We start from the raw sequence: 245,887 nt of genomic DNA on the forward strand, positions 1-245,887 counted from the left end.
CCCTGACTCACAGGGCCCATAGCGGGTAGGACCCGGCTGCTTCTCTGCAGGGTGGGCGACGGGCCCCTAGCCCTGCAGGACCCGGTCACAGTCGCGATCTCTGCGACCACGGTCGTTATGCCCCTGCTCTCATTAAAATAATGGGATGCCCGTATCATCAAGGCCAACTTGTAAGTTATTGAATGTTACCTCTAGGTTTCCTATTTATGAGGCTACCCCCAGTTTAACGGAGACATTATAATCTCCAATATTTTTCAGCATCATGGTGGTGACATCAGTGGCAATTTTTTTATGACAGTGGTGAAAGAAAACATTTTATAAAATCACACTGGTTACATAGTGCCTAAAAGTCTCATCATACATGAATCGGTCTCACCCATCAATGTAGATTCATATGGTAAGGTCATTCATATTGGAGTCACAGCGCCAATCCACTTTCAGGCATAGAGCACTTACCCTGTAGTGTCACTAGACTTAACCATGTGCACCCTAGACTTCTGCCCTAACAAGGGAAGTCCCAAACTGACCCTTCAATACTTGAAAGCCCTTAACAGTCCTCCAAGCCTCCCAATGCGTTTCCCCCACCAGGATTCATCAGGGGAACTGCTCAATGGGAACAGGGCTAAGGTTTAAACCTGTATAGAAACCATGATGTTGACTCATACGCTACGAGTCAAGATCAGGGTCTCTATACAGATCTAGATCTAGATCTTGTGTACTGGACTATCTCTAAAGTGCAATTCATAGTTTCATAGTTTCATAGTTTTTAAGGTTGAAGGGAGACTCTAAGTCCATCTAGTTCAACCCGTAGCCTAACATGTTGATCCAGAGGAAGGCAAAAAACCCCCAATGTGTCAAATAAGCTCCAATGGGGAAAAAAATTCCTTCCTGACTCCACATACGGCAATCAGACTAGTTCCCTGGATCAACACCCTGTCATAAAATCCAATATATATAACTGGTAATATTATATTTTTCAATTAATGCGATCAGGCTCTGCTTAAATTTTACTTGTGAATCCCTCAATACAACATCATACGGCAGAGAGCTCCATAGTCTCACTGTTCGTACAGTAAAGAGTCCTCATCTGTGATTATGATTAAACATTCTTTCCTCAAGACGTAGCGGATGCCCCCGTGTTCCAGTCGCAGGCCTAGGTGTAAAGAGATCTTTGGAAAGGTCTCTGTACTGTCCCCTCATATATTTATACATTGTGATTAGATCCCCCTAAGCCTTTGTTTTTCCTAACTAACTAACCCCAAGTTTAATAACCTGTCTTGGTATTGCAGCCCACCCATTCCTCTAATAATCTTGGTCGCTCTTCTATCTACCTGTAAGATTATGCTATTTATAACCTTCTATACTTTTGCTAACAAGAAATGCATCCATTCCTCTCTTAAATTCATTCAGTGAGTTGGCCATCACCACTTCCTCAGGAAGAGAGTTCCAGAGCCTCACTGCTCTTACCGTGAAGAACCCTCTTCTATGCTGATGTAGGAATTTTCTTTCCTCCAATCGAAAAGAATGCCCCCTTGTTCTTGTTATAGTCCTTGGTACAAACAGATCATGGGAGAGATCTCTATATGGCCCTCTAATATATTTGTACATATTTATTAGGTCTCCCCTAAGTCTTCTCTTTTCTAGAGTAAATAGACCTAATTTTGATAACCTTTCCGTGTATTGTAATGCACCCATTCCATTTATTATTTTAGTAGCCCGCCTCTGAACCCTTTCAAGTTCAGTAATGTCTTTCTTCAGCACCGGCGCCCAAAATTGCACACAATACTCCAAGTGTGGTCTGACTAGTGATTTGTACAGAGGGAGAATGATGTTTTCATCTCGTGCCCCCAGACCTCTTCTAATGCATCCCATCACCCTATTTGCTTTGGTGGCTGCTGCCTGACACTGGGCACTCCAATTTAGATTCTTATTCACTAAGATGCCTAAGTCTTTTTCCATGTCTGATTTCCCCAGCAGTTTCCCATTTAGTAAGTAATCGTAGCATCTGTTTCTCCTTCCCATGTGCATAACCTTACACTTATCTGTGTTAAACCTCATTTGCCATTTTTCAGCCCAATTCTCCAATTTACTCAAGTCCATCTGTAGTTGCAAACTGTCCTCCTTTGTGTTAACTACCTTACATAGTTTTGTATCATCTGCAAATACTGATATTTTACTCTGTAAACCATCCACCAGATCATTAATAAATATATTAAATAGTAGGGGGCCCAATACAGACCCCTGTGGCACCCCACTAGTAACCCTGGCCCAATCTGAGTATGCACCATTAATAACCACTCTTTGTTTTCTACCACTAAGCCAGCTACCTACCCATCTACACACATTTTCACCGAGCCCAAGCTTTCTCATTTTACTTAGCAGTCTTTTATGTGGGACAGTGTCAAATGCTTTACCGAAGTCGAGATAAATGACATCCAATGATTCTCCTCGGTCCATGTGAGAGCTTACATCCTCATAGAAGCTGATCAGGTTAGTTTGACAGGAGCGATCCTTCATAAATCCATGTTGATATGGAGTTAAACAGTTATTAACATTGAGACATTCCATAATAGTATCCCTTAAAAACCCTTCAAACATTTTACCCACAACAGATGTTAAGCTTACCGGCCTATAGTTTCCAGGTTCCCTTTTGCACCCTTTTTTGAATATTGGTACCACATTTGCTAGCCGCCAATCCAGTGGAACAGACCCAGTTTCTATAGAGTCTTTAAATAAAAGGAATAGAGGCCTGTCTATCACATTACTTAACTCCCTTAATACCCGAGGGTGAATGCCATCAGGGCCTGGTGATTTGTCAATTTTAATGTTACTAAGTCGGTTCTGCACTTCTTCCTGGGTTAGGCAGGTCATACTTAATGGGGCATTTACATGATCACTCTGCATTTCCCCTGGCATATGCTTTTCCTGTGTGAACACAGTTGAGAAAAAAGTATTTAAAACATTTGCTTTTCCCACATCGCTTTCTATGATTTTACCCTCATTATTCTTTAAAGGGCCAACACCATCAATTTTAATCTTTTTTCTGTTTATATAATTAAAGAATAGTTTGGGATTTGTTTTGCTTTCCTTAGCAATGAGTCTCTCAGTTTCTACTTTTGCTAAATATATTTGTTTTTTACACATTTTATTTTTTTCTCTATATATTTTTAATGCTTCCTCGCTGCCTTCTTGTTTTAGCTTTTTAAATGCCTTTTTCTTATTATTCATTGCCCCTTTTACATCCTTATTAAGCCACATTGGTTTTCTCCTGTTCCTAGCCCTTTTATTTCTGTATGGTATGGCTAGCTCGCAGTGGGTGTTTAATACGGATTTAAAAATTTCCCACTTATTTTCTGTGCTCCCATTTTTGAGGACATTGTCCCAATCAATTTGGCGAAGGTCTTCTCTAAGCTGATCAAACTTTGCTTTCCTGAAATTCAGCGTTTTTGTAACCCCCCTCCAAGGCACCTTACTAAAGGACAAGTGGAATTGTATTATATTGTGGTCACTATTCCCTAGGTGCCCATCCACTCGTACGTCTGTTATTCTATCTGGCCTGTTGCTTAAAATTAAGTCCAGAAGGGCTGCCCCTCTAGTTGGGCCCGGCACAAGTTGGGACAGATAATTATCCTTAGTTACTGACAGAAACCGGTTTCCTTTCTGAGATACACAGGTTTCAGTTTCCCAGTCTATATCGGGGTAATTGAAGTCCCCCATAATAATCACCTCATTGTGATTTGCTGCTTTGTCTATTTGTTTCAATAATACATTTTCAGTGGTTTCTGTTATATTTGGTGGCTTATAACAAACCCCTATGAGGATTTTATTAGTTTTCCCTCCTTGTATCTCCACCCATAGAGACTCCACCTCTTCATTTCCCTCTTGAATATCTTCTCTTAGTCTGGGCTTTAAACTGGACTTTATATATAGACAGACTCCACCCCCTTTCCTTTTTTTTACGATCCCTCCTAAACAATTCATATCCTTGCAGGTTAGCCGCCCAGTCATAACTATCATCTAACCATGTCTCAGTTATTCCTACTATGTCGTATTTCTCCTCATACATTACCAGCTCCAGTTCCTCCATCTTATTGGTCAGGCTTCTTGCATTGGTCAGCATGCAGGAAAGAAGTTTTGCTCCCCTTTTCTCAGCTTCCTTCTTAGTACCCTGTCTTGGGTCCTCTTTACGGCATCTAGTATCCTTGATTAGTTTGTCCTTCTGCTGCATGTTCTTGTCTGCTGTTTTTTCTCCCATCCCCTCTTCTTCTAGTTTAAAGCCCTCCTGATGAGTGTGGCAAGCCTTCTGGCGAACGTGTGTTTCCCAGGTTTTGTGAGGTGTATCCCGTCTCTTGCGAGAAGTCCATCGTAGAGGTAATTCACTCCATGGTCTAAGAATCCAAATCCTTGCTGCCTGCACCACCGTCGTAGCCAGTTGTTCAAATTTAGTATCCTATTCCATCTTCTGACACCATGGCCATCGACTGGGAGGATTGATGAGAAAACAACCTGTACGTTCCGTTCCTTTATTTTCTTCCCCAGAATTTCAAAGTCTTCACAAATAGTTGGCAGATCATTTCTTGCCGTGTCGTTTGTTCCTACATGTATCAATAGGAATGGGTATTCGTCCTTGGATCCGAGGATAGTTGGTATCCTGTTGGCCACATCCTTGATTTTTGCTCCAGGGAGGCAGCATACTTCTCGTGCGGTTATGTCCGGCCTGCAGATAGTTGCCTCCGTGCCTCTTAGTAGTGAGTCGCCCATAACTACCACTCTTCTTTTCTTTCTGGACGCACTGCTTGTTGCTCCTGAGTGCTTTTGAGTGTCTTTTGTTTCTGCTTTTGTTGACAAAGTAACTTCTTTTGATGATACTGTGTCTTCTCCTGTAGAGACGGTATCATCCTGAGCTGTGCCATTTTCGTTCTCCAGCATGAGGGCTTCATATTGGTTGCTAAGCTGTGTGGGTGGTGCCGACCACTTGATCCGCTGGCTTCTTTTGGTCACATGTGTCCACTTTTCAGCCTCTGTATGTGTTCTGAAGCTTTTCTCACTTTCCATATCCTGAATTGTTGCTTCTGCCTCGCCAAGAAGTCCTCATGTTCTTTAATTAGCTTCAAAGTTGCTATTCTTTCTTCCAGTCCCCGCACCTTTTCCTCTAAGAGGGCAACAAGTTTGCACTTTTGACAGGTGAAGTTGAATTTCTTGTGCGGCAGATCCGTAAACATGTAGCATGTGTTGCAGGTGACCATGTGGATTTTCTTCTCTTCCATAATGCTGATGTAGCGTATGACAGGCGAAAGTCGCGCGCCGTCAGGCGCGCGGTTTTGCGATGTCCTCAAACAGCGAGACCCGGCAAGTCCCAGCAATCGATCAGCTTACGGCGACTCTTCTCTTCTTAAACAGCTACAGTTATCACCACTATGAGATTGTGTTAAAACTATGCCACACTTATCTTCAGTCGCCTCCCTTTACTTCAGTACCTCGCACTCTCAGCACCTCGCTAGCTCTGGCTGGTTTATATAGTTCTACAAGGACTACTAGAAGCTGCTAGAAGCTTCTAGAAACAGGTGTGGCTAATACTACTGACTAAATCACTAGACACACTTTTTTTTTTTTTTTTTTTGCTTTTTCACAGTACCCCAGACAAACACAGACAACAAATCCCTAATGAAATTAAACAGTTACAGTTATCACCACTATGAGATTGTGTTAAAACTATGCCACACTTATCTTCAGTTGCCTCCCTTTACTTCAGTACCTCGCACTCTCAGCACCTCGCTAGCTCTGGCTGGTTTATATAGTTCTACAAGGACTACTAGAAGCTGCTAGAAGCTTCTAGAAACAGGTGTGGCTAATACTACTGACTAAATCACTAGACACACTTTTTTTTTTTTTTGCTTTTTCACAGTACCCCAGACAAACACAGACAACAAATCCCTAATGAAATTAAACAGTTACAGTTATCACCACTATGAGATTGTGTTAAAACTATGCCACACTTATCTTCAGTTGCCTCCCTTTACTTCAGTACCTCGCACTCTCGTTTGGACAGTGTTTATTTTTTATGTTTGTGGCTCACTTTATGGAGTCTTAATAAAGCAGCCAGGACAATTTATTTAAATCTCCTTCCATGGCTAACTCAAAAGCAACCAAGTTATTCGAGATCCTTACACAGTGTACTGCCAGTAACAGGAAGATCTGGAAAATGATGTTAGCATAGCAGGATCATTTTAACTAGTTTGTGAAATCCAGCATTATATAGATTTTTTTATATATTTTTCTAATTCACTTATCAAAAGTGAAGAGTGGGTGTCTCATCCTTTGTGGTATCCCAAGAACGTATCCAAAGGCACATACATTAGCATAACAAAATATCACTATTTAAATAATAAATAAATAAATAAAATATGGGATTTAGACACTATTAGCAATGTTACATATTTTAAACTTTTTTCATTTTTTTTTTTCATGAAACAAAAACACTTTCCAAATACAAATTTAAATATCTGGGAATTTTTTGTACAAGGGATAACTAAAGCCCCTTTCACACATAGCGACACAGCAGCGATCACGATGGGCGACCTGACCTTATCAGGATCGCTGCTGCATTGTTACATGGTCGCTGGTGAGCTGTCAAACAGGCAGATCTCACCAGCGACCAGTGACCAGCCCCCAGCCAGCAGCGACGCGTGGTAGCGATCCTGCGCTTGGTAACTAAGGTAAATATCGGGTAACCATTACCCGATATTTACCATGGTTACCAGCGCACACCGCTTAGCGCTGGCTCCGTGCACTCCTAGCCACAGTACACATCGGGTTAATAAGCAAACCTTTGCTTATTTACCCGATGTGTAGTCTAGCTACGTGTGCAGGGAGCAGGGAGCCGGCACTGACAGCCTGAGAGCGGCGGTGCTAGTAACTAATGTAAATATCGGGTAACCAAGGAAAGGGCTTCCCTTGGTTACCCGATGTTTACCTTTGTTACAGCTTACCTCAGGCTGCCAGAAGGCGGCTCCCTGCTCCCTGCTCGCTTCAGTTCGTTGCTCTCTCGCTGTCACACACAGCGATGTGTGCTTCACAGCGGGAGAGCGACGAGCAAAAAATTAAGCAGGACATTCAGCAACGAGCGGCGACCTCACAGCAGTGGCCAGCTCGTTGCTGGATGTTACACACAGCGACAGCGACGGGACGTCGCTGCAACGTCACAGAACATGGTGACTTAGCAGCGATGTCGTTGTCGCTGTGCGTGACACCACCTTAAGGTCTAGCATGCGATATGGAAATTATAAAGGCTATCTCAAATCATAAGAGGCTAAACCCTTTGCAAGGTCAACAACACCCAACGCTCTTAAGCCCCCTACACACAATGCCAATGCCGACTGGTCCAGCTGATAGTGTAATGTGTATGGGTGCACAGGACAACTGATTGTTGAGGGAGATGTTGATCAGCATGTCCGATTTCAGACTGCTGATCACTTTGTTCTTCCTGGGATAAGCCGCCAGACATGTCTGGAGACAGCTTTATGATAGAGAATACAGGAGTCCTTGATCGAACGAACACTCCTCTATATTTGAGAGTCGGCTGATGTGGATGTCATCCAAACCATCGTTTGGCAGACAGCCATCTAATGTGTATGGGAGAAAGGGACAACTGAATATTGGGGGAACTGTTCTCCTGAAGATAAGCCATTGCCAGACATGTTTGACTACGACTCTCTCATACAGTCGAATGAGTGTTCCTGTATATGGGAGAAATGGCTGCCGGCCACACCGTTTGACCGCTAGCCATCTAATATATATGGTGGCTTTAAAAAACTTGAACTCTATAGAGCATAATTATAGCCACCTATCCGATACAGGTTTTCAGTAATGTTTCTAAACAAAAAATGTTAAATTTAACAAGAAAGTCTAAACAAGATTTTAATCCTTTTTACAAACACAACAGAATTAAGTACTACTCAGTGATAAAGATTTTAGAAGAAATGTGGACACTTAAGCATTTTTAGTAAATTTGCTCATTAGCATGCGGTTTTGTTAATGTTAAGTCAATGGTGTAAGTCACTCACGAAAAAAAAACCCTCATTATGGGCACTACGTAGCTTTAATAGATATATTTACAATTGGCCATTATAAAACATTCTATATACATGCAAATGACTCAGTATGTAATCATGAATAGAAGGCTTTCATGGAGATTCCTCTGCAGCTTGCTGGAGACCCGAGGTGACACAGGAATAATAATTCATGTCAGGATTTGATGTTTTTTATTTCACTTAGTCTATCAATTTACTCGGGATCACTTCTTGTGTTAAAAAAATACTAACACATAATAATCTCCTAAAATATATTTAATAACTTTCTTAAATCTGAGGCTTTATTATTGCCATTTAAAATACCATTGGATCATATCATGGCTCCTAAAGAGGTGTGCAGGACACATGCAGAATTAGAATGGGGCACCTCCTGTGTTGGTTCACATTACCATACCCCCATGTGGGACTGGATGGCCCTGCACTTGTTTGCCCAACTGCCTTCACATCTGTTCTTGTGGAGAAGGATGGCATGGTTCTCCGGGAGGTTGACCCTTCTCCATTGTTTACTAATGTGGTGCTTGTGGACAGCAAAGACCCTGCATTGGCCCACACAATGCATAAAAAGGGGCCAATGTGACCTGGACCTCTTTGAAAGAGTAGAAATCAACATGGCAACTGTATAGGCTTTGTGGAACAAATGTCCATGCAACCATGACGGTCAGAGTGAAAAAATGACCCTTCTCCTGGCATCTTAGTAGTAAATTCGAAAATTCACGACAAACAGCTTCAGTTCAGCCAATTGTATTAAGCATTTAGTGACATTCTGAGTCCTGTCCCTGTCCCAGAACATCACCCATCTATACTAACAGAAAGGATCGCTCAACATACTGCTGATTTTTATTTAATGGTCACTTTAATACCATTTTATGAGTTATTTGAGGTAGTGGACACATTAGATGAGGCTGGTATTAGAGTGCTGATTGACTTTCAGTTACCGTACAGTATTGCATGACAATTAGTAGGTCCAATAAGTAACTAATATGTGGTCGTAGTGTAGAGTCTACAATAAGTAACAAAACTTTGTCTAATAAATCGATAGTTCAACAAGCCTGGAGATGAATGTTGGTTCCATAGAACAATCTTATTGATCTACTTAAAGGGAAGTTATCAAAAAATGACCTATTGTTTAATTTAGGTTTTAGTCCTAAATGTCTTTTTTAAACAATTTGTCATTTCATATCACAATCTTTAATAAAAAATTGTAATTAAAAATCTTGATATTTTCACACTGGCCACTAAGACATTTTTTTTTTTAACTCTAACTTTATGTTGTTTCAGGAATTACCGGTAATACTTGTACATAGCCACAATAAACAGAATCAGACCCCATGTTTTCTATTGAAGTATTTAATTAGCCTATGTGAAAATAATTTTCTAATGACATCTTCCCTTTAGTCCCATCTTCTTTTTCTCTAGTACCTTGTGACATAGCCTCCTGACTTCCCAAATGCTAGGGGGTTGCCTGAGTTCATTGTGCGTCTGATTTTAATCTGTGCGCCAGCATGGCTTCTGCAGCATCAGAAGCGCAATGGTAGCCATGCTGGTTGAGATCAGAAGCTAAGGGCGGCTTCGCACACTACGACATCGCAGGTGCAATGTCGGTGGGGTCAAATCGAAAGTGACGCACATCCGGCGTCACTTGCGATGTCGTAGTGTGTAAATCCTAGATGATACAATGAACGAGCGCAAAAGCGTTGTTATTGTATCATCGGTGCAGGCTCCGACATTTCCATAATGCCGGTGCCGCGACAGGTACGATGTTGTTCCTTGTTCCTGCGGCAGCACACATCGCTGTGTGTGAAGCCACAGGAGCGAGGAACATCTCCTTACCTGCCGCCGGCCACAATGCAGAAGGAAGGAGGTGGGCTGGATGTTTACATCCTGCTCATCTCCGCCCCTCCGCCGCTATTGGCCGCCTGCCGTGTGACGTCGCTATGACGCCGCACGACCCGTCCCCTTAGGAAGGAGGAGGTTCGCCGGCCAGAGCGACGGTCGCAGGGCAGGTGAGTGCATGTGAAGCTGGCGTAGCGATTATTTTCGCTACACCAGCTATCACAAGATATCGTACCTGCGACGGGGGCGGGGACTATCGCGTGCGACATCGCAGCATCGGCTTGCGATGTCGCAACGTGCAAAGCCCGCCTAAAGGTGTGCGTCAGCAAACCCAGCCAGCCTCAGTTCAGAGCTCATGAGCTCACTATGAAAGAGCGTGTAACACTGCACATGTCCCAGTTCTCTTGGAAAGTAGCAAAAAACACTAAAATAAAAAACTTTACATTTGGAAAATTTTAATAACAAGTAAATTGCAAATATGATCATTTTTTCAAGCACTTTGCAAGTTTACCCATTTTTGAAGATGGGGAAAAACCCTTTAAATGCCAACATTTTATCAAAGGTTATATAATTTGCCCTAAAAAAACCCTAGATTTATACCTGTCAGATATCAACCTGTGTTAGTTCTAACTACAGTATAACTGGCACATTATAGGATTGATCTAGGGCTAGGACTTTCTCCACTAATTAAGAAAGCGTTTGATTATTAATAGTGGAAAATAACTATGGCCTTTCTGACTATTCTACAGACTTGCAAAACAAGAAAGCCGAGGAGACACCATCACATGTTTCTCAATGCTGGCAGGAAACTAGCCAGGTCTTTCACCAGGAAGGAACAACCACGAGAAGGGCAGTCTCCAGTCAAGGAAACCACCTATGCCAAAACATGGTATCCATCCACAGACAGCTGTTTCGGGGTATTTGCCCCTCATCAGTGTGGAGTAGGAAACTGGCTAGTGAGAGCAATACCTAGTAGAAGACTACATAGGTAAGGATGGTTGACCTTAGGGAGATCAACATCCAGCACCGCTGAGACACCATCATGTGTTTCTCAATGCAGTGATTCTAGAGCAATGCCCCCTGGGAAATATGCAAAACAAGAAAGCCGTGGAGACACCATCACATGTTTCTCAACACTGGCAGTAAACTAGCCAGGTCTTTCACCGGGAAGGAACAACCACGGTGTTTATATCTTGCAGAAAGTTGGATAGGCCACGACAGCCAACCACTCTTCTTCTGGGAGCCCTCCCTCACATCGTCAGCGAACTGAGGTAATTTTCTTTTTCTTTTTTGTGATAACATTTTTGTACACATAACCCTATATGCATTAATTAATGAAGCTGCAGCATCAGAGGTGCTTTCAGAAAGAGATGGACAGGGTGGAAAAAGACCTGGAGCGTGCTTGCAGAGTGTAAGTTTCTTACATGCATCGTAGAAACAGATCATCAAAGAAATCACAGTACACCCCACACATAAGCCTTCATCCAAGCACATAATGCTTATTTTTATTTTTTTATAGTCTTCCGATTCTAGGGCTGAAGGTAGAGATCCTCAAAGCGCCTCCCAGGGTCGTCGGCGTGAGGGTTGGGGAGTTAAGCAGAGAGTAAGTTATTGTTTTTGTTTTTTGTATTTTTCAATTTCATGTGGATGATTTGATTGTAATGTTTTTGTTTTTTGTCTTTTTTAAAAGGCTTCACAGTGTGCTCCCGACTCTGACGGTGAGGAGTCAGGATGTGTAGACATCGACCTCCTCATCGATGTAGTCCGAGAGCAGGAGATGCTGTGGAACATGGGGGACTGCCGCCAATCTGATGCTGTTGTGACCCGACGGTTCTGGGAGGAAGTGTGCCACGAAGTGGTTGAAGATTGGGAGGACCTTGATGCTTGGGCCCAGAATCAAGCGCATAAGTATTCACAGTTCAGTAAGTTATGTTGCAGGATGTAATGTGTTGTATACTAACCAATTTGTGCTTTCACTTTACAGGGGAAAGAGTTATCAAGCGGTTGCAGTCACTCAGGGATCGTTTCAAGAGGGAATTCAACAAAGAGATGCAGGTCCCGAATGGATCCGGAGGACGCAGGTCAAAGTACAAGTATGCAAGTGTACCGCCCCAGCAGCGGTCGAACCGTTCGGATCCGAGTGTCGCTACTCATGGCTCGAGGGTCTCCGAACACGGGTGCTCAGGGTCACTTTAAAACGTGATGGGGGTTATTTACAGGAGAATTAGATAGTTCATGACGCCATCCGTGGTGTGCGGTAATAGGGAGTACCGCCGCTGCCGTTGGGAGTACCTGGGGTGATGGAGTGGGGCAGCCAGATGACGTTACCCTCCACGGGTAGGGGAAGGCCCCTGGACTCTGGATGGTGGAATGGATTGCAGGGGGAGCGCAGGCTCTCTGGTAGCAGGGGCTCATCAGGTACTCACTCAGAAGGAAAGCAGACGCTGACAACATAGTAAACCAAATCTCTGGGTGCCACTGCCCTCTTGGGGGAGCTCGTCCAGGTTCCGTCCCCTGCAGTACTGCCTGATGGTCCGGAGCCTGCCTCCATTCACTGAATTTTAGTAATGTCCAAGTGGCCCGTAAGCTTGAAGCTGTCCGGGCCCCGCTCCCTACTATGGGTAGTAAAGGAGCTTGCTCTTAGGAGCTGACGCTTGGGATTTCAGTGGGCTGCTTTGTTTGGAAAGCCCTATCCCCCTCGTTGCGCTAGTGCCCCCGAACTCTGAGCTTCGTTGGGACAGTCCATAAAGGCCCTATCCTCCGAAGGTTAATTGCTGGGTTTCTTGAAGCCTCTCCCCGACCTAGGGTCCAGTACCCCGACATGCTTTCGGCCCCAGACCGGTTATTGGACTGCAGTTACCAACCGTCCTCCTAAACTAAGCCAGACACCCAGTCCCAATATCCCGCGACCGGGTCTTCGACTCCTCCGGGTCTAGACCACCGTCTACAACCCAACCTACTTCTCCCCTGGGAGCTCCAACTCCCAGCTTCCACCTAGCTCCTCACTGCTCGAGGGCTACACTGAACTGACTTGTCACCTCCCACCTCCCTGCTTGACCCCTAGGTGGGCGGCCCTATTCCAGATTAGCAGCCCACTGGTGTGCCTGACAGGGTGTGGTGCAAGTTGGGAACCCAGAACCATGGGGGGTTGAGTCCTGCAATGGGAGATAAAGAGCGTGCAGTACCCTGTGATGATCTGACTAGTCCAGGGTCATCACATTCCCCTTTGGTTAAACGTAGTTCGTCCCCGAGCTACAGGACATCCAGAGGTTTATTTTGTTAACTGGAAAAGAGAAAAGATAACAAGTTTAATTGACAATTTCACTTCCCTCACAGGGGAGGCACATTACTTAAACGTTACATTCTAAAACTCGTAGAGTTCATTTTTGTCAATAGAACTATGGGAAGGCTACTGGTTGTAGCGGTAGTTGGTGGCTCAGCCTACTCCACTGCAGCACCTTCCTATGACAATCCATTCCCAATGTCCTTCTCCCTTCAACCCACCACCCAAACAACCTGAAGCCCGCCGCTTCCTACTTAGTTCCGTGACAGGGTTGAAGTCCTGGATGCATAAAAGATGACTCTGTAACAGTCCTGAGTAACCTGGTAGCCGTTACCCTTTTGTGTCAACCCCCACCAAGGGCCTCCTGGGGCCGTCTACCAGCACCGCACCGTCCAAGGCCCTGATAGCCCTTCTCCAGTAACAAAGCATGGAAAAAGGTTCAACAAGGATGACACAGTCTATTTGCAGCATTAACTTTCCTGTCACCTTCCATCAGGGACCCTTCAGCCGATCCCCGACAGCCTTTTCCATTTAAACTGAATACCGGAGAACGTTCAACAAAGGGGATAGGTCCAAACAGTCATTTTCTAACTTTCAACAAGTTGTAGAGCCGCTTCCTTAGAGTTGAGCATTCCTCGGGCACGCTCTGGCGAAGTGCCCTGGTAAGCCACAGCGGCAGCATATGGGCACCACCACATCCATGGTATGGGACCTCGTCATCCGAGGTGGACTCCTCTTTCATCTCCATTATCTCTAATTCTTGCACCACCTTTGATGACAGGGAAACTCTGTAGCGGTTTCCCCCAAAGCGAGGTACCCAGGCGGCCTCCGTTGTGCTGGAACCTGAATCTCCTTCTTCCATTTCTTCCGGTTCCAATTCTATGATACCTGGGACAATTTGATCGGGGTCTATGGTCTGGTAGCCTTCAGCGGGAGTTGAGGAATCCACTGCCGGTGTTGCGGGCAGCGTCTCGGGGGCAGTTGTTGTCAAGGGTGGAGGTGACATGGCGGTGGCGGTGGCCGGGGGCAGACCGGGCTCCGCAGCCGAGTAGGCCGGGTCAACCGAAGCTGGGCTTCTGCTTACCCGCTCCACATGCAGGGCTTCTCTTTCTTGGATCCGCACCGCTGTGGCCGCCTTCCACATCCCAATCCAGGCAGCTGTCCAGGGAGCAGCATCCTCGGCTGAACAGTCGCGCTTCTCCGACATCTTGCCTCTGCGGTGTCCAGAAACTTTAGGGCAGAGTCCTGGCGTCCCTGCTCCACTTCCGCTGCTACAACCCGTCACGCCCCCTTGGTTTTCTCCAGTCACTCACTTCCACGCTGGGGACCCCTGGGAACTTCCTGTTCTGGCCACACTCTCAGGACGAAGGGCGGGCCTTCAGCTTTGCGTGCTTTTGGTCTGGAAGATGGCGTTTTGGTGCCAAGAATGGCGGAAACTGGCAGGAACGGGATTTTGACACCACAGCTTGGATTCTAAGGCGCACGTCACCCAGGTTAGTGGGTCCTGTCCAAATCCTGTTCGTGACGCCAAGTAATTTTAGAGGTGTACCGCTCCAGCAGCGGTCGAGCCGCTCGGATCCGGGTGTCGCTACTCGTGGCTCAAGGGTCTCCGGACACGGGGGCTCAGGGTCACTTTAAAACGTGATGGGGGGTTATTTACAGAGGAATTAGATAGTTTGTGACGCCACCCGTGGTGTGCGGTAATAGGGAGTACCGCCGCTGCCGTTGGGAGTACCCGGGGTGATGGAGTGGGGCGGCCAGATGACGTTACCCTCCACGGGTAGGGGAAGGCCCTGGGACTCGATGGTGGAATGGATTGCAGGGGGAACGTAGGCTTGCTGGTATCGGGGACTGATCAGGTACTCACTCAGAAGGAAAGCAGACGCTGACAACGTAGTAAACCAAGTCTCTTGGTGCCGCTGCCCTCTTGGGGGAGCTCGTCCGGGTTTCCTTCCCCTGCAGTACTGCCTGATGGTCCAGAGCCTGCCTCCATTCACTGAATTTTAGTAGTGTTCAAGTGGATCGTAAGCTTGAAGCTGTCCGGGCCCCGCTCCTACTATGGGTAGTAAAGGAGCTTGCTCTTAGGAGCTGACGCTTGGGATTTCAGTGGGCTGCTTTGTTTGGAAAGCCCTATCCCCCTCGTTGTGCTAATGCCCCCAATCTCTGAGCTTCGTTGGGACAGTCCATAAAGGCCCTATCCTCCGCAGGTTAATTGCCGGGTTGCTTGAAGCCTCTCCCCGACCTAGGGTCCAGTACCCCGACGTGCTATCAACCCCAGACCGGCTATTGGACTGCAGCTGCCGACCATCCTCCTAGACAAAGCCAGGCACCCAGTGGCAATATCCCACGACCGGGTCTCCGACTCCTCCGGGTCCAGACAACCGTCTGCAACCCAATCTACTTCTCCCCCGGGAGCTCCAACTCCCAGCTTCCACCTAGCTCCTCACTGCTCGAGAGCTACACTGAACTGACTTGTCACCTCCCACCTCCCTGCCTGACCCCTAGGTGGGCGGCCCTATTCCAGCTTAGCAACCCACTGGTGTGCCTGACAGGGTGTGGTGTGAGGTGTGATTAGGATTGTTAGATGCTGATGGAGGCACTGCTGCAAGTTGGGAACCCAGAACCATGGAGGGTTGAGTCCTGCACTTGGAGATAAAGAGCGTGCAGTACACTGTGATGACCTGACTAGTGCAGGGGCGTCACACAAGAGCCCTGTCGTTCCTCCGGTCAACTATGGTGAGCAGAAGGTAAATATTCCCCACAACATTAACTAAATAAAAAATTTTACATGTGTAACCTTTTTTTTTTTTGGTTTCAGCTAGGGCCAGCAATAGCAATTACATTTTTTTTTCTTTCTACCACAGCACCATCAGCAACACTCGGGAGCCTGCGGAGTTGAACCTTTCTGGAGCAATCCCACAGGAGTCCGCCACTGGAGAACACTTCGACAGACCCGATCCATCTGCACCTTCCCTGCCTTCTCTCACATCTGGTCCATCGGTCCCATTAACCAGCACTGGAGCATCTTGTCAGACTTCGTTACATGAAGCTGCTGGTGACGAGGTAGCTTTTCCTTTACCCCACCCCTCTGACACTGCTTCCACCAATAGAACACCTTTGGGTTCTGGGTGGCAGCGCCAGAGGGGTCAGGAAAAGAGCTATATGCCCGAGTTCTTGCATCTAAATGTATCCTTCCATAACTCTATGAAACTGTTGTCCAAGCAAATGAGTGCTGGAATCAACCTCATGCAGAACAGTATGCTCGAATTGAGCAAGCGTCTGGATAGGATGTATTTAGATGCAAGTAGATCGCTAAATCATTCCTTTTTCCAGGCTTTAGTCAAGCGCATAGACAAGCTATCTCCTGACCAGTAGATGCATGTAATGCAAGCCTGCCAGTATTGCTCTAGCACAGGTTAGCTCCCAAGTGCCACCACCCGCCCCGTAGTTCCTCCCGCACCTGCCCCCCCTCCAGCCATTGTCCCTCCTCCACCGTACCAGCTTCCTGCCCCGTACCAGCTTCCTGCCCCATACCAGTTCCCAACTACAGCATCTGTGCCTCTACTCCCTGCCCAACATGTACTCCCTGCCCATAAGCACCAGTCTCCTTCCATACCCATCATACCCCAAATACAACCCTCTTCTCCACCCACCACCTCTTCTGCCTCCTAATCCCTCCACTCCACCCTTCAAACCTTACCAAATTCCATCCCATAGCCCGTTTTTTTGTCCACCCATCCTCTTGCTTTCTCCACCACTTCACTTTCTATAAGTTCTGATCTTCACCACCACAATCCGCCCCCCATACTCTCACTGTCGAAGTGTTCCCATCTGTCAGCCACTCCAGTACTATCTCCACCACTAAGGCTGCTTTCACACTACGTTTATTTAACATGCGTCCTGAACGTTTTTTTAACGCAGAAATGGATCCAGTGCAAATGCGTTTTCATTTCAATGCATTTGCAATGGACTCGCGTTAACATGCGTTCACCTGCGTTTGCGTGCGTTATAGTGAGGATCCAGCGACTTGCAGTTTTTTAACATCTTTCAAAAACGCTACGTGTAGCGTTTTTGAGCTGCGTCCAACTTCTGCAAATTGCTGGATCCTGACTAAACAGCATGCAAACTCATGTGAACGCTGGCATGCTGATAGGCAGGATCCTACTTGCTCTACTGAGCATGCCCAGAAGCCAGCTTCCGTGATCAGTCTATCTCTCTCCTACCTCTCTGTCTCTCTCCCCCTCTCTCTCCTCCCTCTCTGTCTCTCCCTGTCCCTCTCCCCCACCTGAGAGCTGCGGACACTCATAACCAAGGTAAATATCGGGTAACCACTTATCTTAGTTACCTGATGTTTACGTTGGTAACGTGTGCAGGGAGCCGGCTCCTAGAAGCTGCAGACGCTTGTAACCAAAGTAAATATCGGGTATCCAAGCAAGTATTCCCGATGTTTACCTTGGTTACGAGCCTCGCAGCTGTCAGATGCCGGCTCCCAGTCTGGCACGTTTAGTTCCCCTCACTCCCGATCACATGACTCCAACGCCCGCCCCTAAACATCCAGTGACAGGATCCTGCAAAATAAGACATGCATTTGCATGCATTTTTTGCTGTAAAAGTAGGATCCGCTTTTGCAGCAAAAAAACGTTCAGGACGCATGTTAAAAAGACGTAGTGTGAAAGCAGTCTAACTAAATTAATTTATAATAAGTTTATAATAAGTTATGAAATAAAAAAAAAATATTTTGGTAAAAAGCTTTATTGTCTTTCATTTATTTAGTGAAAAGGTACAATACTTTGGATAAAACAAGGTACAATACTTTGGTTAATAGAAACAATTCATAGTGTAATCACAAATATGAAAACTGCAATTAGTTTGGTACTCCAATATACATTATATCAAAAGACAAATATCAAACTATCTCATCCTGCCATTCTACTCTTCCTTGAGGTGAAATAAAGTACTCTGCAAATTTGTCCCTCATTCTTGAAACTGCCACAGGACTTTGAAAAGTAATATTCTGATAATCATACAAGGAGGTTTCTACAAAATTGTCATCCATGGCAATCAGTTCCTTGCATATTAGGAAATTGTGCAAGACCACACAAGCTTTCACCACCTTATCCACAGTGTGAGTCTTAGGTTAATAGCTGTCAACAAAACTCGCCATTTGGATGTGAGAATGCCAAAAACACAATCAACCATTCTTCGCACTCGTGTTAAGCAATAATTAAAAACTCTTTTCGTTCGCGTCAAGCGACTACTTGCGTATGGCTTCAGCAGGTGTTGCGAGAGTTGGAACGCTCCATCCCCAACACATACAAACGGCATTGGTGGCCCAGAGGTTTCAGGACGTGGTCTTGATGGTGGAAATTGCAAGCTGTTTCCAGATAAATGATGCCCCATTGCAGACAATTGAAATACTTGAGAGTCATTGGAGCAGCCATAGGCCCCAATATTGACTGCTATGAACTTTTATTGTGAGTCTGCAATGGCCATAAGCACGATGGAGAAATATTTCTTATAATTAAAATATTCAGAGCCACATGCAGCTGGTTTGACGATTCGAATATGTTTACAGTCCACTGCACCCAAGCAATTGAGAAACTGACAAATCTTTTGAAACTTTTCAGCAATGTCCAGCCAAATCTCCATTGTAGGATGAGGGATATATTCCTCCTGTAAACAGTCCCACAATGTGTGGCAGGTGTGTTTTAGGCGGGCTTTGCACGCTGCGACATCGGTAACAATGTGTTACCGATGCTGCAGCGATAGTCCCGGCACCGTCGCATGTGCGATATCTAGTGAAAGCTGCCGTAGCGATTATTATCGCTACGGCAGCTTCACACGCACATACCTGCCGTGCGACATCCCTCTGGCCGGTGACCCGCCTCCTTCCTGAGGGGGCGGGTCGTGTGGCGTCACAGCGACGTCACACGGCAGGCGGCCAATTGAAATGGAGGGGCGGAGATGAGCAGGATGTAAACATCCCGCCCACCTCCATCCTTCTCATTGCAGCCGGGAGGCAGGTAGGTGATGATCCTCGCTCCTGCGGCTTCACACACAGCGATGTGTGCTGCCGCAGGAGCGAGGAACAACATCGCACCTGTCGCTGCACCGGCATTATGGAAATGTCGGAGGCTGCAGCGATGATACGATAACGATGCTTTTGCGGTCGTTCATCGTATCAAGAAGGTTTTACACGTTGCGATATCGACTGCGACGCCGGATGTGCGTCACTTTCGATTTGACCCCATCGACATCGCACGTGCGTTGTCGCAACGTGCAAAGCCGCCCTTACAATCCCCGATATGGTGAAAATCCCGAGTTGAAATTGGAAATGAAGTGAGGAAAGAGATTTGCCAGTTGCAAGGAATCTGTTAAGGGAAGACAATAATTACTACAAACTACCAGCAACATTACAGTTATAAGTCTGCTTTAACAGGAGGAGAAACAATAAAAATGGCTTACCGAAGAGTAACCAGCAAACGCTCCGCCGGTAAAATTGAGAAGCGGGAATAGGTGTCATTTCTACAGATGAGGTCTCCAACATGTGCAACCAAAATATCAAAGTTTTCCACTTTCATCCGAACATAGTTAAAAAAAACTTCTCGGGGTTTCCTCTCAACTACATATACAGTGCCTTGCGAAAGTACTTGGTCCCCTTGAATTTTTCAACCTTTTCCCACATTTCAGGCTTCAAACATAAAGGTAAAAAAAAAAAAATTATGGTGAAGAATCAACAAGTGGGACACAATTGTGAAGGTAAACGATATTTATTGCTTATTTTAAATTTTTATAAAAAATAAATAACTGAAAAGTGGGGTGTGTAATATTATTCGGCCCCTTTACTTTCAGTGCAGCAAACTCACTCCAGAAGTTCATTGAGGATCTCTGAATGATCCAATGTTGTCCTAAATGACTGATGATGATAAATATAATCCACCTGTGTGTAATCAAGTCGCCATATAAATGCACCTGCTCTGTGATAGTCTCAGTGTTCTGTTTAAAGCAGAGAGAGCATCATGAAGACCAAGGAACACAACAGGCAAGTCAGTGATACTGTTGTGGAGAAGTTTAAAGCTGGATTTGGTTGCAAAAAGATTTCCAAAACTTTAAACATCCCAAGAAGCACTGTGCAAGCGATCATATTGAAATGGAAGGAGTATCATGCCACTGCAAATCTACCAAGACCCGGCCATCCCTCAAACATTTCATGTCAAACAAGGAGAAGAATGATCATAGATGCAGCCAAGAGGCCCATGATCACTGCAGAGATCTACAGCTGAGGTGGGAGAGCCTGTCCATAGGACCGCAATCAGTTGTACACTGCACAAATCTGGCCTTTATGGAAGATTGGCAAGAAGAAAACCATTCCTCAAAGATATCCATAAAAAGTGTAATTTAAAGTTTGCCTAAGCCACCTGGGCGACACACCAAACATGTGGAAGAAGGTGCTCTGGTAAGATGAAACCAAAATCGAACTATTTGGGCACAATGCCAAACGATATGTTTGTCGTAAAAGCAACACAGCTCATCACCCTGAACACACCATGCCCACTGTCAAACATGGTGGAGGCAGCATCATGGTTCGAGCCTGCTTTGCTTCAGCAGGGACAGGAAAGATGCTTAAAATTGATGGGAAGATGGATGGAGCCAAATACAGGACCATTCGTGAAGAAAACCTGTTGGAGTCTGCAAAAGACCTGAGACTGGGTTGGAGATTTGTCTTTCAACAAGACAATGATGCAAAACATCAAACAAAATCTACAATGGAATGGTTCACAAATAAACGTACCCAGGTGTTAGAATGACCAAGTCAAAGTCCAGACCTGAATCCAATCGAGAATCTGTGAAAAGAGCTGAAAACTGCTGTTCACAAACGCTCTCCATCCAACCTCACTGAGCTCAAGCTGTTTGCAAAGGAAGAATGGGCAAGAATTTCAGTCTCTCGATGTGCAAAACTGATCGAGACATACCCCAAGTGACTTGCAGCTGAAATCGCAGCAAAAGGGGGTGCTACAAAGTATTAACTTAAAGGAACCGAATAATATTGCACGCCCCAATTTTCAATTTTTTACAAAAATGTAAAATAAGCAATAAATATCGATCAACGTCACAATTGTGTCCCACTTGTTGTTGATTCTTCACCATAAAATTTGTAAAAATGTTTATCTTTATGTTTGAAGCCTGAAATGTGGAAAAGGTTGAAAAATTCAAGGGGGCCGAATACTTTCGCAAGGCACTGTATAACGTAGAATACACCCCACGTGTCATTTTCAGTGCTGTGATTAGGTGGATTCAAAAACGACGCAGACGCATGATGCACTGTCTTTCTTGCTCCTTTTCCTGAACGATCACTTCCAAACAATTTGCTTCAAAAGTAAAATCCACATAGATCTTCACAATGTTCGCAATCACACCTTTCATTTTTGCCACTTGCTCTACAACCTGTCAAAGATGCGCTGTAAAAACACTGTATATATAGGTTTTCAGTAGCCAATAAAGTTTGGGAGCCTTCCATTGGTCGTTTTAAAAAATGGATCCTTTGAAAAACGGAAGAAACGGATGAAAAAATGGATGCAATGGATCCGTTTTTTTCGATGGATCTGCTAGTCGGATCCCTCGAAAAATGGATCCGTCGCATCAGTTTTTCCACAATCTGCGACGGATCTGTCGAGCCAACGTATTGTGACTGGCGGCAAAAACTGATGTGTGAAGGGGGCCTTACCTACCCACAGGATAGATGACAATTGATTGTTGATGAGTAGGATTTCGACAGCTGGTATCTGCATCGATTGGCAGAATTTTGCAGTTTTATGCCCATTGGAATAGAGCGTCAGTATATAAGCTTGACCTGCTGTTCCATTCATGCCTATATGACTGCTAAGCACTGTACTCATCTTTTCCCAACAACCCCATAGATAATGAATGAAGTGGCGTTTAGGCACCCACTTGTCACGATTCCTCTGTGAAGAGCATTTTGCCTTTAGAGATCCACTACTGCACTTTCCTGAGTTACTGAGCTAGCAGACTAATTCACCGCGCAAGATAACCTGTTGGTGCTGATCTCTCAGGTGTTTCACCTTTCTGGTAATTGCTCAGGCTTCTTTACTGAGCATGCTCGCCCAGAAGCTTGCCAGTTGTATTCTCTGGTTCTGCAGTTGTGCTGTTGGCTTGTTTCTCTTTTAGGCCTGTTTCACACATCAGTGAAAAACACAGATGTTTTTCACTGACGTGTTAAAAAATTGCTCTGTGTGATGTGATTCACGGCACAGATGGGTTGTCCATGTGCAATCCGTGATCCGTTAGCCATGATTGCACATGGAGTTATACTCACTTGTCCCCGCTCCTGCTGTCCGTTGTGCTGAACTCTTTGGCTCTGCTGTGTTTCCTGTCACCGCTGACCCCACTGCAGCTACTTCTGTGCAGGCTGTGGCTGCATACATGAATATGCATGCCAGTAATTAGCAGAATCTGAAGCAGCAGCCAGCTGAGGCTGGAGACAGCGTCACTGGAGAAGGTGAATTAAAAAAGCTTTTTATTTTCAATGGCCGTGTTTTTCTGGTACGTGTTTCACGGATCACACCATAGTGTGGTCCGTGGGACATCAGTGATGCCAGAAAAAAATGGACATGTCTCTGTGCGGAGCACTCGGACACGTGTGTACACCGCACGGAGACATGGTCAGTGAAAAATCCCTGATGTGTGCGCAGAGCCATTGATTTTAATTGGTCTGCTTATGTCCGTGATTCTAGTACGTATAAAAACTAGCAGTCTTATGACTTCCAGCCTTCTGACCACGTCTCTGTTTTCTACCTGAACCTATTACATTCTCTCCTGGATTTCTGTCCCTTGGATATTGACCTGACTATGCCTTTGCTTACTCCTTGTGCTCATATGTGTCCTCCTTTCACCAGACCCCAGCTTTCCTGACTAGTCTTCCGTCCATACTATCTGTAAGTAGTAACTAGCATCACACCACTGATCAGCAAGTTATTACCTATCAAGCGACTTTCAAAATAGTTGTTACACAATGGTTTGAAGCTTTAATAAGGGCATCTCATTCAGCTAGTCAAACTGTAATTTGTACTGCCTGGGGGCTACGACTTCGAAACAGATGTATGGATGTATGTAAAGGAGTTTCCAGCTTGTCTATTCACCCTGATTATGTTGCAAGCCTTGTTGAAGGATAGGATGACTCTCTGGCTCATGAAAAATAAAGAGGGAAAACACAATAATGGTACACTTTAAAGGGATTGTACACTATTTGAACAACACCTTTTCATTCCCCATATTTGGCCCCGTTAAATTAAAGAAGCTTATACTCATCTCCTGTGCCATTCCAGTGGTGTTGGGTCTTGCATTCCTGGGGTCAGGTGTGGTTGTGACATCATGCGAGCCCTGCACTCATCACTGGCTTCTCTCCCAGCCTTTAGACAAATGATTAATCAACAGGAAGTGAGTGGCCAGCTGCAACTCTTACTTCCTCTTCATTGCTTATACGTCTGAAGATGGGGAGAAAGAAGTTGGAGGTGACTGTGTGCAGGGTTCGCATGACGTCAGAACCACAGCTGAGCCCCGTGATTGTGAGTCCAACCCCACTGGAATGGCGCAGGCATGGAAAGTGAGAATAAGCTTTGAAAATTTAGCGGGGCAAAACATGGTGATTGAACAAGGGTTGTCCAAGTAGTGGATAACCCCTTTAAAGTGGTACCACTTTGCCTGGCACACAGTAATAGAGGTACCTTATTTCTCACAAATGCACTTGCCTTGCTAACCTGGGCAAGTGCAGTGCTGGCTATAGATATGCACCAGAGTCTAATGCCTCATTCACATGTCTGTGAAACACGGTCCACAAACGATCTGGGTACGGGTCTCAAGACCTTAACTAAGCAGCTTTATAGGTACAGTATATCACAAAAGTCAGTACACCCTTCACATTTTTGTAAATGTTTTATTATATCTTTTCATGGGACAACACTGAAGATATGACACTTATTACAATGTAAAGTAGTCAGTATACAGCTTGTAACAGTGTAAATTTGGTGTGCCCTCTATATAACTCAACCCACAGCCATTAATGTCTAATCCGCTGGCAACAAAACTTAGTACACCTGTGGCGCCCCTGACCTGGTCAGGCACCACTGAGTACTGCACCCATGCTGGGGACAGTACAATACAGGTAATCCAGAAGGCTGACCGGGGTGTGGAACACAGGCGCATAGTGATCAGGTCTCACACATGTACCCATGAGAGGACCCCTGGGGATCCCAGGAGGGGGAAAAGCCTTGACCTTCACTGGAATAGTGGAGGGGGCCAAAAGCCTCCATCTCCTCTCAAGGGGTGTGGTGGAGAGTCTGGTTGCTAGGTGGCGTAGGCAAGAACAGGAGAGGAGGAGCAGTGAGTCAGTTAGAGCAGAGAACTCCAGAGGGCTCAGTGAGGAGCAGACCTGTGGGGCTGATGCTGTCTAACAGCGCCCGCGCAGTGACTACAGACGGGGGAGAACGGTCAACTAGGAGTGCTGCCTGAAAGCCAGCTTCAGCTAGAGAGTGCACGGAGTGGGAAGTACGGAGACTTCTAGAGAGCACCAGGCCCAACCGGGCGGCAGATCCCGAAGCGAGGATAGATTCACCTTTCCCTGCTAAACCTGCCGGTGTGGGGCTCTTACAGCCCACACCACAACAACCAAAAGCCGCAGCCACGTAACCGCAAGTAGGGCCCATAGGTCACAGGAGGCAAGAGGCTGGAGTGGCCTGGCCCGGGGAACAAGCACACGGCAAAACAAGAAGGGGAGAGAGGCTTGGAGCATCTTCCCTGGGTGACCCCCATAGGGACTCAAAGTCGGGGTCACCCCAAACCACCAAGGGCTAAGGAAGGCGAGTTAGTAGTCACCCTCATACAGTCAGCCGGAAGGATACCTGGTTCCCACCTGGTTCATCCCAGCTACGCCCGGGCTACTCACCCTGCCACCTGAAGTGAGTAAAAACCCTGAAAGACACTCTGCCTGTGTGTGGTCATTCTGCGACTTGTGGTACTACAGCTTTACAAAGGGCCCTGGGGCTTGCCTCACTCTCAGGAGGCTACTACACCCGACTGCACCCACCATCAGCCCCAGGCGACCCTCAACCTGCAGTGGCGGTCCCTACTGGCCGCAATACTGAGAGTGGCGTCACGACTACAAAGAAGATCTCCTACCTGTGACCAGAACCAGCTACGTGGAGTCCCTGAAGGTATGCACCGATACAACACCCGTGGGGCTTCACATCTGGCGTCACGAACAGGATAAGGACTAGACCTGTTCAGACAGGTGACCATGTGCCTGGGCGGTCCGCTTGGAAAATTGGAAGCGCCGCCATATTGCCACCATGAAAAGCGCGCTGAAAAACAACAGCAGCCCGCGCTGGAAGAAGTTACCGCCCACGAAGAGGTGTGGCTACCCAGAGATCCCCTGCAGAGTTCTGACCTTGCCAGCTATGAGAGTGGAAGCGTCGAGAGACGGCGGGAAGGAAAGGAAGCCACAAGCCTGCTGCTGGGAGAGGAGCTGCTGAAAGAGGCAGAGCAGAAACTGGACAGCTTGTTACAGGAGGCAGCGAAGAGTCCACTGCTGGGAGACCGTGCGGAAGACGGCGCAGAAGAAATGGCGTCTGACCGCAGGAACCCAGAACCAGGCTCCGCTGCCTGGTGGTACCGAGAGCTGGCCCAGTTTTGCAACCGGCTGGAGACCCGGGTCGTGGAGCAGATTCGGGAGGAACGGATGGAACTGCAGGAGATGACCGCGGCGGTTCGGGCCTATGAAGGGAGAGCTGCGCGCCGGGTGTCAGGCGGGACGGCGACGACGCAGACCCCAGTGCTACCAACAACGGGTGAGTCGAATGATGCCCCGGACCACGCAAGTGCCCCGACCCCTGCTGCCACGTCCGCGGTCCCTGAAGAGGCGTCCGGTGCGGCGACGCTGAAGCAGGCCGCAGCCACGCCAGGTGCGGCCCTCCAAGCCCCAGCGGCTGCAGCGATGCCCTGCTCGGCCCACCAAGACCCAGTCCCTGCAGCGATGCCCTGCCCGGCCCGCCAGGACCAGGCCGCCGCCATCCTGGGCGCGGCCCGCCAAGACCAGGCCGCCGCCATACAGGGCGCGGCCCGCCAAGCCCAGACTGCTGCAGCGACGTCCAGCCCAGCCTGCACAGAGCCCCCTGCAACAGCGACACTGATCCAGGCCGCCGCCATCCCGGGCGCGGCCCGCCAAGACCAGGCCGCCGCCAAACAGGGCGCGGCCCGCCAAGACCAGGCCGCCGCCATACAGGGCGCGGCCCGCCAAGACAAGGCCGCCGCCATGCCAGGCGCGGCCCGCCAAGGAAAGACTACCTCAGCATTTACCCCGGCCTGTAAGGCCAGAGCAGACACCGCTCCCCGGTCCACAGAGGTTCCTGATAGGCAGCCCACGGTGGGTGAAGACCCTGCATATTGGCAGATGAAGGCTGACCTGGAGGCCAAATTTCCACAATGGCTGGTGAGCCAATACATACCCCCTCCGCATACCCCAAAGAGTCTCCTGCTAACTCCTGCAGCAGCTACACCAAGGAGTCCCTCACCTGGGCCGGCCGAAGAGCAGCCATCCCCGGCACTGCCACAGCTGGAGTGCCAGGAAGAACTAAGGGGGAGAGGAGGCCAGGAAGCAGAAGGGTTGACTCCGACTCCAGTGTCACCAGTAGCAGTTGTGTATTCAGAGCCGGAAATGCTGCCATACTCCCGCTGGGACGAGGAGGACCTGACCCCCTCTGCAGAAGAAGAGCTGCCTAAGAGCTTCACCTGGGAGCCCACAGGCATGGATCCAGCCCGCAAGACACGGCGCAGAAGAACACAGTTTGCTCCAGCACCACAGTCTCCTGAACAGAGAGCAGTCACCGCCAGAGACCTAAAGGAGAAGCGTATGTTGAGAGAGTCCAAAGCCCAGGCTAGAGGACCCCTGTGTTATGGCGTAGTGGAAGATTTCAACTTGAAAAGTGGTTATGGCTTCATTGTAGCACCAGGAATAAAAGAAGGGATATTTGTAAACCGCAGAGATGTGAACGCTCATCTGCCAAGAGGACACCCTTGCAGAAATCTAAAGATGGGAGATTCCGTTCAGTTCACCCTGCATCAAGGCGAACGAGGATTGTATGCTTTGGGCGTAACGCTATGTCCCAACAAACCTTACAGCCATCCCCTGCAACAAGAAAGACAAGAAAGACAAGAAAGACAAGAAAGACAAGAAAGACAAGAAAGACAAGAAAGACAAGACAGAGATAAAGAACCAGATGTAGAAACAGATGAAGACCAAGAACGGAAAGATAAAGATCCTACAGATGAAGAAAGAGACAAAGAGCAAGAAAGTCACAGGTGCCAGTGCCCTACGTGCCCTCGCCCTAGTGAAAAAGAGGAGTAAAGTAAAGTACAGAAAAGAAGTACAGAAGTTAAAGTTTTGAAAGTTTTGTTTGCAACGTTCACGTTTAAGCATGTGCCCACAAAAACTATTGTGAGAAAACCATAAACCTTAAGGCTATGAACTTGCTATAGCCACAAACTCTCGCAGTGTAAATAGTTACACCAGTGGCACCACCACCAGGGCCAGCCTGTTTAGGGGCTTGGCTCGTCTGCAACCAGGGGGGCCCGTCCGTAGAAAAGGGCCTTGGCTCACCTGCGACCAGAGAGCACGCCTGTTTATGGGGCCTGGCTCTCCACCACAAAGAGGGTACCTGGTCAGCACCAACTGTGGAGGCCGCCTCTGCATCCTGCCAGAAGAGGCTGACGGCGCGGATCCACCAGGCCAGGTATACCCTGAAACCACCAGCCCATGAAAGCCGCCTCTACATCCTGCCAGAAGTGGCTGAAGTCGCGGCCAACGGGAGAGGAAGATTGGAGGAAAGGTCTGGGGAAACGGATGGCCCAGACCTGGTTACCAACAGGACCGGTGACCTGCCTCCTGAGAGGGTTTTGGGTGGGTTAACGGACTTGTGGGTGGAGGGTGGTGATGTCTGATACCTGGTGCTTTTAAATGTTTTACATGTTTTAATGTTTTATGCATTTTAAAATGTTGTCTTGCAGCCCGAGGACGTGCTGGTGATAACTAAGGGGGAATGTGGCGCCCCTGACCTGGTCAGGCACCACTGAGTACTGCACCCATGCTGGGGACAGTACAATACAGGTAATCCAGAAGGCTGACCGGGGTGTGGAACACAGGCGCATAGTGATCAGGTCTCACACATGTACCCATGAGAGGACCCCTGGGGATCCCAGGAGGGGGAAAAGCCTTGACCTTCACTGGAATAGTGGAGGGGGCCAAAAGCCTCCATCTCCTCTCAAGGGGTGTGGTGGAGAGTCTGGTTGCTAGGTGGCGTAGGCAAGAACAGGAGAGGAGGAGCAGTGAGTCAGTTAGAGCAGAGAACTCCAGAGGGCTCAGTGAGGAGCAGACCTGTGGGGCTGATGCTGTCTAACAGCGCCCGCGCAGTGACTACAGACGGGGGAGAACGGTCAACTAGGAGTGCTGCCTGAAAGCCAGCTTCAGCTAGAGAGTGCACGGAGTGGGAAGTACGGAGACTTCTAGAGAGCACCAGGCCCAACCGGGCGGCAGATCCCGAAGCGAGGATAGATTCACCTTTCCCTGCTAAACCTGCCGGTGTGGGGCTCTTACAGCCCACACCACAACAACCAAAAGCCGCAGCCACGTAACCGCAAGTAGGGCCCATAGGTCACAGGAGGCAAGAGGCTGGAGTGGCCTGGCCCGGGGAACAAGCACACGGCAAAACAAGAAGGGGAGAGAGGCTTGGAGCATCTTCCCTGGGTGACCCCCATAGGGACTCAAAGTCGGGGTCACCCCAAACCACCAAGGGCTAAGGAAGGCGAGTTAGTAGTCACCCTCATACAGTCAGCCGGAAGGATACCTGGTTCCCACCTGGTTCATCCCAGCTACGCCCGGGCTACTCACCCTGCCACCTGAAGTGAGTAAAAACCCTGAAAGACACTCTGCCTGTGTGTGGTCATTCTGCGACTTGTGGTACTACAGCTTTACAAAGGGCCCTGGGGCTTGCCTCACTCTCAGGAGGCTACTACACCCGACTGCACCCACCATCAGCCCCAGGTGCCTCCTAATCTGCAGTGGCGGTCCCCTCTGACCGCAAATCTGAGAGTGGCGTCACGATCAAAACTGAAGATTCCCTACCTGTGACCAGCACCAGCTACGTGGAGTCCCTGAAGGTATGCACCGACACAACACCCGTGGGGCTTCACACACCCTTAGATGAAAATGGTAACATTGTCCCCAATTAGTAATTTTCCCTCCCCGGTGTCATTTGACTCATTAGTGTTAAGACCAAAGGACCAAAAACCCCTTAAAAATACTTTAAATTTTTTTAATTACTTATTAAAACAAACCCCAAACAAAAACAATACACACATAGACGGGACATAAAAATTCCAATAGCCGCCAGAGAAGTAGAGGACCCCTTTAAATCAGGAGGTCACCCTGGCTAGCACCAGGAAAGAGAAATTGCACGTCCCTAATACATAGCAATTAATGCTGCCTATTGAAAAAGTCAGATTGTATATACATATCCAGTCTAGATAAGTTTGAAACAGTCATATAATGTATGAAAACAAGATTTTTTTTATATTGTAGGCACATGTGACTTATTAACCTTTGTGATAGGCATATTTAGAGGTACATGAGTGGTGTATATAGGCACTACAGTGATTATTGGTGTGCCATTTTCTGAAGCTTGACAAATATTGTTACTATGGTCCACTTGTAAACACCTTATACTATTGAATAAGACTGTTCTATTGATACGATTGTATGAGATTTCCCTTGAGTATTGTCTGTAAAGTGCAACCGTCCCTCACTTCCCCCTTCCCAGACTAGCTGCACAATAAGACCAGCGAAGGGTCAGCAGGGTGAGTCTTCGTTGAGTGGGGGCGCCACAGCGCTTAGGTTTAGGGTGCCAACCTCCGCGGTAAGGCAGGGCCTCTATAGGGTTCGTTTGGCCATTTCCTGGTTGCACTTTCAAAATCTTGTTTTCATACATTATATGACTGTTTCAAACTTATCTAGACTGGATATGTATATACAATCTGACTTTTTCAATAGGCAGCATTAATTGCTATGTATTAGGGACGTGCAATTTCTCTTTCCTGGTGCTAGCCAGGGTGACCTCCTGATTTAAAGGGGTCCTCTACTTCTCTGGCGGCTATTGGAATTTTTATGTCCTGTCTATGTGTGTATTGTTTTTGTTTGGGGTTTGTTTTAATAAGTAATTAAAAAAATTTAAAGTATTTTTAAGGGGTTTTTGGTCCTTTGGTCTTTACACTTGATTCCTCCCCTATATTGAAGTTTTTTGGTCTTTTTACTCATTAGTGTTACAAGGTCTCAGGTCTGAATGGAGGCAGGTGTTACGGGGGGCTGTCTGATAATAACCGAAAGGAGTATCAGACAGTCAGGGTCCACCGTGCAAAGACTTTGCTGCAGACTATGGCAGAGTGCAATACCTCTGTTAACTCACAGAAGGATATAATAAGTAAGTAAAGCAATTCCTCCCTTACTTGGAGGGTGTGTGGAATGATCTCTGTTAATAATCACAGAGACAAAGGCAATGTGTGCGAAATGGCACCTACCTAGGTCCGCTCTTCTAGTGGTGCAAAAGAGACGAACAGCAGCGTAAGCCGCACAAAGCTCCTACCTGCGTTCGCTCCACTAGTGTGCGAGGACACGAACCACTAGATATGGCACCTGCCTAGGTCCGCTCTTCTAGTGGTGCAAAAGAGACGAACAGCAGCGTAAGCCGCACAAAGCTCCTACCTCTGTTCGCTCCCCTAGTGTGCGAGGATACGAACAACTGCCAGACGCAGTATAAGGAATGTTACCCTAGCGGCAACGTCCACCTACGAGTAGAATCACAAGGCCCAGCCAGACCATGTGCCTCAGGCACCTGCCTATGTCCGCTCCCCTAAGAGGTAAGGATACGGACAGCAGCCGAAGCTGTAAGGTATAAGAACGCTACCCTGCCGGTAGCGCTCACCTAGCATAGACAGAGGAATGCCTAGAGGAACGCGCACAGAGCGTCTACTCATATGCATGAACCAAGAGGACTGAGCACCATGCGGCGTGTGTCAGGGTCTTATATAGACTCTGTGCCTCATCCAAGATGGAGGACACCAGAGCCAATCCGCTGCCAGAATGACAGGAGTGACGTCATGCTGGCCTATCACCGAGCAAGACGTCACAAGCACATGACCAGCGACCAATCGGCATAGAAGGTGTCAGAGACATGTGACCTCGTGTCAGCGATGATGTCACCCGCACATGTGCAATGGCTCCAAGATTGGACTTAGTCTCCGGCGCTCGCACATGTGCAGTAGCAAGAAATCTGGACTTAGTCTCCAGCGCTCGCACATGTGCAGTAGCAAGAAATCTGGACTAAAGCGGGCTTTACACGCTACGACATCGCTAATGCGGAGTCGTTGGGGTCACGGAATTCGTGACGCACATCCGGCCGCATTAGCGATGCCGTTGCGTGTGACATCGATTAGCGATTTTGCATCGTTGCAAAACAGTGAAAAATCGCTAATCGGCGACACGGGGGTCCATTCCCAATTATCGTTACTTCAGCAGTAACGAGGTTGTTCCTCGTTCCTGCGGCATCACACATCGCTGCGTGTGACGCCGCAGGAGCGAGGAACTTCTCCCTACCTGCCTCCCGGCCGCTATGCGGAAGGAAGGAGGTGGGCGGGATGTTACGTCCTGCTCATCTCCGCCCCTCCGCTGCGATTGGGCGGCGGTTCAGTGACGTCGCTGTGACGCCGCACGGACCGCCCCCTTAGAAAGGAGGCGGTTCGCCGGTCACAGCGACGTCGCCGGACAGGTAAGTATGTGTGACGGCTCTGGGCGATGTTGTGCGCCACGGGCAGCGATATGCCCGTGTCGCGCAACAGATGGGGGCGAGTACGCACACTAGCGATATCGGGACCGATATCGCAGTGTGTAAAGTAGCCTTTAGTCTCCAGCGCTCGCACATGTGCAGTAGCAAGAAATCTGGACATAGTCTCTAGTGCTCGCAGCAACCGTAACAGTACCTCCCCCTCAAGGGCCCCCCTCCCGGCGATGCAGGTAATCGGCAACTAAGTCGGGAGCATGGACAGCCTCCTCAGGCTCCCAAGAGCGATGTTCCGGGCCATAGCTGTTACGGGGGGCTGTCTGATAATAACCGAAAGGAGTATCAGACAGTCAGGGTCCACCGTGCAAAGACTTTGCTGCAGACTATGGCAGAGTGCAATACCTCTGTTAACTCACAGAAGTATATAATAAGAAAGTAAAGCAATTCCTCCCTTACTTGGAGGGTGTGTGGAATGATCTCTGTTAATAATCACAGAGACAAAGGCAATGTGTGCGAAATGGCACCTACCTAGGTCCGCTCTTCTAGTGGTGCAAAAGAGATGAACAGCAGCGTAAGCCGCACAAAGCTCCTACCTGCGTTCGCTCCACTAGTGTGCGAGGACACGAACCACTAGATATGGCACCTGCCTAGGTCCGCTCTTCTAGTGGTGCAAAAGAGACGAACAGCAGCGTAAGCCGCACAAAGCTCCTACCTCTGTTCGCTCCCCTAGTGTGCGAGGATACGAACAACTGCCAGACGCAGTATAAGGAACGTTACCCTAGCGGCAACGTCCACCTACGAGTAGAATCACAAGGCCCAGCCAGACCATGTGCCTCAGGCACCTGCCTATGTCCGCTCCCCTAAGAGGTAAGGATACGGACAGCAGCCGAAGCTGTAAGGTATAAGAACGCTACCCTGCTGGTAGCGCTCACCTAGCATAGACAGAGGAATGCCTAGAGGAACGCGCACAGAGCGTCTACTCATATGCATGAACCAAGAGGACTGAGCACCATGCGGCGTGTGTCAGGGTCTTATATAGACTCTGTGCCTCATCCAAGATGGAGGACACCAGAGCCAATCCGCTGCCAGAACGACAGGAGTGACGTCATGCTGGCCTATCACCGAGCAAGACGTCACAAGCACATGACCAGCGACCAATCGGCATAGAAGGTGTCAGAGACATGTGACCTCGTGTCAGCGATGATGTCACCCGCACATGTGCAATGGCTCCAAGATTGGACTTAGTCTCCGGCGCTCGCACATGTGCAGTAGCAAGAAATCTGGACTTAGTCTCCAGCGCTCGCACATGTGCAGTAGCAAGAAATCTGGACTTAGTCTCCAGCGCTCGCACATGTGCAGTAGCAAGAAATCTGGACATAGTCTCCAGTGCTCGCAGCAACCGTAACAGTACCTCCCCCTCAAGGGCCCCCCTCCCGGCGACGCAGGTAATCGGCAACTAAGTCGGGAGCATGGACAGCCTCCTCAGGCTCCCAAGAGCGATGTTCCGGGCCATAGCCCTCCCAATCTATCAAGAAGAACCTGCGCCCTCTAACCATCTTAGAACCAACTATGGCTCGTACCTCATAGCTAGAGCGAGAGGAATCAGAGGCAGGAGAGTGCATTTCACGAGCGTGAGGTAAAATAGCCGGCTTTAGCAGTGAGACATGGAATTTGTCATGAATCCTAAGATGGACAGGTAACTTCAATTGATAGACTACAGGATTTACCTGTCGAAGAACCTCATAAGGACCCAGGAAGCGAGGAGCAAATTTGACAGAGCTCACTCTAAGTCTCACGTGTTTTGCAGAGAGCCACACAAAGTCCCCTGGAGAAAAGACAGGAGCCGGGCGACGAAACCGATCGGACACCGTCTTCATACGGTCCTTAGCTGCTTGGATCGACTCTTGAGTCCGATCCCAAACCTCTCTGGCATTAGTTGCCCAGTCGGCCACAAGAGGAGGAGGTGCAGCAGCGGGAAACGGTACCGGTACCCTAGGGTGTTGCCCATTATTGAGTACGAACGGTGTCTGCCCAGTGGCCTCAGCCAGCGAATTGTTAAGGGCAAATTCTGCCCAGGGTAGGAGGGAGGACCAGTTATCGTGGTTCTCAGCAACAAAGTGTCGAAGGTATATAATCATAGATTGATTGGTACGTTCAACCAAACCATTAGTCTCCGGATGGTATGCCGAAGAGAGATTCAACTCAATTTGCAGAAGGCTACAAAGATCTCGCCAGAAACGGGAAGTAAATTGCGGGCCTCTATCACAAATGATACGATCTGGCATCCCGTGAAGCCTAAAGACATGCTTGAGGAATAGTTTGGTTAGTACCCTGGAAGATGGGATTCTCGATAACGGTACGAGATGAACCATCCGGGAGAAATGGTCCGTAATGACCCACACAAATCTATGTCCCTGTGAACATGGAAGATCACCCACAAAGTCCATGCCTACCACCTCCCATGGTCTATCTGGCACTGGTAAAGGATGCAAGAGCCCAGCCGGTCTCTGCCGTAATGGACGGTTGCGAGCACACGAGTAGCAGGAACCGACATATCTCTTGACGTGGCTGGCTAAGTGTGGCCACCAATACCACCTCTCCAGTAACTCTCGTGTCCGCCTAATACCAAAATGCCCACCCACCTTTGAGGTGTGGGCCCATGACAGTATATCATTCTGTCGATCAGGCGGAACAAAGGTCTTGCCCGGTGGGATTTGGTCTAACGTCACAGGGGAGAGCGTATGAAAAACCCTGGAGGGAAGGATAAGACGAGGTTCGTCAATCTCTTCCTGGGTAGAAAGCATAGAGCGAGACAGGGCGTCTGCCTTGTTATTCTTACTCCCAGACAAATAGTTGATGGAGAAGTGAAAGCGGGAGAAAAACAAGGACCAGCGGGTTTGGCGAGGATTCAGACGCTGAGCGGTTTGTAAGTACGTCAGATTCTTATGGTCTGTATAGACCTGGAAAGGATGTTTCGCTCCTTCCAGCAAGTGACGCCACTCCTCCAAGGCTAATCTCAAGGCGAGCAGTTCCCTATCCCCAATGGTATAGTTTCTCTCTGCCGGTGAAAAGGTTTTAGCAAAGAAGAAACACAGCCTTTTTCTACCTGCACCGTTCTTTTGATACAAGACCGCACCAGCACCCACTGAAGAGGCATCAACCTCTAAGAGGAAGGGCTTACTCTCATCGGGTCTTTGAAGAACGGGAGCAGTTGAAAAGTGTCTTTTTACTGCCTCAAAAGCCTGAGATGTCTCAGTAGACCAGGCTTTGGGATTAGCACCTTTCTTAGTCAAGGCCACCAAAGGGGCCACCAAAGTAGAAAAATGGGGTATGAACTGCCTGTAATAATTTATGAATCCTAAGAAGCGTTGCACCGCCTTCAAGGAATGAGGTTCGGACCATTGCAGGACAGCAGAGAGCTTCGCAGGATCCATAGCCAGACCCTCTTGTGAGATAATGTAACCCAAAAAAGGCAATGAGGACTGCTCGAATACACATTTCTCGAGTTTAGCAAACAATGAGTGCTCCCTTAAACGGGAAAGGACACGAACGACATCCTGACGATGAGTCTCCAGATCAGGAGAAAAAATCAGGATGTCGTCCAGATACACCACTACTGAGGATAACAGTAAATCCCTGAACACATCGTTTACGAAGTCCTGAAATACTGCGGGTGCATTACATAACCCAAAAGGCATGACGAGGTATTCATAGTGACCGTCTCGGGTGTTAAAAGCGGTCTTCCATTCGTCACCCTTTCGAATTCGTACCAAGTTATATGCACCCCGCAGATCCAACTTCGTAAAAACTTGAGCTCCTCTCAGTCTGTCAAAGAGCTCCGAAATTAAAGGTAATGGGTATTTGTTCTTTATTGTGATTGCGTTGAGACCCCTGTAATCTATGCAGGGACGCAAATCACCCTCTTTCTTCCGAACAAAGAAAAACCCAGCTCCTGCGGGAGAGACAGACTTACGAATGAACCCCTTCTCTAAGCTCTCTCTTATATAGGTCGACATGGCCTCCGACTCAGGTATCGACAGGGGGTAAACCCTGCCTTTAGGTGGAACCGAACCTGGGATAAGGTCTATGGCACAGTCATACGGCCTATGGGGTGGAAGAACCTCAGCACCCTGTTTGGAGAACACGTCAGCGAAATCCAAATAGGGTGTAGGTATGGGAGAGAGATCAGTTGATGCAACCGCAACGACCTTAGGTGGTAAGGGAAGACATCGGGACTGACATTTCGAACCCCAACTAATAATGCTGTCAGACTCCCAGTCAATGTGAGGAGCATGAGTCCGAAGCCATGGAAGACCCAGAAGGACGTCGTCTATACCCTCAGGCAAAACAAGAAAAGAAATCTCCTCTATGTGACCCTGAGACAGGGAAAGGCGCAAAGGAACTGTCCTCAATGTAATGGAGTCAGACAACATAGTTCCATTAACAACACGGACAGGAATAGGCGCCTCTAACATGATAGAGGGAATATTGTGTCCCTTTACAAATCCTGAGGACACAAAAATCCCGTCAGCTCCGGAATCCACAAAAGCCATAATAGGCCATGTATTCTCAGATAACGAGAGCTGACCTGGGATACAACACTTAGAGGGTGCAGAAGACGTCTCTAGTAACCCCCCTCTAATGGTTACTAGGCCAGGGAGTTTCCCTGACGACTAGGACACTTGTTGGCATAGTGCCCAGCCTGACGACATACGTAACATATAGGAGGACCAGACTTGCGTAGTCTGGAGAACGTATGACCTAACTCCATAGGAGTGGGAGATGTTTCAGATGCTGAGGAAGATGGTAGTGGACCCTCAACAACTGGAATAGCCCGATGCTTAGGGCGTGAGGAAGAGACCTCGAGTCTACGTTCCTTATGGCGTACATCGATCCTCGTTGCTACTGTGATCAAGTCCTCCAGAGAAGCAGGGACCTCACGAGTAGCAAGGGCATCCTTGACATAGCCTGCCAACCCTCTCCAGAAGATAGGAATCAACACCTTCTCTGGCCAATCTAGTTCTGCCACCAGAGTTCTAAAAGCAATGGCATAAGAACTAGTGGATAACGAACCCTGAGATAGATCTAACAGTCTCAGGGCCGCATCATGGGTAACCTGCGGACCCATGAATACCGCCTTAAGAGCATCAAGAAAGTCTTGATGTCTCAGAGTAACCACATCAGAGCGCTCCCATAGGGGAGTCGCCCATTCTAAGGCTTTGTCCTGAAGTAAGGAGATGATAAAGCCTACTCTGGACCTCTCCGTAGAGAAGCGAGAAGAGTTGACCTCTAGGTGTATCTGACACTGACTAATGAAACCACGACATGATCTGGCATCGCCAGAATATCTGTTTGGCAGAGCAAGTCGAGGATCATGTGCAGATGTCACCATGGTCTGAGGTTTATCCTCTATACTCTTGAGCCGTGACTCAAGTACTTGTATGTAACGGTGTAACTGCTGATATTCTGCCATAACTGCCAGACCCTTGGCTCAGTCCTAATGTTACGGGGGGCTGTCTGATAATAACCGAAAGGAGTATCAGACAGTCAGGGTCCACCGTGCAAAGACTTTGCTGCAGACTATGGCAGAGTGCAATACCTCTGTTAACTCACAGAAGGATATAATAAGTAAGTAAAGCAATTCCTCCCTTACTTGGAGGGTGTGTGGAATGATCTCTGTTAATAATCACAGAGACAAAGGCAATGTGTGCGAAATGGCACCTACCTAGGTCCGCTCTTCTAGTGGTGCAAAAGAGATGAACAGCAGCGTAAGCCGCACAAAGCTCCTACCTGCGTTCGCTCCACTAGTGTGCGAGGACACGAACCACTAGATATGGCACCTGCCTAGGTCCGCTCTTCTAGTGGTGCAAAAGAGACGAACAGCAGCGTAAGCCGCACAAAGCTCCTACCTCTGTTCGCTCCCCTAGTGTGCGAGGATACGAACAACTGCCAGACGCAGTATAAGGAACGTTACCCTAGCGGCAACGTCCACCTACGAGTAGAATCACAAGGCCCAGCCAGACCATGTGCCTCAGGCACCTTCCTATGTCCGCTCCCCTAAGAGGTAAGGATACGGACAGCAGCCGAAGCTGTAAGGTATAAGAACGCTACCCTGCCGGTAGCGCTCACCTAGCATAGACAGAGGAATGCCTAGAGGAACGCGCACAGAGCGTCTACTCATATGCATGAACCAAGAGGACTGAGCACCATGCGGCGTGTGTCAGGGTCTTATATAGACTCTGTGCCTCATCCAAGATGGAGGACACCAGAGCCAATCCGCTGCCAGAATGACAGGAGTGACGTCATGCTGGCCTATCACCGAGCAAGACGTCACAAGCACATGACCAGCGACCAATCGGCATAGAAGGTGTCAGAGACATGTGACCTCGTGTCAGCGATGATGTCACCCGCACATGTGCAATGGCTCCAAGATTGGACTTAGTCTCCGGCGCTCGCACATGTGCAGTAGCAAGAAATCTGGACTTAGTCTCCAGCGCTCGCACATGTGCAGTAGCAAGAAATCTGGACTTAGTCTCCAGCGCTCGAACATGTGCAGTAGCAAGAAATCTGGACTTAGTCTCCAGCGCTCGCACATGTGCAGTAGCAAGAAATCTGGACATAGTCTCTAGTGCTCGCAGCAACCGTAACAGCAGGTATGTTAAATTTGGTGTTATGGCTCACACACTCTCTCAACATGGCTCTTAATGGTAAAGAATTCTTTGAGGCTATGAAAAAAAAGAATTGTTGCTCTACATAAAGATAGCCTCGGCTATAAGAAAATTGTCAACACCCTGAAACAGAACAGCAGCATGGTGGGCAAGACCATACAGTGGTTTAACAAGACATGGTCCACTCAGGACAGGCTTCGCCATGATCGACCAAAGAAGAAGTTGAGTGCTTGTGATCAATGTCATATCCCTAGGTTGTCTTTTCAAAATAGATGTTGGAGTGCTGCCAACTGTCACGCTTGGTACAGGTAAGTACCCAGCATACAGCAAAAGGGAAGGGGGACCCTATTTCCAGAAAAGGGGGAGATGGTGACCCCTGATCAAACCTACCGCAGGGGCCTGGGTTCCCTTACTGCCCTAGATAGGTTCAGCACCTATGCGCCAAGCTGGATACTTGGCCCTAGGCGGACCCTTATCTAGGCCCTAGGTATGGAGCAGATGGGATGATCACTTAGTCAACCCCACTAAGCTCTAAAGGCCCCTTTACACACTGAGACTTTCAGCGATCCCACCAGCGATCCCAACCTGGCCGGGATCGCTACAAAGTCTCTGGTGAGTCTCTGGTGAGCTGTCAAACAGGCAAACCTGGCCAAAGACGCAACAGCGATCCGGACCTGCAGAACGACCTAGCTAGTCAAACACTGGAAACGAGTGATGTGTCACAATATCTGTCAATCACTATTCTCTGTCAGTCGGTCTCTCCCTCTCGGTCTCTATTCTCTCTCTGTCGGTCCGTCACTATCTCTGTCCCTCTCTCACAGTCTGTCAGTCATTTTCCCCTCCTCTCTCATACTCACCGATCCCCGATCCAAGGCGCGGCACGGCACGGCGTTCACACTGCTGCGGCGGCTTTTACTATTTTGAAAAAGCCGGCCGCTCATTAAACAATTTCGTATTCCCTACTTTCCCTGCCCACAGGCGCCTATGATTGGTTGCAGTGAGACACGCCCCCACTCTGAGAGACAGGTGTCTCACTGCACCCAATCACAGCAGCCGGTGGGCGTGTCTATACTGTGCAGTGAAATAAATAATTAAATAATTTAAAAAAACGGCGTGCGGTCCCCCCCAATTTTAATACCAGCCAGATAAAGCCATACGGCTGAAGGCTGGTATTCTCAGGATGGGGAGCCCCACGTTATGGGGAGCCCCCCAGCCTAACAATATCAGTCAGCAGCCGCCCAGAATTGCCGCATATATTATATGCGACAGTTCTGGGACTGTACCCGGCTCTTCCCGATTTGCCCTGGTGCGTTGGCAAATCGGGGTAATAAGGAGTTATTAGGGTAACCTCAGTGACAGCTCAGCTAATCGCGCTACTCACCTCAGTTGCTGCGTGGAGCTGACTGGAGCGGCGGTGAGTAGCGCGATCAGCTGAGCTGTCACTGAGGTTACCCGCGGCCACCGCTGCATCCACCGCTGGATCCACCGCTGGATCCAGTGACAGCGGGTAACCTCAGTGACAGCTCAGCCGATCGCGCGGCTGTCTTCATTAGCTGTGTGGAGGTGACAGGAGCGGCGGTGTCTTCTGCTGCTCCTGTCACCTGCATGCAGCTGAGCTGGAAGCGACGCTGGAGGTCCGTGGATTACGCCGGACATGGAGGGCTTTTTGGGGCTGATTAAATTGGTGATGAGGGAATTTGTTTGTGTTTTTTATTTCTAATAAATGATTTTTTCGGGTGTGTGTGTTTATTTACTGTCACTTACAGATTAATCATGGAAGGTATCTCGGGGAGACGCCTGACATGATTAATCTAGGACTTATTGTCAGCTATGGGCTGCCAATAACTCCTTATTACCCCGATTTGCCAACGCACCAGGGCAAATTGGGAAGAGCCGGGTAAAGTCCCAGAACTGTCGCATATAATGTATGCGGCAATTCTGGGCGGCTGCTGACTGATATTGTTAGGCTGGGGGGCTCCCCATAACGTGGGGCTCCCCATCCTGAGAATACCAGCCTTCAGCCGTATGGCTTTATCTGGCTGGTATTAAAATGGGGGGGGGACCGCACGCCGTTTTTTAAAATTATTTAATTATTTATTTCACTGCACAGTATAGACCCGCCCACCGGCTGCTGTGATTGGGTGCACCAGTGAGACACCTGTCACTCAGCATGGGGGCGTGTCTCACTGCAACCAATCATAGGCGCCTGTGGGCGGGGAAAGTAGGGAATACGAAATTGTTTAATGAGCGGCCAGCTTTTTCAAAATAGTAAAAGCCGCCGCAGCAGTGTGAATGCCGTGCAGCGCCGCGCCGGGGATCGGGGGACGGTGAGTATGAGAGAGGAGGGGAAAATGACCGACAGACTGTGAGAGAGGGACAGAGATAGTGACGGACCGACAGAGAGAGAATAGAGACGGAGAGGGAGAGACCGACTGACAGAGAATAGTGATTGACAGATATTGTGACACATCACTCGTTTCCAGTGTTTTAAGTCCCCTTTACACACTGAAACTTTCTAGCGATCATGCTGCACAGCGGAAAACAAAGGACCAAAGAATGGTCCTGAACGATTTGTAGCGATCAGCAACTTCACAGCAGGGGCCAGGTCGCTGATGTGTTTCACACACTGCAATGTCGCTGGGGAGGTCGCTATTACGTTACAAAACCAGTGAAGTTACAGCGATGTCGTTTGCGATGTTGCAGTGTGTAAAGCCACCTTAAAGGCCCCGTCACACTAAGCAACATTGCTAGCAACATCGCTGCTAACGAACAACTTTTGTGACGTTGCTAGCGATGTTGCTGTGTGTGACATCCAGCAACAACCTGGCCCCTGCTGTGAGGTCGTTGGTTGTTGCTGAATGTCCTGGGCCATTTTTTAGTTGTTTCTGTCCCGCTGTGAAGCACAGATCGCTGTGTGTGACAGCGAGACAGCAACAACTAAATGTGCAGGCAGCAGGAGCCGGCTTCTGCGGAGGCTGGTAACCACAGTAAACATCGGGTAACCAAGAAGCCCTGTCCTTGGTTACCCGATATTTACCTTTGTTACCAGCCTCCGCCGCTCTCACTGTCAGTGCCGGCTCCTGCTCTGTGCACATGTAGCTGCAGGACACATCGGGTTAATTAACCCGATGTGTGCTGTAGCTAGGAGAGCAAGGAGCCAGCGCTAAGCATTGTGCGCTGCTCCCTGCTTTGTGCACATATAGCTGCAGCACACATCGGGTAATTAACCCCATGTGTGCTGTAACTAGGAGAGCAGGGAGCCAGCGCTAAGCGGTGTGCGCTGCTCCCTGCTCTCTGCACGTGTAGCTCCGTGCGCTGGTAACCAAGGTAAATATCGGGTTGGTTACCCGATATTTACCTTAGTTACCAAGCGCAGCAACTTCCACGCGGCGCTGGGGGCTGGTCACTGGTTGCTGGTGAGATCACCAGCAACTCGTGTAGCGACGCTCCAGCGATCTGTCACGCTCCCCGGTCCCCGTGCTGCGCTCCCCGGTCCCCGTGCACTGCTCCCCGGTCCCCGTGCTGCGCTCCCCGGTCCCAGTGCTGCGCTCCCCGGTCCCCGTGCTATGCTCCCCGGTTCCCGACGGCGCGCTCCGCTCACCACTCCCGCTCCCGGTTCTCCTGCTCCCTCTCCCTCGCCAGGATCCTCCAGGCGGTCCCGCTCCAGGCGTCCCTCGGCTTCACTGGACACCCTGCCCGGCACTCCTGCTTCCTCAGCGCCGCTTCCTTCCCTGGTATCTGGCACTCAGGCCTCGCGCATGCGCGTTAGGGCGCGCGCGCGGTCATTCACCCTTTCTTAAAGGGCCAGCACCCAGAAACAGGATATTGGCTTGCAGGTACAGGGTATAAGAGGATTCTTATTCCAGGTGGGCGGGGCCTGTTCTACGTGTTTAGCAAGGTAGTGTTCAGGTCCCCTATTGCTTTGCCTTGTGCTTTTGCCTGCATTAACCCTGTCCTGTCTCGTAGAGCCTGTCCTGCCACGCCAGCCGCTCCGAACCACGCTCATTCCCGTAACCTGACGGTGACTTCGGCGGATGTTCCACCATCTCTGCAGCTCCGCCAGTCTCCACTCCCTGGCTCCGTTTGGTGACCCGTTCCATCGCTCAGCAAGTTCCGGATCCCGCCTGACCTTACCACCTGGCCTCGGACTCTGAGCCTCGTCACCCGGACCACCGTCCAGAACTCCGTCCACCTTTCCTGCTCCCCTACGGACTGTCTGGCTACCATTAGTGCTTCGGCTGCCGTGCACCCAGACCCTCTGGCGGGGTGACCTGCCTGGCTGCCTCCTCAAGAGAAACCGGTGTACGGTCCAGAGGTTCCACCACCCGGACGTTACACGATCCCTGCCAGGTCAGGTTGCTGGTGGGATCGCTGGAGCGTCGCAGTGTGACATCTCACCAGCAACCTCCTAGCAACTTACCAGCGATTCCTATCGTTGTTGGGATCGCTGGTAAGTTGCTTAGTGTGACTGGACCTTAAGACACAGGGATAACAAACAAGGGAAGGAAACTACTTATCTCCTGATGACTCAAGAAAAGGAACTGCAAACAACAACCAGGTTACACCAGAAGAATTGGAGTTGATTGCTTGTATTGAAGACTTTTAAAGGGTAGAAGACTTTTCACCAGCACTGAGTATGGGGAAATGAGAGTATATATGGACACCAAGGAAGTGCTGAAGAAAATCAGCTGAAAGGGTGAGGAACTCTGCAGGGTCCTACAGAGAAAACCATGAAAACAAAGAGGAAATTCATAGGATACCAAATACATCAAGCAGAAATGATAGTAGCTCAGGGAGCAGTTTGTGCAGCCAAATAATGTGACCATACACTGCTAGACAGCCCAAGACTGTCTGTCACCCGTGACACACCCATGCCACCAGCATTGCTGCAGAGTTTAAAGGGGTGGGGGGTTAGCCTATCAGTGCTCAGACCACGCACCGCACAGTGCATCAAATAGGTCAGCATGGCGTAGAAGGAAGCCTCTTCTAAGATGTTCTAAGCCAGCAAACAGTTTGCTGAAGACAAGCAGACTTAAGGGTGCTTTACACGCTGCGAAATCACTGGCAATAGCTAGCGATGTCGTGCGCGATAGCACCCGCCCCCGTCGCTCTTGTGACATTTGGTGATTGCTTCCGTAGAGAACATTATCGCTACGGCAACGTCACACGCACATACCTTTACTACGATGTCGCTGTGACCGCCGAACAATCCCTCCTTCAAGGAGGAGATGCGTTCGGCGTCATAGCGACGTCACTGCATTGTACCTGCAGCAGCAACGATATTATGAAAAGGAGCGACGTGTCAACGATCAGCGATTTTTGACGCTTTTGCGATCGTTGATCGTCGCTCCTTGGTGTCACACGCTGCGATGTCGCTAACTGCGCCGGATGTGCGTCACTAACGACGTGACCCCGACGATATATCATTAGCGATATCGCAGCGTGTAAAGCACCCTTTAGGACATGGATTACTGGAACCATGTTCTGTGGCCTCAGATGAAGGTGAACTTATTTGGTTCTTATTTGATTATTTGGTTCAGATGGTGTCAAGCGTGTGTGGCAGCAACCACGTGAGGAGTATAAAGATAAGTATGTCTTCCCTACAGTCAAGCATGGTGGTGGGAGTACCATGGTTCTGGGCAGCAGGAGAGCTGCTGGCTGTGGGGAGCTACTATTCAATGAAGAAACCATGAAAGCCAACATGTACTGTGACATGCTGAAGCAGAGCAGGGCTTTGTTCAAACATGATAGCGACCCCAAACATACCTCAAAGACGATCACTGCCTTGCTAAAGAAACTGAGGGGAAAGTTGCTGGTCTGACAAGCATGTCTCCAGACCTAAACACTATAGAGCAGGGGTGGGGAACCTTTGGCCTGTGGACCGTATACGGCCCGCGATGACCTTTTCTGCATCCCCCGGGAATCTGCTGGCAGCCGCGTCTTGCTGGCTGACGGCCCTTTAAATCCCCATGTGCGCTGCGAGGACGTGTATTCAGCATTCACTACTGAATGCTGGTCAGTTGCTTGTGTGCTGAGGACTTACTTTGTGGGCAGGGTTAGCGCTCTGCGCCCCGTCCCACAGAAGACGACCAGCAGCAGTTTCACGACTTCCAGCGCTGTGTGCCTGCTCCGGCTGTGCTCTGTGCCCTGTGCACGCTCCCACTGTGCTATGTGCCTGCTCCGGCTGTGCACTGTGCCCGCTTTCCCTGTGCGTGCTCCCACTGTGCTGTGTGCCCACTTTGGCTGTGCTGTGTGCCCGCTTCCCCTATTCGCCCTCCCACTGTGCTGTGTACCCGCTTTGGCTGTGCTGTGTGCCTGCTTCCCCTGCACCCGCTCCTACTGTGCGAGCTCCTACTGTGCTGTGTGCCCGTTCCCCCTGTGCACGCTCCCACTGTGTTTCATGACTGCTTCCTCTGTGTGTGCTTCCACTGTGCTGTGTGCCCGCTCCCTTAGTGCTGTGTGCCTGCCCCACCAAGGTTGTGTGCCCCCTCCCCCACCAGGGCAATGTGCCTCCCCCTTAGTGCTGTGTGCCCCCCCCTCCCCTAGGGCTGTGAGACTCCCCCCATTGCTGTGTACCACCCCCAGTGCTGCGTACCACCCCAAATGCTGTGCCCCCCATGTCCATGCCCCCCCATGCTATCTGTGCACCGCAAGTGCTGTCATTTCCCCCAGTGCTGTCCGTGCCCCCCTAGTGATGTGCGTGCCCCTAGTGGTGTGTGCCCCCCTAGTGATGTGTGTGCCCCCCAGTGCTGTCTGTGTCTCCCCCAGTGCTGTCTTTGCTCCCCCCAGTGCTGTCTTTGCCCCCCCAGTGCTGTTTATGCCCCCTCAGTGCTGTCTTTGCCCCCCCCAGTGCTGTTTGTGCCCCCCAGTGCTGTTTGTGGGGGCACATACAGCACATGAGGGACTGGGGCATATATATCACATGAGGGGCTGGGGCATGTACAGCTGTACCGCCCCCGTAGCAGCGGCCGAGCCGCTCGGATCCGGAGCCACGGTGGCTTGAGGGGTCTCCGGACCCTGGGGTTCCACACGGACACTCGAATTAAAAAGGAGTGGGGTAGTATGTACATGGGATTAAGAAGGTTTGTGACGCCACCCACGGTGCGTGGTAAGTTGAGGTACCACCGCTGCTGTTGGGGATGCCCGGTGGCGGTGGTATGGCAGCAAGGTGTTTTAACCCCTCTGTGGGTAGGGTTTTTTTGCCCCGGGAGCCCGGTGATGGTGGTGTAGGGATGCCGTTGGGGAGTGGGAGAAGGGTTTTCAGTGTACTCACTCAGTCCAGAAATAACCACACCGACAGTCCAGAAATAACCACACCGAGTGTGCTCACTCAGTCCAGAAATAACCACACCAACAGCTTGTAAACCAAAGTTCCGAGCACCACTGCAGCTGGGAGGGAGCACGCTTGGGTCTGTGCCCTTGGTGTTGCGGTTAGTCTGTGGCCCTCTCCTTGGCACCTGTGTTTCCTCTTATGGACCCTCAAGCCTGAAACCTTTCGGGTCCCGCTCACCCGTATGGCTAACGGAGTGAGCTTGCTCTCCGGGTTCACGTGTAGGATTTCTTTGGACTGTATTGGGAAAGTCGTATCCCATCGGTGTGGTAGTACCCCGATTTTGGAGCAGGTTGGGGATGACACTTGAAGTCTTCACCCCCATCGGGTAAATTGCCGGGACGCGTGAAGCTACTTCCCGGCTTAGGGTCCACGTACCCCGTCGTGCATTGGCCTCTGCCCGGTGATAGCTCAAGGCCGCCGGCCGCCCTCCTCGGCATTCCGTGCCCCCTGACACTATCCCCTGCGACCGGGGTTCCAGCTCCTACCAGGCCCAGTCTAACATCTGCCACCTAGTACCCAGGAGCCCTGCTCCTCCTGTGACCTCTCCTCTCGAGAGTCACTTCTACCTCCTCCTCTCTTGCTCCACTTTTCTCAACTCTGCTCAACTGTCACTTTTCTCACTTTCTCCTACCAACCCCTCATGTGGGCGGCCCTATTCCCTTCAGGCCCCCAATGGTGAGTCTGGTGGGTAGAGTGCAAAGTGTTCCTAGGGTTTTGATTGGCTCAGCTGTTTGCAACACCAAAGGACCAGGACCCGTAACCAAGGAGGGTGGATACCGTGCTGAAGGGCAGATTGCACAATAGCAAAAATTTTTGGATCAATACGTCCCGGGAATATTAAAGATTATACCAAAATAGCCAAATATTCCCAATATAACCAATTATTTTATTAGATTAAAAATTCCACACCACAGTGTAAGTTAAACAAGTGATCAATAGATCATGTACATAAAATATGTTCCAGGTTGACAGTAAGATGTAACAAGTAGACAAGGTTCACAATCAACTTAGAGCGTAAGACTTAACTTAGGCTGGAAATATAGCATTATTCAGCACCAAAAGTTTGGAGCATGTCAGTCCATAAGGTCCAAGCACATATATGCTGTTGCTCTTTCAGAAGTCCTTTTAATATAGGTGAACCGTCCACTTAAAAGTCATGCAAACATTCCTTCTCAGTGACTCCGCCTCGACGCGTTCCCCCACACTGAAGGTGTGGTTCATCAGGAGGCTATGAGGTTAAATACATTTAATCAGCATCAAGATATACAAAGATACACAGTTTTGAAGACATTATCACAGTAGCATGAAAAGATAAGAAACCAATAATGCATTTAGTACTTGCCCAAAGTGAAGATTAGGTGTGCAGGTCCATGGCATCAGATAGACAGGATCAGCAGTGGTACAGACAATACTGTGTAGATGACCACCACAGTCCAAGTGATCGCCATGGAGCTGAACCACCATATGTGGTATATATATACACCATACATTATCCAAAACACCTGAGGGCTCAACAGGGCGGATGCTACCGGATGTCCGGTGTACGCCCCCTACATGACGCGCGCTTCATGCACGTGCCATATGGGGGCCCGAAGGGATCAATACACCTGCCGTCCAGCTATGCTGAGACCCGGCCGCGCATGCCCAGTATCGCGCGCACTCTGTGCCCGCGCCGGATGGATGCCTGCTCGGGTCAAATTACATGGACGGGAAAAACAAAGACTACTGCGCATGCGCGCGGCCTCCATAGATACAACATCAGCGTCCCTGGAGAACCGCATCTCATGATCCAGTAGATAGATCCTCGGCACGCATGCGCAGTGTCATAAAAATAGAACTTAGATAATTTTTACAGCCGCTGTTGAGGATCACTTAGACAGCGGTGTTTAGATTATTTTATTGAACACCACATCCATCAGAGCTACCACCCCAGGCCCTAAGGCGTGGACAAGACAATATAGATACTAAACTTAATTAAATTAAGCATGATAACATAAGATACACAAATATATATATGGCTAATACCATTTACACAGATAAATCTTATACATTCTTAGGGCAAATACATATAAAGATAATCATGATAGTATCCAGTAATATAGAAACCCCTTACAATAAGTGGGTAATCTTCCAGAGTAAAGCATAATAGGACCTTTAAACAGTATACACCCTGTCCATGCTATGTGGGGAGGAAGCAACTAAATACAAGCTGCTCGTTAAGCCCCCCTGGTGTAAGGGAGCCCAACTTAAAAATCCATGCTGACTCCTTCTGTAGAAGAAGCCTATCAAAATCTCCACCTCTAGGGTTAGGTTTTACCAGCTCTAATACAGAAAAACGAATATGAGTTAAATCACCTCTATGAGTCGTATTCATGTGGCGGGATATGGTGTATCTCGTTTATTCCGAATATCGGATAAATGCTCCCCCACTCTCCTCCGGAGTTCTCTCAGGGTCTTGCCCACGTAGTCCATAGGACACGTGCAGCATGCCCTGTAGACAACTCCGGAGGTCCTGCAGTTACTGAAGTCACGCAAATAAAAAGTTTTGCCATTAGCCGAACTCTTTATTCCCTTGCATTGTCCCATTGATCCACAATATTTACAATTACCACAGCGGAACATGCCAACAATTTTTCTGTCCAGCCAAGTTCCTTCTGGTCTAGGTGCCTGGTACATGCTGTGGGTCAGCCTGTCACCCAAAGAACGTCCTCGCCTATATGTAATACATGGTAATTTTGAAATATGTTTGGAGAGGTCAGGGTCAGCCCTTAGAATCCCCCAGTGTTTTTTGATGACCGAAAACACTCTATCGGATTGGGTGTCAAAGGTACCGATTATGCGTGTGATGTTAGAATTGTCTTCACGTATCCTCGGGGTCATAAGCGAATGTCTGTTAGTACTTTGGGCATAAGCATAGGACTGCTGTAGAATACGTCTAGGGTAACCACGCTCCAGAAAGCGATCAAAAAGATCTGCTGCCTGTTTTTTAAAATCATCCTCTCTGGAACAATTCCTGCGTATACGCAGGAATTGCCCCTTCGGAATACCTTTTCTAAGGGCAAGAGGATGATGGCTGTCCCATTTTAATAAAGAATTCGTTGCCGTAGGCTTACGATGTGTGAGTGTCTGGATCCTGCCTCTTCCATCTTTTACTATTACCAGATCCAAGAAGGTAATTGAGTTGTGATCACATGTGTAAGTAAATCTAAGCCCTAAGGAATTATTGTTGAGACCCCCAACAAATTGCTCAAAATCAAAAATGGACCCTGTCCAGAGGATGAGGATGTCATCAATGTACCGGACCCAAAGTCCGATACATTGATGAGATTCCCCATCCTCCCCCCCAAAAACTACCGTTTCCTCCCACCAGCCCAGGTATAAATTAGCATAACTGGGGGCACAAGGGCTCCCCATAGCTGTACCCCTGAGCTGGTGGAAGTACTTGGTATCAAATAAAAAGTAATTATGATATAGTGTGAAAGACAGCAATTCTCCAATGAATTTACTGTGTCTACCACACTCGACGGCTCTAGTCCTAAGAAGAAAAAAAAAAAAAACTTGGCTGGACAGAAAAATTGTTGGCATGTTCCGCTGTGGTAATTGTAAATATTGTGGATCAATGGAACAATGCAAGGGAATAAAGAGTTCGGCTAATGGCAAAACTTTTTATTTGCGTGACTTCAGTAACTGCAGGACCTCCGGAGTTGTCTACAGGGCATGCTGCACGTGTCCTATGGACTACGTGGGCAAGACCCTGAGAGAACTCCGGAGGAGAGTGGGGGAGCATTTATCCGATATTCGGAATAAACGAGATACACCAATCTCCCGCCACATGAATACGACTCATAGGGGTGATTTAACTCATATTCGTTTTTCTGTATTAGAGCTGGTAAAACCTAACCCTAGAGGTGGAGATTTTGATAGGCTTCTTCTACAGAAGGAGTCAGCATGGATTTTTAAGTTGGGCTCCCTTACACCAGGGGGGCTTAACGAGCAGCTTGTATTTAGTTGCTTCCTCCCCACATAGCATGGACAGGGTGTATACTGTTTAAAGGTCCTATTATGCTTTACTCTGGAAGATTACCCACTTATTGTAAGGGGTTTCTATATTACTGGATACTATCATGATTATCTTTATATGTATTTGCCCTAAGAATGTATAAGATTTATCTGTGTAAATGGTATTAGCCATATATATATTTGTGTATCTTATGTTATCATGCTTAATTTAATTAAGTTTAGTATCTATATTGTCTTGTCCACGCCTTAGGGGTGCTTCACACACAGCGAGCTCGCTGCCGAGATCGCTGCTGAGTCACGCTTTTTGTGACGCAGCAGTGACCTCATTAGCGATCTCGCTGTGTGTGACAATGAGCAGCGATCTGGCCCCTGCTGCGAGATCGCTGCTCGTTACACACAGCCCTGGTTCGTTTTCTTCAAAGGCGCTCTCCTGCTGTGACACACAGATCGCTGTGTGTGACAGCGAGAGAGCGACAAATGAAGCGAGCAGGGAGCAGGAGCCGGCGTCTGACAGCTGAGGTAAGCTTGTAACCAAGATAAACATCGGGTAACCAAGGTGGTTACCCGATATTTACCTTAGTTACCAGCCTCTGCAGCTCTCACGCTGCCTGTGCTGCCGGCTCCGGCTCTCTGCACATGTAGCTGCTGTACACATCGGGTTAATTAACCCGATGTGTACAGCAGCTAGGAGAGCAAGGAGCCAGCGCTAAGCAGTGTGCGCGGCTCCCTGCTCTCTGCACATGTAGCTGCTGTACACATCGGGTTAATTAACCCGATGTGTACAGCAGCCAGGAGAGCAAGGAGCCAGCGCTCAGTGTGCGCGGCTCCTGCTCCCTGCACACACAGCTAAGCGGTGTGCGCTGGTAACTAATGTAAACATCGGGTAACCATACCCGATGTTTACCTTAGTTACCAGTCTCCGCAGCTTCCAGACGGCGGCTCCGTGCAAGCGCAGCGTCGCTTGCACGTCGCTGCTGGCTGGAGGCTGTTCACTGGTCGCTGGTGAGATCTGCCTGTTTGACAGCTCACCAGCGACCATGTAGCGATGCAGCAGCGATCCTGACCAGGTCAGATCGCTGGTCGGATCGCTGCTGCATCGCTAAGTGTGAAGGTACCCATAGGGCCTGGGGTGGTAGCTCTGATGGATGCGGTGTTCAATAAAATAATCTAAACACCGCTGTCTAAGTGATCCTCAACAGCGGCTGTAAAAATTATCTAAGTTCTATTTTTATGACACTGCGCATGCGTGCCGAGGATCTATCTACTGGATCATGAGATGCGGTTCTCCAGGGACGCTGATGTTGTATCTATGGAGGCCGCGCGCATGCGCAGTAGTCTTTGTTTTTCCCGTCCATGTAATTTGACCCGAGCAGGCATCCGTCCGGCGCGGGCACAGAGTGCGCGCGATACTGGGCATGCGCGGCCGGGTCTCAGCATAGCTGGACGGCAGGTGTATTGATCCCTTCGGGCCCCCATATGGCACGTGCATGAAGCGCGCGTCATGTAGGGGGCGTACACCGGACATCCGGTAGCATCCGCCCTGTTGAGCCCTCAGGTGTTTTGGATAATGTATGGTGTATATATATACCACATATGGTGGTTCAGCTCCATGGCGATCACTTGGACTGTGGTGGTCATCTACACAGTATTGTCTGTACCACTGCTGATCCTGTCTATCTGATGCCATGGACCTGCACACCTAATCTTCACTTTGGGCAAGTACTAAATGCATTATTGGTTTCTTATCTTTTCATGCTACTGTGATAATGTCTTCAAAACTGTGTATCTTTGTATATCTTGATGCTGATTAAATGTATTTAACCTCATAGCCTCCTGATGAACCACACCTTCCTTGTGGGGAAACGCGTCGAGGCGGAGTCACTGAGAAGGAATGTTTGCATGACTTTTAAGTGGACGGTTCACCTATATTAAAAGGACTTCTGAAAGAGCAACAGCATATATGTGCTTGGACCTTATGGACTGACATGCTCCAAACTTTTGGTGCTGAATAATGCTATATTTCCAGCCTAAGTTAAGTCTTACGCTCTAAGTTGATTGTGAACCTTGTCTACTTGTTACATCTTACTGTCATCTGGAACATATTTTATGTACATGATCTATTGATCACTTGTTTAACTTACACTGTGGTGTGGAATTTTTAATGTAATAAAATAATTGGTTATATTGGGAATATTTGGCTATTTCAGATTGCACAATACCCTGTGACTACCTGATAGGCCAGGGCGTCACACATCATGTTGGAGATGCTGCGGCTATATACATCACAGGAGGGGATGGGGGTAAATACATCACATTGGAGACGCTGGGGGCATACACATCAGAGGAGAGGCTGGGGCATATAAATCACAGGAGGGGCTGGGTCATACAAATCAAAGGAGGGGCTGGGGCATCTCCTGTAATGTATATACAGCAATCCCAGCGTCTCCTATGTGATGTATATACAGCAGTCCCAGCGACTCCTATATGAGGTATATGCCCCCAGCCCCACCTGTGATGTATGTATAGCAGTCAAAGTATCTGTTATGTAATGTATATGATCTACCAATCTTATCAGAAAGAGTTGCCTGCGCACCAAACTGAGACAATCCTGGAAAAGCAGTTGTGAGAAGCAACATGATCAATGTCACTGAAAATTAACCGCCGCACCAAAGAGAAGCAACCAACCACCACAGTAGGGGGGAGTTAATTAATTGTTTGACCAAATGTAGCCAAGTAATTTTCACATTGATAATTGGGTGCGGCCCCTGAAGGTTGGTAAAAATTTTCAAATGGCCCCGGCAATAAAAAGGTTCCCCACCCCTGCTATAGAGCATCTGTGGGGTTTCCTCAAATGAAAGGTGGAAGAGCACAAGGTCTCTAATAGCCACCAGCTCTGTAATGTCATCATGGAGGAGTGAAAAAGGAGTCCAGTGGCTCCTGTAAAGCTCTAGTGAACTCCATACCCAAGAGAGTTAAGGCACTGTTTTAAACTAATAGTGGTCACACAAATTATTGACATTTTGGACACAGTTTGGCCATTTTCACTAAGAGGTGTACTCACTTTTGTTGCTAGTGGTTTAGACATTAATGGCTGTGTGTTGAGTTAGAGTGCACACCAAATGTACACTGTTAAACACGCTGTACACTGACTACTTTACATTGTGATATGTGTCATATTTTCATTGATGTCCCATGAAAAGATATACCGTAATAAAATATTTACAAAAATGAGGGGCGTACTCACTTTTGTGTTATACTGTATATAGGAGGCTGCTGAGTAGAAGATGGGGGACGCTCCATAAACAGACCGCATTTTACAGACATATACATTTCCTCTATCTGCTGTAACTGTAGCAGTTTAACCCCTTAGATGCAGCTGTCAATTGTGTCACTGGATTTAAGAATACTGAAAATGAGGGAACATCCTCCACCGATTACCACCAGTCACGATATGGAACACAGGATGCCAAAATTGCCATAGTAGTGAGGGCCTAACCTGGGTCTGTATTGGCCATGGTTATACAACTATGAAACCCAACCTGTGCTTGCGCTTCACACAAGATTTATAATAAATCAATTATAGCCATTTATAATAAGCGGCATAATATCATGTAACCGCAGGTTCAAAAATCCCTAAGAGGACAAATAAGAAAAACAAATAAAAATTTAGATGTCCTTGAGAAAAAAAAAAACTTTTTAAATTGAAATTCCCTCACTTTTCGAGGACCATCATTATTATTATTACTTGAAGGTGGCCCGATTCTAACGTATCGGGTAGTCTAGAATGTGTATGTAGGTTAGCAGATTGAATAATAAGGTAATGAATGGACTGGATGGGTTAGGTTTAATTTAGTATTCTTCTAATTGTTTATTGGTTTTAAAATGACAAACAACAGAAGGAACAGTTTTAATAGATGAGTCTAATGATGTCCATGGCTTGTAATGAAAGAAGGCCATGAACAGTGTAAAGTCAATTAAAAATATGCTGATGCTGTGATGTGGCCCAATGCTGGTATGTGCCCCAATCGTGGTGCAGCCACCATCCTGACATGTGCCCCCATTCTGCGGGGTAATGTGTGTGGGGGGCGGAGTGCAGGGTGGGGGGGTGGACCCGAGTGGGGCCATGGCGCTGAGGACGTCAGTGACGGGGACTGCATGGCTGGGGACAGGTGACTATCCAGGTGTGTTTGTGTATGTGTGTGTGTGCGTGTGTGTGTGGCCGACTGGGGTAATGTGTTTTGTGTGTGTGTGTGGCCGACTGGGGTAATGTGGGTGTGTGTCGGAGGCGAGCGGTGTGTGTGGCCGACTGGGGTACTGTGTGCGGGGGGCGGTGGCGAGCGGGGTAATGTGTGCGGGGGGTGGAGGCGAGCGGCGAGTGTAGCCGTTTGGGGTAATGTGTGCGGGGGGCGGAGGCGAGTATAGCCGAGTGGGGTAATATGTGCGGGGGGCGGAGGCGAGCGGCGGGTGTAGCCGAGTCGGGTAATGTGTGCGGGGGGCGGAGGCGAGCATCGGGTGTAGCCTTGTGGGGGAGTGTGTGCGGGGGGCGGAGGCGAGCGGCGGGTGTGGCCGAATTGGGTAACGTGTGTGGGGGGTGGAGGCGAGCGGCGGGTGTAGCCGAGTGGAGTAATGTGTGCGGGGGGTGGCGGCGAGCAGTGGGTGTGGCTGAGTGGGGTAATGTGTGCGGGGGGCGGAGGCGAGCAGCGGGTGTGGCCGCCGGGTGGCGTAATATGTGCGGGGGGCGGAGACGAGCGGCGGATGTGGCCGAGTGGGGTAATGTGTGCGGGGGGCGGAGGCGAGCAGCGGGTGTAGCCGAGTGGGGTAATGTGTGCGGGGGGGGAGGCGAGCGGCGGGTGTAGCTGAGTGTGGTAATGTGTGCGGGGGGCAGAGGCGAGCGGCGGGTGTAGCCAAGTGGGGTAATGTGTGTGGGGGCGAAGACGAGCGGCGGATGTGGCCGAGTGGGGTAATGTGTGCGGGGGGCGGAGGCGAGCAGCGGGTGTAGCCGAGTGGGGTAATGTGTGCGGGGGGCAGAGGCGAGCGGCGGGTGTAGCCAAGTGGGGTAATGTGTGTGGGGGCGGAGACGAGCGGCGGATGTGGCCGAGTGGGGTAATGTGTGCGGGGGGCGGAGGCGAGCAGCGGGTGTAGCCGAGTGGGGTAATGTGTGCGGGGGGGGGGGGGGAGGTGAGCGGCGGGTGTAGCTGAGTGTGGTAATGTGTGTGGGGGGCGGAGGCGAGCGGCGGGTGTATACGAGTGGGCTAATGTGTGCGGGGGGCGGAGTCAAGCGGAGGATGTAGCCGAGTGGGGTAATGTGTGTGGGGGGCGGAGGCGAGCGGCGGGTGTAGCCAAGTGGGGTAATGTGTGCGGGGGCGGAGGCAAGCGGCGGGTGTAGCCAAGTGGGGTAATGTGTGCGGGGGGTGGAGGCGAGTGGGGTAATGTGTGCGGCGGGTGTAGCCAAGTGGGGTAATGTGTGCGGGGGCGGAGGCAAGCGGCGGGTGTAGCCAAGTGGGGTAATGTGTGCGGGGGGTGGAGGCGAGTGGGGTAATGTGTGCGGGGGGTAGAGGCGAGCGGTGGGTATGTGTCGGCTGGGTTGCCGGTGTGGGCTCCCGGGAGTGAAGCACTCACCGGGGAGTCGGGGCTCCGTGTGGGTGCATGAAAAAGTGTCGGGCGTCGTCCTGTCGGCTTGTAGTTCGGGCTGTTCAGTTAGCTGAGCCGTTTGTCGCAGGCTCCTTAGCGCGCGCGGTGTGGTGACGGTTGTCACTGTAATGACATCATTTTGGAGCAAGACAGACAGAATAAGGCAATTCTATATATAGATTACTAGCTGTAGTACCCGGCGTTGACTGGGATAGTAACTGTCTCTCTCCCGCTCTACCTCTATCTTTCAGTCTCTGTCTCCCTCTCTGTCTGTCTTTATTTGTCTATCTGTCTCTTTCACTGTCTGTCTCTTTCCCTGTCTCTGTAGTCTGTGTCTATGTCTGTCTGTATCTGTCTGTCTCTTTATCTGTCTGTCTATTTCTATATCTCTCTCTGTCACTTTTTGTTTCTTTGTCTGTCTCTCTGTCTTTTTTCCCTATCTCTTTGTCTGTCTGTATCTTTCCCAGTCTATCTGTCTCTCTGTATCTTTCCCTGTCTATCTGTCTCTCTGTATCTTTCCCTGTCTGTCTCTTTCCCTGTTTTTTCTGTTTGTCTCTCTGTGTCTGCCTCTTTCTGTCTGTCTCTTTCCCTATCTACCTCTGTCTGTCTGCCTCTTTCCATGTCTGCGTCTGTCTGTCTGTATCTTCCCTTGTCCATCTCTTTTCCTGTCTGCCTCTTTTCCTGTCTGATTTCCTGTCTGTCTCTTTTCCTGTCTGTGTCTCTTTCCCTGTCTGTGTCTCTTTCCCTCTCTGTCTCTTTCCCTCTCTGTGTCTCTTTCCCTGTCTACCTCTTTCTTTGACTGTCTCTGTGTGTATCTTTCCCTGTCTGTCTCTTTCCTTGTCTGCCTCTGTGTTTGTCTGTCTCTTTCCCTGTCTGCCTTTCACTTTCCCTGTCTGCCTCTTGCCCTGTGTCTGTTGTCTCTGTCTTTCTGTCTCTTTCCCTGTCTGCCTGTCTGTCTCTTTCTCTGTCTGCATCTCTCTGTCTCTTTCCCGGTCTGCTTCTGTGTCTGTCTGCCTCTGTCTCTTTCCCTGTCTGTCTCTATCTCTGTCCATCTCTCCACCGATATCATATTAAGTCACACATAAGCTTCTTATACTAAGAATGTCCTTTGTTGCCTATAGCAACCAATCACAGCTCCTAATAACCTGTAGCTTCCAGCTCCATTGAATTTAATGGAGGCAGGTTTTTTGGCGAATAACTAAAGCGCATGGTTAAATTTTCCCCTCCAAACATAGTCTATGACGTTCCCTGAGTCACATGAGGTGTCTGTGCAAAATTTTGTGATTGTAAATGTGACGGTGCAAATTCCTTTAGTGGACATACACACATACATACAGTACATACACACATACACTCAGCTTAATACAGTGGGTACATTAAGTATTCAGACCCATTTAAATTTTGCACTTTGTTTCATTGTAGCCATTTGGTAAATTCAAAAAAGGTTAAATTTTTTCCTCATTAATGTACACTCTGCACCTCATCTTGACAGAAAAAACAAATGTAGAAATTCTTGCAAATTTATTAAATAAAAAAAAATGAAATATCATATGGTCAAAAGTATTCAGACCCTTTACTCAGACACTCATATGTAAGTCACATGCTGTCCATTTCCTTATGATCCTCCTTCAGATGGTTCTACTCATTCATTGGAGTCTACCTGTGTTTAATTAAACTGATAGGACTTGATTTGGAAATGCATCACACCTACTGTCTATATAAGACCTAACAGCCCACATTGCATGTCAGACCAAATGAGAATCATGAGCTCAAAGGAACTGCCAAATGAGCTCAGAGACAGAATTGTAGCAAGGCACAGATCTGGCCAAGGTTACAAAAGAATTTCTGCAGTACTCAAGGTTCCTAAGAGCACAGAGGCCTCCATAATCCTAAAATGGAAGAATTTTGGGATCACTCGAACTCTTAATAGACCTGGCCGTCCAGCCAAACTGAGCAATCATGGTAGAAGAGCCTTGGTGAGAGAGGTAAAGAAGAACCCCAAGATCACTGTAGCTGAGCTCCAGATGGAGTAGGGAGATGGGAGAAAGTTCCACAAAGTCAACTATCACTGCAGCCCTCCACCAGTCGGGCCTTTATGGCAGAGTGGCCCGACGGAAGCCTCTCCTCAGTGCAATATAGAAAGAGAAGGGCTGCACACCAGTGACAGTACAAGGGGAATAAATATAAAGCAGAAACTGTTGTATGAATACTGACATGAACAATACAAGAGCTATATGTAGAAATGAAAGTATGAAAAAGGAATCTGCATAACTGCCATGAACTTTAAGAATAAGAAGAAATTTGGCTATTGAATTGATCAATGCAACAGAGCCCCAACAAATCGTCACGGTATTCTCTACGTTGGGGTCCCTAGCTATTGTGTGTCCTCTCTTGCAGTTAAAAAACTTACCGTGTATGGGAAGCTGAGACCCAGGCTATATATGTATAATGTGAACTGGCAATAGGTGTGGGTGGGGCCGGGTTCACAAACGAAAGACTACAAATCAATTAAGAAATAACGTCTGGAACACCATTGTAAGTCTGAACTGGGTGCAAAAACCCTCAGTGCAAGACATATGAAAGCACGCATAGAGTTAACAAAAAAAACACATGAAGGACTCTCAGACTATGAGAAATAAGATTCTCTGGTCTGAGGAGACGAAGATAGAACTTTTTGGTGATAATTCTAAGCGGTATATGTGGAGAAATCCAGGCACTAATCATTACCTGCCCAATACAATCCCAACAGTGAAACATGGTGGTGGCAACTTCATGCTATGGGGTGTTTTTCATCTGCAGAGACAGGACGACTGGTTGCAATTGAAGGAAAGATGAATGCGGCCAAGTGCAGAGATATTCTGGAAAAAAAACCTCTTCCAGAGTGCTCTGGACCTCAGACTTGGCCAAAGGTTCACCTTCCAACAAGACAATGACCCTAACCACACAGCTAAAATAACAAAAGAGTGGCTTCAGAACAACTCTGTGACCATTTTTAACTGGCCCAGCCAGAGCCCTGACCTAAACCCAATTGAGCATCTCTGAAGAGACCTGAAAATGGCTGTCCACCAACGTTCAGCATCCAACCTGACGGAACTGGAAAGGATCTGCAAGTAAAAATGGCAGAGGATCTCCAAAACCATGTGTGAAAAACTTGTTGCATCATTCCCAAGAAGACTCATGGCTGTACTAGCTCAAAAGGGCGCTTCTAATCAATACTGAGCATAGGGTCTGAATACTTATGACCATGTGATATTTCAGTTTTTCTTGTTTAATAAATTTGCAAAAATGTCTACATTTCTGTTTTTTCTGTCAAGATGAGGTGCAGAGTGTACATTAATGAGAAAAAAAATTGACTTTTTTGAATTTACCAAATGGCTGCAGTGAAACAAAGAGTGAAAAATGTAAAGGGGTCTGAATACTTTCCATACCCACTGTATATTAGATTATTATTAATAATAATAATAATAAAAACAAACAAACATACTTAGTAATACTGCCTGTGTAACCGTCTGGACTAATAATATGTTATAATATTTGTACCATAAGTTCAACGCTAAAATAACAAAAAAAAATTAGAATGCAGAATGCTGATTTTTCAATCACTTTTCAAATGAAAGTGAAGAGGGAGGATATAGATCCTGTGCACTGTGAAGAGGGAGGATATAGATCCTGTGCAGTGTGAAGAGGGAGGATATAGATCCTGTGCAGTGTGAAGAGGGAGGATATAGATCCTGTGCAGTGTGAAGAGGGAGGATATAGATCCTGTGCAGTGTGAAGAGGGAGGATATAGATCCTGTGCAGTGTGAAGAGGGAGGATATAGACCCTGTACAGCGTGAAGAGGGAGGACACAGCCTGTACAGTGTGAAGAGGGCGGACATAGACCCTGAACAGTGCGAAGATGGAGGCTATAGAACCTCTACAGTGTGAAGAGAGAGGACATAGACCCTGTACAGTGTGAAGAGGGAGGACATAGAACCTCTACAGTGTGAAGAGAGGACATAGACCCTGTACAGTGTGAAGAGGGAGGACATAGACCCTGTACAGTCATGGCCAAAAGTTTTGAGAATGCTACAAATATTAATTTTTACAAAGTCTACTGCTTAAGTTTTTCTAATGACAATTTGCATATACTCCAGAATGTCATAAAGAGTGATCAGCTTAACAGCAATTACTTGCAAAGTCAATATTGGCTAAGAAAATGAACTTTAACCCCCAAAACACATTTCAACAGCATTGCATTCCTGCCTTAAAAGGAGCAGCTAACATTGTTTTAGTGATTGTTCCATTAACACAGGTGTGGGTGTTGATGAGGACAGGGCTGGCGATCAATCAGTCATGATTAAGTAAGAATGACACCACTGGACACTTTAAAAAGAGGCTGGTGGTTGGTATCATTGTTTCTCTTCAGTTAACCATGGTTATCTCTAAAGAAACACGTGCAGCCATCATTGCTCTGCACAAAAATGGCCTAACAGTGAAGAGTATCGCAGCTACAAAGATTACACCTCAGTCAACAATCTATCGCATCATCAAGAACTTCAAGGAGAGAGCTTCCATTGTTGCCAAAAAGGCTCCAGGGCGCCCAAGAAGGACCAGCAAATGCCAGGACCGTATCTTAAAACTGTTTCAGCTGCGGGATCGGACTACCAGCAGTGCCGAGCTAGCTCAGCAATGGCAGCAGGCTGGTGTGAGTGCTTCTGCACGCACTGTGAGGCAGAGACTGCTTCAGCAAGGCCTGGTTTCAAGGAGGGCAGCAAAGAAGCCACTTCTCTCCAGAAAAAACATCAGGGACCGACTGATATTCTGCAAAAGGTACAGGGAGTGGACTGCTGAGGACTGGGGTAAAGTCATTTTCTCAGATGTATCCCCTTTTCGATTGTTTGGGACATGTGGAAAACAGCTTATTAGGAGAAGAAGAGGTGAGCGCTACCACCAGTCTTGTCTCATGCCAACTGTTAAGCATCCTGAAACGATTCATGTGTGGGGTTGCTTCTCAGCCAAGGGAATCGCACCACTCACAGTCTTGCCTAAAAACACAGCCATGAATAAAGAATGGTACCAGAATGTCCTCCAAGAGCAACTTCTCCCAACTGTCCAAGAGCAGTTTGGCGCCCAACAATGCCTTTTCCAGCATGATGGAGCACCTTGCCATAAAGCAAAGGTGATCACTAAATGGCTCATGGAACAAAACATAGAGATTTTGGGTCCATGGCCTGGAAACTCCCCAGATCTTAATCCCATTGAGAACTTGTGGGCAATCATCAAGAGACAGGTGGACAAACAAAAACCAACAAATTCTGGCAGATTGCAAGCATTGCTTATGCAAGAATGGACAGCGATCAGTCAGGATTTGGTCCAGAAGTTGATTGAGAGCATGCCAGGGAGAATTACAGAGGTCCTGAAGAAGAAGGGTCAACACTGCAAATATTGACTTGCTGCATTAACTCATTCTGTCAATATAACCTTTTGGTACTCATAATATGATTGCAATTATATTTCTGTATGTGATGTAAACATCAGACAAACACAATTAAAAACCAGAGGGCAACAGATCATGTGAAAATATAATATTGGTGTCATTCTCAAAACTTTTGGCCATGACTGTACAGTGTGAAGAGAGAGGACATAGACCCTGTACAGCATGAAGAGGGAGGACATAGACCCTGTACAGTGTGAAGAGGGAGGACATAGACCCTGTACAGTGTGAAGAGAGAGGCTATAGAACCTCTACAGTGTGAAGAGAGAGGACATAGACCCTGTACAGCGTGAAGAGGGAGGACATAGACCCTGTACAGTGTGAAGAGAGAGGACATAGACCCTGTACAGCGTGAAGAGAGAGGACATAGACCCTGTACAGCGTGAAGAGGGAGGACATAGACCCTGTACAGTGTGAAGAGAGGACATAGACTCTGTACAGCATGAAGAGGGAGGACATAGACCCTGCACAGTGTGAAGAGGGAGGATATAGACCCGAACAGTGTGAAGAGAGTGAAGAGAAGACATAGACCCTATACAGTGTGAAGAGGCAGGACATAGACCCTGAACAGCGTGAAGAGAGAGGACATAGACCCTGAACAGCGTGAAGAGAGAGGACATAGACCCTGTACAGTGTGAAGAGGGAGGATATAGACCCTTACAGTGTGAAGAGAGGACATAGAACCTCTACAGTGTGAAGAGAGGACATAGACCCTATACAGTGTGAAGAGGGAGGACATAGACCCTGCACAGTGTGAAGAGGGAGGATATAGACCCGTACAGTGTGAAGAGAGAGGCTATAGAACCTCTACAGTGTGAAGAGAGAGGACATAGACCCTGTACAGCATGAAGAGGGAGGACATAGACCCTGTACAGTGTGAAGAGGGAGGATATAGACCCGTACAGTGTGAAGAGAAGACATAGAACCTCTACAGTGTGAAGAGAGGACATAGACCCTATACAGTGTGAAGAGGCAGGACATAGACCCTGAACAGTGTGAAGAGAGAGGACATAGACCCTGTACAGTGTGAAGAGGGAGGATATAGACCCGTACAGTGTGAAGAGGGAGGATATAGACCCGTACAGTGTGAAGAGAGGACATGGAACCTCTACAGTGTGAAGAGAGGACATAGACCCTGTACAGCGTGAAGAGGGAGGACATAGACCCTGTACAGTGTGAAGAGAGAGGACATAGACCCTGCACAGTGTGAAGAGAGTGAAGAGAAGACATAGACCCTATACAGTGTGAAGAGGCAGGACATAGACCCTGAACAGCGTGAAGACAGAGGACATAGACCCTGAACAGCGTGAAGAGAGAGGACATAGACCCTGTACAGTGTGAAGAGGGAGGATATAGACCCGTACAGTGTGAAGAGAGGACATAGAACCTCTACAGTGTTAAGAGAGGACATAGACCCTATACAGTGTGAAGAGGGAGGACATAGACCCTGCACAGTGTGAAGAGGGAGGATATAGACCCGTACAGTGTGAAGAGAGGACATAGAACCTCTGCAGTGTGAAGAGAGGACATAGACCCTGTACAGCGTGAAGAGGGAGGACATAGACCCTGTACAGTGTGAAGAGGGAGGACATAGACCCTGCACAGTGTGAAGAGGGAGGATATAGACCCGTACAGTGTGAAGAGAGGACATAGAACCTCTACAGTGTGAAGAGAGGACATAGACCCTGTACAGCGTGAAGAGGGAGGATATAGACCCGTACAGTGTGACGAGGGAGGATATAGACCCGTACAGTGTGAAGAGAGGACATAGAACCTCTACAGTGTGAAGAGAGGACATAGACCCTGTACAGCGTGAAGAGGGAGGACATAGACCCTGTACAGTGTGAAGAGGCAGGACATAGACCCTGAACAGCGTGAAGAGAGAGGACATAGACCCTGTACAGTGTGAAGAGGGAGGATATAGACCCGTACAGTGTGACGAGGGAGGATATAGACCCGTACAGTGTGAAGAGAGGACATAGAACCTCTACAGTGTGAAGAGAGGACATAGACCCTGTACAGCGTGAAGAGGGAGGACATAGACCCTGTACAGTGTGAAGAGGGAGGACATAGACCCTGTACAGTGTGAAGAGGGAGGACATAGACCCTGTACAGTGTGAAGAGGGAGGATATAGACCCGTACAGTGTGAAGAGAGGACATAGAACCTCTACAGTGTGAAGACAGGACATAGACCCTGTACAGCGTGAAGAGGGAGGACATAGACCCTGTACAGTGTGAAGAGGGAGGACATAGACCCTGTACAGTGTGAAGAGGGAGGACATAGACCCTGTACAGCGTGAAGAGGGAGGACATAGACCCTGTACAGTGTGAAGAGGGAGGACATAGACCCTGCACAGCGTGAAGAGGGAGGACATAGAACCTCTACAGTGTGAAGAGAGGACATAGACCCTGTACAGTGTGAAGAGGGAGGACATAGACCCTGTACAGTGTGAAGAGGGAGGACATAGAACCTCTACAGTGTGGAGAGGACATAGACCCTGTACAGCGTGAAGAGGGAGGATATAGACCCGTACAGTGTGAAGAGAAGACATAGAACCTCTACAGTGTGAAGAGAGGACATAGACCCTGTACAGCGTGAAGAGGGAGGACATAGACCCTGTACAGTGTGAAGAGGGAGGACATAGACCCTGAACAGCCTGAAGAGAGAGGACATAGACCCTGTACAGCGTGAAGAGGGAGGATATAGACCCGTACAGTGTGACGAGGGAGGATATAGACCCGTACAGTGTGACGAGGGAGGATATAGACCCGTACAGTGTGAAGAGAGGACATAGAACCTCTACAGTGTGAAGAGAGGACATAGACCCTGTACAGCGTGAAGAGGGAGGATATAGACCCGTACAGTGTGACGAGGGAGGATATAGACCCGTACAGTGTGAAGAGAGGACATAGAACCTCTACAGTGTGAAGAGAGGACATAGACCCTGTACAGCGTGAAGAGGGAGGACATAGACCCTGTACAGTGTGAAGAGGCAGGACATAGACCCTGAACAGCGTGAAGAGAGAGGACATAGACCCTGCACAGTGTGAAGAGGGAGGATATAGACCCGTACAGTGTGACGAGGGAGGATATAGACCCGTACAGTGTGAAGAGAGGACATAGAACCTCTACAGTGTGAAGAGAGGACATAGACCCTGTACAGCGTGAAGAGGGAGGACATAGACCCTGTACAGTGTGAAGAGGGAGGACATAGACCCTGTACAGTGTGAAGAGGGAGGACATAGACCCTGTACAGTGTGAAGAGGGAGGATATAGACCCGTACAGTGTGAAGAGAGGACATAGAACCTCTACAGTGTGAAGACAGGACATAGACCCTGTACAGCGTGAAGAGGGAGGACATAGACCCTGTACAGTGTGAAGAGGGAGGACATAGACCCTGTACAGTGTGAAGAGGGAGGACATAGACCCTGTACAGCGTGAAGAGGGAGGACATAGACCCTGTACAGTGTGAAGAGGGAGGACATAGACCCTGCACAGCGTGAAGAGGGAGGACATAGAACCTCTACAGTGTGAAGAGAGGACATAGACCCTGTACAGTGTGAAGAGGGAGGACATAGACCCTGTACAGTGTGAAGAGGGAGGACATAGAACCTCTACAGTGTGGAGAGGACATAGACCCTGTACAGCGTGAAGAGGGAGGATATAGACCCGTACAGTGTGAAGAGAAGACATAGAACCTCTACAGTGTGAAGAGAGGACATAGACCCTGTACAGCGTGAAGAGGGAGGATATAGACCCGTACAGTGTGAAGAGAGGACATAGACCCTGTACAGCGTGAAGAGGGAGGACATAGACCCTGAACAGCCTGAAGAGAGAGGACATAGACCCTGTACAGCGTGAAGAGGGAGGACATAGACCCTGTACAGTGTGAAGAGGGAGGACATAGACCCTGAACAGCCTGAAGAGAGAGGACATAGACCCTGTACAGCGTGAAGAGGGAGGATATAGACCCGTACAGTGTGACGAGGGAGGATATAGACCCGTACAGTGTGAAGAGAGGACATAGAACCTCTACAGTGTGAAGAGAGGACATAGAACCTCTACAGTGTGAAGACAGGACATAGACCCTGTACAGCGTGAAGAGGGAGGACATAGACCCTGTACAGTGTGAAGAGGGAGGACATAGACCCTGTACAGTGTGAAGAGGGAGGACATAGACCCTGTACAGTGTGAAGAGGGAGGACATAGACCCTGCACAGCGTGAAGAGGGAGGACATAGAACCTCTACAGTGTGGAGAGGACATAGACCCTGTACAGCGTGAAGAGACAATGAGCGAGTCCTCCTGACACCATAGAGTACAGCGCCCAGTCCAGACTGCCGCTTCCCGTCCTCCGTGTCTCCTCGCACCGGCTCTCTGTGGTGAAGGAAGCCGGAAGCAGCAGGGCGGAAACCGGGATCAGCTGATCGAGCTGTCCCCAGGTAGTGCCGGGGAGAGGAAGCCGAGGCTGGCAGGCGAGCAGGCAGGCGGGCAGGGAGGCTGGCGGGGGAGGACTGGGAACTGGATGGAGGACGCCTCTGACGAGCGCGGTACCACAAGGTGCACGGAGACAAAGGACGGGAGGCGCCGCCGCAGATCTCTCCCGGCCACACGGGGGCAGTGTCCCCAGCACAGGGCTGAGCAGTAGGGGGGCTTTTGTTCAGGCAGCGGAGCTGATAAATCCCCTCCGGTGCCCTGACACCGTCCTCCGGGCCCGGCCGCCGCCGCTCCCCGGCCATTTACACCACAGACAGGAAACAAAGGAGACGGAGAACAAAGAGAGGACGCAGGCAGCTACCCCAGAGCCAGTGACAGCAGCTGCCCAGAGGGACCGACAGTGACAGCGGCTGCCCAGGGGGACCGACAGTGACAGCAGCTGCCCAGGGGGACCGACAGCGCCAGTGACAGCAGCTCCTGTGACAGCTCCTGACCTGGGGAGACCAAGCAATAAGTCCAAGATGTAAAGTGGCCATTTTTGGGGCCAGGAGACAAGTTGTCGCTTTGTTGCCATTTTCTGACTGTAAATATTGTTTGGGAGGTTGGAGCTGGCGTTGTGCATATGGCCATGGGCTGTGTCGGGGCGGTCCGCGGGGTGGCCTGTAGGCTCGTCGTCAGTCCGGTGACCGGAGAACGCTGTGTGCTTTAGGTGATCTCGGTAGATTTATACGTCCGCTGAGTAGATTGAGCCCGGTGTTTGTCTACAGGGGAAGGTCGGGGATGAAGAAAAGCACAAGAGCCAACCAAGCCTCCAAGACGATGTAAGATACAGCCGCCTGCATTTTTATAAGAGAATATCTATTTCGTCTTAAAGGACCGTTCCCCCAGTCCCTCACAGGACGGCCGGACAATTTATTTGTATCTATACTTTTTACGAGCGTTTGTTGTTGCGTCCAGAAGACCTCGTCGGTCCCGACCATTGGATGCGATGGAACTCATGTTCGCTGAGTGGGAGGACGGCGAGAGGTTTTCTTTTGAGGACTCGGATCGCTTCGAGGAAGACTCTTTATGTTCTTTTATCTCGGAGGCGGAAAGTCTCTGCCAGAATTGGAGAGGATGGCGCAAACAGTCGGCCGGACCCAACTCCCCCACCGTCAAAATGAAAGGTATCTTAGTCTTATTATTCCTCTTGTTGGCTGTCACCGCACATTGCCCATACTGTACTATACACTATATATGCTTCTCTATCCCCCATCATTTTCATTAGTTAGGTATTCTTTTGGCTTTTGTGAACGGTTGTCCGCCTTTTGGAAACAGTGTTTTAATTAATTGTATATAATTGAGGCTATAAATCAGTTTTGTAATTGTGTTTAATAACACATTTTGTACCATTTGGCTTCCCCATCCTCTGAGTTGCAGTGTCTGTTGCTGACGGCAGAAGGAGTTAGAGAAGCTGTCAGTGAGTCTTCTGAGACCGTCTTCACTTTACAGTGTTTGTAACCTTTTCCCGTGTTCTCCGGTGTTCCTTTCAGCTGGTTGTGTTATGACCACAGACTACATCCAAGTTGAATATGTAGAGAAACAAAGTGTCTGTAAAAGCCAAATGTGGAAAATGATTAATGAAGCCCCACTGCAAAAATAATTTTGTTTCCAAAGGTGGACAACTACTTTAACTTTCCATGCCAATCCAAAAGGTTTCTGGTCCATTCTTTTGCCAAGGTGCTAGAAATGTGTGCTTTCTGTTTCTTTGTACATATTGTAAGAACTTTGTGCCATCTGGAAATGTACTAGAGAAGAAGCTGTGGAGGTAAATTGCTTACAACTGCCCAGCTTTACAGTGGGCATATTGGATATTTCACTGGTATCCGCTGGATGGATTATAGTGTCCACATCTGGATTCCGCCAATTATAAATGCAAAGTCAATTCCCATTGAGATGAATGTGCACAATGATGGGCAGAGCAGATCCTGCCCACTAAGAGGCTCTTATTCCTGGCATCGGTAGCCCTGGCGGACATGGACAGATGAGAGTCCCAGTGCAAGAACAATATAGGCGCCTTTTCAGTCCAATAGCTCATCATAATGCACAATTCTTGGGGTTTTGGAGGTGAAACTGGGCCCCTCAGCCTGATTGACCTTTATGTTCTGCCTTTTAGACACGTAAAATATGAAAGCCAGGCTCCATTTCTCACTAAAAACGATAATCTTGTAGATGTTGCATTTTCAGAGGACTTGATAGAATAATTTCCTATCCCGTTATATACAGTGCTGTGATCCCGATACAGTAGAAATTTATCAGAGGCATTCTCTGATATCGCCTAGTTTTAGGTGTAATGGTTGTTGAAGATCATGAAATGTTGACATCTTGTTTTAGCGTGGACATGTCTATAGATCCTTGCTGCGTGTATTGAAAGCTGAAGTGGAATAGTTAATAGTGTATATCTAAGGTTGAAGGGAAGCATCATCAGAAAATGACATTTGTGTTACAAGTATTTAGAGGAAAAAAAACACCTTTTTTTTATATATCATGTTCTTTATTAAAAGCAAAATGCAATTGCGATTTTTCACTCTCGCCACTCGCGCTTATTTATGTGCTTCCTATCTTTTTAAGAAGTGTTTTCAGCAGGCTCTTTATCACCAGAGGCAGGATTACAATAATAGGTGTCACCTCTATACACAACTGATAACAGGATCCATCATTCTGTCGCTGATGTCCCTCCCTGACCCCTTGCTCACCACGCTTCACAATGACTTGTGCACAAGCTTATTAGCGATAGGGTCGGTGCTGACCATTTTGGCTATGTATGTGTGTTTTTTCCTGAAACCACATAAAGTTAAAGGGAACCTGTCAGGTCCAATATGCACCTAGAACTGTGAGCAGTTCTTGGTGGATATTGCTAATCCCTGACTTACAGTCCCTGTATCTAGTAGCATAGATAAAGGGATCTTTAGACAAAGTATTTCTAAAGATCGTTTATGATATGCTAATGAGGCCAGGGACTAGTCACAAGGGTGTTAGTTCCTGCGCTCATTTCTCCTTAGCATATTAGCATACCCACAGGGGTGTACTAACATGCTATTCATTGCCCAGTGTCATCAGGGGTGACACGTATACCTGTGTCCATTGTCACGGCTTCAGAATGCTGGACTTAAGCCTGATTTACACGTTTCAATATGTTGTGCGATCGCACCCGCCCCCATTGTTTGTGCGGCACGGGCAATTTGTTGCCTGTGTCGCACAATGCTGTAACCCCCCGTCACACGTACTTACCTTCCAAACGACCTCGCTGTGGGCGGCGAACATCCTTTTCCTGAAGGGGAGGGACGTTCGGCGTCACAGCGACGTCACACAGCGGCCGCCCAATAGAAGCGGAGGGGCGGAGATGAGCGGGACGTAGACATCCGGCCCACCTCCTTCCTTCAGCATTGCTGGCGGGACACAGGTAAGCTGTGTTCATCGTTCCCGGGGTGTCACACGGAGTGATGTGTGCTGCCTCGGGAACAATGAACAACAGGACGTTCGATTTTTACAAAATGAGCGACGTGTCAACGATGAACGAGAAGGTGAGTATTTCTGCTCGTTCATAGCTGTCACACGCTACGATATCACTAACTATGCCGGATGTGCGTCACTTACGACGTGACCCCACCGACATCTCGTTAGATATATCGTAGCGTGTAAAGCCCGCTTTAGGGTCAGTGCACTTATGATCAGAATGCCCGTCACTTCCGGTCATGCACAGTATGAAGCTGGTTGTACGTGTCTCGGCTTCAGAGAGGTCTAGTGTGCATGATCGGAAGTGCGGGGCATTCTGATCATGGGCACTGACCCTAAGCCTGGCGTCCTGAAGCGATGACAACTAACAGAGGTACGCACGCCTCCCCTGATGACACTGGGCAATGGGCAGTGAATAGCATAACAGCATGCCCCTGTGAACGTGCTAACATGCTAGTGTGGAATGAGTGCAGGAACTAACACCCTGGTTTTCCACCTGTTTTGTCTGTTCCAAAGTTTTTTACATTTGCAAACCTGACAAAAATCTGAGTAAGAACCTTCCAGCCTGATGGAGCTGCTAGGCCCGAGTCCATGGTGTGGAGAGGAGGTCTATCCCCAGGTGACCTCTCTCCTTAAACTCCCCAGGATTTCCCTCCCTTCATGGAGAGCCTTGCTGTGCGCTGCGTTCAATTTCATTTCTTTTTTTTGGCAGTACAATACACTGCAATTGGTACGCCTTGGAAATAAACAATCTGGATTAGTTACTTGGCAAGAAATCTCATGAAAACGCTCCAAAATATTGCTCCCTTCCTCCATGCCTTTTTTTTACTCAGTGCACTATGACTCTTGTCTGTTTTGCCAGTAAAATGAGCGTATAGAAAGTGTAAATGTAAACCATGTGTGGCTATAGCAGCCGGCCCTGGAGGCAGCGGTCGTGGTCGTCTGCTTCACTAGTTCTAGGTGACTGGATATCACACTAAGCCCTCGTCACATTACACTTGGGTTTTTATAAAATGCCCATAAGGCCTCATTCACACACAACCTTGTTCCACAGTTTTGCTGAAACACTGCAAACCACAAAGATGGCAAACACAAAAATGTCTTGTATATACAGTGCCTACAAGTAGTCTTCAACCCCCTGCAGATTTAGCAGGTTTGATAAGATGCAAATACGTTAGAGCCTGCAAACTTCAAACAAGAGCAGGATTTATTAACAGATGCATACAGTTAGGTCCAGAAATATTTGGACAGTGACACAAGTTTTGTTATTTTAGCTGTTTACAAAAACATGTTCAGAAATACAATTATATATATAATATGGGCTGACCGTGCACACTCCCAGCTGCAATATGAGAGTTTTCACATCCAAATCGGAGAAAGGGTTTAGGAATCATAGCTCTGTAATGCATAGCCTCCTCTTTTTCAAGGGACCAAAAGTAATTGGACAAGGGACTCTAAGGGCTGCAATTAACTCTGAAGGCGTCTCCCTCGTTAACCTGTAATCAATGAAGTAGTTAAAAGGTCTGGGGTTGATTACAGGTGTGTGGTTTTGCATTTGGAAGCTGTTGCTGTGACCAGACAACATGCGGTCTAAGGAACTCTCAATTGAGGTGAAGCAGAACATCCTGAGGCTGAAAAAAAGAAAAAATCCATCAGAGAGATAGCAGACATGCTTGGAGTAGCAAAATCAACAGTCGGGTACATTCTGAGAAAAAAGGAATTGACTGGTGAGCTTGGGAACTCAAAAAGGCCTGGGCGTCCACGGATGACAACAGTGGTGGATGATCGCCGCATACTTTCTTTGGTGAAGAAGAACCCGTTCACAACATCAACTGAAGTCCAGAACACTCTCAGTGAAGTAGGTGTATCTGTCTCTAAGTCAACAGTAAAGAGAAGACTCCATGAAAGTAAATACAAAGGGTTCACATCTAGATGCAAACCATTCATCAATTCCAAAAATAGACAGGCCAGAGTTACATTTGCTGAAAAACACCTCATGAAGCCAGCTCAGTTCTGGAAAAGTATTCTATGGACAGATGAGACCAAGATCAACCTGTACCAGAATGATGGGAAGAAAAAAGTTTGGAGAAGAAAGGGAACGGCACATGATCCAAGGCACACCACATCCTCTGTAAAACATGGTGGAGGCAACGTGATGGCATGGGCATGCATGGCTTTCAATGGCACTGGGTCACTTGTGTTTATTGATGACATAACAGCAGACAAGAGTAGCCGGATGAATTCTGAAGTGTACCGGGATATACTTTCAGCCCAGATTCAGCCAAATTCCGCAAAGTTGATCGGACGGCGCTTCATAGTACAGATGGACAATGACCCCAAGCATACAGCCAAAGCTACCCAGGAGTTCATGAGTGCAAAAAAGTGGAACATTCTGCAATGGCCAAGTCAATCACCAGATCTTAACCCAATTGAGCATGCATTTCACTTGCTCAAATCCAGACTGAAGACGGAAAGACCCACAAACAAGCAAGACCTGAAGGCTGCGGCTGTAAAGGCCTGGCAAAGCATTAAGAAGGAGGAAACCCAGTGTTTGGTGATGTCCATGGGTTCCAGACTTAAGGCAGTGATTGCCTCCAAAGGATTCCCAACAAAATATTGAAAATAAATTTTTATTTTTTTTTGGGTTTGGTTTATTTGTCCAATTACTTTTGACCTCCTAAAATGTGGAGTGTTTGTAAAGAAATGTGTACAATTCCTACAATTTCTATCAGATATTTTTGTTCAAACCTTCAAATTAAACGTTACAATCTGCACTTGAATTCTGTTGTAGAGATTTCATTTCAAATCCAATGTGGTGGCATGCAGAGCCCAACTCGCGAAAATTGTGTCACTGTCCAAATATTTCTGGACCTAACTGTAAATCTTACAAACCAACAAGTTATGTTGCTCAGTTAAATTTTCAACATAAAAGCGTGGGTCAATTATTATTCAACCCCTAGGTTTAATATTTTGTGGAATAACCCTTGTTTGCAATTACAGCTAATAATCGTCTTTTATAAGACCTGATCAGGCCGGCACAGGTCTCTGGAGTTATCTTGGCCCACTCCTCCATGCAGATCTTCTCCAAGTTATCTAGGTTCTTTGGGTGTCTCATGTGGACTTTAATCTTGAGCTCCTTCCACAAGTTTTCAATTGGGTTAAGGTCAGGAGACTGACTAGGCCACTGCAACACCTTGATTTTTTCCCTCTTGAACCAGGCCTTGGTTTTCTTGGCTGTGTGCTTTGGGTCGTTGTCTTGTTGGAAGATGAAATGACGACCCATCTTAAGATCCTTGATGGAGGAGCGGAGGTTCTTGGCCAAAATCTCCAGGTAGGCCGTGCTATCCATCTTCCCATGGATGCGGACCAGATGGCCAGGCCCCTTGGCTGAGAAACAGCCCCACAGCATGATGCTGCCACCACCATGCTTGACTGTAGGGATCAAAATGCTGTGGAGAGAAAAGCGCACATAGGGTCTTATCTGGCAAACAATGCAGGCTTAGAAAATGAAAACAGGTGCTCACCTATGGAAGTTGTGACAGGCACAACTCCTATGTATGCAGAAAATGGTCAAGCAGCAGCCCCGATAATGCAACAGGGAATCATGAATGGATAAGAAAGTCGGGTTTAACACTGCGCTAAAACCATGAAGCCAAACGATGTGATGAATTCTTTGCTATATTTTCTTTATTTAGGCCAAGTCTACGCGTTTCAAAGGCATGTCCGCCTTCTTCATCAGGACAAAGGAAAAAAGATCATGCTGTTTTTTCCTTTGTCCTGATGAAGAAGGCGGACATGCCTTTGAAACGCGTAGACTTGGCCTAAATAAAGAAAATATAGCAAATAATTCATCACATCATTTGGCTTCATGGTTTTAGCGCAGTGTTAAACCCGACTTTCTTATCCATTCATGATTCCCTGACTGTAGGGATGGTATTCTTTGGGTCGTATGCAGTGCCATCCAGTCTCCAAACGTCACGTGTGTGGTTGGCACCAAAGATCTCGATCTTGGTCTCATCAGACCAGAGAACCTTGAACCAGTCTGTCTCAGTCCTCCAAGTGATCATGAGCAAACTGTAGACGAGCCTTGACATGACGCTTTGAAAGTAAAGGTACCTTACGGGCTCGTCTGGAACGGAGACCATTGCGGTGGAGTACGTTACTTATGGTATTGACTGAAACCAATGTCCCCACTGCCATGAGATCTTCCCGGAGCTCCTTCTTTGTTGTCCTTGGGTTAGCCTTGACTCTTCGGACAAGCCTGGCCTCGGCACGGGTGGAAACTTTCAAAGGCTGTCCAGGCCGTGGAAGGCTAACCATAGTTCCATAAGCCTTCCACTTCCGGATGATGCTCCCAACAGTGGAGACAGGTAGGCCCAACTCCTTGGAAAGGGTTTTGTACCCCTTGCCAGCCTTGTGACCCTCCACGATCTTGTCTCTGATGGCCTTGGAATGCTCCTTTGTCTTTCCCATGTTGACCATGTATGAGTGCTGTTCACAAGTTTGGGGAGGGTCTTAATTAGTCAGAAAAGGCTGGAAAAATAGATAATTAATCCAAACATGTGAAGCTCATTGTTCTTTGTGCCTGAAATACTTCTTAATGCTTTAGGGGAACCAAACAGAATTCTGGTGGTTTGAGGGGTTGAATAATAAATGACCCTCTGAATAAACTTTTCACAATTTAAAAAAAAAAACCCAAAAAAACGAAACAATTCTTTTTTGCTGCAGTGCATTTCACACTTCCAGGCTGATCTACAGTCCAAATGCCACAATGCCAAGTTAATTCCGAATGTGTAATCCTGCTAAATCTGCAGGGGGTTGAATACTACTTGTAGGCACTGTAGATCTCTGCAGCTGTATAATATGCCAGGAGCCAGCTACGTATAGTAGGAATATTGGAGGGAATGTCTCGCCCTGTGCATAGGTCCAAGTGGGGTGTTAGGCCTTGTGCGCACTAGGCGTTTTTAGCGGCGTTTTTTACCGCGTTTTTGTGCTGAAAACGCAGTGACATTGCTTCCCCAGCAATGTCAATGGGTTTTCATAAGTGCTGTCCGCACACAGCGTTTTTTTTTAGCTGCGTTTTTGTGGTGACCACAAAAACGCAGCATGTCAATTATTTCTGCGTTTTTCACTGCGTTTTTCACCCATTGAATTCAATGAGATGTTAAAAACGCAATGAAAAATGCATATAGCCGCGTTTCTATGACTAAAAACGCAGCTATAAACGCAAGGGGTGGGTACTACAGTGACGTGTACAGGAAGAGGATTCCTTCTGTTGGTAAACACAGAAGCAGGAATCCTCCCGGTACCGTCACCGCTGCTTCCACCTCCCGTCCTGTGCATGTCAGCTCCGTGCGGCGCCATGTCTGGGCGGGAGGTGGAGGTAGCGGCGAAAATCAAAGTGAACAGTAGAAAAAAAAAAAATGTCATATATACTCACCTGTCCGCAGGGTCCTGGTGCCATGCCCGCTCCCAGCTCCTCCCGGTACCGCCGCTCTGGCTGTGTGCAGTCTCCCCGGGGCAGGACCTTGCTTGCAGGACCTGGCGGTGGATCACCTGATGCAGTCACCTGACGCATCAGCTGATCGTAGTCTCGCCGGCTTTTTCGCGCCCGGCCGGCTATCAGCTGATCCTGCCGTCAGGGGACTTCATCAGCTGATTACCGGCAGCTCCGGCAGCGATCGTATAGGATCAGACTCCTGTCCAATCGATCGCTCCAGGAGCTGCCGGTAATCACCACAGCACATAAGTGAGTATTATTTATTTTTTTTTTTTTTTCTACTGATGCATCAGCTGATTGTATAATCGGCTTTTATACAATCAGCTGATGTGTCATGTGATTCACATCCTTGAACCTGACAGATCATCTGATCGGTATGCCTTCCAGCAAACCGATCAGATGATATTGGATCCTGATTGGACGGCGCGGGACCCTGACCCAGGATTACTGCGGAGGGGGGTTTATTTCAATAAAGATGGAGTCACTAATTGTGTTGTGTTTTATTTCTAATAAAAATATTTTTCTGTGTGTTGTGGTTTTTTTTATCTGTACTAGAAATTCATGGTGGTCATGTCTAATATTGGCGTGACACCATGAATTTCGGGCTTAGGGCCAGCTGATAATATACAGCTAGCCCTAACTCCATTATTACCCGGCTAGCCACCCGGCTTCAGGGCAGCTGGAAGAGTTGGATACAGCGCCAGAAGATGGCGCTTCTATGAAAGCGCCATTTTCTGGGGTGGCTGCGGACTGCAATTCGCAGTGGGGGTGCCCAGAAAGCATGGGCACCCTGCACTGTGGATTCCAATCCCCAGCTGCCTAGTTGTACCCGGCTGGACTCAAAAATTAGGCGAAGCTCACGTCATTTTTTTTTTTTAATTATTTCATGAAATAATTAAAAAAAAGTGCTTCTCTATATTTTTGGTTCCCAGCCGGGTACAAATAGGCAGCTGGGGGTTGGGGGCAGCCCGTACCTGCCTGCTGTACCCGGCTAGCATACAAAAATATGGCGAAGCCCATGTCATTTTTTTTTTCTTTTTGGGCAAAAAACTGCATACAGTCCTGGATGGAGGATGCTGAGCCTTGTAGTTCTGCAGCTGCTGTCTGCTCTCCTGCATACACTAGTGAATGGAGGATGCTGAGCCTTGTAGTTCTGCAGCTGCTGTCTGCTCTCCTGCATACACTAGTGAATGGAGGATGCTGAGACTTGTAGTTCTGCAGCTGCTGTCTGCTCTCCTGCATACACTAGTGAATGGAGGATGCTGAGACTTGTAGTTCTGCAGCTGCTGTCTGCTCTCCTGCATACACTAGTGAATGGAGGATGCTGAGACTTGTAGTTCTGCAGCTGCTGTCTGCTCTCCTGCATACACTAGTGAATAGAGGATGCTGAGACTTGTAGTTCTGCAGCTGCTGTCTGCTCTCCTGCATACACTAGTGAATGGAGGATGCTGAGACTTGTAGTTCTGCAGCTGCTGTCTGCTCTCCTGCATACACTAGTGAATGGAGGATGCTGAGACTTGTAGTTCTGCAGCTGCTGTCTGCTCTCCTGCATACACTAGTGAATGGAGGATGCTGAGACTTGTAGTTCTGCAGCTGCTGTCTGCTCTCCTGCATACACTAGTGAATGGAGGATGCTGAGACTTGTAGTTCTGCAGCTGCTGTCTGCTCTCCTGCATACACTAGTGAATGGAGGATGCTGAGACTTGTAGTTCTGCAGCTGCTGTCTGCTCTCCTGCATACACTAGTGAATGGAGGATGCTGAGACTTGTAGTTCTGCAGCTGCTGTCTGCTCTCCTGCATACACTAGTGAATGGAGGATGCTGAGACTTGTAGTTCTGCAGCTGCTGTCTGCTCTCCTGCATACACTAGTTCTGCAGCTGTCTGCTCTCCTGCATACAATGAACATTTTGAAGAAGGAAATGACATCAGACCTTTTTTTTTTTTTTTTTTTTTCATCAACAATCTTTAATGGCATTGTGCACTGATTAAAAACGCAGTGAGCAAAAACGCAGCAAAAAACGCACCAAATCGCGGCAAAAACGCATGCGTTTTTGCCGCGTTTTTTAGCCGCGGGTGCGTTTTTTAGACAAAAACGCACATAAAAACGCAGCGTGAAAAAAACGCCTAGTGCGCACATACCCTAAGAGAGCCATAGGTGACCGAATGGCCGGTAACGAGTACAGACGGCTGCCTCAGTGCTTGTCATTCACATATTACATGAAAGAGCCGGATAGAGAATTAAAGTCATCTTGTTAACACTAAAATAAAATGTATATTTGCTGTCGCTATTGTAAACGGTCTATAGTGTTAGAGAACTGTCCTGGTGCTTTGTATGTGGTTACTCCATTGTTTGCATTAGTATAGTGAGTTTTTCTGCTACTTTACCGACAGGTGATTTCATTACATGTTTATTCAAGAGGTTTGTGTCCTCCTAAGGCTAAGTTCACATTTCCGCTAAAATGTATCAGTCACAATCCGCTGCTCTTGTAAACAGCGGAATCCGTTTAGCGGATTCCGCTGCTCCCATAGACTTGTATGAGCAGCGGATTGTGACTGATGATGCTGCGTTGCACCCTCCGCCCGACTGATCAGTCGTGGAACGACTGACCGCCGGGCGGGAGGAACGCAGCATGTAACGTTTTTTGAGCAGCGAGATCCGTCGGATTTCGCTGCGCATGCTCTCTGGCTCCCTGCACACGTCACCAGCTTTGGTTGGTTACCCGATATTTACCCTGGTTACGGTGCAAGGAGCCAGCGCTAAGCGGTGTAGGCCCGTAACCAAGGTAAACATCGGGTGCTTTGCTGTTACCCGATATTTAGGCTGGTTACGTGTGCAGGGAGGCCGACACTTCCCCGCTCGGCCCCGCCCCCTCCCGCACTCCGCACATGTATGTACACACACACACACACACACACACCTGTCCCCAGCCATGCAGACAAGCACTGCCACTGACACCCTCGTCTGGCCCCGCCCCCTGCTCGGCTCCGCCCCCTCCCGCACTTTGCATGTGCACACACATACATACATACATGCACATACATACATACATGCACATACACACACTCACTCACACATACACTCACCTGTCCCCAGCCATGCAGACCGCAGCACTTCTACTGACATCCTCAGCGCCTGGCCCCGCCCCCCGCTCGGCTCCGCCCCCTCCCGCACTTTGCATGTGCACACACACACATACATACATACATACATGCACATACACACACTCACTCACAGATACACTCACCTGTCCCCAGCCATGCAGACCGCAGCACTTCCACTGACATCCTCAGCGCCTGGCCCCGCCCCCCGCTCGGCTCCGCCCCCTCCCGCATTCAGCATGTGTATACACACACACACTCACACACACTCACCTGTCCTGCAGTCACTGCGGCACTGACGTCCTCAGTGCCACGGCCCCGCTCGGCTCCTCCCCTCCCCCCCGAACTCCGCCCCCCGCACACAACGGAATCCGACAAAGAATTCTGTTCTTTGTCATCCGTTGTACAGCGTTGAACAGCGCATCAGTCACATGCGTCAAGCGACGCATGTGACTGATACAAATCAACGGAAATGTGAACTTAGCCTAAGAAGTGATGACATATCCAAATTATGTCAACTGAGGACTATGTACACAATCCGCTTCAGCTTACAGTCCACACAACTGCTCAGCACTCGCTCCCCCATAACCTGCTATTGCACTCTTAGGCTAAGACCGCACTTTGCGTTTCCACCTGCGTTTTTGGTGCTTTTTAGGTGCGTTTTGAGATGCACCTTTTTCATGCCAAAAGGCATGCGTTTTGATTTTACAGCAAAGTCAATGGAAAATGGTGATTTTCAGACCGCACTTTGCGTTTGAACACGCTGCGTTTAATTTGCATATTTTGTGGCAAAAAACATGCGTTCAAAGAAGCAGCATGTCAATTGTTTTTGCCATTTTGGGCTGCGTTTTGCTAACATTGAAGTCTATGAAAAATGGCAAAAACCAAGAAAGTTCAAATTTCCTGCGTTTTACCTGCTTTTTATGTGCTGAAAACATGCGTTTTGGACTTCAAAAACGCATGCTTTTCTGACATTAAAATAATGGAATAATATGTCACTTTACACACACACAGTCCGACAATGAATTTAAAGAAAATTTTGATTTTATTGCTATTTTAACATTAAATATTATAAAACCGCTATAATTTCATGAAATATATAAATATTTTCTTTATTAATTCCTAAATTATATGTTTTCCTTTTTTTTCTCTTTTTTCATGATGTTTGACTATTTAATCTTTATTTAGCAGTGTCTTGATGTTCAAAACGCAGGTGAAAAAGCAGTAAAAAGCACCGAAAACGCATCTTAAACGCAGTAAATACGCATGCGTTTTCAGCGCAAAATTTCTGGAAAAGGCAACTTTGGTCAAATCAATTAAGCCCAAAACGTGCGTTTAGAAATACAAGTAGGAGAACGCATAGTGCGGTCTTAGCCTAAGGACAGGTTCACAGCACCATATTTTCGGTCCGTGTGTGTCCGACAAATCTGTGGATCACACCGTTATTGTAAGGAGCCATGCACATGTCCATTTTTTTTTTTTCCTCAGGCCACGCCTGTCCAAGGAAAGCATCACAGCATGCGCAATTTGCATCTGTAAATCGGGTGGCACTCGGTCATGCAAGTCTATGGGTCCTTGGAAAAAAGTGGACCTCACTCTGATGACATCTGATTGCAGTCCCATTTTCACAGCTTGATAGAATGGAGACAATGGCAATTTGTTTTTCTTCAATCTTCTACACATCAGAGAAATCTGATCACGCTCTTATCAGCATAATTTGACCGATTTTTCTTGTATGAGAGAAAATACGCTTGTTTGACCTTAGGCTAAGGCCAGGTAAAGGGGCCGGAAACCTCGGGCATAAAACTACAAAGTTTTTTTAAAATGATTTTTAACATGCACTTGATGTTGCAAGAGACTAGCTATCCCACCTACAAAAATGAATGTCACTACGCCATGGTCTAGCCTTACTGTCACTAATAAAAAAACATAAAGGGAATCTGTCAGTAGGTTTTTTATACCTCATCGGACAGCAGCATGATGTCCAAGAGATCCTGAATCCAACAATGTATCAGTTATTTTACTGGGTGCAGCGGTTCTGACATAATCAAAGATTTTATATTTAGCTTGTAGCAGAGCTGAGAAGGCAAACTCCGCCCACACATGGCTCTCTGTAGACATTGTACATTAACACTGAGTTGCTTATCACAGACTACCAGGCAATGTAGTCCAGCAATGATAAGTTCCCGGTGCTAAAACAATAATTGCAAGTAAATAATACCCCAAACCTTGATAAGAGAGAGCGGCATCCCTGAATTCTGTTAACCCCTATATCATGCTGTGTTCAGCTTACATGTAAAAAAAAACCTGACAACTTATTAGCTTTGATGATGCACCTTGCCACCTGAACATGCCTCATGCCTAAACTTATTTTTATGTTTTTATTTATCTCTTCAATGTTCTTAATATCATCTTTCCTTTTTTATATAACCGAGCAATGATCACACCACTGCTTCTGATTCAATCAAAGCTTTGAGTGACCTTGCACTGCCGTCCTCCTCTCATCCAACCATCTTTTTGACCATCTTGTTTCTGTCCCCACCTTTCAACTGAAACTCACTAATGATTGTCTATATATCAAAGCCTCAACACCGTGCTCTGCCCTCCATCTAGACCTGCATTTTTTATGTTTTTACCATTTTACTCCACTTGGAATTTTTCTTTTTTTTTTTTTCTCAGTACATTGTGTTATCACATGAATGGTAACCTACCACTGGACCCACAAAAAAAGGCTTTCATACGAAGAGGTTGGAAAAAAAATAAAATAAAAAGTTATGGCTTTTGAGGAAGGGAAGGAAAAAATGAAAGTGCAAGAACAAGATTTACCCAGTTATGAAAGGGTTAAGTAAGAAATGATGCACTGGTAGCTATGTAATATGGAATGTAGGTGGAAATAGTTTATTTCATGGATGTGCATGAATTCTCTCCACCATCCATTGTTCGGTGTTGTGTAGTTATTAACAATAGGCCTTGATGAATAGACGTCCCTTCTCGCCACGCTGTCTTGTAGATAACCTTCAGTGCTGAATAGAGTAAAGGTGGCTTTACACACTGCAACATCGCAAACGACATCGCTGTAACGTCACCGGTTTTGTGACGTAATAGCGACCTCCCCAGCGACATTGCAGTGTGTGAAACACATCAGCGACCTGGCCCCTTCTGTGAAGTTGCTGATCGCTACAAATCGTTCAGGACCATTCTTTGGTCCTTTGTTTCCCGCTGTGCAGTAAAGTCTCAGTGTGTAAAGGGGACTTAAAACACTGGAAACGAGTGATGTGTCACAATATCTGTCAATCACTATTCTCTGTCAGTCGGTCTCTCCCTCTCCGTCTCTATTCTCTCTCTGTCGGTCCGTCACTATCTCTGTCCCTCTCTCACAGTCTGTCATTTTCCCCTCCTCTCTCATACTCACCGATCCCCGGCGCGGCACTGCACGGCATTCACACTGCTGCGGCGGCTTTTCCTCTTTTGAAAAAGCTGGCCGCTCATTAAACAATTTCGTATTCCCTACTTTCCCCGCCCACAGGCGCCTATGATTGGTTGCAGTGAGACACGCCCCCACGCTGAGTGACAGGTGTCTCACTACACCCAATCACAGCAGCCGGTGGGCGGGTCTATAGTGTGCAGTGAAATAAATAATTAAATAATTAAAAAAACCGGCGTGCGCCCCCCCCCCCCCCCCCAATTTTAATTCCAGCCAGATAAAGCCATACGGCTGAAGGCTGGTATTCTCAGGATGGGGAGCTCCACGTTATGGGGAGCCCCCCAGCCTAACAATATCAGTCAGCAGCCGCCCAGAATTGCCGCATACGTTATATGCGACAGTTCTGGGACTGTACCCGGCTCTTCCCGATTTGCCCTGGTGCGTTGGCAAATCGGGGTAATAAGGAGTTATTGGCAGCCCATATAGCTGCCAATAAGTCCTAGATTAATCATGTCAGGCGTCTCCCCGAGATTCCTTCCATGATTAATCTGTAAATTACAGTAAATAAACACACACACACGAAAAAATCCTTTATTAGAAATAAAAAACACAAACACATTCCCTCATCACCAATTTAATAAGCCCCAAAAAGCCCTCCTTGTCCGGCGTAATCCACGGACCTCCAGCGTCGCTTCCAGCTGTGCTGCATGCAGGTGACAGGAGCAGGAGAATACACCGCCACTCCTGTCACCTCCACGCAGCTAATGAAGACAGCCGCGCGATCGGCTGAGCTGTCACTGATGTTACCCGCTGTCACTGGATCCAGCGGTGGATGCAGCGGTGGCCGCGGGTAACCTCAGTGACAGCTCAGCTGATCGCGCTACTCACCGCCGCTCCAGGCACGCCAAACGCAGCAACTGAGGTGAGTAGCGCGATCAGCTGAGCTGTCACTGAGATTACCCGCGGCCACCGCTGCATCCACCGCTGGATCCAGGTAACCTCAGTGACAGCTCAGCTGATCGCGCTATTGCTTTCATTAGCTGCGTGGAGGTGACAGGAGCGGCGGTGTATTCTCCTGCTCCTGTCACCTCCATGCAGCAGAGCTGGAAGCGACGCTGGAGGTCCGTGGATTACGCCGGACAAGGAGGGCTTTTTGGGGCTGATTAAATTGGTGATGAGGGAATGTGTTAGTGTTTTTTATTTCTAATAAATGATTTTTTCGGGTGTGTGTTTATTTACTGTAATTTACAGATTAATCATGGAAGGAATCTCGGGGAGACGCCTGACATGATTAATCTAGGACTTATTGGCAGCTATGGGCTGCCAATAACTCCTTATTACCCCGATTTGCCAACGCACCAGGGCAAATCGGGAAGAGCCGGGTACAGTCCCAGAACTGTCGCATATAATGTATGCGGCAATTTTGGGCGGCTGCTGACTGATATTGTTAGGCTGGGGGGCTCCCCATAACGTGGAGCTCCCCATCCTGAGAATACCAGCCTTCAGCCATATGGCTTTTTCTGGCTGGTATTAAAATTGGGGGGACCGCACGCCGTTTTTTTTAATTATTTATTTCACTGCACAGTATAGACCCGCCCACCGGCTGCTGTGATTGGGTGCAGTGAGACACCTGTCACTCAGCGTGGGGGCGTGTCTCACTGCAACCAATCATAGGCGCCTGTGGGTGGGGAAAGTAGGGAATACGAAATTGTTTAATGAGCGGCCAGCTTTTTCAAAATAGTAAAAGCCGCCGGAGCAGTGTGAATGCCGTGCAGTGCCGGGGATCGGTGAGTATGAGAGAAGAGGGGAAAATGACCGACAGACTGTGAGAGAGGGACAGAGATGGTGACGGACCGACAGAGAGAGAATAGAGACCGAGAGGGAGAGACCGACTGACAGAGAATAGTGATTGACAGATATTGTGACACATCACTCGTTTCCAATTTTGACTAGCTAGGTCGTTCTGCAGGTCCGGATCGCTGTTGTGTCGTTGGCCAGGTTTGCCTGTTTGACAGCTCACCAGCGACTCACCAGAGACTTTATAGCGATCCCGGCCAGGTTGGAATCGCTGGTGGGATCGCTGAAAGTCTGTGTGTAAAGGGGCCTTAAGTTTTTATTTTTTACTTAAAGGGAACCTGTCAGCAGAAATTTCCCCTAAAACCTAACAGATTCCCCCTCTGCAGCTCCTGGGCTGCATTCTAGAAAGGTCCCAGTTATTATTGTGCCCCCTTTCTGACCAAAAAAAAGAGTTTATAAAGAGGTACCTTTTTGGCTTCGAATTCTATAAATCTGACATGGGGGCAGGCTTTCTGGCGTCCGTTATTCTGCCCCCTGGTCCTGTATGCCGCCCCCATCGCTGATTTCCATACTTTTGGACGCCGCCCACTGCTCCAGCCATCCCCGCGCATGCCCAGTGCCAGTCTCACGGGACTGAGCACTGTGACTGCTGGTGACGTGTGCGCAGGCAAGTGATTATGGGCGGGACTGTGACTTATCAGCAAGTACCCGCCCATAATCTCGTGAGCGCGCAAACCTCTCCAGCATCACACTGTGCTCAGTGTAGATGCTAGACTGTATGGGCTGCTTCCAGGGATGACGTCCCTTTGTCACGTGATAGGGGCGTGTTCAAAATACTATCACGTGACAAAGGGATGTCATCCCTGGAAGCAGCCCATACAGTCTAGCATCTACACTGAGCACAGTGTGACGCTAGAGAGGTTTGCGCGCTCACGAGATTATGGGCGGGTACTTGCTGATAAGTCACAGTCCCGCCCATAATCACTTGCCTGCGCACACGTCACCAGCGGTCACAGTGCTCAGTCCCGTGAGACTGGCACTGGGCATGCGCGGGGATGGCTGGAGCAGTGGGCGGCGTCCAAAAGTATGGAAATCAGCGATGGGGGCGGCATACAGGACCAGGGGGCAGAATAACGGACGCCAGAAAGCCTGCCCCCGTGTCACATTTATAGAATCCGAAGCCAAAAAGGTACCTCTTTATAAACTCTTTTTTTTGGTCAGAAAGGGGTCACAATAATAACAGGGACCTTTCTAGAATGCAGCCCAGGAGCTGCAGAGGGGGAATCTGTTAGGTTTTAGGGGAAATTTCTGCTGACAGGTTCCCTTTAAATGTTACACTAGTGACTGTATTCTCTGTACTATGGCATAACAGGTGGTAAAGTGAGATCTGGCCAGCTCAGACACGAACGTCTTCCAAATCATTTTTGCCTCCTTGACATTTTGCAATTTTGCAATCTGCACAAAAAATAAAAAAATTAGACAGACTAGAAATGAACACACTTGACATGCTTTTATGAGAATTTGTGATCTAAAAGGGTTTGTCCATCCTTAGGCTATGTGCGCACGTGTGCGTATTGCATGCAGTTACGCTGCGTTCTGCACCGCAGCGTAACTGCATGCATCCTGCGTCCCCAGCACAATCTATGAAGATTGTGCATGAGACGTGCGCACGTGGCGTATTAGAACGCAGCGATTCGGCTGCTGCCCTAAGCGTGCGTTCTAAGAAGTGACATGTCACTTTTTTCCTGCGCTTTGCATGCTGTCTATAGAGAGAGGCAGCATGCAGAGCTCACAAATTCTGCATGCACCAGGCGCTTCAGAACGGAGCTTCTCAGCTGCGCTCTGAAGCGGACCTTTTGTGTGCGGTGCAGAGTGCACACGTGCGCACATAGCCTTAGGCTCCAAGTTTGCAGGCACTCTGTCACTCTGTGACTGTAGACTTGTGAATCCTCACATCGCACTCACTGTGCACTGTGAGGATTCTTTGGTGCCGGGAGTGATTTGCATACTTTAGCCATATTCTGACATTACTGTGTCCAGCCTTGATCAATACACTTGTATTAAGCAAGGCTGTGCCCATCTAGTCGGCACGTAACTGCATGTATACAAATCACATAGTTGCGGTCTCATACCTGCCTCTCCCAGCACTGGAGAATCCTCATAGCAGGCAACGGGAGGATTCACAAGTCTGCAGTAAGATAGAGTGAGTGCAGATTTGTAGCCTAAGGCCCCGTCACATTTAGCGACTTACCAGCGATCCCGAAAGCGATGTGACCTGATAAGGATCTCGCTGGTAAGTCGCTGGGAGATCGCTGGTGAGATGTCACACAGTCAGACCTTACCAACGACGCAGTAACGATCAGCGACCTGTATAATGATGAGCGACTTGTTTAGGAGGTCATTAGTAGGTGTCAAACACAGTGATGCGTCCTGCCCAGCAGGACATCGCCTTTGAACAAAATGGTCCAGACCATATGGCAGCGACTAGCGATCTCACAGCAGGGGTCTGATCGCTGGTAGGTGTCACACATAACGAGATCATTAGTGATGTCGTTATGTGTGATGGGACCTTAAGGCCGGACAGCCCTTTTAGAGGGAATTTCTCAGTAAGATTATGCCCACCCAATCTCCAGACAATATCTATGGCCATACAGTTGGGTGAAATGTAAATCTATCAACACCTTTATATCTTCTATCTGTTGCTGCATTCCTGAGTAGTTAGCTTTTTAATTAACATTCAAGTGCTCAGGGCATGACAGAGCACTTCTTCAGCCATTGTCTCCTCATGATGTGCCCATACCTAGCACCAGCCTCTAGATCTGTGTGATGTCAAGTAAATCAAACAGTGAGATATTATTCTAGCTAAAGTGGCTGGTGCTGGTCAGGGAAACAATCTCAGCAGGAAAAGGCTAGTTAAGTGTTGTGTCTCACCTAGAGCATTTAATGCTTCATTAAAATGCTAATTTTTTTGGGAATGCAGCAACAGATAGAAGATAAAAAGGTGTTGATGGATTTACATTTCAAAGAAGAGTTGATCTTACAGAATTCCTTTTAAAGAACTTTTTGTATGATGTAATCCGTGAATATTATATAGATTCCAAAAGTGGATATTCTGAGAATGGGAACTTGATATTTGGGCCTCATGTACATGTTCCTTGTTCAGTAAAAAATTTGGATGCATAATTTGCTTGCAATTTTCTTCATGGCATATTACAAAGGTTATATTCTGAAGGCGGAAGAAGGTGCCTCACAAAGATACCATACCATGACACCTAAGTTAAAGGGATCTTCCCATCAGTTGGATTTTTTTTATCCATAGGGTAGCTAGGGAATCTTGAATTGCCAAAACCCCCATTGCCGGGACCCCACTGAGCTCAAGAATAGCCCTTCATTGCTCCTCGCTCACATTACTGCTGTGAGGGGCTGTCGTTGGACGTGGTCACTCATACTCCATTCTAATACTGCAGTGCTGAACCGAGGACCAAATGACAAGGGTCCCCGTTATGGTGATTGGTGGACCCCCAGCTATTCTTTATCGTTCAGTTCATCCATTTTACTGGTGGGAAAATCCTTTACTTCAGTGTCCATTCTTGGGATGGGATTGATAAGTGTGCACCATGAGGAAGTGTGTAGAGGGAAATTATACGGATTAAGGATTACTATGCTAAACAAATTGTGCATGGTTTCTACTAAGTGATGTTGAGGCAGCAGCGCTTTCCAGTGTACTGAATTTACCAGCCAGGAGCAGCATGACGTTGGCGAAATCCTTAGCAAGGTCATGCCTAGATTATGACACGCTCCCTCCCTGCAGTCGTTCTGACCACAGACGGCTGCTTTTCTCTCCATCACAATATTTTGTTTCGCTGTAATTGCTGCTAGACGTTGGGGCCGTCCAGCAGGTGTTCTCCATAGGCCTGCTTTACTCACTAATAGTCACAAAACAGCTCAGGGGTTATTGTGAGGCTGCCGAGCCCTCGGGGGAGAACTTGGCAGATAGCACTAAACAGTGTAAGGAGTAGAAGTAAAGAGACTACACCCTGTCTTTGTTATACGGTTATTCGTTGCCCGAAGCCCAAGATTCTTGTTCTTAGAGAATTTCAGGAAAACAGTTTTATAAACAAGTGATTCAGGTTCTTCAAAACCCTTTAATAAATAAGCATGAAAGAGCCATAATTATTATTTTTTTTTGTTTTGCCGTATTTTAACACTAGAAGTCCCAGGAATTTCGAGCTCCATAGAGTTCCAATGGTAGAAATGTTAAATGACCCCTCTCTGGGACTTCTAATGTTAATCCTAATAGTGGTGAGCCACGCTCCTGCAAGGAATAAAAGAGAAGGCATACCGGTGTAGGTCACCTACCCCACTCAGTTTATAGAGCGATGTCTCTCTGACAGACTCTCCTTGTTTGGAATAAATGATGTTCTGACCTTCAGTCACTTGACCCTACAGACAATCAATGGCTCTAAAGGCCCCTTTACACACTGGAACATCGCAAACGACATCGCTGTAACGTCACCGGTTTTGTGACGTAATAGCGACCTCCCCAGCGACATTGCAGTGTGTGAAACACATCAGCGACCTGGCCCCTGCTGTGAAGTTGCTGATCGCTACAAATCGTTCAGGACCATTCTTTGGTCCTTTGTTTCCCGCTGTGCAGCATGATCGCTAGAAAGTTTCAGTGTGTAAAGGGGACTTTACAGTGACTTTGTTAGCGACTTCCCTTTCAAAAAGCTGCTTTACAACGTCCCCAATGACTAGCTAGGTCGTTCTGCAGGTCCGGATCGCTGTTGCGTCATTTTCCAGGTTTGCCTGTTTGACATCTCACCAGCGACTCACCAGAGACTTTGTAGCGATCCCGGCCAGGTTGGGATCGCTGGTGGGATCGCTAGAAAGTCTGTGTGTAAAGGGGCCTTAAGGATCAGGTCACTGGTAGTGACGTTATCATTACAGGTCCAGGTGGATCCCCCTTAAAGAAGCCAGTTCAGGTGAAACGCATGTTGGTGGTCCCACATAGCAGAAGGTGAAAATGTGTACTGACGCTCTATCTATTGGGGTATTATGAGTTGGCAGGGTTATATTTTGAAGATATCTGGTTAGCGTGCTAACCAAATGAAGCTTCCCAAGGCAATAATCAAGTCCCCCATGTACTACTAAATTGTACAAATGCCTGGAGTTTGTGTAATATGTAAAACGTATAATATAATCACCTTCATTTGTATGCAAGTTTAAAAAAACTTCCATAAAAATCATCCAAATGACAGCGACTATTTAAAGTCGTTTTGGAGATCACATCTCCTTCCTCAGATAAAGCACACCTGCACATGGTTGTACTATACAATGAAGGCTATATCTAGCCTTGTGAAATTCAACAACAAAGTAACAGAAAAATCACATGACAAGTTAACTTTAAAATGGCATACTATTAAAGATAGAATTATTAGCAGAAACCATAATACATTGAGAATTTATGCAATGTAGATTAAAATGAAAAGCGGGTCTCGCTGTTTGAGGACATTGCAAAACCAGGGATTGGAGAAGCAGGAAGCTGATTTGCATATTTCCAGTGCATTCTGGGAAGAGGAGAAGAGTCACCTTAAGCTGATCGATTGCTGGGACTTGCCGGGTTTCGCTGTTTGAGGACACCGCAAAAACTTTCGCCTATCATACGCTACATCAGCAATATGGAAGAGAAGAAAATCCACATGGTCACTGGCAACACATGCTACATGTTTACGGATCTGCCGCAGAAAAAAAACAACTTCACCTGTCAAAAGTGCAAACTTTTTGCCCTCTTAGAGGAAAAGGTGCAGGGACTGGAAGAAAGAATAGCAACTTTGAAGCTAATTAAAGAACATTGAGGACTTCTTGGACGAGGTAGAAGCAACCATTCAGGATATGGAAAGTGAGAAAAGCTTCAGAACACATACAGAGGCTGAAAAGTGGACACATGTGACCAAAAGAAGCCAGCGTATCAAGTGGTCGTGACCACCCACACAGCTTAGCAACCAATATGAAGCCCTCATGCTGGAGAACGAAAATGGCACAGCTCAGGATGATACCATATCTACAGAAGAAGACACAGTATCATCAAAAGAAGTTACTTTGTCAACAAAAGGAGAAACAAAAGACACTCAAAAGCACTCAGGAGCAACAAGCAGTGCGTCCAGAAAGAAAAGAAGAGTAGTAGTTATGGGCGACTCACTACTAAGAGGCACGGAGGCAACTATCTGCAGGCCGGACATAACAGCACGAGAAGTATGCTGCCTCCCGGGAGCAAAAATCAAGGATGTGGCCAACAGGATACCAACTATCCTCGGATCCAAGGACGAATACCCATTCCTATTGATACATGTAGGAACAAACGACACGGCAAGAAATGATCTACCAACTATTTGCGAAGACTTTGAAATTCTGGGCAAGAAAATAAAGGAACGGCACGTACAGGTTGTTTTCTCATCAATCCTCCCAGTCGATGGCCATGGTGTCAGAAGATGGAATAGGATATTAGATTTGAACAACTGGCTACGACGATGGTGCCGGCAGCAAGGATTTGGATTCTTAGACCATGGAGTGAATTACCTCTATGATGGACTTTCCTGCAAGAGACGGGAAACACCTCACAAAACCTGGGAAACACACGTTCTCCATAAGGCTTGCCACACTCATCAGGAGGGCTTTAAACTAGAAGAAGAGGGGATGGGAGAAAAAACAGCAGACAAGAACATGCAGCAGAAGGACAAACTAATCAAGGATACTAGATGCCGTAAAGAGGACCCAAGGCAGGGTAATCAGAAGGAAGCTAAGAAAAGGGGAGCAAAACTTCTTTCCTGCATGCTGACCAATGCAAGAAGCCTGACCAATAAGATGGAAGGTAATGTATGAGGAAAAATATGACATAGTAGGAATAACTGAGACATGGTTAGATGACAGTTATGACTGGGCGGCTAACCTGCAAGGATATGAATTGTTTAGGAGGGATCGTAAAAAAAGGAAAGGGGGTGGAGTCTGTCTATATATAAAGTCCAGTTTAAAGCCCAGACTAAGAGAAGATATTCAAGAGGGAAATGAAGAGGTGGAGGCTCTATGGGTGGAGATACAAGGAGGGAAAACTAATAAAATCCTCATAGGGGTTTGTTATAAGCCACCAAATATAACAGAAACCACTGAAAATGTATTATTGAAACAAATAGACAAAGCAGCAAATCACAATGAGGTGATTATTATGGGGGACTTCAACTACCCCGATATAGACTGGGAAACTGAAACCTGCGTATCTCAGAAAGGAACCGGCTTCTGTCAGTAACTAAGGATAATTATCTGTCCCAACTTGTGCCGGGCCCAACTAGAGGGACAGCCCTTCTCGACTTAATTTTAAGCAACAGGCCAGATAGAATAACAGACGTACGAGTGGATGGGCACCTAGGGAATAGTGACCACAATATAATACAATTCCACTTGTCCTTCAGTAAGGTGCATTGGAGGGGGGTTACAAAAACGCTGAATTTCAGGAAAGCAAAGTTTGATCAGCTTAGAGAAGACCTTCGCCAAATTGATTGGGACAATGTCCTCAAAAATGGGAGCACAGAAAATAAGTGGGAAATTTTTAAATCGGTATTAAACACCCACTGCGAGCGAGCCATACCATACAGAAATAAAAGGGCTAGGAACAGGAGAAAACCAATGTGGCTAAATAAGAATGTAAAAGGGGCAATGAATAATAAGAAAAAGGCATTTAAAAAGCTAAAACAAGAAGGCAGCGAAGAAGCATTAAAAATATATAGAGAAAAAAATAAAATGTGTAAAAAAGTAAATACATTTAGCAAAAGTAGAAACTGAGAGACTCATTGCTAAGGAAAGCAAAACAAATCCCAAACTATTCTTTAATTATATAAACAGAAAAAAGATTAAAATTGATGGTGTTGGCCCTTTAAAGAACAATGAGGGTAAAATCATAGAAAGCAATGTGGGAAATGCAAATGTTTTAAATACTTTTTTCTCAACTGTGTTCACACAGGAAAAGCATATGCCACGGGAAATGCAGAGTGATCATGTAAATGCCCCATTAAGTATGACCTGCCTAACCCAGGAAGAAGTGCAGAACCGACTTAGTAACATTACAATTGACAAATCACCAGGCCCTGATGGCATTCACCCTCGGGTATTAAGGGAGTTAAGTAATGTGATAGACAGGCCTCTATTCCTTATATTTAAAGACTCTATAGAAACTGGGTCTGTTCCACTGGATTGGCGACTAGCAAATGTGGTACCAATATTCAAAAAAGGGTGTAAAAGGGAACCTGGAAACTATAGGCCGCTAAGCTTAACATCTGTTGTGGGTAAAATGTTTGAAGGGTTTTTAAGGGATACTATTATGGAATGTCTCAATGTTAATAATTGTTTAACTCCATATCAACATGGATTTATGAAGGATCGCTCCTGTCAAACTAACCTGATCAGCTTCTATGAGGATGTAAGCTCTCACATGGACCGAGGAGAATCATTGGATGTCATTTATCTCGACTTCGGTAAAGCATTTGACACTGTCCCACATAAAAGACTGCTAAGTAAAATGAGAAAGCTTGGGCTCGGGGAAAATGTGTGTAGATGGGTAGGGAGCTGGCTTAGTGATAGAAAACAAAGAGTGATTATTAATGGCGCATACTCAGATTGGGCCAGGGTTACTAGTGGGGTGCCACAGGGGTCTGTATTGGGCCCCTACTATTTAATATATTTATTAATGATCTGGTGGATGGTTTACAGAGTAAAATATCAGTATTTGCAGATGATACAAAACTATGTAAGGTAGTTAACACAAAGGAGGACAGTTTGCAACTACAGATGGATTTGAGTAAATTGGAGAATTGGGCTGAAAAATGGCAAATGAGGTTTAACACAGATAAGTGTAAGGTTATGCACATGGGAAGGAGAAACAGATGCTACGATTACTTACTAAATGGAAAACTGCTGGGGAAATCAGACATGGAAAAAGACTTAGGCATCTTGGTCAATAAGAAGCTAAATTGGAGTGCCCAGTGTCAGGCAGCCGCCACCAAAGCAAATAGGGTGATGGGATGCATTAGAAGAGGTCTGGGGGCACGAGATGAAAACATCATTCTCCCTCTGTACAAATCACTCGTCAGACCACACTTGGAGTATTGTGTGCAATTTTGGGCGCCGGTACTCAAGAAAGACATTACTGAACTTGAAAGGGTTCAGAGGCGGGCTACTAAAATAATAAATGGAGTGGGTGCATTACAATACATGGAAAGGTTATCAAAATTAGGTCTATTTACTCTAGAAAAGAGAAGACTTAGGGAGACCTAATAAATATGTACAAATATATCAGAGGGCCATATAGAGATCTCTCCCATGATTTGTTTGTACTAAGGACTATGACAAGAACAAGGGGGCATTCTCTTCAATTGGAGGAAAGAAAATTCCTACATCAGCATAGAAGAGGGTTCTTCACGGTAAGAGCAGTGAGGCTCTGGAACTCTCTTCCTGAGGAAGTGGTGATGGCCAACTCACTGAATGAATTTAAGAGAGGAATGGATGCTTTTCTTGATAGAAAAAGTATAGCAGGTTATAAATAGCATAATCTTACAGGTAGATAGAGCGACCTAGATTATTAGAGGAATGGGTGGGCTGCAATACCAAGACAGGTTATTAAACTTGGGGGTTATTTAGTTTGGAAAAACAAAGGCTTAGGGGGGATCTAATCACAATGTATAAACATATGAGGGGACAGTACAGAGACCTTTCCAAAGATCTCTTTACACCTAGGCCTGCGACTGGAACACGGGGGCATCCGCTACGTCTTGAGGAAAGCAGGTTTAATCATAATCACAGATGAGGATTCTTTACTGTACGAGCAGTGAGACTATGGAACTCTCTGCCGCATGATGTTGTAATGAGTGATTCACTACTAACATTTAAGCAGAGCCTGGACGCCTTTCTTGAAAAATTTAATATTACCAGTTATGTATATTAGATTTTATTACAGGGTGTTGATCCATGGAACTAGTCTGATTGCCTTATGTGGAGTCAGGAAGGAATTTTTTTCCCTATTGGAGCTGGTTTGACACATTGGGTTTTTTTGCCTTCCTCTGGATCAACATGTTAGGCTACAGGTTGAACTAGATGGTCTTAGTCTCCCTTCTACCTTAAAAACTTTGGAAAAAAAAAAAAAAGGAAAAATTACAGATGAAGATAATAAAGAATAGAGTAACAAAATGTGGATCTGGTGGGATACAAACTCCAAAAATGTATGTTTCAAAAGGCCTTTAAAGGAAGTGTGTGAATCCGTGTAGCTAATAGCCAGATCCACATTTTTTTACCCGATTTTTTTTTTTTTTTTTTTTTTTTCTTTTTCTTTATTTTCATCTAATTTTTCATCATTTTAATCTACATCATTTTAATCTTTTTTTTTTTGAATGTCACAATAATAATAAGAAATAATAATTATTTTATACAACGCTATTAATTCCACAGCGCTTTACATACATTGGCAGACTATATATAGCCTCCATTGTGTAGTACAACCATGTGCATGTATGATTTTTCTAAGGAAGGAGATGTGATCTCCGAAACGTGTAATAAAATCACAATTTAACCATTACTGCTGACCATCTTCTTACGACAGCATGGGAGTCCACTTCTACTGTGTCTACCTCTACAATGTGTGTAAAGTGCTGTGGAATTAATAGCGCTATATAAATGAATAAATATGATTATTATTACTTTGATTTTTGACGCAAATGATAGCGACTGGCGGGCCTTGCGGTCAGACAAATCAATACCTACACGTGTGAAAAACAATAAAGTGCCTGATGTAAGCATACGGGATGTAATAGAGTGCTCAAGTACTAATGCCTTTTGCTAAATATATAATCCCAACCCTATTGGTTCACATGCATGAGAGCGATCTGCAGAAAAAAGAGGTAAATGCCACATAGTTTAGTCACTGGTTCACCCACAAACATGTCACGCTCATTAGTATCTTACCGCTCCCTACAGCGTCCTATGTGTCTCTACGATACTTCTGCATGCCTCTTATTTAGCATAATACAGGATTTTTTTTTGTTTAACTTCACACACAAAATTATGACATATTACAATGGATTTTGCACCACACCGTTATTCTCCCACCAAAGCCTAACTTTTATAATGGCACCCAGTGAGGATGACGCCATAGTGCTCCAGGAGCTCTATATACTGCCTCCATGGGGCAAATGCCACCACCTCATAACCAAAAAATACTGCCTAAACAATGGCACTAAATAGTACCCACATATTTAATGTACACACATTAATGCGTACACTCACCTTCTCCATTGAAGGAACAAAGTCTCATTTGGTCTTCAGGCAGGTGTATGCAAGGTCTTCTGTCTTAGCTAGGTGAGTAGAGGAGGTCTTCTGTTTTAGCTTGGTGAGTAGAGGAGGTCTTCTGTTTTAGCTTGGTGAGTAGAGGAGGTCTTCTGTCTTAGCTTGGTGAGTAGAGGAGGTCTTCTGTCTTAGCTTGGTGAGTTATAGGAGGTCTTCTGTCTTAGCTTGGTGAGTAGAGGAGGTCTTCTGTCTTAGCTTGGTGAGTAGAGGAGGCCTTCTGTCTTAGCTTGGTGAGTAGAGGAGGCCTTCTGTCTTAGCTTGGTGAGTAGAGGAGGCCTTCTGTCTTAGCTTGGTGAGTAGAGGAGGTCTTCTGTCTTAGCTTGGTGAGTAGAGGAGGTCTTCTGTCTTATCTTGGTGAGTAGAGGAGGTCTTCTGTCTTATCTTGGTGAGTAGAGGAGGTCTTCTGTCTTAGCTTGGTGAGTAGAGGAGGCCTTCTGTCTTAGCTTGGTGAGTAGAGGAGGCCTTCTGTCTTAGCTTGGTGAGTAGAGGAGGCCTTCTGTCTTAGCTTGGTGAGTAGAGGAGGTTTTCTGTCTTAGCTTGGTGAGTAGAGGAGGTCTTCTGTCTTATCTTGGTGAGTAGAGGAGGTCTTCTGTCTTAGCTTGGTGAATAGAGGAGGTCTTCTGTCTTAGCTTGGTGAGTAGAGGAGGTCTTCTGTCTTAGCTTGGTGAGTAGCAGAGTTTTTACCTGTCTAGCTGGGACTGGTCCATTTGACTGGACATGTGGTGAGGCATGGTGCTTCACATGCCCTCTTTTATATTGTAGGCGCCATTCATAAAATAAACTTTATTGGGGTCATTGGGGACAAGTCTTGTGTCGCTACTTTTTTACATTGTTGTATGTACTCCTTTCATCTTGTTATATGCAGTAATATTTACATGATCAGAGGTGCGTGTGAAACCAACTTGGCAAAATGATCACATGCCTGGTCAAGTCTGATAAGCACCTGAGGTAGAAACCCATTTCAAGTAGATCCTCGCTGCCCGTATACATCTGTGTGATCCACAGCTGAGAATACTCCTTTATACTCTGGCTCATTCAGGTAGATTCCACTGCATAAGTAAAAATAAAATACCAAGGACCATGTGGGGAACATTCTCCAATGTCAGGGGCATGTGCATTTTTTCCTCTATATATCATCATTATATATATTTTATTGTTTTGCTGTAAAAGGGTTATCTATCTTTTTGCACGCGTTGAGGTTTTTGCCAAGTATTTTTTATCTCCGTTTTTGTCAGTAGAAATGAGCAAACCCATGGAAGTTCTGTTCTGGAGGTGCAGCCTGAACCCCAATGGAAGTCACTAAACCATAAACAGAATACCTCCGATAGCGGGGTTTTCCCATTTTTTTGGGTGCACACTACATCTGATCACACTGTTGTTGCCCCCAGTGTGAGCCGTTCAAACACTACAAGCGGCTTACACCGGGCTGAGCACCGAGCGTACCCGAGCACAGCGATGCTCATACATAAAGCACCCAAACGCGAACTTTTTTTTTTTCTGTGTTCGGTACATACACCGAACACCAAACCTCAAGCCAAAACCAGGAGATTAATAATCCACTTCTACGTTTTTCACACACTTCAGGTTTTAGCTTACAAATACTGAAGATAAAAAAGCACCAAATACACTGTTTGCACATGGCCTAAGTGTATATGCACACATTAAGTATTTATTGCAGACATTTCTGCATCAAAAATGTGTCTATTATCATGAAAAAATTGTATAAAAATTCCACCTTTTTGATGCTCTTTTTCCCAGTCATTAGAATGAGTGAAAGACACTGAACGAATTGACTTGCTGCTGATGTGAAAATGCTTCAGAACTACAAGTTTCTATTCCCAGTTATGCACATAAGAAATTGCATGTGTTTTTATTGAGGATTGCCTTTGTAATGCATTCTTTTCTTTTAGCGCATTTGTCCAATGAATTTCACCTGTAGGAACCACATGGCAAAACTTTGGTAAAATGATGGAAAAGCATACGTATTTATGTATTTTTTTTTTATGTACTTATGGAAGCACTTCTAGTAATATATATTATTTTTCATTAAATGTTTGTCTATGTTAATGGCGTGTAGTGTATTAATACCCTACCGCCACTTTCTCCAGGATCCAGCACCATTCTGTTCGGCTTCTCATCACCACTAGGGATGAGCGAACTCGAACTGTAAAGTTTGGGGTTCCTACCGTAGACCTGGTGTCCAGGGCTTGAACTCGAACACAGACTTTTTTTTTTTTTTAAATGTCTATGTCCGAGTTTGAATTCCAGATGCTGTTCATATGGTAATAAAGTTCATTGAAAGACTGCAGCGCAGCCAGTCAACAAGCTTTTCGGGATGAGGAAGATGCATGTGAAAAATAAAAAAATTAAAAATATAAAATGTTCACCCCCCCCCCTATTTTTGATCACCAGCACAGGTAAAGCAGACAGCTGTGGGTTGAGATTATTAGGCTGGATAGGTCCATGGTTATTTGGCGCATCTCAGCCTAAAAATAGCAGCCTGCAGCTGCCCCAAAAGTGGTACATGCATTAGATTTAGTAGGAAGTCCGAAATCCTCCTGATAGATTTATTCCTGTGTGGATGGTATCAGAGACTGTAATAAGTTTGCATTCCTAGAACCTTCGAAGTTTTTGTGATCTGAAGTTGCCTTTTAGTATGACAACTTTCGTATTGTTTATGTTGTGTACTGGACCACAGAAATGTTTGGCCACAGGTGGAGGTTTATTTGTCTGTAATCATGTGTATGAGATCTCATCCTCGCTCTCAATTTTGTTCTGTTTCTCCAAGATAGAGACCCCAATAGCACTTATAGTGCACAGAATCAAGTACATAACATTGGAAGAGGAACATGTGAATGTCCCGGGAATCTTATTGTGTTGAAATATTAATTTTAGCCGATCATCCTTGTGTAGGATATGATGAAGGTATTTTTAGCAGTTTTCTCAGTACCTCACTCTGGGGGTTGTAGGTCACCACCAGAGGTATACAATTATTTCCTATTTTTCTCCATATTAAAGTATTTGACTTTTCAGCATCCATGTGGCTCTAATGATCTAGGTGTCAATGGAGGTAGGGGTGGTAGCCTTAGTTTAAAAATGTCTTTTTTATTAAGAATAGTTAAGTGTTCATCCCTGTCTGTTGGGCTGGAACAGATACAATTATATCTAAGGGCCTGGTTGTAGACAATGGACTTTTTAATATGTTTTGGGTGGAAGCTGTTGCATCTGAGGTATGCGGGCCAGTCAATTGGTGTCCAATACACAATTATCTAGATTGGATTACATTTTGAATTTCTATGGTATTATCCAGGAAGTTGATTTCCGTTTTTAAGTGGTCCAATGGCAGGTTTATGGTGGAAAGAAATGGACGGTATTTATTTTGTCTTGGAATTTTATAAATTCTTGTACAGACTGAGTCCAGATTATTAAAATGTCATAGAGATAATGGAAATAGGCCAAGGGTTTGATGGACCAGGATGTGAAAAGCTCATTTTCCAGTTTAGCCATGAAAAGGTTGGCATACTGGGGTGCCATTTTGCTGCCCATAGCAGTTCTGGTACGTTATAGATATACATCCTTAATACAGACTCAGTAGGGATCCCATTAGCTTCAAGAAACATTCGGCAGATGGTTAGTGTTGAAAGCTTGCTTTGTAGCATTTATTTTATACTAGAAGGTGGCCCGATTCTACGCATCGGGTATTCTAGAATTTACGTATTGTGTAGTTCATGTATGATTTTTGTTTATATATATATATATATATATATATAGATAGATGTTGTTGTGTGTAGTTACCAAGTGTTTGTTTAGGGCACTGTACATGTTCTGGGTGTGGCAGGGGGTGAGAGCGGTGTTGTATGTGTGTTGCGTGTGTTTCGTTGTTTGTGGAGCGTTGTGTGTGTGTTGCGCGGTTTGTGTGGGTGTGGTGTGTTTTGGGGGGAGGTATGTTTTGTGCAATGTGTGTGTTGCGCGGTATGTGCGTATATTTATGTATGCCGCGGTGTTTGTGTGTTGGGTGTTGTGTGTGTGCGGCGTTGTCTGTGTGTGTGGGTGTCTGTGTATTCCGCGGTGTTTGTGGTTCCCAGTGTGTGTGTGTTGTGTGTGTGTGTGTGTGTGTGTGTGTGTTGGGTGTTGGGGGGAGGTGTGCACCTCCCATCGTGCTCCATCCCCCATGCTGCCCACCCCCCATCGTGCTCCATCCCCGATGCTGCGCACTCCCCATCGTGCTCCATCCCCGATGCTGCGCACTCCCCATCGTGCTCCATCCCCATGCTGCGCACTCCCCATCGTGCTCCATCCCCCATGCTGCGCACTCCCCATCGTGCTCCATCCCCCATGCTGCGCACTCCCCATCGTGCTCCATCCCCCATGCTGCGCACTCCCCATCGTGCTCCATCCCCATGCTGCGCACTCCCCATCGTGCTCCATCCCCCATGCTGCGCACTCCCCATCGTGCTCCATCCCCCATGCTGCGCACTCCCCATCGTGCTACATCCCCCATGCTGCGCACCCCCCATCGTGCTACATCCCCCATGCTGCGCACCCCCCATCGTGCTACATACCCCATGCTGCGCACCCCCCATCGTGCTACATCCCCCATGCTGCGCACCCCCCATCGTGCTACATACCCCATGCTGCGCACCCCCCATCGTGCTACATCCCCCATGCTGCGCACCCCATCGTGCTCCATCCCCCATGCTATAATAGTTCTCCTATTATACTCAGAGAGGAATATAATAGGAGGACTATAATAGGAGGAGTAGTCCTGGGGGGAGAGGAGTATAATGCCGGCTCCCTGCACATGTGTACCGGGAGCCGGTGTACGCTGGTAACTATGATACACATCGGGTAACTAAGGGACCTTAGTTACCCGATGTGTATAATGGTTACCAGCATTCACCGGCTCCGTCAAGATCCCAGCAGCGCAAGGTTATGTCTGGCGCTGCTGGGATCGTGACGGAGCCGGTGTACACTGGTAACTATGATACACATCGGGTAACTAAGGGACCTTAGTTACCCGATGTGTATAATGGTTACCAGCGGTCACCGGCTCCGTCACGATCCCAGCAGCGCAAGGTTATGTCTGGCGATGCGTGCGGAGGGCCGGGGCGAGTGGCCAATCCATGCGGAGGGCGGGACCAGGCCGAGGCGAGCGTCCAATCCGTGTGGGGGGGCGGAGGCGAGGCGAGCGGCCAATCCGTGCGGGGGGTGGCGGGGCCATGGCGAGCCCAGTGGCCAATCAGCTTTGTGTCACCGTAACACAATTTTGGAGACAGACAGACAGAATAAGGCAATTATATATATACTAGAAGGTGGCCCGATTCTACGCATCGGGTATTCTAGAATTTACGTATTGTGTAGTTCATGTATGATTTTTGTTATATATATATATAGATGTTGTTGTGTGTAGTTACCAAGTGTTTGTGTAGGGGCTGTACATGTTCTGGGTGTTGTCTGGGTGTGACGGGGGGTGAGAGCGGTGTTGTATGTGTGTTGCGTGTGTTGCGTTGTTTGTGGAGCGCTGTGTGTCTGTAGCGTTGTGTGTGTGTTGCGCGGTTTGTGTGTGTGTGGTGTGTTTTGGGGGGAGGTATGTTTTGTGCAATGTGTGTGTTGTGCGGTATGTGCGTATATTTGTGTGTGCCGCGGTGTTTGTGTGTTGGGTGCTGTGTGTGCGCAGCGTTGTCTGTGTGGGTGGGTGTCTGTGTAGGGCAGTTGTTTGTGGTTCCCAGTGTGTGTGTGTGTTTTGGGGGGAGGTGCGCACTCCCCATCGTGCTCCATCCCCCATGCAGCGCACTCCCCATCGTGCTCCATCCCCTATGCTGCGCACCCCCCATCGTGCTCCATCTCCCATGCTGCGCACTCCCAAAAGTGCTCCATCCGCCATGCTGCGCACTCCCAAACGTGCTCCATCCGCCATGCTGCGCACTCCCAAACGTGCTCCATCCGCCATACTCCGCACTCCCCATCGTGCTCCATCCCCCATGCAGCGCACTCCCCATCGTGCTCCATCTCCTATGCTGCGCACCCCCTATCGTGCTCCATCTCCCATGCTGCGCACTCCCAAACGTGCTCCACCCGCCATGCTGCGCACTCCCAAACGTGCTCCATCCCCCATGCTGTGAACTCCCCATCGTGCTCCATCCCCGATGCTGCGCACCCCCCATCGTGCTCCATCCCCCATGCTGCACCAGCATCAGCCTCTCTGCCCCCAGCATCAGCTTCTCTGCCCCCAGCATCAGCCTCTCTCCTCCCAGCATCAGCCTCTCTCCTCCCAGCATCAGCCTCTCTCATCCTAGCATCAGCCTCTCTCCTCCCAGCATCAGCCTCTCCTCTCTGTCCCCAGCATCAGCCTCTCTCCTCCCAGCCTTCCCCAGCATCAGCCTCTCTCCTCCCAGCCTCCCTCCTCCCACCCTCCCCCAGCATCAGCCTCCCTCTCCCAGCCTCCCCCAGCATCAGCCTCCCCCAGCATCAGCTTCTCTTCTCTCAGCCTACCTCTCCCAGCCTCCCTCCTCCCAGCCTCCCTCAGCATCAGCCTCCCTCTCCCAGCCTCCCCAAGCATCAGCCTCCACCAGCATCAGACTCTCTCCTTCCAGCCTCCCCCAGCATCAGCCTCCGCCAGCATCAGCCTCTTTCCTTCCAGCCTCCTCCAGCATCAGCCTCCCTCTCCCAGCCTTCCCCAGGATCAGCCTCTCTCCTCCCAGCCTCCGTCCTCCCAGCCTTCCCCAGCATCAGCTTTCCCCTCCCAGCCTCCCTCAGCATCAGCCTTCCCCAGCATCAGCCTCTCTCCTCCCAGCCTCAGCCTCTCTCCTCCCAGCCTCCCCCAGCATCAGCCTCTCTCCTTCCAGCTTCCCTCAGCATCAGCCTCCCCTTCCCAGCCTTCCCGAGGATCAGCCTCTCTCCTCCCAGCCTCCTTCCTCCCAGCCTCCCCCTCCCAGCCTCCCTCAGCATCAGCCTTCCGCTCCCAGTCTCCTCCAGCATCAGCCTCCCCAAGCATCAGCCTCCACCAGCATCAGCCTCTCTCCTTCCAGCCTCCCCCAGCATCAGCCTCCCCTTCCCAGCCTTCCCCAGGTTCAGCCTCTCTCCTCCCAGCCTCCTTCCTCCCAGCCTCCCCCTCCCAGCCTCCCTCAGCATCAGCCTTCTGCTCCCAGTCTCCCCCAGCATCAGCCTCCCCAAGCATCAGCCTCCACCAGCATCAGCCTCTTTCCTTCCAGCCTCCCCCAGCATCAGCCTCACTCCTTCCAGCCTCCATCAGCATCAGCCTCCCGTTCCCAGCCTTCCCCAGGATCAGCCTCTCTCCTCCCAGCCTCCTTCCTCCCAGCCTCCCTCAGCATCAGCCTTCCCCTCCCAGTCTCCCCCAGCATCAGCCTCCCCAAGCATCAGCCTCCACCAGCATTAGCCTCTCTCCTTCCAGCCTCCCCCAGCATCAGCCTTCCCAAGCATCAGCCTCCACCAGCATCAGCCTCCCTCGTCCCAGCCTCCCCCAGCATCAGCCTCCCCCTCCCAGCCTCCCCCAGCATCAGCCTCTCTCCTCCCAGCCTTCCCCATGATCAGCCTCTCTGCTCCCAGCCTCCTCCAGCACGCCGTGCTCCTCTGCCGACACTCACACACCCGATCGCATCCACTCACACACACCCGATCGCATCCACTCACACACACCCGATCGCATCCACTCACACACACAGACACTGACGATATCGCACATACGCGCTGATACTCACAACATCCGGACATACCACATGCTTCTGGCCATGTGATCCTCCGGCAGGTCCTGGAAGCTCACAGCACAGTATCGAGGCCGAGAAGCAAGCGATATCGCCGGATGCTGTGAGTGTGTGGATGCGATGTGTATGTGAGGTGTGTGTGAGGTGTGTGTGAGGTGTGTGTGAGGGTGAGTGCGATCTGATGTGTGTGTGTATGCGTGTGTGTGTGCTGTTATGTTTGTGCGTCTGGAAGTCCCGCCGCTGCAGGACCTTGATTTACTGGTAACTATGCAAGCATGGTTACCAGCGCAACACGTCCCCCGCTCGCACGGGAGCCAACACCAGCATACGGCGGCGGCGTACGCTGATGTGGGCTCCCGTTGGTGAGGGGGGAAAGGGGGGGGGAGTACAGTACTCACCTGGGATTCGTGGCTCCGTGACCGTGTCAGTTCGGGCAATGCGGGGGGGGGGGCGAGAGCTAACGTCTATTGCGTGAGGGGGGCGGGGCGTGGGCGAGTTGCCAATGCCTGCAGGGTGCCGGGGCGAGAGGCCAATCTGTGGGGGGGGGCAGAGCCTGGGCGAGCGGCTGGCCAATCCGTGTGGGGGCGCAGCCGGGGCGAGAGGCCAATCCGTGTGGGGGGGCGGGGCCATGGCGAACCCAGCGGCCAATCAGCTTTGTGTCACCGTAAGAAGGACATGTCACCGTGACACAATTTTGGAGCATGACAGACAGACAGACAGAATAAGGCAATTATATATATAGATATAGATATGTTAGCCATTAAAAGTGTCATAACTACAACATTATTTTGTTTCTCACTGAGCGCAATTGTTGCAGTCACGTTCCTCCTGTTGCCATGTAGTCATTACCTTACATGCTACACACAAAAAATACAATAAAAATGGCCAGTAAAAACCCAGCCTCATTGATAAGAAAATGGCTTTTAATGATTTGACAGAATTTTAAACAGACTTTGGCCAAGATGTAATACTCAAAAAACCCTCCCATTTACCTTTTTTTTTTTTTTGCCCCACTAAATCTGCATGCATATATATATGGGGAGACTACCTAGTCAATAGCTTGATTACCATATTAAAAACACATTTTTTTTAAGCATTTATTATTTTTTTTTAAACATGCGACTAAAAGTAAAACCCAATAAAGGGCTGTCTAGGCAGGGTATTTAGAAATAAATCTACAAATACCTGTGGGTTGGAGGTCATTGTGGCCCTCACCTTCTGCCGCGTTCTCTGGTTTCCAGCGCTGTTCTGCTCCTCTTCTAAATGACATCACTGCCCGCAGCCTCTACAGGTCACACTGCTCTGTGCCTGAACCTGTAGTGGCTTTTACAATATAAGACTTTGTAGCGTCAGGACAAGACGACATCTCACACACAGACTATAGAGTGATCCAGAGAGTCTGACGTGCGATGATGTCACCGAGAAGATGAGCAGAACGGCGATAGATAATGGGGAAGATTAGTAGGGGAGTTTATTAATACGCTCATAAAACTTGTATATAGTATATATACAGATTTATTTGAAGGAAAAAAAAAAGTTCACAGGAGTATGGTACTTCTTTAAGCATTAAATTTCTGCTATTACTATTTTTATTTGAAATCCCTTTGAGTTTACAAAGATGTTATCTTTTCCAAAAATACACTTGGCGTGTTGTCTTGTTTAGAAAGTGATGGTATGAGATGGATCTATGTTGATATTGAGTTTTCTCCAACATTGCTAACATTGTGGTTCTTCGCCGAGCTGACCATTCTTAAATGTGTGCATTTCAAGTTTTAAAAACAATTTTTTTCAGATGGGTTTCATTAAAATTTTGCACTGTTTGGCATTTACTTAGTTTGTTTACCTGAACATTACATGCTGCTGCATTAAAGGGAACCTGTCAGGAGCAATATGCACCCAGAATCGTGAGCAGTTCTGGCTGCCTATTGCTAATCCCTATCTAACCGTCCCTGTATCTAGTAGCATAGATAAAGAGATCTTTAAAAAGAAAGTATTTCTTAAGATTCTATATATTATGCTAATGAGGCCAGGGACTAGTTGCAAGGGCGTTAGTTCCCTTGGCTAGTTAGCCCCCTTAGCATATTAGTACGCCCACAAAGGTGTGTTAACATGCTAATGAATGAGCAGCATCAGAGGCATGGTTGGGTTCACCTCAGCTGCCACAGCTGGTTTTCGGGTCAGTGCGCATGATCAGAATGTCCCCGCACTTTCGGTCGTGCGCACTACACGAGTTTGAAGCAAGGACGAGTACACCTGGGTTGATAGTATGCATGACTGGAAGTCCAGGGATCATGCTCACTGAGATGAAATGCAGCGTCGAGGGCGGTGGCAGCAGAAGGCGGTGAGATCGACCATGCCTCTGACGCTGCACATTCATTAGCATGTTAGCACACCCACAGGGGCGTTCTTACATGCTAAGGGGGCCAACTAGCCAAGGGAAGGAACGCCCTTACGACTAGTTGCTATCATCATTAGTATATAATAAAAGATCTTTAGAAATAGAGATCTTTTGTAATGCTGCTAGATAGCAGGACATGCACAGTGCTTACAGGTTATTTTCTATCAAGCTTGTAAGTGCTTTATTGAAGTAAATGAAGATCACTGGAGTGGGCTGGTGCCCTGCGTTAGCACAGTGCTTATATAGATAGCGGCAGTGGTCTGTCTCCTAGGCAACAAACCTAAATATTCATATATGTATATTGTTATACAGCAATCATCGTTCTGTTTATGATATACATAAATAAGTTAGCCTCCGTACATAAAGAAGTTATGAAGTAGGATAAGTAAAACAAAGGAACAAATGCAACACACCCAGTACTAAAATTAAACGTAGCATGCTCTGCCAGGAATAACAGCATCCATTGTTCTCTTGGGTTACATTCATCACCCTGGGCCATGGCTAGTTTTACATCTGTTATCAATTGAATTTTGAATAACCGATCATACATTTATGTATAGTAAGAATGTTTGTGTGATACGTCTGCTGATGTAACCTTTATTAGTATCTGTATCCTTATAGTGTAATCCAGGACTGAGCACATCTTAGTCTGCTGCTTCAGCTTTGTGCCAACTTTCCCAAACCAAGGAATTGCTTAAAAAGTAACATCTTGATAACCTGTTATTTTATGTTTCTGTTTTATTAAAGAGCATACAGGAGTTTATTAGTTCTTAGAGACAGCTAAATGTAGGCTTATATGTGCCGTAAATGTTGAATTCTTTTTCTATACATTGTAACTATTTGTTTTTCTCTTTTTGGTAGATGGATTTGTCAATCCACTGGTGGAACTGTCTGCCAAACAGGTAGCATTTCACATTCCATTCGAAGTGGTCGAAAAGGTGTATCCCCCAGTCCCAGAGCAGCTACAACTGCGGATCGCTTTCTGGAGCTTCCCGGAGAATGAGGAGGATATAAGGTGTGTTCTTCAAATTTGAGATGTTTGTATAAGCCTTTTAATGTTTGGTGCGTTTTACTCCAAATACATTTAACTTGTTTTTATAGGATCCTCTATATAAGGGTATCTGTATTGACAATGGTCTTTATTAATTTATTAAAGGAAATCTGTCTGCAGGTTTTTGCTGTGTAATCTGAAGACAGCAGGACATAGAGGCTGACACACAGAGTTCAATTATGTGTCATGTATTACCCTGCTTGGTGTTTACATATAGTGAAGTGGGATTATCACTGCCCGCACCACACTAGTCCGACCACGCCCCCTCACCCTCTGATTAGCACCTCTATGTCTATAGACTTTGTATGTAGAGAGCCTGTTGTGAGTGGGTTACCTTTCTCAGCTCTGCTGCATTGCTAAATCGAAAAAGTCTGATTGTGTCACAACTGCTGTACCCAGTAATCTAAGTGATATATCGTTGGTATCAGGGTATCTTTGCCTACATTATGATGCTCTCAGATATGGTAGCAAAATCCTGCTGACAGATTCTCTTTAAATAATCAGCACATTAAACAATTGCAAAATGAAACAGAAAATTAGTAATTTGCACACTTTTTTTTTTTTAAATGGATTACCCCAGATTTTGGCAGAAAATCTAATATATAAAGCTGTATGTGTGTGTGTATGTGTGTGTGTATGTATGTATGTATGTATGTATGTATGTATGTATGTATGTATGTATGTATGTATGTCCGTCCGTCCGGGATTGGCATCTGCACCGTCGCAGCTACAGCCACAAAATTTTGCACACTGACCCCGAGAGCATCATAGGCTATGTTTTGAGGGGAAATTTTAACCCTGCGCTTTACAGTTATTCGCCAAAAAACCTGCCTCCATTAAAGCGAATGGAGCTGGGAGCCACAGTGCAGCCAGAACTTCAGAAGAATACGCAGCCACGCCCTTATATGCAATGTTGGCGTGTCACAATGCAGCCAGGGAAAGAGAGACAGACACAGACAGGGAAAGAGAGACAGACACAGACAGGGAAAGAGAGACAGACACAGACAGGGAAAGAGAGACAGACACAGACAGGGAAAGAGAGACAGACACAGACAGGGAAAGAGAGACAGACACAGACAGGGAAAGAGAGACAGACACAGACAGGGAAAGAGAGACAGACACAGACAGGGAAAGAGAGACAGACACAGACAGGGAAAGAGAGACAGACACAGACAGGGAAAGAGAGACAGACACAGACAGGGAAAGAGAGACAGACACCGACAGGGAAAGAGAGACAGACACCGACAGGGAAAGAGAGACAGACACCGACAGGGAAAGAGAGACAGACACCGACAGGGAAAGAGAGACAGACACCGACAGGGAAAGAGAGACAGACACCGACAGGGAAAGAGAGACAGACACCGACAGGGAAAGAGAGACAGACACCGACAGGGAAAGAGAGACAGACACCGACAGGGAAAGAGAGACAGACACCGACAGGGAAAGAGAGACAGACACCGACAGGGAAAGAGAGACAGACACCGACAGGGAAAGAGAGACAGACACCGACAGGGAAAGAGAGACAGACACCGACAGGGAAAGAGAGACAGACACCGACAGGGAAAGAGAGACAGACACCGACAGGGAAAGAGAGACAGACACCGACAGGGAAAGAGAGACAGACACCGACAGGGAAAGAGAGACAGACACCGACAGGGAAAGAGAGACAGACACCGACAGGGAAAGAGAGACAGACAGGGAGACAGAGATATATACAGAGGGGGAGATAGACATTATAATTACATTTATAGCTATTTGTTTTGTGGTTTTTGTGTGTAGAATACATTTTTGTTAATACATTCTATTTTGTTAACAGCAGTTATTAACCCGGGCAAAGCCAGGTAGTACAGCTAGTACTACATAAAGCCATACATTTGCACTAAAGGGTCGATACTTTTTTTTTTTTTTTTTTTTTTTATAATCCCTGTAGGCAAAAGCTCCAAAGAGACATAGTTTGTCAAGTTTTTAAAGGCGTTCCCTACTATTTGCACACCCACTTCTTAAATGAAATAATGCACTATGTAAAATAAAACCAGCTTATACTTTCCTCTGGGACCAGTAATATTCCAGTGATTTCGCCGCTGTGTCTGTGGATTCTCTTGGGACGTTAAAGGGTACCTGTCAGCAGATTTGGCGACTATAATCTGCGGGCACCACCACTGAACTTTAATATACAGCATTCTAACATGCTGTATAAAAGAGCCCAGGCCACTGTGTAGAATGTAAAAATCTCAGCTAACGGGTGGTGCGGTGCAGACTGGTCGGATGGGTGTGTCCGTTCTACGGGTCCGGTGCCTCCTCAGTCAGCCATCTTTGTCCTCCCTCTGAAGCCTGTGTGCATGATGCATCCTACGTCATCCACACGAGTAGATACTGGGGTCCTGTGCAGGCGCACTTTCATCTACCCTGAGCAGGGCAGATCAAATTATTGTAGTTCGCCTGTGTGGGACCTCAATGCCGACTCGTGTTCATGACGTAGGACGCGTCATGCACCCAGGCTTCAGAAGGAGGACAAAGATGGCCAAAAGAGGAGGCGTCGGTACCGGAGAACGGAGACACCCATGTGACCGTTCTGCACCGCACCACCCCTCAGATGAGTATTATAAAGTGATTTGTACGTTCTACACAGCGGCCTGAGCTCTTATATACAGCATGTTAGAATGCCGTATATAAGAGCTCATTGGTGGTGGCCGCAGATTATAGTCGCCAAATCTGGTGACAGGTTCCCTTTAAAGGGAACATGTTATCAGGTTTTTTCCAAATAAAGTAGGGACAACATCTATAAGACCGAATGTACAGCATTCCAGAAAACTGTATATGTCACAATCCAATCTGCAAGCCAAAAAAAAAAGTTTTTATTATACCCACATATGAGGCGGTCCAGTCCTATGGGTGTCTCTGGTCTTGATCCGGTGCCTCATCTTGCAATCCTCGTTCTCCTTCCCTGCTTTGTGTGGATGATGCTCCTGTGCAGGCGCACCTCTCACTGCCCTGCTGAGGGCAGAGGAAAGAATTGAAGTGCGCATGCACTGTCGCTCTTTGGCCTTTCCCCACACATGCACAATACAGTACTGTACTTTCCTCTGCCCTTCACAGGGTAGAGAGATGTGCGCCTGCACAGGAGCATGATGGAGGACACTGATTGGATGACGTAGGATGCATCTTCCACACAAAGTGGAGGAGGAGGATGGCAGTCTTCAGAAGAGAGGATGCACTGAATCAAGACCAGGCACTGCCCATTTGACTGGACCCCCCTGTAGGTGAGTATAATAAAACTTTTTTTTTTTGCCTTGAGAGGAAGCGGTAAAGATTGCTAAAATAGACATTAAAGTGAAGGGTGTGGGGAAAATTGGCTGAGAGGAAAATTGGCCAAGGGGAAAATAGTTGTATCGGTGGATCTCTCATGAAGAAGTGGGGAGACACTTCGAAACGCGTTGAATAAAATTACTTTAATTCAACTTTCTTGGATTTATGCCATATCTTCAGCAGCGCAGTAACCGTTCCACATCAACTTTGTTCCCGATCAGCTTTGGCCAAAATAGACATGAGTCACTTCAGGGGTCCAAATCCACCTTTAGAAATATATATACAGTACATCTTTCCAAATACATTATTTTACTTGTCCATATATTAAATTCTTATTCTGCAAGTACCGGCATTCCCTGCTATAGTGTTTGGGTAGAGCTTACCTTTTGGATTAGTTTTCATAAATGTGGGCAAGAAAATTTATTAAGACTGATTTTTCTCATGCCAATCCTACAACGAAGTCTGTTGTATTATTAGACTAAGGACACACAGCGAGCAAAACTCAGTGAGTGGAATGCGTTAAAAAAAAAAAAAATCGCATTTCACTTGAACCAATGTTACTCTATGGGGTTGCTCCCATGAGCGATTTTTTTTTTCTCTCAGCCCTACTTGGACCGAGAAAACAATTGCAGCATGCTGCGGGTGGAATCTGATTAGTTTTCACTCGCACCCATATAAGTCTATGGGTGCGAGAGAAACATTGCATTGCACTCACATTACACCGAAGTACAGTGCACTATACACATCAGCTGATAATGAAGGAGATGAGTAGATTTGTCCCTCCCTCTCCTCCGCAGCTGTGCTCCAATCGCAGGATTGCATAACAGTATAGTGACACTCGGCTTACACTCGCAGCAGAGCGGAAGCCAAGGGTCATTAGCATAACGCATCCGATGCTCACATCGTATGCTAAATACCTGTGTGTCCTTAGCCTTATGTGTCAAATACAGCAGGTGAAATAAGTATTGAACGTGTCACCGATTTACTAAGTAAATTTTTAATGGCGTTATTGACATGAAGTTATCACCAGATGTAAGTAACAACCCATCCAATCCAAATAAGCAAAGAAATATAAAACCATAGATGGAAATATATTATGTGCAATACTGAGAAATGACACAGAAAAAGTACTGAACACGCTTACTGAAATGTATTTATTAAATCTTTATTGGTGTTGACAGCTTCAAGATGCCTAGTGTATGGAGAAACTATCACATGCATTGCTCAGGTGTGATTTTGGTCCATTCTTTCACACAAACACTCTGCAAATCCTGGCCATTGTAGCAGCTTTATTTTCTTTCTCCGAAACCAATTGAATGTTTGCTTGGCTGTGTGATTGGAATCATTGTCTTACTGAAATGTCCACCCTTGTTTCATCTTAATCATCCTAGTAGATGGCAGCAATTTTTTTTAATCACGAGTATCTCAGTACATTTGTCCTTTCATGAAGTTTTCCTGTGCCATTTACTGAAAAACAGCCCCACACCATAATGTTCCCACCGCCAAACTTCACTGTTGGTATGGTGTTTTGGGTGATATACAGGGCTGTTATGATTCAGGGACCGAGGAGGATCAAAAAATGCAGAATCCCAAAAAGGTAACATAGTGGCTGGAAACTTAACGGACTGCAGACCTAATCCTGACAAACAACTAGAAGTAGCCATGAGGCGGGCCTATGATGATCTTGACGCCTCGACAAAGCCGGAGAACTAAATAATCTCACAGTTAGTTATATAAGAAAGCTAATCTGCCTCGGAGTAGTCCCCAAACATAGATAGCCCCCCCACATGTAAAGGCTACGGTGATATAGAAAAATACAAGACAAAGCCAGAAAAGACAGATTCAGCAAAGGTGAGACCCAAACTATCTTTATAGGAAAGGATAGAAAAGAGCAACTGTCTGCAGCCGTAAAAACCCTAATCTATACCAGCACTTCTGAAATGGAAAAATCCTGAGGTCACACAACCTCTCCCCCACTGTACCAGCACTCAGATGTTGCTGGGATCCAAAAACACCAATACAGATGAGGACTGAACTAATACCAAGCATGACAAACACAAACCTTGCAGAATCATGGAGCTAAGTATACGGACACTCCCAGCAGGGAATTATCTCATTCCACCACAAACTCCACACAGACAAAATAGGAATCATGCATTAGTATCAAAGCAGAGAAAACAACAAGAAAGTGGAAAAAAAACATCAGAGTTACAAAGAGCACTTATCTGAGAGGAGTACTGGAGGTGAGCAGAGCTGGTTTACAGAATGTCCTAAGCACAAGGAACAAATGACCACCGGCAAGTAACTAGAGAAAACTACTCAGTTAAATATCCCAATCTGACCCTGATTGCCAGTCCTCCACATGTGTGTGGCTTTCGCCTCACACATCAACTGCACCGCCAGCACTGACCACAAGAGGGAGTCCCAAACTGGAAAACGTATTCACAACACAGGGCCTTTTGGTCTCCAAACATGGTGTGTACTATGGCATCCAAAGAGTTCAATTTTGGTCTCATCTGACCAGACTATGATCTCCCAGTATTTCACAGGCTTGTCTAAATGTTGTAGAGCAAACTTTAAACAGGCTTGAACATTCTTTTTGTTAAGCAATGGAGTCTTGTGTGTTGAGCGTTCATACATGCCATGGAGGTTGAGTGCATTACTTATTGTTTTCCTTGAAATAATTGTATTTGCTGATTCCAGGTCTTTCTGTAGATCTCCACAGGTGGTCCTTGATTCTTGGATAACTCTTCTCATTCTTTTCAGTGCTTTGTCTGAAATCTTGTTGGGAGCACCTGGTCATGGCCCTTTTCATCGCAACCCTAAGTACTTTAGAAATTCTTTTGCAGCCAATGGCATCAGTGTGTTTTGCAACAATAAGGTTGCGGAGGTTTTGAGACAGCTCACTGGTTTTACCCATCTTGAGGTGTTTCATGTGTAGCACTTGGGTAATCAGACACCTTTTTATAGGCCATCAGTTAAACCAGCTGATATTCACTAAAAAATATTTACCATGTAAGAAAGGAAAGGTTCAGAACTATTATATGAAATGTAGAGTCACTTTTGACTCTGGGCTGTCTCAAAAACCTTTACGAAAAACCAGGTGGTGCTCTTCTATAGTGTTCCAGTGTCGGGGGGGAAAGAACTATAATGTACAATAATGGGTCTGGACAGGACATATGTGTGTGATTGTATATCTGATGACGTGCTTGGTAATCACTGGTGTAAAGGAAAACCACTAATGTCATCCCCTGTCCAAACCCGTAGAAGTGCACGTATGTGCAAAATGGTCATTGTGTGTGTGTGTGCACCTGCTGCACTCCTCGTCCCCGCTACAAGCAGGATGCTGTTTTAACAAATCTGATTAAAGAATAATTCTTTTACTTCCAGTCAGTGCCGCTTAGCTTTCTTGTACCAGCTGATATTATTTTTCACTAAGTGGCAGGATTGTATTTTCATTACTGACAGATTTCAGCTGGTGTCATGACTTTTTATGGCTTTTTGCACCTCTTTCTTCATGTGTTGAATATTTTTTCACTGTCATTTCTCAGTATTACAGAGAAGTTAATTTTATGAAGATTTGTGGTTTGATTTCTTTGTCTTTGTGGATTGGATGGGTTGTTACTGACATCTGGTGAGAAATGTATCTCATTAACACCTTTACAAATATGTTTACTTATAAAATTGGTGACGTATTAAATACTTATTTTACCTGTTGAACGTTCAGAGGGGGGTGGCTATTTGGTACATGTTTTGGCTCTTTATCTGCCATAAAATTAAATTAGATTTGTGCACTAATTTACACAATTTTCTTGCCAAATTGTGCTCATATTTGTGGTTTCATTACAAAACTTTACAGTATTTGTCAAGAGCAAAGATTCTTTAATTGTTTCACGCAAACATGGTAGCATGTATCCATATTTGTGACTTTTTTCTTTTTCTGATAGAAAAGCGGAGTATAAGCGTTGAAAATGTTAAGGGACATTTATCATCTTTTTCCCAAAAGCAGTTTGTAGTATAAGGCTATGTGCCCACGGGAGCTTGCACCTGCGGATTTTGCCGCAGAAAACCTGCGGATTTATGTGGATTTTCTAGATAAATCTGCAGGTTTTGGCAAGTACAGACACTCCCCATGTTATCCTATGGAACATGGGGAGTGTCTGTATCCATGCTGTGGACACATGCGGCTGCAGAATATGCTGCGGATGTCTCGCAGCCGCACATAACTGCATGTCAATTATTCCTGCGGAATTACCTGCGGAAATCCTGGCCCTCCACTATGGAGATAGAGGCCGGGACTTCCGCAGGTAAGTCGCACGAATGTCCGCAGGTTTACTGCAGCTACTTCAATGTACTACCGCAGCTAAAAATGGCTGCGGATTCCAGCGAGCAGCTGCGGATGTACCTGTGGATATATCCGCAGGTACAAACTCCCGTGGACACATAGCCTAAAAAGGGGGCTTTACACGCTACGATATCGTTAATGTTTTATCGTCGGGGTCACATTGTTAGTGACGCACATCCGGCGTTATTAACGATATCACAGCGTGTGACCCTTACCAGTAAACTTAAGCGATCTCAAAAATGGTGAAAATCGTTCACCATGGAGAGGTCGTTCCAAAACCAAAAATCGGTAATGGTTGATTAGCGATGTTGTTCGTCATTCCTGCGGCAGCACACATCACTGTGTGTGACACCGCAGGAGCGAGGAATGCCTCCTTACCGGCCACAATGCGGAATGATGGAGGTTGGCGGGATGTTACGTCCCACTCATCTCCGCCCCTCCGCTTTGATTGGTCGGCCGCTTAGTGACGTCGCTGTGATGCCGAACGTCCCCCTCCCCCTTGAGGGAGGGATTGTTCAGCAGTCACAACGTCGCCGCCGACCAGGTAAGTGCGTGTGACGCTGCCGTAGCGATAATGTTCGCTACGGCAGCGATCACACGATATCGCACATACGACGGGGGCGGGTGCTTACACGCTTGATATCGCTAGCAATTGCTAGCGATGTCGTAGCGTTTAAAGCCCGCTTAACTGTCCTGCCAGAACTCAGTGTAGCAGAAACTATTACCGTACATTGCAGGCCCTCATGGGCTGAAGTGAGATGTTATTAATATGAGTGGAGACTGAATGTAGCTTTGAGTTGTGGTATTTAATATGACTAGTAGATGTTGCATGGCATTTTATATGGATTAAATATTCATATAACGTTGTGGTCAACAATATTGGAACCTTTGATTGTTTGCTATATATAAAATACTATATGTCTTTCATTAAGATGTATCATGTCTTTAAAAAGTACCTTGTGAACCTTTTCCACAATTTTTTTCACATTACACCCACAAACGTAAGTGTATTTTATTTAGATTTTATGCGATATACCAACACAAAGTAATAAGTATTTGTGACGTGCAAAAGACCTGCTATGTTTTTCTAAATATTTTTCAAATATAAATCTGAAAATAGTGCCGTGCATTTGTATTAGTTCCCCTGTAGTCTGTTACCTCTAAATATAATCCCGAGTGACCAATTGCCTCCAGAAGTCCCCCAATTAGTAAATTGAATCCACCTGTGTATAATTTATTCTTAGTTTAACTATAGCTCTATTGTGAAAGCCCCAGAGGTTTGTTTGAGAACATTACAAAACCGCATCATGAAAACCAAGGAACACACCAGACAAGTCAAGGATAAAAAAACACAAAAAAAACTGAGCTGAAACAATGTTCAGTAAACATGCAACATTAAGCATGTGAATTGCAGCCTCAAGACTAGAAAAAAAACAAGGAGAAAATTGCATGAAAAATACCCTGACTATAAATAAATAAATAAATTGCAAGTGCTTAATAACAGGGTACTTAGTGTATACATTTTTGCAAAAAGGTAAAAAGCTGTCTCACCTCGTCACGGTGTACCCATCTGAGACAGTCCCTAACCTACTGAAGTTAAAAACATTATCAATACCTGACTTGTGTCATGTCAAACTCCAATATGAATGGTGGCAAGTGGTCAGCTGTGTCCCAGATTAAATACACAGTGAAGTGAGACGCAATTAGTTGTTCAGTCTCAGTATTAGGAGGGCTGCGCCCCCAACTTGCAAAAAAGCAAGACAACATACAAAAAACACAAAAAAACTGAGCTGAAACAATGTTCAGTAAACATGCAACATTAAGCATGTGAATTGCAGCCTCAAGACTAGAAAAAAAACAAGGAGAAAATTGCATGAAAAATACCCTGACTATAAATAAATAAATAAATTGCAAGTGCTTAATAACAGGGTACTTAGTGTATACATTTTTGCAAAAAGGTAAAAAGCTGTCTCACCTCGTCACGGTGTACCCATCTGAGACAGTCCCTAACCTACTGAAGTTAAAAACATTATCAATACCTGACTTGTGTCATGTCAAACTCCAATATGAATGGTGGCAAGTGGTCAGCTGTGTCCCAGATTAAATACACAGTGAAGTGTCTTGCTTTTTTGCAAGTTGGGGGCGCAGCCCTCCTAATACTGAGACTGAACAACTAATTGCGTCTCACTTCACTGTGTATTTAATCTGGGACACAGCTGACCACTTGCCACCATTCATATTGGAGTTTGACATGACACAAGTCAGGTATTGATAATGTTTTTAACTTCAGTAGGTTAGGGACTGTCTCAGATGGGTACACCGTGACGAGGTGAGACAGCTTTTTACCTTTTTGCAAAAATGTATACACTAAGTACCCTGTTATTAAGCACTTGCAATTTATTTATTTATAGTCAGGGTATTTTTCATGCAATTTTCTCCTTGTTTTTTTTCTAGTCTTGAGGCTGCAATTCACATGCTTAATGTTGCATGTTTACTGAACATTGTTTCAGCTCAGTTTTTTTGTGTTTTTTGTATGTTGTCTTGCTTTTTTGCAAGTTGGGGGCGCAGCCCTCCTAATACTGAGACTGAACAACTAATTGCGTCTCACTTCACTGTGTATTTAATCTGGGACACAGCTGACCACTTGCCACCATTCATATTGGAGTTTGACATGACACAAGTCAGGTATTGATAATGTTTTTAACTTCAGTAGGTTAGGGACTGTCTCAGATGGGTACACCGTGACGAGGTGAGACAGCTTTTTACCTTTTTGCAAAAATGTATACACTAAGTACCCTGTTATTAAGCACTTGCAATTTATTTATTTATAGTCAGGGTATTTTTCATGCAATTTTCTCCTTGGTTTTTTTCAAGTCAAGGATAAAGTTGTAGAGAGAGGGAAAAAAAAATTAGCCCAAGCTCTGAACATCTCACGGAGACTGTTCAAGCCATCGTCCATAAATGGAAGGAGTGTGACACAATGGCAGACCTACCAAGACATGGCCGTCCACCTAAGCTGACATTCCAAGCAAGGAGAGTACTAACTAGAGGAGCAGCCATGAGGCCCAGGGTCACACTGGAGGAGCTGCAGAGATCCACAACTGTGGAGAAATCTGTCCACAGAACAATTATTAGACTATTAGTCATGTATTACACAAATCTGAACTTTATGGAGTGGTAAGAGGAAAGCCATTTTTGAAAAAAAAGCCATGAGAAAGCCCATTTACAGTTTGCGTAATGAAATGTAGGGGACACTGCTAGCATATGGGCCATATCGTGGGCAGAGCAGAAAACATAGCAGCCCTCACTTGCGCCGGTGAGCTAAATGCGCAGGCGCGAGATTATGGTCGTCGCTGTGCATGACCTCCCCAGCGCAATGCTTGTACCCGCCCATAATCTAGCACCTCTGCATTTAGCTCACCGGCGTGAGCGAGGGCAGCTGTTTTCTGCTCTGGCCACGATATGGCAGAGCGAACTGCGCGAGCAGACCTAACTGCACAGGCGCGAGATTTGAAAATGCGACAAGGATGATGACGGAGGCGTCATCCCGTCAATCAAGAAAGGAGGACGATGATCAGTGGCAGGAGGGGGATAAAGGAGCAGAAAATGAGCCCCCCATCTGGCCAACCAAGGTAATTAGCATACCTAACGGCCAGGTTTTATAAAGTTATTTTTGGGGTCTGGAAGGGGAGTCAGGGCCAAGGTGCACCTTCATAGAGCCCAGGAGCTGCAGAAGGGGATTCTTTTAGTTTCATAGGTAATAATCTGGTGACAGGTTCCCTTTAAAACAGACTTTTTTTCCCGTCCTATATTCTTATGTACTTTTAGATGTCATTATACTGCCGTGGAACACTTTTTGTTTCACTCAAACCTTGATTTTATTTTGTATTTTTTTTTTAATCTCAGCCTCATACGCACTAGAATAACATTGGGCGTGTCTGCCAAAAAGAACGGCTTGGATTGTTTGATTGTCAAGGGAATTAAAGGGGTATTCCCATCTGCAAGATCATTTTCCAGTATGTAGCAGGTGTAATAATAATATTAGAAAATACCTCCAGTTACAAATGTAGTGTAGTTCTCCTAATTAGCGATGTCTCTTAACCCCTTCACGACCTTGGACGGATCTATCCATCCAGGATCGTGTCCCGTTAAGCCCCGCCCCCTGCCGCGGGCGGGCGGCGTGGATCGGCACACATATCAGCTGTTTTCAACAGCTGACGTGTGCCTGCTTCCACCTGCGGCCATTAACCCCTTAAATCTTGCTGCCAAAGTCTGTCAGCAAGATCTAAATGCGCGCGGCCATATTTTTTACTTACCGCCGTCCCCACTGGAAGTCACGTGTGTTATCACGTGACTATCGATGGTTGCCATCGTAGCACAGGGTCATGTGATGACGCCTGCAGCTACGAAGTTTCACTTTCATTTTCCCTCGGCCGAGAGCAGAGGGAAAAACAAAGTGACTGAATCTGCTGTTTACAGCTGTATTGCTGTGATCAGCAGATAGATGATAGCGATCAGATTGCTGATCGCTATAGCCCCCTAGGGGGACTAGTAAAATAAAAAAAAAAAAAAGTTTTAAAAAATAAAAAAAAAAACCTAAAAGTTCAAATCACCCCCATTGAAAATTAAAGGGTTAAAAAATAAATAAATATACACATATTTGGTATCGCCGCGTTCAGAAATGCCCGATCTATCAAAATATAAAATCAATTAATCTGATTGGTAAACGGCGTAGTGGCAAAAAATTCCAAACGCCAAAATTACGTTTTTTTGGTCGCCGCAAGTTTTACGCAAAATGCAATAACAGGCGATCAAAACAGCTGCGCAAAAATGCTACCATTATAAACGTCAGCTCAAGACGCAAAAAATAAGCCATCACTGAGCCATAGATCCCAAAAAATAAGAACGCTACGTGTTTTGGAAAATGTCGCAAAACGTGCGCCACTTTTATTGGACAAACTTGTGAATTTTTTTTAACCCCTTAGATACAAATAAACCTATACATGTTTATTGTCTACAAACTCGCACCGACCTGAAGCATCACATAGATACATCAGTTTTATCATATAGTGAACACGGTGAACAAAACATCCCAAAAACTATTGTGCGATCACACTTTTTTTGCAGTTTTTCCACACTTGGAATTTTTTTGCTGTTTTCCAGTACAATATATGGTAAAACCTATGGTTTCATTTAAAAGTACAAGTCGTCCCGCAAAAAACAAGCCCTCATATGGCAAGATTGACGGAATAATAAAAAAGTTACGGCTCTTGGAAGAAAAGGAGCAAAAAACAAAAATGCAAAAACGGAAAGTGCCCGGGGGCTGAAGGGGTTAAAGGGAACCTGTCACCAGGTTTTTCCCTTATGAGCTGCGGCCACCACCAATGAGCTCTTATATACAACATTCCAGAATACTGTATATAAGAGCCCAGGCTGCTCTGTATAACATAAAAAAACACTTTTATAATACCTAGGGGGCAATCTGGTTCGATGGGTGTTGCTGCTCTCGGTCCGGCGCCTCCTCCATCTTGTGGGATCTCCATCCTTTTGCCCAGCCCTGTGTGGATGATGCATCTTGTGTCATTCACAAAGATACCCCCATTGCGTTCCTGCGCAGGCGCACTTTGATCTGACCGGTTGAGGGCAGATTAAAGTATTGTAGTGCGCATGGTCTTTGGCCTTTTCTCGCACCTGTGTATTACAGTACTTTGATCTGCCCTCAGCTGGAAGATCAAAGTGCGCCTGCACAGGAGCATAATGGAGGCCTCTCTATGAATGACGCAGGGCACGTCATGGGGCTGGGCAAGAGGACGGCGATCCCAGAAGATGGAGTAGACGCCAGACCGAGAGCAGCGGCACCCATTGGACTGGACTGCCTCCCCAGGTGAGTATTATAAAGGTATTTTTTATGTTATACACAGCGGCCTGTGCTCTTATATATAGTATTCTGGAATGCTGTATATAAGAGCTCACTGGTAGTGGCCATAGCTCATAAGGGAAAAACCTGGTGACAGGTTCCCTTTAACTCATGTGCAGGGCATTGCAGCTTAGTTATCCATGGTTGCATCCACTTATGTAGTGACAGTTGATTGTGGTCGTAACCTTGGATACCTAAGCTGCAATGCCCTGCACATGGCTATATCAGGGGAACTATACTACATTTCTAATTGGAGGTATTTGCTGATATTATTATTCTAAAGCATGCTTTACACGCTGCGACATCGCTAGTGATAGCTAGCGATGTCGTGCGCGATAGCACCCGGCCACGTCGCTGTTTTGTCATGTGAGTGATTGCTGCCATAGCGAACAATATCGCTACGGCAGCGTCACATGCACATACCTGCTTAGCGACGTCGCTGGAGACACCGAACAATCTCTTCTTTAAGGGGGAGGTTCGTTCGGCGTCACAGCGGCGTCACTAAGCGGCCGCCCAATAGAGGAGGGGCGGAGATGAGCGGCCGGAACATCCCGCCCACCTCCTTCCTTCCTCATTGCCGGTGGACGGAGGTAAGGAGATGTTCGTCGTTCCTGCGGTGTCACACATAGCAATGTGTGATGCCGCAGGAACGACGAACAACCAGCGGCATGCACCACCAACGATATTATGATAAGGAGCGACGTGTTAATGATCAACGATTTTTGACGTTTTTGCGATCGTTGCTCCTTTTAGTCACAGACAAGGATATCGCTAACTGCGCCGGATGTGCGTCATGAACACCGTGACCCTGACGATATATCATTAGCGATATCGTTGTGTGTAAAGTACCCTTTAGTATTACGCCTACTACATATTGGGATAGGATCTTAGAGATGGGAATATCCCTTTAAGGATCTGGCATGTCCTGTTTTGAAATAACGATTCCTCTTTTCTTCCCGGGATAAGCCATTGCCAGGCATGTATAGTAGCGGCTCTTTATTGAATCGTACAGGTATTCTAAGTCGAGCAAACTCCCCTGTGTATGCGAGAGGTGTCTGAGATAGCTGCCATCGGCTGACAGCCAGCTACTGGGTACGGGGCGTTTTACACTTAAAGGGAACCAATCATCAGGATTTTCGTGTATAAGCTGCAGCCAGTGCAGTACTGGCACTATCATGCACAGTGTGTACATACCATCAGTGGGCAGCTCGGGTGTTTAGGCAGTGAAATTCATCTTTATAAAGTTTGAAATTTCGTGCACTTTTTGATTGACGTGTGCACCTCTGCAGATAATGTCCGGGCGGGTTATGCAGGAGTTCCCCGCCCCCCCACCAGCCTGTTCCTCCCTCTCTCCTGATGTCCGGGCGGGTTATGCACGTGTTCCCCGCCCCCCCCGCGCTGCCTGTTCCTCCCTCCCTCTGGCTGTATGTAAATATCTAATCTTCAGAAACATGGCGCCGGAGTGGGCCTCTGCGCATAGCGCTTATCTCCGGCGCCATGTTTCTGAAGCCCCCGCATTACACAACTTGGTGTCTGAGAGGGCGGCGCCACAGCGATCTCACACCGGCTGGTGTGTTGGCCCGGTGTCCTGGGGCGGCACGATACAGGAGCAGCAGGTAATCGCGTCCTCCGATCACCTGTTCTGCAGTCCTGTTGTGATCGCGCGCGCTCCTGCGGTCACAACGGGATCTGAAGGAGCGAGGGCGCATGCACCGCCCTCTAACACCAAGCTGTGTGATGCTTCAGAAACATGGCGCCGGAGATAAGCACTGTGCGCAGAGGCCCACTCCGGCGCCATGTTTCTGAAGATTAGATATTTACATACAGCCAGAGGGAGGGAGGGAGGAACAGGCGGGGCGGGGAACACGTGCATAAACCGCCCGGACATCAGGAGAGAGGGAGGAACAGGCTGGTGGGGGGGCGGGGAACTCCTGCATAACCCGCCCGGACATTATCTGCAGAGGTGCACACGTCAATCAAAAAGTGCACGAAATTTCAAACTTTATAAAGATGAATTTCACTGCCTAAACACCCGAGCTGCCCCCTGATGGTATGTACACACTGTGCATGATAGTGCCAGTGCTGCACTGGCTGCAGCTTATACACGAAAATCCTGATGGTTGGTTCCCTTTAAGAGCACATTTTACTCTGAAATGCTCCGATCATTCATGTAACAAGTTCACTGTTTAAGTGTTGGTGTTTTTGTTGTCAGAATTAGAAAAGCTTTGTTGTAATTTTACATTTGAAAAGTATTTGAGGTATGATTCTTTTTTACCAAAACAGAGCAAGTTTGGCAGTTTGTTTGGTAAGCACTGCCGGAGTTATTTTGTATACAGTGTATCAATTGAAAGAATAAAGCCCCGCTCTTAACGAGAATCTGTGATCAGGATATTATATCTCAAACTAATGGCATGTATGGACAGGTGCTTTCTTGGTCATATCATTGAGGGACACCAGAACCATGGGTTACGACTGCTGCCACCTGGAGGCTGACACTAATAATACATCTTAGCAAAAGAGTCACCTGCATCCCAGCATACTATACCTGGCCTACAGGCAGGGCTGGCTCCAGGTTTTTGTGGGCACCGGGCGGAAGAGTCCCAGTGGGCCCCATAAACACACAGACACACACGCATACCCAGATACGTACACGTACATATACATATTTAAAGACAAACTCACAAAAATACATATAAACAGACAAATCTATACAGTCATATACACTGACATACTGTACATAGATACACATACATGCATACAGACAGACACACAGCTCTGCTGCATACATACATGCATACACACACACACAGCTCTGCTGCATACATACATACATACACACACACAGACACACACACACACACACACACACACACACTGCTGCTGTATACATACATAAGGACAGACACACACACTGCTGCTGCATACATACATACAGACAGACACATATACTGCTCTGCTGCATACATACAGACACAGCTCTGCTGCATACATACAGACACACACACTGCTCTACTGCATACATACAGACACACACACACACACACACACTGCTCTGCTGCATACATACAGACACTGCTCTGCTGCATGCATACATACAGACACACACTGCTACAGACACACACACACACACACTGCTCTGCTGCATACATACAGACACACACACACACACACACACACACTGCTACAGACAGACACACACACTGGTTGCTGCATACATACATACAGACACACACTGGTACAGACACACACATACTGCTCTGCTGCATACATACATACAGACACACACCTACTGCTCTGCTGCATTCATACATACATACAGACACACACGTACTGCTCTGCTGCATACATACATACATACAGACAGACAGACACATACCTTGCTTTGCGGGGCCCACACACGCAGCTCTGTGGGGCCCACACGCAGCTCTGCGGGGCCCGCACACCTTTCTTTGTGGGGCCCGCACACCTTGCTTTGTGGGGCCCGCACACCTTGCTCTGCGGGGCCTGCACACCTTGCTCTGCGGGGCCCGCACACCTTGCTCTGCGGGGCCCGCACACCTTGCTCTGCGGGGCCCGCACACCTTGCTCTGCGGGGCCCGCACACCTTGCTCTGCGGGGACCGCACACCTTGCTCTGCGGGGCCCGCACATACGGCTTCGGGGAAAGGAGGGGGGGCAGGGCAGGGCAGGGCATACATCGCGTGGGGGAGAAGCCCAGACAGTTCACCGGGGCCCATAAATCGGGGGCGGGGAGCGCACATACAGATTGAGTGGGGGGGGGAGGAGTGTCTCACATACCGCGCAGGGTCACGGTGGAGATGGGGCCCACACAGCGCCGGCAGCAGCGCTGTGCTGGGGGTCGCTGGCTGGCACTGCGCCTCCTTCATCTGTGGGGAACCGAGCAGGACGCCGGGCGGTAGCTCCGCCCACAGATGAAGCTTAATCCAGGGAGGACGCAGTGAACGCTGTGGTCTGCACGCCTTAAAGGGACGGCTATCACAGTTTCCTGCTGAGGACTGTGGTCCCCGGAACTCGGCCCGGGGGCAGCAGAACTGACGAGGCCGAGTGGGCCCCCCCAGCTCTCCAGGGCCCCGGCATTTGCCCGGGTATTCCGGGTGCTGACGCCGGCCCTGCCTACAGGCATCAAACTCCTGAGTTTAGCTTAGGCCTCTTTCACACATCCGTTTTTTGCAGTCAGGCCACAATCCGGCGCTTTGCAGAAAAAACGCATCCGGCGTTTGTTGCCACCAGATGCATTTTTTCTCATAAACTTGCGCCGGATTGTGTCGCATGTTGTCGCGTTTGATACGGTTATTGCCAGATCTGGCGAAATATGTTAATCCGGCTGCCGGAAAGGACGCAAAGAGGAACGTTTTTTTTTTTTCCTGCGGCAAAAAAACGCAGAGCGCCGGATTCGGCAGCATGGTGCCTAATTCAAGTGTATGGGGGACGGATCCAGCAGCAAACGCCTGAATCATGTGCCCGGATATGGTTTTTCACTACTGAGCATGCCCAGAAGTGATTGAAAGTCATCTTTCTCTTTTTTTTTTTCTCCCTCTCTCCCCCTCTCTTTTTCTCTCCCCCTCTCTTTTTCTCTCCCCCTCTCTTTTTCTCTCCCCCTCTCTTTTTCTCTCCCCCTCTCTTTTTCTCTCCCCCTCTTTTTCTCTCCCCCTCTTTTTCTCTCCCCCCCTCTTTTTCTCTCCCCCTCTCTTTTTCTCTCCCCCCTCTCTTTTTCTCTCCCCCTCTCTTTTTCTCTCCCCCTCTCTTTTTCTCTCCCCCTCTCTTTTTCTCTCCCCCTCTCTTTTTCTCTCCCCCTCTCTTTTTCTCTCCCCCTCTCTTTTTCTCTCCCCCTCTTTTTCTCTCCCCCTCTTTTTCCCTCCCCCTCTTTTTCTCTCTCCCTCTCTTTCTCTCTCTCTCCCTCTCTCTCTCCCCCTCTCCCCCTCTCTCTCTCCTCTCCCCCCCCTCCCCCCTCTTCTCTCCCCCTCTCTCTCTCTTCCCTACCTCTCTCCCCTACCTCTCTCTCTCTCTCTCCCAGTCTCTCTCTACCCTTCCCCCCCCTCTCTCATTATTTTTCTATATCCACGTGTTCCAGGGCAAAGCCAGAACCGTAAAGAAACCACAAATTGATCTGGGGCATACGGTTTCACACTAAAAAAAAAACCTGATCCGTCGCTTCAGGCATATACCGGATTCGGCCTGACGGCAAAAACCAGATGTGTGAAATTAGCCTAAGTGGCCCGTCTTTGCTTTGGATAGGTTAAAAACAGGATCAAGCCTCTTCATGACATTTAAAGGGGTTGTCCCACAAACAAAGTACGTTTCAATCAATAGATCTTAGAATAATAATACGTTCCACAATTGGATATGTTTAAAAAAAAAAGTTCATGTTTTGGAACATGGTCTTAAAATTCCATATTTCCTGGGTGGGGGTGGGAGAAGAATAGTATACAGACAGGGCTGCAAGGGAACACAGGTACTGTTTTCTGTGAGGTTAAACATTTTCCTGCCTATTTAAAAGCATATTTTTCCTCACAGAATCATCTGCGATCCCATGCTCCCTTGTATGTATACACTTCTTTGTTTCCTCCCCGGCTTAGGAGCTGTGGTATGATCTGACCATGTCCGTGCACAGTCAGATGCAGCCAGTACACAGTACATAGCAGGGGCACATTGGTAACATTATCTACATATACATTATCTACATATACAGAAATATTTTTTTTTTGCATGTCCAATTAAACTTTTTTTTTTTTATTCCAAGATCTGTTGATTAAAATCTACTTTTTTTTTTTTGTGGGACAGCCCCTTGTAGTATGTCCCTGAATGCAGTCCTGCGTCATGCAGGCTCCTCAGTGATCGTCCTGATACAGAAGGAAATAATTACCCTCACTCGTGGACTTTTCTCCGGTGGGTGGTCTGTAACACAATGGACCCTCTCTTGCCCCTAGTTCTAGAGGCCATGTCAGAATGCAATAACAAGTGCTCACCTCTAAGGGTACCTTCACACTTAGCGATGCAGCAGCGATCCGACCAGCGATCTGACCTGGTCAGGATCGCTGCTGCATCGCTACATGGTCGCTGGTGAGCTGTCAAACAGGCAGATCTCACCAGCGACCAGTGAACAGCCCCCAGCCAGCAGCGACGTGCAAGCGACGCTGCGCTTGCACGGAGCCGCCGTCTGGAAGCTGCGGAGACTGGTAACTAAGGTAAACATCGGGTATGGTTACCCGATGTTTACATTAGTTACCAGCGCACAGCTGTGTGTGCAGGGAGCAGGGAGCCGCGCACACTGAGCGCTGGCTCCTTGCTCTCCTACCATAGCAACAGTACACATCGGGTTAATTAACCCGATGTGTAATGCAGCTACATGTGCAGAGAGCAGGGAGCCGCGCACACTGCTTAGCGCTGGCTCCTTGCTCTCCTAGCTGCTGTACACATCGGGTTAATTAACCCGATGTGTACAGCAGCTACATGTGCAGAGAGCCGGAGCCGGCAGCACAGGCAGCGTGAGAGCTGCAGAGGCTCGTAACTAAGGTAAATATCGGGTAACCACCTTGGTTACCCGATGTTTATCTTGGATACAGCTTACCTCAGCTGTCAGATGCCGGCTCCTGCTCCCTGCTCGCTTCATTTGTCGCTCTCTCGCTGTCACACACAGCGATCTGTGTGTCACAGCGGGAGAGCGGCTTTGAAGAAAACGAACCAGGGCTGTGTGTAACGAGCAGCGATCTCGCAGCAGGGGCCAGATCGCTGCTCATTGTCACACACAGCGAGATCGCTAATGAGGTCACTGCTGCGTCACAAAAAGCGTGACTCAGCAGCGATCTCGGCAGCGAGCTCGCTGTGTGTGAAGCACCCCTAAAGCCGGGAAGCTAAGGGAGATGATTGATAATCTCGTACTGGCAGAGGATTGTGGTTGCCCCCTACCTGGATGACATTTTCATCAAGGCTCCTTGCTCTGAGAACCTAGGGGGTCTACAGATTCTGGCAGTGGATTGTAGTTAATCCCCTACCTGGATGACATTCTTAACAAGGCTCCTTACTCTGAGAACCTAGAGAGTCCATAGATTGTCTTGAGCACATTATTTCACTTTAGGTGTATTCTCAACAGGGCAAAGTCCTCTCTGGTATCAGCACAGTGCCTACATTTTTTGGAGGTGTTGTCCAATACAGTTCAGGCGAGAATCTATCTCCCGGAGAAGAAAAGATCCAGTATGGTTTCCTGTCCTTGAGGCGACCATCACAAAGCCAGTAAGATAGTGGTGGCTTGTGAAGTGATTCCTTTCACTCAGTTTAATTGCAGACCATTTCAGAATGCCCTTCTGTCTTGTAGGGACAAGTTTGTTCTCTCCCTAGATTGTCTGGTCGATCTACCGTTCCATATCCATCAGTCTCTCGGATGGTGATTGTCACCCCTGTTATTTCTGGGTCACTCCATCCTCTCTATTCAGTGGCAGACTCTGATAACTTTCTTTCAGGGTACTTGGAAAAGAGACTTTTTCCCAATCAGTGTCCTGGAACTCCGAGCCATCCTCCTGTTGCATCCTCATTGGCAGCACCTGATAGCGTCTCTCCATCATTAGGACAGAACTCTGAGTCGATCTTCCATAGCATAGGTTGTAAGAATTGTGAATTGGGATAAGAACAGAGTGCCTTTGCTCTGAAGATTCCATACCTCAAGTGGCCACAGGTGTGTTTTTTTTTTTTTTTTTAAAACCACAAAAGGTTATCCACATAAGAGTGGGAGCTTGATTCAGAAGTCTTCAGCAGGATTTGTCTTTGTTGTGGCACTCCGGATTTTTATCTAATTGAATCTAGATTAGACCTCAAGGTTATGAGCTTTGTGGCCAGCTCTCGAGATTCTCCAGGAGTTGCGTCCAATGTGATTGCAATCCCTTGGTCAAAATTCGCACTCCCATACAGGTTTCCAACTCTGCCCCTTAGGGTACCTTCACACTTAGCGATGCAGCAGCGATCCGTCCAGTGATCTGACCTGGTCAGGATCGCTGCTGCATCGCTACATGGTTGCTGGTGAGCTGTCAAACAGGCAGATCTCACCAGCGACCAGTGAACAGCCCCCAGCCAGCAGCGACGTGTAAGCGACGCTGCGCTTGCACGGAGCCGCCGTCTGGAAGCTGCGGAGACTGGTAACTAAGGTAAACATCGGGTATGGTTACCCGATGTTTACATTAGTTACCAGCGCACACCGCTTAGCTGTGTGTGCAGGGAGCAGGGAGCCGCGCACACTGAGCGCTGGCTCCTTGCTCTCCTAGCTACAGTACACATCGGGTTAATTAACCCGATGTGTAATGCAGCTACATGTGCAGAGAGCAGGGAGCCGCGCACACTGCTTAGCGCTGGCTCCTTGCTCTCCTAGCTGCTGTACACATCGGGTTAATTAACCCGATGTGTACAGCAGCTACATGTGCAGAGAGCCGGAGCCGGCAGCACAGGCAGCGTGAGAGCTGCAGAGGCTGGTAACTAAGGTAAATATCGGGTAACCACCTTGGTTACCCGATGTTTACCCTGGTTACAAGCTTACCTCAGCTGTCAGACGCCGGCTCCTGCTCCCTGCTCGCTTCATTTGTCGCTCTCTCGCTGTCACACACAGAGATCTGTGTGTCACAGCGGGAGAGCGCCTTTGAAGAAAACGAACCAGGGCTGTGTGTAACGAGCAGCGATCTCGCAGCAGGGGCCAGATCGCTGCTCATTGTCACACACAGCGAGATCGCTAATGAGGTCACTGCTGCGTCACAAAAAGCGTGACTCAGCAGCGATCTCGGCAGTGAGCTCGCTGTGTGTGAAACACCCCTTATACCCAGGCTTCTCAAGAAGATAAGTCAGAGGGGATTCCCGTCATTTTAATCGTACTGGACTAGTCCAAAAAATCCACGTATATGGATGTGTTCAGCCTTCTTGCCGAAGTCCCATAGACTTTCATGGACAATCCAGATCTTCTTTGTCAGGGTCCGCTCTGCCATCAGAAATGAAATCGCAGTTGCTCAATTTAATAGCATTGCTGTTGAAGCAATGATACTGAGGGCACCAGACCTGTCATATCCAGTTATCTAGACTGTGATTAGGGCATAAAAGCTCTCCTTGTTAAGTATCTACATTTGCACTTGGAAGACCTATTTTAATTGGGTTGAAGACAGCGGTGTTCTCCTGATATTTTTCTCCTTGCCAGTGCTCTCCTTTTTGCAGTCCAGCCTACAATTGGGATTCGCTGTTTAGGTTTTTGCCTGTGGTCCCAAGCTTTAAGACTTTTCTCTAGGTATTGACTCACTCGAGGCCACCATACCACCCCTCAACACTTTGAATCTTAATCTTTAGTCCTTGCCCTTCGGACTAATTGGAAACATTTTTCCATTCCATCTCTCCTGTAAGGTGGCTGTTCTTATAGCAATTACCTCCATCAGGCGGGTTGCAGAGTTGGCTACCCTCTTCTGTCGCTCTGCTTATCTCATTCCAGACCTAAACTGACTAATGGTGTTGTGGACAGTTTTGTTTTTTTTTCTCCCTAAAGTGGTTTTTATTTTTTTTACCTTCAGGAAGACATTGTCATACCTTACTTCTGCCCTTGACCTCTCATCCTGCTGAGAGAGCTTTGCACAAGCTGGATGTTGCCACACTACTTGTCAGCCGCTGCTGCCTTGTTTGTCATTTCAGAAGGCCTGTGAAGAGGTCTGGTCACCTTTTTAAGGTGTGACCATTGATCGCTGGATTCGATGGGCCATTCTGGAAGCATATCAGGGGAACACTTAGGGCTCACTCTATGCGGGCTGTGGGAGCCTCCTGGGCTGTTTGACGCCAGGCGCTTGTCCGGCAACTCTGTAACATCTCTACTTGGTCATCGGTTCACAGTTTTTCTAGGTGTTACAGAACTCGTACCTTTGCCTCGGCACATACAAGTCTTGGCAGGGGGGTGCTGCAGTCACTAGTCTCTTAGGTAGTGGCCTGAGTGAATACATCCTGTATGATTTCTATTATACACACCCCAGCAACAGCTTTGGGACGTCCCATGGTTACTGTGTTCCAAACAAAGCGGCTGAGAAATGTAGATTTTTGGTACTTATCGTAAAATCTTTTTCTTGTAGTCTTCATTGGGGGACATAACACCCTTCCTTAGTTGCTCGTTTGGGCATACATTTAAGTCCGGTTTTCTCTGGGGGTAATTGTGCTTTTCTTTCATTATTTTTGCTTCTACTGTTTCTTAGTAACTGAGGAGCCTGGTCCCGGTAGATTAAATAGAATCTGGCAGGGAGGAGACAACTTTTTTTGTTAAGGTGTATTCGTGTTAAACTCCCAACTGACCGCAGACTTAACAAGGCTATCCACTACTCTGATAACTCCTTCTGAATCCATATATTACCCATTTTTAAAATATTAAAACTTATACTTCTGTTTGGTCCTAATGTTGTTCCAGTTGTGTCAACGGTATCTCTCCTGGGATCGCGTACTAGTGAGACAACACGCAATCCCTGCAGCCAATCATCGGCCGTGTCACTGTTCGTCCAGATGTAAGTGATTCGTCTGAATGTGCAGAGAGTGAAGCAACTGCTGATTGGCTGCAGGGATTGCCTGATGCCACACTGGTATGCGGTCCCGGGAGAGATGGTGCCATCACCGCTGAAACGGCACTGGAGGTGAGTATACGTTTTATTATTTCAAAAAGAGGAAATATGCAGATTGAGAAGGGACTGTCTGAGTTGGGAACTACGTATTTAACCCTGTATCCCCTGATGAAGACTGAGAGAGATTTTACGTTAAGCACCAAAAATCTTCATATATTTCTGATTAAATCAGTACCTTTCTAATTGAATTCAGTTTCTCTTTTAAGAAATCCATAGTTGAAATTGTATGCGAATAAGTTGCAAGTGCAGTGATTGGCCCTGCATATACAGCTCTCCTTCGTCTGTCGCTCTACTCCCCCAATGTTTCAATGACCTGTTAGGCGACTTTCACACTTCCGATTTTTGCATCAGTCACAATCGAGAGAGATTCTAACCAGAAAGGAATTTACATATCTGAGCATGCTCGGTCGCTAAAAGACGGCTCCGTCACCGGAATCCGTAATTTCACGGATTCCGACGGATTCTGCCGGCCATAGGCTTCCATGATAACACACGACGGACGCCGAGTCATCCGTCGCTGTCAGTTTTTTCGCCACACAGAAAAAAATGTTACCTTCTGCGCTGCTTCCGCCCGACGGTCAGTCACTCCACGACTGATCCGTCGCTCGGCGGATGCATTGCAAGGCCATCAATCACAATCCATCGTTAATAGAAGTCTATGGAGAAAAAAACTGAATCCTGCTAAATATTTTGCAGGATACCATATTTACTCAAGGCGACGGATTGTGACTGATACAAAAAGACGGAAGTGTGAAAGCAGCCTTAGTTGGAGATAGGAGGCAGGCCGTGCATAGGGAATATGGAGAGAGGCGGTAAGTGTAGGGTCTGCCCACTGCCCTTGTAACTCGTTAGCATACAGTTTCAATTATGAATTTCTCTAAAACAGCGCAAAAACAATTTCTACAAGGAAAGTAAGGAATTACTTAGCATTAAAGCACCTTTTATATACATGTCATTCGTTTTAGGGTATAAAATTCTGGTGACAGGTCCTCTTTAAAGGGTATGTGTCACCACTTTGACTTTTTTAAACTGTTAATATGGGCATACAGATAATTGAATTCTGAAAAAGTCCTACCTGTCTGCCTCATATCAGATGCCTTGTTGTGGATAAATCATCTTTTATCACTTTTCTATAAATGAGCTCTTCCAGGCTATGGGGAGGATGCTGCCTGGAAGATTACTCCACCTCCAGAGATTATTTAAAATAAAAGGGGATAGTTTAGACAGTAGAAAGTGGTGACAGATTGCCTTGAAGTCTACTAAAGGTCTTTTGTTATATATGACCAACATGTTTTGGGTACCTCTTTGACATCCCATAGAGGATCTTCAAAAGAAAGGGTTATACTGTAACTCTAATCAGCAATCTTCTCCTTCCCGCAGGTTGTACTCATGCTTAGCAAATGGAAGTGCTGATGAATTCCAAAGGGGAGATCAGCTGTTTCGTGTTCGAGCTGTGAAGGATCCTCTACAGATCGGTAGGAACTATAAACTTGCTATAGTCCTATTGCAGTTTTAGCTCAGATCTTCACAAAATTGCAGTAAGATCTCACTGTGTGGGCACACTTCCGGGGATTTTAACCTTGTTTGCTTGTCACACGACTGTATAAGAATAAACTGCAGCATGTCTAAGGCTATGTTCACACACACACACACACACACACACACACACACACACACACACACACACACACACAGCATCTTTCCTAACTACAAAGATTCAGCATTTTTGCCCCCAAAAAACGCATTAAAAACCGCATGTGTGTTTGATGCATTTTTACCGCATTTTGCCAAATGCGTTTTTTAATTCAAACCTATTGACTGGAAGGGCTCAAAAACGCTGCAAAAACGCAAAAAGAATTGACATGCTGCATCTTTAAAAACGCAGCCAAGATGCAGCCAAAGGTAGATGCCCAGTGTGGACAGCAAAATAGAAATCTCATAGACTTTGCTGGGAGAATTAATTGCATCTCTGTGACCTAAAAGATGCAGTGTGTGAACATAGCCTTAGACATTAAAATGTTGTACTATTTAGAATAAAGGGAAGGGGTTAACACTTTATATAATTTATTTAGTAAATAGTTTTAAATGTCACTTGGTTATATAAGAGGACTGCAGGTTTATTGTACATTACTTCAATGACAGTTTCAGCACTGTGGGTTGGTAGAGCTATATGGCATAGCTCCGCATTGGTGCCCCCAATGTCCTTTGTGATATATGCTGTAATACATACTGCCAGGCTGTTTCGGTCTTTCCATGCCATCAGCACAGATGGCGTTCTTGCTCTTATAATACATAGAGGTCAATCAATGAGAACTTACGATCGCCTGAAGATGTTAAAATGGGTGAAGGGTGATACATCACCTTTATCTAATTAAAATTAGACATTGAATCATATTCTTTTTTGCTAATCTTTTTTCGTTTCAGAGTTTGGATTTTTTATGTATATATAATTATGCAGGCAGTGATCTTGCTCGCATTGCTCTGTTGACAGCATTCAGATATGTAGTTTACAACACATGGACCATAGGAAACTGTAGACTGCGACAGACTCATTGAATTTTGATGTCTATGGAGCCATGTTCTCACCATCTTCTGTAACCTGTGCAAAGGTCACCTATTGTCACTGTTGTATCCTGTGTTATCTATAGTGGTACGTCAAAGTTTGTGAACCCTTCAGAATTTATCATATTTTATGAATACATTTGACCTAATACTGCATTAGATTTTCACAAAAGGTGTAAAAGTAGATAAGAGAACCAAATCAAACAATTCAAAATATTTGACACCCTCAAATATTAGATGAGAAAAATGATCCAATATCCTGTGTCTGTGGATGGCAAAAATATGTAAATCTTAGGCTTAGGAGGTAATTTGAAGGTGAAATTAGAGTTTAATGTTTTAAATCAATGGGATGACAATGAGGCGTATTTAAAAACGGGGATCTAAGAAAGTTGATCTTCACAACACATGTTTATGAAAGTGCACCATGTAATGAGCAAAGGAACATTTCTGAGGACCTCAAAGTTGTTGATGCTCATCAGGCTGTAAAAGGTAAAACAAAATCTTTAAAAAGTTTGCACTCCACCAATTCACAGACAGATTGTGTACACATGAAGGGAATTCGAGACCATTATTGCCCTCCCCAGGAGTGGCTAACAAAGAACACTCCAAAATTGTCTGCCAGGTGACAATGGAACCAAAGGTAAAGGCCCCGTCACACTAAGCAACATCGCTAGCAACATCGCTGCTAACGAACAACTTTTGTGACGTTGCTAGCGATGTTGCTGTGTGTGACATCCAGCAACAACCTGGCCCCTGCTGTGAGGTCGTTGGTTGTTGCTGAATGTCCTGGGCCATTTTTTAGTTGTTGCTGTCCCGCTGTGAAGCACAGATCGCTGTGTGTGACAGCGAGACAGCAACAACTAAATGTGCAGGCAGCAGGAGCCTGCTTCTGCGGAGGCTGGTAACCAATGTAAACATCGGGTAACCAAGAAGCCCTGTCCTTGGTTACCCGATATTTACCTTTGATACCAGCCTCCGCCGCTCTCACTGCCTGTGCTGCCGGCTCCTGCTGTGTGCACATGTAGCTGCAGGACACATCGGGTTAATTAACCCGATGTGTGCTGTAACTAGGAGAGCAAGGAGCCAGCGCTAAGCAGTGTGCGCTGCTCCCTGCTCTGTGCACATTTAGCTGCAGCACACATCGTGTAATTAACCCGATGTGTGCTGTAACTAGGAGAGCAGGGAGCCAGCGCTCAGTGTGCGCTGCTCCCTGCTCTCTGCACGTGTAGCTCCGTGCGGTGGTAACCAAGGTAAATATCGGGTTGGTTACTCGATATTTACCTTAGTTACCAAGCGCAGCATCTTCCACGCGGCGCTGGGGGCTTGTCACTGGTTGCTGGTGAGCTCACCAGCAACTTGTGTAGCCACGCTCCAGCGATCCCTGCCAGGTCAGGTTGCTGGTGGGATCGCTGGAGCGTTGCAGTGTGACATCTCACCAGCAACCTCCTAGCAACTTACCAGCGATCCCTATCGTTGTTGGGATCGCTGGTAAGTTGCTTAGTGTGACTGGACCTTAACTTCTAAGCAAGTAAAGGCCTCTCTAAAATTTGATAAGGTTCATGAGTCCCATAAAAACCTCATTACATATGTGAAACACTGTAGTGGTAGTAACCCGGTTCGGACTTGTTTGCTGTATCTGGGCCAATACAGCGTGGTATTATTGATGGAACAATGAATTCTTAATTAAATGAGAAAATTCTAAAAGAAAATATCAGGATCTCTGTCCATGAACTGAATCTCAAGTGAATGTGGGTAATGTAACAAGACTGAATAAAACCACCCAAGTTGTTCTACAAAAGAATGGTTTCATAAGAATTAAGTTAAAGTTTTAAAATGACCAAATCAAAGTCCTGACCTTAGTCCTATAGAAATGTTGATTAAGGACCTTAAGTAGGGGTGAATGGACCCGTGGATGTTTGGATTTGCCAGTGCAGCCGAATTTCAGTTTTGTTTTATTCAGTACCTGGATTTGACCCAAACTCGACCTTGAAACTCATATGTCAAAGGGGCCCCCAACTTTTGGACTGAAAAATGGTTGTAGTAAGGGCAAGGGGGCTGCAAAAGGAAGCAAAATTGGGGCCAAAGTAAATCACTTGCCCTGCAAACAAATGTGGATAGGGAATTAGTAAATAATTAAAAAAACGGTGTGAGGTCCCTTTTTAATTTTCGATATCCAGCTAAGGTAAAGCAGACAACTGGGGGCTGGTATTATGAGGCTGGGAAGGCCCATGGTTATTTTGTCTTTTCCAGCATAAAACTAGCAGCCCGCAGCCACCACAGAAGTAGCGCATCCATTAGATGCGCCAATTTTGGCACTTTGCCCACCACTTGCCGATTTGCCCTGGTGTGGTGGCAATTGGGGTAATATTTTTGGGGTTGATATGTTGTGAATTGATAGATGGCATCAAGCCCAGTGGTTAGTAATGGATAGGTGTCTATCAGACACCCCCATAACTAACCCAGTAAGTGAAAAGTAAAAAAAAAAAAAACCCCACACAGGAAAAAATAGTTTATTTTAATAAAGACTCCCCCCACAATCCCTCGTTTACTAATTTATTAATTTAAAAAATCCTCAAAGTAATCCAGTGGCGTATTGTCCCAAGGTGTCCATCGAATACTTGTGAGAAATTCTGTGTCTGCCACAGAAGTATGGAAAATTCTGAAGGGTTCACAAAGTTTCAACACCACTCTATAACACCACTCTATATGTATCTCATGTTCATTGTGGTTCTGACTGTGATAATAAGCTGGCTGCTGAGAAGTGATTTTTATGGATCAGGAATTGTCAGTCTATTTTGAGGCTTAGTGGTTAGCGGAAAACCGCTAGATTTTTGGATTATGAAAAGATATAGGTAGTAACTTGAAACAATAGAAAAATCATTGAAATTCTTATTTTTTGTTTGTTTGCCATTTGTGGTGTCATACATTTAAATAAAGTTGAGAATATTTTAACACCTTTAAAAAAAACAACTTTTTTTTACACAATAGGTAATTTTCTGATGACACTTTTGGGGCATATTTATCAAAACTTTCTAATTCTTAGATTTTTGTTTTAAAATGCACCAATTTTATCATGATTCATACTGTTTTGAGTCTGGGACTTTAACATCGATGACTTATCCTTCGGATACAACATGCGACACCCCCGCCGATCAGCTGGTCCTGATGCTCCCGCCACCATCTGAAACTGCTCGGTTATGGAGCTGCATAGCTCTGTCGATGGAATAGTGGCTATATTTGGGTACTGCATATCCCGTCCACTATTCGAATCAATAGGGGACAGATGTGCAGTGCCTGGACACGACACTATTCTGTTGACTGAGCTGTGCAAATCCGTACTGAGTAGTTCCGGCTGGCGGCAGCAGAACTGGGAACAGCTGACCTAGAGTGTTGCTGAGTGTCGCACCCTTACAGATCAGACTTTGATGACCAAACCTGAGGATTGGTCATCATTATTATAGTCCAGGACAACTCCTTTAAGACTGTGCAGTGTAAGTTTCCACCATCTACTGGTTGGCTTACTATGTGTCAGAATTATGCTGCACACTTTTTGCATACTTTCTGTTGCATAATGTATTAAAATGTACCTTTTTTAACAAGGCTTGCCCCACCCCTGTTGGACATGTAGTAAAAAGTGTCTAAAACAAACAGTAAATATGTGCAGATCATGAAAACTGTTGCATATGGAGAATTCTGGGAGATTTAGCTTTTGAACTAGGCCCCATGCTCTTTAACACTAGTGTAAGACAATGGCAAACAAATAAAATAGTTAAAGTGAGCCTGTCAGGAGCAATATGCACCCAGAACCACGAGCAGTTCTGAGTATATATTGCTAATCCCTGCGTAACAGTCCCTGTATCTAGTAGCATAGATAAAGATCTCTAGAAAATGTTTTTCTAAAGATCCCATATCCCATAATAAGGCAATTCTCTTGGCTAGTCGGCCCCCTTAGCATGTATGCTCGCTCCTGTGGGCATGCTAACATGCTAATGAATGTGCAGTGTCAGGGGATGGTCGTGCTCACCTCTCTGCTGCCATCACATCCGACTACTGGGCTCCAGCTCAGTGCACATGATCCCGGACACTCGGTCATGCGCATTTCATGAGTTTGAAGCCAGGATGCGTACACCTGGCTTCTTAGTGCACATGACCGAAAGTCCCGGATCATGCGCTCTGAGAAGAAATCCAGGAGTCGGACGCAGCAGAGAGGTGAGTGTGACCATTCTCTGATGCTGCACATTCATTAGCATATTAGCATGCCTACAGGGGTGTGCTTACATGCCATGGGGGCCGACTAGCCAAGGGAACTAACGCCCTTGTGACTAGTCCCTCTGCTCATTAGCATATATGGGATCTTTAGAATTTTTCTAAAGATCCCTTTATATATGCTACTATATCCTGGACTGCTAGACAGGGATTAGCAATATGCACTGCTCATGGGTCGGGGTGCATATTACACCTGACAAGTTGCCTTTAAAGAATATAATTGGTTTACATGTTCTATATTTTTTTTTTAAATATATTCATTTATGTTTTTAGGTTTCCATCTGAGTGCCACTGTGGTACCTCCACAAATGCTGTCCCCAAAGGGTGCCTACAATGTGGCTGTCATGTTTGACCGTTGCCGGATCACATCGTGCAGCTGTACCTGTGGAGCTGGAGCAAAGTGGTGCTCGCATGTTGTGGCCCTCTGCCTCTTTAGGATTCACAATGTTAGTAACTTGGTTAATCGGGGAATTGTATCATTTTTGTTCCTCTGCTCTTTATGAATTTTTCATATTTGTGTCTTTTGGATTTTAACCTCCGTGCAGTACAATGATAAACTGAGAAAATAGGTGAAGCGCCAATCACAATAAACTCCTAGCCGAGATATTGCTGAGAGTGACACCTGATCAGTTTGGTTCCTGGGCTCTGCTAGAACGATCCGCTGTAATAATGCCTGGGGGTTACCTGTGCTTCATCTAAGAGTCTTCATGATGTTCTAGGATTAATCTCATAAATGTGGTTGTCTGCCAATAAATGGATCTTGTCATGAGGAGATAAAAACACAAACATATGATGTACAAGAAAGTGCTACTTTTACTATTTATATTTAATCTTTTTATATTTTTATGAAATAAATATATGTAAGAGTACTACATATACTGTATGTACGCATACAAAAAAGGCTGCGAAATAAGAATGCTAAATCAAACCCTTATTTGTTGTGACCGCTCTTCATCTTCACAACAGCATGAAAGCATCAATTCTTCTAGTTGCACTATCACACAGTTTATGAAGGACCTACCCAGGAAGGTTGTCCCAAACATTTTGGAGAACTAACCACAGATAATCTGTGTATGCAGGCTCGTACAAACCCTTCTGGATCTTCATGCAATCCCTTGCTTATAAATGTACTTCTGTAATCATAGAAAAGTCTGATTGAAGAAAACCTGTCATATAAAAAAAATGCCATTAACACCATACCTGTAGGTGAATCTGCAGGCTAATGGCATTATGACGCCATGTTGCCGCCGCTCTGAGGTCCCACTGCCGTGAAGAAATGGACTTTATTTCTCTCGGCAGGTGCAATCCAACCTTAAAAGTAGAAAATTCAGATTACTTTTTGCCATTAAACATATAAAGAAGCAAACCCAGTTCTATAACAGCATTCTCTGGACAGATGAAACTAACATTAACCTGTACTAGAATGACTGAGAAGAAGAAAGTATGGGGAAGACTTGGAACGACTCATCCTCCAAAGCACACCACATCCTCTGTAAAACATGGCAGAGTTAAGGCTGCTTTACACGCAGCGACATCGCTAGCGATGTCGCTCGTGAAAGCACCCGCCCCCGTCGTGGGTGCGTCACGGGCAAATCGCTGCCAGTCGCGGACAAAATAGCTAGTACCCGTCACACATACTTACCTTCCTAACGACGTCGCTGTGGCCGGCAAACAGCCTCTTTTCTAAGGGGGCGGTTTGTACGCCGTCACAACGACGTCACACGGCAGGCGTCCAATAGAAGCGGAGGGGCGGAGAGCAGCCGCATGAAAGTCACGCCCACCTCGTTGCCGGAGGACGCAGGTACGGTGTTGTTTGTCGTTCCTGGGGTGTCACACGTAGCAATGTGTGCTGCCTCAGCAACGACGAACAACCAGCGTCCTACACCAGCAACAACATTTGGGAAATGAACGACGTATCAACGATTAGGTGAGTAATTTTGATCTTTAGCGGTTGCTCGTAGGTGTCACACGCAACGTCGCTAACGAGGCCGGATATGCGTCACGAATTCCATGACCCCAACGACATCTCGTTAGCGATATCGTTGCGTGTTAAGCCCCCTTATGTGTGATGATCGGGCATGCATGGCTTACAGTGGCCCTGGGTCCCTAGTGTTTATTGATGATGTGACTGAAGACAGAAGCAGCTGGATGAACTCTGACGTGTACAGGGCTTTACTTTCTGCTATGATACAACAAAATTGATTGGATGGCGCTTCACAGTAAAAACGGGCAATAACCCAAAACATAGTGCGAAAGCAAGCCAGGAGGTTTTTTTTTTTTTTTAAAGGGAACCTGTCACCAGTTTTTTGCCGTGTAAGCTGCAGCCACCACCACTGGGCTCTTATATACAGCATTCTAACATGAAAAAAACTGGAGACCGGTTCCCTCTAAGGCAGTGTTTCTCAACTCCAGTACTCAAGACCCACCAACAGGTCATGTTTTCAGGTTTTCCTCAATCAGATTTTCAGGATTTCCTTAATGTTGCACTGGTGATTGAATTATTCCCTGTCTAATATTGAGGAAAACCTTAAAACATGACCTGTTGGTGGGTCTTGAGGACTGGAGTTGAGAAACACTGCTCTAAAGCGGGCTTTACACGCTACGACATCGCTCAAGTGATCTCGTTTGGGTCACGGAATTTGTGACGCACATTTGGTTGCTTTAGCGATGCCGTTGCGTGTGACACCTATGAGCGATTTGCATCGTCGCAAAAACGTGCAAAATCGCTCATCGGTGACATGGGGGTCCATTCTCAAATATCGTTACTGCAGCAGTAACGAAGTTGTTCCTCGTTCCTGCGGCAGCACACATCGCTCCGTGTGACACCGCAGGAACGAGGAAGCTCACCTTACCTGTGTCCCGGCCACAATGCGGAAGGAAGGAGGTGGGCGGGATGTTACGTCCCGCTCATCTCCGCCCCTCAGCTTCTATTGGGCGGCGGTTCAGTGACGCTGCTGTGACGTCGCTGTGACGCTGAACGAACCGCCCCCTTAGAAAGGAGGCGGGTCGCCGGTCACAGCAACGTCGCAGGGAAGGTAAGTCCGTGTGATGTTGTGAGATTTGCCCGTGTTGCACAACCGATGCGGGCGGGTACGCACGCTGGCGATATCTGTACCGATATCCCAGTGTGTAAAGTGGCCTTAAGGCAAAAAAGTGGAATATTCTAAACTGGCGGAGTCAATCATCATATCCCATCTCCATCGAGCTTCATTTCACATGCTTGAAACAAAACTTAAGACAGAAAGACCCACAAATAAGCAAGAACGGATGTCAGCTGCAGTGAACGCCGGGAAAGCTTTACAAAGGTGGATACCCAGCATTTGGTGATGGCCATGGCTTCTAGACTTCAGGAAGTCATTGTCTACAATGGATTCTCTACTAAGTATTAAAAATTTATATTTTATTTTTGGTAAAGTTACTTTGTCCAATTACTTTTGAGCCGCTGAAATGAGGAGGATTTGTAAAAAAAATAAATAAAAAATGGTTGTAATTCCCAAACATTTCAAAGGATACTTCGGTTCAACCCCTTTAATTACACCTGAACGTCAATTACACCTCAGTTGTTTAATTTTAAATAACAGAGGCCTGCAGAGCACAAATCACGAACATTTGGTCACTGTCCATATATTTCTGGACCTACCTGTATTTCTCAGCATTAAGGACCACACTATAAGTGATCAGCCTAGGAAACTTCGCGCAGCAGATGAAAGACGCATCATTCTTGCTTTCCGTTGGAATAGGAAAATGTATAACTGTACCATCAACCCAGAACTGACAGCAACCAGCGGGGCCCAGTTATAGCCATCTATTGTTTGGAGACATCTGGCCAGAAGTCCTCTTCATAAAAAAATTGTGGCCAAAAACATAAGAACTGGGGTACAGAAAAATGGCAGCAGGTGTTCTGTACAAAATGGGAAATATTTGGCTGTAACAACAGACATTTTGTTGAAGGCCTAGAGAACTGTACAAAAAGTGTGTGCAGCCAAAAGTAAAGCACTGTTAATTGGTGCTGTATTTCAGAAAAAGGGATTTGGAAAATCGGTCAGGGTTAATGGTGTCCTCAATGTTGAGAAATCTAGGCAGATACTTATCCACCATACAATACCATCAAGAAGGTGTCTGACTCCAAATTTATTCTGCAGTAAGACAAGGACCCCAGACATATATAGCCAATATCATTTAAGAACTATCATCAGTAAAGAAGACCAAAGAGCCCTGGAAGTGATGATATGGCCTCCAAAAGCCCTGATCTCCACCTCATTGTGTCTGCAAGTGGTTACATGACGTGACAGAAGATCTGTGGTTTGTTCTCCAAAATGTTTGGAACATCCTCTCTGCCAAGTTGTCTCAAAAACTGTGTACAATTATACCTAGAAGAATTGATGCTGTTTTGAAGGCAAAGGGTAGTAACAACAAACGTGGTTACATACAATAGTTTTCCAGACCTGCCTAAAATGTTTGGACCGCAGTATAACACACATGCATATTTATTATGTACTATATACAGTATATAGACTACTCACAAAAGTTAGGGATATTTTGGCTTTTGGGTGAAATTTATGGAAAACATAAAGTTCACGCTACAGTGATATTTATCATGAAAATAGAGCATTTAATTAGAAGCATGAAATGGTGAAATCCTCACCTCAAACAATATGTTGAAACAAAAGCCAACAACAGTGGTGGGCATATCCCCCCCCAAATGTCAATGTCTCAATAACTTGTCTTGTGTCCTTGAGCATCAATTACAGCTGACAACGACGTCTCATGCTGCTCACAAGTCGAGTTATTGTCTGCTGAGGCATGGCATCCCACTCTGCTTGAAGGGCAGCCCTCAGGTCATTTCATTACAAAATCTTCAGTTTTACTGAGAGGCAAAAATGATTACACCCAGCATCAAAAACTACTACATCTAGTATTTTGTATGACCTCAATGATTTTTAAGGACATCACCAAGTCTGCTAGGCATGGAGCAAACAAGATGGCAACATATTGCAACTTCTATATTTTTCTTTCTTTTGGATCATTGTCATGTTGGAAAAGAGAACGTGTACCAAGGGCACGGTTTCAATGTAGAGCAGTTACATCTGTGAAGTCATGATCCCATCAATGAAGTGTAGGCTCATGACACCAGCAGCCCTACATATCGACGCTGCCACCATTATGTTTCAGTGTTGGCACCATTCATTTTTCTAAAGTAATTTTTCCAAATGCATGGTGTCTACAATGAAACATGGTGGAGGTAGTGTCCTTATGTGGTGCTGCATGAGTGCTGCTGGTGTTGGAGAGCTACATTTCATTGATGGAATCTTGAATTCACAGATGTGCTGCTGTTTATTGAAAAAAAGAGATGCTACCATCACTCCATGCCCTTGGTAGACGTGCACTTCATTAACATGACTGGTAGTGACCTTAGATGTGTATTTTGGATCAGTCATGTTGAATATGTGAAGAACAGGGTAGCCAAGCATCTCCTGATCTGAACTGAAAGGGGGGGGGCTCTACTAATTTTAATTTATGCTAAGCACTGCATTTTTGTGTATGTACTAATATATATATATATATATATATATATATATATATATATATATAATTATTAATCTCCTCTATACCCATAGTTAATATGTGCTATTTCATTTTAAAATCATATAAAATAATGGAATGTATATCCCATAGGCGTCCGCAGTGTGTTTGCGAGCTCCTGTTTCTGAATCCTTGTCCAGGCTACAGAGGGATCAGCTGCAGAAGTTTGCCCAGTATCTGATCAGTGAGTTACCACAGCAGGTAGGTGCTTTGTTTTTGCAGAACACTATACATGTATCATAATTGACCAATTCCTCTAACATGTTCTCGCTGTGATCTATCATCATCCAGATACTTCCCACAGCTCAGCGTCTTCTGGATGAATTACTGTCTTCGCAGTCAACAGCCATTAACACGGTGTGCGGAGCCCCAGGTAGCTGTGATCTTCAAAAGTTTGCCTCTGTCTAGCGATAGCAGGTCGTTCATGTCTGATTATGTCTTATCAAGTTGTAATGCTTTTGGATTTTGAAATTACTGTTGTGAAAGATGTGTTTATCATTATTATTTTAATACAAGTTAAGTTTTTAGCTCTCCTATGTCCTATACCTATTACTCAGTACTAAACTATGCTGTACACCTTTCTAACTTTTCTTTGTCATCCCCATTTACATCTTGAGCTCTTTAGATGGACAGTTGTGCATTTATCAGGACCTGTCCACTCTCTGGATACAACTGGGCATCTTTTTTAAAACTTGTATTCTGCTATTCCTCAATGTCTCCTACTTGAAATATATATGAAAACTGGACCAGTGCTGATGAAAACAATGGCAGCCTGTGTGTGTTGCACAATCTATTACAGATCAATTACAGATCTATCATATTATATCCGGTTTTAGTTTCTAAACAGGATATTATCCCCTTAATGACCACGGGCAGAAAATTACGTCGTAGTGTTATTCTCCCCCGGCTGCTGCTGGCAGCTGGGGCAGATCAGCGCACATCTCAGCTGATTTATACAGCTGACGTGTGCCTGCTAGACATGAGTGGAATTGCTATCCGCCCGTGCCTTTTAACCCCTTAAATGGCGCTGTCAATATGTGACAGTGCCATTATAGTAGCGATCACGCTATAACTTTACTCACAGGTCTCCATTGGAAGTCATGTGATCACGTGGATCCGGTGGTTGTCATAGTAGCACAGAGTCATGTGATGACTCCTGTGCTCACATGACTAAAGTCCTGTAAAAAAACAGTCGAGTACTGGCTGTTACAAAAGATGATCATTCATCCTGTCTAAGCAGTGCTGCTCTGATCGGAAGAAATGAATGAGCGATCAGACAGCTGATCCTTATAGCCCCTAGGGGAACTAATAAAATAATTAAAAAAAAAAAAAGTTTAAAAAAAAGTTTTGAAAAATTAAAAAAAATTAAAAGTTCAAATCCCCCCCCCCATTCGCCCCAATGAAAATTAAAGGGTTAAAAAAAAACAAACACATTTGGTATCGCCGCGTTCAGAAATGCCCAGTCTATCAAAATATAAAATCAATTAATCTGATCGGTATACGGCGTAGCGGCAAAAAAATTCCAAACACCAAAATTCCGTTTTTTGGTCTCCACAAATTTTGCACAAAATGCAATAACAGGCGATAAAAACGTAGCATCTGCGCAAAAATGGTACTGTTAAAAAGTCAGCTTGGGCCGCAAAAAATAAGCTGTCAGTGAGCCATAGATTCCGAAAAATGAGAACGCAATGAGTCGCGGAAAATGGCTCAAAATGTGTGCCACATTTTTCGGACACACTTCTGATTTTTTTTAACCCCTTAGATAAAAGTAAAGGTATTCATGTTTGGTGTCTACGAACTCGCACCGACCTGAGGCATCACACCGACACATCAGTTTTACCATATAGTGAACACTGTGAATAAAGTATCTCAAACACAATAGGGCAATCGCACTTTTTGTTGGGTTTTTTTTTGCAATTTTTTCCGTATTTGGATTTTTTTTTTTTTTTTGCCGTTTTCCAGTACACTATATGGTAAAACTGATGGCTTCATTTAAAAGTACAGCTTGTTCCGCAAAAAACGAGCCCTCAGTGACCAGATTGACTGACTGAAAAATATAAAGTTAAATATCTCGGAATAAGAATGGCGAAAATAAAAAGGAAAGCGCAAAATCGGCCGGTCGTGAAGGGGTTAAATGGCCAGCGACCTGCAAACAAGTAACTGATCAGCGGTTATTTACTGATATAAAGTTTAAAGCCACTTTTTATTTCATAATCCATCATTTGTCAGAAAAAAATCTGCCTATCAAATACACACTGATTCAGATGTTTCCTACCATCTCATTTTATACTGTTGTGGGTGAGCTTGGCCTATAAAATATATAGACATACCCATATGTAAATCTTTTATTAAATGCTGAGCTTTTCAGAGTTCAGGTATTTTATATTATTGAAACTGTATTGCAAGGAAATTTTTAAGAACATGGTAGAAATAGTCATTAGTAGATTTCGAAACAACCAGACATTTGAATTTTGTGTATTGACCTACCAATTCATATACGAACGTTTAATGATTGTACAATATCCATCAATGACTTACTTGTAAGCTTGATATTGATAGGCTCGTTGTCGGCTTTTTATTGCAGACCCCACAGCAGGACCCTCTGCCTCTGACCAGAGCACTTGGTACCTGGATGAATCCACTTTGAGTGATAACATAAAAAAGACTCTCCATAAGTTCTGTGGTCCCTCGCCTGTTGTTTTTAGGTAACTTGACATTGTTTAGTTGATTGAAAGATCTTATACATTTCTAAATGTTATGTTTATTATTCGTGGATTAGTAGAAAATCTCAAAACCCCAATACTTAGCATCACAGTGCTTCTGAGTGATTAGTGATTTTCTCACCTTTACAGACGCATCCTGCCTATCATATCTTACATTCCTGCTTGTCACGGAGCAATGAGCTCCTTGTTGAAAATTTGGACCGTCAGCATCTTTGCATCACTGACCTACGTTTTTAATAACCTGAAACACAAACATAAGGATACAGCAGCACTCTATAAGTGTCAAGACATATCCAAACATAGAATATATGAAATTTAGACTGCATTAATGCTATATAACATATACTTAGAAAAATGAAGGTTGTTTTTGCCAAAATTGGCAAAGTTGTGTATACCCATCAACCATGGCAAGGTGCCCTTTCTTCATGGGGCCCTATCATAGTGTCCTGCCTTTCTTTTTCGCTCCTAATTGGGAGACCCAGACAATTGGGTGTATAGCTATTGCCTCTGGAGGCCACACAAAGTATTACACTTAAAAGTGTAAGGCCCCTCCCCTTCTGGCTATACACCCCCAGTGGGATCACTGGCTCACCAGTTTTGTGCTTTGTGCGAAGGAGGCAACACATCCACGCATAGCTCCACTTTTTAGTCAGCAGCAGCTGCTGACTAAGTCGGATGGAAGAAAAGAGGGCCCATACTAAGGGTCCCCAGCATGCTCCCTTCTCACCCCACTGTATGTCGGAGGTGTTTGTAAGGTTGAGGTACCCATTGCGGGTACGGCGGCAGGAGCCCACATGCTGATTCCTTCCCCATCCCTTTTTACAGGGCTCTGGGTGAAGTGGGATTTACCGGTCTCCAGGCACTGAGACCGTGCTCCATCTACAGCCCCTGGAGAAGATGCTGGATGGAGCGGAGTACATCAGGGACATGGCCCTGCTTCCTCAAGGTACTCTGTGTCCCCGTGCATTTGGCGCTCACACCGCAGCATGCTGGGTGTTGTAGTGCGCCGGGGGACATCAGCGCTGCGGCGCCTGTGCCATGGCCTCATTCAGCTTCGCTGAAGCAGGCTCACTTATGGGAATTGGTCGCGCCGGCCGCTGGGACTGCGGCGCGGCTGGCACTTGTAGTGCGCCGGGGACTTCAGCGCGGCCTGCGCTTTTACGGCGGCCGCGCTGATAACTAGAGTCCCCGGCTTTTGCGGCCTGCTTCCGTTCGTTCCCGCCCCCAGACCTGCCAGTCAGGAGAGGGGCGGGACGCTGTCCACTTCTAGGAATTGGTCGCGCCGGCCGCTGGGACTGCGGCGCGGCTGGCACTTGTGGTGCGCCGGGGACTTCAGCGCGGCCCGCGCTTTTACGGCGGCCGCGCTGATAACTAGAGTCCCCGGCTTTTGCGGCCTGCTTCCGTTCGTTCCCGCCCCCAGACCTGCCAGTCAGGAGAGGGGCGGGACGCTGGCCACTTCTAGAATCGATCGCGCCGGCCGCTGGGACTGCGGCGCGGCTGGCACTTGTGGTGCGCCGGGGACTTCAGCGCGGCCCGCGCTTTTACGGCGGCCGCGCTGTTAACTCGAGTCCCCGGCTTCTGGGCCTAGTCTCCCTTCGTTACCGCCCACAGCCCTGACAGTCAGGGTAGGGGCGTGACGCTGCATAGCACTGCGGCGCTGAGAGCTGGAGTATGTTTTGCATACTCCACCCCTCTCACTGTGTGCACTGTGAATCCGGATTCCCGCACTTTCTCAGGCACGCCCACGGCTTCCTTCTCTACAAGGACGCCGGCAGCCATTAGTGTCAGTTTCTGTACGATACAGAGACAAGTGTGGAAGACCCTGGCATTCTGATAGTCACACAATCGCTGCAACAGGCGTTAAGCAGCACCTGTGGTGCTAACCCCACTAGTGCAGAAGTGCACTTATAGATATGCTTGTACTATATACATTGCACTGTTTGGTCGCACGTTGTATATACCCTCCTGGATTATGCGGAGGAGTTATCAGCATATTCTCTGTGTAAAACAAAGGTGCAGAACCACATGTTTTTTCTATACAGCTGGTACAGCATGTACGGCTATACGGCCGGCAGGTTACATAGACTCCCATTGTATGCACTAATGGCCAGGGGATGAGGACGGTGTCTGCAGTATTTACTGACAGTTTTTCTGAGACTATGGCTATGGTACTAGAAGCCTAGCAGTCCGGACATGTCTCTCACAATATGGGCACTGTTGAATCATGATCCATGGCCCCCCTCAGTGTGAACAACTAACAGCTCCGGGAATGTCACATGCATCCCAGAGTCACGGCTCTGCACGGACGTCAGTCCCAGACAGCCTAAGCGGGCTCACTATGAGCGGCCTCGGTTTCATCAGGGTCCTAGCAGAAGGACTCGCTGTGTAATGAGGCGGAAGTAGCGGCTCAGGATTCTGATCCTGACACCGCTCTCAATCTGGATACACCTTATCGTGACGCCATAGTAAATAATCTCATAGCGTCCATCTATAGAATGTGGGTTATTTCTCACAGCTCCTCCAGTGGAGGAGTCAGCTTCACGTATTTTTCTGGACCACTCTGCCTTCAGAGAGGCAGTCCAGGAACACCACGCTTATCCAGATATGCGCTTCTCCAAACGGCTTAGGATACAAGTTATCCCTGTCCCCTGACTTGGTCAAGGACTGGACCCAGTGTCCCAAGCGGCATCCTCCAATCTCCAGGCTGGTAGCTAGATCCATAGTTGCAATGGGAGATGGAACTGCACTCAAAGATGCCACTGACAGACAGATGGATCTCTGGTCGAAAGCCATCTATGAGGCTGTCGGCGCACCGTTGGCTCCGGCATTCTCTCCCTTTTGGCACTCCAAGCTATTTCAGCTTGTCTTACACAGATTGACACGGTTACACGTACATCTGTGCCGCAGGTGGCATCCTTAACCTCTCAAATGTCTGCATTTGTTTCTTACGCGATTCAGGTTGTCCTGGACTCTGCGAACCGTGCGGCGGTAGCTTCCGCTACTCCGTGTTTTTAAGCAGAGCCTGGTCTGCTCGTTAAGTGAATGGAAGGCAGATTCTGCTTCCAAAAAAGGTTGCCTAACCAGTTGCCTTTTTCTGCTGACCGACTGTTTGGTGAGCGTTGGATGTAACCATTAAACAGTCCAGGGGTAAGGATTCATCCTTTCCTCAGCCCGGACACAACAAACCCCAACAGAGCAAGAGGCAGTCGGGGTTTTCGGCCTTTTCGAGGCTCGGGCAGGTCCCATTTTTCCTCGTCCAATGTGGACTCAAAAGGATCAGAGGAGCTCAGATTCTTAGCGGGCTCAGTCACGCCCAAAAAAGCGACAGTCTGAAAACCCGCTTCCAAGGCGGCTTCCTCATGACTTGCAGCCTAGGTCGGTAGCAGGCTCTCCCGCCTTGGCGATATTTAGCTGCCATAGGTCAATGACCATTGGGTGTGAGACATTCTGTCTCACGGGTACAGGATAGAGCTCACTTCTCGTCCTCCAACTCGATTCTTCAGAATTTCTCCACCTCCCGGCCGAGCCGCTGCTCTTCTGCAAACAGGGTGCACTCTATAGGCAGAAAGAGTGATGACCCCCGTTCCTCTTCAGGAACAAGGTCACGGTTTTTACCCCAAATTCTTTGCGGTACCTATAACAACGGGCCGTTCCGTCCCGTTCTGGATCTACAAATGCTCAGCAAGCTCGTGGACACTAGGCGGTTCCGGATGGAATCTCTCCGCCATGTCATCGCCTCAAGGTCCCAAGGATATTTCCTAGCATCATTAGGCATCAAGGATGCTTATCCACACGTGCCGATTGATCCAGAGCACTAGCGTTTCTACGCTTCGTTATAGGAAACGAACACCTTCTGTTCGTAGCTCTACCTTCCGGCTAGCGACAGTCCCACTGGTCTTCGCCAAGGTCAGGGCAGCAGTAGTCACAGTCCTGCACTCTCAGGGTCACTCTGTGATCCCGTATTTAGACGATCTACTTGTCAAGGCACTCTCTTAGGAAACATGCCAACACTGCCCGAACGTTGCGATGGAGACTCTCTAGAGTTTTGGGTGGATCATCAACTTTTTAAAGTCAGATCCGACCCCGACCCTATCGATAACATATCTAGGCATAGAGTTTCTTACTCTCTCAGCGATAGTGAAGCTTCCGCTAGACAAACAGCATTCACTACGGGCTGCAAGCTCTTCTTTAAGAACCAGTCGCACACATTGAGACGCCTCATGCACTTCCTACGTAAGATGGTAGCAATGGAGGCAGTTCCTTTCGCGCAGTTTTACTGCGTCCACTACAATGGGACATTCTCCGCCAATGGGACGAGGAGTCGACGTCCCTCAACAGAGTCGTCGTTCTTTCTCAGGCGGCCAAGGAATCTCTACGGTGGTGGCTTCTTCCCACCTCTTGGTCAAAAAGAAGGTCCTTCCTATCCCCATCCTGGGCGATAGTTACGACAGACGCGAGTCTATCAGGGTGGGGAGCAGTTTTTCTCCACTACAGCGCTCAGGGTGCGTGGACTCAGCAAGAGTCCACCCTTCAGATCAATGTTCTTGAACACAGAGCAGTGTATCTTGCCCTACAAACCTTCCAACAGCAGCTGGAAAGCAAGCATATCCGACTTCAGTCGGACAGCTCCACAGCGGTGGCATACATCAACCACCAAGGAAGAACGCGCAACCGGCAAGCCTTCCAGGAAGTCCGGCAGGTTCTGATGTGGGTGGAAGACACGGCATCCACCATATCCACAATTCACATCCCAGGGGTGGAAAACTAGGAAGCTGACTTCCTAAGTCGCTGGGGTGTGGCCGAAAGAGTATGGTCTCCTCACCCGGACGGGTTTCAGGAGATCTGGCGCCGCTGACAGAGACCGGACGTCGATCTAATGGCGTCACGGCACAACAACAATGTGCCAGCTTCATGGCACGGTTTCACAATCTTCGAGCTCTGGCGGCAGACGCCTTAGTTCAGCATTGGTCGCAGTTCCAGCTACCTTAGGTGCCACCTCTGGCATTGTTGCCCAGAGTGCTGCGCTAGATCAAGACCGACTGCGGCCGCGCCATCCTCGTCACTACAGATTGGCCGAGGATGTTGTGGTACTCTGTTCTGTGGTGCCTCACGGTAGGCTAACCGGGGGCACTACCAGACCAATCAGACTGGCTGTCTCAAGGGCCATTCCTCCATTTGAATTCTACGGCCCTCAACCGGATGGTGTGGCATTGAGTCCTGGAACCTAGTGTCGTCAGGATTACCTCAGGACGTGGTTGCCACCATGAGACAGGCTAGCATACCAACGTCCGCCAAGATTGACCACAGGACGTGGAAGATATTCTTATCTCGGTGCTCGGCGCAGGGTGTTTCTCCCTGGCCGGTTGCATCGTCTATGTTTCCTTCCTTCCTGCAATCTAGGTGGGAAAATGGGTTGTCGCTCAGTTCCCTTTAGGGACAAGTCTCAGCGCTATCGGTATTTTTTCAGAATCGACGACTTCCTCAGGTACGCACGTTCCTACGGGGAGTTTGTCTTCTCTGCACCTGCGCCACCCGGATGCACTCTTTGTCCTTGTCGCTGGTCGGCGTAAACAGTCGCAAGCTTCCAAATCCACCCTGGCTCGGGGGATCGAGGATCCAATTCTTGAAACCTACAGTTCTACTGGGCTTCTGGTTCTCTCAAGGCTGAAGGCCCATTCTACCAGAGCCGTGGGTGCATCCTAGACATTACGGCACCAGGCTACGGCTCAGCAGGTGTGTCAGGCACCTACCTGATTGGGTCTGCATACTTTTACCAAGCATTTTCAGGTGCATACCTACGCTTCGGCAGACGCCAGCCTAGGTAGATAAGTCCTTCAGGCGGCAATTGCCCACCTGTAGGAAAGGGCTGTTTGACGGCCCTATCACGAGGTATTCTTTTACCCACCCAGGGACTGCTTTTGGACGTCCCAATTGTCTGGGTCTCCCAATTAGGAGCGAAAAAGAAGAAGGGAATTTTGTTTACTTACCGTAAATTCCTTTTCTTCTAGCTCCAATTGGGAGACCCAGCACCCGCCCTGTTTTTCTCGGGGTTTTTCTGTTTTTTCGGGTACACATGTTGTTCATGTGGTATGGTTCAGTTCTCCGATGTTTCCTCGGATTGAATTGGTCTTTAAACCAGTTATTGGCTTTCCTCCTTCTTGCTTTGGCACTAAAACTGGTGAGCCAGTGATCCCACTGGGGGTGTATAGCCAGAAGGGGAGGGGCCTTACACTTTTAAGTGTAATACTTTGTGTGGCCTCCAGAGGCAATAGCTATACACCCAATTGTCTGGGTCTCCCAATTGGAGCTAGAAGAAAAGGAATTTACGGTAAGTAAACAAAATTCCCTTCTTCTTGGACTAAAAGTCTACAAATATATGGGCAGATAGGCTCTGCTACTAATTAAAACCGCCGTTGTTGATGGGTACACAAGAATTGGCCACTTTTTGTGCAAAGAACCTTATTTTTTCCAAATATATTTTGTTTAACATTAATGCAGTTTAAATTGCAAATATTCCATGTTTGCATATGTCTTGTCTCTTAGAGTGCTGCTGTACCCTTTTGTTTGTGTTTGATGTAGTTTTAGCAGTTGGCACCTGTTCACACGTTTTATTTGGAGATGCAGTTTTTTGGTTTCTGCGGTTTATATTGGAGGTGTAGACAGTCTCCTATTCTGACTGTGCTCTTCAACCATCAGCCACAGGGTGGTTTTAATTAGTGCCTGATCCTTTCTGCTCATAAATTTGTAGACTTTTAGTCCAGGACAGGCATGACACTAGTATAGGGACACCTTGCCACTGTTGGGCAAAGAAAAATTGGCCAATTTGTGTACAAAGAACCTTCATTTTCTTTGTCGCTCCATTGGGAGACCCAGACAATTGGGTGTATAGCTTCTGCCTCCGGAGGCCACACAAAGTATTACACTTAAAAGTGTAAAGCCCCTCCCCTTCTGCCTATACACCCCCCGTGCATCACGGGTTCCTCAGTTTTCATGCTTTGTGCGAAGGAGTCAGACATCCACGCATAGCTCCACAGCTTAGTCAGCAGCAGCTGCTGACTATGTCGGATGGAAGAAAAGAGGGCCCATAACAGGGCCCCCAGCATGCTCCCTTCTCACCCCACTCTTGTCGGCGGTGTTGTTAAGGTTGAGGTATCCATTGCGGGTACGGAGGCTGGAGCCCACATGCTGTTTTTCCTTCCCCATCCCCTTTAGGGCTCTGGGTGAAGTGGGATCCTAATCGGTCTCCAGGCACTGAGACCGTGCTCCATCCACAGCCCCTGGGGACTCTGCTGGACAAGGAGCCGAGTATCGTCAGGGACAAGGCCCTGCTACTTTGAGGTACTCTGTGTCCCCGTGGGGACCGCGCTCAGAAACACTCCAGCATTGCTGGGTGTGTTAGTGCGCCGGGGACCGCAGCGCTGACCGCGCTTGTGCCATCACACACTGCAGCGTGGCTGGGTGTATTAGTTTACTGGGGACTACCGCGCTGACCGCGCGCTGCCATTTCACACTGCAGCGCGGCTGGGAATGTTAGTACGCCGGGGACTACCGCGCCGACCGCGCTTATACGCCGGCCGCGCTTATAACTTTAGTCCCCGGCTTTTGCGGCCTAGTCTCAGTCTTTTCCCGCCCCCAGGCCTGCCAGTCAAGGGAAGGGCGGGACGCTGTACAGGACGTCAGCACTGAGGGCTGGAACATGCTTTGCATACTCCACCCCCCTCACTGTGCACAGTGGGGCACCAGATTCCCGCACTTTCTAGGGCACGCCCACGGCCCCCTCCTCTCCTCAGGACGCCGGCAGCCATTCCTGTCAGCTCTTCTGACGCTGGAGAGGGGAGACAAGCTCTGGGAGACCCAGGCAGGGATTCTGGTGACCACACAACCGCTTTGAGCGGGCGGTAAGCAGCACCTGAGGTGCTGGCCCCACTAGTGCAGAAGTGTACTTATAGATTATATGATTATAGGCTATACTTTACACTGTATGGTGCACGGTTGATTTTTGGCTATATACCCTCCTGGATTGCTCAGAGGAGACAACAGCATGTCGTCCGCAAAAAGCAAGGGTGCCAAAGCACAGGCTTACTATGCTGCCTGCGCCGCATGTACGGCTATACTACCGGCAGGTTCCACTGACCCTCATTGTGTGCAATGCTCGGCCCCTGTGGCACTTACTCAGCCGGAGCCTCTGCTAAGGGTGGCCCAGGGGGAACCACCTGCTAACACTGTCCAGGTGACAGGGACGGAGTTTGCAGTTTTTACTGATAGACTTTCTGAGACTATGGCTAAGATACTAGAAGCCTTGCAGTCCAGACCGGTATCTCAGACCATGGGCACTGTGGAATCATTGCACCCTGGTCCCCCTCAGTTGGAACAACAATGTCCTCCCGGGGTGTCTCATAGATCCCAGGGTGAGGTCTCTGACACGGACCGCAGCCCCAGACCGCCTAAGCGAGCTCGCTGGGAAATTCCCTCGACATCATCACATTGTTCAGAGTCTCAGCGGGAGGACTCTCTGTATGATGAAGCGGAGGTAGCTGATCAGGATTCTGATCCTGAGGCCGCTCTCAACCTTGATATGGGCGGCACGGTGGCTCAGTGGTTAGCACTGCAGTCTTGCAGCGCTGGGGTCCTGGGTTCAAATCCCACCAAGGACACTATCTGCAAGGAGTTTGTATGTTCTCCCCGTGTTTGCGTGGGTTTCCTCCGGGTACTCCGGTTTCCTCCCACACTCCAAAGACATACAGATAGGGACTCTAGATTGTGAGCCCCAATGGGGACAGTGTTGCCAATGTATGTAAAGTGCTATGGAATTAATAGCGCTATATAAATGAATAAAATTATTATTATTATTATACTCCTGATGGGGACGCCATAGTGAATGATCTTATCGCGTCCATCAATCAAATGTTGGATATTTCTCCCTCAGCTCCTCCAGTAGAGGAGTCAGCTTCTCAGCAGGAGAAATTCCGTTTCAGGTTTCCCAAGCGTACAACGAGTATGTTTCTGGACCACTCTGACTTCAGAGAGGCAGTCCAGAAACACCGAGCTTGTCCAGATAAGCGTTTTTCCAAGCGCCTTAAGGATACACGTTATCCCTTCCCCCCTGACGTGGTCAAGGGCTGGACTCAGTGTCCCAAGGTGGATCCTCCAATCTCCAGACTGGCGGCTAGATCCATAGTTGCAGTTGAAGATGGGGCTTCACTCAAGGATGCCACTGACAGACAGATGGAGCTCTGGTTGAAATCCATCTATGAAGCTATCGGCGCGTCTTTTGCTCCAGCATTCGCAGCCGTATGGGCACTCCAAGCTATCTCAGCGGGTCAAGCGCAAATTGACGCAGTCACACGTACGTCTGCGCCGCAAGTGGCGTCCATAACCTCTCAAACGTCGGCATTTGCATCCTACGCTATTAATGCTGTCCTGGACCCTGCTAGCCGTACGGCGGTTGCAGCCGACAATTCGGTGGCAATACGCAGGGCCTTGTGGCTACGAGAATGGAAGGCAGATTCGGCTTCCAAAAAGTGCTTAACCAGTTTGCCATTTTCTGGCGACCGTTTGTTTGGTGAGAGATTGGATGAAATCATCAAACAATCCAAGGGAAAGGAAACATCCTTACCCCAGGCCAAACCAAAGATACCCCAACAGAGGAGGGGACAGTCGAGGTTTCGGTCCTTTCGGGGTGCGGGCAGGTCCCAATTCTCCTCGTCCAAAAGGCCTCAGAAGGATCAGAGGAACTCCGATTCATGGCGGTCTAAGTCACGTCCTAAAAAGACCGCCGGAGGTGCCGCTACCAAGGCGGCTTCCTCATGACTTACGGCCTCCTCACACCGCATCCTCGGTCGGTGGCATGCTCTCCCGCTTTTTCGACACCTGGCTGCCACAGGTAAAAGACCGTTGGGTGAGAGACATTCTGTCTCACGGTTACAGGATAGAGTTCAGCTCTCGTCCTCCGACTCGATTCTTCAGAACATCTCCGCCTCCCGAGCGAGCCGATGCTCTTCTGCAGGCGGTGGGCACTCTGAAGGCAGAAGGAGTGGTGGTCCCGGTTCCTCTTCAGCAACAGGGTCACGGTTTTTACTCCAACCTGTTTGTGGTTCCAAAGAAGGACGGGTCTTTCCGTCCTGTCCTGGACCTAAAACTGCTCAACAAACACGTAAAGACCAGGCGGTTCCGGATGGAATCCCTCCGCTCCGTCATCGCCTCAATGTCCCAAGGAGATTTCCTTGCATCGATCGATATCAAAGATGCTTATCTCCACGTACCGATTGCTCCAGAGCATCAGCGCTTCCTGCGCTTCGCCATAGGAGACGAACACCTTTAGTTCGCGGCACTGCCGTTCGGCCTGGCGACAGCCCCACGGGTTTTCACCAAGGTCATGGCTACAGTAGTTGCGGTCCTCCACTCTCAGGGTCACTCGGTGATCCCTTACTTAGACGATCTGCTGGTCAAGGCACCCTCTCAAGAGGCATGCCAACACAGCCTCAACGCTACTCTGGAGACTCTCCAGAGTTTCGGGTGGATCATCAATTTTCCAAAGTCAAATCTGACACCGGCCCAATCGCTGACATATCTTGGCATGGAGTTTCATACCCTCTCAGCGATGGTGATGCTCCCGCTGAACAAACAGCGGTCACTGCAGACAGGGTTGCAATCTCTCCTTCAAGGTCAGTCACACCCCTTGAGGCGCCTCATGCACTTCCTAGGGAAGATGGTGGCAGCAATGGAGGCAGTCCCTTTCGCGCAGTTTCACCTGCGTCCTCTTCAATGGGACATCCTACGCAAATGGGACAGGAAGTCGACGTCCCTCGACAGGAACGTCTCCCTCTCTCAGGCAGCCAAAGCTTCCCTTCGGTGGTGGCTTCTTCCCACTTCATTATCGAAGGGGAAATCCTTCCTACCCCCATCCTGGGCGGTGGTCACGACGGACGCGAGTCTGTCAGGGTGGGGAGCAGTCTTTCTCCACCACAGGGCTCAGGGTACGTGGACTCAGCAAGAGTCCTCCCTTCAGATCAATGTTCTGGAGATCAGGGCAGTGTATCTTGCCCTAAAAGCGTTCCAGCAGTGGCTGGAAGGCAAGCAGATCCGAATTCAGTCGGACAACTCCACAGCGGTGGCTTACATCAACCACCAAGGCGGAACACGCAGTCGACAAGCCTTCCAGGAAGTCCGGCGGATTTTGATGTGGGTGGAAGCCACGGCCTCCACCATCTCCGCAGTTCACATCCCGGGCGTAGAAAACTGGGAAGCAGACTTTCTCAGTCGCCAGGGCATGGACGCAGGGGAATGGTCCCTTCACCCGGACGTGTTTCAGGAGATCTGTTGCCGCTGGGGGATGCCGGACGTCGACCTAATGGCGTCCCGGCACAACAACAAGGTCACGGCATTCATGGCACGATCTCACGATCACAGAGCTCTGGCGGCAGACGCCTTAGTTCAGGATTGGTCGCAGTTTCAACTCCCTTATGTGTTTCCTCCTCTGGCACTGTTGCCCAGAGTCTTACGCAAGATCAGGGCCGACTGCCGCCGCGCCATCCTCGTCGCTCCAGACTGGCCGAGGAGGTCGTGGTACCCGGATCTGTGGCATCTCACGGTGGGCCAACCGTGGGCACTACCAGACCGTCCAGACTTGCTGTCTCAAGGGCCGTTTTTCCATCTGAATTCTGCGGCCCTCAACCTGACTGTGTGGCCATTGAGTCCTGGATCCTAGCGTCTTCAGGGTTATCTCAAGAGGTCATTGCCACTATGAGACAGGCTAGGAAACCAACGTCTGCCAAGATCTACCACAGGACGTGGAAGATATTCCTATCTTGGTGCTCTGATCAGGGATTTTCTCCCTGGCCATTTGCATTGCCCACTTTTCTTTCCTTTCTTCAATCAGGATTGGAAAAAGGTTTGTCGCTCGGCTCCCTTAAGGGACAAGTCTCAGCGCTCTCTGTGTTCTTTCAGAAGCGTCTGGCCAGGCTTTCTCAGGTACGCACGTTCCTGCAGGGGGTTTGTCACATTGTCCCTCCTTACAGACGGCCGTTAGAACCCTGGGATCTGAACAGGGTTCTGATGGCCCTTCAGAAGGCACCTTTTGAGCCTTTGAAGGATATTTCTCTTTCTCGCCTTTCGCAGAAGGTGGTCTTCCTAGTAGCAGTCACATCACTTCGGAGAGTGTCTGAGCTAGCAGCGTTGTCATGCAAGGCTCCTTTCCTGGTGTTTCACCAGGACAAGGTGGTGCTGCGCCCGGTTCCGGAATTCCTTCCTAAGGTGGTATCCACCTTTCATCTCAATCAGGATATCTCTTTACCTTCTTTTTGTCCTCATCCAGTTCATCAATGTGAAAGGGATTTGCATTTGTTAGATCTGGTGAGAGCGCTCAGAATCTACATTTCCCGTACGGCGCCCCTGCGCCGCTCGGAGGCACTCTTTGTCCTTGTCGCTGGTCAGCGTAAGGGGTCACAGGCTTCCAAATCCACCCTGGCTCGGTGGATCAAGGAACCAATTCTCGAAGCCTACCGTTCTTCTGGACTTCCGGTTCCCTCAGGGCTAAAGGCCCATTCTACCAGAGCCGTGGGTGCGTCCTGGGCTTTACGGCACCAGGCTACGGCTCAGCAGGTGTGCCAGGCGGCTACCTGGTCGAGCCTGCACACTTTCACCAAACACTATCAGGTGCATACCTATGCTTCGGCGGATGCCAGCCTAGGTAGACGAGTCCTTCAGGCGGCGGTTGCCCACCTGTAGGAACGGGCCGTTTTACGGCTCTATTACGAGGTATTATTTTACCCACCCAGGGACAGCTTTTGGACGTCCCAATTGTCTGGGTCTCCCAATGGAGCGACAAAGAAGAAGGGAATTTTGTTTACTTACCGTAAATTCCTTTTCTTCTAGCTCCAATTGGGAGACCCAGCACCCGCCCTGTTCCCTTCGGGCTGTTGTTTTTTCGTGTACACATGTTGTTCATGTTGAATGGTTTCAGTTCTCTGAAATTTCTTCGGATTGAAGTTACTTTAAACCAATTTATTTGCTTTCCTCCTTCTTGCTTTTGCACTAAAACTGAGGAACCCGTGATGCACGGGGGGTGTATAGGCAGAAGGGGAGGGGCTTTACACTTTTAAGTGTAATACTTTGTGTGGCCTCCGGAGGCAGAAGCTATACACCCAATTGTCTGGGTCTCCCAATTGGAGCTAGAAGAAAAGGAATTTACGGTAAGTAAACAAAATTCCCTTCTTTTAAGTATATTTTATATAGCATTAATGCAGTTTAAATTTCACTTTTTTAGGTATGCAGGTGTCTTGGCACTAAGGCTGCTTTCACATATCCGATTTTTCCTGTGCAGCATAATCCGGCGCTTTGCAGAAAAACCGCAACCGTTTTTTTTTTCCCGCCGGTTGCGGTTTTTATGCATAGACTTTCATTAGTGCCGGATTCTGCCGCATGGGCTTGCGTTCTGTCCGGTTTTTGCCGCATGCGGCAGATTTAGCCGATGCTGCGGCCGGATGGAACGTTGCCTGGCACTTTTTTTGTCTGGCAAAAAAACCCGCATCGGCCGCATCGCGCCACATCGGATTTGCAATGCATGCCTATGGACGCCGCATGCGGCGTCCTGCGCGGCAAACACCGCATCCGGACGCCGCATGCGTTTTTTCCATTGCGCATGCTCAGTAGCGTGCCGCAAGCGTCAAAAACCGGACGGTCCGCATGTCAAAAACGTATGCAAAGGATGCGGTTTTGTCGCCGCATCCGTTGCATAGGTTTTAGAGCCGGATTGGCTGGCTCTGCTAAAACCGGAGGTGTGAAAGCAGCCTTACAGAGTGCTGCTGCATCCATTTGTTTGTGTTTCGTTTAGTTTTAGCAGTTAGCACCTATTCACATTGGCTAAATTTAGAGCTGTGGTTTTTGCAATTTTTAATAACCTGTAACTTGCAAAGTTGTTTGTATTTTATAAGCACATTGCAATCCTGCAAATTTATCATAATAATCCCTTTTTAATAAGAACTAATAAATGAACGATGAATGTGTTGAGTAACCGTTGTCTCACCACTGCTCTTTTCCTACCTAAACAGTGATGTAAATTCTATGTATCTGTCATCTACTGAACCTCCGGCTGCAGCAGAATGGGCTTGTCTCCTGCGCCCTTTAAGAGGGAGGGAACCAGAAGGTATATGGAATCTGTTGTCCATTGTTCGGGAGATGTTCAAGAGACGAGATACGAATGCAGCCCCCTTACTGGAGATCCTCACTGAACAGTGTCTGACTTATGAGCAGGTATGTGTTATGCTTTTGAAGATTCTGTATGCAGTCAATTTATTAAAAGGTTCTGCAACATCTGAACATAGTCTTACTGGTTAAAGCAATTTTGTTGAAATACACCAAAAGCATTATAGAGGATCTATGGCTCCTGATTAACTGAAGCGGTCATGTAAGGCTTAGTTCATGTATCATGTAATCATCTGTTAGAACAGATCCTGCAGAGATACGTTGTCACAATTATCCATTTTTTTTTATCCTGTAAGAAAAAAACGGATTTGTAACAAATGCAAGAAAAACAGATGCCTAATCCATTAACAAATCCGTTCTCCATATACTCCAGTGTTAAATAAATGGATCCAGCAGACATCAGTTATTTAACAACGGACAAAAAAGTTGTGTTTCCAGAACTTTTTTCCCCAACGGATATCTAGGATCCGTTCTAGCGGATGATTACAAGACACATGAACTTAGCCTTATTTTGAAGCTAATAGAAAGAGACAGGAGACTGTTTCTCTTGTCTCAGAAGGAACGTAACCACTGCAGACAATTGGCAATGGCTGATTGGCTGAAGCAGTCGCCTAATGCCCCCTGCTGCCTAACAGGAGCTTTGGGGATCCAGAAGGTGAGTATTAGAGTTGAGCAAAAAGCTTTGTGGGACCCTGGTCAAGATGTTCCTTTCTCGCCTTTTCATTGGGGGACACAGACAGTGGCTATTATGATGTCTCCAGGGAGGCGTGACACTAGATTTGCAAAAGTGTTAGCTCCTCCCCCCACAGCATATACCCTAGCTAGGCAGGAAACTAGCTCAGTTTTTTCTAGTGTCAGCAGGGAGGCTGACATGTCTGGACTGAGCTCCACCAGAGGTGCCTCAGGCCAGCTTATTTTGTTTTTATTTTTACTTTTTATTTTGTTTTCTTTTTCTTATTCATTCTATTTTTGATATGGGGCAATACCAGGGTGCCTTGCCACCCCCGTTCCCCCCCGTGTACGGGCAGAGGAAACTTGGCATGCACAAGCCGTCAGTCTTCCCTCGCGCCCAAGTGGTCAGGTCTGCGTACCCCTCCAGGCTCCCTGGAAGCACCTCACACCAAGGTAGCTCCAGAGGGCTAGCAGAGCCGAGGACCTGCTTCAGCCTTGAGCCGAAGATGCGTCCCTGAGATCCCCGCATCCAAAACCGATGCGTCTTCAGACGGAGCCAGGAGCAGGTAGGGAGACGACGAGTCATCTGTCCCCTGCATCCAAACCGCCGCCTGGAACGGCGCCGGTGGGGCAATGCAGGCCGTGATCCCGGGGAGCATCATTAATTTAGCCCCCCGGCTTCGGCCTGCATTCTAGCAACGCCCCCTCTCACTGCTCTGGAAGCCGCTCCCTCACTCAGGAGCAGCTCCTTTCCGATTTGGCCGTCACACTTAGTCCCAGCCCTGAGACCAATCAGCCTCCGGGGGCAATCTCTCTCCTCCAGGCTGCCAGGAATACTGGACGCCATTTTCCACGTGGGGAGCAGACTTGGCTCTACACTTCTGCAGCACTATATACCGCTCTGCTCAGCGGTATATCGCTGTCTCTCTAGCGGTGTGTGTCTGCTGGCTAGTGATGTATATCAGCTATTAGCGGTATATACTGGCTCTACCTGCAGGTATATGCTGGCTGTTTGACAGTATATGCCATTTTGCTACGGTATATACCAGCTCTGCATAGCAGTCACTTTATAATACTGCTAGTGGCTCCTCACTCATATAACTCTACCCCTATAGGGCTATAGGACTCTATTGCTGACATGCGCGCAAGGGTGATAAAGCTTCCCAGGCATCCTCTATGGACCTGTACTATGCCTGTACCACCTGTGGACGCTCGTTTTCTAATGGCCGAAGCTATCCACTATGCCGGGGCTGCGATGCCCCTTCTACCTTGTCACAACAGACCCCGTTGCCGGACCAGGATGCCGGGCAGTCTCTGGATTCTGCTATGGCCACCGGCCAGGCAGCTCCCCCGTCTGATGACTTAATGCCAGCATGGGCTCTTCTAATGTCTAAAGGTTAGATGACCTTGCCGCTCAGATATCCCAGCCGTCCTCAGGCTCCCACAGCCTTCCCCCGGCTCAGCTCCCTCAGAGGAGCCCGCCTGCTTCGTCTGGTCCCTCTTCCCCAGAACGTAAAAAGGCTGTTTCCAAAAGGCGCCATTGCGACCTTTACGCCTCTTCAGACTCGGACTATGGTCAGTCTGACCCGGGCTCTGTGACTTTTAGTTGTCACGATTCCCAAGACTCTGACTCTAATTCAGATATCCTTTCTGAGTCTAGGCATATAGAAGACACTGATTTCGGCTGTCAATCCCTCTCTATCGATCTCTGATCAGCCTCCTGACCCGACTTCTTAGTCGGCAATCAAGCGGGCCAAGAAGCCTCCTAAATCCTTTGCTCAGGATCCGTTTTTTCGGCAAATTATATCTAAACGGTGGGATCACCCTGATAGAAGGTTTAATAAAAAACCCTTCTCTTCATTCGTTTATCCCTTTCCCTCTGAAATGGTTAAGCCCTGGTCAGTACCCCCCCGTTGTGGATCTGCCAGTATCCAGACTGGCTAAACACACGGTCATGTCTGTTTCAGACAATGCGTCTCTCAAGGACTCGTCCGACCGCGCAGTTGATGCTGCGGTGAAATCTATTTTCCAGGCTTCGGGCTCCTCTCTTCGCCCCCTGTTTGCCTTAACATGGGTCGCGAGAGCTATGGGGGTGTGGAGCAAGAACCTACGCAGGATGCTTCGCTCTTGTAATATTCCCCCGGCGGCTTTTGAGATCCTTGATTTCTTCTCTCTAGCCTCTAATTATTTTCTTCACAGCTCCGTAGATGCAGCTAGTTTGTCAGCCCTATCGGCGGCCAATGCTGTCTTTGCCCGCAGAGTCCTTTGGCTAAAAATATGGAATGCGGACAGTGCCTCCAAGAAATCCCTGTCCACACTCCCCTTCCATGGCCTGCGTCTGTTTGGAGAATCCCTGGACAAACTCATATCTGAGACGACGGGTGGTAAAAGTACCATTCTACCTCAAAAGCGGCCTGTATCCAGGAATTTTAAAAAATCTCCTTGGCGCAAGCAGTCCTTTCGGCCTGCCCCCCAAAAACCATCAGCCCAAGGATCGTCCCAACGCTCAGATCGAGGATCCGGTCCCTCAAGGGGCTCTTCTTGGCGTTCCCACGCCAAGCAACCTAAACCCAAAGAACCTCGCTCTGTACAGGCCCCCTCAGCATGACGCCAGGTATCCCTCAGATCCGACTCCTGTTGGAGGGCGGCTTCTGCTTTTTCGGGATATCTGGCTAGACCACACTCGCGATGCTTGGGTTTGAGAAATCGTCACCTCAGGTTACAAGATCGATTTCCATTCCCTGCTGGCCAACAGGTTTCTGCGTTCTCGTCTTCCAAAGTCCAAAACGCAAAGCCAGGCCTTATTTCAGGCCATAGCCTCTTTACAGAAAGCAAATGTTATCATTCCAGTGCCCCTGGAACAGCGCGGCAAAGGTTTCTATTCAAACCTTTTTCGTCGTTCCCAAAAAAAGATGGCTTTGTCCGCCCTATCTTGGACCTCAAACGGCTGAACAGATCCGTACGGATTCGAACTTTCCAAATGGAATCATTGAGAGCAGTGCTAGCCGCCATGGAACCTGGAGAATTCCTAGCTTCCATAGACGTTCAAGATGCTTATTTACACATTCCCATATGTGTCTATCATCAACGGTTCCTTCGCTTTGCCGTAGGACACAGTCATTGCCAATTCAGCGCCCTCCCCTTTGGGCTGGCCACTGCGCCTCGGGTCTTCACAAAGGTCATGGCGGCCGTCATATCCATTTTACACCCCAGAGGCATCCTGGTCATTCCCTATTTGGACGACCTTCTTGTCAAAGGGAGCTCTCTTCAAGTGTGCTCAGAAAGCGTGCAGATTTGCCTAGACACGCTGTGAAGGCTAGGGTGGCTTATCAACTTCAACAAGTCATCCATCATTCCTCATCAGCGCATCACCTTTTTAGGTATGCTGATAGACACGGCTCAGTCCCGGGTTTTTCTTCCAGAGGACAAGAGGTCTTCCCTGATCCGGGCCGCCCAATCCCTCCGCTCTCGCCATCACACATCCCTTCGGAATGGTGTGAGAGTGTTAGGCAAGATGGTGACGGTCATAGAAGCCGTGTCCTTTGCCCAATTCCATCTGCGCCCTCTACAACTGGATCTTCTATCCTCCTGGGACAAGAATCCAGCTTCCCTAGACAGGTCAGTCCGCCTATCTCGGTCTGCGCTCAGCTCCCTCGTCTGGTGGACTCAAGCCTCATCCCTATCTCAAGGGAAGTCCTTCCGCCCGGTCTACTGGCAAGTAGTTACGACGGATGCCAGCCTGATAGGCTGGGGGGTGGTGTTTCTCCACCACACTGTTCACGGACGCTGGTCTCCTTCCGAGCGCTCCCTTCACATCAATGTTCTGGAGATCAGAGCCATATTTTTGGCCCTTCAGAATTTTTCAACCCTTACTATTGGGCCTCCCTGTTCGGATGCAGTCAGACAATGCCACGGCCGTGGCTTACATCAACCGTCAGGGAGGAACTCTCAGCAAGGCAGCGATGAAGGAAGTATCCAGGATTCTTCTTTGGGCAGAGAAGCACATCCCCATTATTTCAGCTGTCCATATCCCAGGGGTAGACAACTGGGCCACAGACTTTCTCATCAGGCAAGGTCTAGCGGCAGGGGAATAGTCCCTCCAAGACAAAGTGTTCCATCAGATCACTCTTCGTTGGGGACTCCCGGATGTGGACCTCATGGCATCTCGAATGAATGCCAAAATACGTCCCTTCATATAGACCCGCTAGCGATCGGCTCCGACGCCCTAGTCTTTCCGTGGGTGCAGTTCCGCCTACCGTACATCTTCCCTCCATTTCCTCTCATTCCGAGAGTAATCAAGAAAATCAAAGCGGAGGGAATCCCGGTGATCCTCGTGGCCCCGGACTCGCCCAGGAGAGCCTGGTACCCAGAGCTTCTCCAACTGCTCGGCAACACTCCCTGGCGTTTTCCCGACCGCCCGGATATTCTGTCGCAAGGTCCAATATTCCACCAGAATACAGCACAGCTGCATTTGACGGCGTGGCGCTTGAATCCTTGATTCTAGCAAAATCAGGTCTTTCTTCTAAGGTAGTTCATACCATGCTTAATGCTCGGAAGCCCTTCTCCGCCAGTATCTTCTACAGGACCTGGAAGACCTATCTTTCCTGGTGTGACCGTCATAATCGGTCGCCCCTTACCTTTTCAATCCCTAATGTTCTTGCCTTTTTGCGAGACGGTCTGGACTCGGGACTAGCTCTCAGTACCCTTAGGCTATGTGCGCACTTATCGGATTTTGCCGCGGATTTTCCACGGATTTGCTGCTTGTTTCGCTGCAGAAAATGTTCATAACATCTCTGCAGTGAATCACCAGCAAATCCTATGGAGAAAAAAAATCCTGTGCGCACTAGGCAGAATTTGACAGCTGCATGTTTTGCTGCGGAAATCCCGTAGCAAAAACAAGTGCATGTCACTTCTTTTCCGCAGGTAGCTGCGGGTTTTCCCTAATCTAATGTAAAAATCTCGCAGGGAACAGCTTGCGGAAAAACCGCACCAATTCCGCACCAAATCCGCAACAAAACGCGACAATCCGCATGCGGATTTTGGTGCGGAATTTGGTGCGGATTTTTTCCGCAGGTGATAACATCTTTGAGAGCCTGCAGAATTTACGCAAGGAAATTTCATTTCCCAGTGCGCACATAGCCTTAAAGGACAAGTTTCTGCCTTGTCAGTATTTTTCCAGAAGCGGCTGGCTTCTCGCCCTCAGGTCCGTACCTTTCTTCAAGGGGTGGCGCATTTGGTCCCTCCTTATCGCCACCCCTTAGATCCCTGGGATCTGAATCTGGTTCTCGGAGCTCTTCAGCTTCCTCCCTTCGAACCTCTGAGAGAAATCTCTCTTCAACGACTGTCCTGGAAGGTTGCCTTTTTAGTCGCCATTACCTCTATCAGGCGAGTGTCCGAACTAGCAGCTCTTTCCTGTAGCTCACCTTACCTGATTTTCCATCATGATAAGGTGGTCCTTCGGCCTTCCCCCGCTTTTCTCCCGAAGGTCGTATCTTCTTTCCACTTAAACGAGGACATAGTGTTGCCGTCATTCTGCCCGGTCCCGGTCCACTCTTTTGAAAAAGCCCTTCACATTCTAGATCTTGTCAGGGCTCTGCGGATCTAAATCTCCAGAACAGCACCGTTGCGCAAGTCCGATGCCCTCTTCGTCCTCTCACAAGGACACAAAAAGGGCAATCCGGCTTCTAAATCCACGATTTCTCGATGGATTAGGACTGCCACCTGTGAGGCATACAAAGCACGAGGTTCTGTTCCCCCTCAATCTGTGCGGGCCCACTCTACGCAAGCAGTGGGTGCTTCCTGGGCTATCCGACATCAGGCTTCGGCGGCCCAAGTTTGCAAGGCCGCTACCTGGTCCAGTGTGCACACGTTTACAAAATTCTACAGAGTGCATACGCATGCCTCCGCGGATGCTGCTCTTGGAAGACAAGTCCTTCAGGCGGCAGTGGCCCATTTATAAGTGGCCACTGCTCGGTTTTCGACAGTGTTTTGATATGTGTTCACTGCAGTTCCAGTTGTTAGTCAGCTCTTAGTCTGATGTTATACACTGTTAATGGTTCAGTTCCCACCCAGGGACTGCTTTGGGACGTTCCACTGTCTGTGTCCCCCAATGAAAAGGCGAGAAAGGAAATGACATTTTTGTGTACTCACCGTAAAATGTCTTCCTTGGAGCCATTCATTGGGGGACACAGCTCCCATCCTTGTGTTTTCGTTGTTCTTCTCCTACTGCTTTTACACCAAACTGAGCTAGTTTCCTGCCTAGCTAGGGTATATGCTGTGGGGGGAGGAGCTAACACTTTTGCAAATCTAGTGTCACGCCTCCCTGGAGACATCATAATACCCACTGTCTGTGTCCCCCAATGAAAGGCTCCAAGGAAGACATTTTACGGTGAGTACACAAAAATGTCATTTTTTAGTCTGTGGCCTCCGTACCAGAGACCTGCAAACCTTCTACCTGCTGCCATCTTGACGCCTCTTTCATTTAGTTGGGCTGTTGCCACGTCATCATTACGGTGTGACACACACATGATATAGCGCTGCCCTACTAATCTGAAGAAACATTCATTTTTATGGGCATAAATCACACTTCCAAATCACACCCTCAACACAATGCCTAAGGGATACTTTGCACGCTGCGACATCGCTAGGCGATGCTAGCGATGCCGAACGCATTAGTACCCGCCCCCGTCGCACATGTGATATCTTGTGATAGCTGCCGTAGCGAACATTATCGCTACGGCATCTTCACACGCACTTACCTGCCACGCGACGTCATTCTGGCCGCCGACCCGCCTCTTTCCTAAGGGGGTGGGTCGTGCGGCGTCACAGCGATGTCACACGGCAGGCGGCCAATAGAAGCGGAGGGGCGGAGATGAGAGGGACGTAAACATCCCGCCCACATCCTTCCTTCCGCATTGGCGGTGGAGGCAGGTAAGGAGATGTTCCTCGCTCCTGCGGCTTCACACACAGCGAAGTATCTACTATTGGTGCGACATTATGAAAATGTCCGGCGCTACACAGATCACCGATTTACGACGCTTTTGCGATCGTTTATCGGTGCATCTAGGCTTTACACGTTGCGACATCGTTACCGGCGCCGGATGTGCTTCACTTTCTATTTGACCCCGACGATATCGCAGTAGTGATGTCGCAACGTGCAAAGTACCCCTAAGAATCACAATAAGACAAACAATAAAATGGATAGATACTTATACACTATGTGCAGAATTATTAGACGAGTTGTATTTTAGAGGATTTTTTTTTATTATTTATCACCAACTATTTTCTCAATCAACCCAAAAGACTCATAAATATCAAAGCTTAATATTTTTGGAAGTTGGAGTGGGATTTTCTTTGTCGCTCCATTGGGAGACCCAGACAATTGGGTGTATAGCTTCTGCCTCCGGAGGCCACACAAAGTATTACACTTTAAAAAGTGTAACCCCTCCCCTCTGCCTATACACCCTCCCGTGCATCACGGGCTCCTCAGTTTTATGCTTTGTGTAGAAGGAGGCACACATCCACTCATGCATCTCCATTTTAGTCAGCAGCAGCTGCTGATTTTATCGGTTGGAAGAAAAGAGGGCCCCCACAGGGCCCCCGGCATGCTCCCTTCTCACCCCACTAAGTCGGCGGTGCTGTTAAGGTTGAGGTACCCATTGCGGGTACAGAGGCTGGAGCCACATGCCGTTTTCCTTCACCATCCCTTAGAGGCTCTGGATGAAGTGGGATCCTAACCGGTCATCCATTCACTGGGACCGGGCTCCTGCCGCAGCCCCTGTGGGAATCTGCCGGACAGGAGTCTATTGTATCCTCAGGGACAAGGCCCTGCATCAAAAGGTACTTTGTGTCCCCATGGGGACGGTGCATGGAGCGCTTGTTTCACAGACGCTGCAGCAGCTGCTGGTTTGTGAAGACCGGGACTTCCGCGCCGACCGCGCCTGTTTGTCGGCCGCGGTATTAAATCTAGTCCCCGGCTTCATTGCGGCCTAGTACCATAACTCCCGCCCCCGGGCCTGCCAGTCAGGGGTAAGGGCGGGACGGTCGACCTGACGTCGGCAGTGAGGGCTGGAGCATACTTAGGTGTCCTCCCCCCCCCTCACTGATCACTGTAGGGCCCCAGATTGCCGCACTTTAATAGTCGCCGCCCACGGCTCCCTCTTCCCCTGAGAGCTCCGGCAGCCATTTTTATACAACATTCTGCCGGTGGAGGATTTCAGGAACGAACTCTGGGAGACCTAAGGCAGGGAATCTGGTGGACACACACTCCGCTTTGGGCGGTCGGTAAGCCACACCGGTCACCCGGTGCTGGTCCCCCTAGGGTGCCGGAGTATATATATATACATTTGTATATATTTTCTCTGTCGGCCGGGTTGTTTGCTTTTGGCTATATACCCTCAGTGATAACTCTCCTAGGAGACAACAGCATGTCGTCCACAAGGAGCAAGGGCGCTAAGGCAAAGGGTTTTTTTGCAACCTGTACCTCTTGTAGGGCTATGTTACCTGCGGGTTCCACCTACACTCACTGTGAGCAATGCTCGACCCCTGTTGCACTTGCCCAGTCGGAGCCTCGGTCACTAGTGGGCCCCTCGGCTCAGGCAGACCCTCCTGCTTCCCCTGTCCAGGCGGCAGGGACAGAGTTGGCAGTTTTTGCTGAGAAACTCTCTGAGTCACTTTCACAATCCATGGCTCAGTCTATGGACAAATGGTCTGCCAAGCTACTAGAAGCCTTGCAGTCCAGACCGGTCCTTACACAGGCCCCAGGCACTGTTGGATCATCGCCTCCAGGCACCTCTCGGTCTGCGCCGCAGCGTGCTCCCGGGGTGGCCCCTAGGTCTCACGTGGAGGACTCCTGCACGGACCACAGTCCCAGACCGGCTAAGCGGGCTCGCTGGGAATCTTCCCCGACTTCCTCACACTGCTCAGGGTCTCAGCTTGAGGACTCTCTGGAGGATGAGGCGGACGTCGCAGCTCAGGGCTCTGACCCTGACGTTGCTCTCAATCTTGATACACCTGAAGGGGACGCCATAGTAAATGACCTTATATCGTCCATCAACCAGGTGCTAGATCTCTCTCCCCCAGCTCCACCTATAGAGGAGTCGGCTTCGCAGCAGGAGAAACACCAGTTTAGGTTTCCCAAACGTACACGGAGTGCGTTTTTCGATCACTCCAACTTCAGAGATTCTGTCCAGAAGCACAGAGCTTTTCCGGAAAAGCGCTTTACTAAGCGCCTTAATGACACACGTTACCCCTTCCCCTCTGACGTAGTTAAGGGTTGGGCTCAATGTCCCAAGGTGGATCCTCCAGTCTCTAGACTGGCGGCTAGATCTGTAGTATCAGTTGCAGATGGCTCATCGCTCAAGGATGCCACTGACAGGCAGATAGAGCTCCTGGTGAAATCCATCTATGAAGCCACAGGTGCGTCTTTTGCCCCGGCCTTTGCAGCCGTGTGGGCACTCCAAGCTATCTCAGCTTGTTTGTCTGAGATTAATGCGGTGACACGTACCTCTGCTCCGCAAGTTGCGTCTTTGACTTCTCAGGCGTCGGCTTTTTCGTCCTACGCCATGAACGCCGTCCTGGACTCTGCTAGCCATACAGCGGTAGCATCCGCTAATTCGGTGGCAGTCCGCAGAGCCATGTGGCTACGCGAATGAAAGGCAGACTCTGCTTCCAAGAAGTTCTTAACCGGTTTGCCGTTTGCTGGCGACCGTTTGTTTGGCGAACGATTGGATGAAATTATTAAGGAATCCAAGGGAAAGGACTCGTCCTTACCCCAGTCCAAACCGAAGAGACCTCAGCAACGGAAAATACAACCGAGGTTTCGGTACTTTCGGCCCTCAGCCAAGTCCCAATCCTCCTCGTCCAACAGGCCAGAGAAGGGCCAGAGGAACTCTTTTGCGTAGCGGTCTAAGGCACGCCCCCAAAAAACCGCCGGAGGCACTGCCTCCAAGGCGGCCTCCTCATGACTCTCGGCATCCCCTGGCCGCATCCTTGGTCGGTGGCAGGCTCTCCCGCTTTTGCGACGCCTGGTGGCCACATGTCCAAGACCGATGGGTGAGAGACATTCTGTCTCACGGTTACAGGATAGAGTTCAACTCTCGTCCCTCATCTCGTTTCTTCAGAACATCTCCGCCCCCCGAGCGAGCCGATGCATTTTTTCAGGCGGTGAACACTCTGAAGACAGAAGGAGTTGTGATCCCTGTTCCCCTCCAGGAACATGGTCGCGGCTTTTACTCCAACTTGTTTGTGGTGCCAAAGAAGGACGGCTCGTTCCGTCCCGTTCTGGACCTCAAACTGCTCAACAGACATGTGAGCACCAGACGGTTTCGGATGGAATCTCTCCGCTCTGTCATCGCTTCGATGTCACAAGGAGACTTCCTAGCATCGATCGACATCAAGGATGCTTATCTCCATGTGCCGATCGCACCCGAACATCAACGCTTTTTGCGTTTCGCCATCGGGTACGAACACCTTCAGTTCGTGGCATTGCCTTTCGGCCTGGCGACAGCCCCACGGGTGTTCACCAAGGTCATGGCATCTGTTGTGGCGGTCCTACACTCTCAGGGCCACTCGGTGATTCCCTACTTAGACGATCTTCTGGTCAGGGCACCCTCTCAGATGGCGTGTCAAAACAGCCTTTCCGTCGCTCTGGCGACTCTCCAGAAGTTCGGGTGGATCATCAACTTCCCAAAATCTAAGTTGACACCGACCCAATCACTGACGTACCTTGGGATGGAGTTTCATACTCAGTCAGCAGTAGTCATGCTACCGCTGGACAAGCAGCTTTCGCTGCAGGCAGGGGTGCAATCTCTTCTTCGGGGTCAGTCGCACCCCCTGAGGCGCCTCATGCACTTCCTGGGGAAGATGGTGGCAGCGATGGAGGCAGTGCCCTTCGCGCAATTCCATCTGCGGCCACTCCAGTGGGACATTCTTCGCAAATGGGACAGGAGGTCGACTTCACTCGACAGGAACGTCTCTCTTTCCCTTGCAACCAAGACGTCACTTCAGTGGTGGCTCCTTCCCAACTCTCTATTGCAGGGAAAATCCTTTCTACCCCCCACCTGGGCTGTGGTCACGACGGACGCGAGCCTGTCAGGGTGGGGGGCGGTTGTTCTCCACCACAGGGCTCAGGGAACCTGGACTCCGATAGTCATCCCTTCAGATCAATATTCTGGAGATAAGGGCAGTGTATCTAGCCCTATTGGCCTTTCATCGGTGGCTGGAGGGCAGGCAGATCCGGATCCAGTCGGACAACGCCACTGCCGTCGCATACATCAACCACCAAGGCGGCACTCGCAGTCGTCAAGCCTTCCAGGAAGTCCGACGAATTCTGCAGTGGGTGGAAGCCACAGCTTCCACCATTTCCGCAGTTCACATCCCGGGCGTAGAAAACTGGGAAGCAGATTTTCTCAGCCGACAGGGCATGGACGCGGGGGAATGGTCTCTTCACCCGTTTTTCCATCTGAATTCTGTGGCCCTCAACCTGACTGTGTGGCCTTTGAGTCCTGGCTCCTAGCGTCCTCAGGGTTATCTCAAGATGTCATTGCCACTATGAGACAGGCCAGGAAACCAACGTCCGCCAAGATCTATCACAGGTCTTGGAGGATCTTCTTATCCTGGTGCTCTGATAGGGTTTTTTTCTCCCTGGCCCTTTGCCTTACCCACTTTTCTTTCATTCCTTCAATCCGGAATGGACAAGGGTTTGTCTCTCGGCTCTCTCAAGGGTCAAGTATCGGCGCTATCCATATTTTTTCAAAAGCGTCTAGCCAGGCTTCCGCAGGTCCGCACGTTCCTGCAGGGAGTTTGCCACATAGTCCCACCTTACAAGCGTCCGCTGGAACCCTGTTATCTTAACAGGGTGCTAACGGCTCTTCAGAAACCACCTTTCGAGCCGCTGCGGGATGTCTCTTTATCACGTCTTTCGCAGAAGGTGGCATTTCTAGTGGCAGTTACATCGATCCGTAGAGTGTCGGAGCTGGCAGCGCTGTCATGCAAAGCCCCCTTCCTGGTTTTTCACCAGGATAAGGTGGTTCTGCGTCCGGTCCCGGAATTTCTCCCTAAGGTGGTATCCCCTTTTCATCTCAATCAGGATATCTCCTTACCTTCATTTTGCCCTCATCCAGTTCACCAACGTGAAAAGGATTTGCACTCGTTAGATCTGGTGAGAGCTCTCCGGCTCTACGTGTCTCGCACGGCGCTCCTGCGCCGTTCAGATGCGCTCTTTGTCCTTGTCGCTGGCCAGCGTAAGGGTTCGCAGGCTTCCAAGTCAACCTTGGCTCGGTGGATCAAGGAACCGATTCTTGAAGCCTACTGTTCTTCTGGGCTTCCGCTTCCTTTGGGGCTGAAAGCCCATTCTACCAGAGCCGTGGGTGCGTCCTGGGCATTGCGGCACCGGGCTACGGCTCAGCAGGTGTGTCAGGCAGCTACCTGGTCTAGTCTGCACACTTTCACAAAACACTATCAGGTGCATACCTATGCTTCGGCAGACGCCAGTCTAGGTAGGCGAGTCCTTCAGGCTGCGGTTGCCCACCTGTAAGAGGGGGTCGTCTTCGGCTCTTTTTTATCGAGGTATTCTTTTACCCACCCAGGGACTGCTTTTGGACGTCCCAATTGTCTGGGTCTCCCAATGGAGCGACAAAGAAGAAGGGAATTTTGTTTACTTACCGTAAATTCCTTTTCTTCTAGCTCCTATTGGGAGACCCAGCACCCGCCCCTGTTCCCTTCGGACTGTTTGTTCTTTTGTGTACACATGTTGTTCATGTTGAATTGTTCTTTTGGTTCATGGTCTTCAGTTCTCCGAACATCCTTCGGATTGAATTTACCTTAGACCAATTTATAAGTTTCCTCCTTCCTGCTTTTGCACCAAAACTGAGGAGCCCGTGATGCACGGGAGGGTGTATAGGCAGAGGGGAGGGGTTACACTTTTTAAAGTGTAATACTTTGTGTGGCCTCCGGAGGCAGAAGCTATACACCCAATTGTCTGGGTCTCCCAATAGGAGCTAGAAGAAAAGGAATTTACGGTAAGTAAACAAAATTCCCTTCTTTTTAGATTTGGTCATCTTAGGAGGATATCTGTTTTTCCAGGTAACTATTACTGTGCAGAATTATTAGGCAACTTAATAAAAACCAAATAAATTCCCATCTCACTTGTTTATTTTTACCAGGTAAACCAATATAACTGCATAAAATTTAGAAATAAACATTTGACATGGAAAAAAAAAAAAATTAGTGACCAATATAGCCACCTTTCTCTGTATGATGAAACCCAACAGCCTACCATCCATAGATTCTGTTAGTTGCATGATCTGTTTATGATCAACATTGCATGCAGCAGCCACCACAGCCTCCAAGACACTGTTCCGAGAGGTGTACTGTTTTCCCTCCCTGTAGATCTCACATTTTATGAAGGACCACAGGTTCTCTATGGGGTTCAGATCAGTTGACAAGGGGGCCATGTCATTATTTTTTTTTCTTTTAGACCTTTACTGGCCAGCCATGCTGTGGAGTAGTTGGATGCATGTGATGGAGCATTGTCCTGCATGAAAATCATGTTTTTCTTGAACGATATGGACTTCTTCCTGTACCACTGCTTGAAGAAGTTGTCTTCCAGAAACTGGCAGTAGGTCTGGGAGTTGAGCTTCACTCCATCCTCAACCCGAAAAGGTCCCACAAGTTCATCTTTGATAATACCAGCCCATACCAGTACCCCACCTCCACCTTGCTGGCATCTGAGTCGGAGTGGAGCTCTCTGCCCTTTACTGATCAGCCTCTGGCCTATCCATCTGGCCCATCAAGAGTCTTTCTCATTTCATCAGTCCATAAAACCTTTGAAAAATCAGTCTTAAGATATTTCTTGGCCCAGTCTTGATGTTTTTTCTTATGTTTCTTGTTCAAAGGTGGTGGTTTTTCAGCCTTCCTTACCTTGGCCATGTCCCTGAGTATGGCACACCTTGTGCTTTTTGATACTCCAGTAACGTTGCAGCTCTGAAATATGGCCAAACTTGTGGCAAATGGCATCTTGGCAGCTTCACGCTTGATTTTCCTTAATTCATGGGCAGTTATTTTGCGCCTTTTTTGCCCAACACGCTTCTTGCGACCCTGTTGGCTATTTACCATGAAACGCTTGATTGTTCGGTGATCACGCTTCAAAATTTTTCAGTTTCAAGACTGCTACATCACTCTGCAAGATAACTCACAATTTTGGACTTTTCAGAGCCCGTTAAATCTCTCTTCTGACCCATTTTGCCAAAGGAAAGGAAGTTGCCTAATAATTAAGCACACCTTATATAGGGTGTTGATGTCATTACACCACACCCCTCCTCATTACAGAGATGCACATCACCTGATTTACTTAATTGGTAGTTGCCTCTCAAGCCTATACAGCTTGGAGTAGGACAACATGTATAAAAAGTATCATGTGATCAAAATACTCATTTGCCTAATAATTCTGCACACAATGTAGTTAGGTGTTGTTATTGCAGCTCTCGATGTGACTTGAGTGTAAGACCTGACATAAGAGCAGAATAGTGATTGCATGTCTGTGTGACTAGAGTATACACAATGAAACCAATGAATAGCCCTAGATGTGACTGAAGTTTAACACATGATGTAAGAGCAGAATAGGGAGTGCAGCTCTGGAATATGAGACATGATATGCCATTGGAATACGGACTGCAGCTCTGTTGGTGATTGGAGTATAATACATGATGTAACACAAAATAGTGACTGGAGAAAATGACAGGATGTGTAAAGTGACGGTTGACGATCCTGGGGGGAGGGGATAGCTGGCGCATTTTAAGTAGCACTGATTTACCATGAAAATGTCCATTCCTAATTACATTGGGCTTATTGCAGCCTTACAGCCATTGTGAAATAATATTTAAATGGCAATTATTTTCTCCTATTTCACAAGAGTTTTATAATGCCACTATATAGTTAGTTGTGTACTAAGATGACTAATCATAACCCGCAACTATTCACATATCGTCTCCTGGATTCCCTTTTAAATTATTTGCTTCTTCAGTGCTGGAGAGGAGAAACGGGTTTAATGCCACGCTGCTGTTGAATGAAAATACTGCTGTTTAATAATAAAAAAAAATTATTTCATAGGTCTACGCGTTTCAGGGAACAAGTCACCTTCTGCAGGACAAGAAAGAAAAATCAACAATATAGATCGTATATTGTTGATTTTTCTTTGTTGTCCTCTAGAAGGGGACTTGATCCCTGAAACGCGTAGACCTATGAAATAAAAAAGTTTTTTTTTTTTATTAACAGTATTTTCATTTGGCAGCAGCGCGGCACTAAACCAGTTTCTCCTCTCCAGCACTTTAATTCAACCCACGTGGGGCTGCAGTAGCCTCCATTACCTAAAGCCTTCATAAGGGTTGTGACTATTATTACAACCCCTAATATGTGAGTGTAATATCCTGCACACTGTACTGCATTTGCGCTCTTTTGTCCTCAGCTTTACGATTTTCTGCTTTGGTAGTGCATTTCAAGATCTTTCCAACTACTAACTTTTAGCACCTAGGAAGCTATCTGTATTCACATATGTCTTTATGATATTGGGACATGAAATCGTCAGTGTCCACCAACTATCCCGTCTTATCAGATGTGAGTGATTTCATCTAATTATTAAATAGCAGTCATTGAGCTACTCGTCTACAGCTGGTTTTCATCTAAGCAGCTATACCTAAAAGATGTGGGTGTACTCACTTATGTTCTGTAAGGAGTTCTCACCTCATTCTGCGAGTTAAATAAGGATTAACAGTCTAATGGTTGCAAGTTTAAATACCAGTATATCATAGAGGTTGTCTCCTGTCAGAAAATCCTGGTCCCCATGCATTGAAAAAAAACCCCAAAAAAACACCCCACACCCACGCTTTACTCACCGTACCCTGGTGCACCGTTGATTCTCCGTCACTGCTTCTGGTGTATTATTAGCTACATCACTGACATCTATCTACACGGGCAGAATCACTCAGCCCAATAATTTGCCTCTGTGCTGTTGACGCTAGCAGACTTACCGTATTTTTCGGACCATAAGACGCACTTTTTTCCCCCCCAAACGTTGGGGGAAAGTGGGGGGTGCGTCTTATGGTCTGACTATAAGGCTGCGGGGAATGAGGGTGCCGCGGTGCAGTGGGTCATCGGCGTCACGAGCAGGCTGTAACAGCCTGCCGTGACCACGTGGGCCCGCTCATTACATATGCACGCCCATCCTCCCGCCCATCATCTCTCAGCGAAACCGGCGCTGACAGGTGGGCGGGGTGATGGGCGGGGGGGGGGGGTGCGTGCATAATTAGCAGCCGGCCGTGATCACCCCTGGCAACTACAGCCTGGAGTGATCATGTGCGGCTGTATTCACTGCCCCCCGTGCATCATTATCAGCGCGGGGTGCAGTGAATCAGTGTACTCACCCGTCACCGTGTGTGGAGCCGCCCCCCTGCAGCATCGCGTCTTCCTGTCTGTGCCGGCGGTCAGCTGATCTGGACACTAGCGGCGCGCACCGCGATGACGTCATCGCTGTGCGCGCCGCTAGTATCCACCAGAATCGATCAGCTTACCGCCGGCACAGACAGGAAGACGCGATGCTGCAGACACCGGTGACGGCTCCACACAGCGGCGCTGCAGCTGAGACCGAGATCGGTGCTTCAGGGAGTGAGGAAGGGTAAGTATAAACGTTTATTTTTTTTTTTCCACAGGATACACGCCATTTACCAGGATGGGGGCATTTCATGAGCAGGATGGATGGGGGCATTTCATGAGCAGGATGGATGGGGGCATTTCATGAGCAGGATGGATGGGGGCATTTCATGAGCAGGATGGATGGGGGCATTTCATGAGCAGGATGGATGGGGGCATTTCATGAGCAGGATGGATGGGGGCATATCTTGAGCAGGATGGATGGGGGAATTTCATGAGCAGGATGGATGGGGGCATTTCATGAGCAGGATGGATGGGGGCATTTCATGAGCAGGATGGATGGGGGCATTTCATGAGCAGGATGGATGGGGGCATTTCATGAGCAGGATGGATGGGGGCATTTCATGAGCAGGATGGATGGGGGCATTTCATGAGCAGGATGGATGGGGGCATTTCATGAGCAGGATGGATGGGGGCATTTCATGAGCAGGATGGATGGGGGCATTTCATGAGCAGGATGGATGGGGGCATTTCATGAGCAGGATGGATGGGGGCATATCTTGAGCATGATGGATGGGGGCATATCATGAGCAGGATGGATGGGGGCATATCATGAGCAGGATGGATGGGGGCATATCATGAGCAGGATGGATGGGGGCATATCATGAGCAGGATGGATGGGGGCATATCATGAGCAGGATGGATGGGGGCATTTCATGAGCAGGATAGATGGGGGCATATCTTGAGCATGATGGATGGGGGCATATCATGAGCAGGATGGATGGGGGCATATCATGAGCAGGATGGATGGGGGCATATCATCAGCAGGATGGATGGGGGCATATCTTGAGCAGGATGGATGGGGGAATTTCATGAGCAGGATGGATGGGGGAATTTCATGAGCAGGATGGATGGGGCATTTCATGAGCAGGATGGATGGGGGCATTTCATGAGCAGGATGGATGGGGGCATTTCATGAGCAGGATGGATGGGGGCATTTCATGAGCAGGATGGATGGGGGCATTTCATGAGCAGGATGGATGGGGGCATTTCATGAGCAGGATGGATGGGGGCATTTCATGAGCAGGATGGATGGGGGCATTTCATGAGCAGGATGGATGGGGGCATATCATGAGCAGGATGGATGGGGGCATATCATGAGCAGGATGGATGGGGGCATATCATGAGCAGGATGGATGGGGGCATATCATGAGCAGGATGGATGGGGGCATATCATGAGCAGGATGGATGGGGGCATTTCATGAGCAGGATGGATGGGGGCATATCATGAGCAGGATGGATGGGGGCATATCATGAGCAGGATGGCTGGGGGTATATCATGAGCAGGATGGCTGGGGGGTATATTATTATATATATGGGGTATATGAGCAGGATCATATACAAGGCAGGAGGATCCTTATCAGAATGGGGTACCTTAGTAGAGAATTTGGGGACATTACCCCCATAACAGTGTCAGCAGCAGATCCTCGCCCCATAACAGTGTGTCATGACCATATTTTTTGGTTAACATTTTATTTTCCTATTTTCCTCCTCTAAAACCAGGGTGCGTCTTATGGTCAGGTGCGTCTTATAGTCCGAAAAATACGGTACTGCTTATTGCAGACCATGGCAGACCCCTGGAGCAGTCCTAGGAGAGACTGAGCTGGACCTGGGGTGGGTGAGTAAAGCAAAGCACAATTTTTTTTTTAAAAAACAAATTGCAGTCGGTGGCCAAGATTTTTTGAAGTGGCACAACCTCTTTAATAAATAGGCAAATGCTTAGGATGTAAAGGAAATCTAGCTTTGGGGGGGATGGATGGGGTTTGCAGAAAGAGCAGTGTGATTTATATTTCTGTTAGCTAACAACCCTTTGATTTGTATCCACAGATAACAGGTTGGTGGTACAATGTGCGGACATCAGCATCTCACAGCAGTGCTAGTGGACATACAGGTCGCAGTAATGGGCAGTCGGAGGTTGCTGCTCATGCCTGTGCTAGTATGTGTGACGAGATGGTTGTCCTCTGGAGGTTGGCTGTGTTAGATCCTACCATTAGCCCTCATAGGTAATTGGCACTTCTACAATGCACCTGTCTTTCTTACAGCTTTCTTTACTTTAAATCATTCATTTTTTTGTTCTCTTTTGTTTTTTCTACATTTGATGTATAACAGACGACGGGATCTCTGTGCTCAGTTACGTCAGTGGCAGCTAAAAGTCATTGAGAATGTGAAGAGGGGCCAGCATAAAAAGTCTTTAGACAAACTGTTCCAAGGCTTTAAACCAGCAGTAGAAGCATGCTACTTCAATTGGGAGGAGGCATACCCAATTTCAGGAATCACTTATTGCAGCACTGACAAGAAGAACTCTTTCTGTTGGGTCAAAGCTTTTCAACAGAGAACCTGCCGTCTGCAGTGCTCCGAGGCCGTGTGTGAAGGTGGACGTGCACAAGGCCATGAAAGCTGCTTGCTTTTTGGTGATAGATCACGTCCTTCTTCACAGGAGATGTCTGTACGTCCGAAGGAACTTGTGGGCAAAAGGAAAGTGGCATCTGAAGTGCCTCAAAGAGTTCTGAGGAGACTTTCCACCGAGGGAGGAGAGAAAGCAATGTATAAATCTACAGTCAACAAAACGAAGATACCAGCAAGTAAATGTCTGGCCAACAAGCACAGTGGCAAGCGCAGGATGAGTAGTGAGGACAGCTCCCTAGAACCAGACATGGCAGAGATGAGTCTTGATGATAGTAGCATGGCACTTGGAGCTGAAGCCAGTAATACCTTCAGCTTCATTGAATCACCTCTCAGTAGACGATATAGGGATAACTTTGAGGACGAGGGAGGTGTCTACTACTCTGAAGGCCTAGAATCATCTGTTATCAATACAGCGATTCCTAAACCTGAGGCAGATGCACTAGTAGAGTCATCTGCGGCTAGTGGCAGTGGAGAAGGCGATCCAATTGTTGCAGATGATGAGGAGGGAAAAATCCAAAAGACAGATGTTGTTGTGGCAGTGGATGGAGCAATAGGTGGGGGTGGAGGAGACGGCAAAGTAGCAGAGGAAGGCAAGAGCCATGAAAAGGGCGAGGAAGACGATGACTATCAAGCCTACTACTTAAACCCACAAGAGGCAGCTAAAAATGAAGATGAGAAGGCAGAAGAAGGAACAGAAGAAGAACAGGATATATTTTCAGGAATAAAACCCCTGGACCAGGAGAACAGAATGGAGGTAATAAAATGTTTAACATTGCAATGTACAGTTATCAAAGTATTTGTAGAAATTCTGACTCACAAAATAAACATAATAAAATGGAAACAATACAACATAAACAATTTTCTCGACCTAATAGAAAATAACAAAATCTTGCCCTTCAAAAACATGCAAAGTAAATTCAACATCCCAAGTAAAGAGAAGAAAATTTGGTACCATATAGAACATTTTCTTACAAACAAAAAACCTAGATTTCAGCTTCCTAAACCCCTAATAAATTTATTGAATAATCCACTAAACCAAATTATTTGGAAAACCAGTAATATACATATATTCCTTGCTAAATGAAGATTATGAATTTGGAAGAAAATCTAAACCTAAATAATTGGGAGAAAGATTTGCACAAGGAATTCCCTATAAGTACATGGAAACAAGCTCTGGGAAAAAAAGTGTGCTACTGGAACCTGTGCTTCTCTTCAGGAGACATATTATAAAGTGTATTCCAGATGGTACTATACCCCTCTAAAGTTGTGCAAATTTTCTACTACAAACTCACCACTATGTTGGAGAGGTTGCGGGAAAAATGGATCCTTTATCCACATTTTCTGGGGTTGTCCTTTACTTTAAACCCTTATGTAAGGAAGTCAGAGACCTCTTAAAGCAATTAATTGCAAAAGATATAAATCTTACTCCAGAATTGGTCACTCTCTCCATAAGGTTAGAAGAATACGAGAAAAAATATAGATACATTGTCACATTTTCTTAGTTATTAAGAATTTATTAGCAGCCAACTGGAGAGAGGAAAGAATACCATCTATTTCAGAAGTTACGGACAGGCTCATAATTTATGTGAGTATAATATTGCGTTAAAAGAAAAAAACTATCAAAGATATAAAATAAGATGATCTCTCTGGTCCCAGAAATACATGCCAAACCTTGTTTTGACTTAGTTCCTTGACATTCTCTAAATATAAATGTAACATGTTATTTCTGAATGTGTTTATTTACTGTGCTAAATGAGTATGAGTTTATAATCTTGCTTGACTTTGAAACTTAACAAATTGCCTCAACGTCTTCCTCCATCCCTTTCTCCTCCCCCTTTATATTCCCTAACTCCTTCCATTCCCACCTCCCCTCCAATACCCCTTCCCCCATCCACTTTTAGCCTACCCTTTCTTCCCTTCCTCTTCCCCCTTCTTTGTTCTTTCAACAAAATTTTTAAGAATGCATTTTAAATACTTCAATTACTCCCTCCCCTGTTATTGTAAAACCCTTAAAATTTAATAAAGTATACAAAGTATTTGTAGAATGTACTGACATCAAAGCTGTTATCACAATGCATTTATATAGTAAGCAGAGTAAAACAGAGCAGGCTTCAAACCATGAAACTTCAGTTGTGCCTCCCAAACTATACTTTTTGCCTCCAGTCTATTAAAGGGAACCTGTCACCTAGAATATGCATATGTGCCCTAATTACATCCCAGAATCGGTGTAGGTATGAGGTGTTTCCCCACGTGTATCGCCACAGAGAATGTGGCTTCCTCAAGGGCCAAAAAAGTGCACAGTGTGCGTCTGAAACTGACAAGGAGAACCCGGAAGAGAAGCCTGCCGCAATGGTAAGTATAAACGCGCGCAGGATAGAATGAGCGACGGGGATGTTGCTCATGTGACTCCATGGTATCACGCCCACAGGGGCGTGATACCACGGAAAGTATGCAGACGTCCATAGGGCAAAGTGCCGCCCATGTAGCCAGCGGCTCTCTAATTTACATAGGATATATGAAGGTAATAACATTTTTTTTATTACTTTCATATTATACAATTTTACAACACAAGGATGGGTAGGGAGGTCTAATTAGGGCACACATGCGTCTGCTGATAGGTCAGAACGCATACTCTAGGTGACAGGTTCCCTTTAACCAGTTGAGGGCCTAGCATTTTATCGCTGTTACTGACTGGGCATGTTTTTTTATTTTCCCATACATGTGCTTTAAAGAGCTGTAAACAATTTATCGTTTGGATATTCTGATTATTCTTTCATTTTTGGTTTCATGATACATGGGCCCCAATGTTCATATTTTCTTTTTTTTTTTTTTTGCCGATATCAGTTGACATAAGCGGGAGAGTAGAGGAGTTGTATCTTATTTTCACCCCCTATTGGGGTGACGGCTGGGTGGGGGCTTTCAACGCAAATTCTAATTATATATAGTGTGTGTATACATACATACACACAGTGGGGAAAATAAGTATTTGATATACCGCCGGTTTTGCAAGTTTTCCCACCTGCAAAAGGTGGAGAGGTCTGTAATTTTACAGTGCACACCATGTTTACAGTGTTGTACAAGCTGTACACTGAGTACTTTACATTCTATCAGTGACATATCTTCAGTGTTGCCCCATGAAAAGATATAGAATATTTACAAAAATATGAAGGATATATTGACTTTTGTGATATACTGTGTGGACACACACACACACACACACACACACACACACACACACACTGACTTTTCTCTGTAGTTGGGGCTGGTATATTGCCCAGTTACAGGAGAAGTTCAGCCTCCCAGCTTAACTGGAGACTTCTAAAGTCCAGCAATTCCTACTCCCTCTCTATAGACCTAGCAATCATATGCCTACTGCGTTAAGAGAAGAAATTGTTGTCAGCACCGATTTGCTGTGTACAGTGAATGAGAAGCCAGAGACGGTAGTAAGTAATTTCTGCCTTCTCTATGGAGAGTTTGGCTGTGTCTGTCAACCATCTTGCTCCCACAGCTGCTGTACTTTGCAGTAACTTTTTAGAATGTCACTGCAGATGTTATTAAAAGCCAATAAACGAACGCAGTCTAATTAACCCAATGTGTTACCTCTACTCTGGGGAATATCATTGTGTATTTCTGGAAAACCACTCTGTGGACACAGTGAGTGCCTTCTGCACCTGTTGAGCTTTTTTGCATTGTATAGTAAGAGATGAGGAATCAAGCAGTTCTCCTTATAGAAAATTGTACTTCTTAAAAAAAAAAGAATTTATAATTTGTTTAATTTAATCATCATTTTCTTCCAGGTATTGTTTGCCTGTGCTGAGGCTCTTTATGCCCATGGGTACAGTACTGAAGCATGCCGTCTTACAGTGGAACTAGCACAGGATCTATTGGCTAACCCACCGGACCTCAAGGTTGAGCAGCCCCCAACCAAGGTGGGAAACACTGTCTAATATCAAATTACTTCTAAAAGTAGTTTTACCATAAAAAGGAAGTGATGGTGTATTGCTAGGAAATGCCATTGCATTCTCATGGGTGGGATTTTCAGGATTTAAAGATTTTCTGTCCAGCAACTAAACATCTGCACCATTCACTTGAATTGAGTTGCGTTGCAATTTGTCACACAGCAGGTGCATGACTGGAACGCTGCTATGTAGGAGAAAAAATGATGGGAAAAGTCAGAGCCCCTATTATCAGAATATGATATCATTTCTTAGTTATATGCCGTAACATCCTAAGATGGGAAATATCCTTCAGCTGTGTTTTTAGGCATGTCCCCATTATTGGACATCTATTTCAGAACCTCATTGGAGATGTGGTCACTTTTGTGATCAAGTGACTGAATTTTTTGGCAATTTCTGTATATATTTGGGTGTCTCATTTCTACACCTGCAGTTTATAACTTTCCAATTTTTGCAAGGAGAATATACTGTATGCGTGATTTTGCTCTGGTCAAAGGCCAAGACACTTAAGTGTTACTTGAAACCGTAAGGCTATGTGCCCATGTTGTGTTTTAATGTGCAGAAAATCTGCACATAACACATGTTTTGGCAGGAAAAAAGCATCTGAAAAACACCCATTTTTTAATTGTTTGTGCAGTTTTTCCACATACTTTTTTCAATGTTTTTTTGTGCGTTTTTTAATAATGGTGACCGCTGGGGTTCTGGCGCTGTACCCCCGCGATCGCTGGCAGGTCACCAGCTGATCTTAGAGCCGGGACCTGGCTCTTGCTTCCAGGAGCAATGCTCGCGACACTTCCGGCAGTTTTACCCCCTAAATTTTGCGATCAGTGCGATTGCAGCATTCAGGAAGCAGGGACAGGAATCGCTTACCTCTCTCTGCCGATCGGGTACCTGTAATGTGATCACAGGGACCTGATCGCTGCCATGGTAACCCTGGGTCATCACCATGATAACCCCGGGTTACTGAGGTATTGATCGCCTCACAGACCAGGGCACCTACGTCACCTGAGTTTCCTGCAGCAAGGTCCCGCGGTAAAACTGCAGGATGAGGAAATGGCTGCAGGGAACCCCAGTGACGTAAAAAAAAGCACATAAAAACGCACAATTAAAGCAACGTGAGCATAACACATGCGTTTTATCCTGCATTTTTCACGGACTCCTTTGAAGTCAGTTGGTAAAAAAAAACAAAAAAAACAGGAAAAAACACAAACAATTGATATGCTGCTGCTTATTTTCAGCAACTAAAAATGCAAGGACAAAAAAGCAACATGTGTACAGCAAGTCAGGATTCGCATAGACTTTGCTGGGATGTTTTTTACTTGCTTTTATTGATTAAAAGAAGCAAGGAAAAAAGCATGAAAAAAGCAACGTGGTCCCAAGACCTAACGAGCATGACTTGCAATAGTCTGGAGAAATTAGTTTTCCTGCTTGTTGGTTTTACTTTTACTTCTCTTTTTACTTGTAAGATTTACATGTTCCTCTATGGAAGTAAGGTGTTTTTTATCTAAAAGTATTATAGCACGATATTATATTACATTGTCTTTATTTTGTTAACCAGGGTAAAAAGAACAAAGTTTCTACCAGTAAGCAGACGTGGATAGCAACAAACACATTGTCCAAAGCAGCTTTCCTCTTAACTGTGCTGAGTGAGCGGCAGGAGTACCACAACCTGGCCTTCTGTATCGGCATGTTTGCCCTGGAGCTTCAGAGACCCCCAGCTTCCACCAAGGCATTAGAGGTAACAAAAGTATCCTCATTATGCAGTATACAACTCTTCATATGCTTTTGATCTTTTAATCAACCGATGGAGAAGACATACCTTTTTTAGGCTAGGTTCACATTTCCGTTGTTTTGCATCAGTCACATGCGTTGCTTGACGCATGTGACTGATGCGTTGTAAAACGGATGACAAAGAACAGAAATCATTGTCGGACTCCGTTGTGTGCGGGGGGGGCGGAGCGCGAGGGGGCAGAGCCGAGCGGGGCCGTGGCGCTGAGGACGTCAGTGCCGCAGGGACTGCAGGGCTGGGGACAAGTGAGTGTGTGTGAGTGTGTACACATGCCGAGTGCGGGAGGGGGCGGAGCCGAGTGGTGAAGTTTCGGCCTCCTTGCACACGTATCCAGGGTAAATATCGGGTAACTAAAAGCAAAGCACTTTTTGCTTGGTTACCCAATATTTATCTTGGATACCAGCGTACACCGCTTAGCGCTGGCTCCCTGCACACGTAACCACTGTAAATATCGGGTAACTAACCAAAGCGTATTGCTTGGTTACCCAATGTGTATCCTGGTTACGTGTGCAGGGAGCCAGAGACAGCATGCGCAGAAAAATCCTACGGATTGCGCTGCTCAAATAACGTTACAGGCTGCGTTGCTTCCGCCCGGCGGTCAGTTAAAAAACAACTTAACGCGACGCAGCGGATGCATTGCAGCATCATCAGTCGCAATCCGTCACTAATAGAAGTCTATGGGGAAAAACTGGATTCCTGCAAAATATTTTGCAGGATACCATAATTCCTCAAGGCGACGGATTGTGACTGATGCAAAACAACGGAAGTGTGAACCTAGCCTTAGGCTAATTTTTGCCCTTTATAGCTGTACTTTTGTTTTTTATTTATGATCATTTTTGTTAAATTTATGATCTTGTTTCTAACTTCAAAGTGAACTACTCAAAGACAGAGGCCCTTAATATTACTCTCCCTACCACACAAGTCAATAGACTGAAATCCGCCTTCCCATTTAAGTGGGAGACCCAATCTATCAAGTATCTTGGGATATCTGTTTCGGCCAATCCGGATTAGTTGTTTATGGCTAATTACTCCCCATTGCCTACTAGAACTCTTGCTGACCTAAATAGATATAATCGGGGCCGACTTTCCTGGTTTGGCCGGATCAATGCCCTCAAGATGGACACACTCCCGAGGTTCCTTTATTTATTCCAAACAGTCCCGATCAAAGTCGCTAAACAGTATTTTAGACAACTCCAGAGGGCATGTAGCAAATTCGTCTGGGGGACAGGGAGACCTCGGATTCGATACGCCACACTGGTGAGACCCAAATCCAGGGGAGGCGCTGGTTTACCTGACTTCGAAAGGTATTACCAGAGTGTCCTCCTCACGAGGGTCTTAGATTGTTTATTGAGATCGTTAAATCTCCAATGGGTGGGCGTTGAGTCCCACCTCTCCCCGTTCCCTCTGGCACGGCTTCTATGGGCCCCCCTTCAACAGAGACCGGCGGTTTCGGGATTTAAACCTCTGACTCAGGCGCTCATACTTTTTTGGGACAGACATCTGGAGACGTTAAACTTATCCCATAGACCGGGGAGTATGAGCTCACTCTTTAATAATTTCGACTTCCCCCCCCCCCCCCCCCCCCCCTGCGTCGGATAGATCTACCTTCTTATGTTGGGACTCAGCAGACGGAGTTACACTGGGACAGGTTGCTAGGAGACTATCCGGAACGGCGTCTTTTGAGGCTTTGCAGGGGTCATGCCCGGGGAGGAGACTATCCTGGCTGGAATATACTCAACTGACCACATTCGTAAAAAGGAAATTCCCTGGAAATTCTCTATTATCCAAATCTACACACTTTGAGACCCTAATGTCATTAAATGCCGCGCCGCAACATGCCATCGCATTGATTTACAATCTCTTGTGTACAGCCCAATATAAAGGTGCCCCAACGTATTTGGAGGCCTGGCAAAGAGAGCTCCAGATCACGTTGTCGGAACAAGATCATCTCAAAATCTTTACACTCATAAAATGTCCATTTCCTGTAGTGCACAGGAGAAAAATTTTTAAATTCTTACACGATGGTACAGATGCCCTGACGTATTGCATAAGATCTTCCCCACAGTACCAGATACCTGCTGGAGATGCGGAGTCGAAACCGGTACTATGAAACATATATGGTGGGATTGCTCCTTGATAAGGTCATTCTGGGATTCAATTTTTGAAATATACTATCAACTGTCGGGTATTCAGGTAATTCCTACTCCTCAAATAGCCTTACTGTCCCTAATCCCTGGATCTATCTCTGTGACCAAAAGAGGTGTCCTACGCTTTTTTCTCATTGCTGCTCGTATGATTATTCCAAGACATTGGAAGACATCTTCAACCCCCTCTGTTAGGGAATTTTTGCAGGAGATAAATAGATTGAAGCGTATGGAGTCCCTGATGGCAGATGATGGGGACAAATGGGATAAACATGCTGGCACGTGGTCTTCCTGGCTCCTTTTCCGGGAGACTCCGAGATTTACGTCTTAGCTCAGATAAGGGGCTCTACACGGGTCTTTCCTCCCTTGGGTTCCTTTAGTTGATATCTGCAATCTCTAAGAGGATTCGTATACCTGACACCGGAACTCTCTGGACACTCAACCTACTCCTACCTATCTATCCATGTCTCCCCCCCTCCTCCTCTCATACCCTCCTCTCTTTCCTATACCTTTCTTTCTCTTCCTTCTTCTCTCTTTCTAATCTTCACTCAATCTTTTATAGTTAAAATAGTTTCCGTAATACTGTTTTGAGTTGATATAACATGATACGGTATAACCTGAATTGTCTTGTGTTAACTGTATTATCTGTTATGTTTTCTTATTTGACCATTCTTATCCTGATAAAAGTACTCTTACAATACAGTGCTACATGCTTGATCCACATGTTTGGATCAACCTTCACTTTGTTTGACTACATCTTATATGTGTTATAAGAAATGCTTTGTTCACTTTTCATTAAACCCAATAAAATTATTTACTGAAAAAAAAAAAAATTATGATCTTGGTTCATTGTATACATTGGATACAAATTTACACTTCTTCCCATTGGATGTGATAATGAGACACATTAGTGTTTCCTCACACAAGAAGGAAGATGTATGGCAAAATTGTTTATAATACAAAGCTTTGTGTATCTGAACTATGCATCTATACGTGCCTGATGAACATAGCACTGAGTTCGTGTGGACCTAGTATAGCTTGCGTGTGTCTCAATGATGCTGGTAAATCCGGTATATAATAAAACAACTGCTGGTGATAAACCAGTGACTGAGTTTAGGATGATAATGACTTATTTTTATGAAATCGCCACCCAGTGACTTTGATTGACTTTAAAATGACAAATTAGATAGCCAAATGAGTAACGTTGCTACTATATCTCACACAGAACAGTGTTAAAATGTTGCCTTGTGAAATTTATGGCTTTTAATAAACACCTAAAACTGGAACACACAACCTTTCTTGGTCCAGAGGCCACATTGTGATACTGAACAAATCCCAAAAGCCGTGGGTATAACCTACTGTGATATTTAAGCTGTGTGCTCACGTGGCGTTTTTTTTAATGCTTTTTTCCTTGCTTCTTTTAACCCCTTCAGCCCCCGGGCACTTTCCGTTTTTGCGTTTTTGTTTTTTGCTCCCCTTCTTCCGAGAGGCGTAACTTTTTTATTTTTCCATCAATCTTGCCATATGAGGCCTTGTTTTTTGCGGGACGAGTTGTACTTTTAAATGAAACCATAAGTTTTACCATATAGTGTACTGGAAAACGGCAAAAAAATTCCAAGTGCGGAAAAATTGCAAAAAAAGTGTGATCGTACAATAGTTTTTGGGATATTTTATTCACGGTGTTCACAATATGTTAAAACTGATGTATCTATGTGATGCCTCAGGTCAGTGCGAGTTTGTAGACACCAAACATGTATAGGTTTACTTGTATCTAAGGGGTTAAAAAAAATTCACAAGCTTGTCCAAAAAACGTGGCGCACGTTTTGCGCTATTTTCCAAAACCCGTAGCGTTCTCATTTTTCAGGATCTGAGGCTGTGATGGCTTATTTTTTGCGTCTCGACCTGACGTTTTTAAAGGTACCATTTTTGCGCAGATGCTACGTTTTGATCGCTTGTTATTGCATTTTGCGCAAAATTTGCGGCGTCAAAAAAACGTAATTTTGGCGTTTGGATTTTTTTTGCCGCTACGCCGTTTACTGATCAGATTCATTGATTTTATATTTTGATAGATCGGGCATTTCTGAACGCGGCGATACCAAGTATGTGTGTATTTTGTATTTTTTTAACCCTTTAATTTTCAATGGGGTGAAAGGGGGGTGATTTGAACTTTTAGGTTTTTTTTTTATTTTTTTTAATTTTTTAAAACTTTTTTTTTTACTTTTTTTTTATTTTCCTAGTCCCCCTAGGGGGCTATAGCGATCAGCAATCCGATCGCTCTGCACTATCTGCAGATCTCAGCTACAGAGCTGAGAACTGCAGATTTGCTGCTTTACTTTCAATGCCGGCTGTATTCCGGCATTGAGAGGAAGTGAGTCATGTTAGCTACATGCGTCATCACATGACCCTGTGCTACCATGGCAACCACTGAAAGTCACGTGTCATGTCACGTGACTTCCGGTGGGGGCGGCGTAAGAGACTGTCATGGCGGCGCCCATATACATATCGCTGCCAGATTTTGGCAGCGAAATGTAAGGGGTTAATGGCCGCGGGTGGAAGCGATTCCACCCGCGGCTAGCAGGCACACATGTCAGCTGTTGATAACAGCTGATATGTGCACGGATCGCGGCCGCCTGCCGGCAGCAGGGTGCGGGGCTTACCGGCACACGATTCATGATGTACCCAGTATGTCATGGGTCGTTAAGGGGTTAATCAATTAAAGCAAGGAAAGAGCATCCCAGCAAAGTCTATGAGAATCGTGACACTCTGCTACTTTTTTCTTGAATATTTTGTTGCTGAAAAAAGAAGCAGCATGTTTCTGTGTTTTTTTTCTGGGTTTCTATAACACTATGTAGCAAGAAAAAAAAAATTAAAAAATTCTGTTCCTGGGTTAAGTGTTATTTCCTGTTTAATTAAGCATTACTTATTTTGGAAAAAGTTGATGTAACCCCGAAACTTCGCTTTTGTGGCTGCCACAATGATTTTCGGACAACTATGTGGTCCAATAGTAAACTCGCTACAGTGGAACCTTGGTTAACGAGAACAATCCGTTCTGGGAGTGTGCATGTTAATGAAGTTACTCGTTCAGCAAAGCAAGATTTCCCATAGGAAATCATTGCAATGCAGACAATTCGTTCCACAACTTGTTAAATGCCCCATCCTGGTCCCCTATTGTGCCATTCCACACACACACACACACACACACATTATTCTCACCTTACCTTCCGTACCATCGCCGGCCTTCTGGATCTTGCAGTTCGCCGGTACAGGATGTGTATCAGATAACGATCGCGGTAAGGGAGGAACTTCCACTGCGCTGACGTCAAAGGCAGGAGCTGCCTTTGAGTAGCGGCTGGCAGCGGAAGTTCCTCCATCGTTCCGGTGGTTACCCGATACACATCCTGTAGTGGCGAACTACAAGAACCATGAGGCCGGCGATGGAACAGAAGGTAAGGTGAGCATAATATGTTTGTGTGTGTTTGTGCATGCTTGTGCGTGTTTGTGTGTGTTTGGGCGGACTTCAAGAGCGGGTTAGAGCGCGGTGGATGTACAGAACCATAAGTGTGTGGGGTGAGTATTTTGCTCGTACGGCAAAGCATTGCTCATAAACAGAGTTACAAATTTACAGCAAGCTTTGCTCGTTAAGTGAAATACTCGCTAACTGGGTTACTCGTTAAGCGAAGTTCCACTGTATCTTCGAATGTCATTGTTCATGTGAACTACATATTACTGTCGTTTCATTAGTCTGATCAGATTTGTTTTCTCCTTTCATGGTAACCAAAGTATGAAAGATGTTTAGGACTTCAGGATTCCGTACTTTATATCATTCAAAGCTATTGATACACATAAGTATTACTCTATAATGGTAACCAGTATCCTTCTCTTCCCATTGCCCATTCGGCAAAGCTTAAAGAAGACTATGAAAATATGAAGAGATTGTTAAATGTGATGAAATATGGTTGGGAAGTAATTGGATATTTCAAAATGGTTGCATTTTTGGTGACTCCTCAAGGAGGCTATACTAAGCTTCCATGCTTTGTTTGCCTGTTGGATAGCAGGGACGCTACCATAGACAATATTGGCCTGAATGTACTGGGTTTCCATCGGGAAAAACATTAAATGGGAGCCAGTTGTAGACTCTCGATAAATAATAATGCCACCTTTCCACATCAAACTAGGCCTCATGAATCAGTTTGTCACAGCTTTGGACAAGGAATCAGTGCCATTCAAGTATCTACAAGATCTCTTCCCAAATCTTTCAGAAGAAAAAGTTAAAGCTGGCGTTTTACGTTGGCCCTCAAATCAAGAAAGTTATGGAGTGTCAAGAGTTTCCCAAACTCCTCAAAAGAAAAGAGAAAGAAGCATCGATCAGTTATGTTAATGTAGTTACAGGCTTCCTTTGGAAATCATAAGGCTGAAAACTATGTTGAGACTGGTGAAGCAAAATGGGCTGCACGAGGTCTCAAAAGTCCATATCCTTGATGCCCTTCTTGATAGACTCAAACGGAAGATGGATTCCAAGGAGCAAGGAGAGCGCGTTCATCAAGATAGCAAATTTCAAAATATAGGATGCCAGGGAAACTACCTGATGGGGGACTATATTTGGGGATTAATGCGTAAAAGTGATCTGACTTACCCTCACAAAAGTAAACATTTCTAAGTTCCTTTTCATCAATTTGTAGCATTTTGATTAAAATATGTTAATGATTTGAAATATATTGTATTTTGTTTTCATTATGAACTTAAACCCAAACATCTGTAATTTTCCTTAAGATGGTATTCCAATTTCAACTTTTCAGTGTCCTAATCAAAGTCAAAATCAAAGTTGTTGCAGGCGAATACATTTTTTCCATGTTTTTATGATATAACCAATTAAGAAATTACATTTATACTTTATATTTATGCTTTATCACTACAGGGGATTATTATAGCACAGCACTTTGCCTCACACGTCGTGCATACAGCATGGTGTGTGAGGCTTTCCATAGCTGAGTAACTCGGAGTTGTCATGGTGACGACCCAGAATTACAGTGGCAGTGATCGAGTCCCTGTGATCACGTTACAGGGATTCGATCGCCAGGGAGAGGTAAGCAATTCGTCTCCCAGCATTTAGGGGGTTAAACTGCTGGGAGCAGTGACAGCCAGGTCCCGGCTGTAACATCAGCCAGAGACCTGACGATGATCTGTGGGGTACAGCGCCTAAACTCCTGGGCGTACACGCTTACTGGAGACTGACACCCAGACATATTTTCAGGCGTATACGCTTACTGGAGACGGAGACCCAGACATAGTCTATTACGTCTGGGTGTCCGCCTGCAGAAAGCATTTACAGCCGAAAATGGTGCAAGACAAAGCACACGCTGACTCCGTCTGCTCCATTATAGTCAATGGCCCCATCGGCAAATGCGTTCGAAATTCATTTTGCGAAGGTGTTCGGACAGAAGCTTTGATGTGACCACTGAACGTGAGTAAAAATGCAGTGTGAAAGTAGCCTTACTGGGGGGCGTGGCCTGCACGCTGATGGCGAGGGCTGCTTGAAGGAGAGCTCTGTGCTGATAGCAGGATAAACCGGCTCTTATCAGCTCACAGATAACAGGATTACCAGCTACAGGAGGTGTGAGTAACCCCAGCCCCCAGCTATGCCTAATGCTGGGTTTACACACTGCAACATCTCAAACGACATCGCTGTAACGTCACCGGTTTTGTGACGCAATAGCGATGTTGTTTGCGATGTTGCAGTGTGTGAATCACATCAGCGACCTGGCCCCTGCTGTGAAGTTGCTGATCGCTACAAATCGTTCAGGACCATTCCTAGGTCCTTTGTTTCCCGCTGTGCAGCAAGCATCGCTACAAAGTTTCAGTGTGTGAAAGACTTTGCAGCGACTTTGTTAGCAACTTCCCTTTCAAAAAGCTGCTTATCAACGCCCCCAACAACCAGCTAGGTCGCTCTGCAGGTCCGGATCGCTGTTGCGTTGTTGGCCAGGTTTGCCTGTTTGACAGCTCACCAGCGACTCACCAGAGACTTAGGGAGGTCGCTGTTACGTCACAAAACCGGTGACGTTACAGCGATGTCCTTTGCGATGTTGCAGTGTGTAAACCCAGCTTAAAGGTCCAGTCACACTAAGCAACTTACCAGCGATCCCAACAACGATAGGGATCGCTGATAAGTTGCTAGGAGGTTGCTGGTGAGATGTCACACTGCGACGCTCCAGCGATCCCACCAGCAACCTGACCTGGCAGGGATCGCTGGAGCGTCGCTACACGAGTTGCTGGTGAGCTCACCAGCAACCAGTGACCAGCCCCCAGCGCCGCGTGGAAGATGCTGCGCTTGGTAACTAAGGTAAATATCTGGTAACCAACCCGATATTTACCTTGGTTACCAGCGCACGGAGCTACACGTGCAGAGAGCAGGGAGCAGCGCACACTGAGCGCTGGCTCCCTGCTCTCCTAGTTACAGCACACATCGGGTTAATTACCCGATGTGTGCTGCAGCTACATGTGCACAGAGCAGGGAGCAGCGCACAATGCTTAGCGCTGGCTCCTTGCTCTCCTAGCTACAGCACACATCGGGTTAATTAACCCGATGTGTCCTGCAGCTACATGTGCACAGAGCAGGAGCCGGCACTGACAGGGAGAGCGGCGGAGGCTGGTAACAAAGGTAAATATCGGGTAACCAAGGACAGGGCTTCTTGGTTACCCGATGTTTACTGTGGTTACCAGCCTCCGCAGAAGCCGGCTCCTGCTGCCTGCACATTTAGTTGTTGCTGTCTCGCTGTCACACACAGCGATCTGTGCTGCACAGCGGGACAGCAACAACTAAAAAATGGCCCAGGACATTCAGCAACAACCAACGACCTCACAGCAGGGGTCAGGTTGTTGCTGGATGTCACACACAGCAACATCGCTAGCAACGTCACAAAAGTTGTTCGTTAGCAGCGATGTTGCTAGCGATGTTGCTTAGTGTGACGGGGCCTTTAGGGGAGACCTAAAAAAACTGGCACTCCAGCCAAACTGACAGACTTCTACCCCCGGGATAGGGATCTCTCCTCACCAAGCAAGATGGCGCTGGATTCTCACTCAGCTTCTTCCCACTCCTCACAAGGAGATACAGGCTGCTTGAGAGGCTGCACAGCCATTCCTGTGACAGAGGAAACAATGCAAGCTCTGCTGAAAACGCTGAGGGCTTCCCTGCAGGCTGATCTCAGAGAAATAGTAAGAGGTTCTTGGGGAAAATCAAGTCATCCATTCTAGCCCTCTACTCTTACCCAAATGCGTCAGTGTTGGCATCGCGGTTTCTGTCATCTAAATTTCAAATAAGTAATGGCACCCGCCAGGGGTGTCCATTGTCTCCCGCTATTTTTGCTTTAGTGGTAGAACCTCTGGCGGAAGCTATACGAAAAAACATAGCCATTTCTGGTATAAGAGTTGGGGAATTTGAACATAAACTTGGTTTATACGCAGACGATGTGATAATTTCCTGTTCTAACCTTGCAGTGTCGATTCCAGCAGTGGTGAACACATTATCAAACTTTTCTAAAGTGTCGTATTATAAGCTTAATGCGGCAAAGTCTTTCATACTGCCGTTTAATGTACCGGTGGAGGCCAGGAGTGCGCTGGAGGGGGCCTTTCAATTCAAATGGTGCGACAGGGGGATACCTTATTTGGGTATTAAGCTGACACCATCGCAGATGTTAATTAAAGAAAATTTGGAACCTCTGATCCAAAATTTAGAAAAGGAATTGGGAAGGTATGAAAAAATATCATTGTCCTGGATGGCCAGGATACAGTCCTTTAAAATGGTTTTCTTACCCAAAATATTGTATGTGCTCAGATGCCTTCCCATCAAAATTTCTCACAAAACCCTGATGAAACTTCAATCGTTGACTAACAAATTTGTCTGGGGTAATAAAAGGGCTAGGGTCGCAGGTAAAGTGTTATACCCCCCATATGACTTAGGGGGATTGGGCACCACAAATATATCAGCATATTATAAAGCCTTACTAATTGAATCACTAAAGGAATGGTGGCGTCCAGGTAATTTCCATAGATGGGCTCAGATTGAAAATTTCCTGTCCCGCCAGGGCTCGGTCAGAAGAATGATGGAAGCAGAATATTTGAGCCGTTCATGGTTCTCCCCGTGTGTTCCCACCATGTCAGCCTCCCTGGAGGTCTGGCGAAATGACTTGATTCATAAGATTCAGATTCCTCTTTCAGAGATTTCCCTCAAGTCGTTGGAATCTCAAATCCCCTTTTTGAATCTGGCCAGGTGGGAGGGATCGGGCATTACAGTGCTGGCGGATCTATACTCTGATTTGGGTGTTAACCCCTTTAATGAAATAGTACAGGAACACCCCTCTTTAAAGGGCTGTTTCTATCAACACATCCAAATTAGTCATTTTCTGGCCTCTAAATTTCCTCCAAAGTCGAATCCTCTGTTACCTACAACAAAGGCTTTGGTATTTAAAAAGATAATTAAATCCAAAGGTATCTCCTCGACATACAAATGGCTCAATAACCCCCCCGAAGAGCAAAAATCTCCTTATATGAAAAAATGGGACGTGGAGTTGAGTGTCTCTACCTCTCCTTCAAAGTGGCACTCTGCATCAGCAAATATTCAAAAATATTCCAAGTGTATAAATCATCTGGAGCAACTGAAAAAAATACACCTGCGATGGTATCGGTCCCCAGCCAACTTAGCACAGTTCCTCCCAAATTATTCGCCACATTGTTGGAAGGGCTGCCTCCAAAGGGGTACTCTTGGTCACTGCTGGTGGGCTTGTCCCAAGGTTTTCTCGTTCTGGTTGGAGGTGTTTGGCCTGATGGGTGAGCTGACAGGCAATCCTATTAATCCGAATCCAGGTCTGGCAGTGCTAAACGTGGGTATAGAGGAGTTCTCTTGGGAATCCAGGGGTTTATTAGTTCACATTCTAGTTGCTGCCAGATATTGCATAAGTTTGCACTGGAAATCCCTAAAGACGCCTACATTAGTTGAACTATATAACCGAATTAATCTCCAATGCCAATACGAGTTCTGTCTGGCTCACTCCATCCGCGCCAAAAACAAAATACTTCAGATTTGGGACATGTGGCTAAACTCTGTATATGCATCCCCTGTCAGGCATCTGTTTCCAGGGCAAACTGTTGATAATTAAAAATGGGTCAAATAGGGTCAAAGAGAGTGTTACGCAGGGAGTTCACCCATACCACATGTCAATATTCAAGGTGTTTAAATCTCTGTTGTTACTGCTCGGGCTACCCCGAAACGCCATCCAATTCCCTCCCTCCCCCCTCCCCCTCCCCCTCCCTGGTTGCTTCCTTGCAACCATCCATGGTTCTCCCCCTCTCCCCCACCTCTCTCTCCCCTCCCTTTTCTTATCTTCCTTTCTTACTCTCTGGTTCTGGTTGTTTGGAACCCTCGTTTTGAGGATTAAAGAGTAAATTGGTAGGTTGACTCTATACGTATTGGGTATTGATTAACCTAAAAAAAAGTTGCAACTTGCATCAGACATGAATGGTGGTGGTGTGACAGGAAATGTGAATCATAATCAAAGGTGATACTACCACATGTTACAGCGTTGTTTTCTTTGTGTATTATTGCCAATGATACCTGAATTTCTCCTTTTTGTAATGTAACTTCCTACAATAAAAAAATTGATTGGATTAAAAAAATAAAAAAAAAAAAAAAGAAAGTAGCCTTACTGAGCTGCTATCTATAATTTTGATAAATTCATTGTTTTATAGGCTGCAAATATACAACTTCTCTAAATGCTGAGCTCTGTATAACCCCACTCACACCACTGATTGGCAGCTTCCACCCATCCCATCCCATGCACAGTGTAGACCGAAAGCCAACAATCAGTGGTGGGGGTGGCGTTATACAGAGCTCGTTAAGATGGAAAACTACCTGGCAGGAGATTGATGTCCTCTATTGATAATTTCCTGCTGATAAAACAATGATTATAGCACAATTATACTAAGCAGCCCAGTAAGTGATACATCGCTGGAATCAGTGTCTCTGCACATGATGCTGTTGTGAGATTAGGTGGCAAAAATCTAGTGACAGATTCCCTTTAAGCATCTGTTGTATGTGCTGGGAAAATAAGACCCATCCATGGAGACCCCACCTCACAACTTACATGACTTTAAGGTGTTGTCCACTTCTTAAATATCCAAGTTCTCTCCATAAAATAAGTAAAGTTTATAATGCCCTTCCAGATCGGTACTGTTCCAGTGATGTTATATAACCTGAGCTCTGGAGCCAATAAGGTGATTAGCAGCAGCACTTCCGTGAAATAACAAGGTTAAATAAGTGCTGGGGACCTGGGACCAACAACTCTGGAATTGCATCGGATCGGAAGCCAAATACAAACTTTCCTTTTTAAATCAGATTTTTTATTAAACATTTTTGGTACAGAAAACAAAATACTTCTACAAGTATGGAAAACCGCCCCCCCCCCACCCCACTCCCAGTAAATTCCCCAATTTGGCTCCACATGCAAATATATTCACATGTACATCTATCTTCATATATGTACCAAGGAGTAAGTTAGCAGCCAACAGCAGCGTTTGTTATCTGACTGAAACGCCTAAGGTCCGACCAAACAGTCTTACAACTCCCATTCCATAAGTACCATCTAGAACAGGCCCGCAAACAATGCTCTAGCCCATGTCCATGTCACCGGAGCCAGATTAGGGGTATCCGGTCATGGAGCCCACAGGTCTTCACATTTCTTATACACTTCTGGTATACATACTTCTCAAGTCTAAGTGTATTGTTTACTTTCTCAATCAGTTCTCTATTATCTGGGGCCTTACTGTTCTTCCAATATAGTGCTATACCCTTTCGTGCTTGGTATAGTATACGCGCGATAGCTGTCTTATGAGTTTCCTGAATAGGGAGTTCCGTAGTGTACCCAAGAACACACGTCAAAGGCCCTCGGTCAATCTGACAGTCATATACCGAGTCCACAAGGTCACGCACACCCGTCCAGTATCTTCTTAGGCGTGGACAATTCCACATAAGGTGAATCAGGTCTGCATCCGTGGTTCTTCACTTCCAGCAACAGAGTCAGGGCTAGCCCCTATTCGAAATAAAAACATCGGAGTCCTATATACCCTGTGTATTAAAAATAGCTGTGAAAATATAAGCTTCTCTTATTTTATTTGAGTGATTTGGGAATTTAAGAAGGGGTTCTCTTGGTAGTGGACAACTCCCTTAACTGTAGCTCATGTCTTAGTAAGAGATACCACAGGACACCTTTAGAGAAGTTGTAAAGTCCATACCTTGATGGGGTTGAGCTGTTTTGTGGGGATCTAAAATAGGCTGGCGGTTTTGATTTTATTGCAGTCATATACTAATAATTACTCACTTTTTTTTCCATTACAAGGTTACATTAATCACCAGTTATAACCATAAAGGTAGTGTGTCACATGGTTCAGTTATTGCTTTTTTTTTTTTTGCCTTGCTTGTGTTAGACAGTACTAAGGACCAGGGGGCACTCACTTCGAGTGGAAGAAAAGCGATTCCGACAGCTAAATAGGAAAGGGTTCTTTACAGTTAGAGCAGTCAGACGGTGGAATACCCTACCACAAGAGGTAGTAATGGCCGATACTATAACTGCTTTTAAAAAAGGGCTGGATGATTTCCTCAGTACACACAACATTGTTGGTTATAAATGACTTAGTGACCAAATGTAGAACTGGTGGAGGAAGGTTGAACTAGATAGACCTAGGTCTTTTTTCAACCTAAGTAACTATGTAACTATATTACCATGTTACAATTAAGCACTTCTTTTTTCTGTATAGGTGAAGTTGGCTTACCAAGAATCTGAGATTGTCTCTCTTTTGAAGAAGATTCCTTTAGACAGTAATGAAATGAACACTATTCGTGGACGAGCGAAGGATCTTCGAGATGGCACACTGTGCGACTATCGGCCTGTGCTTCCTCTTATGCTGGCCAGTTTTATTTTTGATGTCCTCTGCACACCAGGTACTAAAATTGTAGTTATTTAATGATACTTTTTATACTGTTTTTCTTTGTCGCTCCATTGGGAGACCCAGACAATTGGGTGTATAGCTTCTGCCTCCGGAGGCCACACAAAGTATTACACTTTAAAAAGTGTAACCCCTCCCCTCTGCCTATACACCCTCCCGTGGATCACGGGCTCCTCAGTTTTATGCTTTGTGTGGAAGGAGGCACACATCCACTCATGCATTCTCATTTTAGTTATATCGGTTTGAAGAAAAGAGGGCCCCCACGGGGCCCCCGGCATGTTCCCTTCTCACCCCACTACGTCGGCGGTGTTGTTAAGGTTGAGGTACCCATTGCGGGTACAAAGGCCGGAGCCTCATGCCGTCTCCTTCACCATCCCTTAGCGGCTCTGGGAGAAGTGGGATCCTGAGCGGTCATCCATTTACTGGGACCGTGCTCCCTCCGCAGCCCCTGTGGGAATCTGCCGGACCGGAGTCTATTCAACCTCAGGGACCGGGCCCTGCAACTCTAAGGTACTCTGTGTCCCCATTGGGGACTGTGCAGGGAGCGCACCCTCCTCCCGGACGCTGCGGCAGCTGCTGAATTGAGAAGGCCGGCGGATTTCCGCGCCGACCGTGCCTGCTTGTCGGGCGCGGTCTCAAATTTAGTCCCCGGCTTCAGCGCGGCCTAGTCGCAAAAATCCCGCTCCCGGGCCTGCCTGTCAGGGGTAAGGGCGGGACTGCCGACCTGACGTCGGATGTGAGGGCTGGAGCATCCTGCATGTTTCCTCCCCCCTCACTGATCACTGTGGGGACCCCAGATTCCCACACTTTCCTGGCGCCGCCCACGGCTCCACTCCTCCCCTGAGAGCTCCGGCAGCCATTTTTTGGGCATTCTGCCGGTGGAGGATTCTCAGGAACAGCTCTGCAGCTCCAGGGGACCTGAGGCAGGGAATCTGGAGGACACACACACGCCGCTTGTTAGCGGTCGGTAAGCCACACCGGTCACCCGGTGCTGGTTTCCCCTAGGGTGTCGGAATAGATACATATTTATATATATATTTCTGTTCGGTCGGGCTGTATACCCTTTTTTTGCCCATATACCCTCAGTGATCATTCTCCTAGGAGACAACAGCATGTCGTCCACAAGGAGCAAAGCTGCTAAGGCACAGGGTTTTTTTGCGGCCTGTACCTCTTGTGGGGCTATGTTACCTGCGGGTTCCACCTACCCTCACTGTGAGCAATGCTCAACCCCTGTTTCGCTTGCTCAGCCGGAGCCTCAGTCACTAGTGGGCCCCTCGGCTCATGTAGACCCCCCCTGCTCCCCCTGGCCAGGCGGCAGGGACAGAGTTCGCCTCTTTTGCTGAGAAACTCCTGAGTCACTTTCACATTCCATGGCTCAGTCTATGGACAAATGGTCTGCCAAGCTGCTAGAAGCTTTGCAGTCCAGACCGGTCCTTACACAGGCCCCGGCTCCTGTTGGATCGTCGCCTCCAGGCCCCTCTCGGTCCGCGCCGCAGCGCGCTCCCAGGTTGGGCCCTAGGTCCCACGTGGAGGACTCCGGCCCGGACCACAGTCCTAGACCGGCTAAGCGGGCTCGCTGGGAATCTTCCCCGACTTCTTCACGCTGCTCGGGTTCCCAGCTTGAGGACTCTCTGGAGGACGAGACGGACGTAGCAGCCCAGGGCTCTGACCCTGACGTCGCCCTTAACCTTGATACACCTGAAGGGGACGCCTTAGTGAATGATCTTATCTCGTCCATCAACCAGGTGTTGGATCTCTCTCCCCCGCCTCCTCCTATAGAGGAGTCGGCGTCTCAGCAGGAGAAACACCAGTTTCGGTTCCCCAAACGTACACGTAGTGTGTTTTTCGATCACTCTAACTTCAGAGACGCTGTCCAGAAGCCCAGAGCGGTTCCGGAGAAGCGCTTTACTAAGCGCCTCACTGACACGCGTTACCCCTTCCCCTCTGAAGTCGTTAAGGGTTGGGCTCAATGTCCCAAGGTGGATCCTCCAGTCTCTATATTGGCGGCTAGATCTGTGGTATTGGTTGCAGATGGCTCATCGCTAAAGGATGCCACTGACAGGCAGATAGAGCTCCTGGTGAAGTCCATCTATGAGGCCACGGGCGCGTCTTTTGCCCCGGCCTTTGCAGCCGTGTGGGCACTCCAAGCTATCTCAGCTTGTCTGGCTGAGATTAATGCTGTCACACGTAATTCTGCTCCGCAAGTTGCGTCTTTGACTTCTCAAGCGTCAGCTTTTTCTTCCTACGCCATGAACGCAGTCCTATACTCTGCTAGCCGTACAGCTGTGGCATCCGCTAACTCTGTGGCAGTCCGCAGGGCCATGTGGCTGCGCGAATGGAAGGCAGACTCGGCCTCCAAGAGGTTCTTAACCGGTTTGCCTTTTTCTGGCGAACGCTTGTTTGGCGAACGATTGGATGAGATTATTAAGGAATCCAAGGGAAAGGACTCCTCCTTACCCCAGTCCAAACCTAAGAGACCTCAGCAACGAAAAATACAATCGAGGTTTCGGTCCTTTCGTCCCTCCGCCAAGCCCCAATCCTCTTCGTCCAGCAGGCCGGAGAAAGGCCAGAGGAACTCCTATGCGTGGCGGTCCAAGTCACGCCCCCAAAAGGCCGCAGGAGGCACTGCCTCCAAGGTGGCCTCCTCATGACTCTCGGCATCCCCTAGCCGCATCCTCGGTCGGTGGCAGGCTTTCCCGCTTTGGCGACGCCTGGTGGCCACATGTTCAAGACCGATGGGTGAGAGACATTCTGTCTCACGGTTACAGGATAGAGTTCAGCTCTCGTCCTGCGGCTCGTTTCTTCAGAACCTCTCCGCCCCCCGCTCAGGCCGACGCACTTTTTCAGGCAGTGGATGCTCTGAAGACAGAAGGAGTTGTGACTCCCGTTCCCCTTCAGGAACGTGGTCGCGGTTTTTACTCCAACTTGTTCGTGGTGCCAAAAAAGGACGGATCATTCCGTCCCGTTCTGGACCTCAAGCTGCTCAACAGACATGAGAACCAGACGGTTTCGGATGGAATCCCTCCGCTCGGTCATCGCCTCGATGTCACAAGGAGACTTCCTAGCATCGATCGACATCAAGGATGCTTATCTCCACGTGCCAATCGCACCCGAACATTAACGCTTCTTGCGTTTCGCCATCGGGGACGAACACCTTCAGTTCGTGGCATTGCCTTTCGGCCTGGCGACAGCCCCACGGGTTTTCACCAAAGTCATGGCATCCGTCGTGGCGGTCCTACACTCTCAGGGCCACTCGGTGATTCCCTACTTAGACGATCTCCTAGTCAGGGCCCCTTCTCGGGTGGCGTGTCAACACAGCCTTACCGTTGCTCTGACGACTCTCCAGCAGTTCGGGTGGATCATCAACTTCCCGAAATCCAAGTTGACACCGACCCAATCACTGACTTACCTCGGGATGGAGTTTCATACACAGTCAGCAGTAGTCAAGCTACCGCGGGACAAACAGATTTCGCTGCAGGCAGGGGTGCAATCACTTCTTCGGAGTCAGTCACACCCCTTAAGGCGCCTCATGCACTTCCTGGGGAAAATGGTGGCAGCGATGGAGGCAGTGCCGTTCGCGCAATTCCATGTACGGCCACTCCAATGGGACATTCTCCGCAAATGGGACAGGAGGTCGGCTTCCCTCGACAGGAACGTCTCTCTTTCCCTTGCAACCAAGACGTCACTTCAGTGGTGGCTCCTTCCCAATTCTCTATCGCAGGGAAAATCCTTCCTACCCCCAACCTGGGCTGTGGTCACCACGGACGCGAGCCTGTCAGGGTGGGGAGCGGTTTTTCTCCACCACAGGGCTCAGGGAACCTGGACTCCGATAGAGTCTTCCCTTCAGATCAATGTTCTGGAGATAAGGGCAGTGTATCTAGCCCTATTGGCTTTTCATCGGTGGCTGGAGGGCAGGCAGATCCGTATCCAGTCGGACAACGCCACTGCCGTCGCATACATCAACCACCAAGGCGGCACTCGCAGTCGTCAAGCCTTCCAGGAAGTCCGGCGGATTCTGCAGTGGGTGGAGGCCACAGCCTCCACCATCTCCGCAGTTCACATCCCGGGCGTAGAAAACTGGGAAGCAGATTTTCTCAGTCGTCAGGGCATGGATGCGGGGGAATGGTCTCTGCACCCAGAAGTGTTTCTAGAGATCTGTCGCCGCTGGGGAACGCCGGATGTCGATCTCATGGCGTCACGGCACAACAACAAAGTCCCGGCATTCATGGCACGGTCTCAGGATCACAGAGCTCTGGCGGCGGACGCTTTAGTTCAGGATTGGTCGCAGTTTCGACTGCCTTATGTGTTTCCTCCTCTGGCGATGCTGCCCAGAGTGTTACGCAAGATCAGGTCCGACTGCCATCGCGCCATTCTCGTCGCTCCAGACTGGCCGAGGCGGTCGTGGTACCCGGATCTGTGGCATCTCACGGTGGGTCAACCGTGGGCGCTTCCAGACCGCCCAGACTTGCTGTCACAAGGCCCATTTTTCCATCTGAATTCTGTGGCCCTCAACCTGACTGTGTGGCCATTGAGTCCTGGCTCCTAGCGTCTTCAGGGTTATCTCAGGATGTTATTGCCACCATGAGACAGGCCAGGAAGCCAACGTCCGCCAAGATCTATTACAGGTCTTGGCAAATCTTCTTATCCTGGTGCTCTGATAACGGTTTTCCTCCATGGCCGTTTGCCTTACCCACTTTTCTTTCATTCCTTCAATCCGCCAATTTGCACTCGTTGGATCTGGTGAGAGCACTCCGGCTCTACGTGTCTCGCACGGCGCCCCTGCGTCGTTCAGATGCGCTCTTTGTCCTTGTCGCTGGCCAGCGTAAGGGTTCGCAGGCTTCCAAGTCAACCTTGGCTCGGTGGATGAAGGAACCGATTCTTGAAGCCTACCGTTCTTCTGGGCTTCCGATTCCTTCAGGGCTAAAAGCCCATTCTACCAGAGCCGTGGGTGCATCCTGGGCATTGCGGCACCAGGCTACGGCTCAGCAGGTGTGTCAGGCAGCTACGTGGTCCAGTTTGCACACTTTCACGAAACACTATCAAGTGCATACCTATGCTTCGGCAGACGCCAGTCTCGGTAAGCGAGTTCTTCAGGCGGCGGTTGCCCACCTGTAAGAGGGGGCCGTTTCGGCTCTTTTTTATTGAGGTATTCTTTTACCCACCCAGGGACTGCTCTTGGACGTCCCAATTGTCTGGGTCTCCCAATGGAGCGACAAAGAAGGGAATTTTGTTTACTTACCGTAAATTCCTTTTCTTCTAGCTCCTATTGGGAGACCCAGCACCCGCCCCTGTTCCCTTCGGGCTGGTTGTTCTTTTGTGTACACATGTTGTTCATGTTGAATCGTTTCTTTTGGTTCATGGTTTTCAGTTCTCCGAACATCCTTCGGATTGAATTTACCCTAGACCAATTTATAAGTTTTCTCCTTCCTGCTTTTGCACCAAAACTGAGGAGCCCGTGATGCACGGGAGGGTGTATAGGCAGAGGGGACGGGTTACACTTTTTAAAGTGTAATACTTTGTGTGGCCTCCGGAGGCAGAAGCTAAACACCCAATTGTCTGGGTCTCCCAATAGGAGCTAGAAGAAAAGGAATTTACGGTAAGTAAACAAAATTCCCTTCTTCTGCCATTGGTTGAAGATTGAAGAAGAATATTTGGTGAACTTGTAAGAATTAACAAGGAAATTGCATCAAAAGATTTGGCTGGAATCTAACAGTTGATGACCCATTTATTGTCATCCATAGAAGATTGTTGGGGATACATCACTTGGCGCACTCACCGATGAGCTGAAACCCACCTTAGCATTTCCCAGTATGAGTAATGTGCACAGCAGGCCCTGCACATTGCTTAGTGAACATGGAAGATAGAGCGCAGTACTCTGCAGTGGCCACTAAACAATGTACCAGGCTGCAGTGTTTTGCCCCATACATCAGTTATATCTGGTCACTGCCAGAGCAGATTTCAGTCTATCAGTGGGGGAGCTTTGTATCGTATCCCCACCAATCTCATATTGAAGAGCAATGCTATGGAACTTTATTTATTTACTTACTTTACTATTTATTTACTTCGATCAATAGTGTAAGCAAATCTAAAAAAAATTGTAATATATAATGCCATTGCAATCTTCTTCTTTCTCCACTAATGAGCCACCTCCTCTTTCCTTGCTTCCTAAACTTATTCACTCAGAAAAAACCTTGATATTTGTTTTGCTCAAATTAATATGAATTGCTAGCTCAGTGAGGTGTTGGGTTACCGCCTCCTATTATACTCTGTGTAGCGAGGGGCAGAGAGAGAAAATTGACAAAGTGGAGACACAGAAAGACCCAGCAAGTGTTTGTACTTCACCCCAGAGCTGAATGCCTACCTACACAGCTTAAGACTGCTGTTTCTTTTCCTCCATGCTGCTGCCTTTCTGTATGCGAAAAAAAAGAAATAAAGAACATGAATTCATCTTTGTGTGTTGCTCTGTTTATAGGATACATCATAGCATTTAGTCTTTTCCCATCAGCTGCACATTATGGGATACAGTCTACATAGTTAAGCCAATGAAATTGCAGGATACAAATCATAAAATGGCTAGAGTTAGTGTTATTACTCACAAAGACACAAATGACAGGTTATTTGAAAAAGTTACTTGAAAGTGCAGTTACCCTTTAAGTCCCGGACAACCTCATTAACAGGGTTATCTGATCTAAATCCACAAGTCTACAGTCATTCTATCTTCACATTGCACGCACTATGGGTCGTGTGTAGTTCCCGTTGTCAGAGCCAGTAACGGTGGTCACGTGGCTGCATGTACAGTACAGACCAAAAGTTTGGACACACATTCTTATTCAAAGAGTTTTCTTTATTTTCATGACTCTGAAAATTGTAGATTCACATTGAAGGCATCAAAACTATGAATTAACACATGTGGAATCAAATACTTAACAAAAAAGTGTGAAACAACTGAAAATTTGTCTTATATTCTAGGTTCTTCAAAGTAGCCACCTTTTGCTTTGATTACCGCTTTGCACACTCTTGGCATTCTCTTGATGAGCTTCAAAAGGTAGTCACCGGAAATGGTCTTCCAACAGTCTTGAAGGAGTTCCCAGAGATGCTTAGCACTTGTTGGCCCTTTTGCTTTCACTCTGCGGTTCTACTCACCCTAAACTATCTCGATTAGGTTCAGCTCTGGTGACTGTGGCAGCCAGGTTATCTGGCGTAGCATCCCACCACTCTCCTTCTTAGAAATAGCCCTTACACAGCCTGGAGGTGTGTTTGGGGTCATTGTTCTGTTGAAAAATAAATGATGGTCCAACTAAACGCAAACCAGATGGAATAGCATGCCGCTGCAAGATGCTGTGGTAGCCATGCTGGTTCAGTATGCCTTCAATTTTGAATTAATTCCCAACAGTGTCACCAGCAAAGCACCCCCACACCATCTCACTACCTCCTCCATGCTTCACGGTGGGAACCAGGCATGTAGAGTCCATCCGTTCACCTTTTCTGCGTCGCACAAAGACACGGTGGTTGGATCCAAAGATCTCAAATTTGGACTCATGAGACCAAAGCACTGGTCTAATATCCATTCCTTATGTTTTAGCCCAAACAAGTCTTGTCTCTTCTGTTTGTTGCCTATCCTTAGCAGTCGTTTCCTAGCAGCTATTTTACCATGAAAGACTTCTGCACAACGCAACTGATGGTCCCAACCCCATTTATAAGGCAAGAAATCCCACTTATTAAACCTGACAGGGCACACCTGTGAAGTGAAGACCATTTCCGGTGAATACCTCTTGAAGCTCATCAAGAGAATGCCAAGAGTGTGCAAAGCAGTAATCCAAGCAAAAGGTGGCTACTTTGAAGAACCTAGAATAGAAGACATATTTTCAGTTGATTCACACTTTTTTGTTAGGTATTTCACTCCACATGTGTTAATTTATAGTTTTGATGCCTTCAATGTGAATCTACAATTTTCAGAGTCATGAAAATAAAGAAAACTCTTTGAATGATAAGGTGTGTCCAAACGTTTGGTCTGTACTGTGTATGATATCCATAATCCCAGCCAGAATCCGACTAGAGAAGCGAGGCCTCACTCAATGCAAGTGTATTGAGTGAGGCTGCGCTCATATAGTCTGAATGTGGCTTGGAGTATGAGTATCATATACTTGCAGCCATGTGACCACGTCAGTAACGTACACCTGTATACAACACAAAGTGGAAGGTACATAACATCATGCTACAAATAGCAGGGCTGTGCAGTCGTAGTCTGTGTCCACATTGGTGGAGTCTGCGTTGACGTCGGTATAAAATGGACCAACTCCGACTTCTAAAATATATAATAAATTGTGTACATTGGTTCAATGCAGTATATGATGAATATTTTTTCAGAAGAATTTGGGAAAGTTATGAAATGTCCTATAAATGTCTGTACTATTCCTGATCAAAGAATCTAGGCTTTTAGTTGAGATGAATCTGTGCTGCACTTCAGCTACAAGTTGTAAGTAGTGATGTTACCATTTTACTACAGTAAATTTATCACAAAACATGAGTCATATATAGCTGAAACCAGAAGTTTACATACACTATCTATAAAGACACATCTGCAGGTTTTTCTCACTATCTGACACGAAATCAGAATAAACCTCTCCCGTTTTGGGTCAATTAGGAACCAAAATTATTTATATTTGCCAAGTGCCAATGAGTAAGAGCATGTTTTAAGGCATTTTTATTACTTTCTGCAAATTGAAATGTTTCCCTTCATTTCATTAGTATGTGGTGCTATTACCCTTACACTGTATGACTTGAGTCAAACGTTTCCTTCCACAAGCTTCTCACAATAGCTGGAAGGAATTTGGGCCCATTCCTCCTGACAGAACTGGTGTAACTGAGCCATGTTTGTAGGTCGCCTTGCTCACACTGGCTTTTTCAGCTTTGTCCATAACTTTTCAATAGGATTAAGATAATATAATTTCATGTCAGATTATGAGAAAACCTGCAGATGTGTCTTTATAGATAGTGGAGGGAAACCTCTGGTTCAAACTGTATGAGGAAGTCGGAGTTGCAGTCCGAATCAGGGAAATTGAGGAGTCTGAGTTGGAGTCGGAGGTTTGGCTTACCAACCCCACAGCCCTGACAAATAGTTTGCATATGTATTTGCACACTACCTCTGTCAGACACACACAGTAACCAATTACCATTAAATGCTAAAGGCACATTTAGCGTGCGTAATTATTGTGAACACTCATTTATTGGGTGAAGGGATCTTTTGGTTTCTCCAAAAGATCATTAGTCTTGGTAGCACATTGTTCTCAGTACAGAGGATTTGTGCTGCCGAGAACAATGGCAGCTTGTGTGCACTGAACGATCTATTACACATGGTCCAGTATATATCTGTAGTCCAGTCTGCCTACTTAACAGGCCGTAAAACAATAGCCCACTGGCAAGCATATCGTCCACGATCAGTCCTGTAACGCGCAATGCATAGTATAAATGCAACCTTACAGCCTTCCACTCAAGTTTGTATGCAAGTGCATGTTACTGACTTCTATATCCCCTACTGTTTGTGACCTATAATTTGTATCTAGGTGTATATATATATATATATATATATATATATATATATATATATATATATACACCTAGATACAAATTATAGGTCACAAACAGTATATATATATATTGTCATTATTTCATGGTACAATTTGTCTGCAGTATTTGTTGTGTTAAGATATAGTGTTGCAGGGAAACAACAAATTCTCTGCCAGCAACCAGTGAATCTATCTGCAGACTCCTGGTTCCTCCTACTAAAACCCATAGTTTGTGGCTTGGGCACAAGTTTTGTTTGTACTGAAATATACATGTTCCAACGGAAGTTGCCATATAGTAATGACCACCAAGTACACAAGAGGGTATAACAGGCTGTATACTGAACTGGAATAGCTCTAATTTGGATGAAAACATTTGCAGATTTGTATTCATCTAATGCAGATTTGTATTCATCTAATGCAGATTCAATAACTACATGGGTCTACAAAAAAATATACACAGGTGCTAATCTTTGAATGGATTTAGGGTATTTTTAGGGTGCAGAATTAAAAAAATCCTATTACTTTTGCTGAATTTACTCTATTTTTTTTGATGATGGAGATCCATGAAATACATTTCCCCAATGCAACTTGCGTGTGATAACAAATGCAATAGCTTTTGATCTGTCTTTTGACTCTTTAACAAAGTCTTCAAAGTCTTAGGTAATTAAATATCCAATATAAATATTTTTTATTTCAATTTGTAGGCTATATAAGCGACTTTTTGAAACAAAATTCTTCTGTGAATTTGCTGAGGAAAAAAGTCTGCTAGAGTTAACGTTTGTCAACACAGTCTTAGTTTATACTCAAAACGTTCTCTATTAAGTATGTAAATACAGTAGAACCTTGGTTAATGAGAACAATCCGTTCTGGGACTGTGGTTGTTAACCAAGTTACTCGTTCAGCAAAGCAAGATTTCCCATAGGAAATCATTGCAATGCAGACAATTCGTACCACAACCTGTTAAATGTCCCATTCCACACACATACAAACACGCACAAACACACACATTATGCTCACCTTACCTTCCGTTCCCTCGCCGGCCTCATGGAACTTGTAGTTCGCCCGTACACGCTGTGTATCGGGTAACCATCGCGACAATGGAGGAACTTCCGCTCCCAGCGCGCTGACTTCAAAGAGAGGAGCCGCTTGCCTCTGATTGGCCAGTGCGCTGCCTTTGAGTAGCGGCTGACAGGGGAAGGTCCTCCCTCGTCGCTACAGGATATATATCTGTAACCATCGCGATGAGGGTAGACCTTCCCCTGTCAGCCGCTACTCAAAGGCAGCGCGCTGGCCAATCGAAGGCAAGCTGCTCCTGCCTTTGACGTCAGCGCGCTGGGAGCGGGTGTGTACTTTCGAACTACAAGTTCCATGAGGCCAGCGAGGGAACGGAAGGTAAGGTGAGCATATGTGTGTGTGCGTGTGTGTTTGTATGTGTTTGTGTGTGTGTTTGTGCGTGCTTATGTGTGTTTGTGTGGACTGCAAGAGCGGATTAGAGCGCGGTGGATGTACGGAACCAGAAGTGTGTGCGGTGAGTATTTTGCTCGTACAGCAAAGCTTTGTCATAAACAGAGTTACAAATTTACAGCAAGCTTTGCTTGTTCAGCAAAATACTCGCTAACTGGGTTACTCGTTAGCGAGGTTCCACTGTACATGTAAAAATTATGACTTCATCAAGAAGAGCCTGCATGAATAATCCTGATGTATTCTACTACATCTGTTGAGAGTACATGGTAGAAAAACAAAGAAGAAATATCACAGACTTTGTGCATCGAGCATACCGGTCTGTGGATTACAGCTCAGAGACCAGGATAAGCATTGGGCTCTACATATGATTTGCAAAACATGTGTCGATCACCTATGACAGTGGACAAATGGTGAAAAAAAAGTTTAAACTTTGAAAATAGTATAGAGAGATCCGAAAAGCCACTATGACAATTAAAGGTTTTAATCGAAAACTCTGTGGGATTATCCTAATTTGGAATCAGCAAGTCTACATATTCCTCATGGCAATGATGTTCCCATACCAGTGTTTACCGGACAACCAGACCATCCACTGTCAGACTCTGAAAAGTGGCAGGGATTGGAGTATATGGCAGGTAGTAGCAGGGAAAGTGAATTTGAGGGAAGCTGTTCGATGCCTCAAACAATAAGCCAAAAAGAAGTCCTTTACCTAATTCGAGACTTAAAAATTATTATTATTATAGCGCCATTTATTCCATGGCGCTTTACAAGTGAAAGAGGGTATACGTACAACAATCATTAACAGTACAAGACAGACTGGTATAGGAGGAGAGAGGACCCTGCCCGCGAGGGCTCACAGTCTACAGGGAATGGGTGATGGTACAATAGGTGAGGACAGAGCTGGTTGTGCAGTGGTCTACTGCACTGAGGGCTATTGTAGGTTGTAGGCTTGTTAGAAGAGGTGGGTCTTGAGGTTCCTCTTGAAGCTTTCCACGGTAGTGGAGAGTCTGATGTGCTGAGGTAGAGCATTCCAGAGTATGGGGGATGCACGGGAGAAATCTTGTACACGATTGTGGGAAGAGGAGATAAGAGAGGAGCAGAGAAGGAGATCTTGTGAGGATCTAAGGTTGCGTGCAGGTAGGTACCGGGAGACTAGATCACAGATGTAGGGAGGAGACAGGTTGTGCATGGCTTTGTATGTCATGGTTAATGTTTTGAACTGGAGTTGTTGGGCGATGGGAAGCCAGTGAAGGGATTGGCAGAGTGGCAAGGCTGGGGAGTAGCGAGGGAAGAGGTGGATTAAGCGGGCTGCAGAGTTTAGGATAGATTGGAGGGGTGCAAGAGTGTTGGAAGGTAGGCCAGAGAGCAGGAGGTTGCAGTAGTCGAGGCGGGAGATGATGAGGGCATGCACTAATGTTTTTGCAGATTCTTGGTTAAGGAAAGCACGGATCCGGGAGATATTTTGGATGTGTGGCTTGAAGGATAGAGCAGAGTCGAGGGTCACTCCAAGGCAACGAGCTTGTGAGACTGGGGTGAGTGAGCAACAATCAAGTTTGATGGAAAGGCTTGTTGGAGGAGATGAGTGAGGAGGAGGAAAGACAAACTCTGTTTTGTCCATGTTAAGTTTTAGGAATCGTGCAGAGAAGAAGGATGAAATAGCAGACAAACATTGTTGTATTTTGGTTAGTAGAGAGGTAATGTCAGGTCCAGAGAGGTAGATCTGTGTGTCAGCGGCATAGAGATGATACTGGAAGCCGTGGGACTCTATGAGCTGTCCCAGGCCGAAGGTGTAGATGGAGAACAGCAGGGGTCCAAGAACTGAGCCTTGAGGGACACCGACAGATAGGGGGCAAGATGAGGAAGTGGTGTGAGAACGGGAGACGCTGAAAGTTCGGTCGGTTAGGTATGAGGAGATCCAAGATAGGGCCAAGTCTGTGATGCCCAGAGATGAGAGAATCTGTAGTAGGAGGGAATGGTCTACTGTGTCGAAGGCAGAGGACAGGTCCAGGAGGAGGAGGATAGAGTAGTGTCGCTTGGCTTTGGCGGTTAGTAGATCATTGGTGACTTTGGTTAGGGCAGTTTCGGTAGAATGATGTGGTCGGAAGCCAGATTGAAGCCGGTCAAAGAGGGAGCAGGAGGAGAGGTATGAGGACAATTCAAGATGGACATGCTGTTCCAGTAGTTTTGAGGCGTAGGGGAGAAGGGATATGGGGCGAGAGTTTGACACAGAGGATGGGTCAAGGGAGGGCTTTTTGAGGATGGGTGTAATAGAGGCATGTTTAAAGCATGAAGGGAATACACCACTTGCTAGTGATAGGTTGAAGAGATGGGTTAGGGCTGGGATGAGGACTGCGGTGATGTTGGGGATGAGGTGCGATGGGAGCGCGGGTCCAGTGCACAGGTGGTTAGATGTGATCTTGAGAGTAGAGTGGAGAGATTGTTTTCTGTCATGGTGGAGAAGCTGGATTTGGAGGAAGAGGGATGAGTAGCTATGATGAGGGGCTGTGGGGATTGTGGGCCAAAGCTTGCTCTGATGTTGTCAATCTTCCGCTTGAAGAAAGAGGCAAAGTCTTCAGCTGAGAGGAGAGGAGAGTGAGGTGGTGACGGAGGAGAGAATTGAAAGTGTTGAATAGCCGTTTAGGGTTGTGAGAGAAAGAAGATATGAGGGATGAGTAGTAGGTTTGTTTTGCAGCAGTGAGTGTGGACTTGAAAGTGGTGAGGGACTCTTTATATGCAATGAAGTGCTCAGTGGAATGAGACCTCTTCCATCTGCGCTCAGCAATTCTGGAAGCCCGTCTTAGTTCTTTAGTCTGCCTCGTGTGCCAGGGTTGCCTGTTGATTGTGCGGGTTTTGGTGTGTGTGAGGGGGGCAGCTGATTCGAGAGCTGCAGAGATTGTAGCGTTGTATAAAGTTGCAGCGGCATCTGCATCATGTAGAAATGCAATGTCTGTGAGGGGGAGAAGGGACTGAGAAAGGGCGTGTAAATCAATGTGTTTGATATTTCTGCGAGGGTGTGAAAATTTGTGGAGGGGGGGTTGCATACTTGGAGAAGAGAGGGAAGAGAATGTGAGTAGGTTGTGGTCAGACAGGGGGAGAGGCAAGTTAGAGAGGTTAGAAAGGGAACAGAGGTGAGTGAAGATGAGGTCCAGCGTGTGGCCATCTTTGTGAGTAGCTGCAGAAGACCATTGGGTGAGGCCGAAGGAGGAAGCGAGTGTTAGAAGTTTGGAGACAGATGAGTGGGAAGTGTCAATGGGGATATTGAAATCACCCATGATGATGGTGGGGATGTCGGTGGAAAGGAAGTGTAGTAGCCAGGTGGTGAAATGGTCAAAAAAGGCAGTGGCTGGCCCTGGAGGGCGGTAAATGACAGCCAGCTGAAGGTTGGAGGGGGCGTAGATGCGTATGGAGTGCACCTCAAAAGATGGGAGCGTGACAGAGGGTGGTAGTGGAAATGGTGTAAAGGAGCATTGGTCGGACAGGGGCAAACCAACTCCTCCACCATGCTTGTTAGTGGGGCGGGGAGTGTGAGAGAGTTGGAGACCGCCATAAGAAAGTGCAGCAGGAGAGGCAGTGTCAGAGGGAGTGAGCCAGGTTTCTGTGATGGCGAGGAAGGAGAGTTTATTAGTGATGAACAGATCATGAATGTAGGATAGTTTGTTGCAGACAGAGCGAGCGTTCCATAGAGCTCCTGTTAGTGGGACTGGAGGAGCGGGGGCTGGGTGAATGGGTATGAGGTTTGCGAGGTTGCGGAAATTTGTGTTAGGTTGTTGAAGAGGGTTTGAAGTGACAATAGGGATGTGGTGAGGAGGGCCAGGATTTGGAGCAATATCCCCAGCAGTGAGGAGAAGCAGTGAGAGTGTTAGTAAGTGGGAGCAGGAGAGGCCATGAGATGGTTGTGTGTGTCTGGAGACACTGGTGAAATGTGGAGGAAAATATCTGAGGGGAAGGTAAGATGGGTGGGGGGGATGGAGGGAGAGATGAATAGTTCATTACTGGCTTTAGGGATCAGAGGGGGCAGTAAAAAGTGAAGTATTATAGCGGTGAAAGTGAATAGAAACACAAACATTGTTTACATTGCCTATGTATGCAGTTACCTTCCGGTCACTTCCGACCCAATTCTGGCCTAATTCAATGCGTCGTACTTATATGGTGCATACTTGTATTGGTGCAGACGAAAAGTCTGCACCAAGTAAATCTGTCCAAGCAAGTTTCTAAGCTTTTAGCATCCAGACTTAATGATTTAAATCATACAAAGGCAAAAGCTAAAACTAGAGTCTATCGTACAAGAGTAAGAGGCTTCTCCTATATTTCAACCAAGAGGAAGAATTTGTACACTGCAGTGATATCCCAGGAATTGTACTTCAAATGGGACTAACGGAATATGGACCAGGAGACTGGCGGCTTTTTATAGACCGCTCCATTAGAAGCTTGAAATGTGTTCTCTTGCATGGTAACCAGTTACGCGTCTTTTCCCATTACTTACTCCACAAAACTTAAAGAAGAATATGAAAATATAAAAATCGTATTACAGAAAATTCGGTATCATTAACATCAGTGGTCGATTTGTGTTGATCTGAAGATCGTGAACTTCTTGTTTTGACAGCAATCTGGATACAAAAAGTACCCATGCTTCATGTGCTTCTGGGATAGCAAGATCATTGGACAAAAGTGTCATGGCCTTCAAGGGAAGAAATGATTGTTGGCGCTGAAAATAAGTCGCTGGTGGACAAAGAAAATTATTCTCCCACCGCTTCATATTCCGTTGAGATTAATGGAGCAATTTGTTAGAGCTTTGGCCAAATTGGGTAATGGCTTCAAGTACATTTGTATATCATTCCCTGGACTGAGCATGGAAAAACTAAAAGCTTGAAATTTTGATGGTCCTCATATTCGTAAACTCATGAATGATTCCAATTTTCCCACATGAATGAATGACACCGAGGCTTTGGCCTGCAAGAATTTTATCTCTGTTGTGAAGAACTACTTGGGTAATCATAGAGCAGACAATTATGAAGAATTGATGAAAGATATGCTTCTAACGTCAGAAATTTGGGAATTAATATGAGCATGAAGATACTCTCTATAGCCATTTAAACAGATATCCAGATAAGCTTGGAGACTTCAGCAAAGAACAAGGTGAGGGGTTCCCCAAGAATAAAAAGTTGATGGAGGAGAGATGTCAAGGCAGAAGGGACAGACACAGGATGGCAGAAGGGACAGACACAGGATGGCAGAAGGGACAGACACAGGATGGCAGAAGGGACAGACACAGGATGGCAGAAGGGATAGACACAGGATGACAGAAGGGACAGACACAGGATGACAGAAGGGACAGACACAGGATGGCAGAAGGGACAGACACAGGATGGCAGAAGGGACAGACACAGGATGGCAGAAGGGACAGACACAGGATGGCAGAAGGGACAGACACAGGATGGCAGAAGGGACAGACACAGGATGGCAGAAGGGACAGACACAGGATGGCAGAAGGGACAGACACAGGATGGCAGAAGGGACAGACACAGGATGGCAGAAGGGACAGACACAGGATGGCAGAAGGGACAGACACAGGATGGCAGAAGGGACAGACACAGGATGGCAGAAGGGACAGACACAGGATGGCAGAAGGGACAGACACAGGATGACAGACTGTCGGAGTCTCCAACATGATTGTCCTGATGACACACATAAAAGGAAATATCATAAACAGTGTTTTTTGAAGTATTGATATTCATAACAATTACCAATTTAATATTTTATTAAGTAATCAAATGATACATAACTTTTTCCTGTCACTTAGATATTTTTAATTTTTTTTTTTGTCTGTTTCTAGGCTGTTTACTTACTAGTTGTAACAAATTAATAATATTCTTGCAATTCTGAATGCTTTTCAGTCATGTTACATTAGATAGTTAACTATTCAATATCTTAGAAACTAGAGAAAATCTGGAAAAACTGAAATCCTATTCTTAATCAGCACCCTAAACTTAATATATAACTGTTCAGACAGCCTTGGCACCAAAATCACTGTATTATACAACTGTTATTTTTACAATTTTTGCAGTGTTGTGTACGGACGGTCATAAACCTTTTAACAAACACCAGTAAGATCATGTTAAGTATTCTCAATTATTTTATAGATGAACATCATTCATTTCTCGTTTATTTGTTGTATGACAAATAACAGACATACAGCAATGATTTCCTGTTGCACACTCACAATTTGATATAAAAGGCAAGATTTGTGTTTACCTGTGGTACATAGTATGCCTAAAGTGCAAAGGTTGTAATTTGTGGAAACAGAACTGCACGTCTGTCTGTCCCTTGGGAATTAACCCTTGGGGTCCCTCTTGATCGTACTGACGTCATGGGGAATAGGATTTTGTAATGTAAGTAATTATTACACAGGGTAAGATTTGTCCTGTTTGCCACAGACCAATTATTTGGTTGCTTCCTCAGGCCAGACTGTGTAGTTCATGCTTACTCTTCTTTGCCGACACTGGGTTAGACACTGAAGAATCATTTTAATTCACAGTCAGGTCACAGAAACACTGCCCTAATTATTAATTAAGGGGAACCTGTCACCAGATTTTATATACAGCATTCTACCATGCTGTATATAAGAACCACGCTGCTGTGTACAACGTAAAAGTCACTTTATAATACTCAAACGGTCGGTGAGGAGCAGACTGGTTGGATGGGTGTCTCTGTTCTCCGGGTCCGGTGCCTCCTCTTTCAGCCATCTTTGTCCTTTGTCTGAAGCCTGGGTGCATTACGTGTCCTACATCATACACGCTCGCCGGCACTGAGGTTCTGCGCTAGTGCACTTTGATCTGCCCTGAGCAGGGAGATCAAAGTATTGTAGTATACAAGTCCGGGACTTCAATGCCGGCCTGTGTGCAACGTGTCATGCACCCTGGCTTCAGAAGGAGGACAAAGATGGCCGAAAGAGGAGGCGCCGGACCTGGAGAACGGAGACACCCATCCGACCAGTCCGCACCAACCGTTTAGATGAGTATTATAAAGTGATTTATATGTTTTACGCTGCGGCCTGGGTTCTTATATACATACAGGTCCTCTTCTGCACAGGTAAATACCCCTTATTTATCATGTTTATACTTGGGAGGCTCCCCTACATACTTGCTCTTGACATTAGTGAATAACACGCTGTATCTGAGATACCCTATGCTGTAATTATGCTATATCTTTTCTTCACAGTTACATTATTAGCATATTTATACCATGTACTACAGCTACAGCGGTTATATGTACTAACACAAGTATTATTGGCAACATACATAGTTCCGGCCCTACAATAATGATATGTACTATGACTATAGCTATTGCATGATTGCTATACATACCACATTTGTGAACTGTGTTCCAATTCTAATTCCTTTTTCTGTGTTTTTACTTTTACTGACCCTGATTTTTACAGCCAAATGTTTTTGTTTTTTTCTCCTATATATTGGATTTTTTGTATCTAACCTTAAACCTCTGCATAGATACTTGTACTTGACTTTTAGATATTTATACATGTGAAACCCCTGTTCTATTATTGAATGTTCTCAGTGAGAGGAACAAAATTATAATCTTGTGATACCTTTTAATGGCTAACTAAAATAAATAAAATAAAGTGATGTTACAAAGCAAGCTTTCGAGACACCTCAGGTCCCTTCATCAGGCATGGTATGACAAAATATCTGAAGAAACACAAATATATGCCCAAACAGAGCAGAGGGATGGCATAATAAGACATTTAAATAAACACTGAGCTTAGAAAGTGAATCCTTAATTAGCTTTGATTAGTGGTGTGAGAGTTTTATTGTCCCAATATCCATGTAGGATCAGAGGCCCCTGTTCTAGTCATACTGCCAGTTAGTATTCATTAATTTTTAACCACTAAAAAAATGTGTCATCTTTGACCCAATCGGTTCTTCTTAGAATTTTTTGTTCTAAAAAATTGGTGCCTTCGATCATTCCCGTAGGTCTATTACATCCATATGACCCACACACTGCTTCAATATGTGTACTTGTCATTTAACGTTGTAATTTTTATTAAACAAACTCTGTAAGGAAATGTAATGACAGAAATACCTTGAATACGTTATTTGGAATAATAACCGTCTGATGGATGTAACAAATCTCCCTGGTTGATTTGCTCTGCATGGAGATAATTCATATGATACATTGAAGTGCCATAGAAAGGGAGCCGCGCCACTTCTCGTCATAGTCAAGAGTACAGATGTGTGATTGTGCCGTTTTGTCTTGCAGTGGTCTCCCCGACTGGTTCGCGTCCTCCAAGTCGTAACCGTAACAATGAGATGCCTGGGGACGAGGAGCTGGGCTTTGAGGCAGCTGTTGCTGCGCTAGGTAGGTAATATATTTATATCATGGCCTCATAAATGTAGTTGTTTTGCTGTTTAATTCTTTTCGCACATTAGTGTATAATACAACCCAGCATTTTTGTACCTGAGCTATAAAACAAGTACGTACTTATAGAGCGTTATACATGCTCATAATAGGCTTGTTTTTGCATATAAAAGCAGCAGCATTATGGCGACTGTCCACAGATGTAACCGTTATTGCTAACGATCCAAACTATAACAACCGCCATTAACTATAATTGTTATTTTCGCGGTATGGAAATAATTAGTTCCGGCTAATGGCTGGTACATTTATTGGACACGCTTTATTAATATTTATTGGTTGGCAATGGTATAAACTCATTTTTTTTTTTTTTTTTTAAGCTAGCTTCGGGGAAAATAATACATTTCTATAAAAAGAGTGATTCTTCCCATTGTTATTGATGTCAATGCAAATGTCCCTTTCATGATAAACACCCCAGTTTTAAAAATGTGGGGAAACTATGTGTAAATGGAGTCTTCACGAGTACGCGCAACCTATGGCAAATGTAGATTAGCTGCTGATCTACAGTACATATCAGATTCCGCAGTGGAAATCTGCAGCAAAGTGCAGTACAATGCATGGGGGCGGGGGGAGGGGGTTGGATCTCATGGGTCTCTGGAACCGACACATAAATAGTCCGAAAACTGTGTAAGCTGTGATTACAGTGTCTTGTGAAAGTATTCATCCCCCTTGAATTTTTAAACCTTTTCCCACATTTCAGGCTTCAAACATAAAGATATAAAAATGTTAATGTTATGGTGACGAATCAACAACAAGTGGGACACAATTGTGAAGTTGAATGAAATTTATTGCTTATTTTAAACTTTTTTTTTTTAAAAAAAATAAATAACTGAAAATTGTGGCGTGCAATATTATTCATCCCCCTTAAGTTAATACTTTGAAGCGCCACCTTTTGCTGCGATTACAGCTGCAAGTCGCTTGGGGTATGTCTCTATCAGTTTTGCACATTGAGAGACTGAAATTCTTGCCCATTCTTCCTTTTTAAAACAGCGAGCTGAGTGAGGTTGGATGGAGAGCGTTTGTGAACAGCAGTTTTCAGCTCTTTCCACAGATTCTCGATTGGATTCAGGTCTGGACTTTGACTTGGTCATTCTAACACCTGGATATGTTTATTTGTGAACCATTCCATTGTAGATTTTGCTTTATATTTGGGATCATTGTCTTGTTGGAAGACAAATCTCCATCCCAGTCTCAGGTCTTCTGCAGACTCCAACAGGTTTTCTTCAAGAATTGTCATGTATTTGGCTCTATCCATCTTCCCATCAATTTTAACCATCTTCCATGTCCCTGCTGAAGAAAAGCAGGCCCAAACCAAGATGCTGCCACCACCATGTTTGACAGTGGGGATGATGTGTTCACGGTGATGAGCGGTGTTGCTTTTACGCCAAACATATCGTTTGGCATTGCGCCCAAATAGTTTGATTTTGGTTTCATCTGACCAGAGCACCTTCTTCCACATGTTTGGTGTGTCTCCCAGGTGGCTTGTGGAAAACTTTAAACGACACTTTTTATGGCCATCTTTGAGAAATGGCTTTCTCCTGGCTACTCTTCCATAAAGGCCAGATTTGTGTAGTGTACGACTGATTGTTGTCCTATGGACAGACTCTCCCACCTCAGCTGTAGATCTCTGCAGTTCATCCATAGTGATGATGGGCCTCCTGGCTGCATCTCTGATCAGTCTTCTCCTTGTTTGAGATGAAAGTTTGGATGGACATCTGGGTCTTGGTAGATTTACAGTGGTATGATACTCCTTCCATTTCAATATGATCGCTTGCACAGTGCTTTTTGGGATGTTTAAAGTTTTGGAAATCTTTTTGTAACCAAATCCAGCTTTAAACTTCTCTACTACAGTATCACGGACCTGCCTGTTGTGTTCCTTGGTCTTCATGATGCTATCTGCTCTTTAAACAGAACACTGAGGCTATCACAGAGCAGGTGCATTTACATGGAGACTTGATTACACACAGGTGGCTTATATTTATCATCATTAGTCGTTTAGGACAACATTGGATCATTCAGAGATCCTCAATGAACTTCTGGAGTGAGTTTGCTGCACTGAAAGTAAAGGGGATGAATAATATTGCACACCCCACTACTTTTCAGTCATTTATTTTTTATAAAAGTTTAAAATAAGCAATAAATATCGTTCACCTTCACAATTGTGTCCCACTTGTTGTTGATTCTTCACCATAACATTATAATTTTTATCTTTAGGTTTGAAGCCTGAAATGTGGGAAAAGGTTGAAAAATTCAAGAGAGCCGAACACTTTCGCAAGGCACTGTATCTAAATCTGCAGTATGCTCCTTGCAGCAAGATGCACTGCAAAGAGATTTCATCACGTCTACATATACTGATATATATTTTTGATCTGATATTAGTCTTTTTTCCTATTATGCATATGATCATTAGTAGCAATAGACTGAGCCAGACTGTATTGAATTGTTTTGAAGTGTTTAATGATCGTGTTCCCATCATGGCAGGGGGCATTGTGGAGGGAAGGTATTCTATTATTGTGCACAGATGTGAATCCTAAACTTGTAACCGTGGCCATGATGGTAGGTGGCGGCTCTCTGGTCGTCTAGCACACTTTTGCGGCATGTACAGGCACTGTAAGGCTACTATTAATATTAACATGGCCTACTAATAGAAACAAGAAAAGGAGATAACTTGTCTCATAGCGTGGAGGTTAGGAAAGATTAAATACAGAATTTGATCATTAGAATGAGTGGAAAAAATGCCAAAGTGTTCAGACTTATGTTTCCACCTTTTTAGTCCAATGGGAGACGTTTCACTGTCATTTTTAATATATCAGCTACCCCTCAGACAGGAAAGTTGTCCAGGCTCTTGATGTAATAGGTTTTTTGCGTTTTGTTCTGTCTGTACACATTTTTAGCAGATGGCACATGTCACAGAGAGTATTACCAGGTTCAAAATGACTGGCTCTTTTGTACTCCCTCTTGTACATATCGATATAAGCAGTGAAAATATCCGGCTGTAACTGCTTTTGTTGTAACTCATTTGCCCAGGCATGAAGACCACAGTCAGTGAAGCAGAGCATCCTTTGCTTTGTGAGGGAACGAGAAGAGAGAAGGGTGATTTGGCACTAGCTCTAATGATTACCTACAAAGATGATCAATCCAAGCTGAAAAAGGTACTTAAAGAACTGAAACCAACAGTATATTCAGCACCTCATGATGTGTGTGCCACTTATTATCCGGTTTGGGAAAGAGAAACTGTTACACTAGAAAGCCACTCCATAGCCTCAGTAACACGTGGCATAGTCCACAATGCTACTCTATACACAATAACAGGCAATACAGGGCTCGGAGCCGTCAGCCTCTGCACAGGGAGACGCCTGGGGTGAATACAGCAGAGCTGCTGGGTTACTATCATTACGTCTGATGGGTTGTAGTAATTGGTGGGGGCCCAGAGATTAGACCACCTCCAATCAGTAAGTGACAACATATTCTAGCAATTTGCTATTGAAGCATGTAATCTTACCGATTTACTTTAACTCACGTTTTTTTCTTTATTTCTCACCTTAATTCCAGATTTTGGACAAGCTATTGGATCGAGAAAGTCAAACTCACAAACCTCAGACTCTGAGTTCCTTCTATTCTTCCAGTAAACCAACGGCAGCCAGTCAAAAATCTCCTTCTAAACATGCCTCCCAGTCCACAGCAGCCATCCTAATATCAGGTAGCCCAGCCACTCACCAGCAGCCAGGTGTGACCAATGCAGTCCATGGCGGGATCACTGAAAACTTCTCAGAGAAGAACGCACAGGGTACCTCACTCACCTTGCTGTTTTTTTCCTGCCCATTGTAATGTCAACAATGATCATGTTACTGATGTTGCTGTTACATGTGTTATGGTGCCCCCTGGTGGTCTTTTGATCTCCTCTCACGATGTTCAGACAAACTGTAATTCTTATTTTTTCAGGTTCAATAGCAAAAATCAGTGCTCGAGAATCCGCTTTTTCTAACCAATGCTAAGCTCAATGAATTGCTGTTTTACCAGACTGCATTGCCGGGCCTATAAGTCTCATTACACATTTGTTTTGTTCTCTGCATGGGGAAACAATAGCTCCTAGACTCAAGTGTTTCTTAGTAATCTGAGAAGCGCACTAAAAGGGATTGTCCGGTGAGAACAAGTTATCGCCTATCCACGTTAGATGATAACTTACTGATCATGGGGGTCTGACCGCTGGAGCCTGCACTGATCGGCAGAATGGGGCACTTTTATGTTAGTTAGAATAGAGTGGCAGGGTGCAGGCTTCATTTGCGCTCAGTTCACGCGCTCAACTTTTTCCAAACAATAATGAATGATTCGCTGGTCAGACATCCAACTTGCCGATCCGTTTTGTAACAGGCAATCATTGCCCATATCAGCAGTTGCACCCTCACCGGTGAGAAAGTTATCACCTGTCTTGCAGATAGGGGATAACTTATTTTCACTGGACACCCCCTGTAAGTATTCTGTGAGTGTATTAACACATTACCTGCTTTAACAATGTTGTATGTGTGTGTTACAGAAAACTCCCAGAAATCAAGCAGCGAACCAGTGGAAGCACAAGTGTACAAACAGGAAGGAAAAGTTCCTAGCCGCCTTGCCTTGGGAAACCGAGGAGGATATAACGGGAGGTGTTGGGGGTCACCAGTGCGTCAGAAAAAAAAGCACACAGGTAATTGACATTCAGTCACATCTCCTGCAATGTATTGATGTATTATGGATGCTTATAGTTAGAGGTTGCATTGATGCCTCTAGAAGCGTCATTGGTGCCTGCAAACACAGCAGACCACTTTGAAATCGGTCTGGTCTATTTATATGAGACTGAAGTTGGTTTGGGCCACTGGGCAGATCTGACCGCAGTATTAGGGGCACTTTGCACACAACGACATTGCAAGCTGATGCTTGCGATGCCGAGCACGATAGCCCCCGCCCCCGTCGCAGCAGCGATATCTTGTGATAGCTGCCGTAGCGAACATTATCGCTACGGCAGCTTCACATGGACTCACCTGCCTTGTGACGTCGATCTGGCCGGCGAACCGCCTCCTTTTTAAAGGGGTGGGTTGTGCGGCGTCATAGCGACGTCACATGGCAGGCGGCCAATAGAAGCGGAGGGGTGGAGATGAGCAGGACGTAAACATCCCGCCCACCTCTGTCATTCCGCATAGCCGGCGTGAGCTGCAGGACGCAGGTAGGAGATGTTCCTCGCTCCTGCGGCTTCACACACAGCGATGTGTGCTGCCGCAGGAACGAGGAACAACATCGTACCTGTCGCAGTCGCGTAATTATGGAATTCCCAGACACTACACCGATGATACGATTACGACGATTTTGCCCTCGTTAATCGTATCATCTAGGATTTACACACTACAATGTCGAGTGCGACGCCGGAAGTGCGTCACTTTCGACATGACCCCTCCGACACCTACGATGTCGTAGTGTGCAAAGTGCCCCTCCCAGTTCAAGGAAATTCTGAACATAAGAAACTTTTTTTTTTTATTACACTCCTTGTTTTAAAAAAGTATTCCAAAGCAATTTCTACTATTTTCAGAGCCCCTATAGAAGTTAATGAAGAGAGCTGCACATGCTCACTGATCCGGCTAGTCATGTTGCAGTAAGACGTGGCCCTGTTTTGGAGATGCATGCGGGTCTCTTAGGTGGGGCCTGTTTTTTTTTTAATCATATATGGCATATCCAAAGGATAAGGATATGCCATAAATGTATGCAATTAGAAAACCTCTTTAACTTCCATTGTGGGTTACCATTGCTGACTGCCAGGCAATTTGGAGGGGACAGAGCGTGCAATAGTCTTATCCCGGGGGGGGGGGGGGGGGTGAAGTAAAAGTATAAGTGATGGTGCTCACCTGGTGTAGTTGTGTGAGACACAACTACTTATTCAGGTTAGAATGGCTGCTGCAGACCCACAACAAAGTCTGTACAGTGATACCTTGGTTTTCGTTGATACAATCAATGAAAACCGAAGCCGACTAAAACCAAAGCAATTATTTCCATAGGAATCAATGTAAATCCAAATAATTTGTTTTAGACACTCTAAAATACATACCAAAAGCACATTTTATAAGGAATAAAGATTGTGTTTAATACTAAAAACAATAAGAAATGAATATAAAAGGAATATTAAATGAATATGAAACACTAATGTAAAGAATAAATACATTTTATCTTACATTTCTTACATACATTTTGAAACTGACAAGCGGAGTGACACTCACATAATGCCACACATAGCCAGAGAATGCATGGATCACCCTTTGTTTTAGCAAAAATAGCAGCGTAGTCACGTGGGCAAGCAGACAAGAACAGACGAAAACCGAGGCAATCAACGAAAACCGAAATCAACGATAACCGAGATCAATGAAAACCGAGGTACCACTGTATATGGGATTGGAAAGGAATTGGTTAATCCTGTACTGTCGAGAAGTAATGAGGAGAGTAGACAGATTCATTGAGTGTGATTTGTGTACACGTCTCAGAGCTTACCAACTCCTTCATCAGGACAAATCACAATGTCCTAATGGAGTTGGTAAACTCTGAAACGCGTTGACAGATCGCACTCCAGGAATTTGCCCACTCATCTCATTAATTCTCAGCAGTGCAGAATTCACAGATTCAACAGATTTCTTTCCAACCTCATAGGCAGCACCTGATGACCGCTTATAAAGATCCGTGTGCTCTTTTTGCTTGACTTGAGCATCTCCTGGTGACTCAATATGAGGAGTAAATGAAGTTTTATAAGGGGCCACACTCCCTACATAGAAAGCAGGAGCCCCCAGTGCCCACACTATGATTGTTAGTGCCAGATTTATACGATTTCCTGTAACCCAATCTATACTCTCAGTAACAGCATTAGTGTGCTGTACTCATAAGGTGGAATGTATGAGTTCTTGGTGGGGACGTTACTGTCTAGATAGTTTTTATTTAATGCTCATGTTTTATATATATATATATATTTTATTAACAAAAGGTATGGCCAGCATTGACAGCAGCGCACCAGAAACTACATCTGACAGCTCCCCGACTCTTAGTCGCCGACCACTGCGTGGAGGTTGGGGTGCTACTCCTTGGGGACGTGGGCAGGACAGTGATAGTATCAGCAGCTCCTCAAGTGACTCACTTGGATCATCATCATCTAGTGGGAGCAGGAGGGCAAGTGGTGGAGCCAGAGCCAAGACCGTGGAAGTTGGAAGGTAAACACTGCTTTTGCTGCAGTAAAATATGCATGCAAATTTCTTTTTTATGGTCCAGAAACCATTTTAAGTAAATTACTTGATTGTGTCTATTGTCCAGATACAAAGGACGTCGTCTGGAGAGCCATGCTCCCCATGTACCTAATCAACCTTCTGAAGCAGCTGCCCATTTCTATTTTGAACTGGCCAAGACTGTCCTCATAAAAGCTGGTGGGAACAGCAGCACTTCCATTTTTACACATCCCTCCTCCAGCGGTGGACACCAAGGGCCCCATCGCAACCTGCACCTCTGTGCCTTTGAGATAGGTCTTTATGCTCTGGGCCTTCACAATTTTGTGTCTCCAAACTGGCTATCTAGGACCTATTCTTCACACGTCTCCTGGATAACAGGTGAGAGACATATATAGGTAATTGAAATGTCTAGTGAAGTTGGAAAGCATTGGCCAAAGTAACCCATAGTGGGACTGCAGCTGTTTTTCTAGATCACTAGTGATGGGTGAAAAGTAAGTGTTCGTGCTCGGATTATTCATAATGAATCCAAAGTACAATTCCGGTATTTGTCACGAATAACAAACCTAATGCAAGTCAATAGGGAACCCGAGCATTTTTCTTGTGACGAATACTGGAATAAGTACTCTGTATTCAGAAGGCATAATCCAATCACAAATAGTTACTATTAATCACTATATATCATAGCCCATCACTATAGAGTACACATTATTATTAGTGATGGGCGGACCTGGACTGTAAAAGTCCGGATCTGCGTGGGTTCAAATGTACCCGAGCACCGACCCCATGCCCGGAACTCACAGGGAACACCGGGTAACGATCCAGATCTGGCAACTTGAGTAATTAAAATAATAAAGGAAAAATGAAGAAAAAAAAAAAAGGGGAAAGCAGGCACGTTTATACTTACCGAGTCTCCCGCGCAGCTGAAACACGGCTTCTGGACACTCATTATCCTTCATGCATAATAATAAGCTGTTATTAACCCCTTATTACCCTGATTAGTACTGCACCAGGGCAATCGGTATGAGCCGGGCAAAGTTCGTATAATGGATATAACAATACTGGGCAGCTGCAGGCTGCTATTTTTAGGCTGGGGGGGCCCAATAACCATGGGTCTTCCCAGCCTGAGAATACCAGCCCTCAGCTGTCAACTTTATTGAGAGGAGAATCGCACTCTATTTGTTAAAATAATTTATTTATTTTTAAAAAGCCGCTTGTGGTTCTTATTTTCATAAAGTGGTAAAGTTCGTCTAATGGATATAACAATACTGGGCAGCTGCAGGCTGCTATTTTTAGGCTGGGGGAGCCCAATAACCATGGGTCTTCCCAGCCTGAGAATACCAGCCCTCAGCTGTCGGCTTTATTGAGAGGAGAATCGCACTCTATTTGTTAAAATAATTTATTTATTTTTAAAAAGCCGCTTGTGGTTCTTATTTTGATACACCACATCCAAGATAAGCACACAGCTGAGGGCTGCAGGCTGTAGCCATATGCGTTATCTTTGTTGGGTATCATGAGATTGCGGGGGACCGTACGCCAATTTGTTTATTTTTACACCAATAGAGACCCACACACAGCGCATGTCATTGCAAGCAGTCAGACACGCTGTCACACAGGGTGGGGGCGCATCTGACTGCAACCAATCCGAGACGCTGCTGGTGGGCGGAGGAAGCAGTGAATATGTATGAGGGTTAATGAGCGGCCCCGGAAGTAGCATTACAGTCGTGATGGAGACTAAGTATAATGTGCTTGCTCTAATCCCTCTATCCCTTCTACCACAAGGCAGATATCTGAGATCAATTTCGGGCTGGAACTGGGTTTTTTTTTTTTTTTTTATATAAAAAATAAAAATCTGGTTGGACCCACCTATCCCAGGTATCCACGCATCCGCCCATCACTAATTATTATACCCCGTATTTTTATTCATATTAATTTGTGCTCATTGACCTAATTTTGGATTTCAGGGCAGGCAATGGAGATTGGAAGTGCGGCTCTAAATATACTTGTGGAGTGCTGGGATGGCCATCTTACTCCACCAGAGGTGGCCTCTCTGGCAGACAGGGCTTCCAGAGCGAGAGATTCCAATATGGTTCGTGCCGCTGCAGAACTGGCTCTGAGCTGCCTCCCTCATGCACATGCCCTGAACCCCAACGAGATCCAGAGAGCGTTGGTACAATGCAAGGAGCAGGTATGTACAGATGAGGGATGACAGCAGGATTTACCTTCTAGCTCACAATTATCATTACTCTTTGACCTGAGCCAAACTCTACAGATGTAAGGAAAGTACTTCTTTTTTTTTTTTTTTTTTTTTTTTTTTTAAGATACAAGGGAGGAAATTTAAATTTGTTTTTGTGCAATGTGGTGTAAAGATGCCATCAGCTAATCCAGTTACTTCAAAACGTTTTTCTTCCTAGGATAACTTGATGCTAGAGAAGGCATGCATGGCTGTGGAAGATGCCGCGAAAGGAGGAGGTGTTTACCCAGAAGTCTTGTTTGAAGTGGCTCATCAGTGGTATTGGCTGTATGAGCAAATGGTGGGTGGCACTCCAGCACAAAGAGAAGGCGCTACTGGTTGCAGTACAGGAGGAGCTCGTTCTGTGCCGGAGGTCGTGCGTGGACTGACAGACAATAGGATAATACCAGATACCTCCACTGTGACCGTGGCAGCTGCGGTGACTGCTGCAACTGTGGTCCCGGTGATATCAGTCGGGTCAACCATCTACCAGCAGCATACTGCTATGGCTCATGCACACAGCCAAGGACTACACCCTTATACTACTCTACAGACACACATACCCACGGTGTGTAATCCGCAGTACATTGGAATCCCTCGCCAGCAGATCCCACAGCCAGCAGTCTTCCCAGTTCCTGGAACACTGTACACACAGGTAAATAACATGGGGGAGATACGTGGCACAGAATAAGGCTGTATATCATATATATAGGCCAGTGGCCATTGCTGGGGTTCTCGGTGGAAATCTTACTTTGGCCGTTTTTGTTTTTTAACAAGGCATAACATATGAGTGTGTTCTTGTGTTAACATCATTGGGTTATTACAGTCATATTTCTCAAGCTAAACATTGAAATGATCCTACAGGGCAGGAGACAGTTGAGCTCTACTTGGCTTTCTCAGTCAGTCCAGTAGACAATGAATGGATCGGTAAAATGCATGATTAGACAGATCAATCAGTTTGATCTCAACATTAAGAAGGAAAACGAGATCAGGATTTGCCTTCCTAGTGATCCCTGGCAGGCAACAATGAGCAGTCCTCCCACAGTGCTCGTCAGAAGCCTGTCTAGTGGTGAATTACAGTTTTGTAAAGACCATTTCTAAACATGGCACATACATAGTAATCAGTTCGGCATGATTACTGCGTCCTTCAGATTGTGCAGAGCCTAATGACTGTGTAATTTTCCCCTTATTTGCAGGGCGTTCATCCAGCGTTCATTGGTGCCCAGTATCCATACACAGTAACAACTCCTTCTATCGCAGCCACAGCTGTGTCCTTTCCAGGGGCTCCGGTCCCTTCTATGACACAGATTGCTGTCCACCCTTATCACACAGAAGCAGGACTGTCGCTAACATCTAATGTAGCAAGTAAGTGCCAATCACCCTCGTTACCAGGTAGAATAATCATTTCTCACCATTGTGGCATTTTCATGTTTTTACCACTGGGTGTTGCTATAATCCTTCACTAAAGAATAGAAGCATTAAGGAGGAAAGATGGGTTACTAAGGAACAATTCAGATTCACTTTAGATACCGTCTCCAGAGGAAGTGAACTCTTGGGGGCCAAGTGCCATATACGATATCAGGACTTTATTTTACAAATAGAAAATATCCATCTTGTGTAATATGATGTGATTGAACCTTTCATTGTGAACATTTAATTCCTAGCTTCATATCCACTGCCCCATGTATGTTTTCCTTTATTTTGAATGTGATTATTTATATATATGTATATATATATATATATATATATATATATATATATATATATATATATAATTATATAAATGAAATGTGTGTACATATATTATTCTTCTCCTGTATGCATGTTCCTGTAAACCAGATGTGCAGATTTGGAGAGATTCTTTAAAGCGCCACGCCAGCATATTTTTTGTCAGTGTTGGAGTGGCGCTTTAAATATCCCCTTGTCAAATACTCTCCTTCCAGCGTCTTCACCTTTTACCGATATCGCTCCGGCCCCACGGTGCCACCTCGTGACTGTAACGTCTTACTTGCCAGAAGTCAGAAGTTACGTCACCAAGTCTCAGTGTATCTTAGTGGACGTACATGCAGACTTCTAGGTTTTGGGATTTTTTAATTCTAGCAAAGCTGTTGGGTAATTGATGCTATCTTGACCACGGCCTACATGAATCAGGGATAGGTTTCCTAATTACTGGCATCTGAAATGTCGTATCAGTGAAAGGACTGGGAGAACAGGCATTAGGTTTTGGCTCTTCTAGCTTCTCCCTGCCCTGCTCGGCTTCATTGACTTATCTCCCCCTACACATAAATCGTTAATTTTTCTTGCAGTATTACTGAATACATTCATTAATGGTTCTCTCCTGATCTGATATACTTTTGGTTAATGTAAAAGACGTGGGTATATGGTGTCAAATTTACTTCCTTACCCTGTGACCCTTCTTTCCAGTAGGGAGTGTTCACACAGGGACTACATTTCCAGCCATCCCAGGCACTAATCTGACAACACTAACCACCCAACCCGCACAGCTGGTAACAGGGAGCTTCCCTGCGGAGGATGAGCAGCACAGCCAGCCTGTCAGTCCACAGGGTCTGCACTACCTTCACTCTGCGTATCGTGTTGGTAAGTAAATGGGTGTTACTTAGACCAAAATAGGATATAAATAGGCATAACCAAACTACATATACCAACCAAATACCTATTTATAAAAAATATTTAATTGATATGCATTAAAACAGTACAACATAATGCACCGTAAACATGGAGATGCAGTTACCAGATACCAGCAAAGTACTATGACCCCATACACGCATACACAGTAACAGAAGCGGAAAGAGTCTTCTTTGATTCAAATAAATGAGCCTAATGTGGATCTACCCAACAGCGGAGGTAATCACTGTAAGGTATGATGGTGCCTCCGCTCAACATCAACTTTCTCTATATGACTCTAAGGCTATGTGTCCACGCTGCGGAAAATGCGCGGATTTCTCACAGAAAAGCCGCGGATTTCCCGAAAATCTGCAGCACAGCTACTCCCCAGCCATTTCTATGGCATTTTGGAAATGCTGTGTCCACGCTGCGGATTTTTCCGCTGCGGAAATCGTGCGGATTTTCGTCCGGAAAAATCTGCAACATGTCAATTATTGTTGTGGATTTTCTTCCGGATTTTAGCTTTAAAATTGGGAAAAAAAAATCTGCATCAAATCCGCGGCAAATCCGCACCTATGAAAAGGTGCGGATTTTGCGGGAAAGCTGCGGATTTTGATGCAGAAAAATACGCAGAAACATTTTCCCGTGGACACAGCCTTAGATATACACTTTACAGGAAAAGGAAAAAATAAGCCAATTAACCATGTGTTTATAGAAGTCATTAAAAACCCCATGGGGTAGTTACTCCAATGTGGTATGCCAACAAATCATTATTATACTCGTTATTATTATTATAGTATGTGTATACTCGTACTTATACACTAGATGGAATACAGGTCATTGTACTCACACCCAATATATGGCATACATATCATTGTACTTTACACTCACACTCGACAACATGGGCTTATCAGGAGTGACAATAGTGAACTTATTTAAGATCATCTGTTAGCAATGTATACACTGTGGAGTAGAGATGCAGTGTCCCAGTCAAGCCACACGATTATCCCTGCAGGGATTCACACAGATGGTCACAAGTAGCCCGGACCTTCTGTTAGTGAAAAATTCTCTAGGATGTAGGAAACCCAGTCATTTCTTCAGATCACTCTAATTTGTTGCAGACACAATTCAGCATGTAGTTAATAAATTGTGAGGCGCTCCTGAAGATCAGTCATGAAAGCAACCATTTCATGCATACAAAGGATATTTTAAGCTATGGTGAAATATGTCTGTAAGAGAGGCACTACATATGAAAACTGTATATACCAATTGAGTTTTGTAGGTGGTCTATTGCACATAATTGTGAAGGCTATAGACAATCTTGTTCTGATGACTGCACTGAAATAAATATATCCACTGAAACAAATTGTAAAAAAAAAAATAGGTTGGGGGGCGGGTAGGAGTTCTTAGCAATACAACACACTCCAGACTTGCCTATTGCTGTGTCCAGGGATGGAGAACCTTTTTATCTAAAACATTAAAGGATTCCAGCTCACCCTTGTATGTGATCCAAGTCGCCCAGAGCAAGGAAGCGTCTAGCGCTAACACTTATGAATAGAAATCCAGCTTCACGGACTAAAAAAGTGTTTGGTTTTTTTTAGACAATCCATAAGTTAGGTGTACAAAAGTCAATATGACAACAGATCATATCGGAAATATTTCATTGATCTACATGTTTCAGGTGTATACCACCTTTAGTTATGACTACAGGTGGCATACACCCGAAATGCTTAGATCTATTATTATTATTATTATAGCGCCATTTATTCCTTGGCACTGTACATGTGAAAAGGAGTACACATAATAGGGAAAAGTATAATAATCATGAACAATATGAGGCACAGACAAGTAAGAAGAGAGAGGACCCTGCCCGCAAGGGCTTACAGTCTACAGGGGATGGGTGAGGATGCAGTAGGGAGGTGGGGGTGGGGGGAGAAAACATTATGAATTCTGTTTTGTCCTTGTTAAGTTTTAGAAATCAAACAGAGAAAAAGGATGAAATCGCAGATATTGTGGAATTCTGGTTAGTAAGGAAGTGATGTCAGGTCCACAGAGGTAGATCTGCGTATCGTCAACATACATATGATACTGAAAGTTGTGGGAGTGTCTAAGCTGTTCCTGGTTGAAGATGTAGATGGAGAACAGCAGTGGTCCAAGAACTCATCCTGTAGTAGAAGAGAGTCGTCCACCACGTCAAAGTTAGAGGAGAGGTCCAGCAGGAGGAGGACAGAGTACTGTCGCTTGGCTTTATCGGTTAATAGGTGACTTTAGTTAGGGCTTTTTTAGTGGAATGATGCAGTCAGAAGCCAGATTGTAGTCTGTCAAAGAGGGAGGAGGTGGAGGACAGTTCAAGATGAACATGCTGTTCCAGTAGTTTTGAGGCATAAAGGAGAAGTGATATGGGGCGATAGCGCGACACAGAGCATGGGTGTAATTGCGGCTTGTTTAAAGCATGAGGGGAAAACAGCAGTTGTTAGTGATGGGTTGAAGATATGGGTTAGGGTGGGGTTAAAGACTGCGGAGAGGTTGGGGATGAGGTGGGACGGGAGCGGGTGAAGTGCACAGGTGGTGAGATGTGATCTTGAGAATATGAAATGTTTCCGATATGATCTGTAGTTGTATGGCTTCTTGTCACACTTGGATTTTTACTTATGGATTGTCCGCAAAAATAATCCTTTTTTTTTTTTGTCTGTGAGGCTGTATTTCTGCAGTTGTGTAACCTTTTAATATTTCAAGGGCCATTTGGATATTTATAACCTCATTCGTGGGAGATGTAAAAGATGATCAAATTAAAAATGATCCTCCTCTATTTGGTGAAACGTTTAAATAACTCGCCCCCTAATATGATGGCTGGAGATGCTTCTGTTTGGTGAGGCTTTGATGTTAGGTGATATTGATGATGTTGCTACTCACATAGGAGACACTTGGAGCAGTAAAAATACATCACACGTAGTGGAGTGCACTAATTGCATCCAGAAAGAACATTTTGATGCAGACACTTGCCACTGTCCGGACTTAATCCAACATTGTGTGCACTGTAGCATTCGGTAGCCCAAAGAAGAATTAAAATGCTACCAAAAATGTGGCTGGTGGCCCAAGCACGGTGGTCCCTGCTAAGTATTACAGGGGCCAGAGGAAGTGATGTTGCAGGCCATAATTGGCCAGAGGTTCCCAACCCCTACACTAGTTGATAAGTTTTTATGTATTGAAATTGCTGTATCCCTTAAACAAGCTATATTTGCCCCCAGGAATGCTGGCCTTAGAGATGTTGGGTCGAAGAGCCCATAATGACCACCCCAACAACTTCTCCAGAAGCCCACCATACACTGAGGACGTCAAGTGGCTGCTGAGTTTAGCTGCTAAGTTAGGTAAGCATAAGTTCTGATAATGGATCCTCAGACTATTAATCTTTGGCTGAACACAATGAATACCAATCATCTTCGATTGCTGAATTTTTTTTCCCCAGTAATGAGACCAAGTTTATGCATCTAGTGCTTACTGACCTTTTCAGAGAATGCATGTGGCTTGAAAGCTGGCGCTTGTTTACCAGAATGAAATGACATTGCGCATCATATAGACTTTCACAGTACAAGTGGACACCGTGTGCTTCATAGTTTCCCTGTAATTGAATGTTCTGGATTTAACATATTTGAAATTTCTGCCTTGTTCTGTATTTATTTTTTGTCCTTTTTCTAGGTGTGAATTATGTGCATCAGTTCTGTGTAGGAGCAGCCAAAGGCGTGCTGAGCCCATTTGTACTGCAGGAGATTATTATGGAGGCCCTTCAGCGGCTTAACCCTGCCCACATCCATAACCACCTGCGCACTCCTGCATTTCATCAACTGGTACAGCGCTGCCAGCAGTCGTACATGCAGGTAAGTGTTACCTATTAGAAATGCCTCTTCAAAATGTCAAATTATTTATTAAATAGTATATGTGAGTTCTGAGCCTTCTCAGTCATCGCTGGGAAGGGGCTTCATATACAGTTAGGTCCAGAAATACATGGACAGTGACACAAGTCTTGGCATTTTAGCTGTTTACCAAAATATATTTAAGATACAGTCATATAATCAATGTGGAGCTCAAGTTCAGACTCTCAGCTTTAATTTGAGGATATTCACATCCGAATTGGAGTAAAGGTTTAAGAATAACAGCTCTTTAATATGTAGTGGCCTCTTTTTTTGTTTTTTTGTTTTTTTTGTTTTAAAACAAACAAAGTAATTGGTTACTTACCTCAAAAGCTCTTTAGTGGGATATTCCTCCATTATTAATCCATTATCAATTAGGCAGGGAAAAGGTCTGGAGCTGACTCCAGGTGTGGCATTTGAAAGCTGTTGCTGTGAACCCACAACATGCGGTTAAAGGAGCTCTCAGTAGAATTGAAACAGACTATCATTACGCTGAAAAAAAGAAGAAATTCATTGGAGAGAAAGCAGAAATGTTAGGCGTGGCCAAATCAAAAATTTAATGCATTCTTAAAAAAAAAAAAAGCGCACTGGTGAGCTTGTGAACTCAAGAAAGCCTGGACATCCGCTGAAGACAACAGGGGTGGATGATGGCAGAATCCTTCCCATGGTGAAGAAAAGGTCCTTGACAACATACACCCAAGTGAAGAACACTCTCCAGGAAGTCTAGCATAAAGAGGAGACTTCATGAGAGCAAATAGAGGGTTCCCCACTTTGCCAAAAACATCTAAAGAAGCCAGGCCAGTTCTGGAAAAGCAGCAGAGGACAGATGAAACGCAGATGAACTTGTACCAGAACGTCTACACTTCAATTGCATCTCAGTTGTTTCAATTTAAATAAAAAATAGTGACCTGCAGAGGCCAAATCATGAAATTCGATCACTGTCCAATTATTTCTGGACCTAACTGTATATGGTGACAATTACAATCAATAAATATGTAATCTTCTTCCCTCCCCTCTTTGTCCCCTCTTGCTCCTTCTTTCAGCTCAGTCATAGTAAAATTCTTTCAGTGGTTTTGCTGCTTTGCATTTATTATTGTACAACTAATGTATTCTGTAAAAGATACTGAACCATAAAATCAATCAATACAAATTAAATTCTTTGGATGCTGAATAGTCGGTCAAGGCAGAAAATATTTCCTGACAGGTGTGAGTAGCAGGGGATGGTTATGAATATGGTACCTTACTTTCTGCACGCTCACAATCCCAAAAATAATACTTCTTAAGATAGCATAGGCCACGTGTGGCACAGAGTACTCTATATACAGTGTGTTCACCCAACTTTTCCAGTTACAATATAGAGTTTGGGATATACTGTATATACTAGAGTATAAGCCGAGGCCCCTATTTGACCACAACAAACTGGGAAACCTTATTGACTTGACTATAAGCCTAGGGTGCGAAAATCTGCAGCTACTGGAAAATTAAAAAAAATAAAAATAGATCCCAATAAAATGTAATGTGCCCATCCTTGTTACCCCTTGTAGTAATGTGCCCATCCTTGTGCCCCTTCCTTGGGTACTCTAATAATGTGCCCATTGTTTAGTAATATCCTCTGCAGTAATGTGCCCATTGTTTAGTAATGTGTCCATTGTTATTCGTCCATTGTTTGGAATGTCCTTTGCAGTAATGAGCCCATTGTTTATTAATGTCCTCCTCCTTGTCCCCTATTATGCCGTTGTTTACACACAATAAAAATTATTCTCACCTGTCCTCCGTTCCCTCAGTGCCCTCAGCTGCTTCTTGCAGACCGCAGGCACATAGACCTCTCAGTGATCTCGTCCGGTGCACGGAGCCTCCGCTGCAGGCTGCCATTATGGCTTTACTGCAGTTGAATGCTTTACGGCGGCGATGCCGCAAAGCATTTAACTGCTGTAAAGCGCTGACAGCAGCAGCGGCTAAGTACTCCGGATGTGATCATCAAGGGGTGCTTCTTGCGAACCGCAGGCACATAGACCCCTCCATGATCACGTCCAATACACAGGGCCGCCGCTGCTGTCAGCGCTCTACTGCAGTTGAATGCTTTGCACCGCCAATGTAAAGCGTTCAACTGCAGTAAAGCCATGACGGCAGACAGCAGCCCTGTGCACCGGACGCGATCACGGAGGGGTCTTAGTGCCTGAGAGGCAGAGAAGGAGGTAATAGGATACAAGGGCGGGCCAGAGGAATGCGCTACCTCTCTGATAGTCTTGGAGATTGGGCGTATAATTAGCCTTCCCTATATAACAAGACCCGGCGTATAAGACGACCCCCAACTTTTGAGAAGATTTTCAGGGGTTAAAAAGTCATCTTATATGCCGGAAAATACGGTAGTAATAGTAATAAATGTGTCCAGTCTGTCCTGACTGATGGGATAAACGATGAAACATTTGGTCATTGACTCAAAATAATATTTAACTTTTTACAGCTATAAAATAATATCCATGCATAATGAAGAAAATAGAGGGGGTGTGACTAAAAGGTAAACGAGAGAGAGTGGGATGACCCGGTATCATAAAACGTGGTCTCCCAAAAGCAAAATATAATAACAATTGTCACTTTCAGAAAATTACTGCTCCAGATCCTGAAGAAGGGTCTGGTCAGACCCCAAGGCTCGCTCACGTGCGGTCCCTCAGAGCATTACTAATGCACAAGTTGCTGCAAAAAAAATTAAATAATGGCGGCTGGTCACATTGGTGACAGAACACTTAATGTATCACACTCAGAGATGTTCTAGTGGCATGATCGGGAACTACACAGTATTAGGCACATGGCTTTATTGTGTATAAAATAATAAGTAGTAATTAAAATAGCTCTAGTGTTTCCCATTGAATTGACTATTAGCCTTTTTACTAATTATTGAGTAGCTGTCATTAAAGGAGTTGTTCAATTCCAATAAATGAATGTTCCTGGGTTATTATAAAGAAACAAACTCTGCTGTCTTCACCATTCCCGGGTCCAACGGCGAGTCTCCTAGCTGCTCCCGATGTCTAGCATTGGCTGATGTCAGACGCTGGGAGCTTTGGTGGAGACTTGCAAGTGGACCTGGGAATGGTGAGGAGAGCACAGTTTGTTTATTTATAATAACCTGCACCTGAGGACATTAATTTACTAAGCGGGAACAACCTATTTACCATATCAGACAACCACAATACATGGTCTATAGAAGGCATTCTTGTATTCCCATTGTCTGGACTTTACAGTTCTTTCCAGGCATCAATGTCATGTTCTTCCTGCAGACCTGACTAAATGACTTTCAATTATTTTAATGGTTTATTTTCTTCTGTTTCCTGGGCAAGCATCCTGTTTAATAAATGAAGACGGCCACTTAGGAAGTATTTGAGTATGTAGGAGTCTTTTAATAAAATTACATTTTTTCTTCCCTTAATGAGAACATGAACTTCTCAACTAACATCTGAGCCCTGCTGTGCAGGTAACACGCCTGAGGCCATATAGCCTGTGCCCACTCTGGTGCTAAATCGTGTTGGTGTATAAAAGTATTTTCAGTTACTGTATGTTACAGAAAGTCAATGCTAATGCAATGTACAATTTATACAGCTAGGTCCAGAAATATTTGGGCTGTGACCAGCGTGATTTGGGATCTGCATCACTATTTTTGATTTAAAGTGAAACAACTGAGATGTATTGAAGTGTAGACTTTCAGGTATTGTGGAGGTGGCACTGAGCTATAGATTGTTTGTTCAAACGTAATAAGAATATCTGTGTATATAAATAAATCAAAATGTAGATGTAGTTGCATAATTATCTGACTGTCTATGTAGCCATCGCATAGACCCATAATATAATTCTAAGTTGTATAAGTCATGAAGGAGTTAAGCAAAGATAATGAAGCCAGAATGTGAAGCTGCAAAGTCTTATCAGTAGCTTTCACACAGAAAGAATGTACAAGAAACAAACTGCGCAGTGAGAAATTAAGGAGTAAAAGTACTCCCTGTCTAGCTTCAAGGTTAGAGATGCAAACTGTATAATTGGTGGTCTTGCAATACACGAGTTCAGTTGATGACGCTGGCTCAAGGAGAACATGTCTGTGTCCATTGTCTTATACATTGGTATATCGGCACTGGTATACAGCTGATACGGCACCGTCTCTGGATATCCCAAACGAAGACTCCATTAGCAGTCTTTACCCAAATTCATCCCTTGACAGTATAATTTCATGGGTTGAACGTTTAGGAATTGCAGCCATTTTTCTACAAATCCTCATCATTTCAGGGGCTTAAAAGTAGTTGGACAAATTAATTTCACCATAAAGAAAATGTTTTTAATTCTTTGTAGAGAATCCTTTGTAAGCAATGACTGCCTGAAGTCTCGAAGCCAAGGGCGTTACCAAATGCTGGGTCTCCTCCCTCTTTTGTGATGCTTTGCCGGCCTATACTATATGTGACTTCAGTTGTTACTTGTGTGTGGGTCGTTCTGCCTTAAGTTTTTTCTTAAGCATATGAACTGCAGCTTGATAGGGTTGAGATCTGGTGATTGACTGTGTCATTCAACTTCCTTGCCTTAAAAACTCCTGTCTTGCTTTCACAGTATATTTTAAGTCATTGTTCATCTGTGCTGTGAAGCTCCGTCCAATCAACCTTGCTGCATTTGGCCGAATCTGAGCAGAAAGTATCGCCCTGTGCACTTCAGAATTCATCCAGCTGCTTCTGTGTTCAGTCACATCATCTATAAACACTAGTGATACAGGGCCACTGGAAACCATGAATGCCCAGCCATCACACTGCCTCCACCATGTTTTACAGAGGATGTGGTGTGTTTGGATCATGAGCCGTTCCCAGCCTTCTCCAAACTTTTCTTCTTCCAATCCTTCTAATACAAGTTGATTTTCATCTCATCTGTTCCAAGAATGCTTTTCTAAAACTGGGCTCGCTTCCTTAGATGTTTTTATAGCAAAGTCTAATCTGGCTTTTCGATTTTTTTAAGACTGATTAGAGGGACTCTATCACCAAGTTTTTGCTACCCCATCTGAGAGCAGCATAATGCAGAGACAGAGACCCTGATACCAGCGATGTCTCTTGCTGAGCTGTTTGCTGTCATTTTGATCAAATTAATGTTTTTTCTGCTGCAGATCTAGCAGTTATACAGAGTTCATGAATATGCTAGGCTACCTGGCAGCACGCCAAGTAGTCCTTGAATGATAATCTACTGCTGATTAAAGAGTAACATTATCAAAACCACACTAAGCAGCCCAGTAAGTATCACACCGCTGAAATCAGGATCTCTGCCCCGAAGTTATGCTGCTTTCAGATTAGGTTGCAAAAACCTCCTGACAGATTCTCTTTAATGGTTGAAACCTTAAGGGGAACCCTCTGTATTTGCTCTCATGAAGTGTTCTCTTTATGTTAGACTTAGATATTGAAACTCCTACTTCCTGAAGTGTGTTCTTCACTTCTCTTTACACCATGGAAAGGATTCTGAAATCATCCCCCACTATTGTATTCTGTGGACTTCCAGAGATTTTTAAGTTCCCAATCTCAACAGTGCGTTTTTTCTTTTTGGGAAGAATCTACCAAAGTGTTAATTGGGCCTCTCTGAACATTTCCGTTATCTCTCTGATGGATTTCTTTCTTTTTTAAGCCTAATGATAGTCTATTTCTTTTCCATTGAGGGCTCCTTTGACTGCATAAGCTTCCAAATGCAAATGCCACACCTGGAATCAGCTCCAGACCTTTTACCTGCTTAATTGATGATAAAAGGGAATATCCCATGCAGCCATTAAAAGTTTTCAAGTTAATTGTGAAATTAATTTTGTTATCTTGAAAGAGAGATAGCTACATATTAAATCCTTCATGACATATGAGTTATATATTGTGTCAATTTGATGCGGGCTTCAGTGTTTGAGCCTGTATACCTCCCTACACGACTACTGATTTAATCAGCTGACATGTGCCTCTTACAGCTGCCGGTGGATCTGAGATATGCCCACACCTGTTAAGCAGTTAAATCCCATTGTCAGTCTCTGACAGTGGAATTTAACAAATGTCGGCAGGGGAGGGGGAGACGGCATTCTCTGCTCTGGCGTACCTGTGACGTGATTGCGGGGCGCTGTGTGGTTGTTATGACATCCAGTGGTCAGCTTTTAACCCATGTATCTGTCATTACGATTCTCCTGTGAATGCCGACTGCGAAACATTTAAGTTCAAATCACCCCCCTTTTGCCCAATTGAAAATAAAAGAATAAAAGAATGCATATTTGGTATCGCTGTGTTCAGAAATGCCCGATCTATCAAAATGTGAAATTAATTAATCTGATCAGTAAACAGTGTAATGAAAAAAAAAACCTATCAGAATTATGTTTTTTGGCGGTCTCAACATTGCAATAAGAGGAGATCAAAACATATCTGCACAAAAATGGGATCAATAAAAACATCAGCTCAGAGCGTAAAAAATCAGCCACCACTAAGCTCTGTATCCTGAACATTTTTCCCAAATGTTTTTTTTCACCGCTTAAAAGAAGAATAAACTAATACATGTTTTGTATCTACAAACTCATACTGACCTGTCGAATCAAATTGCCCGGTCAGTTTTACCATGTAGTAAACGGTAAATTAAAATATAAAAAAAAAAAAAAAAATTGGGGAATTTCACTGCACTTGGAATTTTTTTCCCATTTTCCAGAACACAATATGGTAAAATGAATGGTGTCATTCAAAAGTACAACTCGTCCCGCAAAAAACAGGCCCTCATACGGCTATATTGATGGAGAAATAAAAAAGTTATGGCTCTTGGAAGAAGGAGAGGAAAAAAACAAACACACAAAAACAGAATATAGACAAGGCGTGACAGAGTTAGAGAGCTGTAATTCCTAAACCTTTACTCCAATTAAGATGTGAAGATCCTCAAATTAAATCGGTCTGCACGATTAGTCCATATTGATTATATAACTGTATCTTGAATATGTTTAGTAAACCGCTGAAAAATGGCAAAACGTCTGTCACTGTCCAAATATTTCAGGACCTAATTGTAGGAGTGGAACAAGGTGAAAAAAAATGTCAAACCAACAAAACTCATGTTTGACATTGGAGATGTTGCTATTATATGAATTAGCCCCTCACAGTTTGGATCATTAATAAATGCCTTATTTTTTTATTTTTACATATGAGCATACAGCTAATTTGAGTAACACACTATTACAAAATACCCACATAAGCTGGTCAGCATTATTTTATGAAAGTACTAAATCTGAAAACAGTTTGCCTGTAGTTTCCAGGTAGTGATGGAAGGTTTTTTTTTCTTATTTTAAATATAGTAAGTTAAAGATGTATGTAAACTGATAAAGATGGAATTAGGGTACGCTCACACGAGCGTTGAAATCGGACGACTGCAATGATAGAAAATCTCGCACTGCACTCTGACCAATGTTAGTGAATGAGGGAGAGCAGTTGGTCACATTTTCTTGTATCCAGATTCTGGACGCGAGAAAAGTAGCAACATGCAGTGATTTTCTGCAAGAGCCGTATCACACGCACCCATTCAAGTGAATGGGTGCGAGAGAAACATCGGACTGCACTCGGATGTTATCCCAGGCTGACAATGGAGGAGATGGGGGATATTTACCCCACCTTCTCCTCCGCAGCGCCCGCCCTAAGCTTCGCAGCTGTGACGTGATTGCAGTATCGGGTCACAGTCGCATGACATTCGGCTCAGGGTCGCAGCAGAGCCTGAGCCGGGGGTCACTAGCATATCATATTGGATGCCATACACTCGTGTGAGTCCAGTCTTAAGCTGTAAGTTAATGATGTCCCCGTTGCTGGGATGAATATTTGATGAGAACAAGAGGAATAAATGCCAGTGTGAACGTTACCTTATGTGTTCACTCTTTTTCTTTTTTTCTTTTTAGTAGCACATCTTGTTAAACATTAGAAATTTTCAGACAAAAATGCAAAAGGAGGAAATCACAAATTGTCTGTAATATCGCTGATGTTTTAGCATGTTGGTAATATGGCTTCTGTTTTCTTGCAGTACATCCACCATCGTTTGATACACCTGACCCCAGCAGACTATGATGACTTTGTAAATGCCATCCGAAGTGCAAGGAGTGCGTTTTGCCTCACCCCTTTAGGAGCCATGCAGTTCAATGACATTCTACAGAACCTGAAGAGAGGCAAGCAGACCAAGGAACTGTGGCAGAGGGTGTCCCTGGAAATGGCCACATATTCACCTTGACCCCCCAAGAGAGACAGCATATAACCACGGCTTACCCCTGCAGGACTTTGTCTGACTCTAGCTGAGCAATAGGATAAGACACCGCTGCAGGCTCAGGCCTAGATGGTTACTCTAAAATTGTGAACCAGCTCTATGATGTGTTGTGGATCTAGAAGCAGCAATGAAACAATTGGTCTGATTGCCGCTGTGTGAACTATTTGTACAAGGTTGGATTTTTTTTAATATATAAAAAATATATATATACACTATTTTAGTTAATACATAACAGATCACATGTCTAATGTGTCATTCCTTATATTACAAGACCCTTTTGTCTGGCTTTGATGTTATTGGTTGGGACTTTGTTGAAAAGTCTGCTTAATGTTTGTTATTTAGAGGTTTTTTTTTTTGTATTTGTATGTTTGTCTTCATTATGTTCTGTCATATGCAAAATATTTATTTTGACTTTTTCTTTGACACGTATTCTATTCCTCTTCTATTAGTAAATACATTTGAATTAAACAGCCCTTCTCCCAGCCAATAGCAGCGCTCAGAAGCCTTGAGCTTAGTAAACACTGTTCCTTTAAGGCTTGGTATGTGTTTTAATGCAACATAAAGGGGAATGTTATTTGCCAACTGGGAAATTTAAGTATGTGTGTTCTGCATCATCTCAAAGCAGAATATCCTCCTTTAATTTTCTTTTTTTCTGGTAGATACATTGTTGTCTTATTTTTGTTTCCTAATTAAAAGGAAATATTCTTTACACCAACCTTGTCTTGTTTTAATATTTTTTCACAGACACAATTCCTCCAAAAAGTGTGTGTGTGTGTGTATATATACATATATAAAATATTGTTTTACACCTTTTGTTAAAATAAAAAGAGCAAAGCATATTAAGTACAGTTGACTGTAATACAAAGGAAATCCCGATGCAGAACATGACCTGTTGGGAGTATATGAGGGCTGGAGTTTAAGAGATGCCAATCTTGGAGACCATGTCCATGTGTTACATAGACCGTTTGTTAGAGTTGAGCGAGTACCTAACTATTTGTACTCGCTATACTCATAACGAGAACGGTCTAATACTCGCGTATTCATTCCAAATAGCATGTGCAATGCAAGTGAATGGGGAATACTCGCAATGTAAGAAGTAACCTGAATTCTGCACATTTGCTACTCGCACGAATAGTACGTCATTCAAGTTACTCGTTACTTTGCTAGTTTTTACCCCATTGACTTGCATTGCACACGCTATTCGGAATTAATACGCGAGTATTAGACCGTACTTGTTTAGGAGTATTGCGAGTACGAATAGTTAGGTACTCGCGCAACTCTACAGCAGTGACTTTGCACTACAAAGATACAGGCTGCTATTTTTTTTTGCTTAAAGATGTGTCCACTACTCTTGAGAACACCTTCTTAATTACTATAAAATAATAGTGCTCCATACTCGCCTCACCTACTGGCACCGTACCAGCAATATCCGAGCCAGATATCTCTCCCTATGCTCACGTGGTATTAACCTCTTCACCCCTGGGCGATTTTACGTTTTTTTTGGGGGGGGGGGTTGCTCCCCTTTTTCCGAGAGCCGTAACTTTTTTTTATTTTTTCGTCAATCTTGCTATATGAGGGATTATTTTTTTGCAGGACGAGCTGTACTTTTGAATGAAACCATTAGTTATTACTATATAGTGTACTGGAAAAAGGCAAAAAATTCCAATTGCGAAACAATTGCAAAAAAAAAGTGCGATTGCACAATTGTTTTTGGGATATCTTATTCACAGTGTTCACTATATGGTAAAACCGATGTGTCTATGTGATGCCTCAGGTTGGTATGAGTTTGTTGACACCAAACATGTATAGGTTTACTTTTATCTAAGGTGTTAAAAAAAAATAAATCACAATTTTTGCACCATTTACCAAAACTATCGCGCGCTGATGTTTTTAACGGCATCATTTTTACTCAAATGCTACGTTTTGATCACCTGTTACTGCATTTTGTGCAAAATTTGTGGCTACCAAAAAACTCAATTTTGGCTGCTATGCAGTTTACCAATCTGGTTAGTTGATGTTATCTTTTAATCGGGCATTTTTGAACATGGCGATACCAAATATGTGTATATTTATTTTTATAGATTTTCAGCTGAGATCTGCTGAAATGCTGCTCTCCTCTTGAAGGTGGGCGAGTGCGTGCTTACCGCTGCGGGCATGTACTTCGGGCTATCACATTTTGACAGTGCAATGTGAGGGGTTAAGAGGCTCGGGTGGATCATAGATCCACTCGTACCTGGGAGGCACAATTGTCAGCTGTTCAAATCAGCTGACGTGTGGGGATCGACACAGGCTCACCGTGGCAGCCGGCGGGGATTATCCTGATACCATCCATGACATACTCAGTACGTCGTGTCATGAAGAAGTTATTGCCACATGACCTCTGCAAAAAAAAAAGGGCTGGTCTGTTAATACCTCCCCTAGACAAAGGAAGGGAGAGTACCACAGCTGAATGGCAGCTGCTGACTGGCCCACAGGACTCTGGTAGTATAAAAATGTCACGAGACTTTGTGAAAACTTACATCTCCAGCACTGAAACACCACCAGTATAGGAGAGAATAAAGGGCATTTTATTTTACAGGTGTTATATGGTATTTAAAAGGATTGGTCATAAAATGCTAATGTTAATAGCAAGCCAGAAAGCTTTGAAAGGGTTTTACAGTTATTCTGACATGGTTATTTAAAGAAGGTATACCTCTAACCTCATCAAATTCCAAAGATGTATTTAATTTATGCAGCTTGTACTTTCCCTATACCAAGTGGAAAAGTGGATAAAAATCTTTTTAATATCTGTTATTACAGGGGGAATATGCTTCTTTTGCGTCTTGTCAGATTCCTCTCCTCTAAAGATAGATGTTTGGGTTCGGCGGGTCCGATCAGACTTAAATAAAAAAAAAAAGTCCGGTTCTGGAGCAGAGTTAAACCCAAACATGAGCCTGGATGTCGAACCACAGGACCCAAACACGTGTTCCGTAAAATGGTGTTAATAAGGGCTAAGGGGCTGCAAAACAGGAGAATAATAAATTAATTGCTGCACAGCTGTCAAATTACTTCCGGGTCTGCTGATTAGCGCTCATGCATATTCACTGCTTCCCTTACCCACCCTCTGTGACTGGTTGCAATCAGACTGCCGGTGTGTAGTAAAAATAATTTGAAAAAAAATGACAAGGTCCCCTGTATATTGATAACCAGCACAGATAAAGCAGACAGCTCCCAGCTGTGTGTGTGTTTATCTGGGCTGTGTATCAAAATGCGAGGGACCCCATGTGACTTTTTTTTTTATTTGAATAATTAAAAAAAAATGGCGTGTGGTCCCCCCCAATTTTGATACCCAGCCAAGAAAAAGTGGACAGCTGAGGGCTGGTATCCTCAGGCTGGGGAGGCCCATGGTTATTGGGCCCCCCCAGCCGAAAAATAGCAGCCCACAGCCGCCCCAGAATTGTGGC

General features: G+C 46.4%; 1 protein-coding gene across 2 annotated transcripts; it reads left to right on the top strand.

Annotated features, from left to right (window-relative positions):
* The first annotated feature begins 65,642 nt into the window (after positions 1-65,642).
* ZSWIM8 (zinc finger SWIM-type containing 8) lies at positions 65,643-243,159 on the top strand. Of its 2 annotated transcripts, none has more exons than XM_075348847.1 (26): positions 65,643-66,836; positions 105,351-105,504; positions 131,122-131,216; positions 136,843-137,015; positions 142,246-142,353; positions 142,444-142,525; positions 144,737-144,857; positions 158,924-159,125; positions 178,281-178,456; positions 178,563-179,613; positions 182,657-182,788; positions 184,374-184,553; positions 198,551-198,734; positions 218,041-218,139; positions 221,224-221,348; positions 221,749-221,896; positions 222,731-222,880; positions 225,191-225,413; positions 225,514-225,803; positions 227,387-227,610; positions 227,837-228,310; positions 228,852-229,020; positions 230,080-230,253; positions 233,529-233,648; positions 233,977-234,155; positions 242,208-243,159. In XM_075348847.1, exons 1-26 carry the CDS (start codon positions 66,659-66,661, stop codon positions 242,409-242,411), a joined length of 5,415 nt encoding a protein of 1,804 aa, XP_075204962.1. In that variant the 5' UTR covers positions 65,643-66,658; the 3' UTR covers positions 242,412-243,159. The 2 variants fall into 2 exon arrangements, with proteins under 2 accessions (XP_075204962.1, XP_075204961.1); XM_075348846.1 differs by having other exon boundaries at positions 65,644-66,836; positions 221,749-221,983.
* Positions 243,160-245,887: the final 2,728 nt, after the last annotated feature.

The sequence above is a fragment of the Anomaloglossus baeobatrachus genome, chromosome 5 (genome assembly GCF_048569485.1).
Source record: "Anomaloglossus baeobatrachus isolate aAnoBae1 chromosome 5, aAnoBae1.hap1, whole genome shotgun sequence".
Taxonomy (NCBI): domain Eukaryota; kingdom Metazoa; phylum Chordata; class Amphibia; order Anura; family Aromobatidae; genus Anomaloglossus; species Anomaloglossus baeobatrachus.

Bases quoted from the DNA above. Each gene is read 5' to 3' on its own strand.
- ZSWIM8 (XM_075348846.1), top strand. From the start codon at position 66,659: ATGGAACTCATGTTCGCTGAGTGGGAGGACGGCGAGAGGTTTTCTTTT. The intron at 137,016-142,245 runs GTTAGTAACTTG...TATATCCCATAG, and splicing joins GCCTCTTTAGGATTCACAAT to GCGTCCGCAGTGTGTTTGCG. The intron at 222,881-225,190 runs GTAATTGACATT...TATTAACAAAAG, and splicing joins TCAGAAAAAAAAGCACACAG to GTATGGCCAGCATTGACAGC.